Source organism: Cavia porcellus, unplaced genomic scaffold, assembly GCF_034190915.1.
Source record: "Cavia porcellus strain 051 isolate PalLab524CR breed Dunkin Hartley unplaced genomic scaffold, mCavPor4.1 scaffold_3, whole genome shotgun sequence".
Taxonomy (NCBI): Eukaryota; Metazoa; Chordata; class Mammalia; order Rodentia; family Caviidae; genus Cavia; species Cavia porcellus.
In genome coordinates, this window is record NW_026947486.1 from 95,588,741 (window position 1) to 95,877,098 (window position 288,358).

Sequence of the window (288,358 nt, forward strand, 5' to 3'; positions counted from 1 at the left end):
CTTTAAGTTGGAGGATGATCATTGTATTTCCCTGATTTCAGAGTACTTGGCCAAATATGGGATGCTTATCATTAAAAAGGCAACAGCTTTTAAGTTTATGCTTTCCATCCTCCAGCCCCAAGATAAACTTTAATTCTAGGGTCCGCTTTGAGGAATACACAACATTTTCATCATGACCTGCTTTAAAGGATAGTTTTGTTATATCTCGTGATGCTATACCAGGAATATTTCTTCTAAAGACCCTGTACTACATACATAATATAAGCTTCTTTATTTTTACCCATTCTCCTACTTTCCAGAGGTCTTGTTGAAAAATCCTTTTGCGAGTTGCTTTTGGTCTCTAAATCTTCTTTGTTCCTGCCAGATGGTCCCTTACAAATAGCAATTCCTTTTTCTGTCCTTTCAATCTTTGAGTTTTTCAAGTAGGTTTTTAAATAAGCTCCTAAAGGGACTTTGCTGTAGTCTTTTCCCACAAAACTTTTATAGATTCTGTAAATATTTCACATTCACCTAAGTTCTCTTTTAAATGATGAGTCAGGGACAATTTACTTAACCTCAGTATCTACTTCTAACCCAGCTCCCTCGCACAGAGTAATTACTCAGATATTTGCTGAATGAATCAAACAATGAAGAAATGACTGAATCATATTTCTAAATACCAGATAGCCCTGAACAGGAGACAGAAGTAAACCAAGACAAAGGCTCACTTTGGGGCTCATTCTTCCCTATCTTTCTGTTTTGGTTTGCTTGCTCTTTTTAACAATAGTAAAGGCAGCTTTGATAGAAGTCTTAGCTTAGAGACATATTCTATCCAGGTAGTAATACTCAGATCATACTGACAGTGTTTTTCATGAGTTAAATTATTTCAGGGTTCAAATCATTAATATTACCTTGATCTTGAATTGGACTCTGGTTCCCATGCTTTACATCTAGTTTACAGCACTGAAGCAAATGTACCAAAACCTTAGATTAAAAATAGAGCAGAGGAAAATATTTTTAATTAAGTTTATTGGTACAATTTAGATATGCATAATGATCACATTCATTGTAGGGAATTTGTATCTGTACGTGGTATATCTTAGTTTCTCTTTTTTCCCTATTTCCTTCCCCTCTTTTCAATTCCTCTTTCTTTTCTTATTTACAAAGCTTTGTTTCCATTGTATTCTTGGTTTTTTTTTTGTTTCATTTCATCTTTCCTCATCTATCCTTCTCATTTCCTTTTTCCCTTTGAACAATTGCTTCCTATTTCACAGTATCTATTATACATTTTGGTTCTTATTTCCACTTTCAGTTTCTCACCCCAGAGAGACAATGTGATATTTACATGTATGAGTCTGGTTTATTTCACTTAAACAGTATGGTCTCAAGGTCCATGCATTAGCTATAAATGTCTGAATCATAGTCTACTTTATGTCTGAGTAGTTACTCCATTGTAAAAAAAAAACAACCCACATATTTTTATCCATTTGTTGTTTTATGGGAATTTGGGTTGTTTCTAAGATTAATCTGTTACAAACTGACAGCTCTAAATATGGATATGCATATATTGCTGTGCTATGATGCTTTAAAATATTTTGGGAAGATACAAAGTTGTGTCAAGAGGAATCTCTAGTCCTGGTTTTCTGAGAAATCTCCACAACAATCTTCACAGTGGTTGCACTAGTCTACACTCCCACCAACAGTGAAGGATTCATTTGTCCATGCAGCCCTGCTAGTGCTTTGGTGATTTGTTGATAATATTCATTGTTTCTAGAGTGAGATAGAATCTTAGTGTTGTTTTAATTTGCATCTCTCGAATTATCAGTGATATTGAGTATTTTATCATGTATTTTTTAGCCATTTGTACTTCTTCTGAGATGCACATTTTTGGATGGAGTCTTTAAATTTGAGGTCTGGAGGGAACCTCGTGGCTTCCAGGTGCACTGGATCAGCTCGTCAGGTCTGGGGTCTCCCGTTCCCAGCTGTGCTTCACAGACTGTGGAGTTCTAAGCAAACAGGCAGGGGCCACTGGCTCCAGAGGCCCGGCAGCCTGGCATAAGTGCCCCATGCACTTTCTCCCAAGTCCAGCTTGTTTGGGACCCTCTCTTGGCCCCGGCCAGGGAACCTTGCGGCTTCCAGGTGCACTGGAGCAGCGAGGCAGGTCCGGGGAGCTGGCATCAGCACCCCCTCTCCCAGCTGTGCTTAGTGGACTGTGGAGTGCTAAGCAAGCAGGCGGGCACCATCAGTACCAGAGGCTGGGATAGAGCCGGCCTGCTCCACCCCCAGTGATCCTCTATCAATCCAGGGACCTGGGTGGCAGAATGCCAGGAGCTGAAGGCATAGAAGAGGATTTCCAACAGACCCTGAGGAAGCCTTAGAATAACACCCAAAACACTTGAAACACAGAAATATAGGAAAATGACAAGACAGAAGACAAAATTACAATCTCAAACCTCCAGCACATCCTAAGAAACCTTAGGAGTGATGTACATAGAAGACAATATATGCCATACACCTCAAACATCAGACATAATAGCAACTGAAATAAATAAGCAACTCTGGGAAGCTTTAAAGGAATTCAAACTAGAAATAATCTCCCAGGTAAAAGAAGAAATGATAAAAGAAATGAAAGAGATGCTGAACATATCTAAAGAAAACACAGTTTAAAAATTGGAGGAACTAAACAAAAAGATAGAATCCCTAGATAAGCAATATAAGAAACAAACAGAATACATAAAGCAGATGCACAGAGATATACAGGAAATCAAAAATTCCACTGAAAGCTGTAAAAACAGCCTGAATGAAAGTGAAGATAGAATTTCAGACCTTGAAGACAAGATTGCAGCTAGTGAACAGGAAAGCAAAGATCTTTTAAAAATAACAAGGAATCAGGAAATAAGAATTCAACAACTGCAAGATGACACAAAGAAAAACATACGATTGATAGTGATTAATGAAAATGAAGGGGATGACATAAAGGACATCAAGAGGATATTTAGAGAAGTAATAGCTGAAAATTTCCCAAACATGAGATTGGAAACTGACATCAGAATCAGTGAAGCATATAGAACTCCAAATAGTCATAACCAAAATAAAACTACACCCAGACATATATAAGAATAGACCATTAAAAGCTGTCAGAGAGAAAAGACAGCTCACCTATAAAGGAAAACCTATCAGAATCACAGCAGACTTCTCAGCACAAACAATAAGGTCAAGAAGAGCATGGAGTAAAGTATTCCAGATCTTAAAGAAAAATGATTTCCAACCTAGACTGATGTACCCTGCAAAACTGGCCTTCAAAATCAATGGTGAAATAAGATATTTCCATGACAAAGAACAGCTGAAGAACTTCATGAACACCAAGCCAACCCTGCAAAAAATATTGAAAGATAGTTTAGATACACTTAGGAAAAAAACACTAAGCAAAGCAGACAAACAGAACAGAAAGATAAAGATGCAACAGTAGAAAGATAACATGTCAACAATAAACCAACATATAACAGTTATACCCATTAATGAAAATGGTCTCAATGCACCAATTAAAAGAAACAGACTGGCAGAATGGATCTAGAAACAAAATCCAACTATATGCTGTCGACAAGAAATCCATCTAACCCAAAAAGATACTCACATCCTGAAAGTCAAAGGATGGAAAACAATACTTCATGCAACAGGAAGCCCCCCCCCCAAAAGCAGGAGTAGCCATTCTGTTTGCAGACATTGTGAAATTTAAACCAAAAATACTCAGAAGAGATAAAGAAGGTCACTACGTACTTGTTAGGGGAAAACATCAAGAGGAAGAGATAACTATCTTAAATATATATGCACCAATTTCCAGAGCACACAGTTATATAAAACAAGGATTGAAAGAAATGAAAAATCAAACTGTCAGTAACACAATTGTAACAGGAGAGCTTAACACCCCATTGACACCAAGGGACAGATCAACCAGAAAGAAAATCAGCAAAGAAATAACAGAACCGAATCACACCTGTGAACAAATGGACTTGATAGACATATAAAGAGTGCTCCATCCAACAACATCAGAATACACATTCTTCTCATCAGTACATGGGTCATTATCTAAAATAGACCATATATTAGCTCACAGAACATATTTAAATAAATGCAAAAGAGCTGAAATTATTCCTTGCATGTTATTAGATCATAGCACTTTGAAATTAGAAATTAATGATAAAAGATACTGCAAAAATCCCACAAACACATGGAAACTGAATAACACACTCTTATATAATCAGTAGGTCACAGGGGACATTAAAGAAGAAATTGAGCAATATCTACAAGCAAATGAAAATACAAATACAGCTTACTGGAATCTGTGGGATGCAATGAAAGCTGTCCTCAGAGGAAAATTTATTGCACTGAGTTCCCACATCAAGAAAATAGAACAATTCAAATAAATAACCTGATGCTACACCTCAAACATCTAAAAAAAGAAGAGCAAGTCAAGACCAAAGCCAAAAGAAAAGATAAAGTTATAAAAATCAGAGCAGAAATCAATGCAATAGAGACTAAGAAAACAATCCAAAGAATCAATGAATCAAAGAGTTGGTTCTTTGAAAGAATAAATAAAATTGATAAGCCCCTAGCCAACCTTATTTAAAAAAGGGAAGAAAAGGCTCAAATTCATTCAAAAAGAAATGAAAAAGGTGAAATCGGGGCTGGAGGTTTAGCTCAGCAGCATAAGCACCTGCCTTGGAAGCAGGCAGTCGTGAGTTCGATCCCTGGTACCGATAAAAACGAAAAAGCCAAAAAAAAAAAGAAAAAGGTGAAATCACTGCAGTCTGTATCGTAATACAGAAGATCATCAACACCTATTTCAAAAACCTCTACTGTCAAAGCTTTGATAAGACAGAAGAAATGGATAGATTCCTAGAAACATATGAAGTCCCAAAGATAGGTCATGAGGATGTAAAACTGATGAATAATCCAATTTCTATTAATGAAATGGAAAATGTAATTAAGTCCTCACCTACAAAGAAGAGCCCAGGCCCAGACGGATTCACTGCAGAATTCTACAAGAAATATAAAGAAGACCTAATGCCAACACTCCTCAAACTCTTCAATGAAATTGAAAGGGAAGCAATCCCTCCTAAGTCATTCGTGGAAGCAAATATTAATCTAGTTCCAAAACCTGAGAAAGACCCAACTAAAAAATAGAACTATAGACCGATCTCCCTAATGAACACAGATGCAAAATACTCAATAAAATGTTGGCAAATAGGATGCAGCAAATCATCAAGAAGATTATACATCATGACCAAGTGGGATTCATCCCAGGCATGCAGGGATGGTTCAACATACATAAATCAATAAATATAATCCACCATATCAATAAAGCCAAAAGTGAGAATTACATGATCATTTCTATAGATGCAGAAAAAGCTTTTGATAAGGTCCAACATTCATTCATGTTAACAACTTTACAGAAAATTGGAATAGATGGTCTTAACCTCAATATAATAAAGGCCATCTATGACACACCAACAGCCAATATCATAGTAAATGGCCAAAAATTGAAGGCCTTTACTTTAAAATCGGGCACAAGACAAGGATGTCCTTTATCACCACTCCTATTTAAAATAGTAGTGGAAATACTAGCCAGAGTAATTAGACAAGAGAGAGAAATAAAAGGGGTAAAGATAGGAAAAGCAGAAGTTAGTTAAGTTATCATTGTTTGCAGATGATATGATTCTCTACATAGAAGACCCCCTAAACTCCATTGAAAGACTCTTAGATATAATAAATAAATTGAGTAATGTAGCTGGATACAAAATGATTACCCAGAAATCAATAGCATTCCTATACATTAACAACAAAATCACAGAGTGGGAAATAAGAGAAACCACACTCTTCACATTAGCAAGCAAAAACATGAAATATTAGGAATTACTCTTACGAAAGAAGTGAAAGACCTATACAGGGAAAATTATAATACACTGAAAAAAGAAATTGAAGATGATCTCAGAAAATGGAAAAACATCACTTGATCATGGATAGGAAGAATAAATATTGTGAAAATGGCCATTCTCCCAAAACTGTTATGGATTCAAGGCAATTCCAATAAAAATACCATCACCATACCTTATAGATCTAGAAAAATCCCTCCTAAATTTCATCTGGAGTGAGAAGATACCTAGAATAGCAAAGGCAACTCTAAGCAGCAAAGGCAAGGCAGGAGGCATCACAATCCCTGACTTGAAGTTATACTACAAAGCAACAGTAGTAAAATCAACATGGTATCGGAATCAAAACAGAGCCGAAGATCAATGGAATAGATTAGAAGATACAACCACAACTACAAACACACTCAACCACCTTATTTTCGATAAAGGGGCCAAACATGTTCACTGGAAGAACAACAGTCTCTTTAATAAATGGTGCTGGAAAAGCTGGCTCTCCATATGCCAAAAACTAAAACTAGACCCATGCCTATCACCATGTACTAAAATAAAATCTAAATGGATTAAAGATCTGAATATTAAAACAGAAACACTAAATCTATTGGAAGACAAATTGGATAGAAACCTTGAAGACATAGGTTTAAGTAAAGAATTCTTGAACAGGACTCAAACCGCATGGAAAATACTTCCCAGAATCAATAACTGGATCATCTCTTATTAAAAATTTTCTGCATATCGAAAGAATTCTCCAGCATAGTGAAAAGAAAACCCACAAACTGGGAAAAAATCTTAGTGAACTCTCCCTCAGGCAAAGGACTTCTGTCTAAAATATATAAAGATTTTTTTAAAAATCAGTCCTCCAAAATTCAAAGATCCAATCCAAAAATGGGCATCTGAGATGAATACACACTTCTCAGAAGAAGAAATACAAATGGCAAATAAATACATAAAAAATATTCACCATTAGTCATTAGAGAAATGCAATTTAAACCACACTGAAATTCCATCTCACTCCAGAAAGAATGGCCAAGATCAAGAAAACCATCAACAACAAATGCTAGGGAGGCTGTGTGGAAAAAGGAACTCTCTTGCACTTTTGGTAGGAGTGTAGACTGCTTCAACCATTGTGGAGTTCAGTCTGGAGATTTCTCAAAAAGCTGGGATTGTAAGTCCTATTTTTCTAGCTATTTCACTTCTAGGCATATTCCCAGAAGAACTGAAAGCATCATACCACAGTGATATATGTGCACCCAAGTTTACAGCAGCACGATTTATAATAGCCATATCTTGGAAACAACCTAAATGTCCATCAACTGAGGAATGGATAAAAAACTTGTGATATTTTTATACAATGGAGTACTACTCAGATATAAAGAGGGATCACATTGAGATAGTTATAAATAAATGGACTCAGCTTGAGACTAAACTCATAAGTGAAAGAAATCAAACTCACGTATATGAGTACCAAATAGTTTCCCTATCGTAAGAAATGATTCAAATATATAAAAGTATGTGGTAATCATGATTCCCCATTATGTGGCTTTGAAGCCTTATAAAGTTTTCACTCATTAATTGGAATAACTTTATTCTGGGCTGCTTGATATTATTGCCTGTGATGATACGAACAGCTATTCTGAAGAAAACAAGACATAATAGCTAGTGCTGATTTAATATCATCTTGTTTTGAAGTCCCACCAAACTGTTGTTCTTCTGTCTCCATTGGTTTTATCATGTTGTATCTTACTGGATTTTATTATATGTGACAGTGTAAACAAAAAATTTTATAGGCAAAGAGATAATATAGAAACCATTGTTCGTTTTCCATTAGCTGGTTCTAAATATCCTGTAATACTTTCATCCACTTGAATGGTTTCACTCTGCCTTGATATGTTTGATGCTGTAGTATACGAAGTTATACTCAAATATTCAAAGGAAAGAGACACGATGGTAACTACTATTAAGTCGGGTTATCTTGTGGTGAAGCACTAGATTGCTGAAATTGTTATGTTTTGACCTTTATTGTTATGTCCTCTTTCATCTCAATCTCCTCCCTTCTTTAAAAAAATATCTATTTATTTATTTATTTATTATTTTTAATTAAGGGGAAAAATTTTAAAAATTAGCATATATTATAGATAGCATATCTATATCTATATATATATATATATAGATATATTATAGTAACTTTTTGATCTCCTATTAACTTGATTTGAAGCCCTGTATTGCTCCCACCATCTTGTTTTGACTGATTTTACTCTGTTCCGTTCTGTATGATAGTATCAAGTTTGGGGGTATAGGCAACTACTTTGAAGGCAATAAGATTCACTGTGATGCCCATTCTGGTTTGACTATTATCTTCTTCTGAAGTCCTTTAATGTCTCCAATGTTTAGGTTTTGTTGGTTTTGTTTTGTACTTTTTTGTTCACTTTTATTATACCTGATGGTATAGGCAATTCTTTTTATGGTAGCAAGAGGCATTATGGTAACCATTGTTGATTACCTTGTATTCTGTTTTTACATCATGTACTATGTCCATCCTTTTGATTTGACTGACTGCTTTGTTTTGTCATATTTGGTTTTATTCTCTTCCCAAAAAAGTAATAAGAACTATGGGAGTAATACAACCCAAAATGTATAAATGTTGTTGTAAAAAAGACAGGAAAATAAAGTGCTCTAAAGGAAACAACTGCAAGTGTGTTTAGGTATGTTAAGTTAGATGACCATATTACTAAGTTTTTGTTGGATCATTGAACACAACTGTTTGCAGTCTCACTGTTTGAATGTCCACTTTGTATGCTTTAATCCTGGATCTTGAACAACTATTTCTAAGGTGACAATATGTAATCTATTAACTAGTGATTTCTTACTGATTTTTTTTTGAAATTCTGTATTACTTGTACCCTTATACTGTTTTGGTTTTTTTCTCCTTTAAATAAAATAAAAAATATATATTTGAGATCTGATTTTTAAAAATTCTTCATATGTTCTAGATATTATACCTTTTTTTCTGAAGAAAATCTGGCTAAAATATTTTCCCACTCTGTGGGTTATCTTTTCAGTCTGTTGCTGATTTGTTTTATTGTGCGAATACTTTAATGGGATCCCAGTTGTTGATTCTTTGTAGTATTTCCTGTGCAGTCAAGGTTTTGTTCATGCAGTGTTTGCCTACACTTATGTCTTCAAGATCTCTACCTGTGTGCTCTTCCAATATATTTAATATTTCTGCTTTAAAACTTAGATCTTTGATCCACTTTGACTTTATTTCAGTGTGTGGTAAGAGACATGGTTCTAGTTTCAGTTTTTGGCATGTGGAAAGCTAGTTTTTCTAGCACCATTTATTAAAGAGGCCATCTTTATTCCAGTAAATGTGTTTAGCACTTTTGTCAAAGATAAGATGGCTGAGTATGTTTAAAGTTGTTTCAGGCACTTTTTATCTGTTCCATTGATCTCCATGTCTGTTTTTTTCCAGTACCATACTGTTTTTATTAGTGTATAATTTCTGCAGTATAATTTCAAGTCAGGGATTATGATGCATCCTGCTTTGCCTTGGCAACAAAATGTATGGACAAGTTGCAATTCACTGTCTGTGCTTATCCCATGTTTTCATAAAGTCCAGCATTGCCTCATTCAAGAGACTTTCTTTTTTTTTTGCTACTGAGAAACAAACCCATGACCTTGTGCTTGCCAGGCAGGAATTTATGCTGCTGAGATAAATCTCTGGCTCTCAAGAAACTTTCTCAAAACTTTTTGGGAGTACTGGGGATTGACCTCATGATCTCGTGTTTTACAAGCAATTGCTTACATCACTGAGCTAAATCCCTAGCCCAAGAAATATTTTTATAAATATACAAAGGTACATGCAAGGACAAGACTTTTTCCTAGCCATACATTGAAAAGAATGAAAATTTTCATTGAGTGAGATCTCATTAAATATATAATAGTAATCCAATTATATGTTATATAAAAGACCTGAGAGATTGTATCAAATGAGAGCCACTTTTTGAAGAATTTATGGGCTTACAGGAATAGTAGGGGAAAGACAACCTCTTCAATAACTGAGGCAAAAACTGAAACTCAGTCTTTTCCTCTCACCATACAGAAATATTTACTTGAAAGGGATCATAGAAAAAAATTATAAAAGATACAACAAATTCTACAGAAAAGCTTCAGGCAAAATCTTTGTGATCTTGTGGTGGACAAATACTTCTTAGAAAATAAAAATAATCAACTGTATAAAAATTATAAAATAGATTTTATGAAAACTAAACTTTTTCTCTTTGGATGAGACCCTTTAGAAACATCACATAAAGAAAACTATTTCCAGTGCATATATCTAACAAAGAACTTACAGAATATATAGACTATGAAAAAAACAAAATACTTGAACATTTTGCAAATCAAGAGGTCCAGAGGGTCAATAAACAGAGATATGCAAAATCATTAGTGATTAAAGAACTATAAATTAAAATGCTCAAAGCATACCCCTGAATACAAACTAACATGGAGAGACTTAAAAAGATGAACAAAGGAAAATCTCAGTGAAAATGGAAAGCAATAGATATAAAAATATTGCTCATGGTTTTGGAAGATAACACAACCACTTTTAAAATAGTGCATTTTCTTAAACAAATATGCTATGAATGTTCATAGTGGTTTCATTGAACTACATAAGCAGCCCAAGTATCCATCAAAGTGGACTAGGCAAAAAAATTGCAGTATATCCATACAAAGAACTAGTGCTCAACACTAAAAAGCAAAATCTAGGACATACAGCAACATGAGTTAATCTGTAAAAGACTGTGATGACCAAAACAGCTAGACAATAAGTTACACATATTTTATGAATTCAATTACATGCAACTGTAGGAAATAAAATCAAATGTTTGGTGATAGAAAGCAATGACTTGCAGCCATTTGAGGGAAAGGATGGGTACTAACTGAGAAGGGTAATGAAAGCATTTTGTGTTGTGTTAAAAATGTTCTATTTGTTGGATATGAGCATGTTTACATAATATTTGCACCTTAATTTCTTCAGAAGATGATGCTGAATTGTTGGCACAAGTTATTTATTAGGGATCAATACCACCACAGGTACTATGTGCATACCTGGCAAGACCCGGCAAGTATCAAGGGAAAACAAAAGAACCTGACACAGTTGTATCACAAGTTCGAGCCTAGTCTAATTTACATAGTGATTGAGAAAATCCTGTGTCAGAAAAAGCATTATTAGTGAGGAGAGCTCCCCACAGAATAAAATAAACTAATTTAAATAAATTCTAAAAATAAATTTGCTAGAAATATATAGCAATTCTATACTTATTCACATAGGCACATGGTCTCAGAAAGGCAGTATTAGAACAGAAACAAAAAAGACACAAGACATAGAAAACAAATAGCAAATTACAGATGTAAATCCTATCATATCGGTAATTATATTAGGTACAGTAAATATATTAAGTAATTACATACAAATATTTATTTGTAAATAGTCAAAAAATAGAGAATTGGAAAATGTTTAAATACCTCACAGTCCCACCATATGTTACAAGAAATAGGCTTTGAATTGAAAGACATAAGTAGATGAAAAGTGAAAGTATAGATAGATGACCTACATGTAAATGCTAAAGTTATAGAATTCATTAATGAAAACACAAAAGTAAATTACTGTGACTTGGAATTAGGCAATGATTTCTTATACATGACACCTAAAGCACGGTGCCAGAAAATGGTAAAACTGGAATTTACCAAAATAAAAAGAATACTGCTTTAATTTACACCATCAGTAAAGTGAAGAGCAACTCACCGAATGAGAGACATAGTAGCAACCCGAGGACTTCTGGGAGGATGGAAGAGCATTAAGCAGCAATAAATCAGCATCTACAGGATTTGGAATCAAGACATTGAAAAATACTTGAGGAAGAGAAGAAGGGAGAGATGGATCCCTGGAACCCAGGAAAACTCTGAAGGGAAAACTGGAGCCTATAAATTGAAGAGACAGCTCACAATGCAGAAAATGAAAAGGGCAGTACGTACTTCCTGCCTGGCTGCTGGCTCATGGTAAGAGAAAGAGATTCAGTCTGCTGAGACTCAGTGAAAGCAGGTGACTCCAGAAGCCTGCAGGGAGAAACACACCAGTGGAATGGAGCACTGGATGCTGTGCACTAGAACAGCTGGTGAATGACTCCAGTGTACATCTTCTAGAGAGGGTGACTGGCTGGATGCCATGTTAGGGAGGGGCTACCTGAACCTGGGGCTCAGAGCAGTTGCTGGTTGGTCTCTTCTCTGTGCTTTCAGTATTAAACTCCCACAGTGATTGGGTGAGGGACATCCATGGGAGATGTTCATGGTCATGAAGCCATCCATGGTCAGGCTGCCAAGAAACACTCAGAACATTAAATCCTAAAGGACTCAGGCCCTACTCAAGACCAGATGCCAGGCTGAGGCTGAATTTATGCGGATTTGAAAGTCCCAAACTGGCACACTGCCACAATCCTACTGCTGGCTTGCTGGGATTATCCAGCAAGTGTCTGTAATCTGACTGCTTCCCTTGTCTACCAGCAAGAGCAATTACACCTTGAATTAGACATGGCCACACAACTCTAGACCCCAGAACAAAACCATAGGTTTTAAATCATAGATAAATTTCTCTTTTCTTTGTATTGGCTTTTTTGCTATTGTTGTTTGTTCTTTTTTTTGCCATGTTTTGGTTTTTAAGTGAATGTGAACATTGTTTTTAGTTTCTATCATGTTGCTCTTGGTTTTCTTTTTCTCCTTCGTTCCTTCCCTCCTGCATTCTTCACCATTTTCTGAAGCTTGGGTAATCTTGCTTTCTTCTTTTGTCATGCTTCTAATCTTTCTCTTCTTTCATTTCTCCATATTTTCTTGCCCATTTTAAATATTCAACCTTTAGGGTAAAATTGCTCTATTGAGTGAATATTTAATATATATAATCTTTTGATTTATATTAGTTTTTATAACTATAAATCTTGTACCTAGGTTGAATGATAACAAATTATTAGCTATCACAGTTTGTCATTTTCCAGTTTATGTTTAATGCTATTGTTATTACTGATTACTACATTAGACAAGGTGATACTGCTGCAATCAATTGATCTTCCTTGTATGTCAATACTTAGTCTAGGGATGTCACAGAAATACTATAGCACAATATCAAAAAATTGAGTAATAGATTGAGCCCCAGAAGCTGAGGGTGTGCGAGATGACTTCTAACCCGCTTGCACTCACTCGGGAGAGCTTTGCACCATCGTTCCCAGTGGTTAGGACCCCGTCTACCTTTCTGAACAACCATAGGAGGCATGGGAGATCCTACAAGCCTGATTGGGCCAGGCCTAGCCACCTCCATTGAGCCCCAGGAGCTGAGGGTGTGTGAGGTGAATTCTAGCCGTCTTGTGCTTGAGGAGATCTTTGGACCATTGCTCCCAGTGGTTATGACCCTGCACAGCATCCTAGACCACTGGAGGACACATGGGAGGTCCCTGCAGGCCTCTCTGGGCCATGCACAGAGAACTCCAATTGCTCCTGAGGAGGTGTGGGTGCATGAGGTGATTTCAAGTCCGCCTGCAGGAAGCTTTGGAACATCACTTGAAACCTGGAAGCATAGGAAAATGACAAAAGACCAAAATGTAATGTCAAACCTCCAGTCCATCCCAATCAAGCCTTGTACCCATGTACATAGAAGAAAATATAAGCTATACACCTGAAATTCCTGAAATGATGTCAACTGAAATAAACAACTCTAGGAAGCTATAAAAGAACTCAAATCAGAAATAATCTCCCAGGTAAAAGAAGAATTGATAAATGTAATGAAAGTAATGCTGAGCACATCTAAAGAAGACATGGTTAAAAAATTAAAGGAACAATGAAAAAAGATGGAAATCCTAAATGAACAATATAAGAAACAAACAGAATGCATGAAGCAGATTCAAAGAGATATACAAAAAATCAAAAATTCCCTTGAAAGTTGGCAAAACCATCTCAATGAAAGTGAAGATATAATTTCACACCTTGATGACAGTGTTGCAGCTAGTGAACAGAAAAAGAAAGATCTTTTAAAAATAACAAGAAATCAGGAAATAACATTTTAACAGCGGCAAGCTGATGCAAAGAAAAACAACAAAAGATTGATAGTGATAAATGAAAAAGAAGGAGACAACACAAATGATATCAGGGGGCTATTTACAGATGTAATACCTGAAAATTTCCCAAATACGAGAATGGAAATTGACATATGGGTCAATGAAGCATACAGAACTCCAAATAGCCACAACCAAAATAAAACTACACCCAGACATATAATAATCACCATCCCAGAAATCCAACATAACAGAATATTAAAAGCTATTATAGAGAAAAGACAGGTGACTTATAAAGGAAAAGCCTTCTCAACACAAACAGTGAAGTCAAGAAGAGCAAGGAGTGAAGTATTTCAGATCCTAAAGGAAAAAAACTTCCAATCCACACTGATGTTCTCTGAAACACTGTCCTTCAAAATGGATGGAGAAATAAGATACTTCCATGACAAAGAACAGCTGAAGAACTTCATGATCATCAAGCCAACCCTGCAAAGAATACTGAAAAACTGTTTAGATACACATAGGAAAAAACCACTAAGCAAGGCAGACAATTAAACAGAATGGAAAGATAAAAATTCAGCAGCAGAACGATAACATGTCAACAATAAACCAACATATAACAGTTATAACCATTAATGCAAATCATCTCAATTCACCAATTAAAAGAAACAGACTGGCAGAATGGATCAAGAAACAAAATCCAACCATATGCTGTCAACAAAAAACCCATCTAACCCAAAAGGATACTCACAGACTTGAAAGTCAAAGGATGGAAAATAATATTTCATGCAAAAGGAGCCAAAAAAACTGGGGGTAGCTATTCTGTTTGCAGCCAATGTAAACTTCAAACCAAGAATGATCTGAAGAGATAAAGAAGGTCACTACATACTAGTTAGGGGAAAACTTCAAGAGGAAGAGATAACAATCTTAAAATATGCACCAAATTCCAGAGCACCCAGTTATACAAAACAAGTATTAACAGAAATGAAAAATCAAATAAGCAATAACAGAATTATAACAGATGATATTAACATGCCAGTGACACAAAGGGGCAGAATAACCAGGCAGGAAATCCGGAAAGAAATAACAGAACTGAATCACACCTGTGAACAAATAGACTTGATAGATGTATACAGAGTATTCCACCCAACAATATCAGAATATACATTCTCCTTAGAAGTACATGGGACATTCTCTAAAATAGACCATATAATAGCCCACAGAGCATACTTAAGTAAATGCAAAAGAAGAGAAATTATCACATGCATGTTATTGGATCATAGTGCCATGAAAGTAGAAATTAAGGATAAAAGAAACTGAAAAAACCCACAAACACATGGAAATTGAATAATACACTCCTGAGCAATCTGTGAGGCAATTAAAGAACAAATTAAATAATATATACAAGCAAAAATAAAAATACAATTTACTGGAATCTGTGGGATGCAATGAAACCAGTCTTCAGAGGAAAATATCTTTTTTTTTTTTTTTTGTCTTTTTCCTTTTTTTTTTATCGGTACCGGGGATCGAACTCATGACTGCCTGCTTTCAAGGCAGGCACTTATGCCGCTGAGCTAAACCCCCAGCCCCAGAGGAAAATATCTTGCAGTGAATTCCCACCTCAAGAAAACAGAGCATACACAAATAAACAACCTGATGCTACATCTCAAACATCTAGGAAAAGAAGAGCAATGCTGTAGTCAGGGGTTGGGAGGAGAACAATTAGAATAAGGACATAGAGTTTATAATATTATTTTTATATTGGTCACTGGGAGCTAACACAAGAAAATGCAGGAAATCTATCCGCAACACCAAAGACATAGAATATTTAGTCAAGGGCCTAATTCCCTCAGCAATGTCCCACATGAGTCCAGATGAAAACCCGGAGCTCATGACAGTGCCTCCCACAAGTCCAACTGGAGGTCCAGAACCCACAAGGGGACTCATGCCAGTCTCTTTATGGATTGGTGCTGGGAAGGACCAAAGGTCAACAGTGGAAGTCAGAAAGTCCATGCCAGTAGAGTGAAGGAGCTATGCTGGTGACATGAGAGCTCTATGCTGGAGCCAAGAAGTCACACTCACAAAAAGACCAGGGCTGTCCTGAAAAGCACCACAGCCATCCTCAGCAACATGGAGGCCCTGAGCTCCTCTGACGACAAGCACTTTCGAATACCTGCCAGGAAGCCACAATGATGATTTCATCCTGGAAACCAAGCAGCACATGTCTTCCCCTCCAGAGCCAGGAAACAATGCTTGATGTGAAGACCAAAGCTTCTCCAGGAGAATCTAAGGGCTCAAACAGCAACTTGTAGGAGAACCCACAATGGCTCAATGCCTCAATGCAATAACGCATTAACACCTTAATGCCCCCCTTCTCCTTCTCCACCTATTTATGCTAGCAACTTTCTGCAGGTGGAGCATCTTCGCTCAGTGACATGCTGATGTCATCCAGCTGGCATTAAGTTGACCACCAGTTCTTAATCCATAACAAGGAAGTCAAGCCCAAAGACAAAAGAAGGAAAGAATTTAAAGATCAGAGTAGAAATCAATGCAATAGAGACAATGAAAACAATACAAAGAATCAATGAATCAAAGAGTTGGTTCTTTGAAAGAATAAATAAAATTGATAAGCTCCTAGCCAAACTTATTTTTAAAAGGAAAGGAAAAAAACCTCAAATTCATGCAATAAGGACTGAAAAGTGTGAAATCACTACAGACTCTGTAGAAATACAGAAGATCATCAACACCTATTTTGAAAACCTCTATTCTCATAGGTTCAATAACACAGAAGAAATTGACAGATTCCTAGAAACACATGAAATACCAAAGCTGGGTCGAGAAGATTTAAAACTTCTGAATAACCCAATTTCTATTAATGAAATTGAAAATGTAATTAAATCCTTACTAAGAAAGAAGAACCTAGGCCCAGATGGATTCACTGCAGAAGTCTACAAGAAATTCAAAGAAGACTTAATGCCAACACTCTTCAAAGAAATTGAAAAGGAAACAATTCTTCCGAACTCATTGTTGGAAGCAAATATTACCCTAGTACCAAAACCTGAGAAAGACCCAACTAAAAAAGAGAACTACAGGCCAATCTCCCTAATGAACATAGATGCAAAAATTCTCAATAAAATATTGGCAAACATAATGCAGCAAATGATCAAGATTATACACCATGGCCAAGGGGGATTCATCCCAGTAATACAGAGATGGTTCAAAATATGTAAATCAATACATGTACTCCACCTTATCAATAGAGCCCAAAATAAGAATCACATGATCATTTCTATAGATGCAGAAAAAGCTTTTGATAAGGTCCAACACTTATCCATGATAAGAACCTTACAGAAAATTGGAATATATGGTCTATACCTCAATATGATAAAGGTCATCTATGATAAACAAACAGCCAGCATCATATTAAATGGCCAGAAACTGAAAGCCTTTACTTTAAAATCAGGCACAAGACAAGGATGTTGAGTCTCACCACTTCTATTCAATATAGTTGTGGAAATAGTAGCCAGAGCAATTAGACAAGAGAGAGAAATAAAAGGAGTAAGATTAGGAAAAGAGGAAGTTAAATTACCATTATTTGCGGATGACATGATACTCTACATAAAAGACCACCAAAACTCCATTGAGAGAATCATAGATATAATAAATAAATTCAGTAATGTAGCTGAATACAAAGTCAACACTCAAATACAAATAGATTTACTATACACTAACATCAAAATCACTGAGAGAGAAATAAGAGAAGCCACACCCTGCAAAATAGCATCCAGAAAATTGAAATACTTAGGAATAAATCTAATGAAAGAAGTAAAAGATCTATTCAGGGAAAATTTTAATACCCTGAAAAAGAAATTGAAGAGGACCCCAGAAAATGGAAAGACATGCCTTGTTCACTGATAGGAAGAATAAATATTGTGAAAATGTCCATTCTTCCAAAATTGTTATATAGATTTAATGCAATCCCAAGCAAAATACCACTAGCATACCTCATAGGTCTAGAGAAATCACTCCTAAAATTCATCTGGAACCAGAAGAGACCTAGAATAGCAAAGGCAATTCTAAGCAACAAAGGCAAGGCAGGAGGCATCATAATCCCTAACTTGAGTTATACTACAAAGCTACTATAATAAAATCAGCAAGGCACTGGAATAAAAACAGACCTGAAGATCAACAGAATAGATTAGAAGATAAATCTAAAACTAAAAACACACTCAGCCACCTTATCTTTGATAAAGGGGCCAAATATATCCACTGGAAGAAAGATAGTCTCTTTAATAAATGGTGCTGGAAAAGTGGCTTTCCATATGCCGAAAACTTAAACTAGACGCATGCCTATCACCATGTACTAAACTAAAGTCTAAGTGGATCAAAGTTCTAAATATTAAAACAGAAACACTAAATCTGTTGGAAGAAAAGTAGGTAAAAGTCTTGAAGACAAAGGGGTAGGTAGAGAATTCATGAACAAGAATCAAACTGCATGGGAAATACTTTCTAGAATCAATAACTGGGATCATGTCTTATTGAAGAGTTTCTGAATTTGGGCAAAATCTCCAGTATAGTGCAAAGAAAGCCCACAAATTGGGAAAAAATCCTAGCGAAATGTCCCTCAGGCAAAGGATGTCTGTCTAGAATATATAAAGAATTTTTAAAAAATCAGACCCGCACAATTCAATGATCCAAAAAATGGGCATCTTAGATGAATACACAGTTCTCAAATGAATAAATACAAATGACAAATAAATACATGAAAAAATGTTCAGCAATAGTCATTATGGAAATGCAAATTAAGACCACAATGAGATTCCATTTTACTCCAGAATGAATGACCAGGATAAAGAAAACTACCAACAACAAATGCTGGAGAGGCTACAGGGAAAAAGGAACATTTCTGCACTGTTGATGGCAGTACAGACTGGTGCAACCACCATGAAGGTCAGGCTGGAGATTCCTCAAAAAGCTGGGATTGGGAGTTCCATTTGACCCAGCTATTCCACTTCTGGGCATATTCCTAGAAGAACCGAAAACATCATGCCACAAAGATGTATGTGCACCCATGTTTTTTAGCAGCACAATTTGTAATAGCCTGATCTTGGAAGCAACCTAAGTGTTCATCAACTGAGGAATGGATAAAAAAAGTTATGGTATTTTTATACAATGGAGTACTACTCAGCTATAAAAATGATCATATTGAGGTATTTATAAATAAATGGATGCAACTTGAGATCATACTCATAAGTGTAATAAATCAAATTCACATGTATAAATACCATATATTCTCTATAGTGTAAGAAATGGTAAGAATACATAAGATTTTATGGTAATCATTTTTCCCCATTATGTTGCTTTTGAAGTTTCATAATATTTTCATTCATTGGTTGGGATAATTTTATTTTGGTTTGTTTGATTTTATTATGTGTGATGGTATGAACACTTACTTTGATGAAAACAAGACATTATGGCCGCCACTGCTGATTTAATGTCATTTTGCTTTGAAGTCCTACCATGATTTTGTTCTTCTGTTTCCATTGGTTCTACCATGTTGTGTCTTATTTTAAGGAAAATGAGATGTTATAGTAGCCATTGCTCATCATCAGTTATTTGGTTTTGAAGTCCTGTAATGCTTTCATTTTTTTAAATGGTTTTGTACTAATTTTTTATGTTTGATATTATTGAGTGTGAAGGTATGCTCAACTATTTCAAAGAAAAGGGACATAGGGGCTGGGATTTAGCTCAGCGGCCTTGCAATCAGGTGGTCATGAGTTCGATCCCCGGTACTGACAAAAAGAAAAAAAAGAAAAGAGACTTTATGATAGCTACTCTTGATATCCAGTTGTCTTGTTGTGAAGTAATGTGTTGCTTGCATTGTTTTGTTCTGATTTGCCTTGTTGTGTTCTCTTTTTTAAAATTCTTTTTAAAATAAAACATTAAACAAAATAAAAAACATTTTTAAAAAGAAGTAAGTAATAGTTCAAACAGGCTGTAAGGTTTCATCCTTAATAAACAGAAGAGGCAGGGTCCTGGGGAAGACTGAGTGGCTAAAAGCCAGCTACAGCTAGAAGACATCTCTACAAAGCGGTCATTTCCTTAAGAAGTCAGGATACTTGTAGTAAAGCTAACTCAACATCAGCAATTTATGAACCTCAAGGCAGGAAAAAATATACAAAGAAAGAAAATAACACCGAGAAGAACCACGCAACCCAACACCATAACTCACCCAAGGTAAATGCAAGGAAAAATAATGTGGAAGAAACCAAAAACCACTGAACTGAATTTTCTGAAATGGTAGTAGCAGAAATAACAAGGCAGGTGACTCACTTTCTTGACAAAACCAAAACAGAAAAAAACTATATAGTTAATTAAAGAAAAGATGACCATAGGGAAGCAAATGATCAATGAAAGTAGAGTAGAGACAGATTAAAAAAGTAAATGAGTTTAGGAAAGTCATGAAATCAATGAATGGCCAACACAGGAAATCACTGGCTACCATAAAACACATTCAAATGGATCTTAAAAGAGATTAAAATTCAATTTAAAGTACATTTAACAGAATCGACTAATGTGAAAATAGCATATCAGATCTGTAATAGAGAGGTGTGATTGGTGATTATCAAAGGAAAGATTTATTTATAATAGAAGTTACCAAGAAAAATCAATCTAACATCTGATAAATGACTCAAATAAAAATAATATAAGATTGATTAAAAACCATGAAAATTCAGAAGATAGCACAAAGAACATAAAATTGATATTGACAATTAAGGATATAATATTGATTTATTAATTATTTGTGTTATTTTCTTATTCTAAGTTGGATTAATTTCTGCTATGATCGTTACAATCTCCCTCTTCAGAAGAGCTCTGGATTTAACTTGCTTTTCTTTTTCTATTTCTATTCTGTTATTGACAACCCATAATAATAATATCAGAAAACTATTCAAGAAAAAAATTGACATGCAGATAAATGTGGCATACAGAAACACAAACAGTCATGGCCAGAAAAAAAAATAAAGCAAGGTATAAAACAGACAAGTTTCCAAAAAGTCCACACAAGAACAGAATATTAAAAGCTACTAGAGAAAAGAAATAGATCACCTATAAAGAAAGCCCATCAGAATTGTGGCAGACTTCTCAAGACAAATCATGAAGTCAAGAAGAGCTTGAAGTAAAGTATTTCAAATCCTGAAAGAAAACAACGTCCAACCCAGATTGATGTACTCTTTAAGACTATCTTTCAAAATGGATGGAGAAATAAGATACCTCCATAAAAAGAACACCTGAAGAAATTAATGACCACCAAAGAATTACACCAAAAATGTGTGAAGAATATTTTAGAAAAAAGGAAATGAAGATAACAATTCCAAGAATCCCAATACAATTTACTCACCAGGCAAGAGAAATAGTTAAATAGAAAGGAAAGAGAACCAATAACAGTATAATACTAAGTATAAGTCAGTAAATAAAACTTATAATCATCAGTTTCAATGGTCTCAATTCAACCATCAAATGAAAGAGATTAAAATGAATCAAAAATAAGATCCAACAATATGTTGGATACAATAAGTACATATACATAAAAAAGCAATTCATTGACTGAAGGGCAAAGGACGGAAAACAGTATTCCATGCAACAGGAACCTAGGAAAAAGCAAGGATGGCTATTCTATTTGCAGACAAAGTGATATTTGAATCAATACATATCAGAAGAGAAAATAGAAGGTTTGTTAAATAAACAACTCAAGAGGAAGAGAAAATAATAGTAAATAAATAGGCACCAAATACTTGTGTAACTGACTCCAATTGCACAAAAATACTGCTTAACATGAAAAATGAGATAGCACCAATACAATTTTAATGGAGGACCTCAATACTCAACTGTCACAAACAAATTAACTAGATGAAAAAAATTCAACAAAGAAATTTCAGAGCTGAAAAACCTTTGAACAGAAGGACCACTAGTAGATATCTACAGAGTGTTCCACCCCACAACAGAATACACATTCTTTTTATCACCATACAGGATTTTCTCCAAAACTAACTACATACTAGCTCATAGAATATGCTTAAGTAAATGCAAAGCAACTGAATCCATCCCCTGAATATTATCAGATTATAGTGGAGTGAAATTGGAAATAAATGGCAAAAAAACCATAAAACTACATACACACATGGAAATTTAAAAGTACTCTCCTCAACAGCCAGTGAGTCAAAGGTAAAATTAAAGAAGAAATTAGTCAGTGCAATTAAATGATAACACTGACAGGACATATCAGAATTCATGGGACCCAATGAGAATAATCCTCTGAAGGAAATTTTTAGCAAAGGTTTCTCATATTAGAAAAACAAAGCTTGCTCAAATAAACTAATGTTGAACTTCATGCTTCTAAAAAAAAGAAAAGCAAGTTAAATCCAAAGCTCTTATGAAGAAGATTATAAAGATCATAGCAGAAATTAATCCAACTGAGACTAAGAAAATAATACAAATAATTAATAAATCAAAGAATTAGTTTTTTAAAGATTAAACAAAATAGACAAATGTTTAGGCAATCTTATTTTAAAAAGGAAAGAAAAGACCCAAATCTAAACAATTAGGAATGAAAAGGGCTAAATCAAAATATATCTTGTAGAACTTCAGAAGGCAATCTATACCTACTTTGAGAATTGTATTTTAATAAGATGGAGAACTCAGAAGACATGGATAGATTGCTAGTTACACATGAAATACTAAAACTGAATCAAGAAGATATAAAAATTCTAAAGAAAAAAATATCACTCGCTAAAATTGAAGAAGTAATAAAAACACAATGACAAAGAAGGCCCAGGTTCTGATGGATTTGCTGCTGAATTCTGCAAGAACTTTATAAAAGTCTAAATCTCAGGGCTGGGGATTTAGCTCAGCGGCATAAGTGCCTGCCTTGCCAGTGTGTGGTTGTGAGTTAGATGCCCGGTGCCGATAAAAAAAGAAAATGACAAAAAAAGTCTTAATCTCACTACTCTTCAAACTCTAACAAAATTGAAGGAGAAGAAATACTCTCAAGGTCATTCTTAGAAGTGTGTATTACCCTGATACCAAACTAGAAAATGATTTCTTCAAAATCCTTTCACAACCAGAAAGGAGAACTACAGAGCCATCTATTTAATGAACATAGACTCAAAATTCCTCAATAAAATACTGACAAAAGAATGCAGCAAATCATTCAAAAATATAATACGTCATAACTGAGTAAGATTCATAACTGAGTAAGATGAAGGGATGGTTCAACATATGCAAATCAATAAATGTAACACACTACATTCACAGAACCAATGACAAAAATCACATGATCACTTCAATAGACACAGAAAAACATTTGAAAAAGTCCAATACCCATTGATGATAAAAATTCTATAGAATGTCTTTATATAAATCTATAGATAGAAACCATCTATGACAGACCAACAGCCAACATTGTATTTTTTTCAGACTGTCTCACTATGTAGTCATATTGGCCTTGAACTCACTATGCATTCCAGATTGCTCTCGAGTTCATGGAGATCCTCTTGCCTCAGGCTCCTAAATGTTGGGATTATAGGCATGTACCACCATGCTTGGCGGCTGATTTCATTCTTAATGATCAAATGCTGAAAACTTTCATTCTAAAAGTAAGAAAAATACAAGGACCACCATACCTGGTATGTCAATAAATATTGTTCAATATAGTTCTGGAGACATTAGCCAGACTAATTAGACAAGAGAATGAAATAAACAGAATACGAATAAGAAAGGAAAAAGTTTAATTATCATTATTTATTGATGACATGATATTCTAAATAGAAGACCCCTAAACCTCCATCAAATGCTTCCTACAATTAATAACCAAACTTGGTAATGTAGCAAGATTCAAAGCCAACAATGAAAAATCAAAGGCATCACAAATAACAAAATCACTGAGAAAGAAATCAGGGAAACAACACCTTTTACAATAGCATTAAGAAAAATAAATACCCAGGAGTAAATCCAAAGAGGAAGTGAAAGACCTATATATTAAATACTATAGTACTCTGAAAAAGTAGTTTGAAGAGGATATTAGAAATGGAAAGATAGGGGCTGGAGGTTTAGCTCAGCAGCATAAGCACCTGCCTTGCAAGCAGGCAGTTGTGAGTTTGATCCCTGGTACCGATAAAAAGGAAAAAGACAAAAAAAAAAAAAAGAAATGGAAAGATATTCCTTGTTCTTGCACATATAGGCTCAAAACAGTGAAAATGGTCTTATTGCAAAACTTGTTATACAAGTTTAATACAATCCTAATCAAAACACCAATAACATACCTCACAGAACTAGAGAAATCAATCCTAAAATTCATGAGGAGCAAGAGGGGACCTAGAATAGCAAAAGCAATTCTGGTTAACAAGGATAAGACAGGAGGAATAACTGTCCTTGATTTGAAACTATACTACAAAGCTATGATAATAAAAAAAAATAGCAGCATAGCACTGGCTGAGAAACGGACCTTGAGATCAATGGAGCAGAATAGAAGTTGCAGAAGCAACTCCAGACACACTCAGCTACCTTATGTTTGACAAAGGGGCCAAGAATCTTAAATGGAAGAAAGATAAACTTATTTTTGGTATCAAGAGTTGAAATCATGACTTTGTGCTTGTCATGCAGGCACTTGTGCCACTGAGCTATATCCCTGGCCCAGAAGATAGACTTTTTAATAAATGGTGCTGGAAAAACCAACTTCCTGCATGACAAAGACTGAACCTAGACTCATATCTCTTGTCATGCACCAAACTAAATTCAAAATTATCAGATATCTAACTATAAAACATAAACACTTAATCTGCTGGGAGACAGAATAGGTAAAACACTTGAAGATGTAGGTGTGAGCAAAGATTTTATGAATAAAATCCTGATTGCACATGATATATTACAAAGCATCAACATCTTGGATCACATAGAAATAAAAAGCTTCTGACAGCAAAGGAAACCACCATCACAGTGGAGAAACAATCTACAGAATAGGAAAAACTTTACAAGTTACTCCTCACACAAATACCATCTAGAATATAAAGAACTTAAAAACTTCAGATCCCCAAAATTTAAAGACTCAATCCAAAAAAATGGACATCTGAAATAAATGGTCACTTCTATATGAAAAATAAGGTCATCAAATAAATATATGAAAAATTGTTCAGCATTACTAATCACTTGAGAAATGCAAATTAAACACTGAGATTCCCTCCCTCCCCAGAAAGAATGGCTGTTATCAAGAAATCACCCAATAAGGAATGCTGATGAAGCTGCTGGGGTGAGGCTGAATTGTTGTTGAGAGTGTGAATTGGTACAATCACTATGAAAATTTTGTGGAGATTTATGAAAAAAATTAAAACTAGAGATTCTGTTTGACCCAGGTATTACCCTCTTAAATGTCTTCCCAAAAGGATTAAAGGAATCAGACCACAGTGATATATGCATAGCCAAGTTTATAACAGAACAATTTATAATAGCTAAGTTTTAGAAGCAGCCCACATGAATGAATAAACAATGTGATATTTGTATACAATGGAGTACTGTCTTGCCTTAACAAGAAGCTGAGTCTTCTTAAGGTGAATGGATACACCACAAATCCATAATGCACAAGTTTAAATAACAAGTTTCTCTTGTGTCAGAAACCCAAAATATAAACAAGGAATTAAATGGAGGACAGATATTGAGGAAGTAAAAAAAAGATGTTCAAACTGGAGAGGTAACCCGAGATGGGGGAGGGGTCGTGGGGGAAGGAAAGGGGATTTAAGGAAACAAAAGAATTGAAGTTAAAAAATGGAAATAAAACTTACATAAATGAGAGGAGAAACATTGAATAGATATAGTATGGGAAGAGAACAAAATTGAATTAAGTTGTGTTATGTACATGCACAAATCCTCCATGATGAATGTGATCATGAGGTACTACAAACATGGACTAATAAAAATATGTTTAAAAGCCACAATGAAATATAAATTCATACCCACAAGAAAGACTGTAATAACAATTTCTAAAAAGAAAACAATAAATGTTATCAAGGGTGTGGATTTTCAGTGACAATGTAATACAAGAACATTCTGGAAATTCTTCAAATGGTTAAAGGTAGAGTTACCATATAATTCAAATGTTTCACATCTAGTTATATACCCAAGAAAAATGAAAACATGTATCTACATCCATATGTGTGCACAAATGTGTGTAGTTACATTATACATGTGAATCAAGAGGGTAGAAATAACTCAAAATATCCATAAAGTGATGAATAAACATAATGTAGAACATCACATAATGACATATTATACAACCATGGAAGGAATTGAAAATTGTTAAATGTTACAACACAAACTTGAAAACATTATGGCAAATTAAAGCATTCTGTGACAAAGAACTGCATATTATGTGCTAAACATTATACGAAGTGCCAAGAACAGGCAAATACAGAAAGGCAGAAAGTAGATAAATGGTGGCTAGTGCTGGGAATGAGTGGCATGGGCAGCGAGTGCTAATGGTTTGAGTAACAAGAATGTTCTAAAATAAAAGGTGGTAATAGCTACCTAGTGCATTAAACATACTGCAAACTACTAGATTATACATTTGAATAGAGAAAATTTCCCTATATGATTTTTATCTCAGGAAAAGTGTTCTTTTAAAAAAGAAATTGAAGATATTTTCTATAAATCTGAAATTAAGCACTCTTGATTTTATTATTCTGGCTAAAATAGGGGAGGAGCCTCATTCAGAGTTACTCAGAGAAATTCAACTAAAATACAGGTAATTAGAAGAAAGGGGAGGGACAAATACACTGAAACCAAAATAAGTGTGACGTAAGGAAGTCATAGATCAAGTAAAACAGAGATAAAGGTCCTAATAAAATAGCTATCCAGTCCACTCAGTTGCAGGTGGGGTGCCAGATCAGGAAAACTACCCGCCATATTTGGAATCTTAAAAGAAGAAACAATAGGGATGTACTAAAATAGTGTGGCTAAATGAAGATAGATTTCAGATATGACGTCCCCTGCCTCATCTGTCTTCCTCCAAACAAAAGATCCTGTAGCCCTGCAGTAAATAACTCTGATGGTTAAAGGTAAAAGATTAAATTTACCACAACTGTCATTTTCTAAACAGTGCTTGACGCTATTGTTAGTGATAATTATACTACTTTAGCTGCAGGTCATATCTGTTTAATCAGGTGTTTTTACTCATGTGATAACACTGGGAAGATCTGAAGTAATAACTTCACCAAGCACCAGCACCAAAGAAAGGACTGCAGAATGAACCAAACAGGGTCCAACATCTCACTCTTAATTAATTGGAAAGGTAAGATCTTGGGACAGACACATAGATTAGAAGATGCTGAGACAAAAAAAAAAAAACACACTCAGGGGGGCTGGGGACTTAGCTCAGTGGCATAAGCGCCTGCCTTGCAAGCAGGCAGTTGTGAGTTCAATCCCTGGTACCGATAAAAATAAAAACAACAACAACAACAACAATAACACGCTCAGCAACCCTATCTTTTAGAAAGGGCCCAAACATATTCACAGGAGCACAGATAGCCTCTTTCATAAATGGTGCCTGGGAAACTGGCTTTCTACATGGTGAAGACTAAGAGTATACCCATGTCTGTCACCATGCACTAAACTAAATTCAAATGGATCAAACATCTAAATATTAAAAGAGAAACACTAAATCTACTGAATGAAGAAGTAGTTATAAATCTTGAAGACATATGTATAAGCAGAGAATTAATGAAAAAAAGTAAGACTGTATGGGAAATACTTCAAAGAATCAATAACAAGGATGTCATCTTATTGAAATGTTTTGCACAACAAAAGAAATCAACAAAGTCAAAAGATAACCCACAGAGTGATAAATACCTTTAGCCATTTGTCCCTCAGACAAAGGACTTCTATCTAGGACACCTAAAGAATTGTAAAAAATTAGATCCCTAAATTTAAAGACCTATCAAAAATGGGCATGTGAGGTGAATACATACTTCTCATATCATGTGATACAAATGGAAAATAAATATATGAAAAAATGTTTAACATCACCAATTGTTTGAGAGATGCAAATTAAAACAATGCTGAGATTCCATCAAACCCCAGAAAGAATGTCTGTCATCAAACATTCAATCAATAACAAATGCTGGATGGGCTGTGGGGAGGAAAAGGGAACACTTCTGCACCGTTGGTGGGACTGTAGGCTGGTACAACCACTGTGGAAATTAGAATGGAAATTCTTTTAAAAAAAAGAAACTAGGATTAGAGGTCCCATTCACCCAGCTATACCCCTTCTGGGTATCTTCCTAGAAGAATTAAAAACATCAGTCCACAGTGATATATGTGTACCCATGTTTAAGTTTGTTGGAAATAATCCAAATGGCCATCAAACAAGGAAAGGATATAAAGATGTGGTAGTTTTATACAATGGAGTACTACTCAGTCACAAAGAAGGATAAAATGGAAACTTGTACAGTTAAGGGATGCAACTTGAGACCATACTCACAAGTGAAATAAATCATTCTCACATGTGTAAACTTCACAGTGTTTCCCTGGTACAAGAAACTGAAAGAGTAAGTAAAGTCTAAAATACACAATAGATATTGTGAAATCAGAAGAAATTGTTCAAAAGAAAAGGGATCTAGGTTGGGAAAAAGGAAAAATGCCCAGTCAGTTTTACTATTAGTGTCTGTTATTTCACTGAAAAGGAAAATTTGTGCTAATATCAGTTGGAGAATTTTTTATGCACATATCCTGTATCCTGAGCAATTACTTTAAAGATAACATGTAATGTATTAACTATTTTTCTCTTATTGCTTTGTTATGAAATTTTGTTTAATCCTTCTACATAAAATAAACAAATTAACTAAAAGCAATAATTAAACACTTTTATGAAAGAAAATTTCTACAATTAAGAATGCGAGGGAGATTTTAAACCCTTTGTGAAGTCACTATTGAAAATCCACAGTAAGTAGGGCAAATAGTATAATCCTAACACTTTAGGAGCCTGAAGCAGGAAGATCACAACTTCAAACTCAGCCTGGACAATTTAGAAATACCCTATCTCAAATTTAAAGAATACAAGTAAAAAACATCACAGATTGTAGCTCCTTGCAATGTCTCTGGGTTCAATTCCCTTTATTTCAAAGAAAACCCAGTTTTTAATGGGAAAAAGGCACAGTTTCTATTCAACATTGTGTTCAAGTTTCTAGGCCATGGTGTAAGTCAAAAAATTAAAGATAAAAAGAGATGAATGACAAAAAGGAAACAAGAGTGTTCTTATTAGTGATTGATATGATTTTTTATGTAGACAACCTAAATGAATGCAGAAAATTTTAGAAATGACAATATTAGTTAGCAATATAACTATCTGAGCAATGTATAAATTGTAATTCCACCTGTATATACTGGTGATAAACATCTTGAAATTACAATTTGAACAAACGATGCCACTCATTATACCAATAGTTGTATCAGGTACTTGAATGCATGTATAACAAAGATTACACCAAGTATGGAGAAAATTGCAAACCTTCTATTGAAAACATTAAAGAATACCTTAGTTAACAAAGAAATACTTTTTACGCATGGATATGAAGGTTTAACATTTTACATATATCAGTAATCTCCAAATACAAGGTATGATTAAATATTATGGTGACTTTTTAAAATTAAAAAAAAATTATTGGAGTAAAAGACACATTGCCATTACTCTCCTTCAATATGCTTTAAACATATTTATGTAATCCTTCTTGCCACTTTCTAAGGCAGTACTAAAAATCTTTCATTATGAGTGTCTTCAGTTGTGTTTCTTTGGCTGCCTCAGTGTCCTGATGAAAACCTTGAAAATTTCATGACCATTTTGAATTTAGAGAACAGCTGGAAATCACACAACATGAATCCAGTAAATAAGGTGGGTGCTATAATATTTTATTTGAAATAAATTTCCATGCCAGAAACAATATGGGACACAGACCTTTGTCATGGTAAAGGATGAAACCAGTTGTCAGTTTCTTTTTTCAATTTTTATTTCTATATGTTTGCAGCAGATAGTGATTACCTTCACCATGAAGATGCCCATTTCTCATGCCTTTTTCTACAGACATCGTTTCTTAAACCCTCTAGAAAGTCCACATAATAAAAGTTCATCATAGTGTTCCGGGATACAAATGCAGACTGCACAATTCCATCACGGTTAAAAAACAAAAAAACGAAGAAAAAGCCTCATTTTGATGTTGGACTTTGACTGACACACTTGTTTTTCCCAAAAGAACTGGGTGATTTCTATGAATTGTGGTGTTAGGGTTATAACCAAAGTGCCAAGTTTCATCTCTTATGATGACATTTTTCAAAAGGTGGATCCAAAGATTCATCATCATGAAACTCCAACAAAACTGACAACATTTCATGTCAATGTGATGTTCGTGACCCACGATTTATGGCACACTTTAAAAATACAACTACTTGGATGCAGCTGATAGTCCCAGACCTCTCCACTTGGGAAGCAAGAGGAGCGCTGCCAAACTAACAAATCCTAGCTGCTTCTGCTCCTGGGCTCTGTGCAGCACAAAGTGGCACAGGTAACCATCAACAAGCTGACTTGACTGAAGAGAAGACAAATACTCAGAAACAGTTTCTCTCTAGGACTTAAGTGTTACACCACCACATAGAGCAGGTTAGAAACAGCCTTGGGAGAGAGGCTCACAGGGGGAGAGCTAAATACAGATGTCCAGGATCCCCAAGGAGTCTTGGGCTCAGATAAGGAGGATAAGAAGGCCTGTATTCCGTGGTGGGGGTCCAGGTTTAAAAAGTGTAAATTTCAGAGAGGTTGTCCCTGAAGGAGATGCCATTTAGCCCAGTGTATGCTTGAACTATTTCACCATTGCTTACATCCAATAGAAATTAGTGGTCTGGCTTACTATAAATCAATATCTGGATCACCTAAATGTCTTCACTAAAATCATAGACCTCTTTGCACTGGATAAGTGCAGTTCATATTTGATATTTGATGCCACTGTTGTCACTGATTTTAGTATTATAGCCAAGATGATATAGTAGTCACTGCCGATTGGTTTCCTCTGTATGCCAATATCTGAATTGTTTGACAGTCGGAAGCAATCCTGCAGATTGCTCCTGAATAACTAGGCACTGGGATAAAGAAGCTGCAACCTTAGCACAGCAAGCAACCAAAAAGAAATAAGAAAATAAAATGCCTTCAAAAACTCCCAACTCCCAAAACTGGTTCAGGGAGAATTTAGGGAGAGCAACTCATATGTCACAGATAGGTTTTAAAATGTGTCAATGGAAGCAAAGCAGTTCTATAAAGTGATTGGTGAACTTAAATAAGATACAACTGATTCAATAATGTTCTTAATAAAACAAGTGAGTAAAGAGTCTAGAACAAAGAGTCTAAAATCTACTAGAACTAAAGAAAAAGATGCAAAACATGAGTGTCCAGCATAAAAAAGAATGAGAGTCCATGAAAAAGTTCCAAACAGAAATTCACCAGATTAGAAATACAATTGGAATTATGAGCAGCAGAAGCAATCAATGTGAAAACTGAGTGTCAGATCTAGAGGACAGGTCAGTAAATAATTAGCAAGAAATATCATTTAAACAAGGAAGCATGAAAAATGGATCTCAAAGATACTAGAAGACTTGAAGAAAAGAAATTGGAATTAGTGAAAAATCAGAAGACAGCACAAAAGGCATTAAAATAAACTGTTTACAAAAGTAATAGCAAAGAAGCTGTCCAGACATGGAAGAAAAATTTAACATACAGGTCGGTGAGATGTGTGGAATCCCAAATAATCACAATCAGAGAAAAATCCACTCCATTATACATAATAACTAAAATACCAGAAATTGAACACAAATTCAAAATCATAAAGGTTACTACTGAAAATACGTAAATTGCACATAAAGGAAATTCATAAAATTATGACAAACTTGTCAACACAAATGTGAAAGTTAAGAACTTAGAATGTAGTGTTTCAAATTCTAAAACAAAACAACTTTCAACCCAGATTGTTATGTCCTGCAAAATTATCTTTCACAATTGGTAGAGAAATAAGATACTTCCATGATAAAAAGAATCTAAAAAACAAATTTATGACCATCAAAACAAAACTTCAAAATACTTTCAGGGATATCATAGGAGACAACAAAGCTAACAATGCCAAAAGGTCCAACATAATTAAGGCATCAGGTAGGGCTAAATTAAGTAGAAAGGAAAGAAACCAAAACAGCAATAGAAAAATAATGACAGGAATAAGTTAATACCTATAAATTATATCTATCAATGTTAATGGTCTCAATTTGCTAATCAAATCACATAGATTAGTAGAATGGATCAATAAAATCAAACAGGATACTGTATACAGAAACACATTTAGCAAATAGGAAATTCATAGGCTAAAAATCAAAGGATGGAGAACAATATCCCATGAATAGGAACCCAGAAACAAGCAGGAATAACTATCCTGTTTTCAGACAAGGTGTACGTCATGCCAAAAGTGATGAAAATATGCAAAGAAGGACATCACATACTGCTCAACAGAAGTATTCAATGGAAAAAGGTAACGATTTTAAACATAGATGCATCAAACAGTGTACCCAACTTCATAAAATAAGCATAAAAGGTCAGATAAACATCACTACAATTATAATGGAGAACCCAACTACTCACAATCACAAATAGATCACCTAACCAAAAAAAAAATCAACAAAGAAATATTATAGTTGAACCACAGATTTAACAAATGGATTTAATATATATATATATATAATATATATTTATATTTAATATATATTGTAAATGTTGCACCAGAGAGCAGAATACACATTCTCTTCAGCAGCATGTGGTACTTTCTCCAAATTAGAACATATATTGGCTAATAAAACATGCCTAAGTAAACAAAGATAATCACAATTTTACCATGAATATTATCAGATCACAGTTTAATGAAACTAGAAAACTAGAGAAAAAAACTACAAAAGATAAACAAACATAGAAATCAAACAACACACTCCAATAATCAATATTTCACAGAGGAAATTAAGAAAGAAATGTAACAATGCCTAAAATTAAATGATACTTCCAGTACAGGGCCGGGATTTAGCTCAGCAATAGCACCAGCCTGGCAAGTGCAAGGTCAATGAGTTCAATCTCTGGTACGTACACCCCTGCCGTAATGCCAGGGCAACATACTAGAATTTATGGGACACAATGAAAATAGTCCTGTGAGGAAAGGTTATAGTAGTGAATCCTCACATCAGAAAAATAGTAAGTACACAAATAAATAACCTAGCGATGCATTTCAAAGTCCTAGAAAAACAAGAACAAGGAAAGAAATTATAACGAGCAGAGCAGAAATCACTGAACTGGAAAATAAAAATCAATACAAAGAATCAAAAAATAAAAGAGCTAGTTTTTTGAAAAAATAAACAAAATAGACATACTGCTAGGCAATTTCACCAAAATAGGATGGAAGACTCAAAGCAATATAATTACAAATGAAAAAGGTGAAATCATAAGACATTTAAAAAATCTAGAAAATTAATAGTTTTCACAGTTCTTCACAAATCTATATGACAAAAAAATTAGAGAAGTCAGAAGAAATGGAAAGATTCCTAGATACACATAAATTACCAAAACTGAACCAAGAAGATTTAAAAGTCTTGAACAATCCGATAGTAGGAAATGAAATTAAAGCAATAATAAAAAAAAACCTTTCAACTAAGAAAAGTCCATGTTTTGAGACAGAAAAAAAAAATGGCAGCTTGCTAGGAAGCTGGACAGAGGACCTCTGCAGGGAAAACAGCTCAGATGCTAGAATTTGACAACATGGAGAGGGCCAGATGATTGGAGAATGATTCTTATTAACCCAGGAGGAAATTGAAGGGAAAAGTAAAATTAGGAAGAGGAAGGAAAAGTGTGGGTAGAAGGCTTGAAGCCTGACACACTCACTGAGACCCATTCTGCGCTGTGCTGGGTGCACCCTTGGAATCAGACAATCTAAAGTCATGCTGAAGCTGCAGCTGCTGATAATGGGCATTGATGAGTCTGGGGCCCTTGATAGGAGGACGTGGCAAAGTGTGGAGTGGAGCCAAGGTGGAGAGCTTTATTGGTCTCGGTGAGTACTGGAAATTGGGTACTGGAACCCCATGGAGCAGCTGGAGCCTCCTGGCTGTACTGAAGGAGGCCGCAGAGAGGCCCATGCATCTGACACCAAAGCCAGGTGCCATGCAAGTTTTGAAGAGGCAGGATGCTGATCTAGACATGGAAAAACCACATCAAGCTAGAATCTACCTATGTAGAGGAAGGAAAAATGCGAGTGGAGAGCTGGAGCCCTACCCACTCATTGAGACCAGTCCGCGCTGTACTGGGAACACCATGGACTCAGGTGATACAAGGTCGAGCTGAAGATAATGGGAATTGTTGAGTCCTGAGCCCTTGGCGGGAGAACATGATGCAGTGTGGATTGGAGCCAAGATAGAGAATTGCATTGATTCCTGGTGAGTACTGAGGATTGGGTCCTGTAGCTGCTGTTGCTGGCTGGAGGACATCTTGGAGTTGGGCAGAGCCGTGCCATGGTGGGATCAGTCAGCCGCCCCTGACACACAGAGGACTGGTAGGACCTGCTGGGGCTGAGGTATGCCTCTGGTTGGGACCCAGCAGCCAGGGACAAAACTGTCATGACTCTGTGATTTCCACAAGGTACTGCCTAAGTTGCTAAAGGAACTTGCAGGTCAACTGGTTCAGAGGATCAAGGCTAGTATGCACCATTCCTGCATCCCTGTGTGTACCTCAGATAATAGCAAATTGGGGAGGGCAGCAAAACCCCAGTCAGCACACTTCAGAAAGACCCTAACCAATATGGAGAGGGCCAGAGACTCCCAGGACACACCTGTCTGAAAGAAACCAGAAACACAACAAGAGATAGAAATAAAATCTCCAGCTGCCAAAACTGGGAAAATAAGCCCAGGAGAGGTAAATACAGAAGATAACCAGTGCAGTGATCATGAAATATTAGACACAGCATCAGCAGACATAAGGAAATACCTTTGTGACCTCATAGATGAATTTATAACTGTACTTCTCATCCAAGTGAGGCAAGATGTCAGAAGATTAATTAAATGGTAAGACCCTCCCAAGAGAACATAGATGGAAGAATGGAGGAACTCAGAAAAGGAAGAGAATCCTTTGATGAAGAATATAAACAAAATCTAGAATACATGAAACAGGTCCAAAGAGACAATCAGGAAACTAAAAACTCCATTGAAAGCTGGCAAAATGCCTTGACAGAAACTAAAGTTAGCCTTTCAAAACTTGAAGAGAGATTTATGATATGTGTTCGTGAAAGAAAAGATTTAAAAATAACAAGGAACCAGGAAGAAACAATTCAAAGGCTAGATGACAAGAGGATTTATAACTTAAGAATAAAAATGTGAGCAAAGAAGCAGGAGTAACCATAAATGAACTACAGAGACTACTCACAGATATAATTAAGGAAAACTTCCCAAGCATAGGAAAAAGAAGTGATATCCAGATAAATGAGGCAGACACAACTCCAGCCACCTACAACCAAAACAGATCTACAACCAGACATATATTAGTCAAGATTCCAGAAATACCCCAAAAGAACAGAATGTTAAAAGCAGCCAGAGAAAAGAAGCAGGTTACCTACAAAGAAAAAATTATCAAAATAATGACAGACTTATGCACACAAACTCTCAAATCAAGAAGAACGTGGGGGGAAATAGTCCAAGCCCTGAAAGAACATAACCTTCAACCAAGAATGATATACCTGGAAAAACTCTCTCTCAAAATTAATGCAGAAACAAGATATTTCCAGACAAGGAGGAACTGTGGGAGTTCATGGCCACCAAGCCAACCCTACAAAAAGTACTGAAGAACATTTCAGAGAGAGAGAGAGAGGAAAAAATACCAAGATTCCAGCAACAGTGACAGAGAGGCCTCAATGAACAGGGAAGACAGTGGAATGAAGGAGTAAAGTAGACAAGTAATAGCAGAAGAATAAAATAGCAAAAATGAGGCACAGATAGTAAGCTATAATCTTTAATATAGATAGCCCTGATACACTAACAAAAAAAAGAAACACATGCAGAGTAGATTAGGAGGCAGGATCCATAAAGATGCTCTGAATAGGAAATACACTCAACCTGAAAGAGATTTATTAAACTGAGAGTTATAGATGAGTAAACAATGCTATATGTGACAGGAAACCAGAGAGAAATAGGGACAACTCGTCCAGCAGCTGCAGATAGATTGGAAAGCTATGACAATTTTGTGCAGTGTAGAACAACACAGCTGGAAGGAAGGAAAACCTTGTGACTTTAGCAAGTAAAGGAGTACAGTTAAGGATCAAGCTCAGGGGTAAAAAGGTTCACCAACACTCAGATAAATAACAAGTTGGTCCCCTAATCTAAGAACTAAAGGAGCTTGTGGGATCAAAATATACAAAGCACTCTGAGAAAGGGAAAGGGGAGGTAGTGTCCAAAAAAGGAAGGGAGAGGACATTGTTAATAGTGTATCAGGATTTAAAAGTCACAATAGTCTTATCACTCTGTTCAATTTGATTATATTTTGTTCTGGTCTGTCTACTCATATTAGATTTGAGAGCACAGACAGCTAACCCAAAAATAGCAGGTTATACCATGGTAACTATCCTTAATTTCCTATTAATTTAAATTGAAACCCTGTATTACTTACGTTGTCTTACTATGACTGATCTTATTTGAAGGTGGTTTGTTAGACTGCTATTTTGCCTTGACTGATTTTATTTGAATTTCGTATTCTTGATAGTATCAAGTCTAAGAGTAGAGGCAACTACGCTGAAGATGACAAGATGTAAAAGATACCCATTTCGGTTTTGATTATTAACTGCTTTCAAGTCCTACAATGTCTTCAAAGGTGAGTTTTTATTAAAATAGCTATGTAATGATATGTTTAACCATATAATGCCTGATGATGTGGACAATTCTATTGAAAATACCAAAAGAAAGCATAGTAACTACTGTAGATCACCTAATATTGTGGTGTTATGTGTTTTTTTCATTTCATGTTTGTCTAGGATTTTTTTCTTTTTTTCATCTGTTTTTCCCTATACTATAGAAAGGATATATATACATGTAGAGATTCACACATAGGAAGAATTTCTAAACTATTTATGGGAACAGATTATATAATATATGATGTAATGAACAGGTGCTGTGAAGAAGAGACACTAAGAAACCCAATGCTAATTCTGTAGCATTATGATATAAAATCTAGTAATAATATCATTCACTGTTCAGAGTGATAATTAGTCTAGTCTATTATGTTTAATTTCAGCATACGTAAAGATAAAGACAGCTACTACGAAGAGAATGAGAGATATGATGGTAGTCATTATTGACTTCCCCAAAATCAGGTCTTGAAGTCTTAAAAAGGCTTCATCACCCTGTAATGATTTGATCAGTTCTAAAATGTTCAGTATATATTCAACGTGTGTGAAGATGGGGACAACTATTTGGAAGAAAACTAGAGACAACAAATAGAGAGTGAAGATCTCCAGTGGACGTGCTTTGAAATCTGTGTTTTTTAAAATTGTTTCCTTATGAACTGCTTTGTTCTTTTTTGCCATTTTTAATCTTACTCTCTTTGAGATAAAAACAAGTGTATAGGACTGATAACCATATTACTAAGTTTTTGTTCGATCACTGAGCAGAACTATTTGTAGTGTCATCATCTGAAAGTCAGTTTGTATGCTTTAATTTTGTAACTTGCACAACAATCTCTAAGATGACAATATGTAACTTATCAACTAGTGATTTCTTTTTTCTTTTTTTATTTAAAGAAAGACAAAACAAAATAGAAAATGGGAAGAAATAGTACATAATTTCAAAGAAAAGAAATAGACAGTAGTAAATCACTAGCTGATGTATACATATTGTCCCCCTATAAATAGTTGTTCAAGGTACACAAGTGGAACATATAAATGAGATTTCAACCAGGGAGACTGCAAACAATTCTGTTCAACTATCCAACAAAAACTAAGTATTATGGCTATCAATCCTATACACTTAGACATGTATGCATTTATTCATATCTTCATTTATGTTGAGACCTAACAGAACATAGTAGATTAAAATCCTTCTCAACAAAGATTAATAATATTGCTGGATTTCACATCATAACACTCCAGAATCAGGATTGGGCATACAGTGCCACTTTCTTTCTTTCAAAGTTTTGTTCATTTCATCATGTATAACCAGATTAGTGCTCATAAAGTGTTCATAGGTTTAACATGAGCTTGAGTCTTAAGATGTATTTCTATCCTTTCCATGTTAGAGGGAAAAACATAACAAAGCATGACAGAACTAAACTTTTTCCGATAGACATATAAAACTCAAAAGACAGATAAATCTGCTGTATAAGAAGTTCTATCCTGTTCACTGTGCTCTTTGTTGTTATCATCAATAGAATTGGCTATATTATCAGATAAAGTATAATTGAGTATATCAGTACATTACAGAATTAACAGAAATACAACTTTATAGATAGTTTAGAGCTAAAAAAACAGGTAGTAATCAAATCAGAATGGATATCATAGTGAATCATTGTCATTTTCAGTATAGTTGTCTGTACTCAACTTGTTGCCATCAACCTTACAGGTTTTGAATAAAATCTGTCAATAATAAGCAGCAATCAAACAAGTCAGAATTAACTCAGATCAGTCATGATATAACAGTATAAGTCATACATGGATCCTGATTGAGTTAATAGGGAATTAAAGATGTCCCCTATGCTATGAACAGCCGTCCGTGCCCCTCAGATCCAACGCTTGTATACAAACTAGGACAAAATTAGTTCCAACCAAGCAGAGTGGGGCAAGTAATAGGGGTTTTAATTCCTGATACACTATTAGCTATAACTTCTGCTGGTTTTTTTTTGGAGGACTATTCCACCCCTTTACTCCCCCAAAATGAACTGTGTATTTTTGGGTCTCCCCAACACTCACAGTTTTATACTGGGGGGGGGGCAAACTGCTATTTACCTAAGTGTTTCCAAAATTTCTCACTCCTGGGCTGGATTTCTAGTTATATTTCTTCATTTATTAAAGCCTGTCTGTTCAACATATCCATATATACTGGTATAGGTATCCCTATTACTCTCTGGTTCCCTATCACATTGAGTTCCATTTTTTTTCTTGTTTGATTTTGGTCCATATAACCTTCTTCAGGCTAATTATATTTCCTATAAAGAGCCTCTCATTGGACCCTAACTCTTGATCCACTCTGCCTACTATTCTCTATTTTTTCCCTGAATTTAGTGTATCTAGGCCATCTATATTAGAAATTATATCCAATCTTCTCTGCCTCATTTCTGTTGAGCTCTTTTTCAGTCATTAATTGTCAGTTTGTGTTCTTCATCTTGCTTTCTGTGTTACTGTTTTTGGAATCTTAGTATTTTCCTTTTTTAGAATATCCTGCAGTATTCTCTGTAGAGTTTAATTGGTGATTGCAAATTACCTTATTTCCTCTTTATCTTGGAAGCACCTTGTTTCTCTATTAATTTCTAGGGACAGTTGTGCAGAACATATCAATCTTGGCTGGAGGTTATTATCTTTCAAAGCTTGGTTTATTTCACCCCATGCTCTTTGTGATTTGATGGTTTGTGCAGAGAAGTCTGCTGTAATTCTGATGGGTGATCCCTTGTAAGTGATCTGTTTCTTGTCTCTGACAGCTTTTAATATTCTGTTATTATATTGGATTTCTGGAATGTTGATTATTATATGCCTGGGTGTAGTTCTGTTTGGGTTGTAGGTGGCTGGGGTCCTGTATGCCTCATACATCTGTGTATCTTTACCTTTTCCTAAATTCGGAAAGCTCTCCTGGATTATTTCTGTGAAGAGCCTTTGTAGTTCCTTTGTTTGTGTCCCCCCTTCTTCCTTTATATTCTTAATTCTTAAGTTATAGATCCTCTTGTCATCTTCTAGCCTTTGTATTATTACTGCTTGTTTCCTTGTTATTTTTAAGAAGTTTTTCCTTTCATGCTCCCACATTACAAATCTGTCCTCCAGTTCAGATAATCTATCCTTAGTTTCTTTCAAGCTGTTATGCCAGCTTTCAACAGAGTTTTTAGTATCCTGGTAATCTCTTTGAACCTACTTCACATATTCTATGTTTTCTCTATTTTCTCCATCAAACAAATTCTCCCCCTTTTTTCTGTTCTTCCATTCCCCCATCTGTTTTTTCTTAGGCAGTGCTTAGCATTTCTCTATTGTACTTATATATTGCTTTACTTCTTTAAATACTTCACTTTTCAACTCATCTATGAGGCTCTGGAGATATCACTTTATGTCTGTTGGTGCCGTGTCTGATGTTGCATGTTTTCTGTCCTCATTCTCCTTTGCATTTACCTTTCCTGTATCAGTTTTCTTAGGATTGGGGACTAAGGACCCTTTCTTGTTGCCTCTTCTTCTCATATTTTTTGTTCCTTCTATACAGGCATATTTAGGAGGCCCAGTTTCTTTCTTTTTGGGTTATAGTTTGTTTGAATTGTGCTGGCTAGGTGTTCCCGCCCACTGCAGTGTACTAGGGAGACACAGACCAGGGCAGCCTATGTTGGGCCCGCCCCTCCAGGTCAACCTATTGAAGGCTTCACTGCTAGGGTGCACTACCAGGTGCAGGGACCTGGTTTGGACTAGCCTACTGGGTCTCAGTCTGTGGCATCCCACAGGTCAGGTGCTCCCCACCAATCCCTCTTGAGAGAGGAATATCTGACTGAAGTCACTGCAGTGTCCTGTTCCAGCTTGTCTGCCCAGTCCCAGAATGTCTTCTGGTAGAGCCTCCTTAACTATGGAGGTATCCTTGTTCCTCTCACTCACTGCAGGTTGATGCAGGGCTCCCTGCCAGTTCTGCTTTCAAATTCAGTTCACTGATTCCTGCCCTCAGAGCTTTCACATCTCTGTCCCTGCTGTGCATATTCAGATGCAGCAGCAGCAGCAGGAAATTCATATCACAGTTTCCAGAGGCATGGGTTCCATCTTCGGTGCTGAGATTTTATCTGTTCTGGGCATAGCACTGGTATTGCATTTCCAGTTGGTTTCTCTCAGCTTAGTTTGTTCCTGGGTCAGTAGGGAATATTACCCCCTGCTTAGGACTCCCCGCTTTGCACCATTCCTGTATTCTAAGTTGGCTATATCAGAGAGCCTGCATAGCTGTTGTTATCTATTTGCCATGTTCTCCACCCACCCAACTAATGATTTCTTACTGTTTATTTTTCTGAAATTCTGTATTATTTCTACACAATTTTGCTGGGTTTTTTTTTCTCTTTAAATAAAAAAAAAAGAAAGAAAACCCAGATTCTGATGGATTTACAGTGGAATTCTACAACTTTGTGGAAGATCTAATACCAACACTTATCCACCTTTTAATGAAATTTACAGGGAAGGAATACTTCTGAAATCATTCTCAGAAGCTAAGAAATTCATGATTCCTCAACGAGACAAATATCTAACCAAGAAAGAGAACTACAGTCCAAACTCTCTAATGAAATTAGATGCAAAAATTCTTAACATGATATTGGAAAATAGAGTGCAACAATTCACCAAAAGAACCATACACCATGACCAAGTAGGGCTCATCCCACTAAAGCAAGGATGCTTCAACATATACAAATCAATAAATGGAATTCACACAAATGGAACCAAGGGAGAAAATCACATAATCATCTTAATAAATGCAAAAAAGATCTTTGAGAAAATCCAATATCCATTCATGATAAAAATCCTGAAGAAAATTGGTACAAAAGGGTTCTCAATATGGTAGAAGTCACTTATGACCAACCTACTGCTACCATTATATTAAGTAGGGAAAGAATTGAAGCTTCCTTCTAAAATTAGTAGCAAGACAAGGATGTCCTTTATCACCACTTCTGTTCAACATAGTCCCTGAAAAATTAATCAGAGCATTGAAGCAAGGGAAAGAAACAAAAGGGATTTGTGTGGGAAACATAAAGTCAAAGTATCATTACTGATAGATGAGTTGTTTCTTTACTTATAAGGTCCAAGAACTCCACCAGAACATTCCTGGAATTAATAACCACGTTGCACAATGTATCTTGATACAAAATAAACACACAAAATCAATAGCTTGCCTATACCAATAGGAAAGTAATACCAATCACAATAATATTGGACAGTTCAGTACTTATTGCTTAGCATAAGCATGGAAGTGAATGGTCTCTAAAATGAAAACTCTGAAAAAGGAAATTGAGGAAGACACCATAATATGGGAAGATAGGTCTTGTTCTTGAATAGGCAGAAACAATAAAATCAAAATGGCTATGCTTCCAAGACTGATACACAGATTTAATGCACTCTCAATCAGAATACTAATGATATGTCTCAAAGATCTAGAGAAAGTCCTAAAATGCACATGGAAGAAGAAGAGACCCAGAATAACAAAAGCAATCTTGGGTAAGAAAAGCAAAGCATGTGGATCACAATCCTAGACTTGAAGTTATACTATAAAGCTATGTTGAGTAAAACAATACAGTACTGGCACAAAAACAGGAATTTAGGCCATTGGAATAAAATAGAAGAAGCCAAAACAACCGTAGGCACATACAGCTATCTGATCTTTCACAAAGGGACCAAAAACATACTGTGGAAGAAAGGCAGCCTGTTTACTGAGTAATGCTGGGAAAATTGGACATCCACATGTATAAGAGTGAGTCTACACCCATGTATCTCACCAGGTACCAAAATAATAAAAATATTTTAAATATTAAAACAGAAATATTTAATCTACTAGAAGATAAAATAGGTAAAACTCTTGAAGACATACATAGACAAGGGGTTTTTGAACAGAGCACAATGGTACAAAAAATAATCTTAAGAATGAACAAATGAGATCACATCAAATTTAAAAGTTTGCACACAGAAAATGAAGTAAGTAACAGAGTAAAGAGACAATCTACAGGAGCATGCAAACAAAATTTTGCCAGCTATTCCTCAGACAGCTAACATGTAGAGTGTATAAAGAACACAAAAAATTAAACTCCTCAAAATGAAAGATCCAATTAAAAAAATGGGCAACCAAGTTAGTAGACATTTGTCAGATGAAAAAGTACAAATGACCAATAAATACACAAAAGTATATGACATGATTGGTCATTAGAGAAATGCAAATTAAAACTACATTGCCCCCATCCTCTCATGGGGCTGGTGGAGGCCTGGCAGGGACTCACTGTTGGGGCAGTCTTTATTTAAGTACTAGAAACCTTGAACAGGTCTGTGCATGGATCAAGATCTTAAAATCATCTGTCTTCCTTATAACAGAGCTTTTACTTTTTCAAGGGCTTTTCTTTTCCTTTTTAAATTACATTAAAATTTAGAAAATTGAGAAAAGAATAAAGAAGGAAATTCCACCATCACAAAATGACCACTCAATAATTGAAAAACAAAAAGTGAACTGTCTATTAAAACGCCACAGATTACTGTAACAAAGAACTGTTTCTGTCATATTTGCTTTCTAGATAGTTGCTTGCATTTTCAGAATCTACTAGAAAGTACAAATGAAACCCTGAGGCTTTTTTATGACTAATCTTTCAAGGTCAAAATCAGGTCCATTAGGGGCTGGGGATTTAGCTCAGTGGCATAAGCACCTGCCTTACAAGCAGGCAGTCATGAGTTCAATCCCTGGTACCAATAAAAAGGAAAAATACAAAAAAAATTAGGTCCATTAAACTATTTTCTGCCTTCTTATATTGACAAATATATTTCATGACAAAAAAGCCATAATTTTTAAGATTAAAGAGGTAGAGGATAGGCATAGTGGCATAGTCCTCTCATCCCAGTACTCTGGGAGGCTCAGGAAGGAGATCCTAAGTTTGAATCCATACTGGGCAAGTTAGCAATTTAGTGAGACCTTGTTTCAAAATAACAAGATGATTGAACTTTATATGTGTCTGTGTGAAAGTTCTGCTGATGGACCTGTGATATTTAAAGGAATAATAAACTAAATTATGGATGACTACAAAAAAAAAGAAATACAATTTTGCCTCAAAAATAATGAATATCATGAAAAAAATTGAATGACAATTGCTAGTAAAGATTTGGCTGAAAAGGAAATTTACAACATTGTTGGTGGAAATGTAAACTAGTAAACCACTATGGAAATCAGCCTAGAGACTCCTCAGAAAAATCAAAAGTAGATATCCTTTTTGGTCCAGATAGCTTTCTTTTAAGTAGCTTTCCCAAAAAGTTAAAATTATCATTTTACAGGGGTACATTCATAATCATGTTTATAGCAGCACAATTTATACTACTTATACCTTAAAATGGACAGCATAGGAGATAGAGACAAGATGGTGGATAGATAACAGCAGCTACAGAGGCTCTCTGAGATTGCCAGCTTAGATTACAGGAATGGTATGATATGGGGAGTCCTAAGCAGAGGGAGATATAACCTGCCAACCTGGGAACAAACTAAGCCAAGACCAATTGGAAATGTAATCCTGGTGCTACGATTGGAACACATTAAAACCTCGCGGCTTGAATACTGACCTGCGGTGGGTGAGAGGAACCTACATTGACCTGCGGTGGGTGAGAGGGACAGGGATCCTCCCACAGTCAAAGAGGTTCCAACAGAGGACATTCTGAGACAGGGCAGACTGGCCAGAACAGGGTGCTGCAGTGACTTCAGTCACATATTCCCCTGTCAAGCATGATTGGTGGGGAGCACTTGACCTGGGTGATGCCACAGACTGAGTCCCAATAAGCTAGCCCAAATCAAGTCCCTGCACCTGGCAGTGCACCCTAACACAGTAAAGCCTTCAGTAGTTTGACCTGGAGGGGTGGGCCCCTCATAAGCTGCCCAGGTCTGTACCTCCTAGCACACTGCAGTGGGTGGGACCACCTTGTCAGTGCGCCTCAGAAAAACTGAAACCAACAAAGAAAGAAACTGGGCCTCCTACATATGCCGGTATGGAAGGAACAAAAAATATGAGAAGAGTAGGCAACAAGAAAGAGCTCCCCAGTCCCCAATCCTGAGAACACTGATCCAGGAAAGGTAAATGCAAAGGAGAATGAGGACAGAAAACATGCAATATCAGACATGGCACCAATAGACATAAAGCAGTATCTCCAGAGCCTCATAGATGAGTTCAAAAATGAAGTATTTAATGAAATAAAGCAAGAAATAAGTAGAATAGTTAGAGAAATGCTAAGCACCGCCCAAGAAAAAACAAATGGTGGAATGGAAGAGCAGAAAAAAAAGGGGAGAATTGTTTGATGGAGAAAATAGAGAAAGCATAGAATATGTGAAGTAGGTTCAAAGAGATTACCAGGAAACTAAAAACTCTATTGAAAGCTGGCATAATGGCTTGAAAGAAACTAAGGATAGATTATCTGAACTGGAGGATAGGTTTGTAATGTGGGAACATGAAAGGAAAAACTTCTTAAAAATAACAAGGAAACAAGCAGTAGCAATACAAAGCCTACAAGATGATACATGGATCTATAACTTAAGAATTAAGAATGTAAAGGAAGAGGCAGGGATACAAGCAAATGAACTGCAAAGGCTATTCACAGAAAAATTAAGGAGAACTTCCCTAACATGAGAAAGGTAAAGATGCTCAGATGTATGAGGCATACAGAAATCCAGCCACCTACAATCCCAACAGAACTACACCCAGGCATATAATAATCAAAATTCCAGAAATCCAATATAAGAACAGAATATTAAAAGCTGTCAGAGAGAAGAAACAGATCACTTACAAGGGAACACCCATCAGAATTACAGCAGACTTCTTGGCACAAACCATCAAATCACGAAGAGGGTGAGGCAAAATAATTCAAGCTTTGAAAGATAACCTCCAGCCAAGGTTGATATATACTGCACAACTGTCCCTAGAAATTAACGGAGAAGCAAGGTGCTTCCAAGATAAAGTGGAACTGGGGTAATTTGAAATCACCAATCCAACTCTACAGAAACTACTGCAACACATTCTAAAGAGGGAGAAAAATACCAGGATCTAGAAACAGTGGCAGAGAGGCCACAATGAATGGAGCAGAAAGAAAATGAAGAAGACAAACTGACAACAGATGACAGAAAAAGAGCTCAACAGAAATCGGGAAAGATGGTTGGATATAATTTCTAATATCGATGGCCTAGATGCATTAACTTAAGGGAAAACAGAGGGAATTGCAGACAGAGTGAATCAAGAGATGGGGTCCAATGAGAGTCTCTTTATAGGAAATATAATTAGCCTGAAGAAGGTTATATGGACCAAAATCAAACTTGAGAAAATGGAACTTGATGTGATAGGGAACAAGAGAGTAATAGGGGTATCTAGACCATTATTTATGGATAGGTTGAACAGACAAGCTTTAATAAATGAACAAATATAACTAGAAATCCAGCCCAGGAGTTAGAAATTTCAGAAACACTTTGGTAAATAGAAGATTCCACCCCATCCCCCAAATAAAAAACCATGAGTGTTTTGGGAGACCCAAAAATACACACTTCATTTTGGGGGGGGGTAAGGGGAGGAATAGTCTTCAAAAAAACCCAGCAGAACATACAGCTAATAGTGTATGGGGAATTAAAACCGCTATTACTTGCACCACTCTGTTTGGTTGGAACTTGTTCTGTCCTAGTTTGATTACAAGCACTGGATCTGAGGGGCATAGACAGCTGTCCCGAAGATATCAGGGCATAGCATAGTGGACATCTTGAATTTTGTATTAATTTAGTCAGGATCCCTGTATGACTTATAATGTTGTATCGTGACTGATCTTAGTTAAAGATAACTTGTTTGATTGCTGCTTATTATTGACAGGTTTTATTAAAAACTGTAATGTTGGTGATATCAAGTTTAGGAGTATAGACAACTATACTTAAAATGACAATGACTCAGTACAATATCCATTCTGTTTTGATTACTACCTGTTTTTGTAGCTCTACACTATCTACAAAGTTGTATTTCTGTTAATTCTGTAATGTACTGATATGCTCAATTATATTTTATCTGATTATTTAGCCAATTGTGTTGATGATAACAAGAAACAGCACAGTGACCATGGTAGGACTCCTTATATAACAGATTTATATGTCTATAGAAAAAATTTAGTTGTGTCTTTGTTCTGTTTCTCCTTCTCATATAGAAAGGATAGAAATACATATTAAGATTCATGCTTGCGTAAAACCTATAAGCAGTTTATGAGAACTGATCTTATGACACATGATGAAATGAACAAAAACTTTGAAGGAAAGAAAGGGGCACTGCAGTACCCAGTGCTGATTCCAGAGTGTTATAATGTGAAATCCAGCAATACTACTAATCTTTGTTCAGAAGGATTTTAATCTAATATGTTGTGTTAGGGATCAACATATATGAAGATATGGATAAATGTTTACATGTCTAAGTGTATAGGATTGATAGCCATAATACTGTTTTTGTTGGATAGCTGAACAGAACTGTTCAGTCTCTCTGGTTGAATTCCCATTTATCTGTTCCTCTTGTGTACCTTGAACAACTATTTATCGGGGGACAATATGGATATATCAGCTAGTGATTTATTGCTGTTTATTTCTTTTCTTTGAAAGTATGTACTATTTCTGCCCATTTTCTATTTTGTTGTGTCTTTCTTTAAATAAAAAATGGACAGTATATGTGTCCACGAACAGATAAATGGACAAGAAAAATATGGTATTTATATACAATGGAGTATCACTCTGCATGAAGGTTAAATTCAGACATTTGTAGTAAAATGAATGCAACTTGAGAATATAATATTAAATGAAGTAAGTCAAACACACAAGATTAAATATCACATAGTTACTCTTACATGATAAACAGTAAATGGACAATAGATAAATAGCTCCAAATGAAAAATAGATAAATGGGAAGTAAGGAAATGTTCAAATAATTTCCCACATTACCTATTTCATTGTTTCAGAAGTATTTGTATATATATGCTGATTTGTTTCATTTCTATAACTAATTTCTCTTAGCTTGTTGAAAGGAATGTTTTGTGCAATTATCTGTTGGTTTTTCTGTAACACTGACATTTTTTTCTATGGTTTGAACTCTAAAGATAGTGATACACGGTGTTAATGATTGTTATTCTCATTATTTTGTTATGAAATTTTGAGAGTTTTTTAACAAAACTTTAAAAAGAAAGAAATAAAGACACATACTCACTCAACCGTAGCTCACAACCAACTGACTGCAGAAAACAAGTTAAAACTTGTCATACACTGTTACCCAAGTTCTATGTCCTGCTTCTTGTACTGAAGATCTCTACCTTTCCACTGAGTGGCACCAGCACTAACCAAGTTTTTTTTTTTTTTTTTTTATCATAGTACTATATTAATTTGTTCAATGCAATTTTTATCTCAAAAGCATTGATGGTGAATCTGAGTAAGCCAATTCTAAAATTTATACGTGAGAACAAAAGGGTCAAAAAGAAATTAGATACTCTTGAAGAAGAAAGTCAAGCAAACTTTCTTACCTGCACCAAAGTCTACTATAAACTGAACTAATTAAAAATGCAGATTCCTTCATAATGGGATAAATTAAATAATCAATGTGAAATAACAAAAATCTTAGAATTAAAACCTGTACAGTCTTAGTTAGTATGTTACAGTGAGTGACACCGAAATCATTAGGCAAAGATTTAGCTGTTCAGTAAATAGAACTAAGGCAATTGGTTATCCATATAGAAAATGAAATAAAACTATCACTTCACACTCTACAGCTGAATGAAGCCATATGGATTAAGGAGTGAAATGTGAAACAACTCAAATTGAAAAGGATGAAATGAAACTGTCTATATCTGCGATTCTTATGTTTTTTACATAGAAAATCAAGAGACTGTATGTAAGACTATTTCCAATACTAGAGTTTATTAACGTGACTACAGCCTTTATGTATTCTGGCAACAAACAGAAAGCATTTTCTTAAAAAAGATATCATTTATAATAGAAATAAAGCTATTAAGGTATTGCAAATGAATTTAATAAAATATGTGGAAGATATCTATAATGAAATTTATGAATGTGTATTTAAAGATACTAAAGAAGACCTACATAAATGGAATAAGACCTACAAAATATTATGAGCTCTTGTTCATTTTTAAAAGGATTAGAAGAAACTGTTGGAGCATATCTGTATAATCTTGGTCTAGTTGAGACTCAAGATTAAAAAAGAAATAGGAAATTTTCTTTTTGAAACAGAGTCTTGCTATGCAATTCAGGCTGATCTTAAATTCAGTTTGTATCCCAGGCTGGCCTTGAACTCACAGCAATCCTCCTGCGTCAACCCCTGAGTGCTTGGATTTCAGGCGTGCACTACCACATCTGGCTCCAAGAAACATGAATCTTAAAAAACATAATTTGATAACTTGAACTACATTAACATTCAGAATTTTTCTTTGAAAATATCACAAAAAAAGTGAAAAATATAAATAGTGGATATTTGCAACACGTAAAATTGACAAAGCTTTGGTGTTTAAATATGAAGTGAATTTGTACAAATCAATATGAAAAACAAAATATCTAGTAGAACAAATTGAGGAAAGGCAAAGGGAGAAAGGCAACAGACATTTCATGTTAAAACAAATAGAAACAGCAGTTTCAAAATATGAACATTTGCTCAATCTCATTTGTTATCTGGAAAATGGTAATAAAGAACAACATGATGCATTTTATACTCGTGTGATTGGCACTGATTAGATTTTCTGACAGTTCCAAGTACAGGAGAGAATGTGAATCAGTGGGAATTTTTGTACAGTACAATTGACAGTATAACTTCTTGCAGTATCTTTGAAAACTCACTTGGCTTTATCAGGGTGATGATTCATGTGATAGGCTACCAAAAATTCTATTTCTATTCTTACACCATAGAGCAGCAAATTCTTTTAAGAAGATAATATGAGCCTTAAATGCTAGCCAAATATTTAACTTTGAATATTTTTGGAGCACCATAATACAGTATAAAGAAACAAGCGATATTACTTGTAATAATATATTTAACTTAACCAAAACATCCAGTAGATGATAACAGTTCCAGTGAGTAGTCAAGATAAAAATTATGAGATGTTGTACATGTTTCATGTGATGTTTAGATATGTGTATATATTAGATGAATGTTTAAATAAGTTTAAACATGTCTATCTCCTGAAAAGTTTATTGTGAAAGCATTCAAACTCCTTTCCTCCAGCTTTATGACATGTATAACACATTACTGCTTTATACAGTCACCCTACTGTACAATAGCATACCAGGACTTCTTGCTCTTATCTAAGCATAACTCAGCACCTGTTGATCCACATCTCTGCATCATTTCCAAACCCCTACTCTTCCTAGCCTCTGACAGTTTTATAAAAGCTTATTGTAGGCAAAACTAAGCAGTATTACTTTTTGGCAGTCATCTGTATGTGATAAAACTATCACAAGGGAACTATGTTTAGAGAATAATCATGGCTGCCTGACTTTGAATGTTCTCTCTCCCCCAGCCTGCTTTCAAAAGTCAATAAAATCAGTAGGGTGTGATGATGCATGCCTCTAACCTTAGCACTCTGGGAGACTGATGCAAGCGTATTTCAAGTTCAAGCCCAGCCTCAGTAACTTAGTGAGACCCTGTCTCAAAATAAAAATAAAATAAAATAAAATGGTCGTGGATGTAGTTTAGTATCAAGGTGCTACATTCAATCTCCAGTATCCCCAAAAAGCCCATAATCAGCAAGGCATCCTTATAAAAGCATACGTGATCCATACAGTCAGTGTTTGTGGAGTCAGAGGGCATCACAACTTTAAAATTAAGCTTAAGAAGGAGGCATGGTGGTTGGTGTAAACCCTTCTACTAGGAAGGCTGAAGAAGAGAATCACAGGTTTGAGGGCAGCTTGGGCAAAAGAGCAAGACCCTGTCTCAAAATAGAAAATGAGAGAGAGACAGACAGACAGACAAACATGAAATTGTCTTTAGCTACAGAAAAAGATCCAGCTGTAGCAGAGCTCATGTTGTCCACTTCCTGCTGCAAGTTCCTTGCTGCTCTTTGAAAAAGAATGGATGTAATGGATGTAATCAAGGACACAAATGAGGCACAGATAAAATGTACTTAAATGTACTTAAATCTAATGTTAATAAAAAGTTTAATGTTCATATGCCCAGGTACATAACAGCATTATTCAAATAAGCCAGTGTTGGAAGCAATCCAAGTGTCTATGCATGGATAAATGGATAAAATAGGGCTAAATATGAGTGAAATTGTGATGCATTCTACACCATGGAGACATCTGAGGACATTATGCTAAATGAAATAAACCAATTGCAAAATGATGAGTATGATTTTATTTATATATAAAGTCATCACACTTAAAAGAAAAATATGATTAATGTTTTTAGAGCTACAAATTGATCTTTATGGAAGAACTGTGGTCATATAATACAGATTAAGGATGAAAGGAGAAATAGGCTACAAGTTGCAAATGATACAATGATAATGAAAATGGATTAAAGCTTGAAGGAAAAGAACCATCATGTGTTTAAGAATGAAAATCAGAAGGACAATACAATAGAAGTATTGCATATGAAAAATCAATAATAGTAATCAACAGAAATGCAAAAAGCATAGGGAAGAATATATATTTACATGATATGAAGACCAAAATCAACCTGTCTTTAGTCCCCTAAAGTATGCTGTTCTATAAGATTCTTACTGGTTATAGGGACTCTAATGATATCATCAGACACATTCCCTGATTCTCCATCTCTATTGATCTCATCTTATCTCTGCCTTTTCTTACATTTGCTTCAATATTAGGCAGCTTCTTCCTACGTGATGACAAAGATGCAAGAAGCACCGGCCTGACATTCTCATAACTTTATATTCCCAGTGGAAAAGAGTAACATTTCTTCTGTTTTTTATTGTATTGAAGATTGAACCTCTGCAATGAGCTACATCTCCTCCTCTTTTTGTTTAAACATTTTTTGATACAAGATTGCACTGTGTAGTTTAGTCTGGTTTTGAGCTCACTGTGTAGCCCAGGCTGGCCACAATCCATTTGCCTCAGCATCCTGAGGACTGGGATTATAGTTGTTTGCAACCATGCCTGATGCGAGCTATAGTTCTTCCTAATGAGTCTATGAAAAATCTCAGGTTTGACTTGTATTGGTACAGTTTGTGCTACCTGCCAATCTCTGAATCCATGGTGTGGTGTTGGCCTTGTTACATAACCACAGCAGCATCTGGGGGTAGAGGACAGTATAGTAGTATGATTCAGGAGCTCATTTATAGCTCCGCTGATTAAGTTTAAAAGGATTCTGATTTTCAAAAGGAAAATCAGGGTTTTCGTTGCTGGACACAACTCCATACACCCACAACTTTAAAGAAGAGAGGTTTCTTCTTTGACTCATGGTTTTAAAGGATTGAGTCTATGGTAAGCTTGATCCAATGGTGATGCATCATGGAAGGGTAGAGAGGAGCTAAGCTGCTTAGTTCATGGTGACCAGGAAACAGAGGAGGGGAATGAACAGCCCTAGAGAAGAAAGGGACAAGGGATAGATATAGTACCCAAGGTCACACCTCCACAACCTTTTAGTGTGCTTTATTAATCCCGTTAGCGGTTTGCAAGCCAGTCAAGTTGACAGTCCAACCCAACAGTCACAGAAGTGAAAGATGTTGTGGGACATTTATAAATACCTGTCGGCTAATTACAGTATTTAGTGTGGTGGTGGGGAAGCCCCAGATTGGAGTCATCTGCAAACTGAATGAGAATATCAGATCGTCAGATAAAGTCATCTTCTTTCTCATGTCTTCCTTCCAACCGTGGTATTTCACTCTTCTTTGTGTTTTGAATAGAACCAAACACCTTTTTTCCTACTTTTTACTTACTGTTTCTATCCAAGAAGAGTGTCAAATATTTAGTGAACTTGAGAGAAGAGATTTAGCAAGTTTAGCTCAGATTTTCCTTCCCTCACCATGACACTGCCAAGTAGTAACTGCGCTGGTTTGGGGCTTCTTTGCTTTGTGTTGGTGGCAAACGTGGCAAGTTTGATAGCGGGTGGGGGGGGGAGTTGCAGCTTTTTAAAGCTCATTTGTAGCCAAGAACCAATGTCGCATTAGTCAATATTTTATCGTCAGTAAAGCTGGTTCTTGTATCTGATCCCAATGTCTCTTTAACAAATGTTTCTAGATGTAGGTGCAAATAGGGTTGTGACTGGTAATTCTTATGTTGGTGTGGAGGGCTAAGTGTGCACCAAACTGCACATGAGGCGGCCGAGGCTTCAGGACCACCAAGTAGAGCAGTTTCTTTCTTTAAGATTGATTCACTTTTCTCATTTATCAAGTAAGCACGCTTTGGAGAGCTCTAAGGATACTTACAAATCTAGCATGTCATAATTACCTTTATGGAATGAAATGAGTCTTGAAAGAAAAATGTGATTTGCTTTTTAAAGTAAAAGAGAAGAGCTGGGATTGAAGCTTGCAGGGATGAAGGTGTCAAAGCAGGAATTAGCATAATGAGTATCAAGAATGGAAGTGCCAGGGTTGGTTGTCTGTCTCAGACATTTGCAGGCTGATTCACCTTGGAAACCATTTAAGTTTATATACATGAAAGGATATAGAGGATTCAGACATAAGCACATAGAGTTTCACTGATGCATGCTTTAAAAAAATCTTTTAACACTCATGAGATTATCTTAACTCAATCAGGAAGTTGAATCATCACTAAATATTAATAAAGAACAAATTATATTTCCTCTAGTCAAGAATAGCAAACGATGAGATAATGAATTACCCACTTATTCTTTGCTCTGAGCTCTTTATCTAATGACTAGAGCAACTTTTGCCCCATACTGAATTTCACAGCATTATCATTGATATAACTGGCTTATATTACTTGGCCTATCTGATTTTGATTCTAGACTTAACATGTCCTGATTATCCTTGGACAATGATAAGGAAACAAAATCAAAGATTTTATATTTTCTCTTAGCTTATGTTTCTTGTCAAATTACTCTACTACACCTAACAGCTCTGAGTGACACATCTGGGGTCACCACACTCATGCCTTGGGAAAGCTATGGATGTATTTGATTATGCTTCTTCATGTCTTCAGGCAAACTCTAACTTCTTAACCTAGAGTCTTACACAGAATGAGAAGACACAAAGGTCAGGACTGTTCACCTTCCCCCAAATCCAAGTACCAGGATTTATACTTTCTCTGTGTAATTTTGGAAATATTTTGTAGTATATTATTATGTTTCAGGCATAAGCACAGTTGATCATCTAGATGTACCCATCTAGCTGTGTACAAGCTTAAAGAGAAGCCACAAGAATCTACCATTCACCTACATGCTTTCCCTCCAACCCAAAGGGCAGGCTTCCATAACTTTTGAAAGCTTCTCCTTTCCTGGCCTTGGAGTGGGAATGTCAGTGTTAAGCGAGCTTCCTAAGGGTTGGCTGTAAAGCAGGCTGAATAAAAGCCCAGGGGAGTGCAATCACTGTCCTTCAAAAGAGGTCCCAGCCAGACAGTTGGTGTCACAAAGAAATCTGCGTCCGTAGTGTAAGCTTTTGACTTCACCTACCTGTCCTCTTTTAGCAAATATTACCAAGCACTGTTCACTGAGAATATAAGGTAGATAGCATAGACATTTTTGCTCTCATGAAGGTTGGAATTTACCAGAGAAGAAAAATATGCAAGGACTAATTGAGATTGCATTTGATGACGAAAACAATGTGGAAATAGATAGCAGGAGTGACTAGCCTGTTTTAGGAGAGCACTGAAAGTTCTCCTAAAAGAATAAAACTTCAATTGATGCTTAGAACCCGAGTAAGCTCTAGCTAAGACTAAGAGAGATGAGGGAGAAAATATGATTCCAGAGAGAGAGAGAGAAAGGAAAAAGAAAGAAAGAAAGAAGAGAGAGAGAGAGAGAGAGAGAGAGAGAGAGAGAGAGAGAGAGAAGACAAAGAGAGAGAGAAAGAGAAAGAGAACAATATTGCCAACACCCAAAGCATAATGCTTTCTAGAAACTGAAGGAAATTCAGGCTGGCTAGAATGAGGTGAGAATATAGAATAAAGAGACGAATTGGAATTTGATTTTAACTACTTGGACTACATAAACCTTACCATAAAATTTAACAGGTAGGTTTGGACATAAGAAATGAAGAAAGAGGAGATACCAAGTATGATTCCTGATTTTCCACCATGCACAAATAAGTGATAATGGTGATATTTATTAAGTAAACAATGAAGACATAAACATGGATAAAGTAGGGGATGATAAATTCTGTTTTACACCTGTAGATTTTGAGGTTCTTGTGAGACATCCAAGTGAATCCAAAGGTCTGAAGCCCAGAAGTGTCTAAATTAGAGATGCACATCACAGGAATGGATGAGGTTGCCTCTGAGTAGAAGGTAGAATAAGAAAAAAGGGAACTTTGGACCACACCTTTAAGATCCTCATTTATTCTCTGAGTAGAAAAGGATGAATTAAAAATTAGGGAAGGAAATGAGAATTATTTTCATTAAAGCCAAAGGAAGTTTTCCCTTATTTAAGTTACATTTAGTTAACTTTATTATCTATTGTGATTATGCTCTTTGTTTTGAAAATATACATTCATATAATAATACCAACATCATAATTAAGAAACTGAACAGCTTCATCACTCTCAAAATTCTCCATGCTGTCCCTTTTTTTGTCAAGCCCTCAGCCACTACTGCCAACCACTAATCTGGTTTCCATTGCCAGGTTTTTTTAACTTTTCAAGTGTGACATGTAAATGGAACCCTACAGTGTGTAGCCTTTTGACTTTGGCTTCTTTCACTTACTATAATGCATTTGGGGTTCATTTACATTAAGTGTATCAATAACTTCTTTCCCTTTATTAATGAGTAGTGTTCCATTGTACAGCTTTACCATTCTATCAGTTTACCAATTGGAGTACATTTGGGTTGCTGGCAGTTTGTGGAAACTATCATTAAAACCACTGCAAACATTTGTGTGCAGTTTGTTGTTGAATGTAAATTTTTGTTTCTCTGGGCTAAATATCAAAGAGTCGGATAGCTGTGTTGTATGATACATATATGTTTAATTTCATAAGAAGGTGACAAATCCTTTCCAACAGTGGTTACACCTTTTGCTTTCACATCAGAAATGTATGAAACTTCCATTTGTGTTTATTCTTACTGGTGTTTAGTACTGTTACTTTATAACCATTCCAACAGGCAAGTGGTTTTAATTGTGGTTTTAGTTTTTCATAATAATTTTGAACTTATATCCTTGTTTATTTGCCACCTAAATACCATCTTCAATGAGGTACTTTTACACTTTTTTTCCTATTTAAAACTCTAGTTGTATGGTATGTTATTGTAGAGTTTTAATGATTTTATGTATAGTTTATATGCAAGTCCTTTATCAGGTATGCGATGGTATAACTATTTTCTCCCAGTCACTGGCTTGTCTTTTAGTTCTCTTATCAATGTTTTTCACAACATAAACATTTTAAATGTTGATAAAACTCAACTTATAAAGTTTTCCTTTCATGGATTATTCCCTTGGTCTGATATCTAAGAACTAAACCAAAGAAAGAGATTTACATTTAAAAATGGTCAACAGAACCCCTGATGTCCTTAGTAAGGTAAATTTTATGAAGAGATGGCAGTGGGGGATAGACTAGTAGTTTGTGCCTCACCAGTGACACTCTTACACTTGCTTAGTTCAGGCAAGGATATGAAGTCTTTGTGAAGTGTCTGGGCTGTAGTCTTTGACAGTCTTAGTGACCACCACTCCCACAGCTCCTTGCTGAAGAAATAAGCTCCCAGAGTTTTTTCTACATTAAATAGCTAGACCTTATGCCACAGCATTGAAAACAAATAGTTCTTAGAACAAAATTGATATATTGCACCAGAGTTCTGTACATGATTAAGGTCTACTACTACCTATGGCTGATTGGTTTGAAACTCTGCCATGAAATGGTATTCTATAATAAAAGACACTGATACAAAGGGCATAGAATAATCATAGAATAATTATAGAATGGACTCGAAGGAGACTGTCCTTGTGGACAGTCCTCCTCAAGCTTCTATCAAAGTAGAAAACATAAGGAAGAAGTTTGTATTTCTGAGGTTCTAAATGCTTACTCTTAGTGATGTCAAAAGGTTATTACCATTTTCCTCAAAACGTGATAATAATGTAAGTCTAGTAATCATGGGGATATAGAATACCTACATAAATAAAAAGATGGTATATTCCAACAACATTCAGTTTAGATATAGTCCCTGGAGAAAAATTACATTTGAGTATTCGGTCTGCCAATCAGTAGTGCAACATTATCCCAGTGACACAACATCTCTGTGCCTAAGTTTCTCCATTTAGCAGATTGAATTGTGAGGCTGAAATGGGTTGATACATGTCAAGCACTTAGAACTATGGCTGACACATAGTATGTGCTCAGGAAACACAAATTTTTGCTATTATTTTGTCACTAAGTGAGGCCAGGACAATTTCTTGAGATGCTGTGCTTATTCGTCACCTATTTTTATTTTGTTGTAAACATAGAAGCATCCATACTCTTGGCACGTTCTTTCCAGGGGAGAGAATGAATTGTTTCGTAGGACCTGAAGTCTATCTTCCTAGTTTTGGTTGACCTAGAATCTTGAACACAGTAGAGGGCTTATGTTGAAGGAAGGGAGAGAAATAATTGCCTTTAGAGCAGGCAGAAAGATGGAGATTTCTCCAAGACTTGAGAAGGACTTTGAGTGCCAGTTGGGAAAGAGCAAAGAGCTGGACTACTCCATCACAAGAACCCCATGGCACCACAAATGTTTTATATTCCACATAGGCATGAGAAATGACTGCTGCTTATTGTCTTAGTATCATGCTGGTGTAGACTACAAAGTATCATGGCCTGTGGATTAGAAATGCTCTCCCTATTTGATAGTTGTCACACAAGCCTTCTGAGTATTTGTGTCATTGTATGGAGGCTAAGGAGCCTTAGAAAATGATGGGGATTTCCTTTTTGGCTATTTCTTACAGCACATAAATTTGGAGCTGAAATAAATTGAATTTAAAATAAATAAAGAAATATGGCAGTTATTGTATACCCAAATTTGTAGACTATTGTTCCTATGCATACACAGTAAACCATCATTACCTATAATAGTAGTATAGCATTTCTCCTTTATAACATTGAAATATTAAACTATGTATAGATGGGTGCTACAAAAGAAGAGACAAAGAAAAGATCTTTTGATGGGCTGGAAGGGTAGAGTGGGGAATAGCAAGGCTTTTCTCATGACAGCCTTTGTTGTGAAGTCATTCACTGACATATCTTTCAGAGGTGAGGCAAGGCTTTGGGGTACATGACACTTATCACTCAAGGGCATACCTTGCTTTCCAACAACTTCTAGAACAAAGAACTACAAAATGAGTGTCTTAATAACAAAACTTATTCTTACAGTTTTGGGGTTACGTGAACAGAATCAAAGTACCTCTAATTGTTTTATGATTTAATTTTTACTGAAGGAACGCCTCGTGCAGATTTTCTTTGAAAACACTAAACAATATGGCAAGTAGCTTTTTCCTCTCTTTAGGTTTGTTTATACATGGCTGGTGAATACGAATTGGTTATGTTTAAAGGGTGCGATGTAATGGTCAACAGCTTTGGATATCCCCACGTCACTCTGTGGAATATAACAACAGGGCATGATTTGTGCATTGCTATGCCACTGGGAAGGGAGTGGATGCAATCTTGTTTGGCAGCATCATCACTGGAGTGTTTTAGTGATGATACATGCATACTTATTGATACATTGTGTCAATTTGAGAAGGTCAGAAGTGTAAGTGACTCAGCATGGAGCCAGGGTCCTTACCTTGTAACATCCTCAGCCTGTGCAAGAGGACACGGAGATGGTGTGAGTGCTACATCCACCCGAGGGGAGCAGCCTGCATACAACAAAGGGGAAATGAAGAAGGACTGATTGCTGGTTCTTTGGAGGAGCTTTGATCTCTGCCTTCAGCTTAGATGTCTCCTGGCTTCTGACACAGACTGTTTGGCTTCTGCCTGGGACACTTCAGCCTTCTGCCATTGATTATTCTGAGTTCCTTTGCATATTTATCAGCCTCCTGATATAGACTTGCACAGGACACTGAAGTGAGATCCAGACTTTGGGCTGCACACTTTAGCCTCCAGCATGCAGACACCCTCTGCATACTCCCTCATCCGACACTTAGGCTGACCATAGTAAAACAATCATTAATTTCTTATATCTTTGTATATATTGTGTTATATCTGTTTCTTTAGTAAACCCTGACTTATACACATGCAGAGGAAGAAGTATTTATACAAGGTGGACAGAGAGTGAAATGCATAGCATTATGTGGATTTCTGAGAATCTGCCATTCCTATAAAGCTATTCAGGGATGGCATAGGTTCCATCCAGGCAGGTGTTACTAATAACTGGGAATGGCCAAGAGGAAACTGGTGACCTAGAGAACATATAACTCATCTGACGGAGGTAGCTGCATTTCAGGTGCAGCAGATTGTTCCAGCATGGCTACATCTTGATTTCTTTGTCAGAACCCTTAAATCTACCTCATTGTTATGGCTCGTGTCTAGATATCCCTCCAAAACCTCATGAAGTCATAGGTGGAGCTTTTTCAGAGGTGGTTGAATCTAAAGTGTGTGATCAGTTCATAGAGAAATGCTAGGATAAAGGACGCATGATTACTAACTCAGGCCATTGATTGGTTTGGCTCCGCTCTAACCTGCTAATCTAAATAGAATATAAACAGGCCAAAAGGCAGTTCCTAAGATCTCTTGCTTGTTTTTCTGCCTTATGCCCACTATGAACTCTTTCTTCTCTACAATGCCTGTCTGCCATGCAACCCTGCCTTGGAGTCAGCCAACTATAGACTGAAACCTCTACAAACTGTGAGCTAAATAAACCTTTCCTCCTTTAACTTTGGATGTAAGGTATTTTGTTTCAGCAACAAGAAAAGTAATTAAGACACTCATCATATGAAATCACTTAGTTTTTTAATATTGGTAAATAACTAAAGAAACAAACAGCCAAACTGAATATGACCCAAAAAATTCTACTTTGGAACATTTGGTAAGAACTTGAGTCACATGCATTGAAAGGCATGTGCTGTTCCTTTAAAGCACTTCTCTTCAGGAAATCTGTCCTTTCACACTGTTGCAACAGCTAATCTTTGTCTTTCTTGTGTTGTTTATCTTGTACCAGTTATAACTACACACATAGTAGACCCCTGCCAACCAAAATGCTACCTCTGGAAATACACTGTATACCTGCCATATTTATAGTATGTAACCCTTGCCTTTTGGCCACAGCTGATCCAACAATGGGTGGACATGAACAAACTGAATGTCTTAGTCACTTTCCTTGCTGGTGATACACAATAATTGACACACCTAAAAGGAGGAGTAGTTATTTTGGCTCACTCATTGTAAATGTTTTAGTTCACAGTCAATTGGTTCCAAGGCAGGACAGTATGAAAAAAGTGCATGGTGGAGGAGAGATGCTCGTGGTGTGGCACAAAGGAAGCAGCTAGAATCAAGGAAGGGGCTAGGTTGAGGAAGAAAACATTTCAGGCCATGGCTCAAGTGATATCTTCTGACTGGAACCCATCTCCTAATAGGAAGTCAGCTATAAGCCTTCATCATTCAATCACTTTTCAAGAGATCCAGCTTGAAGCTCATGAGGGTTTGGAAGGACACCCAGATATAAACCATAACACCAAGGAAGTTTTTCTGTGAAATTTTAATTCAGGACCCAGTGATTCTGGTGAGTCTTAGTGCTTTGATTAAACTGAGTACATTAGTGATTTTTTGTTGCTAAAATAAAATCCACAAGACCAAGAAATTTATGAAGAAAAGAGATTGATTTAGTTCATATATCTGAAGGTCTAAGAGTATCGCACTGATATTTAGGCTTCTGGTGAGGGCCTTGTGCTATAGCATAACAATTCAGTGAAGAAGAAAGGGAAATGAGGGGATTGAGAAAAGATGGCGAATAGATAACAGCATCTACAGAGGCTCTCTGAGATAGCCAGCTTAGCTTCCAGGAACGGTATATAGTGGGGAGTCCTAAGCAGAGGGAGATATACCCTGCTGACACAGGAAGGAACAAAGCTGAGAGAAACCAATTGGAAATGCAGTCGTGGTGCTACAATTAGAACACCTAAACTCTTGGTACCACCATTGGAACCCACAGATTGAATTCAATGCTGCTACCATGACTGAATTGGCACAGCCAGGATATCCCGCTGGTTTCAATTCACTGGAGATGTGAACACTTTGAGAGTGGGAATCGGTGAACCGAATTGAGAGCAGAGCTGGCAGGGAACACTGCATTGACCTGTGGTGAGTGAGAGGAATAAAGACCCTTCCATAGACAAAGAGGCTCCAACAGTATACATTCTGGGACTGGGCAGACTGGCTGGAACGCGGCGCTGCCGTGACTTCAGTCACATATTCCCCTCTCAAGCGGGATTGGTGGTGAGTGCTGACCTCGGTGATGCCACGGAGTGAGACCCAATAGGCTCGCCAAAATCAAGTCCCTGCACCTGGCAGTGCACTCTAAAACAGTGAAGCCTTCAGTAGGTTGACCTGGAGAGGCAGGAAGAACATAGGCTGCCCCGGTCTATACCTCCTAGTACACTGCAGTGGGCAGGAACACCTAGTCAGCATGCTTTAGACAAACTGAAACCAACAAAGAAAGAAATTGGACCTCCTATGTACACCTGTATGGAAGGAACAAAAAATATGAGAATAGGAGGCAACAAGCAAGGGTCCTCAGTCCTCAATCCTGAGAACTAAGAACACTGATCCCGGAAAGGTAAATGCAAAGAAGAATGAGGACAGAACACATGCAATATTAGGCATGGCACCAATAGACATAAAGCGAATCTTCGGGACCTCATAGACAAGTTCAAAAGTGAAGTATTTAACCAAGTAAATCAAGATATAAGTAGAATAGTTAAAGAAATGTTAAGCACTTTCCAAGAAAAAACAAATGGTAGAATGGAAAAACAAAAAAAGGGGAAGAATTGTTTGATCAAGAAAATAGAGAAAACATAGAATACATGAAGCAGGTTCAAAAGAGATTACCAGGAAATTAAAAACTCTATTGAAAGATGGCATAACAGCTTGAAAGAAACTAAGGATAAATTATCTGAACTGGAGGACAGATTTGTAATGTGGCAGCATGAAATGAAAAACTTCTTAAAAATAACAAGGAAACAAGCAGTTACAATACAAAGGCTAGAAGATGACAAGAGGATCTATAACTTAAGAATTAAGAATGCAAAGGAAGAAGGGGGGAATACAAACAAATGAACTACAAAGGCTCTTCACAGAAATAATCCAGGAGAACTTTCCTAATTTAGGAAAAGGCAAAGATACCCAGATGTATGAGGCATACAGGACCCCAAACACCTACAACCCAAACAGAACTACACTCAGGCGTATAATAATCAACATTCCAGAAATCCAATATACGAACAGAATATTAAAAGCTGTCAGAGACAAGAAACAGATCACTTACAAGGGAACACCCATCAGAATTACAGCAGACTTCTCCTTGGCACAAAACATCAAATCTCCAAGCACGTGGGGAAAATAATCCAAGGCTTGAAAGACAATAACTTCCAGACAAGATTGATATATCCTGCATAATTGTCCCTAGAAATTCGTGGAGAAACAAGGTGCTTCCAAGATAAAGAGGAACTGGGGGAATTCGCAACCACCAATCCAAATCTACAGAGAATACTGCAGGACATTCTAAAGAGAGAAAAGTACCAGGATTCCAGAAACAGTGACAGAGAGGCCACAATGAATGGAGCAGAAAGCAAAATGAAGAAGACAAACAGACATGAAGACAAAGACAAGAAGACAAACAGATAATGACCAAAAAAGAGCACAATAGAAATGAGGCAAAGAAGGTTGTATATAATTTCTAATATAGATGGCCTAAATACACTAACTTAAGGGAAAAAAGAGAGAATCGCAAGCAGAGTGGATCAAGAATTAGGGTCCAATGAGAGGCACTTTATAAGAAATATAATTAGCCTGAAGAAGGTTATATGGACCAAAATCAAATATGAGAAAATGGAACTCAATGTGATAGGGAAGCAGAGAGTAATAGGAGTAACTGGAATAGTATTTATGGATAGATTGAACAGACAGGCTTTAAGAAATGAAGAAATATAACTAGAAATCCAGTCCAGGAGTGAGAAAGTTCAGAAACACCTAGATAAATAGCAGGTCCCCCACCCCCCCAGTATAAAACTGTGAGTGTTGAGGAGACCCAAAAATACACAGTTCATTCTGGGGGGAGTAAAGGGGAGAAATAGGATTCAAAAAATAAAACAGCAGAAGTTATAGCTAATAGTGTATCAGGAGTTAAAACCTTTATTACTCTCACCACTGTGCTTGGTTGGAACTTGTTCCGTCCTAGTTTGTATACAAGCACTGGGTCTGAGGGGCATAGACAGCTGTCCTGAAGATATCAGGATATAGCATAGTGGTCATCTTTTATTTTCTGTTAACTCAATCAGAATCCCTGTATGACTTGTACTGTTGTATCATGACTGATCTTAGTTAAATCTGACTTGTTTATTATTGACAGATTTTATTCAAAACTGTTAGGTTGCTGGTATCAAGCTGAGGAGTATAGACAGCTATACTGAAAATGACAATGATTCACCACAATATCCATTCTGGTTTGATTACTACCTGTTTTGTAGCTCTACACTATCTACACACTTGTATTTCTGTTAATTCTGTTATGTACTGATATGCTCAATTATAATTTATCTGATGATATAGCCAATTCTGTTGATGACAACAAGAAACACACAGTGACCATGGTAGAACTCCTTATACAGCAGTTTTGCATGTCTTTTTAGTTTTATGTGTCTATAGGAATATGTTTAGTTCTGTCCTGCTTTTTGCTGTTTCTCCCTCTAATACAGAAAGGAACAAATACATGTTAAGACTCATGCTTGCATAAAACCTGTAAACAGTTTATGAGAACCAATCTTATGACACATGATGAAATGAACAAATACTTTGAAGGAAAGAAAGGGGCACTGCAGTACCCAGTGCTGATTCTGAGTGTTATGATGTGAAATCCAGCAATATTATTAATCTTGGTTCAGAAGGATTTTAATCTAATAAGCTGTGTTAGTTCTCAACATAATTGAAGCTATGGATAAATGCGTACATGTGTAAGTGTATAGGATTGATAGCCATATTACTTAGTTTTTGTTGGATAGTTGAACAAAACTGTTTGCAGTCTCCCTTTTTGAAATCGCATTTATATGTCCCACTTGTGTATCTTGAACAACTATTTGTGAGGGGACAATACATATACTTCAACTAGTGATTTATTACTTTTTATTTCTTTTCTTTGAAAGTATGTACTATTTCTGCCCGTTTTCTATTTTGTTTTGTCTTTCTTTAAATAATAAGAAAAAAAAAAAAAGAAAAAAGAAAGGGAAGTGGGTGTGTGCAAAAAGACCAAGCATATAAACATATAAAAACTTGATATACACACATACATACATACATATATGTCCTCACTGTTGTAGTCAGGGGTTGTACATAGAACAATTAGAATCAGGACATAGAATTTATAATATTGTTTTTATAATGGTCACCGAAAGTTAACACAGGAAAATGCAGGAAATCTATCCACAACACCAAAGACATAGTTTATTTAGTCAAGAGCCTAAATCCCACAGCAATGTCCCACATGAGTCCTGATGAAAAGCCCGGAACCGATGACAATGTCTCCCACATGTCCAACTGGAGGTCTAGCAGCCACAAGAACGAATCACACCAGTCTCCTTTACGGATCCATGCTGGGAAGGCCCAAAAGTCATTGGTGGAATCTAGAAAGCCTATGCCAGTGGGGTGACTGGTAGATTGAGCATTCTGCTCTGCAGTTGAGGAGTCACACTCACAACAAAGACCAGCGCTGTCCTGAAAAGCACCACAGCCATCCTCAGCGACATGGAGGCCCCAAGCTCCTCCAATGACAAGCACGATTGAGTAGATGCCAGGAAGCCAGCATGACAGGTTCGTCCTGGAGACCAAGTGGCATATGTCTTCCCCTCCAGAGCCACAAAGCAATGCTCAATGTGAGGATCAGAGCTTCTCCAGGAGAACCTAAAGGCTCAAACAGCAACAGATAGGAGAACCCACAACGTCTCATTCCTTCAACGCATAGCTTCTCCTTCTCCAAGTCTCTATTTATGCTGGCAAATTTCCTCAGGTGGAGCATCCACTCTCAGCACCAAGCTGATGCAATCCAGCTGGTGTTAAATTGAGCACCAGTTTTTAATCCATAACACTCACTTTATAACAACCTGCTATCATGAGAACCCCAAAAGAGAACTCATTCACTCCCACCAACTCTCATGGAAAACAAATAAACCCCATTTTAATAATAACCTATTAAATGTCCCTCCTCCCAATATAAATTTTAGTGGGAACAAACTGTACTTAAACCATACCACTGTGGTGAAATTTATACCACTGGGATATGTATCTCCTCGTGCTGAGGATGAAGCTAAGGCCTTGTGCGTGCCAGGGAATTGTCCCATGGCTATGGTAATCCATACATGGATGAGGCCAGCAGAAATCTCAGAGAAACAGAAATCTGTTATGAACAAAAGAGAATGAAACAGATGTGCAAAGAGAAGTGGCCGCAGTGTTGGGAAAAATTGCAGGGGAAAAACAGGGTCTCCTCTTTGTTACTTTGTGCGGCTTTCACCAAAGTTCTACAAGAGAAGAATTAAACTAGAACTGAGAATGTCTGCATGTATACAGAGGAAACAACCTCAGCAATGCTGAGATAAATGCTTTTTGGCTATATCATGTAGTCAAATTGATGTTTTGTCATATAATTTTGAAACTTTATAGACTGAAATGGCCAACCACTCTGCATCTCTAACTGAAGGTGTTATAATCAGAAACAAAGAATTAAAAGCCACAGCAAAAGATAAAATGAATAGACTAGACCTTTTTCAAGTAAATTTTATTAACAAGACCACTGTGCAACCCTACTAACAATGATCTGATTATGAATGGTCTGAGTACCAAAGGTTATTTTAGGGCTGGGGAACAGGGTAGAGTACAAAGACAAATAGATTAAAAAGAGACATTCAGACTTTCACACTAGTTCTTCTCTAGACCTTTGAATATAGTTTTCTTGCATACATGGAATTGATTAGAATCATACTTTTGAATGAATTCTACTGCCAAAACAAATAGCACATTGTGGCTATTCAAAGTTTAAGTAACCACAGGTGCCTAAGAGGAAATGTTTCAAAGTTGTGCAGTCTCCAGAATACTGCTCAAATATCCTCCTCAAATTTGGTCATGAATAGAACAAGGAGGATGCCCTTAAAGACTTTTTAATGAAAGAGAATGGATAAGTGATATCCTCCCAGACGGCAGAACCAGAAACTGCAAAGTTGGCTCGCCAAGGAGCTTAATCTGCTGTTAGCTCAGGGAATCCTTATCATTCTTGTCTAGCAGGGTTTGATACAAGCAGGATTTGATTGGTCTTCTGTGTGTTGCCCTTGTACACATTTTCTGAATGGAGTTTTAGTGCAAATATCTTGTTCAGCCGTAGCATTTTATAGTGGTTATGTGAGAAGACCGTTTTAATTTGTAGATCACAAAGCTTTATAAAGAAGGCTGTGCAGCATCCAGAGATCTAAGTTCAATGTGAAAGCCATAATCAGAAGAGATTTTTAGCCTGTTTCATCCTTTCCATTTGAGGACAGAGTAAGGAGTATTAACAGTGGCTACTCAAAATTGTAGAATGAAGAAGATACTGTAGATTTGCCCCTCCATGTTCCTGTATAACAACAAACTCAATGGCTGAACTTTCTGGAAAAATTTTAAATGGACATATTTTGTTGACATATCCTTGAATCTTTTATTGCTTCATTTGTCTTTCTGCCTAGAGCATACTTAACGCGCTTGTGAAATACAGAAGTTCATGTGACTGTAAGTTCAGGGCAAAAGGTCTATGTGTTAAGAATTTTAGGCACCTGTAGAAAAGTGTCAGCCTGCTGCAGTTTATGGGGTGTTCTTATGGACTTCATTAATAGCCTGCAAAAAAGGAAAATAATTGTGGCTGAAATTCGTATATCCAAAAGTGAGGGAGAAATATACAGATTCAAGAGTGGTCTTTTATGCCTGTTGTCAGCAATTCAAAATGAATGAGAATCATATTGTGAAATCTGCAGGAGTAGAAAGCCTAAATTATTTTTATCAGTATAAAGATATATTTTTTTGAAAGGAACACAGTTGGACATAAGAATAGGGGCTTGGGAAGAGCTTTTTCTCCCAGCTAGCCCCTAAATACCTGCTTCTGCCAAAGGAGGGCAAATGCCCCAGATTATCCATGTCTCCCCACACTAATTTTTAATGGCTGCAAAAGCCGAAAGAAAATCATTGAAGTGACAGACAAGGGAAGTTGGGACAATTTCTAAGGCCTGCTACCTGTTAGGCTAGAGTGAAGATCTACAAATATAAATTGAAAGCATATCTTCCATTTGACTATCAGTCTATGAAACAGAACATAAATCAAACTTATTGTGTTGGAATTCTAGTCACCTACCCAAATATCTGTTTTCTCTTTTTTAAGAAACATAATTTGGACCTGGGCATAATGTCATTTAGAATAAAAGTCTATATGCCACAGTTTCCAACCTCTGTCTCTGCTGCTGGGCATGGCTATGTCTTTAAATTCTAGGCCATGAGTCACAGGGCGCAGTGCTTTGTGCTCTTCTGTAGTGTTTCCTAAGAAGGGTGGAACCATGCACTTCACCTTTCCTTGCTGTCTAGAGTGTGGATGTGATAGGCATTCTGAGCCCTGAGAATGAAGCCATCCCCTTAGAGATGCTGGAGTAGAGATCTAGAAGGAATTACACACTCCATATCAACTCCAGATGATCTACTCACACACATCTTTTATAAAAGAAACAAAGAAACTTACATAGTGGGAGGATCATTGTTGTTTTGGGTTTTTATCTTCTGGAGAACTAAGTGTAATACTAGGTGATATACCTACTAAATTGTTAAGGAAGTTATCTTTTTTTTCTTAAACCAGCTTTATTTTGAATCTCCTACTTAAACCCAGAAGAACCCTGATAAATAGAACCTCATATTCTTATAGTGTGCCATCCCCCACCCTGGTTTTGCCCACATGTTATCATTTAGTGATGTTACTTTCTGTTTTTCTCACTGCTACAGGTATTCTTTTCCTTCCATATCATGACAGTAACCAGGAAACTTTATTCTCCCTTGTCTGAATGTTTGAATGGGACACAAGATACCAACTACAATCTTGTTTGTCACTGTTGTTGGACTGGTTGGTTTTTTAAGCATGATTTTATTTATAGAATTATTCTGCATCGCCCCTAGAGACAAAGGGAATAAAAGCAAAGTCTTCGTGATGGAAAAGTCAGAAAAAGCAAAATGGAAAATGGCTTTGGAAAACTTCCTAAAAGACCTAGAAGAACAAACAGAATGAAAAATTCAGTGAGGACTTCACTGCTGATATGTCGTATCTGAGAGACACAGGAGAACCATGGAAGACAACATCTGGATCATACAAGGAGAGAGGCTGATTTCCAGAGACCAGGTCTCCCGATTTTGCAAGTAGGACCCTTGTATCCACGTTTAGCAAAAAAGTTGTGGGAATCATCTGTTTTTATTTTTTAAGATTGTGCCAAAATGGCCGGGGATTTAGTTCAGCAGCATAAGTGCCTGCCTGGCAAGTGCTAGGTTGTGAGTTCGATCCCTGGTACCCACCCCCCTGCCAAATTGTGGCAAAATATACATGACACCTTACCCAATTTTAAGTGTACAGTTGAGCAATATAAAGCTGCACTACCATCAAACTTCAGAACTCTTTTCATCTTGTATGACTGAAACTCTTCCCATTAAACAGTAACTCCCATTGCCTATCTCTCAGTCACCGCAACCAACACTATTGTCAGTCTCCATGCATTTGACTGCTCCTGGTGCCTCATACAGTACAGTATTTGTCCTTCTGTGATTGGGTTCAATCATTTCATGTCTACAAGGGTCACATGTATTACTGAATGAAACAGGGTTTTCTTCTTTTAATGAATAACCAATATTCTAATGCACTTATATACCATGCATTTGAATTCCACTCCTAGTAATATGTAGTTTATTTATGCATTCATCCATCTGTGGATTCTTTGAGTTGCTTCCACAGTTTAGCTATTTGTGGCTAATGGATATAGATACACAAGTGCTTGTTTGAGAATTGCCTTCAGTACATTTTATAACCAGGGATGGATTTGTTACACGGTCATTCTGCTTCACTTCTTGAGAAAATACCAAACTGCTTTTCATGATGGCTGCACCACATTAGTTCTTGCCAGTAAAACATGATAGTTCTGATTTTTATATACTTTCCAGTACTTGCTTTCCCTTTCTTCATTTTAAAAATTTGAGTGTGTGTAAAGTGTTTTTCACTGTGGTTTTGACTTGTATTTTGCCAATGATTAATGATGTTGAGCACCTTTTCATGCACTTATTGGTCATTGGTATTCCTCTTCCTCTTACTTTGTGGTACTGAGGATTAAAACGGGCTACACTCCTAGCCCTTTTAATTTTTAATTAATTAATTAATTTAGAGACAGGGTCTTGCAATGCGTTTCAGACTGGCTTTGAACTTACTATGTAGCACAGGCTGGCCTCGATCTCACAGCAACCCTCCTGCCTCAGCCTCCTGGGTGCTCGAATTACAGGTGTGTGACACCATGCCTGGTTTATTTTTTAATTTTGAGACAGAGTTTCACTAAATTGCCAGGCTGGCCTCAAACTTGTGATCCTGCTGCCTCATCCCAGAGTGCTGGGTTTATAAGCATGCGGCACGACACGTGGTTTGTGTTTCTTCTTTGGAGAAATATCTGTTCAATTCTTTTGCTCTGTTGTTCACTTTTTAATTGGATTTTGCTATTGTAGTATATAATTTTTTTCACTGTTTTAGGTACCAGAAATATAATAATGGGGGGGGGCTGGGGATTTAGCTCAGCAGCATAAGCCTTGCCTTGCAAGCAGGCAGTCGTGAGTTCGATCCCCGGTACCGATAAAAAGGAAAAAGACCAAAAAAATATAATAATGGGTTAGATAGTTAGATTGACCCTATCTTTTAGAAGCTCACAGGTAAGTGAAGGAAGCAAATAATAATAATAATAATAATAATAATAATAATACAGTGTGGTGAGTCCAGTACAATTACATGCTCGAGGCATTGGAAGAAATTCAGAGGCTTACACTAGTAGGACTGGGAAGCAATTGTGGAAATCTTCTTAAAGGATGCTTGCCAGCACCGCCCCCCATCAAAAAAAAAGAAGGAAGGGTGGGTACTCCAGGCAGAGCGAAAACCACAAGCAATGGCTTTTACTCATGAAACATCAAGGTGGGTGCTGATGTCTGCAATCCTTCATCTGCTGTGGAAGCCAAATCCGAGGCAGGCAATGGCACGGGATGAGACTGGAGAGGTAGACAGCGACTGGTTCCCATCAGATGTTAGACACCACTGTAGGGTCTATCTATGGCACATCATTGAGAGGCTTTAAACACATAGCCAAGCTTGTGTTTTAGATCTGAGCTTCGACTCTCTTTTCTCATCACATTATGATATATGTGACATTCTTTGTATGGCACTCTGAGAAGATCAGCTTGCAGCTGTGTGCTGCTGGATACAATTGGACCAGGTTTCAGCTGCCCCTGTCCTAAGAGCTGTTCCATGAAGCAAAGATGACAAGCTATAGTAGGTAGGTTGAAGGTAAACACTTTGGTAGACTGTCAGTTAAACTAACTCGGCATAGTAAGGATAATGAAAGTGATTTGGAGATAGAATTGATATTTAATAGATTTGATATGTATCAGCAAGGGAGATAGAGTGAGAAGAATTTATGGCCTGGACAGCTGGATGGAGTTGCCCCATGTTTGAGAGGAAAGATTTTATAAATCTAGAGCTGAATATAAAGTTTTGTTCACTTTGCGATGATTGGCTAGAGATGGTCATTGTGTACTTTACAGGCTGTGCAGTCTACAGGGAATTGAACTACATGGATCAAAAATCTAATTCAGTATGAGATTTCTTACAGCTTTCAAAGGAGCTACAGCACAGAAAACCACTTTCTTTAAATGTTTCTCAGTCCATAGCCTCAAAAAGTCAATGTTTTTGGTTCCATGTGAATCTAACCTCCTGGGCACTAACAGTGGATTGAAAACTGATGGTCAACTTAAACACCAGCTGAACTGAATCAGCATGGTGCTGGGTCTGGCTGGCCCACCTGAGGACTGTTGCCAGCATGAAAATGAGAACTGGAGAGGAAAAGTTGTTTGGAGCTGTTGGTTCTTTTGGAGCTGTTGATTCTCCTGGAGGAGCTTGTCGAGCTTCTTTCCTGATATGAATTTGGCTATTCTCATTGTCAGAGGAGCTCAGAATATTGTGATTACTGAGAGTGGCTGCAGTTCCCTTTGGGGGAGCTCTGATCTTTACTGCTTCCTGGCTCTGGAGGGGAAGATGTGGAGAAGCTTGTCGCACTGGCTTCCTGATACTCATTGTATCAACTGTTCTCATTGTCAGAGGAGCTCAAGATCTTGTTGTTGCCAAGGATGTTTGTGGTACTTTTTGAGAGAGCCCTGGTCCTTATTTTGAATGTTGCTTCTTTTTTTTTTTTTTAAACTTTTTATCAGTACCGGGGATCGAACTCAAGACGGCCTGCTTGCAAGGCAGGTGCTTATGCCACTGAGCTAAATCCCTAGCCCCGAATAGCGCTTCTTGGTTCCAGTGCAAAACCCTCAGCCTAGTAGCACAGATCATTCACCCCGCTGGCATAGACTTTCTAGATTCTACTGCTGATCTGTGGGCCTTCCCAGTGCAGATCCATGATACAGACTTGCATGACATATTGTCGTTGGCTGTAGGCCTCCATTTGGACTTGTTGGGGACACTGACAGGGGCTGCAGGTCCTCAGCTATAGGATCCAGGCCATTGGTTGGATTCTGTGGGTCGTTAGCATGTGCACAGATTTCTTGCACTCTGTATTTGATTTCTTTTGTGACCATTATAAAGAATACTATAAATTATGTGTCCTGTATGTAATTGTTTTCCTTGCAACTCCTGACTACAACAGGCATGATAGAATGCAGCACAGAAAAACAATCAGACGGAAATAAAACGGATTGGACTCTCTATTATGAGAACCCAGATTGGAGCCTATTGACTGTGTTATTTCATTGCAGGACATCATATACAAAGGTCATTATAGATCACTGGTTCTCAAAGTGTGGTCCCCAGGTCATGATCATCAATTATCTGGAAACTAATAAGTTTCCAATAAGAAACTGAAATCCTCACATCTACTCAACCAGAGACTCTTATGCAGGTGGCAGCAACCTGTTTTACAAGGCTCTCTGTTTGAATGTCCACTTTGTATTCTTTGATACTGTGATTTGAGCAACTATTTCCAAGATGCTAATATGTAATCTATTAACAGGTGATTTCTTACTGTTGTTTTTTTTTTTTTTTTTTTTTTTTTGTAGTTCTGTATAACGTGTACCCTTACACCGCTTTGTTTTGTTTTGTGTTTTTCTCTTTTTCCTCTTAAATAAAATTAAAAAAAAAAATAAAGTCATGACAGCTAAGGGCAAAACCTCAGTGTCAATCTTATTCTTCCTCACTCTTTTCGTGTTTTTGGCACTGGGGTTTGAACTCATGACCTTGCACTTGCCAGGCAGACACTTTGACCACTAAGTTACCCCCAGTCCCCCCTTCTCTTCTTGAGAACCGTGCTGATGCTCCATGTGTTGTTCATCATCTTGTGTAACCATGAGCTCTCTGGGAGCTTGCTGATGATAGACCACTCAGATTCCTTTCCCCCTCCCTCAGATCCAGTTTTAGTGAACACAGTCTTGTTTAGTGGGTGGTTTCTGTTCTCCACCCTCTGTTACGCTATGATTTTTCACCTCTCTCACTCTTTGAGGTTATACATGAAAGCAGCACTTTGTGTCGCTTACATGGTAACGCCTCCTCCTCTCATCAGGGAAACTGTACCTTGCACTGGGTGCCTTAGCTGTCCCTGCATTGTGCTCTGCTCCCATGCCTATCACAGAAGTGCTAGCCTAATCTGACCAGAATTGCTGTCTTATGTGGATTGCTGCATCTACTTCAGAATCTTCTGCTTCTGCTTTGGGGATTTGTTTGTATAGACGAGAATCAGTTCATCTGCACCTCTCATAAACACTACCCTGTGTCCCAGTGGCAGACCCTTCTATCTAATGTCCTGTGCTTAGAGCCCTTCACTTTTATTTCCCAGAAGCTCACTGTCCTGCTTAGGGGAGAAGTGTTCAACTAATTAGTAAAAGGAAAATGTAGGAGAACTCATTTAAATACAAATTTCTGGTACAGCAAAGGGCCAAATTTTTAAAAATCAGAGTATGTGTGTTCATCTGTTGAATATCAGCAAGTGTACCAGGTGTGACTTCAATACATAGTGCAAGTTTACAATTTAAAAATTTGTTACATTAAAAGGCATAGTGTTATTAATCCCCCTCAAAATACTCCCTCTCACTCTGAATACACTTATCCCATGGTTCCTGTTCCTTTCTGAAGCAGTTCTGAAAAGTTCTTTTTTTTTGTCTTTATGAGGTGTAATTAAAGATGCAGTGAAGGCTGCTGCCACATACCATCCCACAGAAAGGCAGGCTTGTAAAAGCAGGACTCTGTTTTCATCCGCCTTATTCACTGGCTCTGGCCCCATGACTTCCGGCTCTTCCCCAAAGTCAAAATGACCATGAAAAATAAGCTTTTGACATTCATTCAGGGCATCAGGGTGACAAGGATAGTGCAACTAAAAACCCTCATGAATACAGACTTTCAGAAGTGCTTCAGAGAGTGGCAAAAACACTGGGATAAGTATGCTCAAGCTGAGAGAAATTATTTTGAGGGTTAATGGCAGTGAGTCTTTTTTACTGTAATTAAAATATTTAAACATTCACCTTAGTTTTTCCTCACACTTTGTAGGTTTTAGATTGCCCCAGAAATATGATGGTGTATGGATCTTTCACTGTGTCATGCTTATTTCAGATGCTGACCATGGGAATGAATTCTGGTCCATGGAATTTGGGGATGGTCACTATCTATTGTTCATCATTATTTCACGACTTTTTTGACAATTACACAATTATAAATCTTCGATTTTTGGCCTTCTTTTGGTGATAAATGATTGCAGTGCTCATCTGTAGGAATTTTATCACTGCTCCTATACACTGAGATTTAATGCCTAGACTATGGTTTCAATAAAACACATCTCCTAACCCTCCAGCATTATGGAATGATCATGTTTAACATGCTACCAACCCTGGGCATGTGTGCACCTGGATTGGATGTGTACCACTGGAGAGTCATGCCTTGTTAAATACATACTTCCAAGAGAGGCAGCACAGTAAACATTGCCATTCTTTGACACTAGAGTTAGATTTTTTTCCTTTCAAATCTCAGCTGTGAGCTGCTCTTCCTTAGCTTGAGATGCCCAAAAGGAAACTTGTGAAGTGCGGAAGTAGAGATCTACCTGAGGACGCCAGCCTGACAAATTGCTACTGTAGGGCTCTTTGAGGGCTAAAGGCCACCATGAGGAATGAATAAAGGAGGGCCTTAGAAAGAAGCCCTGAAGAGAAGCTGAAAAGTTCCCAAGACCAACCAGTTTACGTATGGTTTTGTTACATTTCTCCTTACAAATAAAAACACCAAGACTCCATTTTGACCAGGGATAGGAAAGCCTGCCTGGATTTCTTCCTTACCATTGAGCAGCTTCAAACAGAGAGACAAACAGAAATCTGAAGAGTACAAAGACTTCTTGTACATGTCTATACACTGAACTGGTTTTAATGCTAGGATTATCAGGCTCAAAGAAACACACAACACATGAAAGTTGGCTTTGATTATAGTTAGCTTATCAAGAAATGCCAATGTGGGAACCACATCAGAAGTAGGAAAATAGGGCACAGAGGGCAAGGGACATCCATCTGGTATATCTGACACTGGACAAGTGCCCACCCTCTTCTCTGAACGCATCACTGTTATAGATAGGTGAATAATATTTTGCCACAACCTCTGACCCAAATGCTTTTCAGGTAGCACTTGTCAGCTTGACTACAGAAGGGTGATCAATACAGAGAAATTCTGGATTGCACTGTCTGAAGGGTTTAGAAATGTGACAGAATAAAGCCTTATCAAGTTACATTTGTTTTCTTAAAGAACAAAAATGATTATACTTTCATTCCTGTCCTTTTTGTTTGTGATAAGCAATTTTAAGTGTCAAAACTTTTTAATGGAAAAATGTATGCACCTCACTATCATGCCCATCGGGAAAAGGATGAAATGAACAACCCTGGTTTCATGCATAACACTGAAGATGCAGGATGGAAATGAGTATCTGGTACCCACAAACTTCTGATCACATATCTTAGACTATGCCTTCAGATTTCTCAGGCACAACAGAAACTAGTTAAGCATGATCTCCATATTCTTAGTTTTCTTTTACTAAAATACAAGTGTCTTTCTTGTGTCAGTAACTTCAGTCTTATATGAGTAATACATCTAACACAAAAGATATATTATTTACATAATTCAAAATTCTGGAAGTATGTGGAAATAAACTTACTCTGTTTATGAAATATAACACTGGGCAAACCACAAATTTAAATTTTATATTAGAATTACAAAATATTAGGGTTAATATGCTAGGACATGAATAGCTTCTAAGTGACCTCCTAATGTATGAATACGGAGTAATAAAAAAGACAGAATCATGAAGTTTATATACTTTATTAAAAGAACAAAATTAAACATAAAAGTAGCATACTAAAATGAGTTACAAAATGCACACTTCTAAACACAGATAGGCACCACACCACTAGAACTTGCAAAAAATAAAACAAAAGTCAACACATCTACAGTTGAGGGAATGAGCTATTGAACTCTGTAGGCAAAATATGATATAACGGGAACATTTTTTATTTGAAAAATATTCTGATCATTATTTAAATCCATATTTTTAGGGGGTTAAGCATTTATTGTAAGTATTTTTAAATAGATTTTCTTCTCAAAATAGTCCCTCAATTTTCTATATTCCAGATTGTTATTATATGAGTGAATACAGTTAACTCTTAAAGAGTAGATTTAGAAATAACCCTTTTATTTAAAAAAAAATCTTAATTTATAGCTAGGCATAGCAGCACATACCTGTAGACCCAACTAATCCAGAGGGAGGATTGTTTGAACCCAGGAATTTCACACCATCCTGAACAACACAGAGAGACCCAGCCTCAAACCAAAAAAATAAAATAAAATAAAATAAAAATATATATATAAAATTTAAATTCTTGAATTTGGAAACAAATGGCTCATTTTCTATGAATTAAAGCAGCAACAATAAAAAGAAAAGAAAACATTTCTGAAAAGGGCATTTCCAGGATCTAATGATGTGCTGATTATATCATTCCTTCAACCACTAGACACAAAAGATACAGCAACAAAATTATTTGGTTTATATCACTAACAAATGACATCTTTATATAGAAATAAAGCTTTGGATTGAAGCAGTTCTATGACAGATAAATCTTTAAATTGTATGTTTGGGAGGAAAAAGCATATATATAATAGTTGTGTTACTTTAGGTGTTGTTACAAGAGTATTTTTTAAAAATAACATGATGTAGATGGCTAGTAAGATTTTTTAAAATTTTCTACAAAGAGTTGTAACTTATTTCATAGTGATATATATTTATTTTAGGTATATAATAATCAAGGAAAAATTCTATATAAAGATAAAGTTTCTTGTAATACTCCAGCTTTTAATATTAATAAGAAATTCCCTATAGGCAGGGATAAATTGAGGAGCTGGAAACTATATGAATTAGCCAAGCTAAATCTTAATAAATCTTTTTTTGGTCTCAAGTACATGTCTTTGTTATACTGCACGCCCTGACTTCTCTTACTTCTTTAAACACAGTCACTAAGTTTACATGTTTCCTCTGGCTTGTACCTCCTGATAGGACTGTCCCATGCCATGCAATGGACAGTCATGCATGTATCACTGGTGCTTCAGAGCCACCCAGAAGTGATACATATGAATTATGGCCTCATCAGAATATGTTAGGTTTCAAAGAGTGAGAGCCAAGGGCTGTCACTCCTACTATTTTGTTAATGATTCTTGTTGGCTTAAAATCTCACATCTTGGGCTGGGAATGTGACTCAGTGGTAAAGCACTCCCCTAGCACGCGTGAGGCCCTACGTGCAATTTTTAGCACTTCAAAACAAAACAAATCTCATATCTCTACTAACCTTATGAAAATACGTTTTTTCCCCTGGCTTACAGATTCACCAGGGATTCTCAACACAAGGAAATGGGTTAAATTGGAAAATGATGATGGTGATAAGGTTGAAGTTAGGAGTTCTTCACTACACAATGAAAGAATGTTTACAGTTTATATCAATGGAAATTCTGGTCAGATTGTCAGGCTGTTCATTGTATCATGAACACAGTGTTTATGAGCTGATGCAAGAAAATCTTTCTAGCCAAATGGCCCTGAGTTATTGGACAACGATAAGGCTTGGGTTGCTTTCTGGCCCTGTCTATCTGTCTCTCTGGGAATGTAACTAGAGCCTCACATGGTAGCAAACACACTATCACTGAGCCAGCCTCCAGCACCATGGTGCTGTCTGATAGAGCTAGCAAAATAGGTAGCAATGTCCCAATACCAGCTCTTCTAACACCAGAATGCTGTCCTTTTCCAGGGTGAGAGCTATGTGCCTCAAGTTGTGAAGGACTCCAAGTACCTGTGGTGATCTATCTCTTAAGCTTTCCAACCTCAACCCTTCTTAGGCCTCATTGCTTGGGGACAAGAAAGTTCCATGGCTATCTGTAGGCAGTGTGGAGCTAAAACTGGTGGAGGCAGTCAGACTGAAGTATTCCCTTCCAACTTCTGAATTATGTAAGATTTTGGCTGGTTCTCTTCAGTTTTATTTAAAGAAAACATTGGGAGGCTCAAGTGGCACATGGAGTAGTACTTTGTAATCTGGTAAAGGGAGGTCAGAAAACAGCTCCCATTGAACATGTACAGTGTAAATAAAGCTGCTACTAAAGTTGTGCCAGGAGCATGTTTCTTTCCTTGAAGGGAGCAAACTGCCCTACACTGGTCACATTTAACTAGGAAATAAAATCTTGCAAAGGTTGTCAATTTGTTTTGGGCTTCTGGATGTTAAAGTAGGGATAAAAGTCAACATTAATATTTTAAATGTCACTTCAATCCATATCAATTGACATACATGCTAACTGATATCATATAACAATAATTCTGTGAAAAGATGAAATCTGAATTGATCATAATGAAAATAGCTATCTTGCAATTTACAGGGTATTTCACTGCTTGTAGTCACTGAAAAAAAGAAAACCTCTGTGATAACCCATCTGGTGTGTGTGTGTGTGTGTGTGTGTGTGTGTGTGTGTGTGTAAAGTGGGAATTCACTTAAAAAAGCAAACAATCTTTCCTAGTGGTCTTACTAAAAGAAGTACTTCTACTATTGTTCAGTGATGTTAGCTAACATTGACCTGTTTACCTGTCACGAGTTTTCTCTTCCAGTAAGATGTAGCTAACTAGGAAAGCCTCCACAACAGCAAAGCAACACTGTGCTTTATATGTCTTAGAGAAAATGGAAAGAAACCCTTCTTTTCAAAGCCTTAGGAATAGCTTGCTCTTACTGACTTTTTCACTATTATCACAGTCTTCTTGTATTTAAAAAAAGATCCAAGGACTGGTTTCATGGACTATGTACATATGTGCAAAAAGGTGTGTCTTACACACTCGCACCCTAACTTTGACAATCAGGTAACTGCAGCATCTTCTTAAACACTGTGCAGGGGCCATTCCACAGTATCGTTTGCAACTATGAATTGATTTCAAAATATATTTAATTATGTTTCAAACCTCATGCATATTTGTATGCATAATTTCAGAAAAAAAGAAATTTTGTCACTATAGATATGTCATATAAAGAGTAATTTTCAATAAACAAAGCTATGAAAAAGTCAATGAATATATATATAGATATACACTCTCATTATGTTGTGTTTTGAAGCTCAAAATACCGTGGAATAACCCCATCCGCACAACAAAGTCTACAAACTATAAAACCTGCTTCTAGAATCCACGTGTTGTAAACTTTTTGACCAAAAAGTCACAGGACATAAATTCAGTTTTCACATGTGACTTAGGGATTAAAATAATATTCAACCATATCTGTTTTCTGAGTTTTGAGCTATATCATCTATATGCTTATAGTGTCACAAATCACAGATAGTTTACAAATAAAATTTCCACACAAGCACGCATGAGTGTCTAAAGGTAGCCATGTTGTAGTTTTGTTGCCAAAGCAACAACTTAATATTGTTAGTTAACAATTATTATTTTAGTATAAAGTTAAATTTGTTCTTACACTGTGAACTGTAGAGAGTAGTTACAGTCTGTCACCTATATCTGCCATGCTTTAGTGTTTAGAATCTATCTAGGTTGGCTGAATATATGTAGTAAAATAAAACTTATACACTTTCTCTAACTCTCCTTCAAAATTAAATTCTCAAATTCATTAGTTACTTAGAGATATAAAAAGTCACAAAATAAAAACCTTAAAAACTAAGAATAAGAAAAATGAAAAGATGGCACCGCTCAGTGAGTTGGTACTCTGACTTTAGATTTGTAGTTATATTTACAATTTGATTAGGCTATCAAATACATTGGCAAAAAGTTTTGGTGTGCTCTTTTCCATGCTGATTATTTTATTGCCTTCGGCAGGCACTGACAAAATTAGGCCACCATCGCTATTCTTAAGCAGAATTTGGAAAATCAGATTCCCCCCATACATTTTCTATATTTCCACTTCAATGTATGTAAAATGAGTGAGAAATAAGAATGAGTACTTCAGTTTCTAATCATTCTGTGTATGACTGTTCACCATATTGACTAAAAGAACTCAGAAAACTTGTGGCATTGAACCCAAAAAGGGAGAAAAAGGGCCAAACAATATTCACAGAAGCCCGGAATCTCCCCTCTTCTCTTGAAAAACCATAAATGTTGCTCCTTACTTGTCCGGCCATTAAAAACTGCTGCAAGGTGTAATTTCATTCAGTCCCTCTGATGGCAGGAAGGAGGTACTAGCATCTTCTCAAATTGCAGAGCCGGTGAGCTGAGGCTTCTGGCTGGCATTGTACGACAACACTTATGGCCAGATCAAAGCGCTTTTAGCATGATCAAAAACCGACGGAGATGACTCGATGGAATAGGGGGAAGATGGCTTTTAGGATTAGCTATAAATTAAAGTCTAACCTAGAAAAGTGAAATGAAATGCAACAGCTTGTTGTGGAATCATGCTCCAATTGCAAAAGTAAATACTGTATGTATATAGCAATTTTTATGAATCCATTTATCTTATTTTAATCTTAATCCTTTTTAAAATACACTTTCATAATGATCACTTAGTATTTTTTGTAAAAAATTGATACTATTAAAACACTCTTAAAAGATAACTTTTAGATTACTTTTCAGAATATAATACCCGTCTTACTCAAGTTTCAGCACTCTTGCGTATCTTCACAAAAGGCTGAGAAACATGAAGAAAAGCAATAATTTTGGATAAATAAAAATAGAGGCCTTATAAAATACAAAGATTATAAAATGTTAAGTAAGAATTATAAGTGATTAGAATTTTATATACACAATTAATCCAGTAAATTTTTGTTTAGAGTCACTGATTATTTTGTGACTTCTCTTTTGAACTGGAAATTTATAGTCTAATGACTTATCAATCGTGTCTTTTCTTGAATAAAGATCATTTGAATAAGTCATTGCACAACTAAAGAGTGTTATCTTAAAATTTCATTTTCTCAAAACTGTTGAATATAATCAAAACTTTGGAGCTTTCAGCTTTCTTTCCTAAATTCACTTATATAGCAACTTTTAGAATGCCAACAATGTAGAAAATGGTGGCACTCAAAATACAACTACCCTGAATATTCCTCAGTCAATTTACTAAAAATAAGTCATTATTAGTCTTCCAGTGCTTACAGCAACATGAAAATAGCTGTACTTTAGGTCTATGTACATCTTTGTCAAAAATTTAAAAAGCTAAATGAGATAGTATGTTGCATCAAAAATGTCAAACTACGCACAAAAGTTCATTTTGTACACAAAAAAATGTTCCCATCTCCATTAAGGAATACATCTAAGACTAGCTCAGGTGCATCCTTCCTGGATTCATGTAGTCAGATCTGCCCTTCAGGAGAAGCACACTGATTATACAAAACTCAGCTCCATACACAAGGCATCTCTGAAAGGCATACCCTAGTTTCTTCTCTAGCAATGTTAAGATGTCAGGAAAGAGAAAACAAGTGGTTCGAAGAGTTCCAGGTTAAAGAACAAATTCTAATCTCTAACTGCAGGCAACCCTGCTATAAATGACAGTGGCTCAATACAAGTAAGACTTTAGAAATCACAGTTGTGCAGAATTTGGATTGATAATTACAACCGATAGGATACCAACTACTGGAGATAATGTTACTCTTTTGTATTCTGAGCCAAAGTGATCTGCTTCGAGATAGAGTCTCAAATGCTCTGATGAACATAATAAAAAAGATTTACAATTGGAGTCTGGAGATGATTCTGGGTCTCACAATGGCTACTGAAATTTGGGGAAGTCACATGCTCTTAAGTTTCAGTTTTATCAACTACAAAAAGTTTTGGCTAGTTCCATTGTTTTGCAATTCAAACACAGCATTAGCTTAAAGTATCCGAAGTCAGATTTTCTCTTTGTTGGTCATTTTCAGGAAGGAGAAAAACAACCCTTTTCTCTATATCAAATTTGATGGTTTTACATTTTCCAGTGAGAGAACATGCATTTAGTAGAAAATATAAATCTAAATTTGAATGAAGTATTGTATTTCTACCACTGTACAATAATTTAGTAGAATGGAAATGTAATATAGAGCCCAGAAATTAACTATTTTACTCGTGTAAAATTATTTCATAAGTATTAATGAGAATTCAGCTCACCTTTGTTTAATACAGTCACTCTATATCAACCAAAGAGTACTAATCTACCGTATTAGAAACAGATTTAAAGGCAAATGAATCTAAACAAGGGGAAAAAAAGGCTTAGTTTTGATGCAAAACAGTCTGCTATTGAAGTTTGTGCAGGGAGGTGCTTGTCATGTATCACAGGCACTTGCTCCTTCACTGAAGTGTTTAACGAAATTGGCAATTCGGTTAAACTGAAGTTCAAGACAAGTGCAGACATCTTTACCAGTTCCTTTGCATAAACCAAGAGGTAATTTTAAATTCCTTCCTGCTCCCTCCACTCCCATCCCTGCCATTTCCCCAAACCTATACTCAGGCTCCCTCTGTGATCAACAGAGAAGATTGTCCATTTGACGAAGAAAGGCCTCTTTGGAACCAATTCTCTCCCACCGTGACAGACTTGTGCTAGATTGCATCTTATTATTTAAAGAATAGTCTAAGAGCTAGAGCCATTTGCATTTGGAAAACAGCACTTGTGTAAAAGGTTACACTGCAATGGTTTTACACACTTTCTGCCAATATGTAAAAACTATCTCTACCTCTTCCATTTCTCTGTTTGATTTATAACCTAAAATTAGCATACCTTTAAAACCACAAGTACCACTTTCTCAAGTAGAGATCACAAATGGTTCAATTTTAGACACTCAAACTAGGAGATAGGATTCTTGAAAATCAAAAACATGTGATGGTTACTTTACATAATTTTTAGTAGAAATGCTGAAAAAAATCATTAGAAAGTGAATTCTTTTTCAAGCTATTTAAAAGGAGTGTATTAGGGATTAATGTTTTAAGAAATTCCCTACTTACTGTGGCTAGTTATTTCTCTTTTGAAAAAAATCTAGTAACTTCATTGAATTAGACAAGGTTAGATCTGTAAATACAAAGTATACACATGCATGTTTATGAACAGGTTCTGTGCACACTCAAAAGTGAGGCATTGTAAATGTGTGCCCCAGGAAACCTACAGAAATATTCTAAAGAGAGTATATTAACATGAACTTGCTATGTTTTTAAAGCAGAAAAACTTCTGTTCCCTACTAATAACATATCAAATTGTATTAAACACCACACAAATACAGCAAAACACTATAGTATGTGAAAACTAAACACAGCTCAACCCAATACAATACCTCTCTGGGGAAAATGGTACTGAATATATCTATTACATTCTAAATCAATTCAATAGACTGTCCTGTAAACAATATAGTAAGGTAACACTTCAAAAACAGATGAACATTTAGCCACCAAAATGTACAGTAAGCCAATGACAAAATGTGGAAATTCACTAAGTATTAGAGTTACAGGAAAAATATCACTAAATTTTATGATCATGTTCTACCTAATAATTCAAATAAGATATATTTTTTGATTGGGTTTTAACATATCCATTGACTTTACTGCTTTGTTTTTAGTTGGATTTGTTGGCTGGCATGTTCACTTCGTTTAGTATATTGACTGCACCATGCTTATTGTTGTGTTGCTAGAAGAGGACATATGAGAATATATATAGAAAGGCCATATGGAGGTTCTCATGGAGAGATTCCGATACTCCGTAACTCTGCTGTTCAGAATTTCGACTGAAATGGGAAAAAAGAGAAAGAGAAAGAGTGAGAAATTGTCAAAGATTATTAAACTAGGAGCCAGGTGACTAGTTCTTGTTCCAGCCCTGAGAATGGACTATCCTAGAATATTCCCCATTCTGAATTTCAAATTTGGCATATGTGAAAATGGGACTGATGGAGATAATAACTACAGAGCCATATAAGTTCCATAAATTTATGACAGTGATGGCAAAACTTTTAGAGACCGAGTGCCAAACTGCAACCCCAAATCCACTTATTTATTACAAAGTGCCAACACTGCAATCACTGAATACTGAGTTTCAGTGTAGAAAAACACTCTATATTAATATCTTTTGTCTTAAAAGAAAAACACAATAACATGAGTACTATAGGCTCCATACTGTTGATACAAGGGATACTCCTATTGAGGAGCTATTTTGCAGAAATTCCCTAACAGAGATTCATCCCAGTGATTACAACATTTTCATTACAATCCCAAAACTTTTTGATGATTGTTCACCCATAGTCTCATCTCCTTTTACAGGCATATATTGAGAAAACACTATGAATAGGCCAGTGTGGTGAAAATTTACTTTTGCAGTGAATGTTTTAAAACCAGGCAGAAATAGTCTAAGTGAGGTACATAGATAGCATTGTACAAAATTGTATTTTTGATCTTTAAAGGTTTTCAACACATGTTACAATTTGAAGAGATTATATTCTGCCAAATTCTGCTACATTTTCTAATGAACCAGCAGAAAACAGTCACACTTCCTCTTTGGTGGAAAGTTAATTACATTTGATGACTTTTGTTTACCTTGGTGTGCAGCAGCCTGTGAAAGTCAAGCAAATATTGGTAAAACCTACATTCTCATACTTAATGATTTTTCTAACTTGCCACTATCCGAAATGACACTCCTGCAAACCATTACAACTTACAGCTTCTTCCATTACTCAGAGACATGTTTTGAAAACATTCCTCATGATGGAGAAGACCTATTTGAATCAGTGAGCTCTCCACTATGTCCAAAATAAGAGTACTGGGGCCTTGTCCTCAATAGCACAGAGGAACTAGCTGGGATCTAGAGGACAAGTCCAACAGTGAACAAAACTACTGCCTCCTTCAACCAAGTGACAGGGATGCTGCAAGTGTAACACCTTGGCAACTTTCAATAAGAAATGTGTGAAATTCAGAGTTGGTACACTTGTTTAATAAATCCCTAGAATTAAGATAAATGGGAGTCTTAAGTGACTTCAGAAGATACAGTTCCAAGTGAGTGACTGTTTGAATTAAGTGTGTGCTACTATTGGCCCTGGACCAAGCAAAGAGAGCTCAAAGAGGAAGGGAGAAAATCCAGTAACAACAAAAAATTTTACAAAGCATGATTCAAATAAAAATAATGATTAAATTGCTAAATTATGTCACTCAAAATTCAAAACAGGTGCAACAATTCTGTCTGATTTACACAGGAAGCAACACAATGCTGCAGACAATGAAAGAATTTTGTACAATGTCACAGGAAAGGACTAATGCTTACTGTCTTGAACATAATCATCTCAATCAAATTCTGACAAAGGCACTGTATTGTACTTCACTATAATATAAAACTATAAAAATTTTAGACTTAACATTCTATGTGATTCGTGCTTTTGGCTAATAAATTCTACCCCCTTGACAATAGAAAAATGTTTCAGAATTTGTAAGCTCACTGGGAAAATAATAGTACTGCTGTCATTTCCATAGTTTAAAATATATGTTTGCACTCACGTTTTAATTCAGAAATTTTAGGATGTGTAAATTAAGCTATAAGCTACAAGCAATGCCTATTCATGAAAATACAAAAACCTTTAGCAAATGCAACCGTCTAAATAAAAGATATAATCTATCTTCCTCATATCAATACTTAAACTGACCTTCCTGTCTCTTCTGCATCTGCACAACAACATGACGCTACTTAGTTTATATATTTTGAATTGGAGTATCTACAGTGGTAAGAAAGATTTTAGATTAAAAGTGTCCTGAGATTCTGTTTAATTTGTTCACTGTTTGGACATGGTAATCAATAACTATAATAAATTTCACAAGGAATTCTAGACATACTGACCATTTCACTGTTAATTTTGCAAAGCACAGATTAGAGTGTGGCTTGCTCCCCGAATGAATTAATGCTCTGTGTGCTTCGTGGTTATTTTGCTCATAATTTAAATAGCAGTGAAACTTGCAGTTTGTGTGCTTGGTTAGAACTTTAATGAGGCAGTACAGCCTTAACAGTATTTAGTAACTACAGCATGTATTGCCTTACAATTTCAAGACTCCCCAAAACTTGTAATTTCCATGTGACTCTGCCTGAAATACCTATAGGAAATGAAAAAGGAACACAAGCATATCTAATGTCTACATAAAAGGGAATTTCTAATGTAATAATTGGTAATGATAAGGGTATCTGTGCCTTGGAAAGAAATGTGATGTCTTGCTTTCTTTTCGTGGATCTGAAAGTAAAGGTGGTAACTGTACTAAGTCAAAGCTTAAACACAATAACCAAAAATGGCAGTAAAGTAAAATAAATTCTCCTCTTGACCAATGAAGAACATAATAAATATTTAGTACAGTATATGCATTTGAGGATTGGTGTGGCACTAATAATGGATACAGGATATCAAGAACATTTGATAATTGACTAAAATGAGTAAACTTCTGATTAACTTTAGGATAAATAAAAAGTGCATACAGTACTCTGGAACGTATACACCAAGAAAAACTGATATATGTGACAGTTGCTTAGGAAACATATATGTATACAGACTGATGTCTCTCACCAATCCAAAAAGCATATACTGTGCCTTTCCAACGTGTCCTCGTAATCTAGGTCTCAACAGGTGAAATAAATGGCCAAACCTGATTGCCTGTAGGTGGTGCAACGTAGGGAACGCTGGTGGCAGGTGGTGTTGCTGCAGGCACAGTGGTAGGTGGAGCACCGTGCATCATAGGCACTTTCAGTAGGAAACCATGGAAGCAACTCACAGGAAGATGGAGCATTTATGCAACCAGGACATATGCGATGGAATGGGGCGTGGCAGGTATCACACAACAAGCCATGTGACATCATCATGATGGACACACCAGGGTGCAACATGCAATCACAATCAGTGCAAAGCAACACAGCATGGAAGAGGAAAAAAATTAAAAAGAGAAAATGGGAAAGCCAATTATAATTACCATTTAGAAAAAACAGAACCACTCTCAACATTTAGCAAGTTTTTGAGCAGAATCACAGTGTAGTTGACTCAAAAGGCCACATTTCCTGAAACAGTCATAATGAATGGACATAAAACGATCTAATGGAATCAGGGCTATCTGAAGCTAGGTAAGCAGACAAGTAACTGGGCTACACCCTAGACAGGAAATTGGGGAATTAAACTGGAGTTTAGGTTTCATTGACTTATGCACGTAAGTGCCCTCACTAGTTTCGCAGGTGCAAAAGGGTAGTTTCATGTATACTCACCTGATTTGCAGGCAAAAATAAAAAGGTAGCTGTATTGGTATGTGGTAGGAGAACAGCTATAAAGAACACAGTGATGTATACATGTAGATTTTTACATGTACCTATAGCAAATTCCTTGGAATCATTGGCTCTACATCAAATATGTGGACTAGTTCATAATAAATCTTGCCCTGACAGCAAATATTAGAGCTAAAATGGCTAGCAGCTGCAAAATCTCTATTAGGATGTTTTTTTATCTTTGCTTTTTCTAGTCTCCATTTTATTTTGAAAGCTTTTGGATGCTTTTCTAATTTCCAGCTCATTTCAGAAAGCTAACCAGGGAATTAATGTGCGAATGGCAATGTGAGAATGGCAAGCATACATATACAATAATTTATCATGTCTACATCAATTGAATTCAGATTTTCTGAAAGTTTACTGAGGAAGTTAATGATTAGAAGGAAGAAAATCAATATATGCAATATCATGGGAACCAAAAATGTATCCCAAATGGTATTTAACATAACTTCTTCATTATCACTTCCATTCATCCCGTTTTATATTACCTACAGCTATCCTTTATTGTCTGATGTATCAATTTAAAAAACACTTCTGTTCATCCTCTGAGAGTGCAGCAACTGTACAGGAAGTAGCACCATCATGCAAGCATGCGATTTGCATTCCTAAGCAAAGCTCTGAGAGTGAAAGGACAGGGCAGCACTCCCAAGAAATAAGGTCACAAAATGTGAACACAGAGACACATTTCTCAGACTTGCAGTAGCCTGTTCTTCTAGTGATATGCATAGGATGTTCCTATTTGTATCAATGGAAATGTTGTTTATTTCTGTAGGGAATAGCTAATATCTCAGTATCAAAGGTCTCATGCTTCCATTGTTAGGATTCAGATCTTGTTATGTTAGCGATTATTGCTTCTAATTGGTCATCATTTTGACCTGTTTTAGCTCAATAGACCTGTTGGTGCGTTTCTAGCTCTGTAGCTACTCCAGTCTACCAACTGGATGAGGGTCAAGCTGTTTCAAACTCCCAAGAAGGATGGAAAGAACTGGATTGATGGGATGCTGGGGTTGATAGGGTGCGATCATCCCTCCCTTCCTTGAACAAACCTATTGTCTCCTTATCTGTCCCTGGTTCCCAAGAGAACCCTAGGAGCTGTGAACTCCTCATTTGCTGTCTCATCTTCTTCAGTAGGAGTGATATAAAAATAGCTTAGATATGGCTACCATATTGTGTTGGTGGCTAACTAAAGTATCTCTGTGTTAAAGCTCATATAACTTCACCATTTGTGAAATGATTTTGGCTGAGCCTAGTTTCTGTGTAGATGGAACTTTATCTTAGAACACTACGAAGTTTATTCCAGAATACCACAAGCATGCTGCAGCTCTGTTCAAAACATTCTTTCTCAACATTTGAACGCTGGCTGGTTTGGGTAGCATAGACAACTTCTGGAAGAAAGAATTTTTTCACTGTACTGTATAAATTACACACTAAAATAGTTCACAATTTTAAAAATAATAGTTGTAAGTTTTAAAATTAAATTTTCAGTTTGCCTATGTACAAAAACATTTAAAAATATTTCAGTTGCTAGTTTAGGGCAGAAATAGGGAAATGAAAGGGTCTGTATTTGGCCACAGTGACAACCAACAAGGACTTGAGAAAGTAGGATGGTGTTCATTCCATAAAGATGTGGAACACAAAACACAATATGAAACGTTAAATCAGAAAATATATACAATCAAATCAGTCACTCATGTCCTTCACAGCCACAGCAGAAAAGTACATTTTTTCAGATTAGAAGAAGTTGAGAATTTTTGTGCAAAACCTACCAAAACTTGTAGCGGGTGTCATGTACAGTATTGGCCCTGTACAGCATGCAGAAAAGCGTGGAAAGTAAAGAAAAGAGAGATTTTATTATTAAGGCTTTACAGATAGAAATGAATTTTAACTAGAAAGATATTTTCCTTGTAATATCAATTAATCAGCACATGCAAATCCAGTAATCTCTCATGCTTATAATTACAGATTAGCTTTAAGATCACAAAACCCAGTTAATTAAAGTAGTTCTTGGATTCTTGATAAGAAAAATGAACTTTAATTTTTCTTTAAGGAAATTACTACAGTTAAATTACACATTTATCACACATAGTCTTTTCAAAATAGGTGCCACGATATGACGTCTAGTGCCTGTTTTTTTTTTTTTATTTAGAGTATGAATCTATTACCACTGCCTCCTTCACCTTGCTGAAATTGAGGATTTGACAATGAACGTAAGGCAAGGCTTTCCGTTAAGAGGAAAGTTTTTTATTTTGCTGAAATGAACGGAAGGCAGAATTTTCAGACATTTTTACATACAAATCTAGCTTTTGCTTTGGCCAAATGTGGCAAAAAAAAATAAAAGAAAGAAAGAGAAATCTAACTTCTAAACAAAATAACTTGAGAAAACTTATAATGAGCAATGTAACTGTTTTTCACATTCAACCACCTTGGTTAGGCTTCCTGGGCAACTCAGTTGATTCTATATCTATGATACAAGTGAGATGTAGGTGAAGCACAGGTAAAGTAGCACAAATTTTGAAAGGGAAAAAAGTACCAGAAATAGTCGCTTCAGTTACTACTGGTTTTCCCTTTTACTTTCTGGACATTATATAATTTTCCTCCAATAAGTTTTGGGGAAAAGTCTAAATCATCAATTCTCAGTGGTTCCTTTTTATAGGTAGTATAAAAATGTGCTAAAGAATTCCACTTTTTCTTGTCAGAAACTATTATATGAATGTGTAAAACTTGTGCCACTTAAACTCTGTTATAAAGTACTACTGTGGTCAAACAGCTAAACACTTTTAAAATCAATTGACTGATTAATTTCTTAATCAAGCAATTTTTCCAGGTTTTAGTATACAATACTATACAGTTAGCATGTGTTATAATTAACTGGGATTTCTAAATTAAATTTTGAAACAGATGTTATTCTCATTTAATAATGCCAAACTGGTATACTCAGGATTCTAGCAAAGCAAAACAAGCTCTACTATACTCCCAGTAGTTAGTACTTTCAATTTATTCCTAAGATATTTTATGATCATTCTTAAAGTAGTGAACCAATGGGCAACATTATTGTTGCCCATGTCTAATACTTACTTGAAAAAAATTCTAGCTTAGTATTTTCTACTCAATTTGCTGCAAAACTTAATAGTTTTGCTGTTAAATATAACTGACATAGGAGGTAACATTAGATATGCCTGCCATAAATTTATATTTTTATATTAATGATTTAAGGGAGGTTAAAAGTATCTTTATCTAACAAATGGTATCATATTATATTTAGTAAATACTGAAAGGTAGTTTTATAATAACTCCCTTTGGTATATGAGAGCTATGTGGAGTATATGGAGTACTGGTTTTGCAATACTGAAACCGAGATTTATTTTTTGACAGCTGACCACCACCTGTGTAAGTAAAACCCATGAGTCCAGGAATTAGCTGAGACTAAACAAACTGAGTCAATCATTAAAAGCAAAACAAATAAGAATACTAGAAAGAAAAAAAATGTTAATGCCTTCATCTTTAATTTTCTCATAGAAAAATTAAGTTGTTCTAGCTACTAGCAGCTCAAATATAATTATCATATTTTATTTCTAATCAAAATACATGTGGGTGGACCCATTATAAAAGCCCCCATTAAAAACGCCCCTTGGAAGCTGCCTTCCACTGTATGCATTCACAAGCCCCTTTGACTCACGGTGCCCAGAGCCATGTTCTCACCTGCAGGGATATATGTCGGCTGTGGCAGCTGCATGTTAGCCAGACCCTGTTGGCAGTGGTAAACAGTAGGACCATAGAACGGGGTGGCACCATTGGTCTTTTCAAGGCCCAGTCTCTTTGGCATCAGTTGAAACGCACCAGGCTGTAGGGCCTGTGGGGAGGGATGTTGTTACTCGCTGGTACCAGAGAAAGTAACAAATGTACTCAAACCTAGCAAGCACCAGTTATTTAAAATACGGCCCGAGAATTCTTTGCAAAGGTATCCATTGAGCAAGATTTCCAATAAATGGCTGCATGGTTAAGTAATCAACGGCTGGGATTAAGTGTAGTCTCTTGAAAGCAGGAAATAAAAATACAAAGATAAAAACTTTTCAAACTTGCTAATTTTGACCTCACTTGGATTGGATGTGACAGAAAACTATTATAGCAAATAAATAACTTACAAGTGACATATCACTGATACTCATTATTAATCTATAGAAATGAGATTATCAGAAGCAACCAAATAGCAGGAAAGATATTTTTCAGTTAAAGTTCCAATGTGGATCTAGGAAATAAAGGGAATGCAGATAATACAAAAGATGTTAGTAGATTACAGTCTTATACGATAGCCCTATGAGGCAAAATTTAATGTATTCAAAGACCTCAGGCTCTAATCCAACAACTGTGTATTTCCTGACTCACACATAAATGCCAGTGAGTCTTTCCTCCCCTTCCAATTACCTCACCCAGGTGCCACAGGTGTTTAAGCAAAATTTTGGCAGTTCTGATTTTACAGGTTTGCTGTGCATTTCAGTATGCACCATTTACTTTGTTAGGTTTTTGTAAGGTTTTATTCTAAATCTATCAGCATTTTAAGCCCTTCTTTCATGCCTAGAGGTCTTCCAAAATCCTACCATAGTCATAATACTCATACTTACTCCTATATCACATTCATTGGAGAATTTTAATATTACTTTACATTATTTCCCCTCAACAAATTGAACATTATTTTAAAAAGCAAGTCTCAGCAACAATTAGCTGTGTGGCAAATTCTTAAGGAGACAGGAACACTTGTGCTGGGTGTGCCATAACCTCCTTATTCCTAATGAAAACAAAAGACTAAAACTATATTTTCTTTTGGGAACTCCACTGTCAATGGACAAAGTATAAGAGGTTTACTTTCTATATTAGGTTTATTTTTATCTCTTAAATAATGAAATAAAAATTAAAGCAGTAGTTTTGTATATCTACAATTTCTCAATTTATCTGGGAAGACCAGACAACAAAGGCCATGACTAAAATCACTATTTGTAAAATACAATTTATAATGTTTTATGCGTTTTATTACCAATATGAGGAAATGGACATACTGAAGACTATAAGAGGGTAGGATGGGAAACTATTTGCTTATTTAAAAGATTTCCCTTGGGAGCCAGATGTGGATGACATATGACTGTAATTGTAGCACTTTGAAAGGCTGAAGCAGGACGATCAAAAGTTTTAGCTCAGTCTAAGGAATTCAGTGATTTAGCAAGACTGTCTCAAAACATGAATGAATGAATGAATGAATGAATGAATGACTTGGGGATGCAGCTCAGTGCGAAGGTCCTGAGTTCAATGCCTAGTACAGTAGGAAGAAAAGATTTCCCTGTGGTGTAAGTGAAAGGTGCCTCTTTCTCTAGAAAGTCGAGTGGTAGAAAGTCAGAACCAAAGCTGTCTGGTGAACTACAAACTGGGACAAGGCCTAGATGGACATTCACCTGCTGAATTTGGTTAAGGCAGTACTACTTCTTTACTGTTAGGGTCTACCTTGAGATGTCAGTGCCCAGTGCTTGCCATGTGGATACTATTATTAAATATTTCTCTAATCAACATTGACAAGGCCTTGGTGGCCCCATCCCATCACTAACTCTTGAATTTAGATAAAGTAAATCCCAATCTTCTACTCTTTTTAAAATATAATTCATACATTTCACTACCAGGTGGCTTGAACCACTGGGGGTTTGAGCCAGTGGGAATGTGTTAATGCATACAAGCTGCTCTCAACTGAGCTATACCTGCACACAAGGTGAAAATGCTCCCTTTCCAAAGCATTTCTACTCTGAATTCCTATATATATATATATATATGTATATGTATAAACTTCTTCATGAAGGCCTCCTTGGTTTAGTCTTATCTATAAATTCCTCTGGGCCAATTTGACCTTATCACTAAGACTTCACTGTGTTTAGTTACTCAGGAAGGCATTTGCAAGTAACAATTGAAGGCATACAATGTTTAGCTCCCTAAATGGAAACTTGAGGCTGTTAAACAATTTATGCCTTCTACCAAACACAACCAAACTATCAGATATATATGAGGACCCCATTCCTGAGTGTGGCATAAAGGCATAAGTAAGTCATTCTTTTTAAATTCCATGTATTGTTCTTTTTGGGTAGAAAAACTGCATTCTGCTCCTTTAATAGGTTCATACTCTTTTAGAAATCAAGATAAGAAATCAAAAAATTGAATGGTTAGCTGGACATTGTACACATGTCTGTAGTTTCAGCTACTTGGTAGACTGAGGCACTTGAGCCAGGAGGTAAGGGTCAGCCTGGTCAAAAGAGTGAAACCCTGTCTCTTAAAAAAATCAAAAGCTTTAACTTTGCATTGAACATCCTACATAATGTGCTATTTTGATACCTTACAAGTCCTCCATTCTGAAAGATTTAAGACAAAAAGATTTTGTGAAGTCTTTTTAAACATCCATTAACAGATCATGTCACCCACTCAAAGAGAAACTAAGTTTGTTTTATTTGATCCTAAGACCCTTCACAAAGTAATGACTTCAGTTCTGCAAGTGTACCACAGTCTATGAGGAAAAGGTGGAGAAATTCGGGGTATTTGCCTTGGAGAGGAGACATAAGAAGTCACTCTTACATGTGGAGTGGTGGAGAAATATGCTGAATATTGTTTAAAATGTTAAGGTTTATTACATTAAAAGACCACTGTGCCATTATTTCTCCCTCAAAATGTCCTTCCTCACTTTGAACACATTAATCCCATGGTTCTTCCCACTTTCTGAAATGGTTCTGGAAGTCCACTTTTGTGAATGTCTTTCGTTGTACTATAATGGCTGCCTCGATATCCCGAATCAATCCAAAACATTTACCTTGCACGGTTATTTTGACTTTGAGGAACAGCCACAAGTCCCAAGGAGACAGATCTGGTGAATAAGGTAGATGAGGACAGACCATCATGGTTTCATTTCACAGAAATTTCCATAAAAAATTTAAGTTGATTCAGGACATCAAGGCAGCCATGAAAAGATATTCACAAAGGAGGACTTTGAGAACTGTTTTAGAAAGTGGCAAGAGTGATGGAATAAATGTATTTAAAGCAAGGTGAAATATTCTGAAAGAGTATTAATGGCAACGTGTCTTCTGCTGTAATGTAATTATTTTTTTGATTTAGACATTCACTGCATTTATCACACAAGATATGGGATAGAGTCTGGCATGTTCTGTAAAGTTCCAGCTGCAAGTTTCAACTCAGTCTGAGAAAAATCTTCCAAATAAAGATATTTGAAAAGCGATATATTTTTTTTTGTAAAAGATATCAGTCATAGGAGTCTGAACAATATTTGCAAATGAGGAGTTTGTATTCATACTGCATCTTCTTCATTTTTTTCTTAGACAAGGTCTCACTATGCAGTTCAGCCTGGGCTTGAACTCACTATGCAGCCTAGAACTTGTGGAGATACTTTGGTCTCAGCTTCTCAAGTGCTGGGATTACAAAGGTGTGCCACCATCCCCAGCATCACACTGCACTTTGGACTTCTGGGATAGTATAGGTACTTTCTTCAGAGCCAGCACACATAAGTTTTCTTTAAGGTTTTGTCCCTTATTGAATTGTTAGACCCTATTACTTGAGCACTATTCCAGATAGCAAAAGAAATCAGTGGTACACAGAACATCAGGTGAGACACACTCGAGTAATCCTAATTTCCATTTGTCAACCTTTCAAAGTGCAGTGTTTCACAAATATTTTTCCTACATCCTGTCTTTTAATGTTACTAAGCACAATTAACTTTTACCCAAATCTGACTTGCCAGGGAAAATCAAAGCTAGGCCCCCTTCACTTGTCCTGTAGAAATGTCCCCAACTCCCAGCTTCAGCAGGCTTTGGCCTTTTGTCCTCCCTTCTGTTGGCATAATGCCTCCAGAAAGGAAAGGTATCCTCAACCTTTGGGAAATTAGGCCCTACATAATATACCAGCTTTCAAGTGCTCCATTTTCAAAAGGCATTAAGGATTTTAGCAGTGAAGTGTACCTATGGAAGTGACTCATACAACAGAGAGGCAACTTTCTGTTTTTCTCAGATATTAAGAATACTTAGATTATAACAACCACTCAAAGATAATTTTCATATAATTTATCCTCTCTCTGAAAACAGGAGAGAGCACAGTAGGCTAAGATCATTAGTAATGCTTTTAAATAAATATCTTTAGAAAATCCTAGTAAATAAAGCAAATAGGTACTATCTTTTCTAGCTTATAAACTTGACTGTTCATCTTAAGATCCACTTGTGACTGTCTGACAGTATGGTTACAGAGCATCAGACAAACTGGAGGGCATACCAATCATTTCCTCTAACACGGAGAGCCCAAGTGTGCAGGTCTTACCATTGCGGCAGCAGCTAAATTGTTCGCCTGGTGATGAGCAGCCTTGAGTTTGGCTTGCAGGTGGGGAGGAGGGTGGAAGTACTTGCATTTCTCCCTGGAGCAGCGGCCTTTAATGTAATCCATGCAGATGGTCACGGTATTATCACTTGTTTCAATCATGGAAACATCGGTAGGGTGAGCATAGCGGCAATCGCTCTCCCCACGGGTACAATTTCCACGCTGAAATTCACGGCACACCTTAAAGAGGAAAACACACACATGCATCACAAAGTGACTGGATTTTATTTACTGTACTGGCAATTCTAAGAGCAATCATATGTATTTTGTCACTTATTTCAGAAAAATCCAAAAAGATGAAGGGTAACACAAAGCCATATTTACTATGACATGTAAACAACTTCTATTTCTAGAAAAAATAATTTCCATTCTCCACAAAGGAAAGTTTTACAACTGATATAAAAGTACTTAGGAGTGTTACTGAAAACCAATTTTAATTCTCCAGTTAATACCAGCCTCAAGTGTAATTAGTTTTTCTTAAAGGCCAAGACAAGTCTTTTATCACACAGTAATGCACTGGTGTTTTTCCACAGCCAAATTGTGAGCCATGCTTGAATTTCATGTACAATCAGATTCCCTTAAAATACATTACAAGGCATTTAAGAGGCTGCCAATGAAGCTGACTTTCTAAGAAATCGATTAGTTATTTGCTTCAATGTACAACGAATGACAATTAAAGAAAACTAAAGGACTTAAAAAATCACAAAGCTGTTGGAAATTTCCTTTAGATTCTTTAAGTATTATGGGATATTATGTAGTACATCACTTTTAAAGTAGATAAAGAAGTTTAGACACTGTGAGATTGCATTCTGCATTCATATAGCTTTACATTCTATAACTGTACAGTATTAGATTTGATTTTGTTCCAGTTTACAAAACAAACTCTAGCAAATAGAGACTCACTAACAAGATAATCCCATCTCGCAGAGCTGGAACCACTGTACATGAAACATTCCCAACCAGATTTATTTTTTCATAGCCTGGTCTGTGGCTCTGTGACTTAAAGCATTGTTGGACCTACTGTGCAACTGAATTGATGCTTCATAACAAGGTCTAACTGCAGTAGTCAAATGTTTAACAGTTTTCTAAAGTTATACTCCCTAAGCTAAAACCTTGACCAATTTATTTAAAACATTCAACACACTGCATTCCAGAAATGTTACTTAATGCATAAAGTTAATATCCATCTTAGAAATATTTATCTATTTTCTCACAAATACCTCCAGCCTATCTGAACGTATCGGCCTTGGACCAGGAACCACTGGCATTGTGAGAGGAGGATTTCCCGAAATCAGAACAGGTGTATTTGGTAAAAGTTCAGCTGGAATCAGGTTCATGCCAGGATGAGACACATATGGACTGAAAGCCACAGGAGGATTATTTGGAGCCAAGGGAACCGACTGTATGTTCAAAAGAGAAGAGAAAAAAAGATGTTAGAGATGAATAGATTCTTATTACACAAGAAAGCATTCTTTTAGAAATATCAGAATTTCCTAAGCCATATCAAAATTGCTTCTTTGTATTGACTTATTTTTAGTTTCTTATTTATTCCCACATAGAAGTTATTTATAAACAAACAAATCTCTTCAAGAAGTGTTTATTGGTAAGCTGATAAAGGAAGTGATACAATTTTAACAGTCATGAAGTTGCCAAATTAAAGTTCACTGCTCCTAATGTATTTTCTTTAGTACATTCCTTTTTCTTTTATCCTAAAAACTACCACTAGTGACAGCACATATATGATCTCCTGTTTCCTCATATAGCTATGACCTCTGCAGGTAGACTTCAGGTACTCCAAAAGCCCTCCTTCCTTCTACCCTTTCTCCGTCAGTATTGCTTAATTCTAAGACTGCCTGTCCTACAGTAGATACACCTTTCCAACTACTGGACACTGGCCTTGTTTCTTTTCTTGACCTACCAACATTTATGGAAGACAGCTAGGAGTTGAAAAAGAAAAGCATATCTTAGGAAAAAATATATGCTTTAACAACGTCTTGCCATCTACCTAAAATGAGATTGGAATGGATGTTGTATTTTGTTATTTTTAAAATAGAGGCCCTGTTTCACAGATGAATATGACTTGCCTAACCTGGTCTTTATCTAGTGGGTCAGATGATGCAATTAAAAAGGAAGCCAAAGAAATGCTACAAGAATCCCGGTTAGGCAAGAAGAGATAACAGGATTATATGGTACATAAACTAGAACATAACTACAAAGAAAAACCTTAGAAATGCACAATAGTTATTAGCTTTTACATCTTTAAAAGTCATGGCTGCAGAGTTGGGCATGTACAGTGCCTTTTATATGTAGAGTATAGATGGGCAACAGAGTCTCTCCCTGCCACACTGTCCTTGAAATTTCAACAGCACAGCATTTCTCAGAAAGCCCCTGTCATAAGCTACTTTTGGTTCACATGGAAGTACTCTCCCATTAGTATGCTATCTTAGGTAAATGTATCAAATTATCTGATTGGCACATTAAGAAGCACTGGAAAAATCTGTCTCCAAAGAACAGGTACGAGTCATCAAGGTGACCCAAGGAGACACATTGGCCAAGAGCTTAGAGGAAAAGGGCAACTTAAGGTGCCAGGAATCATGGGTTGGAGGGGGCGCTTTAAGGTTCTAGGACAAATAGCCTAAGGCTGACTCTGACCAATCAGGTCTTGTGATATAAAAAAGGCTACAAGGACCTTCTCATTAAATGAGATACGAAGCTCCAGGAATTAACTGATGTGACATTATTTTATTTAACAAGAAAAAAAAAAAGTCTTGGAAATAACCACCCGGGCATGCTTCAGCAAGGCAGACTGTACAAGGCAGACTGTACTAATTCAGTGATTCGTAATCACATCTAAATAAACAAGAATCTCTGAAGGGAAAAACTTATTTTAACCACTAAATAGTCTTTGTTTTCTGTTGGGCTTTTATGGTCACTTTTTCTCTAAAGCTGCCATCCCATTCTCCTGGATACTTTTCGCTTTGCCTTTACAAACCTGGTAAAGAACCATTAGTATAACTATTAACTATTGAACTGTAACAAAGACTAGGAAGTGAGTGGATTTTCCAGATTAAAAAGCTATTAAACATCAAAAAATTAATATTTATTAAATTAAAATTCAATTAATATTTAGGTCTAAAGTAAATCTTTTTTATGCTTTTTTATGGTATTCTAAATACATTCTATAATTTTTTCCCTTCTTTTTTGGGGGGCAACTTACCACGAAAATTCTCCTGGTTAATTTATGCTTTCTTTGGGATATATTTTAACTTACTTAGGTTTGTTATAGGCTCTAAGCAGACACAAAAAGAGTCTGTAAATAAGCAGTCTACATACAAAATCTAAGGAGTTATGTTTAATCTTTTAAAGATTTCAACATAAACTCTACTGTGCTATCTTTACATTTTAAAATTAGTATCATAGATTTTATGTCTATTTCTTCCTTGGGGATAAATTTCATATTATAAACATTTATTGAGAAGAAGCAAGTTCTTCCATTCACAGCTCTGGGGCAGAGGCAGGAACTCCTGAGCTCCTCATTTATTTTCAAATAGCCATTTCTGTTTGCTCAACACCACCTCTGACCTAGGGTAACTACTACATTTCATGAATTCAAGCATTGAAGGGCTTGAATTCATGACTTTGACTAACAGCTACAGGTTAAGTCAAGCAGTCCACAAATTCACACATTGAGCTTTAATAAGCAACTTAATCTTGCCTTTATCTAAATATTTCACCCTTCTCGTTAGTTGTGCTAACATGGATCTATCTGTAGTCTAATCCTAATTTTAAAGAAAAAGTTTTTTTTTTTTTGGGGGGGGGGGGTTGCTGAGGATTGAACCTAGGGCCTTGTGCCTGCTAATCCAAGGCTCTACCACTGTAGTACACACTGGCCCTAAGAAAACAAGGTTCTTAATACATTGAATCTGATTTTTCTTTATAGCATAATACAGCCTGGACACTTAAATATATTTTAATTATTTAAATGTGAACCTAAATTATTTACTAAATACTTGAAAATGTAAGAAGTTTTTTCCTCCCAAAACCAGAGATAAAACAAGAATGGTGGAGACAACAGATTTTATGAATATGACAGTTACCTGACAATTCTTCCCCCTCAGTCTCTACTAGTATTATTTCCTGTGATAGGAATTTCCATGTGTTCCCAGTGAACAGCACAGTGTCTAGGAACTATTAGGAACTCAAAAAATACCTCAAGAAAATTAATGAAATAGTCCCTGACAGTACCTCCCAATTTTGAGTCTGACGAAAGCTTGCAGTGTTTACCTTCAGAAGAACTTGTGTATGCATGAAATGTTTTGTACTGATGTCAAGGCCAAGGGCCCCATGACAATCATTTGTGGATTGGGGATTACAGACTATGTACTGGTAAAGAAGCTACCAGAATAAAGATCCACAAACCAGGGGCCCCTGGTCAAATTCTTCCTGCTCCTGTTTTTGTATGGCCAATGACCTCGTTTTTATAATTTTAAATGGTTGGAAAACATTACAAGAACAATTATACTTAGTAACACATGAAAATTATATGAAGTTATTTTAATGTCTGTTCAGATTACACTGTGCTCTTTAGTAGACCTCTATCATAAGAAATTGTGGATATTCATTTTCTTTCTTGGTGTATGGGACCTATATAATTTTCTCAACTTTGTCCCTTGCTCTACACAGGCTAAAATATTTACTGTCTAGCCATTTACAGAGAAGATCACTATACTAGAGGATTCCAAAAATGAAAACATTCCAATTTCTACAATAAAGAAATTAGACAAAAATCTGTTGGTGCAAATTTAATATTTTTAGTGCGATTTCCTAAGTTTAAAAAGTTTGGCTTTATACATTACTACTAAACTATTCTAAACTAAACATTATACATTACTAAACTATTCTAAACTAAACTTTATACATTACTACTAAACTATTCTAAACTACTAAACTAAAATATCCTTTTAGTGGTCTTAACTGCTTATATATCACTGTACTATAATTAACAATAGGGAGACAGTAGTTGTAATCCTATAAAAGTAAAAGTATATAGGCTGGACATTTAGCTCAGTGGTACAAACACCTGCCTGGCGAGTGCAAGGGGATGAATTTGATCCCTAGTACAAAAAAAAAAAAAAAAGAAAGAAAGAAAAAGTAAAAGTTTAGGACCAACCATATATTGGTCTTAAAGAATTCTGTAGAACCTTGAATAGTAAAGCAATTCAATAAAATTCACCCTCTCTTTATTCATTCATCTGTTGATGGGCACCTTGACTGATTTAGTATCTTGGAATTGTGAACAGTGCTGCAACAAACCTGAAAGTATAGATATCTTGCTATCATTACTCCAGTATAGTGTACAACTTCTGATGTATATCAAAATCAATAGATGACTCCAAAGGTTTCTACCACATAGAAATGACAAAGTTTTGAGATAGAAGTGCTGATTAGTTTGATTTGATCTTTACACATTTTATACACATATCAAATTATTGTACTGTATCTCATAAGCAGGTATAAATATTATATGTCAATTTAAAAATTAAAAAAGAAAAGAAGGAAAACTATGCCTCTCATAAATGTCTACAAACATTTTAGGGATGCTAACTTTTTACTTAAAACAGGTTGTTGAACAAGCTAGTATATTATGCTAAATCTATCTTGATGCTTTGCCAAGAGAATAGATCTATTTGTAGTTACCTTAGTAAAATCAGGGATCAGTTACAATTATTGATGGATAATACTACATACGTTATGTCATTTAAATGGCATTATGGTCTGAAGTCCAAAGAATAATTGAGGCCTTCCTCCTAAGTGCCTGTCCAGAAGTGGACAACTGAACATTTTCTCTCTCGCTAAAGTAAACATCTGATAACAATTTACCAACTCACTTTCAATACCGGAAACATAGCACTCTTAAATTTTACTAGCCCTCATCATGCCTTCTTTTTATTGCTCATTTGCAAACATTTACAAAGTATAAAAGGAAATCAGCCCCTTTTAACACCATCAAGTTCATTTCTAGCCTTAGAAAATTCAAAAGTACACTGAAATTAATAATTTTCATTTCTATCAGATTTTTATCAGCTGCAGGAAATCATCTTTCTTTCACAGTTTATACTTGATCTTTCCACACTCTGAGTGATGCTCTGTGGAGAATGAAGTGGCCAAAAGGCAGGCCACAGGAGGCTCATATAACCTCCAGACTAGTGCACTACTTCAGTAATTGAGAGTTAGCTTTCTAAACACATGCAAACCGATAGTGGTGCTTATGTACAAACGTACTTGTAATGAATAATAAGTCACTGCGGCCCTAGAGACAGCTGAGAAAGAAAAAAAAAAAGTTCAAGGGTCAAATGTGAAAAATTTCCCTCAGCAGGATTTGGCTTTAACAATCAGAGATGGCTACAAGTAAGATGAAGAATTCAAGGTAGGTGGGGGAAAGATCGGTAGATTATTGCGGGTATTGTGGGTTTTGTAAAGAATAGTGCAAAAGGGTGAGTGCACAATGATTTTGGTCTACCTGTATTTGGTGCAAGGAGAAGCTGCCACAGAGAGTAGGAATTATAATGGAGTACCGAAACCATAGATCGGCAGAGGAAGAGAGAAAATGACTTCTTCCTTTGGCAGGTAGTTAGAGACAACATAATTAAGGCAGTTTGGACTGGCCTGAGACATAAATAGAAACTAATCTAGAAGTTACTTGTTGGTGACAATTCTATTAACTTTACTATTCCAGTAGGAAAGGAAAACTTTTTTGAAAACAGATCAAGTTTGTGGCCTGGATTGTGTTTCACACGTGTATGTATGTATACTTGTCTTCAAGCTCACCTAATTGTAAATGCTGAATGTATACAGGTTTTTGTGTGTCAGTCCTACCCCAACAAAGTTTTTTTTTTTTTTAAATTCAAGTTTTCAAAAAATTCAATTTTTTTAAAAAAGCACCTGAAACAAAATGTGGGTATAAAGTGGACAGAAAGAGCTGAATAGAGCGAGGAAATCACAAGAGCCCTGCAGATTGTAAACCTGTTGATTCAAGCCCAGGATAAAAGGGTGCTATGAGGTGAAGTATCAGGGATTGAACAAACACCACCACCAAAAGAACAAAAACTAAAACCAAAATATTGCACAGCTATTAGAAGGGTAGTTCTATTATTGATAGAAGAAAAGTCCAAAACTATAAAGATAGGGAGGATCAGATGCAAAGCCAGAAATTAAACAAATCAGAAAAATATTTATCTGACACCTCACTATTGTTAGATAATAAATTCCTAGAGAGTAGAGACAGTTTCATGTTCTTTTTTTGAATCCACCCCTTATCCATTTAATGCCTGGTACAAAATACATGCCTCATAAATATTAATTGAATTGAATGAAAAGAAATTCCTAAACCATTGATTAATTTTTGGTTTTCCCAAATGAAAAAACCCAATTCAAAAATCACCATGCAGAAGAAACAAAAGTAATTTCAAAAGGACTGGCAAAGAGATAGAAAAAATCCATGTCTGTCTGTGTGCTCTCTATCTCCTTTTTTCTTCTTTTATTATGGCATTAGGCGTAGCAATCAGAGTCTTGTACATGCTAGGCAAGTGCTCGACTACTGAGCCACATCTCCAGCCCTAAGTTTTTCTCTTTATGGAGGAAGACCTTAAGTAGCCCAAATGGTCCTTGGATAAGAATGTGAAATATTAGATCAAAAAGTATGAAAAGCAAAAATAAAGTACAAAAATCACAGTGTATTTTATTATACATATATGTATCACACATATATTTAACTGAAATGGCTAAATCATAAGTAACAGAAGGCACCCAATGAAGAGTTATGAAAAAAGGTTTTATGTCTCTACAGATCAAAAAGTCACTATTTTTTAAAGTTTTTAAGAAAATTTTTGAACTGACACATAATTGTACATGTTTATGATTATAATTATGTGCCACATGTATACATAATATACCTGTGCAACACATATATTATGCAGTGGTGTATTATGTGTATATATTGTATATTATATAATGCATGCATAGTTTATTCAGTGATCAAAACAGGGAAATTAGCATAACTATCATTGCAATGATCATTTCTTTGTGGTGAAAGCATTTGAAGTCCCATCTCTTAGCTATTTTGAAATATACATTACCTTATAATCGACTATGGTCACCCTCCAATGTCTTGGAATTTCAGAACTTATCTGCCCTATTTAACCATAAATTTGTACCCATCGACTAAACTCTCTCTTCATCCCCGTTTTCTCCTGTCCCTTCCCAAGTCTCTAACCATGGTTCTATTCCCCACATCCAAGGGAACAGTTGCTATGTCCCATATACAAGTGAGATCATGTGGTAAAATGTATCTTCTTAACCCAAACTGCGAGGCTCCGAGGGACTAGCCAATTGTTAATGTGATTAGTATCCACAGAATAGTTCAAGAGAAAAGGACTCAAATGTGTAAATAAGGACTCAAATGAATATTGAACAAATCCTTAAAACCTATTAAGGCAAAGTAGGAATGTTAAGAGGACAACTTTAAGATAACCAGGGATAGGGCAACCACAAGTTTTTACACATTTCTTGAAAATTCTCAGTGACAAACTACTAAACACACACTTATTTGAGAATGGTTTGTATGAGAAAAAAATTATAGATAAGACCACCAAACTCTGGCTTTGTTTACTGTTGTTTTGTTTATTCTGTCTCAGGAAAGAAGATTTTCACACATCACTCCAAACATCCAGGCTGCATCTATCTCACTTGTGATCAACAGCAAGCAACTTTGAGATAGCTGGCAAGGAGTTTGGGCTTTGCCTGTGAATACTGTGGCTCACACACTCACAAGGTCGCCTTAGTACCAGGTTCCAGTCAACTGAGCCATGTAGCCCCAGAGGAGGACACAAAAAGGGGCCAAGAGAATGTCAGGATATGTTACTGTCAAAGGAACCAGACACTATAAAAGATAGGTATCCTTTGTTTAGTGGCAAAAGTGTAGCATTTTCATTTAACTTTTGAAACAAGTAGATTTATATTGCCTATTAACAGAACTGGGGAAAAGCAGCCAAACTACTGCTAGTAGATGTAGCTTACTTTAACGCAAAAGAACATTAAGCTGTGTGATATACACAGTCACAGGAAAGCACTTGGATAACTACTTTGCTTAGACCTAGTAATTACAATAAGGAGTGAATCTGGGGAGCTGTGGAGCTTGCAGCTTAGGTCCCTGGGCGGGAGAGGGGGCCTCTTAGGACAAAGAACGTTTTTTAAATGTTACAAACACCTTTTAAAGCCATTGCTAGGGCCCCTCTTAGGGCCTTGGAAGACCATGCAAATAAGGAGGCATAAACTTTATTATCCTTAGGGTAACTATCTCAGGTAACAATGCTTGTTGAGTGAATAAATAATATAATCTTTAGTTGCTATATGTAAAATAGAGTTTTATCTTTTAAAAAATGTAGCAAAATCCAGATGAAATTTTGAGCTCTTAGCATAGTGGTCCTCCAGATACTCCTGTAACATGATTTGGTCAACTTTACTCAATTCAAAATGTCACACAGTAATGATGATTATATTAGGAACACATTAACTTTATCATTATATGCCTCTATTTGAACATTTTGCAAAAAATCACTTTACAGAACATTTAAAGTCACCATAATGAAATGAAAAAGTAAAAACCATCAATTATTGTTCCATTAGCAGTTAAACTGAAAAGCCTGCGGCATAACCACAATGAAAAACATTGTCATTTCTGTATTGAGTATGAGACTAATAATCTGGACTAGAGATGTACAGATTCAGCTTGACATGACAATAGCCATGGTGACTCCTAACTGCTGCATCAGTTTTTACTGCAAAATTTTGCAGCACACCATAAGCAACCAAAATCACGAGAATGGTATGTGGAGCTTTACAGCCAGTCCCTGGCACTAGGTATGTGCCCGATTCTCTGAGAAAAATCAGGCACATGTTGGCTAGGATAAAGTTAAAAAAAAAAAAATATATATATATATATCATTAAAAATGTATACATACATCTTTCATTAAATCCCCCATGTGCAATCCTGGATCTGCTCATCTCTTTCTTGAGTCTCGCCACACTTGGACACAGGTTCTCACAGACTACGATCAGGTCATTCCCAAAGAGAAAACACAGTTTACATTTGCCTTAAAACTACAAAATGCCTGGCCCATATTTTTTCATGTAAATTTAAAAAGAAGGACCATGACAAAAATAACTACTCTCTCTAGCATAAATATATCAGTTGATGAAATTTATGTGAACTAAAATATTATTACTCCAATACAGATATGCAAAATGTAGGCTAGATTTTAGTGAAGAAAAACATTTTTTATCTTGGTTTCAACTCCTAAGTCAATTAATTATTTCAAAAATTAAGTATTTTGTAATTTTATCTTCAGCATCTTAAAATTATTCTAGTCCATATTCACAAATATACTACTTTCTAGCTTTTATTTTAGTAAACAATAAAATGTTAAAATGGTATATAGTCTAAAATAACATTTATTAGTATATAATTAATTACATAGCATAATTTCTCCTATCTACTGGAACTTCCTAATTTTTTCCTTTTGATTTTTTTTTTTTTTTTGTCTTTTTCGTTTTTATCGGTACCAGGGATCGAACTCACAACTGCCTGCTTGCAAGGCTGGTGCTTATGCCACTGAGCTAAATCCTCAGCCCCTTCCTTTTGATTCTTAAGTGCTACATTACCTTCATTCCCTACCATAGGAAGGTGAGGTAAACATATAATTCTGTTTCTGATAAAGACGTGTGATAAGTAGAATTTCAAAAGAGATGTAAAAGAAGGTAGGTCAGTGTCTGGATATATATCAAATTATTCAACTAGAGATAAAGGAAAGCCATGGGGTAAAACCCTTGTTTATAAATTTTGTGGTTTGGACTCCATAAACTTGGCTACAGGAATGAAAGCTATGAAAAGCATATAACAGAACCTGAGAGCTCAGCACATACTAATGCAGCCTCACATGTGCTGACCCAACACCCTGGTATAAATCATAAGGTGAATATAATTTAATGGGTCAAGTTCACCTATATACCAGGGTCTGCATCCATGTGAATCACCACATTCAAAGAGAGAAACCAAACATATGGCTAAGTATAGAGAGACAAACTGTCTAAGTGAAAATATTTTAGAAGGTGTATAACACTGTATCCACTTTCTACATAGTTATACTCAGAAGTTAGCCTCCTTTTCCCCTTAAAATTCCTAGTTGTGAAAGTGAAAAGTGCAAGTAATGCTTAAGAGTTAATCCTGTGTGTCTACTTTTCCTAACATTCTTCTATAATATCCATGTGTGCCTCCAGCTGTGCATATACACACATAAACACATCAGGAACAGAGTCGGAAAAATACTGTGGAGTCACATCCTTTGTTTCACTTGCTAAACTTCCTTAATAAGGCCAACAAAAGGCTTTCAGAGGTAGAATTTTATATTAGCAAATGTCAAAACAGACTTGTTAAATACAGTGGATAAACTTGCTACCACAAGCATTCTACCAAAATTGACTAGGTGACTAGGTGTGGCTTTTATTCATTGTTCAGTCACACTGCACAGAATATGTTCTCTAGCTACCATTTAGGTTGACATTCCTTTTATCTAGGGGCTTATAATAAGCAAACTATATTCAGTTTTGCAAAGACAAATGCGCTCTTCTGGTATCCTAGAAACAGACCAAAGTATGCTTTGTGGAAAGGCCTGAAGTTCAGGCCTGGGTCTTAATGTGCAAGCACAAAAATATAAGGACTAGGAATATTTTAAACAAAAGCTTGACAATTCTAAGGAACAGTATAGGATTACTGGTGAATGGTGTGCTTAAAAGATATACTGTATTGTAGTTGTTTAGGGGAGAGTGAGTACGAGGGAAATTAAGTAAAATTATACATTATTTCATTTTTCATTTTTTCTGTAATGATATCAGAGTGGGGACCCATAACAAAGAGTTTTCTTCCAGAGTAGACTGATAAATGCCAGTTAAAATTGCTTGCACTAGCTCAATTATAACACACAAAGTTGCTTTCCACAGAGGAGGAACATGTCAAGATCTCAGGGTTAGATTTCTGTACGCATAATTGCAGAAATTAATCTTCGATCAGGTTATCACATCACAACAGCTATTGTTGAATAATCTATGAAACAGCAAAGCAATGTATAATTGTTCTCTGGTATCTTTGAAGTAACGCCTTGTGTCTAATGACATGACATAAAATAAAGTGGACTCCTGTGAGTTATATTAGTCATTTTCCACAACCTGAAAGTTGAAATTATCCTCATTGAAGGAAAAAAAAAGAAAATATATTCTGTTATATAAATCATCTGGAATCAAATTAGAAAGCACAAGTCAAGAGGCTAGAAAACTCAAGGAGTTTCTTACTGGACTCTATAAAAGCCACTCCCAGTGTGATCCAGCATGATCAACAATGCATGCAGGACTAAGACTTGGCATGGAGAAACACTAGCAGAACCCAAACAGAAAGTCCATTCTCAACTTCCTTCTTCCAGTCTACTTTTGTATCATGTAACAATAAAAATAGTTTTAAAACAAAATATCTTGTTATTTATATACATTAACTATATTATATAATTTCTATGCAGCTCAAGACAATTGCTCTTCCCTCAACAGGTGCGCCCAACTCTCAAGCTGCAGGTCAGACATGCCTGCTTATTCTCTGACTCACTGAGACACAGCATTTGGCTGGTGTCCTGAAGTTGGCACTTGAATTTTGCAAAGATGTATGCTGTAGCACTGTAGGATAACCTCAGCTCAGCTATCTGACAATAAAACCTTGCTCCTATTTCTGGCTCTATTTTAAACTGAGACATCTAATGTAAGGCTGAGAGTAGCAATGGTGAGTTCAATGATCCCTTGTTATAATTACCATTGTTTAACATCCTCTTACCCCACATCCCAGCCCCTAACAACCATCCTTCTATTCTTTGTCCCTGTGGACACAAAGATTTAAAGATTCTACATATACAAGAGACCACGCAGTATTTATCTTTCTCTAGCTGGCCTACTCACTAAGCATAAAGTTCGCCAGGCTAATCCATGTTGTCTCATTTTACAGTGTACACATACCTCAGATCATTACATTGTACACCTTAAATAGATATCCTTTATTTTCTGCTGTACCTTAAGAAAGTAAAAGTTCTCTTGCTTTATTCCCCATGTGCCTGTACACCTTTATGCACTCATCAAGCATGTTCATGCCTCTCTGATTTTGTCCATATTATTCTCAGTATTTAGAAGTCTCTCCTGCCATACTGCCTTACAGGCATGGAGGAATTCTGACCCTACAGCATGTGAAACCTCAGGAATTCAACAAGGAATGTGGCCATGGAAAATATTACTGAAGGTCAAAGAACACTTCTGACAAGCCCATTGGAAACCTGGAAACTAATTTATCAATGTAATTAATCAGCACTGAGTTCCAATACAAATGTTTTGGGAAAACTAGTAAAGAACAAGAAATCCATTTATTTTAAGTAAATCTGTCCAAAAATGCTGGAAAAAGTGTATCATGCTGCAAAACTTTAGCGACTTATCATTGCTCCCACTTGCAGTTGTATTTATGTATGCAGGTATGCTGCTTGAAGAATGATGGCTCAAGGAAGATTTCCTTGAATTCTGAGAATCAATTTTATTATGATATAGGCTTTGCTAAGGGTAGCCTCCCGTAGGACATCTAAACATCATATAAAACTTTAAGCTTTCATTGCATTTATTACCTAGTCATTGATGAAATTGTACCAAATAAAGTTAACATAGCTCTTTCAAATCTATCTTAATAGTTTAAAAGAAGTAGGCTGGCTGGAATTAGAATGAGATTCACTCAGCTAAATTTGAGACCTGAAGAATGGTAGCAGAAAGGGAACAGTTTTCCATTTTCTCTGAGAAGTGTCACATTGGAAAGTATCAGGGCAAGATGTTCTCAATAGACAGTATTAACAGATATAACTTAATCACTATTCAAATGATCCATTTAAACTCACAGATATACAAAAACCTTAGATACTTGTCTAGATTGATACCATAAACTCATGAATTTCTACAAATAGAAACTGCTATGAAATTAAGGTACAATCATCATCATAGACCCAGCCAGTGCTCGTCGATAACATTAAGGTCATGGGAAATAGAGAAAAACTGAGAAAAGAGTCACAGACCAGGAAAAGGGAAGAGAATTCAAATAAATGCACCTTGGATCGGACACTGAATAGACAAGTCATACTACAGTCATATTACTAGAAAACCTGGTGAAGTCTGGTAAACTAAAGTTAATAATAATATGTGAACATCAAATTATTGGTTCTGATAAATAAAAAAAGTCACTGATAACCATAAGAGAGGTCTGTGGATGTAGATCCTCTGTAGAGCGTTTGCCTAGCACATGGAAGGTCGATCCTCAGTACTGCAAAAGTGAAAGACAAACCAAACATAAAACAGTGGGGTGAAATTGGTAATGTGGGAACTCTGTACAGCTTTTGGAATTTTTTATAGGTTTTATTTTAAAATAAAAAGTTTAGTTAAGTGCAACAACAAAATTATCAAATAACAGAGAATTTTACGCAAATTAATATTCTGAAGTCCAAAGGCTTCCATATAGTAGTCAAATTTTCCCCTCATCGTGAAATGCTCCTGCCCCTTTATTAATATTCTTTCAGAAACTGAACTCATGCATAAATGTAACCAGGTTTTCAATCTAACACAGCTGATTTCTGCTTTCACAAGCACGGCTCTGAAGTGTCAATTAACGTACGAGCTGTGTCCTAAATCCTGTAGCAACTAACTTTCCCAAGGCTCTGCAAGATTATTTCAATGCAGATAAATATGATTTTAATAAAAGACACGGGCCTCAGGGGATAGCTCAATGGTTGTACAGTTGTCTAGCATGTGCCAGGCTCTAGGTTTGGTCTCTGCACTGCAAAAGCAAAACAGAACAAAATTCCCCACAGAACATATTGGCAATTTTCAAAGTAATGGTTGTGACTTACAAGGGATGACATTTGAGCGTTTTGGAGCATAAACTGCATTTGCTGGGTGAACATGGCTGCTGCAGTCTTCTGTTGAATCAGATTGTTACGCCCATTAATCTCCAGCTGCGATTTTAAGTGTGGAGGAGGGTGAAGGTACTTGCAGTTCTCTCGAGTACACCGACCCTAATAATAAAAAACAAGCCAAATAATCATTTAGTATTTCTAAAGATCAAAAATGATTAAGAACATAAGGGCTTACTTATTATGCTTTTATCATGGGCCAAGAACTGTTATAAGTACTTTATATGCATCAGTTCATTTAGGTGCCATAACAAACCTGTAAAATTGGTACTGATAATCTTCAGGCAAGTGAGGAAATTGAAGACTAAAAGAGGCTAAGCGACTTGTCTATGGCCACACAGCTAAAAAGTGAGAAAACTAGAATTAAAACCCAGCTAATCTTATTCCAGACCTTCTCTTTGCTATTCTGCTCTACTTTGACATGCACTAAATCTACATTCATAACACAAAATATAAGGAATAGCATATCATAATATTTAAATAAAAATTACAAAACTGAAAACGTCAAGGTGAACTGTAAATTCACACATGTTTAAAAAGACTCAGGAGTTGAGCTAACAAGTACAATCAACCACATACTGGTCCAATTATTTAAATACAGGATGACCAAAAGTTGCATTTTTTACATTAATTTTTATAAGATAATGGAAAATATAAAAATTATAATTTTATCAAATCTTTTCAATACAAAAATTGTCTGGTGGTGATGACACCTGCCCAAGTGACACTCAAGATAGTTACTTGAAATATGTATGTTGATTTCCATTAATTGGAACAATCTATGTTCCAAAATGTTTTTCTCTGACTTACACAATGTTAGAAACATCCTGAGATCCACTGACATTTGCTAATGAAGAATTAATTCCTATATTTGGCAGCCAAGTTGTTTTTGAGGTTCCAGAAGCAATGGCCTTCAGTTACTTGGGTAGTTGACACCAAGTATACACTCTTCAGAACTTTGAGTGTTTTATTGATGGTTTAAGCACTTTAAAAATGATCTGATAACATATCAGTTCCATGGAATTAAATATGTTCTTGGTGTCACCTAAATGCTGAAATGGTAGCTAATTATAATATTTATTTCAAGGTAGGAATCAATGTCACTGGACTAGTTGTTTATTATATTATCATGTCATCTCATTTGTGTTAAACTCATGAACACCACACACAGCAGCTAATTATGATCTCATTCAGATTATTAGGTTCACCACAATCCTTTTAAGACAACTGAAAGTCATTTTTCCTCCATGAATGCTAAGATTCTTTACAGTGTTTGAGGTTGCTGTGGGAAGAGAGGAAGAAAAAAGGGCAACTTTTTTTTTAGACCCAAGAGTGAAAATTACTATAACACCTAAATTCTCAAGGCATCAATGAGCTGGCAAACCAAATGCTTTTATTCAACACATTCTATGTGTTTTCCTTATTTATGATGCCTAAATAGCTTAGGCAACTGCATCTCCATATTCATTACCTGGCTATAAAAGCATACACTGCCACTGCTCTGTTTGCTTTCTTTTTGTTTTGTTTTGTTTTGTTTTAGAGGGGAATCTTCATTAATTTTGAAATGTTTAATTTAAAAAAATCTTTTTCATGACATGTTGTACATATCTATGGAATACAGTGTGATATTTCCATCCATGTATACAATGTGCAATGATCAGATCAGGGTAACTGGTCTGTCACCTTAAATGTTTGTCATTTTTTTGTGCTGTAAACATTCAAAATCTTTTCTACTTAGCTATATTGAAGTATACCATAAATTGTTGTCAATCATAATCACCCTATTGTGCTACAGAATGTGAAAAGTTATACCTCCCATCCAACTGCACTCTCTGTACCTGTTTAAACGTATTCAACCCCTCAGACCAGGTGGCTCTACTGGTCTAAGGTGCCCATCTGGGAATTACACTTGTCATCCTTCTGCCTCATTCTCCCAAAGTGCTGGGATTTGCAGGCATATACCACCGCAAATTTCTTCAATTTATTATTAATCAAATTAAAACTCATTTACCGAAGTGAATATTTCAATGTACCTTTATGTTTCTGTAAATCCTTGAAGAAGAATTTACAGGTAGCAATAGTTGTGAATGGTATTAACCTAAATATCCTGAATTCATGTAAGAAACCTAGAAATGTAATTCCAGCACATTTAAGGAAACCTGCTTGTATAAAAAAAAAATTACAAAACTGAGTGTCTTTTCCTCATGAATGTATACCTACTGGAAACCTCAGCTTTATTTCACATTTGTTATATCTTGTACAAAGACAGGCAATCACGGGGATTTCAACACCTAGATCCTCAATCCTCCACCCACATAACTGAGTTTATGTAGCTTCAAATTCACTGGTTCAGAGGAGGCATGGCACACGGTGACTTCTACCACCAGGCATGCTAATTTATACTTCTACTTTGGGCTTCCTCCTCCTCACCTCACACCATAACATTGAAGATGTCCCCAACGCTCAAGTTTAAATCATTTGCTCTCTTCTCTCATCTCTTTCCCCTACAAAAATAAGTTGTTTCAAAGTTTCATCCAGCCCCTGCATTTGTCCAGATCTTAAATCTCTACCTCTACTCTGACCTCTCTTTTTAATTTCAGTCCTTATTATGATCAGTTTTAGCTGTAGTGGGAGATCTTGCCCACAGACCACCAAGCCTGAATACTACTTCTGACCTTTCTTCTCCTCTGCCTATCTTTCATCTTGCTACATATTCACATTCAGGGCCATTGCACCACTTCCCATGATTTTGAGCAGTCACAAGCAGTGACGAGAAAAGAAACTAGCCAGTTATTGCAAAGCCACTTAGATAGCTTTGTTTAAATACACACAGCTATAGAAAGCAAATTGTATCCCTCTCCCCAAAAACAAACAACAAACTAGAAGTTCCCCTATATAAGGATTGTTTCATATTCAGGAATTCCAAACAATGAATTAAAAACTAGAGAAAAATAATAATTGAAAGTTCATCATTTGTACCAATTTGTAGATTTAATGTCAGTCACATTAATACAATCAGAGAGAAAGAGTCGAGCAAATATACTGTATTCAGCACAGTTTTTTAAACCATTTTATAGGAATAATTGAGTGTACTTTTTTACTTTTATGTCACTGTCCCTTAAATATAGCAACTTTTGTTAAACTTTTTCTTGGGAAACTAATGAGATTTTTACTAAGCAAAATCAGTACACAGAAATAGAAAATATTGCACTCACAAATTACATCAAGTTGGGCTATAAAACTAAAGTATGGAATATGAGGTAGCATGAGATTTCAAGAAACTTATTCATCCTAGTTATGAGATTTTACTCGATTTATAAATCATTCTTTTTTGAATGACAGAATCCATAATTTAATTCTATAACAATGCAAATGTAGTGATGCTACCTTATCAGAAACTGCTGCTTATTTTAAAGAAAGCATATAAAATAAAAAATCTACATTTTCTATCAAAACCATAGACGAAGAGACCAAGTAATTTAATATGTATCTTATCTATGGAATACAACATTACAAAAGAACATTAAGTCCATGGTTTTTCAAAATAACTTTGGAACATAATAATGTGTTTATATGCACAACACTTGGTGATAATAAACCTCCACTGATAGGATGCATTCTTCAAGAGACCTAAATTTTGTTATAGGCCATTTTAATTGGCATATTAGGGGGAACCAAACTTTGGTTCTGACATCTGATGCTTTTCATCTGGGCAGGAGATAAGGACTGTAAAGCATGGGTGGATGGGAAGGGGTTGTCCCTTCAGAATAGGTAATCACCTAGGATTCTTGTGCATTGGAAAACCAAGGACTGCGACTACAATGGTTCCAATCATTTCCCTTGGTCAGCTAAGTACCACAAGAGTGAGTGGTCAAGATACTCTGTCACGTTGAATCTATAACAAGTCAGAAACTATCTTGGGCCTGAAAAAAATCATCCCTCGGATTTCTCCACCAAGTCAATGATGCCCCAAGCCCTCCTTCTTCCAATCTAACTACAGGATCACATTTTCCATGTACTAGTGCAAAATACAGACCCATGTCATAGAGGACTCTATAGATGTCATGTCCATGAAAGTCACCATCATTTGGTTCAGCAGGCAGTTCCCAAAACTACAGCAACTAGTCAATACATGTCAATCATGTACATACTCTCCGTACCCCTTCAATACACACACAACTAAAGAAATATTTAATATTACAATATAGGCTCATTTATGCTTGCCTCAGTGTCCCTCCTTTGCAGTTTACTATTAGCCTTAAAATATATCATTCTCATTTGGTTTTTCATGGTGCTGAGTTAAAAAAAAATAACGAGCCATTCAATAGGAAAGTAGTTCTCTGCTAAAATAAGTGGTCTTACACCTATGAATCTTCCAGTTCCCTTTTCCCATTTACTGCCTTTGAAAATGTAGCCAAAAAGCAGCAGGGGGAGGAAATGGCCAATGACATTTCTGAACTACATCTGCATCAAAAAGTTGATAACAGACAAAAGAAAAAGTTGCAGAGCATTTATAAAACCTCCCAAATTCAATCTATTGCCTTTTTCCTACTTTTAGGCTTTTCACAATGAACACAAAGCCTTTGACTGAGAGAGAAAAGTAGCATTGTAGTGATTCAAATTCCACCTATGTCTTGAGAATTATGAGTCAGAGTCTGTCAGATAACACAACTTCCCATGCACTTGGTGGTAGAAAAACCTGTGAAAAGTACTTTTTATGTTCATGAGAAAGCTCTACCATCCATCAAAATAAGAAAAGGACCCTAGGAAGCTGGAAACTACTCTTTGTCAGTCACAGTATCTTAACAAAAACAGCTGCTTGCAGAATGGCTTGCTTCTTCAAATACATTTGAAGCTACAGGGTGAAAACCCCCAAAATAACTTCTCTCAAATATAATTATAACTGGATTATCCTTTTGAAGAAATAATCTCATTGATCTTCCAGACTACGGAGAGTTGGATTTTTAAGTGTTAAACACACCACACAAATGATTTGTTTTATGAAGAAAAATATTGTTACTTCATTTTAATGATCACGTATTAAATGAAAAATCCTTTTTATGATGTTGCCCTGCCATAATATGTGTTCACAGACATGGCTTCTCAGAGGAAGTAACAGTGATTTTAGAATTGCAAATCAAAGACATGAGGTTGCTGGGTTCCTGCAGCCATCCAAAGACCTCTTAAAATGTAGGAAAACCTTTAAAAGAGCCAAAAAATGTGTCAACATCAACATATATTCAGTATTAGATATCAGTACACTATGAGAGATTTCCCCTTTATTTGTCAGAATTATCTTTACAAACATGGGCACAATCTCCATCATTTTTGCTTCCAAATATTGTATTATCAATAAAGATGTATACCACGTAAAAGCATCTTAAAATTTGCATAGAAATTTTATTTAATTTAATAAAATATTTCCTGAACACATTGAAGGCAAAATTAATGAGGCTGAACACAGATCTCCATGGAGTGGGCCAGACAAGTGCTCCACACCATTGCAGTCAGCACTGCAACTCACTTCCTCACACTGCTGGAACCCCATTTTCTTTCAACCACCCATACACACATACACAGGTGCAAAGGCTTTAGCACAAAACAGGCATCCTTTGAAAAGACAAGAAACTGGGAGGAGAGAATGCTCTTGCCTATCTGCTTCCGGAGGGCTCTCCATTTGTGACCTTCAAAAGGTACAGGGAGGATTAGGTTCAACAATTACACTGTTGTTCTGAACTAGCCCACTAAGATAATTGTATCCCCATAGTTGAAACATTTTAGGGCAGAACCAGATTTTAAGGAACAGCTTGTGCATCTCTATCTGACAAAGAAAAAAAAGTGAAGGCCAAAGGGATGAAATCCCTAATGTCCTAATTCTCAAGCAGTGCAACAGCCACTTTTCCAGACTCTCCCTATCCAATCAGGGCTCTCAGTTCAAATGACTCCCTCCACAAACATTTCCCTAAAGCCACACCCTCAGGACCTATTTTCTCTCCCTGCTTTGTATCTCTAACTGCTCCTGTACTCGGTATCATCATAGCACCCAACAATTAATACATCAATAAATTTTCTGAACGCCTATCTTGCCTATTAAACTCTGAAACCATCTAAAGGTAGAGCTCTTACCTTCCACAGGGATATGTCTGTGACTGCCACACAGTGGTCACACCACACAAGTTTGTTGAACTCTGTGAGAATACTTTTACAAGGTACAGCATCTAGGAACCTAATTGCTACTCTTGCTACTTCCTCTCAAAAAAGTCTTCTCCCTTCATGAAGAGATCAACAGTCAACATAGGACAGAGGCTATTCCTTGTTGTTTTGTCCAAATGAATCATTATCTTATCAGGTCTAGTAAATAGAATATTTGAAACTTACTTATTCAGGTGTTCCCCCACCACCACCATGACTTCAAGCTCTGAGGAATATGTGATCATCATGCCTGAAAAATCCTGATGGTTTATTGTTAGCCAGAAGTGACATAAATCCAAAAGTCACACCCTAGTGTAAATCTAGGGGGTATCTGGCCATAAGTGCTCCCAGAATGTGAGGCCCCACTAGGTGAATTAAAAACCAGCAGCAGATTCATATCTAATGAGCACCTGGACCAGCCCAAGGGGAGCCCTGCATTTCCAGGGTCAGTTTACAATGGACTGCTTCTCCAACTGCCCCACCTCCACCTAGAATTTCTCAGAACAAGCTGGAGGTCAAATTCCCTGAAGCTACTTAGACAAAAGTGGAACACATGGCTATAGGAAAATCACAGCAGGTGGAGCCTTCTTGTGGATCTCTACTGCATACACTGACTTACAAGAAAAATGTTCTGCCTACGCTCAGCTTCAGCCACATGAACATTTATTTTCAAATAAGCCCGAGCTTGAAATTTTTCGCTGAAAAGTTTTGAGGAGCAAGCAACATCAAAAATTCTAGCTGCTGATCACTGAGAAAGCAAACCTGCTTCACCGATAGCCTTAATCTACTTGCAGGTCCCCTCAACCCTACATGTATACTGTTTGCGCTTGCTCTAATCAAGTGCCTACAATGGCCATAGAAAATTATTAACTGAATGTTTGGTTAATAATGAGCTTATCAAAAAAGCATCACCTCTGTTTACAAAACAGCCCCCCCAAGAATCAAATTAAAACTCCAAACACAAGGGAGCACATAGTTTCCACAGTGCCTAAGGTCAGAAGACATTCCTGATGGTGAGTATTCATAGAGGCTGTCATTAGAGTAGCTGATGGCAGCTAACATAAAATGTGATTAAATATAGAAAAAGGAGAGAAAAATAATGGTATTCATTCTGTTATTCCAAGAAATAAAACATACACAAAAGTCATGCGAACAAAAGCCACTTACTGCATAGGCTTCAATATCAAACAACCAAAAGTGGTATCACTCTCTGGCCCGTAAGTCAAATTTCCTGTTCTCATGGTTCTCTGGACTCCTCAGGACACCCCTTCCAGCATCTACCATAGCAATTTATACTCCAGGACATAAAGGAGGCCTGCTGCTTGCACTCTTTCTTCCTGGAGAGGGCTTCTGCTTAGAATCTGCTTAGAATCCTATCCAAAGATGTCAGATTTATCAAATAAAAATACAGGACTCCAATTAAACTTGCATCTAATATAAACTATGAATTTTTTCAAGTTTCAAGTTTACCCCATACAGTATTTTATCTGGCAGTCCTTTTCTTATCTGTTCTGACCTGCTGACTTGTGCTAAATAAAGTTAAATCCTCCAAAACCCAAGTTACCCCCTTTATTCTAAGGTCCTAAACATCTCCCTTGATACACACTCTGTTGCCCAGAGTGAGCAGAAGACAGGCTAAGCCCCAGCTTACCTGACAAGCTGCAAGCAACTGAAGGAAGTGGACTGTTGGGGAAGGCAATTTTATTGCATAGCTCCTCCCACTAAAAGCTTCAAACCAATCCAGTACTTCATCACCCACTCCACCTTCCCAGTCACAGTGCCAAAACTGGACTGAAAGATGTCCAAGAAATCTCTTTTGTCTGCTGGAGCTCCCCCTTCAGGTTAGGATGAGAATGGATATGATGTGTGAACCAGACTTCCCAGGCTCTCTCTTGTATGCCTGGCAAGTATACCACCACTGGGCCACCTCCCTAGCCTAACTCCAAAACTATTCAGGTTTTTGACCATATGGAGTATTATATGAAGAGGAGGCTTTTATGTTTTTTAAGGTTGCTATTTTTGTACAGAAAAGGAATTTAGAGGGTCAGTTAACTTTTTCTTTAGTCCTCTTTGTGGAATACATACTCAAATGTAAGAAAGTCATCCTTTAAAGCCCAGAAAAAAGAGGGCTTGGTATGTTTCTACTCTCACACATAATGATCTACATATTCAAAACATGCAGCTGAATAGACATTATTTGCATAAATGACTTTTTCAGTCAATCCTGAATTACTCATATTAAAAGAGGGAGTTGAGGGGCACAACTAATTCTAATGAACCAAATTATATATTTGGAAAAAAATGGCAATTCATAATGGCCCCACATTACTCAATATACATATCACATAAGTGTCAATCATGGATATTTAGGCATCAGCGATTACACACAGTCTTAAATTTATTTTGTATTGAGAAAAATGCAGGCCCTTTTATGAGATTATCAAGGATTCGGAATCAGTAAGGTCAGAGTGAAAGAAAGTGTACTATACTGGGGACGTTTATACATGCACAGACATATCACATAACATTAATTATTAACCTATAAAGATGCTTCACGACTTTTTAGCCCAGCATTTGTCACAGCATGTACCAGAGACATTAGCTCTGAGAGGATTCTCAAAAACTATGTGTTCTGGTGAAATATTTAGAAGTCCCATACTGCATTGCTCTCTTGGAGACTGATAACACAGGAGAGCATGATACAGGTTCTCACATGTCCTCCAGTAAAGAAACCTGCCTAGTTTTCTTAAGCCAGCATTTCCCGATACTCTTTAACAAGCTGTTTAATAATGATGATCAAGGTTCTCTTAACATCTCCTCACCGATCTAATCTACCTTCCTCCTGCTACAGGTAAAGAAGGTTGAAGCTCAGAACACACAGTGCATGGCACTTCATAGATCAAGTTCATTTTTCTTCAGGCATTCATTTCTGCTTGTCTCCTAAATTGAAACACAGAACAAACTCCAATGAACTAGAACTTCATTTAAATATTTTTTGCTGTTCAGGTATATATTTTTCCACACAGTTGTTACAAAATAGCACCCCACAACATCTTCCCAACACTCCTTTCAGAAACTGTAAGTTTTATCAAATATTTCCCAAAGGCGGATGTGCCTTTCTTCACTGTTTTCAAGGCTTCACTCGGCAATTTCTGAAGCGAGAACTTCAAGCCTTCTCCACTTAACTGGCTTTCTTACACTGTGACTTCTTTCCCTTGAAACCAGGCCTGGTGCTTTAGGTTTCCCATGACTTAAGGATCTCAAGTGAGTTTTGACCGCACTAAAACTTAGGAAGTTGGAAGTTATTTGAGAATTCCTTAACTTCCTATGGTTTATCTATCCTCTGATAAACCATAGGAAGTTAAGGAATTCTCAAATAAACTTAAACTTTGGGATTTCCACTTGACAAAATTAAATTTCCTGTCCCGAAGTAAAAAGAAAGTTTCAAACAAGAATTTTATTTAGATGAATATCTTATAAATCTATAAGAAGAATATAAGGTGAAAAAGGTCCTCATAATCAGATTTATTTTTTTTTATTGGTACCGGGGATCAAACTCACAACCTCATGCTTGCCGGCAGGCACTTAAGCCACTGAGCTAAATCCCCAGCCTGTCACTATTAGATTTAAACAAATTATCATTGCAAGGCTCAGTGTGGTGTTAAGAATAAATTAAATAACTATTTCTCTATAACTAGCCATATAACCCTTTATCCAAATGTTATATAAAGGGAAGGTACACATACTCATTCCCCACTGTCTTTTGAAATCAGAGGCACAAATATGAAAATCAGTCACTTTTGTCTTAAATATGAATCTTCTTTTAGATAAGAAATTTAAAACATGACATCAAAATGGCTATTTACAGAGTATTGCTAAATTCACAAGTGTGAGATTGTGCTGGAAATTCCATATAAAGCCAGCCATATATATTCATGTTTAGCATTTCTCTCATGATCCCACCCTACTATTTAATAATAAAAAATACAATTTCTAAGCAAAAAGTTTTCCTTGGTAACAGGGAGTGCCACTAAAATAGTTTGAGGTATGTAGTAAGGCTACATTTTGTTATTGCTAAAATATATTTTTACATGTATCACAAAAAGAAAACCTTTACTGAAATCTTTGTGCTAACTTGTTATTAAAATCGTACACAGTTTAGAGTATCACTTGTGTCCCTAAAGAAAACTCTAAACTCCATGAGTATTGAGTATGTTAAATAAATTGGCATACTTAGCTAGTGATTCTTTTAAAATGCATCTGAAAATTATACCAAGTTACTGTCTGTTTTTTTTCTGCAGATGTGAAAGCAAGCTATTTATCAACATGAATTCTTTTCCTTTTCTAAAAAAAAGGATATATTCTGCTAAGCCTGAATATCTACCAAATGTATTGTCATCCGAAATATCTCAGAGGTATGAACAGATTTGACAATGATCTAAATGAAATTGTAGCAATTCCTTTCTTAGAAATGTTTTAAACTGATCTTTTCCCAGTCTAATTTAGTAAATACATCACACTCGCTGATGAAATTATTCCTAGTACTCAAAGAACTAAACAAAGCTATCTGCAAACAATTTAACAAGAAACAGGGTTATTTTGAAATGCTTAAGGAAGTTTTAGTTTTCAAATAAATCAATCTCTCAACCATAAATGTCTCCTGCCTTTACAGAAAAGTTGAAATATGACCACTGCTGAAAGAGGATTATCTATGAATCCAAAACAAGGAAAAATATCACAAACTGAAGAATAGTTAATTAGCCTTAAAATCTATCAACTGTACTCATTAAGTCAGCTGAAATAAGTCTTACAGGGAAACCTAGAACACTTATAAAGATGCATTGTTCTTTTAAAATGTATAACCTTTGGGCCACAGTGGTAGTCTAATGAGTGCCTTTTAATGAATTGAATCCTTGGTTTGGTGAGGAAATTAAAAAACAAATCTACTCTAGTTCGAATAGACCAATAGATGGAGCGAGACAGAAAGGGTTGGAAGAAGAAGGGATGCAATGCAAATATGTACTAACAAGAATTAAAATTTAAAAATACATAAAATGAGTCAGTTTATGTCTCTTATTGAAAGTAAATCAAAATTCTATGCTAGATAATATTTGATAAAGTAGTTACAGTAAAATAGGCAGTATAAAACATCAGTGAATCAATCTTTTATACTTATTTTTCTACTAAAAATCATGGGGCACTTAGGTACATAGCTTCATGCTTTTCACTGATGTCATATTGTACACTCTAGCATGTGAACTAATTCTGATCATTTATGACTATCATGGAGAATAGCTGTATATACGGCTTCAGAGTAAATCACTTGGTATGGGTGGATTGTTGACACACATATAAGAGAGCAGGATGGGACGACTGTAAAGTTCTATTTTCCATTAATATCATGAAAGTAGGCATAATAACAAAACTGGTTGGAGGGATTTCTAGAAGGCTCCGATCTGGTTTGCATTTTTTTCATACCGGGTCCATCTGAATAGTAAAGGCTCACTTCATTGTGTATTTACTGTGTGCCAAGCACTGGAGAAAGTACTGTATGTGCATCATCTCATTTACTCTGCACGGTCAAGTGAATTGAGACAAGAGGAAGAGATTGCCCAAACTGACAGAACTAAAAAGTGGCAGAGCAGGACAGCTTATAGCTTTGTAATTCTTTGCCAGACATAAACTGAGACTCTGGTTCAAATATTTCTATTATCTGAGCCTTCTGAGAGTATTCAAAGATTGTGCATCAACTGGCTGATAAGTATGTCCAGAAACGATTTAATAGACAAACATGCCCAGTGGAATATTTTGTTGAGTACCTTGGGATTTGGGGTGACTTGAAGGGAATAATCAAATGTAAAACATTAGTCTTCCATCCTTCCTGAAGCAAAAGAGTTAGGATAAACATACCCTGTCATAGTAAAGCTGTGCTACTTTTACATTGTTGTGACAAAATATTGGACATATACAAGTTTAAAGACATGTTTATTTAGCTCATGACTTCAGAAGTTCCAGTCCATAGTCCTCTGGCTTCATTGCCTTTGAGCCCATGGTGAACTAAGGCATTGTTGCAAGATGTGGGGACTGGTACAAAGCAGCTCACCTTATGGAGCCCGGGAAGTAGAAGAGAGAGATGGGATATACCCTTCAAGGTCATGCCCCCAGTGATCTGTTTCCTCCAACTATGTCTCATCAATCCTACCACCACTTCCCAACAGCGCCAAAACTAAGCTGCAGACCAAACCTTCAACACATATTTTTGAGGACATTTAACAAACCATAACAACAGTATTTTGGTAAATGTTTGCAGAATAGCACTTTACTAGCTAGTTTGGAAGAATCACTGCTTTATGACTTGGAGTAGGGTCATGAGAATTGAAACACAAATCGCCATGCCCTGATAAAAGCAAACAGCCTGAAATGCCCTATGGAACTAGAGAACCAATAGCAAAGGAAGAGGTTGTCCAAGGAACCAATTATTCTATGTACTTTGTGAGCAGTATTACCTCCCTATGAGAAAAACCTACATCATTGCCATTTAGAAGTAGGTTTACTCAGACCACAAGTATTTGAGTACAGCTGTTTTGACACTATCACCAAGCAGAGAAAGCCTGTATGCAATAACAAAAGACCGACCTTGTCACAAAAATGGCACAAAGTGTTCTGAAGCACTTAATTCCTTTGAGAACACAGGCAAATGAGAACTCACAGGAAAACACACAGCCGTACTAAAAACTATGGCTAGCAAAAGGTCAGCAGCAGTGGGGATTTTATTTACATGACCATGGAATAGACACACTCTGAGATAGTGCAACGTGGATGATTTGATCTTTGGACCTAGAACTAAGGTTTGACTCTTTCAGTGCTCCAAATGTAGCCTACGGATATTAGTTTATGGCCTTTTCTGTAGTGTCAACTTCTTGTTAGTTAGTAAACATTATTCATAAAATAAAACTAAAAATTTCTAAGTACAAAAGAATATGTGGTTGCATCTTACAAATATGTCAATAATATAAACATTTGATTCTATAGAATTGTGAAATTTATCCTTTAAAATTTTCCAGAATTTTTAAGTATGAAGTGTTATACACATCTGGTGATGAAAGTAGGAAATCTGTCTGTTATACAATAAAAGACCACGCTATTGAGCCTGAAAATGCAAAAATGTACTTATACTTTTAAAGATTGTATGATAGGGAAAATAAAGATAGGTGTTGGTAGCCCACACCGATAATCTCAGTACCCTGGGAGGCTAACACAACAGGATAACAAATTTGAGCAAAGCCCGGTCAATTTAGAAACTCAACAAGATATTCTCTCTGTAAAAAAATTTAAAAGGGCTGGTCATGTAATTGAGTGTAAAGGCCCTGGATTCAATCCTCAGCACCACAAAAAGATAATAATAACAAATCCGTTGTTATAGGAATCCACTGTTTACAACCAGGTAATGTATTATCCATAGTCTGTTTCCTAGTGTCTTTGTTCCTAAACAAAGAATACATTTTAATATGAATTTAGTATTTTACTGTAAAGAACACTAACCTGGGTTTTGAGGGCCTTAGATTCTAATTATTTCTAGATCATGGGTAAATTATTTTCCAATTCTGTTAACTTCTTGAGGAATAACTCCTGCCTCTATATATTTATAGATACATTGAGAAAAATAGGTCAGAGTAATATATGTAGTATGCTTTGGAAGTAAAACAGTATCAATTTGTTTAAAAAGTATATTATTTATTTTTATTAGTACTTTACAATAAAACTAAATACTGAGAATTAACTATAAACAGTCTGATAACTTATACCTATTTTGTCTGATTTGATCATTTCACAAGAGATATTCCTATTCTTCATTTTATGAGTAATATGTACCATCATACCTATGCATGGAATTTACACATAATACTAAAAAACTGAGGACACATGTTGTTTCTTCACAGGTGCACTGTAATACTTATTAGATGAGAGAAGACTGAAAGGTACTGCATGAAAGCAGCTCAAGTTGTGCATAACCCATTTCTCAAAATACTTTGACCAAAGAACCCTATCTTTGTGGATCATATAGAAACATCTCATGCAGTATTGTGCGAAAGATGGCTGAGCAAGAATCATGCTGGTGTATAAATGTGTGAAACTAAAAGGAACAAAAATTATTTGTTATTAGTAGAACTTGATATTATTGTTAACTTAATGATATAGCAGGTATAAGGACAGAAGACAAAGAAGCGGATCCAAGTTTCTATCTTATCCTTGAAAATAACAGGAAAAAGAATCACTGCTCCTTTTTCAATCTGGGGAAAAGAAACAGTTTACTTAAGAACACTAGTTTATCTAATCAAGAGACATTCTTTCACCATTGCATGCTTCTTACTTGAATTTCAGCATAGTGCGGGCTGGAGGGGTAGCCCAGTGTTAGAGCACCTGGCTAGCACGTGAGAAGGTCCAGAGTTCCACTCAAAATCATTTCTATTATTTGAAAAAGCAAGGAGCAATACACTCTTTGATTGATGCTGATTTTACTCTAACTTTGCCATAATTACTGTTATATTTATAACATATATTAAAATGACAAAAAATCAGTTGAGTCATTTGTTCATTGTTAGAAGGACAAAGCAAACAACAGATTTAAAGGATGATGTTAATCATAATTAAAATACTAATGATTAATTACAGCAATAAAATTTAAAATGTTATATAAAATGGTAGCATAATAAAATTGAACCTCATTATAAAACTTTATAAATATTTTAACTCAGCTTTCATTTAAATAGGCAAAAGATTGATACACATAAATATAAAACACACACACATCCATCTCATCCTCACATTTGCTGCATACGAAATTTTGTAGGTTCATGTGTGACAGCTATCAATACCTACAACAGAGCTCTGGGATATTATAAAACATCACTAACCTGTCCAAAGGGTTATAACAGATAAATAACAAATAATTTTTGTTCTTTTTTGTTTTACACATTTATATAATGGTATGATTCTTGGTCAATCATTTTTCACACAATATTCCATGATAAGTTTCTATATGATCTACAAAAATAGGGTTCTTTAGTCAAAGTATTTTGAGAAATGGGTTATGCATGACTTGAGCTGCTGTCTGTCATGTAGTACCTCTCAGAGCCTTCTCTCATCTAGTAAGTATTATGATGCACCTGTGAGGAAATACATACTATATTTCCTATAGATATAGTATATAAGTTCTCCAGAACAGATGCTAGTTTTCTACCATCAATCTGAATAAAAAATAAGAAAAAGATCATTGAAACAAGTGGCAAGGAAGGAAAAAACATTGAGAGAACGAAGTGGAGCACTGAGAATTCTGAAGCCTTGAAACTCTATCTCTAATTGATACTCTGCCAGACTGTTAGGGTTTCCTCCATCAATGGCTCTAAAAGTCTAACGTTCATCAGAATCACTGGAAGGGTTTCATAAAGCACAGGTGGTCAGGCCAACCCAGCCAGCCACTGACTCAGCAAGTGTGGGGTGGGATTCTAGCAAATATCCTGCCCCTGTACTTCTGAAAACCTCTGCTCTAAAGGTCTACTGTCCTCTTAATCTGTAGATTTGGTTGTTTACTGAAGATTTTCCTATGTCACCAACAATTTCGTTTCTCAAAGATCATAATGACAGGAATTTGAACATCTGAATTCCATGTGTCTGACATCAGTAATGTTAGCTGTCAAAAAAAAAAAAAAAAAAAAAAAAAGGCTAGTCCGGGTCACTAAAAGATTAGGCTTTTATAACTCCTGATTCTTCATGATAAGGGTTATGGTCAGCATTGGCTTATTTATTCATTCGATGTGAAAAGTATTTTCTTCCTTTTGATTTACATTTTTCCAGATACATTCTTAGGAGGTGAGGAGAATAAGTAATACTTTCAAATGATCGGGGTTTCTAGTGTGAATGAAAGTATGCGTTTATGGAGAACAAAGTGATATTTACTTAGAAAATCCTTTATTATTTTAAAATTTGGCCATAACAAATGTTTAGCAAAATGTTCTGGAGAAGCTGTAGAGAAAATGTCAGTGACAGGGCTGGGGATGTAGCTCAAGAGTGCTTGCCTAGCATGCACAAAGCCCTGAGTTCAATACCCAGCACCACCAAAACAATGTCAGCGACATGCCAGCAGAGTTCTCCTACAATTACCATTATAACGAATGGCCCCAGTGTTGTAAACAGAAAATGCCAGTGTCTAAAAGCCTTTGGAGTGGTAGAAAAAGACTTTGAGAAGGCCAATTTTTCTTTCTAGTAGCCTGGACTGGCCTTTTGTTTTTTACATGATTGCTAACATTATTGATATCAGAGACATCCTAATCCTCAGAGCAAGCCCTAAATACAACAGCTCACCAGTGGCACTCCACAGTCAGCAATAAGAAAAAAATGCATCTTCTAGAACACTTTCTCCTTTTCTTTTCTTTTTTTTTCCCCTGCAGGGCTAGGACCAAGTACCTGACACTGTCATCTGAATGTAAGAAATTGTTTATGTGGCTCATGATTTGGGAGGATTCAGTCCTTATTCAGTTGAGGCAGAAAAACCATGGCAGAGGACATGTCAAAGCAATGGTGCTCACTTAATGGTGTTGGGATGCAGAGCATAAAAATGGTCTCAAAGAGGAAGAAGCCAAGGACCATATATATTATCCAAAGTCATGCCCCTATGACCCACACAGACACACCCAAAAATGAGCTTTACTGGTACCATGGGTGTCTAGCAAACCAGTCAAGGTGACAAAATTAAGCTTAACTATCACAGTCTCAAACTCCAGTTCAACACTCTACTGAGCTAAGCCGCACACAAAGAAGCTTAGGGTAGAGAGATAGGTACAGTCACATTAATGACTCCACTTTCATGGTATTGATATTTTTGTAGTAGCTTTCCTATTGTTGGGACACAATACGAAGAAGAGGTAGAGCTTGCTCACAGCTTCAGTCCATGGCTGGCTGGCCCAAAGTTAGAAAATATCGTGGTATGTATGAGGGCAGGGCAAAGAGAAGATAGTTCATAGCAGCAGGGCAAAAGAGCAGAGTAGTAAGTGTTAAGGGGAAGGTGTCAGGGACCAGATAGAGATCCTACAATCATGCCTCCATGGCTCACCCATTCTCATCCAGAAGGGTGCAGCTCCCAAGTTAACAAGCTTAGCCATTACATCCAGGTCTTGTGTGTGCTAACCACTGAGCTATGGCCTCAGCCCTCCTCCTATTCCTAGTAAATGAAACAAACACCTGTCTAAGGAGTTGGATTTTTTTCATTCTTTCTCCCCGCACCCCCTATATTAAAAGAGTAGTCTCTGGAACACTTAGCTTCTTTTTTTTTATTGATATGCGCTATTTATAGACTCAAGAATTGTACAAATTTATGGGATACAATGTGACATTCTTATATTCAGTGTGTCATGATCAAATCTGAATATCACCAGAAGCCTCTTTTAAAAAGAGATTCTCCCACTTGCAATACTGGAATACATGGAATAGACATCTAAATGAAAAATCCTTCAGATAGCTTAATACACTACAAATAAGAAATTCTGAAACAGAATTAGCTCCTTCCACTGCTGACTTGCTTTCTTACTAATAAAACTACAATCTTCCAAAAAAAAAAAAAAACTTGAGGACAACTTAGAAGAAAAACAGTTTTCCAACATGATTACCAAAATGACACGCAACCTAAAGAGCAAGACTGACATGATGAGGAAGGTATGGTGATTATATGAAAAACTTCAAGGTTAATTGCTGGGTCCAAAGGACAGCCGTGTCCTTTCTTGCAATCATAGCAAACAGAAAAGCACATTTTTCTTTCTGTAAGAAAACATGCTATTCAAGAAACACTTCTCATGTGAAAAAGATTGCACAAGAAATGAGAGAAAAACAAAGAGGAAAGTGGACATGGTAATAGATACCTGTATTCCCAGATCTCTGGGAGACTGAAGCAGAAAAATCATGAGTTAAGCTCAGCCTGTGCAACTTACTGAAACAATGATACCCTATCTTAAAATAAAAAAGGACTGGGGATACGGCTCAGTGCAAAGGCTCAGGGCTCAAATCCCAGTACTGAAAGAAGGAAGGGTTGGGGAGGGGGAGGGGAGAAAGAGGGAAGGGTTGGGGAATGGAACTGATCTACAAAGAGTTAACATACCTTACCACTTTCATAACTGCATAGATAAGAGCAATGGTGCTGAGGGCATCCTGGGACTTGACACATGTTTGGAAGTTATGAACAAAGGGGAAGAAATGCAAGATGACTAGGGGTGCATTTTTAACAGTGCTGTTGAGAAGGAGGAGCATATCTTAGGGAGAAGGAGAATTCTGTGGGCCATAATTAATCATAATTCTCCCTTTGTGATTTCAAAAGCAAAGAAGTTTAGAATGGAAAATGCATGATAAAAATGACACCGATAATTCTCTCTTGGGGGAAGGGTCTTACTTTCTGTATTAACCTTCTTTCATTAGTATGCTACTTTAGTCATTACCTCCTAATTGTGGTTTTGTTTCAAATATATTATTATTGGAACTGAAATATTTCAGAATGAAAAGCCTTTCAATAGCTGTGTCCTAATTTTTTCCTTTTTTCTTTCTCCATCTATTCCTCTTCCCTTCCTTCCTTTCTTTTCTCCCCACCTCCACTTATTTGCCTTTTCTTTCTTTTCTTGTTCTTTTTCTCTGACTTGAAGGCAATGCCATTGTTTTCTTTGTTACTCTTATAGAACAAGAAAATGTGGGAGAGAAAGAAGCAAAACGTGTTTAAATATTTTACTACTTTAGGAGATGGAATAACTGTCACATGCCACCAAAGTGAGGTCTTAAGAATTTGGAGAAAGGAGGGGATAGCCTTGGTTCTGTTTTATCTGTCAGTTGCCTATTAAAATATCCACTTCACAATTATGGGAGTGATTGTCAAATGCTGATATCTGTGGAATACTCTTAAAAACTTCAAATCATTTTAAATTTCCTTCTTTTTAAAGACACTTTTCTAAAATCTTACAGGCACTTTTCCTGCTGTTGAAAGCAGAGCCAGTTTCCCAATCTGAATCATATCTTAGTTACTGAAGTTTGTACCAACATCTCAGGCTCTCCCTTTCTGAAAATCAGTGATCACTACACATGAATGGAGATCAATATGGAAGAGGTCTAAGAGATTGGGATGACTTCATATGTTTTATAATCCTAAATATTCTTCCTTATAATTCTATTTGGAGACTACTTTTTTAATATTTTCATTTCTTTTAAAAGTAGATTGTTTGGAATAAATTATAGTTACTGAATTTTTCAAGTGGCAATGCATAGACTCTATTAGAATTAGTCTTTGCCTTTCTAGGCTCAGATTCTTTGAGATTCCAAAATATGACTTGTAATTAGGATAAGACTTATTAATTAATCTTTAAATATATTTCGATAGGACTAAGCAACCTCATTTTTCACCAAACCCTTTTGTGGTGAATACAATATTGTACTTGACTCTGATCTTATTGGGAATAATCATGCTTTCTAAAACACTTAGATTTGTAAGCTCATAATCTGTTTTAAAATTCAATGCCAAACATTATTGTACAAAAGAACGCCTGAAAATTTCTAACTATTCTCATTGATTGTTTTAAAATCATTTTTAACAGTAGCCATTCAGCAAAAAATGTAAAGCCTTATAAAAGGGAAAAGGACTCAAATATCCTAACGTATCAGCTCTATTAGTGACTTTCTTTTCCACTGAAACTATCTATTCACAACTTTATAATGCCCTGCCTTCAGCACTCCAATAGCTTTCTAAAAGGTCCTATCTTTTTTAACACAGCAAAAGTTTTTACATAGGCTGATGCTGCCATTTTTCTGCTCAAAAGTGGCTAGATTTCCTCTAGCTACAAAATCCAAACTCCTCAGTAACGTCTAGGCCCTCTGCTATGTAACTCAAACTCCATACTTCAGCCAGCTGTACTTAAGACTCAACTCCTCAAATGTATCGATATCCTCTATAATCCTTGTTCAGCTTGTCCCCTCTGCCAGAAATATCTTTCCATCTCTTCTTCAAAGAATACTTCAAATTGTACCTCTACCATGACTGCATTTTAACTTCTAGAGGTGGATGTAATCGCAGTCCCTGTCCTCCCTCTTGAGCTCTACAAACTGTCAGTGTAGACCTTGCTTACCACACACTACATAGGCAACATCATGTTAAGAATTTGGACAGAAACCACATCTTCCACAACTGTGTATTCTGCATAATAATGAACTCAGTGTCTAACAGCAGTAAGTTTCAAAAAAATGTTCGTTGAATGCATCATTTCTTTGGATAACTGAGTGTATATAGAACTCTTGATGGATTTAACAGGACTGCCAGCATTAAGTAAACTCTGGCCTTTATAAACATCCTGGTAGCAAAGTATGACAATAGTCCTATAAATTGAGTCTTGCTGCTTGTCCTTGTACAAAGAGAAACAGAGATAGCAGGTCTGGTGACTTACTCAAAGTCACACAATGCAACATTTATGCCACTCACCTATACTCTTTCCAAATATTTCAGCAATTATATCTGTTTACCCAAGAAAGGTGCATTTATCCATTCTTCTCAGGCTTCTTTGAAAAATAAGATAATGCTCCAAAATGAAATCCTCCCTGCAGTGGGTACTGGCAGAATGAAGAGGGACATGGGTCTAAATGTTGTCAGTTACGTTAAAGATGTAATTTGTTTCTCTACAGGATGCTTTTCGTTGGTTACACAAAAAATAAAATAACTGGGAAATCACAGAAACTACCTATGTATTTTTTATAAAGGTTAGAAAAATTTGTGTTTACTAAAGTATGGTATATGATAAGCATAACTCTTAATAGAAAAACAACTCCTGGGATAGGTATTTGTCAAATCTTTAAAATAACATCAGAATTCACAGAGATATTAAAAATTCTCCAACTGTTACTTTAGTGTTGCTATCTTTCACAAAGAGGAGAACAAACAAAGGCTTTACGACAATGTAACAATGTAGTCTTCAAACGAGAGCTCTGACTAAGATATGGATATAGGTCAATTCTGTGTATCTAGAGGCATACAAAAGATGAATAAAAAGTTAAAAGTCACAGAGAAAAAAGGTTTTCTGTTTGCAGTTTTGCATGTTAAAGACAGAAGTTAGAACATTACTACTGGCAAATCATAGCTGACATGTAAGACCTATTAGTTCAGAGACTTTATCATATTTAACACAATTAGGTTACCATGGACTGTAGATTTTCAAATTTATGAATAGTGTTCACAGTGTATAAATTGCCTTCACTGTTCACCATCTCCCCATAAGAATATGCACAACAGCAAAGGCTAATTTCTTTTCTAACAGTATCCATTTGGTAAAAAAAAAAAAAAAAAAAAAAAAAAAAAAAAAAAAAAAAAAAAAAATTGAGCTGCAACCAAGGAAATTCCTATTTACAATTCAAAAACCATCTAAATTAAGGCCTATATTTAAATGCTTCTGACCAATTTATACATTTGAAGCTGTTTCTAACATATGGGTACAATAGCACTATTTAACTAAATAACAATTCAGACTTTAAGCAATATTACACAAACTCATCACGAACAAGATATGGAAAAATGATTTACTACAACATCAAAGGCAACACAATTAGGACTACATTGAGGATATCACTTCAAAAATAAAAGTTTGATAAACAAGTGGAACCATGTATTGTCTTTTAAAAAACATAACCAAGAAAGATAACAGAAAACATGACTTAAACTTTTAGTTATAGCTAGCATTAAAACAACACTGGGGTGAGAACCAAAGGCACAGAAATAAAAACTTACAAAACCTAAGCTGGATTAAAAATTTAAGAAACTGAAGACAAATTACATAATGGAAGAAGTACAGAAGACAATGGAGGGATTATTTAGAGATAATGAGAAAAGAGATACCTAAGATTTCTGTAGCCATAATACATATATTATATATATTATATATAACCCTGTAAGTAAAGGATCAAATGACATGCTACACTAGAGGGAAAACAGCGTACCTCAAGAATGAGCAGAAAGCTCATAGGACACAATAAGCAGGAAATAAGTGACAGGAATTTCTAGACGCACAGAATTACCTTACATTTAATTTCACAAAAATCAGGCATAAGGACAATATTTACCATGATTTCATACATCTATGCTAAGAGATAGAGGTCTAATCAATGACCAAGAAGGTTCAGGTATATACTTCCCTAAAGTGTAATTTTCCTCCAAACAAAATGAGTTGACATATACTTCCAATTCCAGGTTTTCAAATCTCTCTCACTTAACGTGGATAGAACAGTCACACTGCAGTAAGGGGATACATCCCTGCCCCTCTCCTAAGTTCATTCTTACCAGACATCCAATTTCATCTTGGCTTCACAGTGGGGAGAGAAATGACCTCGAACTATGATCTCATAAAACAACATTTTAGAATTGAGCAAAACAGTAGATTCCAAGTTATCTTACAAAACAAATTATTTGATACATTATAGGGCTGAACTCTACTGCAATATTTTCAGCTGCTCTGTGTCAAACACTTCTCTAGCTGGCCGGACATTTTACAAAATCTGACTTCAGAAGAATTGTGCAATAATAATTCCCAATTCTGGCTAGCAAACACAGCAACACAGTGTTTGGGAATAAGAAGGGGCAAAGGAACAGATACAACTTTGATACTCAGTGTTTAAGCCTAGCTTGGAATCACAAAGGTAACTATCTAAAAATTAAAATCATCCTTGCTAGCTTGTCTTTTTTAAAACAAACTGTTCAAATTACTATCAATGAACCTTAATTTAATGTGCCTTTGGGTAAATGATTTCCCCTCATTGGCTTTTCATTCTCCTCATCTGTAAGTTGTAAAATTTATGAACAAAATGGTCTTCCTTCTACATTTCACATCCCACATTATTTACTAGATTTGTGAAGTGTTATAATGGGTATGGGCACTTTCTGAATTGAATTATCTGACTATTGAATTTTGCCAAGCAGTTGTAGGATTAGTTATTGCATAGATTTCAGATTTTTCTTATCACCATAGCCAAAGTTATTTTTAAAGAATAAAAAAGAAAAAAAGTACTACCTATATATTTATTTCAGAAGAGATATATGATTTTAAAGGCTCATTCAAAAAAATACTCAATTTTGAGGGACCAGGAGTACAGCCTAATGTTAGATCATGTGCAAAGCCCTGGCTTCAATTCCCAGCAATAAAAATATTTCTATTTTGAAATAATTTTGTATTTACAGAAAAATTGCAAAAATAGTATCTCACATCTTAAGATATCCTACACCCAGATTTCCGTACTGTTAATCATAACATATTTACTAAAACCAGGAAGAAGATTCTTTAACTAGAGATCATATTTGAATTTCACCAATTTTTTCCCTAATGTCTTTGACCATGTCACTTCGGATGAGATCAGATTTTCTGTGGAATGCCTCTTGCTTGTGTCATGGTCATGATAAGAAAAGGCCGAGGAATTATCACAGATTAGAGGAGACTAAAATATGATGAGTAAATGTAATGTGGGATTGGAGACTGGGTTATATAACAGAAAAAAGATGCTAGGTAGAAAAGAAAAATCAAATAAAATCCTTGGTTTACCACAGAGCTTTGTACAGCATAATTTTCTGCTGATGATAACTGTGCTATGTATGGTATGTAAATTGTTAAGATTAGGGGAATCTGGGTGAAGAGTACAAAGGAACTAGCAGCACTGTTTTTGTAACTCTTCTATAAATCTAAAGTTATTTCAAAATAAAAAGTGAGGCTGAACTATCAAAACAGGTTTATTTGATTTCTAATTGTAACTATGTTTTTCTTTCAAAAGTAGGTTTCAAAATGTCACTGTGATGGATAATTCCTTTTTTGGGACAGTGGTGAGAAGATAGAGATCCTGACTCTCAGGGTGACACGTGTTGTCTCTGTGTCTCTGTAGTATAGTTAGGCTTCTATGATGGAGGTTATAAATGATGCTAAATCTCTGCATCTGAAAACCATTGGTATTATGTTGCCAGGAGTTTAATTTCTGGTAAACCTTTCTCCAGTAATCAGGCAGAGTAATACTTAATGAAAAATAGTCAAATTTTAAACTAGTGAGAACTGTTGAGACTAGTGATACTAACAGGGAGTATACTGGTATCTAGGGCCAATTTTAGCTACAAAGATAGATTCATATCCACATGCCTATGCAACAAATTTCACTTGCCACTATAGTCTTATGGTTGTGATCATATATGATATTTGAGGACACAATGTTAAGTTATTTTATATGCCTTCTTCTCATTCCCATCTTTTAGAAATGTTTATGGCTTGATATGACTGTGCTCTATGTCTGGTATATGACATATACCAGAAAATAATTATTATAAAACTACCCAAAGTAGGGCCAGGGATATAGCTCAGTGGCACAGCACCTGCCTGGCAAGCACACAGTCATGAGTTTGATCCCTGGTACAACAAAACAAAACAAAAACAAAACAAAACAAAAAAACTACCCAGAGTGATGAGCACAGTAGGCAGATGTGATGGGTTTGGATCTTTCATAATGAATAATGATAGCCTTTATATCCTTTCTGAATAACAGGTAACTGCTATTTCTAACCTTGAGAAAAGTTGTAAGACATCATGATATTAATGAAGCAGATTAACTCATCTCTGAAAATAATTGCAAGATTGATTTAGTTTTAAAAGTGATCAACCTTTGTTAAAACCAAGGGATGTTCACTAAAGTATCAACCTAGATAGATGACAAACTGTAATAACAAGAAATTGGCATAAGTACTTTGAATAGAACTTTTGAAGTAAACTATGCCAAACAGACAAGACAACTGAGTTGAAAACAGCTGCATAGCAACATGACACAAGTCTCACCTATGCAGCTGGAAATAAACCTACACGCTGCACTCTAGATTTCTATCTGAAGATGGTGCAGCCTTCATCACTCAATACTTAAAATTCATGAAGAGATGAGCACAACACTTTAGCACAATGCACAATCAGCTATCTGGCTCACCCTTCTTATTTTCCTAACATTTCTTCATTATGAGGTGAGTATAGGACACTGTGTCTATTGCACCTATTATAAAGGCAAAGAATCATCATCTGGTAGAGTACCCAATGCTAATGGAATCCTGACAAAAATAAAGCAAAACAGAAAACAAAAGCTGCAGCCCAAAACTCATCCAATGATTGTTTTAGTTATTTAACCACTCGTGAAAGAAATAGTACACAGATGAATTTCAATGGTGTTTCAATTATACAAACTCAAGAGAAGTAGCAAATGCTGCAGCAATCATCAAGGTATGTCCTTTGTGATTGTAGTTATGACGGGAGTTCAATCCTCATAGGTCAATTACCCTCAGCTTAGCATTGCTTTCATGCATATCACAGATCAGAAATAATGCAAAAGAGAACTACAATGTGTCTGTGCAGAGACGAAACTCTGATAATGTGCTATCTAAATGGCAAATTAAGTATTTATTTGAAAGGCTTTGTGCATTTGAAATATTAAGATTTTGATTAAAAATTTGACAAGGTGGGGATTATGCATATTTTTTATCCTGTATGACTGGTCATTGTTATTAACATCATGCACAAATTATTTTTTAAAAACATGAGATTCAGTGAGAAATTTATCTAAATAATTAACTGACATATATATTCATTAGCCATTATCTATTTTGTCTCTGAACTAGACATTTTCTAATCTTTAAAGTGCAGTATGCATTTTATAAACATTCATCTTCTATACTATTTTCTTCAAAGCATTTATTTTATGGTAATTCTTTGTCTTTAAATAGGAACATTGACCTAAAGTATATGGCATCATATAGAGGTTAAATCTCTCTTGGGCAGGAAAAATAAATTCATCTATTTAAGTAAATGCTGATCATCCCTGATCTGAAAATCCCAAGTTCTCCTACAATGGAACCTTTTGAACACTGGCATGATGCTGCAAGTGGAAAATTTAACACCTGACTTTCTTGACAAGTCACAGTAAAATGTAGGTACACTAACATATTGTAAAAAGTCATACTCAGAATATGTGTACAAAGAGTATATGAAACAAATTAACTTCATAGTTAGACTTCGGTCCAATCTCCAAGACATCTCATTGTTTCTATGGAATATTTCAAAATATGAAAAGCTCTGATGGCTGAAACACTTCTGATCCTAAGAATTTCAGAAAAGGGACACTCAACCTGAGTTTAGAATTTGAGAAAAAGTTTTTCTTAGAAAGCTATTATGCAAACCAATTCAGTCATAAATAAAAATGTTAACAAGGGAAAATTGCTCATGAAGAGGTAAAATACTATCATAAATCAAAAGAGTTCTTTTAAGCTTAACTCATTTTGATACATTCTGAAAAAATGTTAATTACATCATAGAAAATCTTCTTAATTAAATCAAGAATCATTACTATTTTGCACCTGTTTTAATTTGTACATCTTTAACCTTAGTTTAAGAATATGAATGAAGTATGAAATATAAAAGCCAGTGCATCTTCTTGTACTATAAACACTTATTTCCATTTCTCCATAATACTTCAGATGTCCACATATTTTATTTATACTCTACTACATAATATTCAAGTTTTACAATCTTAGCAATAGGACTTTCTTTACAAATTCATGCACAAGTCTTAAATTGGTCAATCAGGTGTTCAAGAAGAAAATTTAAATAAACTTAGTTTTATAGTAATATATATGGAGTAGTAAGTTAATGTTTGAAAATATACTTTCACTAAAAATGTTCTAGATGGTATAATTGTCCTCCTGAATAATACGATGTTCTCCAGGTACTTTCTCAGTCTGAATTTGTTTATCTTCTGACAGTGGATTGATCCATGCTAAGTATGATATATATCGTAATTCAATGAAAGGATTCTCTATGTTATAAAAAGATTTTGATAACTGAATTCAAAACCTAAATCGTATACCAAAAGATAAACTATAACAAGGCTGTTTCAATCACTCACTCTACAAACATTCTAAACTTTTTATTCTTGAAGTGTATCTATCTTTATAAGTGCACTTTGATGGAGCGGGGATTAGACTGGTGTAGTTCCACAAAGTCTATATCCTGCCTTAAACAACAAAGTTTATCAATTTCAGGCTGTCATACATTTTACTCATTTCACAGCATAATTTATTTCAAAAACAGAAATCAACAAATTGAAATTCCATGCATTTACATGGTGCTTACCTTTAGAGAATCAAAACAGGCCATCACACGACCATTTTCCACATGGCAAGCTCTTGGTGGATGAGCAAACTTGCAGTCTGCATCACCTCGGGAGCATGTTCCTCTCTGAAATTCTCTGCAGACCTCTAAAGTCAGCCACTTGGCATCACGAATCAGGGCAAGGTTGACAGCCGTCATATTGTGAGCAAAGTGCAAATCAAGTGCACACTTTTTAGGACAATATCACTACTGATTTTGAGAGGATTAAAAATGAGTCTGAGCTCAATGCAAAAAGATAGCAGGCTGCTTTGGTGCAATGGCTATTTGTTAGCACTTAGGTTTTCGTTTAAGTCAAATCTAATCTGGTCAAACAAAGTCTCTCACAAAAATCAAAGTTGTATCAGAATAACCAAAAGGCTAATTAGAGACCAACTCTGAAGAAGGCAATTGTAAAGGTTGAGATGTTTTATTTTGTTAATTTGCTCAGATAACCGGTGAACTTTCAGAAGAATTCTGTACCACCTAATTGATGTTTTCAAAAAGCATATGCTGCTGATGGCTCCTCAAACTGTTCAGTGGTCTCAGGCCAGGGAGAAAAAGTTTTCTCCCTGTCTAGCTTTTTTTTTTTCTTAAATAAAAAGAGTAAGATAGGGGAGGCTGTTTCAGGAAACTGAGAATCACAGAAAAATAAAACAATAAATGCAGTAAACTAGAAGCACACCAGGTTTCTTAGAGGATGAGGGGCAGGGAAGGGGATGATGGGCAGAGGGGTTGGAAAAGAAAGTTCTAGAGTAGAATCCCAGAAGCAGTTTTCAGAAAAGGCACTTTTCAGAACCTGCAAGAAAAATAAATAAATAAATAAAATTAGCTACAATACTACAATGATTCCTTTTCAAACTCTAGATTTAGAAAGAAAAGTAATCATTTCCTATCTAAAGCAGGAAGCATCTACATACTGACAGTGCAACACAGTATCTAGAGTCAGCTCTTGTCAATAAAGAGGGCATTTCCCAGTCTAAAATTGTACATAGGAAAAGCAAACAACAGCTTACACTTACTTTTAAACTACAAAACTGAGCAATAATCCTGTTTTAAAAATTATTGTATATATTTTTTCTGTTTAGGGCAGGAATTCATTTTTGTGTTCACTGTACAGAAAAATGGCATATCAGTGGTGGTGAACCTTTTTGAGCTTTCAATGGCAACAAACAGCCAACTGTGTCACTCATGCCATAGGTCTGCCACCCATGGCATAGTTTAACATGACAGTCCCTTATGCATTTACAGTCCACTTATTTGTGCCCAGTTTTTAGAGGTTATCAATGATCTTTCACCTAATCTTATTATGGTATGGTTAAAGGCTTGATTATCTCATTTCAAAATCTAGTAATCCGAAAGTGCTATGAGAATTTATATTGTTTGAAGAGGCAGCTTATATACTGGAAATGTAATCATTAATAATCTCATGAAACAGTTACGACATGACCAGCTGGAGACTCACTGCGTAAGAGGTAAGATGGAGACCTGGAAGTATAAAATGTACTTCAGATAAAAAAGAATTTGTTGTAAAGAACCTGGATTGTATCCCCCACCTCCCCCCAGGTCTGCTTCTTAGTATCTATCAAGACAAACTGGAATGACTTTGAAGATTTCAGCATACACAAATAAATAAGAGAGAAAGCCCCATTTTGTAATTCATTAAATATTTTGCAGCTTTAGGGTTTGTAGTTTAACCCAATATCAACAGCAGGGTCAAGCAACTCAACTCAGAAGATCCATGAAAGTTAATTTATAGGCCATATGACATGAACTCATACCAAAATAACACTAAGGCAAAAGTAAATTCTGAGTATCAGTCTCATCAACTAATTGATAATGCTTCAAAAAAGCGGTATGGAAATTATTGAAAATATTTTACTTTTAAACAATATTTTCAGTAACTTTACAGAGTCTTTATTTTTTTATATTCAAGAGAAAATCATTATCAATTGATTTTTCAGGTATCACTGGGAAATTAATTATCTGGAAATTTTAAATCTTATCTATTCAAGAACAAAACATATTCTCTGAGTCATTCTCCATGAAAATCTTTCTAAATTGAATAATAAGTAGATTTACCTTCTTAAAACATATTGAAGGTAAGCTAGCCTCTGGGGAATGACTTGGGGTTATTAACATCTTGACAAGTATAGCTCTTCTTCAGTGCTGTTGGTGGTAACTGCTGTCACTTTTCTTACTGCCACAATATCTGCCACCACTAATTTTCTAGTTCCTTTCTGGCAAACCCAATGGCCAGTCATTACTATTGAAAAAGAGTCAATTATTTCATGAGGGACCAAAAGGGCAAGGTGCAGTAGGTACTGACCTCAACACAAACCTCTAACTCCCCACGAATGAACACCAAGTACAAAGACTTAATACTCATAAACCCACACTGAAGTGAGTCACTGAGGCAAATATCGCTCACTTATTGTTGTCCAGATCCCTCTGGAAGAGCATACTACTGTTCTCATCTTACAGATGGAGTAATGGGCATAGAAGAAAGGATAAGTAATTTGATTTGCACAACTTGAATTGGTAGGTGACAGGATTTAAAAACCTTCACCAGTTTTCAAATTTGTTTCAAGTTTTTGTTTCCTCCTATATTGGGGTTGCCATATCACCACCACACATTCTGGAAAGCATCGGAGAGGCGTTCTTCATAGTATATGGAAACAATGGTTCCATAGGCATCCTACAGAAAACTCGAGTTTCTGTTTGATAAAATGGCCATAAAAATACAGCTACTTGCCTAGGTGTAGATCTTTTCTATTAAGCTTTTTAAAGTTTTATTGCATTTTTTCCACAATACTCTTGGAATAATAAATGTCATATACCATTTTTGAAAAGCAGGTAAATCAAAGCATTCTATTTCATCAAGAAGTTAAATAACCTACCTCAGTTCAGCCATATGATCATAGAAGAAAAGGTAGGAGCCACAGTGTCTCTTTTGAACATAGCTGTGGCAATGGATACTCCTGGTTTTGTCAAAAGAGTTCATTTTTAAAGATCTGCCTATTTTGATAATATACAGAATTCTGGGAACTTGCTGATAAATGCCATTTGAACTTATTAAACCAATCTAATTTAATATAAAACCAAATTAAAAACTGGATTCTAAACATAGTCATTAGTATAGTACTTGCTTATGTGCATGGGACAGAAATCTCCATGAAAAGATGTTTGTTCACCAAAACTATATTTAAGCTAGACAAAAGCAGGAGTTTCACATATTAGGCAAGTCTAATCCTATAATCCTTAAGCATTTGAGATGAGTGAAGTACAAAATGTGTCACAAGACTGATGGCATCCAATATATGCAAGATAATTTTGCTGACAATTCATTCAACAAATATGTAATAAGTACATAACACAACTAAGGCACTATTGAAGGTACTGAAGAAATAAAAGTAAACAAGACAGAATCTTTATCTTTTGAATCAGACCTTCAAATGAGGATGGGGGTTTAGCAAAAAACAAATCAACACAGGCATCACTGATTTAATCTACTGGACAAATATTTGCTCTCAAGGTAAGTGAGGTCTTAAGATGTTCATGTGGAAAAATATCATCCAACAAACATTTATTGTTGACTGACTGTTTGCACAGACCTAGGACACTTGACTCTTGGAATATGAAGAACTTCAAGATACTGCCCCTGGGCCCCCAAAAGCCCCAGATTTCACTGGGTAATGAAGAACAACATATACAAATTAAAAGCAAAATTCAGCAACACTAAAAGCATATTCAATAAGAATTCTAAAAAGAGAAGGCTCCTAAGGCCTGGAGTAGACAAGGCAGTGGAGAAGAAAAAAGTAGAGGTGGGCCTCAAAGAATATGTAGCTTGGTAGGGCAAAAGGGCAGAGACCATTCTTGGAAAGAACAAGAGACAAGGAAATCAGACAGCATGTTGTAGCATACATGGTGGTAAGAACACACGGACTGCCGAGGATGGCAGCTTCAGCCTGGGAACAGAAAGAACATGTGGGCAGTTCCTGAGGAACCTAGAGAATGGCATAAGGACTACTTATATGTTATAGAAACAGGAGCCTCTCCCAAAGTCTGTGAGCAAAGCAGACTCTGGCCATGTGTGTGGAATATTAACAGTGATCTACCCTTGGGAGCTTACAACATAGAATCCGAGTAAAGTTCACCCATGTACCATATCCTGAAAGTACAAAAAGGTGAAGAGGAGTGGGTAAAGGTCAGAGTGTTGCTCTCCACTTCACAGGCTCTGTGAGGCCATGCTAGGCAGTGGTTCAAGTGCAACCAGCATAAAATGTAGGCTGACAAACAAGTTTAGCTTCTTGTTTGCATTTTGCTAACTATCTATGGAGCAATGTACTCAGTCATCAAGGACACATGACTGCATTTGTAAAGTCTGGGCTGACTCAAATATTTAAAAAATCTTAATATTGACACGAAATCTTTTTTGAAAACATAGCTGAAATTTCCACCAGGGTTTTGTTCAGTTAGATTTTGCTAGACAACAAGCTTCTGCCAGAAGCTAAATTTAGATAGTAATTTTGACTATAATGGCATCCTGTAAATTCTTGCTATAAAGTTCTAACCAGCATCCCAGTGAAATGAAAATATTGTTGGTCTTCCCAAGGTACATATTTAATTGACATTTTAGGGCCAAAGTATTCACAGACAAGATTTGGTTGAACATTCAATGCTTGCCCCCTATACCAACCCAGGCACTCACACACATATTGCAAAATAACAATCCACTGCTATTACAGCTTAGCCTTTAAATATTTAGAAACAGTCCAACTCTCTAACATGTGTAGGGGTGTGTGTGTGTGTGTTCGTGTGTGTGTGTGTGTGTGTGCGTGAATGCACGCATATGTATGTGTGTGGGGGGGGGCGCTAGGGGTTAAAACCTGGGGCTTGTATATGCTAATTAGGGTGCTTGAACACTTAGCTACATCCCCTAGTTCCCAAATATCTCTTTAGTCAAACATGTGAGTCACATGAGGATGTCTATTAGGCAGGAAAACTGAGGTGGCACCTAGTGATTTAGTGACATGAGGAATTCATTGCTATACCCAGGAGGGCTAACTTTTTGAATTCATTGTTTGAATCATAGCCAATAAATTCAGATTTTCAGTGTCAATACTAATCACTCACTCTTTGTTAGGAGCACTTATGAAACAAGATGAAAGAAAGAAAAAAAACAAAATGTTGGGAGATTCCCAAATGCACCAGGATTTCAAAGACTAAATGAAAACCTTCTAGCAGGCTTAAAGGGGGCTTATGAAAATTGAGTTTTCTAGGAAATATGAATGAGCACTGTAACCTTTTCAGTTGAAGTCTTTGCTTGTAGAGCCATTATTCTACATTCATACCACATACATGACCAATCTAGAGATCAACTGACTGGAGTTCATGGAAACATCAGCTACTTTAGGGAAGAGCAGAGACAAGATGGAACTTTAAATTCTCTGTCTACAAATCTTCATATACTTATGAAATTATCCATCTTTAAAGCCTCCTGAAACAAGAATGCTACTCTTGTCTCAATATTTCAGTATGATTTATGCTAGATTGAAAAACATAGGCCTTTCTTTATAGAAAATTTTGGAGGACCTATAAAAATAGGCTGGCTTTTGAACATCTTTCAAATGAATTCTGGACAAGTACTCAATGTCCTTGCTAACACTGAAGAAGAGTGTATGACTATAATACAATCACAATAGCCAACGGCCCAGATAGAATTGTTCTCTTCTATCTCCCAAGGTCAATTTCAACAAGTCTCAAAGGAAAGGTTACAAAACTTCCAAAATACAAACCGCCATTTAGAGGAGAGCTGGCAAGAAGAAAGATTTCATTAACCATGAGGAGAGCAACATTTTACACCTAGTAATTCAATATTAATATTTAATAATAACTGGAAAATTGGGGAGACAGAGAATGTTGTTTAGTAGAATTGCACTTGCCTAACATGAGCAGAGCTGTGGGTTTCATCACTAGCAGAAACAGCGAGAGAGAGAGAGAGAGAGAGAGAGAGAGAGAGAGAGAGAGAGAGAAATTCATCACTTTCAACTGTGCTTTACCTCAATACATGTGGAAATAACTTGCTTACTTTTGCAACACATGCAAGGTAAATCCACACATCAGGTTTTCAAAACACATCAAATATGTCAGGTACACATCAAATATTGGAAACACTCCAAAAGAACTCTAAGTAAGCTCCCAACAGAGTTAACAAAGTCAGTGAAGGATAAAGTAACCTATTGATTACTTTAACTTTGAACAGAAGCCTGGAAAGGTTCATTTACTTGGCTAAAATGTCTGAAATTTTTAGTGTACACATTAAGAACTCATGATCTAATTTCATTATATCAAATATCTTGACAATCTGTGTTCAGATTACCAAAAGTTTAACCCAACCATCCTGGCTCATTTTCTTTCACTGACAACTCAAAAGACAGATCACTTTTGGGAGTTTAATTCCTGGCAATGAAAGAATCTTCATTCTCCTAAAAAAACAGAAGGGTGCCTTCTGCAGTTTCCAATTCCTAGGGGAAGGCTATTCTTTGATTCTGTGATTCTAAGAATTTACTTGCCTCCATGAGCCTGTGTCTTACATTAATTTCAATTCAACTTTCTCGACACCCTCTTTCAGATGACACACTTCCGGTTTCAAAGAATACCTTTGCATTCAGGGTTTTGTTCCAACTGTCTTCCTACAATAGTTTCTCCAAATTTCAGACTCTGTTTTCTGTCATGCTTTTCCTGATTCTCTTTACTTTCTTAAATCTATTAGACTCAGGTTCAGTTTATCCCTCTATAATGATCTGACCTTGCTGGCCACAGTCTGTTGCCAGCCGAAACTAAAATGTGGCACATTTCTCCTGTTAAACAAATACTTGATTTTGTCCTGTTTGTTTTCTGTTTTCTACCTTTAGAGTTTATTTATCCCACTATTCTTCAGACAGGATAGACAGACACCACTTAAAATAGTCTCTGTATTAATTTTTAATCAATTGGGATACTAGAAATTTTATTAAGACTTCAAGAATGAGTTCAGGGGTCACAAAATAATCACTAAAACACAATGAAGAAGACAAATATGCCTTGCTCAGTACATTTTACAATTATTCAAGAGCCAATATCTTGCTTACCTAATCAGTATTTATAGTTGTTAATAATAGTTCACATTTATTGAGCTCTAATTCTATGGGAGATACTAAAGTAAGTAATGTATATTTTCTTATTCAATCATGCCCCAAACCTTATACAGTTCTTATTATTAAGGAACAATATTAAAGTCTAATTTTAAAATGAAATCTCTTTCATAAACTCCAATTCTAGACTTGCCACCAAACACTTGCATTGTTTTTTTAAACATTGTTTCTCAGAAATCATAATATAGTCAGTGGCACCAATAAAAAGCACTCTGGTGGTCAATTTTTCCAAGCTTCCTATAATTATTATACCAACACTTATGACTCTACTTCCAGGGAACCAAGATGACACTGAATTGCTTGCATGTCTGGCAAATAACTTATAAAATGTTCAATACATTGGTGTTATAATCACTTTTTGAAGGTATGTGTTGACCAGAAATCTGGTATTCAGCTGCCCGAAGGGAAGCATGAAGGCTATTAAAAATAGTACCTCCTTCAGTCACAAAATTTCTCTCCTGAAAAAATGGCTATCCAAATTAAAGTGAAAATTTTGAACCAAGATTTAGATATCATAAGAAAATTCTATCAAAATCTATAGTATGCAAATCACACAGAGAATAAAAACTTTTAAAAGTGATGTTGTCATAAGGGGATTTGAGAACAAGCTCTGAGTAAGAGCTTTTAAGGCAAGCAGGGACCTGAAAATAAAACTCAAGGGAAATGCCGAAATCAAACAAGCAAGGTAGTCTGTATATCAAGTAAATACCAATATACACATCACGCAACAAGATACCTGTAGATTAAAAATCATTTCAAAAAATCTACTCACCCTAAATGGGCAAGCAAAAAAGAGGAAACAAAAGAGAATATTAAACACTAGGTTAAAGACAGCATTTACATTTATACTGAGGAGAAGAGACTATCTAACCAAGCAGATGAACTCCCATACTGTGGCTCCCATATTACACTCATCAACTTAAAATCCTGAGCGTACAGTAATAGGAGTGGTAAGGAATTTAAGGTTAACGTAATATCATCTTATATGACAAGTAATGAATGATTTAAATGATAAAATTTGACAGTCATAAAATTCACTATATACATGGAGAGGAAAATGTTTTGATTCTGTTTAAAGTAACCATATAATCCCACAAGCCAGGAGTGGTGGAGCATCCCTGTACTCCCCGTAATCAAGTGGCTGAGGCAGGAGGATTACCCTGAATTCCAGGGCAGCCTATACTACATAATGAGTTCAAGGCCAGCCAGATCTACAGAACAACACCTTGTCTCAAACAAAAAATAATCTGACAAAAAAAATCATAAGAGTTCTAAGCAAACACAAACTTTTTCAACACATATTGACATGAATGAAGCCGAGCTTAAATTTTCAAGGTCCAATTACAAATGGTACTGTCAACTATTATGTACTACAGCACTTGCTCCACTATAAGTAGTCAATCTGCAAGCCACAAAGCAGCTTTTCCACTATTAGTCACTAAAAAACACAATTCAGGTTCCCAGGTATACCAAAAGTTAAATCAGACTAATTTAGAAAAGATAAATATTTCGAGAATCTTTAAGTTGGAAGCAATCCTGAAAGATGAAGTCTATCTCATGATTTGCAGCCAAGTAAATGCAAGCCCTGAAACTCTCTGGAGTAGATGGCTTACTTCCAATGATTGAATTCATAGCATTACTAGGTATTCATAATTAATTTTTCATAAATTTATTCACCAAACACCTATTAAGGACTAATTTGGGGACCACATAACGAGATGCTTCATGTACAAACATGGATAAGACCTGTCTTGTTTCCATTTCATTTTCAACATTTCTAACAAATTTTCCACAAGAAAATATTAGTGGCTGAATGATATGATTTTAGGAATTCAGATCTTATATACTCTCCACTAAAAAAGAAACATGTTTAGGCCTGCAAAAGTTACTGACGGCTAGAACAAAATAGACTATCACTAGGAACCTGCTGGGCCCATTCCTTGCCTATGTTCCTTGGGCATATTCCTGTTATCTCTAGCTGTGATCTTCTCTTGCTAGTGTCCAAGTGAACTTCCTGCACTTTAGTTCTGCCTCTCTTAACGAATTTTTACAAAACTCTCATTGCTGGAATATTTTCCCACCTGATACCTCCTCTTTCTCAACTCAGATCTGTCCTGTGTATAATAATTATGGCTTCCATCTCCACCATTTCATTAAAACTACCCTAGATTTAATGACTTTCTTCAAGAGAAAGACTAAGTTGAACTAAATATTACTAGAAGTATGGTACATTTACTATTTCTTTCCTTGTATGGTAGACAGCACAACTAGATCCTCAAATACTGGATAAGTTGACTATTCTACAAATAATAAAGATGGTAGTATTTATTACATGGTTATTACTCATTAAATAAGACTTTAAATTGTCAGTTGTATACAGATAAGTGAACGCAAATTTATGAAAATGAATTTTTCCTTAATCCTTTTGTAAATATGTATAAGTACTACATATCAAAATATACTTTAATGTCTTACAGAACTATGGAATATGTACTCTTAAAAAGGGAGAGTTCCTACTCACTTACCTGGAGTCAGCTTCTTAATCTTCTCTAAGCAAAAGAGATCAGTGGGTGTTTAAAACACTGTCCAGGGAGACCTTTCCACCACAAGCCTACTGCATCATAATTTTGCACTACCGCTGTGAACTCCTTCAGAGCAGGACCTATCTGATGTCTGATACTTAGTAGGTTAATTCTCAGTCTGCTTTACTTTTAATTTTGCAGATAAGGAAACTTAGGTTAAGAAAAGTGAAGAAAGTCTGTTGTTGTACAGTATATAGACTAAATTTTAGAAGCACACAGACCTGTATTTGAACCTTCATCAAGGTATTTCATTTCAATATCTCAGTATCCAAGCAGCAGTAAGTCATGGAACAGATGTGCAAACCTATGATATGACATAGGCACTCAAGACAAAAAAATCCAAGTCCCCAGCTACTAACATCAAGCCTATTATACACAGTTGTGAGGAACTTCAAGAAAGTGGAAAAAAAATGAGCAAATTAGAGTATTTATTTGATATCTTAGGCTTGATATTAGCCAAAGGGAACATTTAAATAAAGTCAAACAGAGGGTGCAAAGGACCTAGATGGAAAAAACTAAACTGCTACTCTAGGGACACAACACAAATCTGATGTAATTGCATCCACAGAGACTAGAGCAAACAGCTTATCCAGACAGAAGCAACATCAATTAATTAAATAGGCAGAAGTTTTATAAAATCAAAATAAGATTACAGTGTTTCAGGGTGGCATAAAGAAAATAAAGAGAAGCACCTTTCCAGGTCTTTGGGAAATACCTTTTCCAAATGCTTTTAAAGGAAGATGGAAATTTTAAAATAACTGAAGTCTGAAGAATTGGAACCTTTGAACAGTTGGTACTTATTTATGAAAACAAAAGAGAGAAAATTAAATGTCTTTGTTTATTTTTAAACCTATAAAAGATATCCAAGCATAGCACATTGATTTAGAAGGCTTTGTCTATAATTCTACCTCTTACCTACAACTGAAAGGCCACAGGCAAGTTATCTGAATATTCTGTACTTCAGGTTCTTCATCCATAAAGTGATGCCAATAGCAGTATCTCTCTCATAAAGTTGTTTTTTCAATTAAAATAAGTTATTATTTATAAAGCCTTTATAATAGTGCCTGGTAAAAAGTAAGCATGAAGTGTCTCTGAAATAAAATACCTGAATTCATCTCATTCAATATGAAGATAAGAATCTGATATGCTTCATTCCATTATTTTACAATTACTAATTTAAAAATGATTTCCTACATATTTACTCTGAAGCCATCAAATTCCTTATATAAATACTTACAAAATGAGAAACTCTAGATATGAACAAGAAAAATAAAGGCAAGACGTTCTCTTGTTTCCTCTTTATCCTGGATCCATAGGTGATCACTGGAGAGGTGCATTTTCTCTTAAGACAGTAAAGAGCCATCTTACAGCCCAAGGCTTCCAATTCTGTACTGAGCTATTTCTATAGATAGTACCCTATCCTTCACCAGGCTTTTTGTTTTATTGATGGGAAGCTGCATCAGAAACCTCAAAATCACTAAGTCTTCAGTCAGTAACTTAATAAACGTATGTTAGTATTATATTTTTTGCAGTGCTAGATGGAACCTAGAGCCTGGCACATACTAGCCAAGTGTTTTGCCATTGAGCTATAGTCCTACTCTTGTGATTGCTTTATTACTGTATAAAGGAGGAGATGCAGTGTTAATTTGTATACTATGTACCTATCACCGGTCTTTGGTCTTTGGATAATGCAAAATGCATACTAGATAGCTTTTTTCCTCAATAAGCTTATAATCTAGCTAGCAGATAATCTCATATCCTGTGACTATTAGACCTGGCCTATGATTAAACTGTGAATTTCACTTGCTTTATAACCAGACGCTCCAAGAAATAGAAAATGACAAACTATGCTCTCTTAGAATACTCTCTTTCATTGAGAAGAAAGTTTGTGCTAATATTTCTGGACAATTAAATGCCTATATCTTGTACCTGAGTAATTTAAAGATAACAATATGCAAATACATTAACCATTGTTACTCTATTATCTTATTTTGAAATCCTGTTATATTTTTCTTCTTTAAAATAAGATAAATAAAAAAATACCCTTTTCCCAAGGTAACATTTCTTGTAAATTGCAGTAACTTGATCTATGTTAATAAAGGAAATAATCACTACCGGGTTCTTGTTTTCCTTTAACAATCATTAGAAAGTGTCGTATCTGTGAAGATCTCCCAAATGCGAAGTATAGCCACATATCTATGCTTGTGTATTATACACCTGAAAACCAATGGGGCTAAGGTACTCACCTTAGTACTTGGGTAGCAGGTGGGTGTGTGTGTGCTGTTTTTGTTGTTATCAGATAAGAGGTCAGAATCTTAATGTTTGTTGGCTGAAAAGGAGCCTAATCTCCTGAGATATTGTACTGAATGTATGCCATAATTTTTTCCTGCATAAAAGTGCCAAAGACTAATACTTTACTTCAAAACTAAAGAAGTTAGACTTTGGTCATTAGAGCAATGAGAACTAGTAGTAAGACAACTAGATCAAAAGAGAAAGCCATAAGCAAAAAGCCTACATGAAGTTGTACGTAGACGTAGGGTTCAGGGCTTCTAATACACAAAATACCTTGAATAAATGAAATAGAAAAGTCTTCCTGAAAGGAAAAACCAAGAAAGCACATGAGGTGTTGAATAACATGTAAAGATTGGTGGAGAAATGTACTCATGATTATGCATTTTTATTTATTAAAATGGTCTTTAAAACTATATCACTCTCCATATAATTGCTAACTTATTGAATATTTATGTTGATCATTTTAGTGACACATTAATTTTCACAGAATAAACCTCTTTCAAACTCATACTATAAACAAACATATGCTGTTACCCACACGTGCAGGCTACCCAAATGGTTACAATCTGAAACCATGTACCACCTAGGGGCAGAAAGGAGAATTGAAAAAATAGTGGCTCATTAAAAAAAAGCAGTCCATGCAAGAGTCCTTGTAAACACAATTCAAGAATAAATATGTGAATTGGGAGTGTATCTCAGGGGTAGAGCGCCCCCCCCCAGTATGCACAAGGTCCTGGGTCCCATCTCCAGCACCACCCACATACACAAAACTTTACCCTATAAAATGCCACCATATAGCTAAAGTAATGCCTTTATGATTACAAGACTACATTTTTTCATTTGGTGGTATTTAAAATATATACAGATTAATACAGCTGAATTAATTGTATGAAATTCCTTCCAGTATATATTTAGAAAATTTACTAAATACTGTAATCCTCACTCATAATCAAGTAAACATGATCTGAATAAGTGCCAAAATGAACACAGGTTAAGCCATCACTATCACTGCACATTAAAAGGTTGATGGAAATTTTAAGAAGGGTAATAGAATGATGCGCAATAAAATCATAATCCTAGAACATGGATACTTGAGAAAAAATAGCTTTCCTTCATCAGTTTTATGAAAAGATGAATTACTATTGTCTACAATCAGTATGCATATAAAATAGACTCAATGAAGATACTAGATGTGTTTATAAAATTATGGTTAGAGATGATTTTGTAGCACTGGGGGCTGAATCCAGGGCTTTCACACTGAGTTGCATCCCCAATTCTTTTTATTTTTTTTTATTTTGAGAAAGATTCGCGCTAAATGTTTGTTACTCATCACACTGTGAATGATACCAAGTTGATCTCAAATTTTAAAACTATGATTCCAAAGAAAATGCATGTGGGTACAAATGCATACTAAGGATACACAAGCCATATTTCCATTTGTGTTTTATTCCTCCTCCCATCTATATAGAGCCCTAGCATTATGAGCATTCACATATACGGAGCACATGTAAATGTACATTCAAATAAGCAAAGTTCATTGATATTTCAAAAATTTCTCTGGTAAGCTGAACCACAAAAAAATTTAGTGTTCTTTATTTATATTGTTGTTTTAGACCACCCTCCTAGATCTAAAGAATATACAAATAGTTTGGCATGTTTATGATATTGGTGACAGAAAATCATTTTTTCTTCCAAATGCAAATACTTATTTATGAAAAACAAGATACACATGTAAAATTTCAGTAGTGACACCAGTTAATTTTAGATTTTTCTTCAACTAGTTCTCATATATTGTTTATAGTGTGATGCCTAAGAACTCAGCATTAACATTTTGTTAGAATAGACACAGGAGATTCATGTTTGGTACCATTTTACCCCACAAACTGTGAGCTGCAAAGGCTTTTCACTGAGAGCAGACAAGATTGCCCAATCATAACCCAAAACTTCAAAATCTGAAATGCTCTAAAGGCTGAAACTTTTGAGTATCAACATGATGTCACAAGTAGAAAACTTCAAATAATTAAATTTTGTTCGAAGTACAAAATTATTTAAATTAATGCACATGAACTTCAGGCTATGTATGTAAGGCAAAATGAAACGTAAATGAATTTCTTGTTGTGCCATTCTCAAAATATTTCTTTATGTATATGAGAATATTCTCAAACCCAGAACATTGCTGGTCTCGAGTATTCTGAATAAGGACATTGAATCTAGACACTTTATAATGCTGAATGTGGTCCTAAAATGATTTTCTCAATGCCCAAATATCTGTGGCAAATTTTTTGTGATCCTAGAGATTTAACCCTGGGGTGTCTACCACTAAGATAATTCCCAACCCTTTTTCTTTTATTTTGTGACACAGTTTCACTAAATTGTGCAGTCTGTGCTCACATTTGCAATCCTCCTTCCTCAGCCTCTGTACTGACAAATGTATTTTTATTTACAGCTCTGTACTGACAAATGTATTTTTATTAATACTGTAGGCCCATCAGAAACAAAAAGTCCACAAATTCAAACTAAGATCTCATAACAGTAATGTCTTTTATTGGGAAAGAGATGGGATGCTACTTTCAGTCCTCGGTTTCTACCAAATACCATAGAAGCTCCTGAAGGTCAGATCCTGAAGCTTTTAGATATGTTTCTTCTCCCAGAATCCTAAGTGGTATTTAGGAAGTTATCAGGGAAACCACGAAGGTTCCAGAGCACCAATGGCATGGGTGTGATGGGCAGAGCTTCACGTTAAAGCAAAGGCACTTGCCAATCATGATTGATGCCCTTCCGCCAGCTGCTGCCATTTTTGTTGCTGCATTATGAGGAAGCAACTATCCCAGTAAGTCTGTCAATATTACATGAACGTATTCCATGGCAAAGTGCTAAAAAACCACACTCTGTGTTAGACACGTACTAATACACAGATAGCAAATGCTTAAACCCCTTGATGCTGTGAGCTCAACATGAAAGGATAGATAAGGAGTTAGCTGCATTTTGGCCAATCAGGGAAAGGGAAGATTAGCTTTTCCAGAGAGCCAACCAGGAAAAAGTATGCTTTGGATTCCTAGGGAGACAGAGCCTTCCATAAGTTTACAATGCAACTAAATAACATGCTGATAATTAGGATTACAAGGGGACAGTTATTGCTGCTTCTGTTAATTTATCCTAGTAAAAGCTCTGTAGAGTTACTGAAACATGAAGATTTCTAGAGATAATTACAGTACCTTATAAAGACAGAGGGTAATTTTCTAAGCCCAACTTAACTGCTTATGTATTTTATTTAAGAGAACTTTTATTTGTGGTGCTGGGAATTGAACCCAGGGCCTCACATATGCTAGGCAAATAAAGCACACATCAGGCCTTATTTAAAGGAACTTCTGATTAAGCATTAATAATGATTATACACAAATACAAATTTTTGTTTGTGTCTTTTTTCTCTTAAATAAATAAATAAATAAATAATAAAGATTACACACATAAAAATGATGACTCATTTACTTATACTGAGGAAGTTTTTTCCTTATAGGCCCAACATTAATTTTGTAGTTAGTGAGAAACATAACATAATGATCTAAATACAACAATGCCGACGGAATGGGCCAGGTATGGTAGCATACAACTGTAATTACAGCATTTTGGGAGGCTGAAGCAGGAAGATCACAAGTTTGAGCTAAGTCTAGACAACTAAGTAACTTAAGTAAATTAGCAAGTACCTGTCTCAAAAAGTTTAGGATTTACAAGTGGTTGGGGATATAGTTCAGTGTGAAGGCCCTTGATTCAAAGCCCAATGAGAGAAAGAGAGAGAGAGAGAGAGAGAGAGAGAGAGAGAGAGAGAGAGAATATGAATGTACCCTAAAACCTGAGTTGAGTTGCTATTGGTGAAGCATAGCATACTGTTGCAAAAGGCTTCCAATTTTCAGTGTCAAAATAGCTCCTTCACTCATGTCATTTGCACCATTTTTACCTGTGTTTAATTCTGAAAATAAACTATACCATCATTATACTTAAAATAACAAATGTAAAAAAAAAAATAAGAGAAAAATGAAAGGTTACAGTAACCTTGCACTAAGGCATTAACAGTAACTTGATGTTTATTTGCTGTTATTTTAAGTGGCTTCATATATCATTGAAGTTAGGCTCCTACACAGCACACCCCCAATGATACTACTGTTTGACTTAAAAATAAAAAAGAACATGCAAATCACAAGGCTGGCAAACAGAATGGCATCTACACAACCTCACAGTATTTTTTAGTTCTTGTGGATTTTAAACTACGAATCAGCTATTCTAACAGCTGATCCCTTGCCATGGGATGATGTTTAAATTACTGAAATTTTATCAAGCTAATGTAAGAGATAGGCAAGTGATTTCTAAAACACTGTGGAGACATAAAAGAAACAGAAAGGAACCTGGCCTCTAATTGTCAAGTACAGGTATTTGAGAATAGGTGATAAGAAAAACTTTTATGGGGCTGGGGATTTAGCTCAGCAGCATAAGCGCCTGCCTTGCAAGCAGGCAGTCGTGAGTTCGATCCCAGGTACTGATAAAAAAGGAACAAGACAAAAAAAAAAAAAAAAGAAAAACTTTTACATCAATCTCCAATGACCTGAATGTCATCTAAAGGGAATGATGTATGATTTATGAAGAATAGAGCTGTAAATTAAATCTCAGTTGAATAAAAATACCAGCAAATGCTAATTTATTTACTGCTCATGACAATCCTGTAAGACAGGTTCCATTATTTTTCTCATTTTATAGATGAGGAAGCAGACATACTAAGAGATTAAGTAAGTTGGCTCAAGGTTATGGAACAGAACAACTGGGATCAAATCCAGGCATGTTCTCCAAAGTCTATTGTCAATAACTAGTCTTTACTGCCTCCCCTGGGCACAAAAGTGCATGTACATAATCTGAAACTTATCAGCTTATTATCAGTGATTTGGACAGGGAAAGAATCCCAGTGCTTCCTATAAAAACATCAAATGTTATTCAAGGTTCTACTTATAAAGTAATTTCTGGAGCTGTAAAGGTTTCAGTTTTAATTATAAATAAAATATGTAATTGAATTGTATTCATAGACTTAATGTCAAAAGATATGAGTACTTGGCAGATTGGAACAAAACAGTTTAGCTTCATTGTGTTATTAAAAAGTGGGTATCTTGTTATTGGATATGTTTAAATGTTGGGGGAATGTGCTAGATGGGATGTGCATATCCACTAAGTGAACTAAATCCACAGAGAGAACTATGCTCACAGATTCAGCCTCCCCACCAAACTTATCAGCCCATACCTAGTGGGAGTGGTACGTAGCTGCCTGGATCACAATGAGCTTCTTTAGGTTACATCATATTAATCTTCAGTGTCTAGCTCAATGCTTCATATTAGTAAGCTCTCAACAAATACTTGTCAAACCGAAGGACATAGTGAGTATTTGCTATATGGAAAGTATTATGCTAGATGGTGAAAAAGTCAACATCTGGTCCATAGGGCAGGCAACGTGGCATAGTCCTCGTATACTGTGGGTCCAAAAAGGGAGGAACTCTTAAGACCGAGGACGGTTAATGGAGAACTTTAGGTAAGAAGGCAATTTTCTCCATTTAAACATTTCAGAATAAGTGGGAGTCCACATCTGTTTCAATCCATTGCTTCTCTGTAAAAGTAGACCAACAACTCCCTTCATTTACTTGTTAACTAACCTTCCCTGATTCTTAAAATGGGAATAAAACAAATTTTATCCTAGTACAATTTGTAAAAATAGCTTTATTTAGACATAATGAGCATACCATATAATTAGTCCTTTAGAAAATTATAATTCAGGAGCTTCAGTATATTCAGATATTCTCAACCACGACGTCTCCATCCCTATATACTCAATAATTCAAAGTGTATCCTCATGGATGCTGGACATTTCATATGAATAGAATCAGATGTGAATTTTGTGTCCATTCAAGGTTCACTTATATTACAGCATTTGTTATTTCTTTTTATTACTCAATAATATTCATACATGTACCAAATTATATGTACCTATTCATCAATTGATGGACATTTAGGTCATTTTTGCTATGTAAGTCCAATATAATTTTAAGTCAGTAAGACTAGGCTGAAGACAGGTATCCATAACAATGAAGATAATGATGCTTGCTGATGTTCAATTATAAAAAAGAATCTAGGTCTCCTATCTCGGTATTAAAATTCATTTGAATACTTGAACAGGTTTATATCTTCAGCACCTGAACACATGGCTGACTCACAACATGTGCTCAGCAAGTATGCTGAATGAACATTAAATACCAAAAAATACATAGAAAAGAAAAAAAGCTGCAAGTGGGATGGGAAGGAGAGTAAAATGTGAAAGATTAAGGGAATGAAATGAAATGTTAGGGACAAAAATCATCCTGTGACTTAACATGGTGCCATGGATAGGTTCCATGTATGCAACTATTTACTTTAAAATCTCCTAAACAAAACATTTTTATAAAAAATGCCAGAAACTATGACTCCTAATGAATAAGCCTCACCATGATTTAAAATGTAAAGCTCTGAAATATTCAGGGTTACTGTTCTGGGTCACACTGTGCCAAGGTGACTCACCCCACACAAGTGTATTGCTAACTGAATGATGCCTTTTCCTCTCCACTTCCAACCACCTATAATAATTCTGCAGCTCAGAAAAACTTGTAAAACCTGCAGCCTGTAGTCATTTCAAATGTTTCCTGACTATTCAGTGCTCAGTCGTAGTTAGTTAAAACATTGTGAAAGTCACAAGTAGCAAGCACAAGGTTCCAACAGAAGTATTTTTATATTTCCACAATATAACCATGGGCATTATAAGCACATAGATTTTGAAGTCAAAGTCCTATGTTCAGATTGGGAAGCTTTTGTCTACTTGCTCTGGGCACATGACTCACTCTCTCTGTCTTCCTCTCTCTCTTTCTCTATCTCCCTCAGCTCCTAATCTGTAAAATGGAGTATAAAAAGGAGGTAAATGAAAAGAAAAACTTCACAGAGTGGCTGTGAGGATTAGATGAGATACAGTGAGTAAGTTGCTTACCTCAGAGTCTAGCACAGAATTAGTAGATGTTACTGCAGGCTAAACATCGCTCATTCAAAAATATGAAATCTGAAATGATCCAAATCCAAGACTTTTTGGGGCCTCAAGTCTAAAACTCCACCCATGGAACTATTTCATGTGTAAAATTATTAAATATATTGCATAAATTACTTCAGGCTATGTGTTTAAGATATAAAGGAAACATAAATGAATTTTGAGTTTAGTTTGGATCCTGTCCCCCAGAGATCTCATTATGTATGTGCAAATATTTCAAAATTTTAAAAAAAGTCCAAATCTGAAACACTTTTGTGCTCATACATTTCAGATAAGGCATATTCAACCTGTATTAGAAAACAGTTTTTCAAATGGAAAGGGGAACAAGAAATGGAGAGAGGAGGGAAGAAAGAAAGAAAGGGAAAAGGGACTTTAAAAAAGAGAGCTGGGCTGGGGATATAGCTCAGTGGCACAGCACGTGTCTGGCGAGTGTGGGGTCGTGAGTTGGATCCCTGGTACCATAAAAATAAGAGCATTAAAGAGAAAATGGAAAGGAGAACAAGAGTTGGAGGGGACAAAAATATAATTAAGAAGTATTATGTAAATGTATAACCTCCCCACAACAAAGTTAATCATTATGTACTGAAAACATGTACTAATAATTTTTTTAAAAACTAGTTCAAAATTAGATCATTTCTTTCTGCCACTTCTTAATATGATCCCAATATTCTTTTTATTTTCCTTTCTTCCTAGGGGGTTGTTCTAAAGATAAGCTCACTCTGAAACTAAAAACCAGTCTTCAATTAATATCACATTTAAATTAGAAGGTTTTATTAAGTGATTTATTTGAGGTCAGCTATTACATGGAGATTCAACTCAAAAATATTTGTAATACAATGGCAAGGCACTAACAAACTCTGACTGAAACTTAAGTTGAAGCTGCCCCTGTGTATATTTGAGTGTGCACCAGTTGTGAAAGGCAGGGGAAAGTATAATGCACTCAGAACATCCTATTACAAACACGTAATAAATATGTAAATGTACTTTCTAAGGAAGAAGATGATACATTTTATTACTTAAGCAAGTTTTCAAGTTTATAGGTAAGGTTTTGACTTCTTTGCATGACACTAGGGTTGATATGCTGTAAAAAGCCAATTACAGAAGTCAAACATGATTGGTATACTAACTTCTCCACATATCTTTTGGAGACTAGCTTTTTCTCATGTGAAGTTACGTAGTTTCTTGACCAGAGTCAGGTAAATTACTACTATTCCCCTTCGTGCCCACTGCAGTAAATATGCTAAAATCAAATTTTCTATGTTGGAAGAATGAAAATCCTGTCAAGGAAATAAAGGCCTGTGGATGTCAACATGGATATTTAGGAATGCTGGGCTAAACTCAGGCTAAAGAGTGGATTGCTTTTTGACAGAAGAAGGAGTTCTGAGGATGAACAAACACCAGAGAAACTGAACAGAATCTGAATCAAAAGGAGTGGATAAAAGAGCGTCATCTCAAAGACCACAGCTCTACAAATCCAGCCTTAGAATGAGAATGCTTTTTTAAAAGACAAATAACTTGGCATCTTAAAAGAAATGTTGCTCTTCACGTAGTGCAGCTGGGTAGAAATGGAGGCAAAGGTTTTTCTGGAAAACCTTTTTAAGAGTATGTTTGGAAATGCTCTTTCATCACACACTTTTGTCTTCCTTGGTGGAACTGTCTCAATTTAAACTCAAAAAAGAAGTCATCAATTCTTTGGTATTTATTACAATATTAATCATCTACACAGATGCTTATGCTTGTAGAGAAATGCATTCATCTATTTTTTCAATTTTAATTTCTTTGATTTCAATATATAAAACTTGCTGTTAAAATATAATTTTATACTGGGCATTATGGTGCATGCCTGTAATCCCAGAACTCAGAGGCTGAGGCAGGAGGATCACTGAGAGGTCAAGGCCAGCCTAGGCTACAGAGTGAACTCCAGGTAGCCTTAACTACACAGCAAGACCTTGTCTTGTCTAAAAAAAAGAGGAAAAATATAATTTTACACTAAAGATGCTAAGAATATAGATTATTCATATGCCTCAAACCCAGACAAGATCTATTAACAAGTTATTTCTTTATTGAATTTAGTAAAAACAATAAACAATATGAAGCATAGTTAATTGATATCATAGAGCAAGGCCTTTGAAAATATAATAGACCAAATTAATTAGTTAAAAGATGCATAGAATTCACCACTTGATTACCAAACTGATTAATTTCTTCAAAAAGTAGCCTTAATTTAAACCAACTATATGAATTTAGCTTCCTTGCAGTCTGATCAGTTACTAAACAAACAATTGCAAATACTTGATTACAGGCTTAATAAGTTCATCCACAGTATTATTTCAAAGACAGTAGTCTGCCAAATAGTTTTTCTTGACCAAAGTGAAGGGATGCACTTGGTAATTTAAATGTTGGACCATTTAGATTGTTTCTCTATGGAGGATAGCATATAAATCTGTGTTCTTCAGTATAAAGTTGTAAGATAGAAATTTCAACCAGTTACAGTGCTTGCACAGCATTCATGAACCCCACAATAAAGACAAATTTAAACTGGCAAGCATAGTCAAAAACTGAAAGAAAAAAAGAAAACTTCTCTAGTCATTTTAGAAATGCATGTAACAAACATTCTAACCTGGGGTGAGGAAAATCTTTTAATCCAAGTTATTTCTGATTTTGTGCAGTGTGTTCTCTTGGGATGAGGATGTCATTAACTATTTGATTTCTATTGACTTAGTATCCTGCAATTCTTATCAGCAAGTGATGTTTGCATAGTAGCTTGAAGTACAGTATAAGAAACCCAAACCTGAATCTCAAAAGATACAAATGCACACTCATATATTCACACACATACACATGCCAAACATACACAAATATATATTTTAGGAAATTCTGCTTTGATGCAATTTAATTCTCAGAATATGGTACTATTTTAATCATCAGTTCTCAGGCACTCCACCTGAGAAAGCTTTTATCCCTGGAACATGTGGCAAAATAAACAGTTCAGGAAATGCTAGTTCCAATGATTAGTACTTCCACAATAACTTCAAAGGCTCACGATTTTCAACATGGAATAAAATTTGCATCATTTTTCTCTTTATAGTGAAAAGAAACTTTCAGAACCTCCAAGTAGCAACACTTTCTATTGGATTAGAATCAACCAAGACATTAACATCAATGCATAAGTTAAAGATTTGTTTTTACCAATAATCATCAACTTCTAAGAATAGAAACAGTATATATTTTTCTGTACAAGAAAATGGAGTGGGTAATTAAAATGAGGGGAATTAAATATGAACCTGAGGGGTTTTTTTAGTTACACATTGAGATATAAAATCCACGAAAACTAAAGTTGACAGATGCAACACATGGAATATGCTAATATTAAATTTCCATTATCATGTGGGGTTGACAATAAATCCTAGTATCAAGGGAAATTACAGTGCAAAAGCAAATCCTTGATACTCATACTCTAATCCTCATTTTTTTTTATCGGTACCACGGATCGAACTCACAACTGCCTGCTTGCAAGGCAGGCGCTAATGCCGCTGAGCTAAATCCCCAGCCCCTAATCCTCACTTTTATATAGCCTTCTCCACCATCACATTTTCATTGAACCTGAGCTACAAAAAGCTGTCACATTTTCCCTAGCTTAGTATCACCATCTTATTTCATAAGCCCTTTAAAACATTTTACCTATTATTTTGGCTGAATTCCACTGTCTTCTTTCTAGGGTGGGGGAGTGGATTCAAATCTTTCCAGTTTTTTAATGGAAAGTTTAATCCTGTACTTCAAAGGTAAAAAGAATTAATAGAACCCCAAATGTAAGTTCAACAGAATTTTGTTATTTAATCAGACTGCATAAGTAATACTGTGCATAATAACAGATATTTTGGGCAAATAGACAATTGTGCTTGATGGGCATTTTATATACACTTCTGTCTCCTTCACATCAGCCAGTAAATTATACCTAAATCACCCCCACTCTTCCTTCTTCCTTTGATTCAAGTTTCTTGTGAAGTTCCAACATTTCTTATCCTTCATCATTAAATATCGCACAAAGTCATTATTATGACGATCATTCCCAAACTTTTCATTTACTTGGACACCCACAGTAAAACGGGTTAAGGATTCCTCAAAGGTCACTAATAACGTCTTTAATTCCAGAACCTCTGGCCTCTCATTACATAGTTTCTGTAGTATTTTCTGATTGCCCTCATCTAGAAACTTTCTCTATCCTCTCTGTTTCTGCCACACAAAAAGCTTCCTTTCTCTGTTGCTCTCCTTGTGTTGTCTTGGTCCCTCCTAGGGATGAAAGATTGACTGGCATCGTCTTTCCTTGGAATTTTCTCATCAGTGTGGACAAGTTTAATCTATCCATGCTCGAGACTGTTCTACATGGTGTTCACTAGCAGGTTATGACAACTCACATTCCTAACTCCCTGCTCTTCATCTATCTCTGAAGCATCTTTCGTTTCTCCACTTTGCTGGGAGCACTGTGCACCAAACAGCTAAACCAGCATCTGCTTATATCAAAGGGGATCACAGAGTAATGTTGTCTTGACTTATGAGGAAACAAATGTCTTCCCTGATGGAAGAGGCAGGCCATGATCCACGAGATGGTCCCTAAAAGGTGAAGAAGACATCACTGCGTGCTATGGAGGGCAGTGGTGAGCAAATACCGAAAGGTACAATTTTTAGCCTAATATCTGTTAGATGTTAGACAGAGCTCTGGTAGAACAAATTGTATTTCATCACTAAAGGAATCTTTGTCCTAACAAAATGGAGCTAGCTAGCAGAGCATCTGGCACACAGTAATTGTTCAATAAATGTCAGTTGACTCTGAGTAAACACCTATTAAAGGACATTTTTATTGGGTGTGAAAATAGGGGTTCAAATTTTATTCCTATATATATAAATTCCTGCCTACAGATATTCAGATTGCTTTAAAAGTATAATATATTCTGGAGGTGAAAGTGTTTATAAACACTGGTTCTCCTGCCACCCAAGTGGCACAAGAGACAATATCACCCTGCTTGTGTCGGCCAGCATAGGACACATCGAGGAAAGTCCCAGCTTCTAACACTTTAAATGCTTAAATCCTGTAACAGTATTCACACCAAGAAAACCAAAAAGAGATGAGTAAGAGCAAAAAAGCAGTGATTTCTTTCTTTTCTGTCTTTTTTATTTCTTAAGTCTGCCCTGCTCTAGAAAGCTAGAAATATGAAACCTCAGATGTCTAGGTACATGCTTCACAAGATTCCCTTTAAATGGATCTAAGGAAATCCAACTTATTTTCACTTTTAAAGACTGCCATTCCAAGAGAGTATTTTGTTTTGTTTCATTTAGCTTTAATCATTATTTAACATGAGAAATAATATGAGCCGGTGCTCTTCTTCAAGAGGTGGGATGATCAGGTTTTTGTTTTCCTTATGTCTGATCATGACCAGCTACAGTTCCGAGGAAATATAGATTTTCCTCATTGATCAGTGAGGAATGACTACTAATAGCAATACCAACATCCGAACTCCCTTTTGGCCTCTGGGTTCTACAAAAATGACAAATGTGACAGAAGGAATGGACCAAGCAGAAGAGTAGCAAAGATTGCATCTCTTTCTCCCCTTTCTTCTTCCTCTTCCTGTCTAGAAAAAAAGTGTCTCCGTAGTCTCATTGCCTCCTGGGGGAAATTTTTTTCTCATGATAAACCAAACAAACTCACCTGTCAAAAGGACTTGAGTTCTGTGTATATGCTAAAGTTTCAAATGTAATGTGGGAGGTAGATTAAATAGCAGATTATAACACCATTTCCAAGATGACTGAGAAAAGCTGTGTGTGGCATGAAATGAATGATATCTTGGGGTTTTGCGGTCTTTGGCACATTCGCTCATATAGCTTTTGCTTCACACTATAAATTTGCCTAGTATTCCATAACAAAAACCCAAAAGGCTACAGTTTAAAAATGAAGCTGACACCCCTAAACAATGACTAATTTTGTTTTCCTAAAACACACAATCAATGACATGCTAGCTGTAGCTAAAAATTCTAAATTACACTAAAACCACCCACACCATACTCAACCTACTCTATGCTAATCTATCATGTTGCTTACAGTGAAATAGATGCTAGGGGCCAAGGTAGGCCCTAGCCCAAGAACTGTTTGTGTAACTGCTTTCCAAATCACTTTAACAAACAGAATAAGAAATAGTTAAAACCTATCACCCCTAGGTTCTGCAAATGCATGCAGTTTTCACCCATTCACATGTGCTAGCCTATGTCACCATGAATAATGTAGTATATAATGGTTCTGAGCAGTTTGGCTCTTTTGGAGTTTTTTGTTTGTTTGTTTTTTGGTGTAACTCTTTTATGTACTTAATTTGTTTTATATTTCTTTTCATAAATTGATTGTTAATTACATAGTCGTTAGATATGTAAACCTTTTCCAATTCTTAATAAGTTTTAAATCTAGTATATCTGAGGAGGGAATTACAAACTCATTTTACAAACACAGAATTTAGTTACTAACTCATTAAAGCTGATCATATTTTATTTTCAGAACAGTAATTTAACTTTAACAATTAATAAATATGATCAACAGCCTAATTGCATTAAAGTCCTCAGAGTTGAGAAAGTAGCATTCTGAAGGATGTCCACAGGAAGTGGCTTTTGGAAATGAATTCAAGATATATAGCACAGAAAGAAATTTAAGAACACCTAGAGGGCAAAGGATTGAGGGAAGGTAAACACAAAATTCTTATGATTCTACTGGAGACATAATGGAACCCCTGAAGGCAATATTTCCCTCACCCCAAACAATTATTTAAACTGTCCAGATGACTAAGGATAACTCCAGTCTTGTAATGAATTATATTTAATACTCAACCTCATACCTAATTGAGGAGTAAGTCTTTTTTGTTCTCTATTTCCAATGATTAGAAATTCTACGTGGATACTGCCAGTTTTATTTGTATAATGATTTCCAGTAATATCCTAGAGATTTGAAAAATAGACAACTATCAAGATACTTAACCAATATCACTTGTTATTTCAGTACCAGAGAGAGAGAGAGAGAGAGAGAGAGAGAGAGAGAGAGAGAGAGAGAGACAGACAGAGATAGACAGACATGGAGAGAAAGAGAGAGACTAGCATAGTGGTGCACACCTGTAATTCCAGCACTCTGGGAAGCTTATGCAGAAGGATCTCAAGTCACAGCCTAGACTGGGCAACTTGACAAGTTACCAAGATGCTGTCTCAAAATAAACAAGGGTAACAAATAGTAAAAAGCACACTTTAAGCTACTGGTGGCAAAATCTTTAGAGCTTTCAATAATAACAAGGAACCTGCTGTGGCATGTGGTTTACCGCCACTGCTTTAAACTGTAACTCAGTACCTACAAGGGGTATCAAATATAAATATATGGTAAATGTCTGATTTCTTAAAGCAAGACATATTGCCATTAATTCTCCTCAGCATACTGCCTCTCATTTCAAACCAACATGCCCTGGTACTTGACACTTTCTGAAGCAGTTCTGGAAGCCCTCTTTCATGCCTCTGTGTGATTTAAAAAATACAGTGAATGCTGAGTGCCATCCAACACAAAGGCTGACATAAAAATAACTGTATGTCCACAGCCACATTCTTCACTGGATCTAGAATTGTGAGCTGTGTGGCTCTTCCTCAAAGTCAAAATGACCATGAAAGGCCAATGTTTTGAATTGATTCATGATGTCTGGGCGGCCACCACCATGCAACTAAAGACAGTCATAACGTAAGACTTTAGGAACTGCTTCAGAAAGTAGCAAGAATGATGGGATAAGTGTGTTCAAAGCAAGAGGGAGTACCTTGAAGGGAATTAATGGCAATGTGTCATCTACTATACATACACTATACTATACATATACTATACCTATACATACACTATACCTATACATATACTATACCTCTTTTTCCAGCCTACCTGTTTAGTCTTCAGACTTACCACTGAGGTGCGCTGTTTAGACTTACACAACCCACTGCTTGAATTTATGACCCGTCTTTTTTTTTTTTTTTTTCTGGTACAGTTCTGTACATGTTATTTATACAACCTCAATGTCTTTTTTTGGTACCCTCCACCTTGTTTATACAGTACTATAATTTTTGCTGATTGTACTGTACAGTATTGTGATTTTATATTGTTATGTATCACTCTGCTACATGTAAGAGTTATGCAAATAAAAGGAAGTTCATCAAGTTGGAGTTTCCCTTGACCATTGCTTTGTTCTGAATATTGTAACATACATACTATATATAACTCATCATTTAGCAACCAATTCATTTAACGACCCATTTGCAGGAACAGAACTCGGTCATTAAATGAGGACTACCTATAACATATTTTTTTCAAAATTTAAGCACTCATATTTTTTGACGATACCGCATATGTACATGGATTTGAACATAATAGTCTCACTAACTTTTATGCAATTTCATTTAAAAGAAATATTAATCCCAACCTACTAAATGAATTTGATTATATGCTAATGATTAATGATTATATGCTAATGATTAATGCCCAACACTTCAAAGCTCTTACGATAGAACCAATAAGCTTTTCTAATACCACAAGGTAATATTGTTAGATCCAAAGTAGAAGGGTGAATCTTCATTTTATTTTGATACATGTAGTACAGACTATAGCAAGTGAACCTGAGCCAGGTTGAAATATAATGTTGGATTACCTATAAAAAAAGTTGGCTAAAAAAAGTATCAAGAAAACGAAGGAATAATTTCTCACAATAATCTATTTCTAACATTTGTGAATCATATAAATTCATCTGAATTGCTAACTATACACAAAGGTTAATGTTCAGGCCAGTAGGCTAATAACCCAGAAAAATCTTTTAGGCGCTTAGCTCAAAAGTGTTTGTAAATCAGAATATTATTTTTAATCTGAAGTGACAAAATGTTAGTGTACCCTTAACATTCAAATTTATCAGTGGTCAAAAATAAAATAATATATATGTCATTATATCATATGTATATAACACATGTATGATAAGTTCTTAAGTCACTTTCATGTTTACAAACCTCAAGGCATCATCTAATAATAATTGAAATGGGCATACAGTTTATCTGTAGAGCATTTTGTTTTTATTTTGGGGGATTTTGTTTTGCTGTGTTATTGTCTTCTGAGACAAGGTCTCACTATGCAGCTCAGGCTGGCCTTGAACTGGTTTATGTAGTCCAGGCTACTTACAGTGATACTCCTGACTCAAGTGCTACGATTAAAGGAGTGTGCCACCATGACCTACTTGAAAAGCATTTTGAACTTTAGAAAGAAAACCTTTTCACTTTTGTGAAGGGGTAATAGCCAGCAATCCTTGGATTATTGAATATTTAAAAAGCATATAATGTCATTTGCCATATGAAACTTAATATTTGTTTTTTTCTGTAGGCGGCAGATTACCCATCCCATGAAGAAGTCCAGATGTCTGGCCTTCAATGACAGCCTCTATTTTAGAGTTCACCCCTGCAATACCCCTATGAAGTTCTAAAGATATGAAAGAAATTAAAATTTCAAGGTAAAAGACCAGGCCAGGTTGTGGGGTGGGATAATGTCCTACAACCTTTTGTATGTGGAGATACCTACTAAAAACAACTCAGAACAGATGTTTACCTTTTATAAACATTCAACTTGTCATTAAATTAAAGGCACAGGAAGCTAAGGGAGTGAAGGACAGGCCAGAAAGTCAGTGATTCCTGGATGTGAACGCAACCTTGGTCTTAATTCTGTTTTTGCTCTAAATCAATGTCAAACTCTTCACACCTCAGCTGCTTTATAGCAGACAAGAATTATACTGAGGAACAAAACTGTTTCCTAGGAATGTTGAGGGGTACATGGTTAATACAACATTACAGTTCTCAAAGGTGCTTTCCAAGAGGCAAAACACCATTCATGTATATTATTTACCTTCATTATATTAGTCAGGACATCAAAATAGAAAATGTGTATCATGCTAAACTGATCTTGCAAAGAGACCATTCTTTCCATTTCTTTCCAAGTTTTTATCCTCTTTCATCATGATCTGTTTATTATTCAGCCAATTAAGAGATTCAATCATGTGATCGTACAGATTTTTAAAGCATCTGTAACACCTCTGAGTTCAGTATTTTCAGGCAGTATGGGGCGTGTTCAGGGCCCTCGGCTTTATTTGACCCCTCCCCACTGGGCCAGATCTGCCTGAACAACCTAATTTGGCAACCTATGGGAAAGAATTAGTTTGTGCCAATGAGGAAAAGAAGCTCCATTCTCTATACCAGGAGCACGCACATCCACAGCAAACTCTGCCCTCATGGCTCTTGGGTCTTCAAAGGGCAGAAAGTGGTTTTACTTTCTCCCCACAGCTTCATGAGAAAAGTGGCCTGGATCCTTTGTGGCATTTAATGAATGTTCTCTCTCCCTGGATTTGGACTGTTGGTCCTCTCAACCAGTCATTAACTGGCAGGAAATGCCCTCCTCAGCAATCACTATTGTGTAAATAAAGCCATAAACTTTTGAAGGCCCGTGCAATCCCAGACCCCAAAGCTACATGTATGTATGGTGGGGAGGGGTCTTGATTGTAAAAGCACTGCCTTCCAAATTAAACTCAAACCACATGATACAGTCCATAAAATATAAAAAAACATGCAGTCCAGTGACAGATTTATTGTGGCCTTATGGAATAAAGAAAAAATCTATATGGAAAACACTGCTACTTTTGACCCAAATAGCCCCTAAACAGGAAGTTTAAAGCAAATCAGCCAGCTGTGGTCTCACTGAGATCTGAAGACCAGTGCAACCAGCATTTCCTGTCCCTGCCTGTCACCGTTTCTAAGTGCTTCTATCTGAATTGTTTTCTTAGCTTAAAATATAGATATTTCTTTGGGGATAGACACAAGACAATAAGGAGAGCTATTTTATGATCTGGGTTTGAAAGTGAAAACTGTTAACTTATATTAAAAAAATTCACAGGTCACACTTCCAGGCTCTTGAACTACTATACTGAAATGAATATCAGCCTAACAGACCATGTTAATAAAATTGTTTACAATCCAACATTACAAAGCCTGTTTCCTGAAAACTTAGAGTCAACATTCAGAAGCACAATTTTGATGTACCTGATATGTATGAGACACAACTTGCAGACTACAGTGTTCCAAAGTACTGTAGATTCTTACAGCCACCACACACACACACATCATCATCATCATCATCATCATCCCACATGACTTGTGCAAGTTCATCTAATATACAGGTATGAGAGTTCTCTAATCAAATGATACTCTAGATGCATCATGATTATTATTATTATCATACACATTACAAAATGCAGAAACATTATCATGTTCTTGCAGCACTGTGCATGTCAAACGTTAGTTCACATTTTTTCAGCTTGTCAACTTCTCAATCACAAAACAGCTTGGGAGAGGGGGTTCCATAAGAAAGTAAAAGCATTTACTCTTGCATTATTGCCACATTACATTTCTCAGTACAGCCGGGCACAGTGGATGGCACATTCCTGTAATCAGCACTTGGGAGGCTGAGGCAGAAAGACTGCCATGAGTTCCAGGCTAGCCTAAGCTACACAGTGAGTTCTAGGCCAGCCTGGATTACAGAGTGAAACCCTGTCTTCAAAAACAAAAAAAGATTCTCAGTGTGCTCAAATGATTTTCCAACAGAATCAAATTTATCTTTCTGAGAAGGAGGACTAATACATGGTAGAAAGGTAACTAGTTGGTTGGTCAAAAGGCGCACCAAAACCCAACGTTTTTCTCAAAAAAAGGCTCTCCATTCCCCATGGGAACCTGTCAACCTTGGCCCTCTCCTGCTTAAACACTCATTCACACAACTTCAGTATGCAGCTGAGATCACTGCTATGGTCACAAAATAAGCCAAGTTACATAGGTTTAAAAACCCCTCGGACACACAATGTGACCGTCAATGTACGCTATAGTTTCTCTCCTTGTTGTCCAAGCACTTAGGGGGAGAGAGGGAATACTGACATGAATCTCAAGTCTACATTTTTCTCAAAAATATTTCTGAAAAGAAATACTTCTCTCATTCTTAGAGGTCATGATCAATCATAAACAGCAAGAGTTTGGAGAAATAATCAGTGTGCCCTTTAACAAACAGGACTCACAACCAGACCATTTATTGAGCACCTACTTTCCAGAAGACAAATGCAATCTTCATTCAAGTACTGAGGTGAAATATGATCCCAACCTCTGTGCCATGGGTCTTGTTGAATGTACTTCTAGAACTTAAAAAAAAAAAAACACTAATACATGAATCCAATCTTAATAAAGCAACTTTAATATTACCCAATAATCTCATGTTCTCCATTTGTGAAGCAAATAACTGAGGAACTGTTATACAACACACTTGCTTTTTGCTTTGTTTTGTTTTCTTGAGTAGATGTTGAGGCCTACGAAACAAAAAGCGAAATGCAAGCTCTGGTTCTTTCACACTCTCCCTGCTTTTCCCAATAGGCCACCCCTTGCAACCTGCTCCCCAACACACCCTCTCCTTTAGTTTCTTCACACTGTCACATAAGGAGAAACTGTAAGAGGGCTGGGGATTTAGCTCAGTGGCATAAGCACCTTCCTTACAAGAGCTGCATCCTAAAGACCGATGGTCCTCTCGGCACAAAAGATGATTGTGGTGGATCTGAAATGACAGCTCTTGTGTCTTCTACTGGGGACTTTCTGGATACAGGAGAAAGAGGCACTATTTACACCTGTATCTGGGTAAATAAAAACCTATGCAAATCTACCCTCCAAATGGGCAGTGTCTGGGTGAAAACAGGACTGCTTCCAGTATCCTTTTTGGGTTTCAACTGTGACTTCATCACTTTCTAATCTACACATAACAGAGGCAGCCTGTCACAATTTTCCTTTTGTTTGCTTTTTAATCTGGTGAAACAGTTTAAAGAACTGTTTCTACATAACTTTGAGTCGAAGACTGATTGCCCTGGGTTGCAGGGAACATACACTGAATGCAACTTCGGGTGACAGAAAAGTAGCAGTTGGCCTTCAGGTCTCAGCCAAAAGGCTATCACTGCACGTTTGTTCCTGACTTGTTATTGGGGCCTCCAGTATGACAGTCCACACAGTGTTCACTCTGGCTGTTGCTGACTTTTGGCCAATAAAATTCAGAAATAATGATTACCTGAAATCACAGGAAGAATGTTCATAAAATGCAATAACAAATTAGAAAATTAAAGCTACTATTTCATTTACTCAGATGTTAACTGAGAAGTGCAGACCCTGGAGATACGAGGTAAAAGCCCCTATAACCTGCCTACTAAGGAGTTACTGGTACATTCAAAGAAACCTGAATGGGCCTAAAGAAACCTTTCTCAAATTTCTGTCCCAGTTTTAGGTAATGCCAAGAAGCTCAGAATTCAGAATTTAGAGAATCTGATGGGGACAGTTTTAAGCCAATCTGAATAACCGAAAATGAAACTACAGATCCAATGAACTCTCATTCCCTAGGATGCTCGCATGGCCTTAGTTCAAATAGGCTGCTGGAATTCTCGAGTGTCAACCCCCTGCATTTCCGTGAAGCCTGCCCTTTTCTCAGTTGGACCCTTCAAATTCATTCAGTGCACAGGCATAAAACAAACTCTGGCCCCAAATGAGAAACAAGGCGTTCCTTCCGCTGCGCAGAAGCCTACTCAATGGTGATGCAAGAAGGACTTGAAAGTGGACATAATATTTTAACAAGCATGACTAACTGAGTCTTAAATCACTAATCAGCCTCTTTATTTCCTTAACACTTTTCTTATGGCTGTTATAGAGCTCTGGGAAGCCAGGGACAGTGGCTTACATCTGAAATCCCAGCTACTCTGAAAGCCAAGATAGGAGGATCTTTTGATCCCAGAAGTTTGAGAATATAGTCACAGAAGTTCCAGACCAGCCTGGACAACACAGTCTCCCACCCACTCCCCAAAAAAACCCCCTATCTCAAAAAACAGAATTTTGTGGTTACTTTAATGGTGTGTCTTGAGAAATACCATTACCTATAAAAGGTATGTATATATCTGCATATACATACACCACATACACACACACACATTAAATCAAATCTCATTTCATTTTTGCTTTCTCTTGAGTTCTGAGCAACACATCTTTTTCTGAAATTTAAAACTGCCTGGAGTTGAAAACTCAAGAGTCCCAGATCTTTTCCTGATCTTCAGAGAGACATTGCTTATATCAAATATCTATTATATCTTATTGTGGATCTTTTGTTTTTCATTCTTAGAATGGAGGGATGCTGTGAAAATGGGTGTTTTCTATATTCTTCTAGGGAGAAGCCAATGCATGGCTATAAAAATGTTCTAAACTGACATTTGTGTACAATCTGCATTTGTGTTTCCAGCCAGTTTGGGAGCACTTTTATTTCTTAAATTAAAATAAGGTACTACTTCTTCAACTGTGTTTTGTTTTGTTTTATTTTGTTGAATCAGAGTCTTTCTATATAGTTCAGGTTGCCTTGAATTCACTATGTAGCTCATGCTGGCCTTGAACTCGCAGTGATCTTCCTGCCTCGACCTCTTGAGTGCTGGGACTACACACATGCACCACCAAGCCATGCTGGATTGTACTATTTTTGCCATCAATTTTTTCAAAAATTGTCTCACTCAGTTTAATACCAAATAGAATGAAATGATAGCTTAATACTCTGCCTTTATTAGAATAAAAATTTAAAAATCAATTTTCTGATCCTGTTCAGGCACTGTGGATGTCACTAATTCCTGATAATGTAATTTATGCATTATTTATTCTAATTTTCAAAGTTGCCTTTCCACCAATGTCATCTGACTATCTTGAGTCAACATACAGCCACTCAGAAAGAAGAGGACGCCATGCAACCATTTGGTTTCCTTTTACAACTAAAGCTCACATTAATACAGTCATAACTGCTTTTTCATAATCATATTGTGTTCTATGGTTCATTGGTCAGTCAACAACCAAACTACTTGCACCTCCAAATATTTCATTCTCTTAGAGGGAAAACAGCTACTTTGTTTTACCTGAAGCTCAGGTTCTATTTGTGAGGTGAGAGGTGTATCAACCAATGGAGAAGCAGAAAAAGCTCATAAAGAACATAATTTCTGCTTTCTATTTTCTTGTACTGCATACATTTATAATGCGGGAAATCTATCTGTTCAATCTAGTAGACGCTGTCACAAGAAAACTCAACAGCACAGAAGCATGTTAATGAAGTATAGGTAAGTGGAACTTCTCATCTCTTTCAGACACTTGATCTTTTTAACATGGCACTGGTCATTATCTAACTTTAATTACAGGATCAAATTACTTGTCAAACATGTATTGTTACTTATTCTTGCCTGCTTTGTCTTAATCTCTGTTTGTAATTCAATCAGAAAACAGCACTTATTTCAAAACAGAGAAATTGTCACTTTCCTGAATTGATTGTGGTATAAGGAGGGTAAGTATAAAATTTTACAAACGAAAATCTTTACCAAGTTACGGCTTCTTTCTTTCCTCTCTTCCTTCACATACAAAGACAGATACATAGAGGACAAAACTGTACTTCAAACTGTATTTTAAGCATCTGCACAACAATCTAGAGACCACCAGTGTTCCAGCATGTGCCGCATTGTACAGTCACTGAAAAGACAAAAGCTAAGGTGTGTTTTACTGTTTTATATTGTCAAGCTGGCCAGACAATAAATAACATACCTACTAGTAAAGGGATGACTTATGACAGTGCTTGGAAATACACTTACAAGTGAACCCATCAGAGGTAAAAAGAACAGAGGCAATTAAGGGACAGCACACTGTAATCTACTTTAAAATTTTAGGTTCTTACAAAGTGCACAAAAGTCTTCTGTTTAAATGAACCGTTGTACACAAAATCTGCTCCCCTGTGAGCATGTAAACTGTCCATTTTTCCTTTTAACTCAAAATTTATCAAGCACCTACTTTGTGCACAGCATTATTTAGGAACAGAATGGCCGGCCACAAGGTGATTCCAAATGTACTCTGGCTACCAGTTCATAATTGCAGGTTTTATCTTCCTTAAAAAGCAGCTGTTGCAAAATACCTCAAGTGGACAGTTAAGGAAAAATAGGTATTTTATAATAGCCCTGAGAGTCATTATAAGTGTCTAAAGCAGCAAAGAAAATAAGAGAAAAAAAAAAAAAACCTCAGCTCTTAGAATTACAACAAAACATGCAATCATCACGTGCAGTCCAGCACTATTATCAATTCTTTTTCTACTTTTTAATGACAAACTCCTCCATTTATGTTTTCATAAAGGATCTCCAATCCCATCGCTGTTACGGTGGCAGAATGGTAATTACCAAAATTTCCTCCTATTGTTTTCAACACCCATTTACATTGTTGGTTCTGGCCTCGAGCTTCATTATTTTCACTTATAACATTACAAAGAGGAAGCATTTGGTCCAAGTTGTTCAGCAGCAAGTCAGTACATCCAGAAGCAAAAGCAAAGCTTTTGGAACTGGAATCTAGGTATATAGTCACTACCAATGGGACAGGTTGCTTTTGGTCACTCTCTGGATGCAAACATGCAAAGATCTACTGCTTGGCCTGAAGGAACTCCTCTTTCACATGGGAAGCATTGAATTGCCCCACCTCTTTGCTATTGACCATAATCCGAAAAGCCAATGTGAAATTTATTATATAGTGAATTCCATTATTAGCAATTCAGTTCTGCTGTAGTGAGACTACAGCACCTGGGTGGCAACTGCACCTTGCTTTAATAATCTCTCTCTCTCCACTTTCCAGGCACTTGCTAAACTTAGTAGCAGGAATGCCTGCCAACCAAATGGCTTCTATTGCACTGGAGAAGTAAGTAGCCCGCAGAGGTAGAATATTAGATGGGCCATAGGCAAGAACCTATTTAAGCTATGTTTGCAGAAGTCTATAAATACGAAACCACCCCCTAGTCGTATTGCAAATTCAAATATTGTTTTAGTTAATTTTAAAAATATGTAAAAATTCAAGACTAAATTTGCATTGGTAAAAGAGAAAATGTGAATATAATCAGGAACAAAAATCCAAGGTATCTGGAAAACTTCATTGTCAATATGACTTTCATCATGCGAGGAAAAAAGTTGGATGTATAGTATTATGCACTGATGTTTACTTACTTCTACAGTTATGCTGACAATCTGTTTTCCAACCATTATATCAGTAATCATACAAAAAACTTACTGATCAACTTAGAGTGACTTTATGGTGAAAAATTAGCAATCATTACACAATTAAACCTTGCAGTGGTTTTGTTTTAATTTATGCTTTTCCATGAACTCTATACACGCATATGGAGAAGGTGTGGGAGATCCGAGCCTAATTTACAAATAGCAATTTAAGAATAGCTGGGAGGGAAAAAAAAACTCTGAAATACATTTCTTTGATTAGACCAACAATAAATTCATGTATTGTATCTATCTATAATCAAACAATGAAGCATTCAGAAAAACATACAGTAGGCCTACCATAATCATTATAAAATTACACAATCACCTAAATACCAGGTTTCATCACTCACCTGGGTTTAATCTCAGGGTTTTTTTTTTTTTTTCCCATAACAGCTAACTGTGTGCTGAAATCTAAAGTCACCTTTTGAAGCTCGCGAAATGCCCCCTCCTGCCCTTCAGAGACAGGTAGTAAAAGCAAGCTGTCCAAACGTGGAGATCTAGAGCGGGAAGCCACAGGGCTTTGCCAGGCAGCTGCGCCACTGCTCACATCACATGGAAATGGGGAAATGAGTTGTTACAGCATTTGCTGATGATATGTCATGCGAGAGAGTTCCTTTAAATTAATAAAGAAGAAAAAAAGCAAGAGGAAGAAGGAAGGAAGGTGAGGAAGGGGAGGATCAAAGCTCTAAAATCGCGACAAAGTTGTAGGATCAATTTTTCTATTCGGGGTTCTGTAAAACAAGAGTTTAAAAGACCTCGCGTCTCCCGGCGTCCTGGGAAGGCAGGCGCCCTCACCAGCCTAGACTCCTGTCCACCCTTACCTTATGCTGCCAGCGCAAACCAGAGTTTAAGGGGCCCTGTTCTCCGCGGCAGCGCCAGGGGCAGCGGCAGCGGCGGCGACAGTGGCACGAGCCATCTGTTAGCGGTGGCGGCAGCAGCGGCGCCGCGCGAGGTGGCCACTGCGCCGGGAGAGCCTCTAGCAGGGGTGTACGCGGAATGCCGCCATTTTAAAGCGAGGTTCCTGAAATCATTAGATATAAGCAAATTAAAGCCCGCCCCACCTACAGAACTTCAGGGCTGGGACGTGCTACCCGGCTCCAGCGGCCGCTGTGGGGTATAACATGTCAAGGCTACAGACACACATATGGGGCCTCCAGGACGGAGGCGACAGCGCCTCGGCAGCCTGCTCCTCGGCGTCAACCCGGGGTTCCCGCGAGCCCCCCGTCGGCCCCCCAGGGAGAGAACACCTCCTGCTCCGGACGGCAGGGGGGCTGCCTGCCCCAGCCGGCCGGCGGGCGGGGCGCGGACAAGGGGCAGCGGGCCGGCCCCCCCCGCGCTCGCATCCTCTTGGTTCAGTCCACTTGGAGCACACCTCGGAGCGCCCCGGCGCCCTTGCGGCGGCCGCGCGGGCCAGCGGCCGGGCGTGGGGCTTCAGCCCTGCGAGTGGCTGCCATGGCAACTCCGGCCCCAGCCCCGCCCGGTCCCGGCCGGTGCCCTCCGCCAGCTGTGCCCTCGCAGGGTCTGCCGGCCTGGCCCGCCGCGCTGGTGAGGGGCTTTGGGCGCCAAAGCGGCAACTCGCGCCAAACTTGCGGGGCACCCGATCCGCGCGCGGATGGCGCGGGCGGCGGGGGCGGTGCGGACGGTGCGGACGACGCGGACGACGCGGACGGCGGCGGCAGCAGCAGCGGCAGCAGCGCGGGGCTGGGAAGCGGACCGCGGCCACCAGCGGCCGCCCAGCCCCGCCCCGCCCCGGCGGGACCGGCCAGGTAGCGCTGCTCGCCCCGCACCCGCCAGCCTCACCTGGCTCTCCGCGCTGCTCCAGCCTGGCTCCCGCTGCCGAGCGGGTGGCAACTCGGGCGCCTGCTGCAGGGCTCCCGCGCCCACCCCGGGACGCTGTCCTTCGCCTCCCTCTGGCTGCTCCCAGAGAGCGCCAAAAAGTCGCGCTCCGGCTCGCGCTCCGAGTGCGGGCACTTTCTTCCTGTAGGGCGCTGTTTCGTCGCGAAATATACTCTTTGTGTGATTCGTTCATTTGTGCCTGGTTTTGGAGAGCGCAGCGCGGGCTTTATTCTCAGGGGGTGTGGCGCCTCTTCCCCAAACCCGCGGCCCAGCCCCCGGGCGCGAATGCCTCGTGTCATTTCATTCCGCGGAGGAGGGGGCCAATCATGACGCTCGGGTTATACAGAAACGAAAACAAACGGAGCATGCACGCGTGGTGGGGGCATCGCCAAAGTTTTCAGAGCTTGGGGAAACGGAATGCCAAGGAAATGCAGAGGGGCTCAAGGCTGTGAGCTTAGGGGCACTGCAGAGACAGGTGAGGGGAAAGAGGTGATCCAAAAAATGACTTTAGTAGATAAATATATCGATTCATTGTAGGTTAAAGAAGTACTCACCCGCTGGCTGGCTGTGTCCTCTCCTTTCTAAAAATGTCCCAGGCTGTTATATTCCAGTAAGAGCTTCGTCGAGGAAAATGTTCATCAGTGCTGATAGTTCCCGTTCTACAGATTTGCAGGGTAGGAGGGACGCCGAGATAAGCGTCTGAATATTTTTTATTTGAAAATGGGCAAAACAAATGCAGTTTTATATTGATTTAAAAAGTGTGCATCTGGACAGCAAAATTACAAGTTTCAAATTGATGCACGTGTAATAGCACCAGCTGTCCTTTAATTGGAGTCCTGCAATAATAAATGCATGCTTTCATTTAATTTTATGCAGACAGTTGTAGTTGATGACACAGACATCCGCACGGTCATCAGTGACAAGCTTATAGCCATCCATGGCTGCTTTCCTTTAATCAATTGCTTTACCAGAGGACTGGGCTTTTCCCTGCTCTACAGAAAGTGCAAAACCATGCAGGGATATTTAAGCAGTAGTAGCTTGCAGAGTAGTGTGAATTCTCAGGCTAATTAAACTTGTTAATTCTGCTGGCCAGATTCAAATAGAATTCTCCAGCTAATTTTAGGCAAAAAATCAATCATTGTGTGCTAAGTGCAAGATAATAGCAGTAGGATCATAATGGTAGGGAGAATAAAAACTGGACAGAACTGCCCTTCATATGATTAAGAAAATTCCCAGTGGCATTTGGCAAGAGCTACTTCAAAATTGATCACAACCATGCACAGGGACAGTGTGTGGCACTTTGTGATTATGGGCAGAATCCTAGCATAAGTCAAAAAGAGCAAGAGGTTCCGATTATCTCACTAATTTCTAACTACCTCACTGTATGTAGCTTCCTTCAAACTGGCTAAATTACCTGCCCGACCTTAAAAGTCAAATTTGTCTGTCATATAGGAAGTGGCTTTGGCAGTCCAGGAACTACCACAGCTAAAAGTAAGAGGTGTTGGCTACTATGGTAGGCTGGAGAGAAGGGCAAGGCTGAATTATATAACTTTATACCCAATGATCTAACAAATGAGGAACTGTTATCACTGAGAGTCAACAAAGGAGTCTTTATACTAAACATAACTTGGGTCAACACCAGCACTCTTACCTCTGTCCACCATTGCAAGCCACATCTCCTGTGGGACACTTGGGGTTTCCCTAATCACACTCCAACTGGCTCAGTTTTATCGTTCTTGAATTGCTGAAATACTTGCTTTATAATAAATGTAAGGCAAATGCTAATTCTTGGGATAGTACAGCTTCAACATTTTTTCTGGCTTGAAATTTCAGGGTAGTGAACATTGCAAATGAGGCTTTATTATTCTCTCTCTCACAGTGAGGGGAGAATAACCTTATATACAAATGTCAGTATAAACTATCCTCCTTTTATCTAGGGTGTCCTGACCTGCACAAAAGACGCTAGGCAAATTTCCATGCCACCCAGGCACTGGGAAGCATTTGCAAAGGTTGTAGGAAGTTGGTGTGCCCTCCCCTCATCACTTCAAAAGGGCTCATTTGCTCTCTAGGGTGAACTCACCTTGGAATTACTTTCCACTTTACTAGAGTGGTTAGAACTACCCTACATTTTTTCTTCTGTTCTCCTTAAGCATGATTGGGGACATAACCCAGAAAAAATAGGGCTGTGTACTGACAAATAGGTTACATGAGTTCTTCCGTAATGTATGTATGTTATTGTCTTTGTATACTTATATCCATTCCTTGTTTGCATTGTAGGATTGTCTCAGCACCACTAACCTACTGGATCTTCAAAGGTCAGCGTCTTGCAAAACTTGGGTTCAAAATATCACTCCTGTCCCTTCACCTAAACATGTCAGAGTCATGTAAGCAAACATTTAAACATACTTTGGGAACATTCTTCTTGACCTCTTAGGTTTTAAAGCCTGAAATTAACAATTATGCATAAGCTGTAAGGCTAATACCCAGGTAAAGATGTAGCAGCCTTGCAAGTAGCATATTCTTCCAATAAAATATAATTAACTTTGACTGATGCAGAAAAGAATTCTAAAAGTTATGTAATGGTTTAGTAACAAAAGGATTATTGTACTCCCCCACCAAAGAAATGTTGCTGTGTTTTTAAAGATGCTGAATAGGTGAAAAGTTAAACTCTCTCATGTATCAATTCTCACTAAATTGGATTAGGATTATGTTTTATTTCTCTCCTAACCTACATAACTCATTTATTATTTTCTTAGATAATCAAACTTTGCTATTGGGCATGAACAAATGGTAAAGACTCTCCTTTCTGACTGAAATCTATGGAATCATTCCCATCACCTTAATGTAACATCACCAGTACTGTATTCTGCTGCTCTGTTCTACAGATGGCCCTGCAGCCTGCAGTTCCACAGAGACATTGGTAAGCATTTCAGAAAGAAGCTTGTGGCCAATGAAGGGTGGCTCAAGAACTACTCAATATTCATTCATTCCTGAACAACTTTTTTCATTCAGAGTTGGGAATTTGGAGTTTGAGGTTCACACAAAGGTTCCAGCTAAAGGAACAGAAAATAAAACCAGGACCTGATTGTTAAAAAAAAAACAGTTTGTGTAATCAAATGATGTTGGCTTCCAAAGTAATCCCCTCTGTAAAATGGGGCAGAGTCTATTTCCTACAGAAGAAAACAAAAATGAATCTAGTAACTAGTGAAATGCTGAAAGAATTGCAAACATAAATAATAAATTGATCAACAATTATTAGATTGGCAAGAAATTTTCTGCAATTCAGAGTGTTTTTTAAAACTTAGACAAAAATTGTCTGAATTATCTGGGTATATCCTAATAAAAAGAGAAGAAAACAGGATAAATGTTGAAGAACCACATTAGGACCTGCTGGTTTTACAAAGCAATTTCCTTCTCTAGTCTTTGAAGAATATGTTATAAGAATTATCTTTGATTATTGAAAAGTATGGTACATTTCTTGAAATTATCCTCAGAGGGAAATGTGCTAGTAACGATTCAGATAAAAATGATTCAAAAAATGAGAATAATACAAAAGGTAAGATTGCTATATAAAAAAAGAAAAATGCGGCCTGTTCTCACTTAGGAATACAAACACTATGATAGCAACCATTTAATGTAAAACTACTCCATGCCAATCACTTGTTAGCTCAATGAATGATCATAACAACCCGTAAGTATGCATTGTGATGTCCCTATGCTAAAATGACTCTTGTCCACAGCGGCAAAGTAACAGCACTGCTCTAGCAGAACAAAGATTCTAAAGCAGTTTCCTCTGATGACAGGAGCCACACTTTTAACTTCTGCTCATACTGAAAACAACTATAGTGAAGTCCAGTTCCATTTGAGCTCACTGATGTGAGCATGTTAACTAAATGCTACAAATAAAATATAGAAAGTTATTAAAATAAATTTAAAATTTGATAATTGTTTATTTTAGGAATGTAAAGCATTTCAACAAAAATGGTAATATTATTGAAAAAATATATGAATTTGATAAAATCCAGTTCCTACTTTGCTTGCCTTTGTTTTGGGAATTTATTTTTTTAAACAGAGACTCTCTGCAGAGTTCAGGCTGCCCTTGAATTCAAGGTTTAGCCCAGGCTGTCTTCAAACTTAAGGTGATCTTTCTTTAGCCTCCCAAGTGCTGGGATAATGTGCCTGTACAGCCATGCCCACCTAGTTCCTACTATTTATGTATGCACAGCTAAGTATAGTGAATTATATATTTAATATGGTAAAAAGCACATATTCAAAACACAAAAAACTAAGAATTGCCTACCTATTGAAAAAAAAATTATTTCCTCAAAAACCTGGAGCAATCATTGCAACTTTAGTGTATCTAAGCAATTCTTATATGAGCAATAAGGCATTAAAATAAGTGATCTTAATACTGGAAAGGAAAAGCCAGAGAATTTTTTAAAAACTATTTTTGCAGAGCAGTTTCAAGTCCAAAACAAAACTGAGCCGAAAATACAGAGATTTCCCATATAGCCATGCCCCCATTTCTGTACCACCCTGCCCAGCCACTTAGTAAGATTGCCCACCAGGGTGGTACATTGTTAAAATTGATGAACGTTCATTAACACTCCCAAATCTCTAATTCAGAGATTTGAATAGGATCTATTTAGGGTGGTAAACATTCTATGGATTTAGAAAAGTAAGTAATGACATGTATCAATCAGAATATTATCAATCAGAGTAGTTTTACTGCCCTTAAATCCTAAATTAAAAAATTCTTAAATTAAGAATTCTTATATTTTGACTTTTTTGGCTCCTTGTACCTCCATCTCTTATTCTCCATTCATTTGAAAATGATCTCCCTGCTTCCTATTTATATATTTTCTCTTTTTCTGTTCCTCTTCCTCTTCTCTCTCTCTCTCTCTCTCTCTCTCTCTCTCTCTCTCTCTCTCTCTCCTCCCTCCCTCCCTCCCTCCCTCCCTCCCTCCTCTTTTTTTCTCTCTCTCTCATTCTGATCAGTAAAAGGAACAATAATACCAGAAAAAAGCTCTAAAAATTTAAGAATTAAATATTTGATGAAGAGAGCATAACTAATCAACAGGGAAAACATCTATTATTTAATCAATTCACCTGGGGTAGCTGGTCACAAATATAGAGAGAAATTAATGTAAGATTTTATATTTTACTATATGTAACATTTTTTTCTGAATAGAATATGAAATATCTTTAATATATCATTTTTCTGTCCTTTTTTCCTTTTATCCTTAACTACAATTTTTGTGTCTGAGTTCTTGGACTGGATAAGATATGGGATAGAAATGTATTTTAATTGTTTTCTTTTTCTGTTGAATAAAACATTGCTTGTGTTCATTTTTAAAGTGAATTCATTACTTTTAAAATCTTTTATAAAGGCCATCCAAATTAAATTGTCTTGTAATTATTTATGGATTGGCAAAGCTAAATCAAAACAGCTTTAAGGTGCTAAACTATGTTAACAGAAAATACTCCACAACATAATTCCATTTGATTTATCACCAGAGGAAGAAAAATAACATAAATATGGAAGATTTATTTTCGCTTGTCCAGGAAACCCTTGCTATTCTAATTTTTGAGTTTTCAAATATCTGCCTTTTATCATACTAAAATAAGTTCTACACCTCATGCAACAAGTTGTTACACTAATTATCTCATTGTATTTTGCATTCATGATATTGTGAATTTAATATCAGTACAAGTGAGTGCCATTAGCCATGGCAACTAAGGTAACTGAATGGTAATTTCACAAATGAAGATAACATTAAGCTAGCACAAACTTATTGGTATTTTAGTGATTTGGGGTGAATTACACCTCTTTTTCATAATTTCTTCAGAAATAAAATTCTAGTACCTTAAGGATCTACTATGGAATTAAATATGAAAGGATGCAGAGGGGGCAGACAATAAAATACCCCAATACTCCTTTGTTCCTAAACACTCCAGTCTTACAGTATACTTTTTCTAAGAACAAGAATGGACAGTGAATACCAGAGACTGCATTCAAGTCATTTGCAGTGTTTTGTTTTGTTTTGTCTTTGAGAGAGGGTCTAATTAAGTCACTCAGTTGTGCAGGCTTGGCTTGAACTTGTAATCCTCTTGCTTCAGCCTCACATTGTAATGAGATTACAGACATGTTCTAGCATATCTGGCTTTTATTATTATTATTATTATATTTGTTATTATTATTATTCTGTGCTGGTGATGGAACCCAGGGCCTTCCCATACTAGGTAAGAACTCTGCCGCCAAGTTACATCCCCAGCCCCTAAACAAGCCAGTTTTAAAAGCACTTAAAGCAGGCCCCAGCACACAAACTCCTGGAACCTCAAACTCCATCCCTCAATAAGAGAATGAGGAGGGCACTGCAGACTTAGAGGCACAGTTTACAAATGGGGAGAAAAGACAAGCTCTGGATGGTTAATTTGGTGAACCTTTCTTTTCCTCTTGGAAAACTGGATAAGTGACACTGTAGCATTTCCTTATTAAACCTTTAGGGCAGGCATCAGATCTAAGCATGGAGTGGGAGAGGGAGGCCACTAGGGGTAGTCCCTTGTCCACTTTGTACAGCACAGAAGGGAAGAGGACGCGGTCAGCTCCAGCGTAATTTAGGCTCCTACTAGAAGGGCCAGAGGGCCCGGTCAGCTAGCCATGACTGTAATATCTGGATAAGGGATGAGAGTATGTGCTTTAGTGGTGAATTTCCAGGAGCCAGAGACTGTCATTCCTCTATCCACTGAGGCTGTGCAGGAAAAGGGGACTTGAACCCCAGACGCTACTTGTGTGCCACAGTGATTGAGACCTACTGTCCCTGAGAGTGCACTTTGTAGCAATGTGACTCTGAACGAGTTACTTAGCTTTTCTGTGCCTTGGTTGTTTGTCTGAAAAGTGGGTTAATGATAGCACCTACTTCCTGGGGGGTTGCAGTAAGAATTCAATGAGGTAACATGTAAGGCATTTGGAATGCGTCTACCAGATCAGGAGTGCTGCCTGTTTTTATCCTGGTACTAAACACCCATTCCACAGCTTCTCTTCTGAGAAGGATAATGTTCTTCCGGGGTCCAGACAAGACACATTCCAAATATAAAAGGGGAAATATCATACATTTTTTCTTTGATCCAAACTTGGGTGTGGCATGATAAAAGCTCGAGGCCAGTGAAGTGGCTTTGGCAAGGGGAAAACTACAAAAGACCATAGAGAGCAGACAGAGGGTTATTCTGAAAGCCTGTCGTGCAGGGCACTCCTTTCTCTCCAGGCTGCCATGAGACCTGAAATTTCCTGCCATCATGCCTTAATGTCTTCAAAAAACCTCTTTTGAAATGGACAAATTACACCAGAGGAGTATTCACCTATTAGCGGGATGCACACTGTACTGGAGATGATTTCTATCCAGTTACTTAACTTGTGAGAGCTAGATGTGAGCTAGCAAACCAAGGGTGCCTAAATCATGCCTGGAGGCTAGGAGGAAAATGCAGCCCCAGGGCTCCCGGGAACTAAGGCTGGGCCCAGCCAGGCTCAGCAGGGTCTCCCAGGTGGATCACAGCACTCCCAGTTTCACCTATCTGCCCTATTGCCTCTTTTCTGCCTTATCTTTCTTTTTCTTGTGCATGAGTGCCTGTGTGTGGGTGCACACACACACACACACTTCATGTATCACCTAACACATGGCCAGGCACACAACAATCAGGCTCTTGTGAATACATGCCTATAGAAGACATAAGTCCCACCTTGATGCAGGACATTCTGTCTTGAACACAACTGAGCCCCAATCAACAACTGCTCCCTGGGGGCTGGCCTGCTGAGTACGGTGGGGAAGGTGCTTGTGGCCTGACCATAACATGCTCTAAGAAAATAATGACGTAACAGCTAGACTGTAGTGACTGGCAATCTGGAAGCCAGGGAAGAGGATCCAAGCGGAGGGCCAGCACATATTTAAGAGGGTAGCAAGGCAGGACTGAGTCTAAGGACCCAGAGAAAGTAGAATCTCAAAAAGAGAAAATTTTGAAAAAAAGCAGCTTTTTATTAAGTGAGTTTTGTGCCAGCCATTTTTATTTACATTATCACATCTATTCCTTACAACAGATCCACTGTTTTTGTTTTGTGGTATTGGGGTTTGAGCCCAGAGGCTCCCCACTTAATATCCCCAGCCCTTTTAAATTTTTTTTTTCATTTTCAATTTTGAGATAGGGTTTCACTAAGTTGCCCGGCTGGACTTGAATTTGTGATCCTCCTGCTTTAGCCTTCCAGAGTGCTAGAATTATAGGCATGTAATCATGCCAGGCAGAATTTTTACTTAATAAATGGAAAACTGATAATCAGAAAAGCTGACAAACATTTAGCATCATAGAGCACCTAAGTGCTTAGATAAGGATGCAAACTACGTAGGTTTAACTACTGGCTTTGCTACTTATTAGCCATGTGGTCTTTGGCAATTGCTTCACCTCTCTGTTCCTGTTTCTTCTTTGCCAAAAATGAGGATAGGAATAATACCCACTTTAAGGAATTATTATTAGGCTTAAAAGAGTTAATACTAATACTTCCAAAGCACTTAAAACATGCCTGCTACATGTGTAGTGTTATGTGTTTGCTAAAGAAATAAAATAATCTTGCTCACTATTACACAAGGTAGTATAAAAATGACGCAGGACTTGACCTGGGTCCAAATCCTTCAGTCCAGGCACAATTCCTACTTCCTCTACGAAGCCCAAACCTTGCTTTTTTTTTTTTTTTTTTTCTTCAAAGAACTACTTTAAATCCTCAATCCTTCAGGAAAATGCCACCGGTCACACCCTGCACTGGTTTACTGTTTACTCCTCCATCACAGATTGCTCACCTAATGACTTGCACTTGTTCTCCACGTGGCCTGGTAACCCACAACAGCTTGCACATTTCTTTTTGAGAAGCTCTGGGTGCTTCTTTGCCTCCTACAAAATGCCTGATGCTCCCTGTGTGTTTGGCAATCGATATTCTACCCACAGCTCTTCAGTGGAGTGAGTGGTCATCCAAAGTTCCAAGTCAGATATGCACGTGGCTCGTGTAACCTACATGGTCCACATCTGTCTTTCCCTTTTCACCATTTGAATTTTAAACTACTCAGGGCTTTTAAAATGATGTTCTCATCTATAACCCATCCTCAATAAAATTTTAGCATGATTTTTCGTAATTTTTTTAAAAATTCAGATTCCATTATTTATAGCATTTATAGGTAGTAAGAGAGTCAGTGACAGAGACCAAAAGCCAGAGAAGTAATACGATGCCACCAAAGTTCCTGTAGAAACAGAATTTTCTATGTCACCACTTCCCAGGCAGATGGCACTGAGTCATAAGAAAGAATAGTAATGGAAAATGGCCAAGTGCACACTGGTAGTTCTGAGCTAAGTATGAAAGGAAATACAGTGTTATTTTTAAGATACATTCTATTTCTAAACTGCTTTCTGGACTTTGGCTATACTGTACAGTCCTGTCTCCAAAGGGAAAGAAAAGCACATGAGTTCTAAAAACACTTGCTGGGACAGTAAATGAATGTGCTCCATTTCTCCAATCAGAGCCCTTCATTCCAATTTGATGCAAGTCATTAATGAAATGACCTGGCTGACTATAAGCCAGTCCCCCATGAGCATTTGTTTACTTCTGCAAACCACTCCACCTAATTGCTGGCTCTGCTCAGGGGAAGCCCAGCGGGGATTATAAGAAGTGTTGCAAGGTTCTAGTGAGGTGTGATCACCAGTTGCAGGCACGAGCCTGGCACTGCATGTCCACACTGTGTCTGGCTTGGCAATTGCATCCATAAGTCTTCCTCCTTCACGCAACTAAAAATAGCCAAAAAGACTTCAGCAGCCTTGGAAAGGAGAACATGGAGCTGTAAATAACATTCAGATTTAGTATGTTAGGGGCAGGGTCCTCCAGTCTACTTTGTTCCTGAGACATAGCCTGTAATCACAAAGTAGTTACTGTGCTCATTCAAAGAGCCAGTGATTGGCTTTTTCATTCAGGCAGGGACTGGCGTGCTAGATGGTAAGTCAGGATCAAGGGCGTACCATAAACACTGATTTTCCTGAAAAATGGATATTGGTAATTCACCTTAATCACTCCCATTGCAAAAATGTAAATATAAATAAATCTGCTCAGAGTGAATAATGATGGGAGATAAACTTGTAGCTGCTTTTTCCCTTTGTTGACAAATCTGAATTTAAAGTAAACTTCTTTAATAGCTGTAATAATAGCATCTATCTCATTGTGCAGTTATCAAGATTATCAAGTTTAGAACGTATAAGGTTTAGAGCAGTGTAAACATACAGAAAAACCGTATAAGTGTTTGCCAAATAAATAAATGAATTCTAAAAAGCCTGAGGGAGGAGAAAACTAATAAACCTTACTATAATTTTTCCTTGGTGTGGCTAATATACTTATATGAGTCACAGTACATAAAAACAATTTTGTGCTACAATGTTCCTCTGCACACTTTACCTGTACACATGCACACACACAGATATATTTATGTTATAGTTGTAATGTGACCCAAAAGAAGTTAAATTCTAGCTAGTGAGTCAAAATCATTGCCTCCACCACTAGCAATTTATTGTTCTTAGATAAATCATCCATATCTTTCCCTTGATATATATTTATCTCTAAGAAGGGATATGAGTCTATCTCATGAATATGATCAAAATTAGAAGAGGTCAGATAATGTTTTGCCTTTATTGTTAATAATAATGAAACAGATTGCCACATTGGTTCTGTCATCATTATTATTTTTATTATTTTGCTTTGCATAAGCCATGTACACAAACCCCACTGATTAACATTTAATAAACATGCCTGTAACCCCAGCCCTTGGGAGACTGAGGCAGAAGGATTTTTGTGAATTTAAGGCTAGCCTGGGCTACAAAGTGAGCTCAAGGCCAGCCTGAATTGCATAGTGAGACCCTCTCTCAAAAAGTAAAATAATAATAATAATAATAATAAAAAGCTTTACGAAGCTGGAAATTTGTGCGGAATTTCAGAGACATCTCCAGGAGCTGGTGTAGTTGGGAAACAAAGTGCAAGCCTAATAGGAAGGAGGGAAAAGGTCTCTCTGTTCATGCAGTAAACTTGCTCCCTGGAAAGTTGCACTGGCAGAACCTAAATTCGCCTCACTCCTGGGTGAGGATTATACCTGTGCTTCCCAGTCTAAGCTCTCTGTAATGGATGATTAAAAGTACAGTAAAACCTTGCTTTCCATGCATAATTTGTTGTGAAAACATACTTGTAATTCAAAACACTAGTATACCAAAGCAGATTTCTCCAGAAGTAATAATGAAAACTCAGATGATTCATTCCAATACTCAAAAACAGTCATATAAAATAATTACCATACTGCAATATAATGCAAAATAATAAAGAAGATACAAATTACACAGAAACATAAACAGGTAACCCGCACTTACCTTTGAAAACCTTCTTGCCTGGAGTGAGGGAGGCAAAAGACAGGCCTGCTGCTCTGCAGGGCGACTTTCACTATCACTAAGGGAACCGCCGCTATCTATTGGCTCGAAGGAATTTTTTTTTCTCTTCTTTGCTCAACTTTAACAAAGATCCTATCCAATGACACTTGCTTTTGCCTCCTTTTGAGGATTTCATGGAAATGTGACATTGCATCATCTTTAAACAGATCCACCACTCGCACTGCTCCAGCCTTATTCAAGTGGTGTTTTTCTACGAAGTTTTGCACTGTTTCCCACATCTTATACATCTCCCTAATCTCACTTGAAACCTCTGCCTTTTTTCCCTTCTCTTCTGCAGATGAGATCTCCTCCATAACCTCTTGCTTTTGGGACACAATCAACCATAATATCCAAGCAAGGGAGAAGAACCATTAACTCAGTTTTGATCAGTCGATGTTTGGCTGCACGTACTACTCGTACTGCAAGATGCTAGTCACTGATAAATTAAAATATATTAGAGGTATTTGCACATCTGTCTGAACACTTGAAGAACAGTTATTTGAAATCCAAGGATTTACTGTACATCATTTTACCAACTCCAAGATTCTACTGTCGTAGAGAGGCTCTCAGGCATGGTCACAACCCACTTATAAAGAGACTCAGAAAGTTCCGGAACCAAGGCTGTTTTGGATAGCTCTGGCTGAGCACAATAAATCTGAGAAGGGCCAAGAAGGAAGGGAGCACTGAGTCTTTCTGTTTAATTATGCTCTCTAACATCCCGTAAGAGGATACGATTTTGTTTCTATGGATTTTTTTTTTTTCAGTCTGAGTCATGTAAGCACTTTTACACAGCTGTGCCCCTCAGTCTGTTTCTGTGGAAGTCTTTGAGTACATGGTTCAGGTTTCCTTTATTTAATAAATGGCAAGACCTATTTGTTCTCACCATACTAAAGTGTGACCCAAAGGCCTGTACTGAAATGGCAAGGTGGCAACAAACTGTGCCTCCCACACAGGTCTTTGGCAGCTCACTTCCCCTCTGCAGACCTCACTGTCTTCATCAGCAGTGCTATATCTCATGGAAAATGTTATTATTGCCTTAAAGTGACCATCCTTCCTTCGGTGTCCCACTGTAAATCATATACAATTTAATCCCTTCACTTTCCACTTTGTCTGATCAGTCCTTGAACTCTTTCAGTGCTGGAACTGGATCTAACTTATATTTGTGCCACTATCACTTTGAGTGCAAGTGTCTGATTAATAAATAAAAAAATAACTACATGTGTGAAAACGACTTGAAGTATATATTTCCCAAAAGCTCTCGACTATAAAACGAATCAATATTCTCCCACTCTGAGTAAAACCACATTTTATGTAGGTTATTTTTTTTTTTTTTTGTCTTTTTCCTTTCTATCAGTACCAGGGATCGAACTCACGACTGCCTACTTGCAAGGCAGGCGCTTATGCCGCTGAGCTAAATCCCCAGCCCCGTATGTAGGTTATTTCTTTATGGTACATTTTCTGAATTTGTATCCCCTGCTGATATTCTGTGAAATTTACAAGGTCCAACAATTCATGCGGGGGGGGGGGAGAATAAAACAGAGAAGAACAGAAAAGAAAAGAAAGTATAAAAGGACAGTCTTAGTACTATTTCCATGATAGTTCCTTTCATGGACCAAGAAAAAAACACCAAGCAGGAGAGCATGAGGAAAGGCAGTGGAATTTAAATCTATCATTCATAACAACATGTGACGAATGACTAAGGCTTAGATCAAAACACTCATTAAAGGTGGCCTCTCTGACCAGCACCAACCCTCTGCAGGGCTTCTTGTGAAAGGAAGCACATACAGACTCTACTCACAAGTGTACATCTGTAAAGGGAACTTGTATGCCTGTACTGCATATTGGTGCAAGGCCTAGACCCCTTTGCGGTGCAATTGCATAATGCAATGGAAAAGCCCACACGTGCAGCCCGAGATTTGTAAGGCGTCATGAACCCCAACTATGGTCAATTTTCAGATACTTGCTCTTTCTCTATGAGGAAAAGCATCAAGGTGTCTGTATAGGAAGATGAGACTCTGACAACCATCTGGGAAGACACTGAATGTCCCCCTCCTCCTACACTGCTGTGCTGTGTACTGTTGTGCAAGCGGGCTGCATGCCCCGCCGCCAACAGTTAGCTACATTTCAGTTGTAAAGAAAAACTAAATAGCACAAAACTGTGGTTATTCTTTCATTATCCCGAGTATGATTTCTCTTGAATCTCATTATGTATTTTTTGACATGCTTTCATTTACTGAATTCTTGCTCAAGGTCCTTTTAGGCCTTGAACATCTCACAATTGAAAGGATGCTGAATATTGCCGATTACATCTGTTTCTCAGTCCCAAGGCACCATTTGTATCAGAGTAACAACCAGGCTCTTTATGTTTGAAAGTTTTGGAGTAAATTATCTAACATTTGAGATTCCTCAACTCAAGAAACAGAAGCAGTTCTTTTTACTAAGATGTTTCCTACATTATCAAAGCATCCAAATCATTCATTCTGATTGTACAATATTGCTCAGTAAGGGGACTGAAGAAATCAGTGTTATTAACTAGGATGGTCTTAGGGTTTACAAAATAAGTGACTCCTGTTAAGTGGCTGAAGGTTTTGTAAAATTATACTTAACTCATCAGGAAACATCCTAGCCGCCTATCCTGTGACAGCCATTGCCTGCCTAAAATCCATGCAACCACTCCACTCTGTTTCAACAAAACTCTTAGCTCCAGAAACACCCAAGTGAACTTAGTCTTTCAAGAGTAGCATCTTCTCTGCCACTGTTTCAGAATTTTGAATACTTCTCTGGGAAATATTTTCAGAGCCAGTATCTGAGTCATACAACCAAAGAGCATTTATTCCTTCAGATCCACACCTAGTCAGTGAACAAAAAACAGTATTGCCTAGCTTGATCCCCACCCCACCCCACGTTGCTCATCAGACTTGGCATTCAGAGATGCTGTGCACTTTCCAAAGATGAAATCCACTCTTGGAAGACCAAACTTTTGCAACCACTGAGAATCGTTAGAATGGGCTTTGAAAGCAGTTCCCACAGAGGACAGTTCCTCACTGAGATATAAGTGTATAGTTCCCAAATAGACAGCATTTATTTCTGTTTAAGTTATAGAACAATATTTAAATAGAGAAGGGAGAAACAACATTTACAGTGGGTTTTTTAAATGTTCCTGCTTCTTTATTTCTAAAACTAATAAGGAGCCTAAAAACCCCAACTTCAAAAGGCCGTTGTGATAAACACATGAGATATGTGGACACATTTTATAGACTCCAAGGTGCATATTCAAGTTCTAACGAGGCCTAGCAGTGTAGGCCAATAGGCCTAAAGGCTTCCTGACTACTTGGGAGGCTGAGGCAGAAGGATTGCAAGTTCGAGCCTAACCTGGTAAATTTAGCAAGGCCTTGTATCAAAATAAACATTTGTAAAAGGGTTCGGGGTACAAGCTCAGTGATAGTGTCCCTAAATTCAGTGTCTAGTATTGCAAAAAAAATGTACATGTGTGAATAAAAATAGAACATGGGCTTTGTTGTCAAACTAACAGATTCAAATACCTGTGCTACTATTAAAATGCAACCTTGGAAAAATGACTGACGGTACTCAACTCACCAATCAACAGTTCCGTCACCTGTAATTATAACTTTTCATGGTTGTTGTCTGGATTAAACCAAATGAAAGCTATCCAGAATGACTGGAGCAGGAAGTAAGTGAAGAAATAAGTGTACAATATTATTCAGGAACCTAATATAAAGAGATTGGTATGTGGGAAGCATGTAAACTTTTAACGCTTCTCCTGTTTCCTCTTGTAGCCTTGATAGGAAAAGTGTAGAAACCAGGTTCAGTGAGAAACTGGGTTCAGTGAGAAACTGGGTTCAGTGAGAAACTGAAGTTGCTTTTAGATGGTTTGGTGGCATTTGTTAATCATAATAGCTGACTTTCGCTTGCTTTGTTTCCTTCTCTCTAAAATGTAGTGACAGCGACTTAAGAGTTTTGGTTAGATGCGTTACAATTAACTAAGCTTTTTCCTACTATCAGTAACTGAAAATTGACTTAACTACAGTAACAACTTCATGATCCTCTGGCCATGTAATTTTGAAAGGAAAAGAAAAATATTAAGTTTATTCACTTACACAAGAATCTGTTAGGTGTGTTGTATGTGACTATTAAGAGTCTTGAGCAGCATCCAATATTATATTTCCAAAAATGAAATTCAACCCTTAAAATGTTATTCAAGTCAGCTAAAATTAAGGTTCCTTATTTATTTCACTCTGCTGTTTAAATAATTTGGTGCTAAAATATAAACATAAGAAGAATAGAAAATATTAGGTCAGTTCTCAGCAATTATGAGATACTGGGAATTCATCTTTCACTGCGTTTAGATGCAGCCCTATCTTTTAGGGCATAATCTTCTTTAATATCATTCTTTGTCATTAAGATAGGAAAAGTGAACACTTAAAAAAGTCAAGCCACCCTCTTCTACTTTTTAATCTGCAGTCATTTTTCTACTTTTCTAAACTAAGAATAAATAGTTCATTACTTTCATCTCCAGTTCATTTCACCTCTTCTATTATTTCCCATATTGCAAAAATCCCAAACAGTATTAAAATATTCTACTGTACAATTAGTATCCATGTTCTGGGTGGCCTATGAAAGTGTGTGTGTGTGTGTGTGTGTGTGTGTGTGTATTTCAGCTGGGCATGGTGACACATGCCCGTAATTCCAGTTATTCAGAGGCTGAAGCAGGAAGAGCTCATTTTCAAAGCCAGTATGGACAATTTAAGAAGCTCCTTTCTCACAAAGTGAGAAGAAGGAAGAGGAGGAAGAGGAGAAAAATGAGGAGAAGAAGGAGAATGGGGGGAAGAAGAAGAAGAAGAAGAAGAAGAAGAAGAAGAAGAAGAAGAAGAAGAAGAAGAGGAGGAGGAGGAGGAGGAGGAGGAGGAGGAGGAGGAGGAGGAGGAGGAGGAGGAGGAGGAGGAGGAAACCGAAACTGTTGGAAATGTAGGTGAATGACAGAGCATATTTGTTTAGCATTTGCCAGGTTCTAGCCTCAGCACTACAAAAAAGATCACAAACAAAGATAAAAAGAGAAATATTTGCAGCCAGGAATCAAATTTAAATGGTTTCTCTTTAAACTGCAGTTAACTATGATTCTTTGTAATTCTAAAAGTCTAAGTTAAAAGAAAAACTTGCATCAATTGTTGAGAATATTTTTCGTACACACTGTATATTCAAACTATAATGAAATCATGTCAAATACAGAAACAAAAATCTTTCAAAACTTGATACTTAGGAAAGTCTAAAATGATGAGTCAAGCAGTGACATAAGGAAAACAAAGTACAGATCTCTGAAATTTCTTTTCAAAAACAGTGAAAAACCTAATAACATTTTTAAAAGTCAACTTTTTCAGAAGTCTGGATTACTAAAGCCTTTCATTAATTTGTAGTTTTGTAAAACAGATTTACTGTGTGTATAAGAAAAAAAAAAAAAAAAAACAGCAGACATGGCTACACTAAGGTTGGACAAAATGGCCACTAAGACAAAATATGTACTTGCAAAAAAGAAGTGCACTTCATAGTGACATAGGAGTTAATGCCTAAAGTAGATGTGACAATTATAGACATACAGGCACGTAACATACAGGCCCAAAAATGCATAAAATAAAACTTACAGAATTATAGAATTAAAAGGAGAAATGGCTCCATAATAACTGTTGGAGAATTCAATACAGACCTCAAATTGAATAATGCATACAACAGCTAGATTAGATCAACAGAACAATAATGGGTAGCTCTATGACAAAATAGAATACTTGAATAACATGACAGAGCAAAGAAACCTGAAAAATATCTATAGAACATGCTCCAGTGCACATGCAACAAAATAAACCCTGATAAATTCTTAAGGATTAGATCATGCATAGTATGCCTCTGACCACAATGAAATGAAAGGAGATATGAATGAAAGAATTTTGGGAAGATTGCAAATACATATAAACTGAACTATATAATCCTAAGTCAAGAAATGATTAAAGAAGATATCATGAAAGTTAATTCTCTAATATAAATGGACACAAAAGCATACCAAATAGAAATTGAGGGAACACAGCAAAAACTGCTTAGAGGGAGTCTTGTAGCTATAAATACCTTTTCTGAGTATGAGAGATGGGACAGGGACACAGCTCAGTGGTAGCGCGCTTATTTAGTGTGTGCCAGGCTCTGTGTGTGATTCTCAGCACAGGAAAAAAAAAAAGGAAAAAAAAAAAAGAATTACCTTAAAATAAACCTAAAACACAGTTAAGGTGCTAAGAATTGAATTAAATTAAATATTAGACTTCAGCATCATATATTAAACAAGAAATTAACTAAGTGGGCAACAGAAAAAAATAAACTGAAGCAAAAAAGAGTTCTTTACAATAACGAAGAAAATTAGCAAATCTTCAGCTATATTGCCCAAGAAAAAAAAGGACAAACTCATAAAATGAACATGACAAGCAGGTTATGGCAGGATGGAGGTATGTCTCAGGGTTAGAGTGATTGAGGTCCTAGGTTTTGATTTTCAGCACTGTAAACAAAATAAAAAATAAATAAATAAAAGAGGGATATCACTACCCATTTTGTAAAAATAAAAGGATTATAAGGAAATACTATAAACAATTATATGCCAAAAATTTAAAGTACATGTAGTGAACAAATTGCTTTTTTTGTTTTGTTTTTGTTTTATTTAGCATTAAGGGCTGAACTCACGGCTTTCACACTGAACTACATTCCAAACCTCTTGCTGTTTCTGTAGTTTGCTAAATTGCCGTGGCTGGCCTCAAACTTGTGACCCCAGAGCACTGAGCTTAAAACCATGCACCACCATGCCTGGCCAGAAATAGACAAATGTTGAAAGGATAATCAAAGTACAGAAATTAACTCAAGAGGAAATAAAGACTCTGAATATATTTATAACAAATAATTTCATTGAATTAGCAATAAAACCCAAAAGAAAAGTCCAGTTTTACTGGGCTTCACTTGATAAATCTTACAAATATTTTAAAAAGTAACAGTATTCCTTAACAAACATTTTCAAAAATTCAAAGGTAAACTTTTCAGCTTATTCTTCAAGTAATTAGTATCCTGAGAACAAATGTAGACAAAAGCATCACTAGAAAGAAACTGCAGGTCAATATCTCTCATCAGTATAGATATAAAAGTCCTCATCAAAATAGTAGTAGATAGAATTCAACAGCATATGAAAAATATTACATGTTATACTAAATTATTATACATTATACACTATTAGAGTAAGTTCTGATATACAAGAATCAATCAATAATCAATCAATATAATCAATCAGTGTATTATATTTAATTCAATAAAGGGAAAATTACATTATAATGTCAATATATGCTCAAAAAGCATGTGACAAAGTCCAAAGTCCTTTTATGTAAAACACTGAACAAACTAAGAATAGAAAGGAATTTGTTTATGCTGATAAAGCACATTGTTTTGAAGTCCATAGTTAACATCACTTTTAACAGTGAGACAAAGCTTTCTTCCAAAAATCAAGGACAAGGTCAGGATAGCACTCCCTTGTCACTTCTATTCAAGTTCACTGGAGATTCCAGCCAGAGAATTTAGGGAATAATATATCACAAGCTGAATCTAGACTAGAAAGAATGATGTAAAACTATCTGTATTTGCAGGTAGTATGTAGGAAGGTATTATTGAGTTCACCAGAAAACTACTAGAACCCATCAGTTAGCTTAGGAAGTTTGTAGGATACAAAATCAATATTAAAAAGTCAGTTGTTATATACATATATACGTGGTGAATCAACATTCTGTATCATGTTTGCAGTTTTCTTATAAAATGTATATTTTATTTCAGTCTGTGTATATGTTACTCCTGAAGGATGGAGACCATACATTTTTAATGTTAGCATATTGATGACACATGTAAGTTCATAATATTTTGTAGGTATTACCTAAGGCCTAAAATGCTCATAATGTAGAGCTCAACCTGAAGCTGATAGTGACATCTCTGTGTGGGTGTGAGCAAACATATAGCGAGGAAAACACACAAATGAACAAACTTGAGCCTTTACCCCTCACTATACTCACAAATTATCTCTAAACACAAAATGGATCAAAGATCTACATTTAAGAGATCAAATTATAAAACTGTTAAGAAACTTGTAAATCTCTGGGACACTGGGTTGGGTAATTGTCTTAGATGAGACAAAGCACAAGAACTCAAAGGACAAAATAGCAAAATTTTTGTTGATCAAAATCAAAACTTTGTGCATTATAATTCCAAATGCCAAATTCTACAGAAGGGAGGGGTAAGCTTGAACATCACATTTTTTAGTAGTATTTTATTTTTTAAAAGAAAAAAGTTTGAAGTAAATATGCCTCTTGGATGTATGGATACTATAAATCTGTTTACCATATTTCATATTAACTGTAAAAAACAATTAAATAAGCCCCACAATTCTATTAATCAGAATGTATATTGCTCAAAATTCAAGTAGGTTAATGACTTTAATCTAAAATTTAAACCTTTGATTGTTAAGATGCATGTTAGTTCAGAAAGTTATTGGTGTCCACCTGGAATAGTTTTCTATTGCTGCTGTTACATGCAGTGGCTTAAAATGACACAAATATAAACTGTCACAAATCTGGTGCCAGAAGTCTTAAAAGAAATCAGTGTTTACAGGACTGGAAGCTGTGACCCTCACTAGAAGAAGAGCAGATGTTAAAATCATGGCTTTAGACTTTCCAGTCTCCACAACTTCGAGAAAAATAAGCCCATTCCTTTATAAATTACCTAAGGTCTCATTTTTTCAGGCAGAGATAATAGCAACGTTTCGTAATAATAGCAGCAGTAGTAACCAACATTTATTAAGCTATTATGTGCTAGGTATGTGGCTAAAAGATTTCTGTCAGATAATTCACTTATTGATAAGATCCCTCTCCCCTTTCACAGAAGAGCAAAATAAATCTTCAATAAATCAAGAGACATCTCCAAGATCACGTAACTCATCCATGGCAAAGAACCCAAGCTGTAAACCCTAGAGCCTGCACTGGGAGCACACTGGGAGCCAGCAGTGACGTGGTCTTGCTCTCATGGGACACAAACCAGAATAAGTTCTCAGAAAGAAGTATATCAGCATACGAGATAGTATCTGCCAGGAACTCGACTGGTCTAGTGGATCAAGAAATACTTCGCCAAAGCTACAATCTGAAGGGTGAGCAAATGTTACATAAACAACTGTGGCATGCTTCAAAGACATATTTGAGGAGAGCATTCCAAAAAGAGGGATTAGTCCATGCAAAGGAAAAAGGCCTGTGGCTACAGCACATTCCTAGAACAAAAAGGCGATTATTTTAGTGGCTGATTTGAAGGGGCACAGGCAAATATGGTACATTCTGAAATCAGAGAAGTGATTAGAGTTCAGCGCCTGGAAAGTTGCACAGGCCATTGGAGATTTTGGGGTGAAACAGTAAGGGTAATGATTGAGAAACAGTAGCAATTTCGCCTTCTCCTTCAGGCAATGTCTGGAAACGTTTTGTTTAACAGGACTGGGAGCGAACTGGCTGCTGTGTGGAGGCCAGGGAGGCTGCCTAAGGTCTTACAGTGGATAACAAAAGAAAAAAAAAAAATACCTGGCTTGAAGTATCAACAGTGCTGAGGTGAAAAGTTGTTTAAAGGGCAATGGGAAACTTTTGAAGGATTTTCGGTAGGTGAATGTTCAAATCTTAATTCTATTTTAAGATGTAGGTGTCATATTGCTATGTCACTGCTGTGGTGGAGATAGATAACTGCATAGAGGTAGACTAAGACATTTTCCCAGAAGGCCAGGCAAAAGATGATTTTGGAGTTGTCTGAGACTGTGACAGTAGCAGCAGAGAAAACTGAAAGAATCCAAGTTAAACTTTAAAGGTAGAAACGAGAGGACTTCCTGAAGGTTTAGGTGTGGTGGTGCTTAAGAAAAGAGACGGATCATAGTATGGTACATTTACGGTTGTGGCTAGTAAGTGGATAGATGAGCGTACAAAGGAGGAAAAAATCAAGATGAAAATAGGTGACAAGTGGAGGAACAGAGGATGTCAATTTTGGTCATGATATTTTTGAAATACATACCAATAAAGACATCAAGAAGGCAGTTAGACTTATAGGATTGGAGCCCAGACAAATGGAGGCTGCAGAAATGTATTTAAGAACTTTCTATCTAGTTGAGCAAGTGGATAAGTCTGGAATGTCCAAGAACCAGTCCTTATCTTCTGAAAATTGTACTGTGAGAAGAGATTGCTGCTCTCTCCTCCAAACTGTCTCTTGGAATAGACAGAAATCCTAAACACATAGGTGTAGGCAGAAACTTTATGAGCAAAACCCAGACCACAGGGGAAATATCACGAAGAATCAAAAAATGCATTCTCACCTTATTAAAAAGCTTTTGCACAACAAAAGAAATTACCAGCAAAGTGAAAGGACAGTTCACCGAGGGGCTAAAAATTATAGCTAGTTGTTTCTCAGACAAAGGACTTACATTTAGAACATATAAAAAATCAAAAAAATCAGCCTACCTCATTGAAAGACCAATCCAAAAATGAGCATCTGAGATGAATACACAGTTCTCAAATGAAAAAATACAAATGGCAAATATGTACATGAAAAATGTTTGGCATCATCGGTCATTCAAGAGATGCAAATTAAAACAACACTGAGATTTCATCTCATTCCAGAAAGCATGGCTGTTATCAATAAACCAACCAATATCAAATGCTAGTGGCGATATGGGGATAAAGAAAACCTTCTCCACTTTTGGTGGGAGTTCAGACCACTGTGGAAATCAGTATGGAGATTCCTCAGATAGCTAGGATTAGATGTCCCATTTGATCCAACTATTCTCCTTCTGGATATATAGCTAGAAGAATGAAAAACATCATGCCACACAGATATATGTGTACCCATGTTGATAGCAGCACAATTTATAATAGCTAGAACTTAGAAATTATACAAATCCCATACAATCCCATCAATTGCAGAATGGATAAAAAGATGTGCTTTTAAAAACATAATGGAGTATTACTCAGCCATGAAGAAGGATAAACTTGAGGGTTTTTTTTAGGTAAATGGATGCAACTCTGAAGCATACTCATAAGTTAAATAAATCAGACCCACCTGTGTAAACATTGTATTGTCTCACTAGTGTGACAAGCTGAATGAGTAAATAAGATCCAAAATGTACAACAGACATTGTGAATTGGAAAGAAACTATTCAAAAGAGAAAAGAAACTGGGATGGGGGAAAAAGGAAAGTAAACAAAGGAAAAGAAATATATATATATATAAAGATGGTCATACAGTTATACATCTCGGTTCATCAAAAATTAAGGTTTGAGCTAATATTGTTTAGACAATAATTCTTGCCTATATCTTATACTCTGAATAACTGCTATGAAGACAACAATATGTAGTGCATTGATTATTATTAATATCCTACTAACCTGTTTTGAAGCTTTGTTTTATTGTTATTGTTATTTTTTTTCTTTCTCTCCTTAAAAAAAACTCTTGGAATACCTACTGAAGGCACTTGGTATCTATTGGATCTTAGGGCTTAGAAAGGCTCAAATTTCTTATATTCTGTAAATGAGTGTTCACATTGCTTAAATAAAAATCAAACAGTATTTTCATGAAACATGAAGTGGCAAAAATGAACACAACATGTTGGTTTATCAATACCTATTTGTAGATAAATATAAATTTCTTGTAGATATGATGTCTTAGGTTTAATTGTTCACCTATAATTCTAGGGCTTAATTCCCTTGCAGCTGGAAGAAATGTTGGGGTAAAAAGGCAAACCTTTCTATTTCAGATTTTACTCCATTAAATAAATAATCAACTCATTTGTCCTCTTCTGTTCCTATCATGCCAGCTGAATGCACAGCAAACCTCTCTTGGGCTCAACAGTAAACTCATGGCCGTTCTACTTACTTTCAGTTATGCAACATCAACCACTCATTCAGATACCTGCAAATACTGATAATTTAAAACATAAGTCAAATTATCATTATTTGCAGAGGACATGATCCTCTGTATAGAAGAGGTAAAAATTCCACCCAAAGACTACTAGAAATAACAACCAAATTCAGCAATGTAGCAGTTTACAAAATCAGTACACAAAAATCAATAACATTCATGTACACTAATAATGAATTTACTGCAAGAGAAATTAAGAAAACAATACCATTTGCGGTAGCATTAAGAAAAAGTAAATACTTAGACAGTAGCCTAATCAAGGAAGTGGAAGAGTTCTGCAGTGAAAACCATAGTACTCTGAAAAAGAGATTCAAGTGGACATCAAAATTGGAAGATATTCTCTGTTCCTGGATAGGTAGAACTGATACAGTCACAATGGCCATGCATCCAAAACTTATATTTAGACTTAATGCAATTCCAATCAAAATGCCAATAGCATTTTTCATAGAACTAGAAAAAATGTTGAAATTCATATGGAGCCAGAAGAGACCTAGAATAGCAAAAGTAATCTTAGGCAAAAAGAGCAAAACATGGGGAATAACAGTTTGGGGTTTGACGTTATATTGCAAAGATGTAGTGATAAATAAAATACCAACATGGTATTGGCACAAAAACAGGACATGTAAACCAGTGGGATTGAATAGAGCCCACAGAATCAACCCTTGGCTCATTCAGCTATTTGGTCTTTGACAAAGGGGCCAAAAACATGCACTGGAAGAACGATAGCCTGTTTAATAAATGGTACTGAGAAATTTGGCTTTCCTTACACAGAAGATACAATCTAGATCCATACATGGCACCATGTGTTAAACTAAAAATCAAAATACATCAAAGATCTAAATGTTGAAACAGAAATACTTAATCCACTGCAAGATAATATAAGTCAAGCTAGTCACAGGCACAGACTTTCTGAACAGAGCCCCAAGGCATAAGAAATAATGCCAAGAGTCAACAAATGGGATCACGTCAAATTAAACAGCTTCTAAACAGCAAAGAAAACACCAAACAGAGTGAACCTACAGAGTGGGAACTTTTTTGTTTTAGTAGTACACGTTTGCAGCACATGAAGTTTGTAATTATCTTGGAGAGTGGGCACATGTACATACTATAGTTATTTGGTTTTTAAAAAAATCCCCTCCGTCTTCCTCCAATAATTCCCCATCTGGAGTTTTCATTCTTTTTGATATTATTAGTCTTAGCTCATGTTATGAAGGAAAAGGTATTTGCCTGCTATTGGTGCCTCAGACAGCATACTAATATTCAAAATAAATAAACAACTCAAAAAGGGCCAGGTATGATAGTACATGCTTGTAATCTCAGTACTTGGGAGGCTGAGTCAGGAGGATTGTTGTAAGTTTGAGGCTAGCCTAGGCTACACGGTAAGCTCAAATTCATTCTGAGTTAGGTAATGAGACCCTGTCTCAAAAAAACCCCACAAATAATGGTTCCCAAATATATATTTCAAAAAATAGGCCCCTTCTAAATAAAAGATCCAATAAAAATGAGCAAGTTTAAAGAATACATAATTCTCAAAAGAAGAACTACAATTGGCCAATAAATATACAAAAATCTTCAACATCACAGGTCATTAATCAAATGCAAATTAAAACAATACTAAAGTTCTACCTGACTCCAGAATGAATGACTGTCATCAAGAAATCAACAGTAACAAATTCTGATGGGGCTGCAGGGATAAAAAGAATCACTCTACATTGTTGCTGGGGATGTAAACTAGTACAACTACCATGGAAATCAGTATAGAGATTCCTTAAAAAACTAAAACAAAAAATCCCATCTGACCAGCTACTCTTTTTCTAGGTGCTTTACCAAAAGAATTCAAAGACATCATACCACAGTGATACATGCATATTCATATTTATAACAGTAAAATTCATAATAGTTAACACTTGGAAGCAGCCTATATGTCCATCAATAGATGAATGGATAAAGGAAATATGATGTTTATACACAATGGAGCACTGCTTTGCTGTAAACAAGTATAAAGTTGAGTCACTCGGGGCTGGGGACTTAGCTCAGCGGCATAAGCGCCTGCCTTGCAAGCAGGCAGTCATGAGTTCGATCCCTGGTACCAATAAAAACGAAAAAGACAAAAAAAAAATTGAGTCACTCATAGGTAAATGGATGCATCTTGAGATATAATGTCAAGTAAAATAAATCGACATACGAGCTTAAATATTGCATAGTTTGTCTTATATGATAAACACAAGACACAAATAAAGAGGAAAATAAAAATAATTAATAAGAACTAGGGAGACAGATTTTTTTTCAAATGGAAAAGTGATCAAGGTATAGAGATGCAGGGATGGAGGAAGGAAGAGAGGATGAAAACAGAATTAAGATGTATTGTGTACATGTGCCAACTCCCCCAAGATGCATGCAATCATTATCACATTGATACATTACACATGTATCAATAAAAAATAAAAACTGAAAAAATTACAAACATACCATGTAAATTGAACCTCACTACTGTGTCCTTAAAAATCTTCCAGCAATTTTTATGGCACTTACAATAAAGTAAAAATGGTCACCGAGGGTTTACATGGCGCGTGTCTTGCCTACCTCTCTGTCATCTCATCGTCTCTGCATACTCTCCATTTCCAAACATGCTATCATTCCTTGTGGGTCAGCTTGGCTCTTCAACCTGGGACTTGGCATCTGCTCTTACCCTGATTAGACTATTCTTCTCTTCAATATTTATGTAACAATCTTCTGCACACTGTCCAGGTCTTAGTTTGAATGTCCTGTGTTTAGAGCTATCTTGGTGTCCATTTAATAGCTGCAACATTGAATAAGGTGCTTAATTTTTCTGAGCCTCGGTATCCTCATCAAAACAATGAAGATGAATAATTCTTATCAAGAAATAGAAAATTTTAATCAATGGAGAAGAAGAAACTTATTATATTAGAAACCAGTTGGAAATTAGAAGAAATGATAGAATTAGAAAAATCATCATTTGGCAACTATCACAGTAATAATCACTGTGGGCAAGATTCAATTAAGCCTATTTTGTAAAATTTTGAGGAGTAGCAAGGTATTAATATAGTTTTAAAACATTTCTCCTTAGATGCTTATTAATTGAAATAGAAAGGTAGTGCTTTGTGAGAAGTAGCCCTTAACCAACGATCAAACTTCATTAGTAATGACTGACAACACCATGTGCCTCGTAAAATGATGGGTGGAGAACAAACAAATACCAGCTCCATGTTATTCTTGCCTAAAGGATATCACTTGAATAAAATCACAAATAAACATTAAAAAAACCCAAACTGAGGAATATTTCACAACTGCTCCGTATCTTCAGAAATGTCAAGATACAAAGATTGCATTTCAGCTTAAAGGAGACCAAATAGATGCAACAATTGCGTCTGCCATATTTCTACGTTTCATTTGCTATAGAAGATACCACTGAGACAATCACAACAATCTGAATGAAATCTGTAGAGTAGATAAAAAACATTTTATCAGTGTCAATTTACTGATTTTTTCAATGTGCTATAGTTATGTCACAGGATGTCCTTGCTTTTAGAAATTATACACTAAATATACTTAGAAATAAACAAGGCATCATGTCTTTGACTTACTCTGAAAAAGCTTCAAATATTAAATATAATAGCATGCATATGAATGAATTGTATACGTATATATGTAATAATGTATCTGATATTTACACATATATAACATATATGTGTGTAAGAAAGCCTGTATCTTGCTGAGATATTTTAAGGAATAAAGAGAAAATTGTGTAAGGATTTACTTAGCACAGTGTTTTTGTACTTTACATGTACTCACTCATATGATAGCCATCATTATCATTACTGGCACATATAAATCTATTTCTCTATCTCTGAAATGGGGTTAATTATGAACATTCCAGAGGGTTTGTGGAAAAGTTAACTAAAATAATGTCTGTAAAGATGGTAAGTAAGCCCCAAGTATCTCTGAAAAAGTCATTGTAATTACAATTATTTTAAATTTTAGAAACACTTTGATATTTCTTGTTGTGTAGCAATATTAACTTATTTCCTCTTCAGAGCAACCCTAGTGAGGTAATTACAATTATCATCCCCATTTTAGAGTGAAGGAAACCAAAGCACAGAGTGGGAAAGAAACTTGACTAACGTCATGGAGACATCAATGGTAGGTCCAACTCAGACAGGCTGAGCCTCACGTTTGCATTTTTGAGCACCATACTGTGTTAATTGTCATTTCTTTTGCTTCTTTCATTTAATTTATGCATTCAATCACCTTCTTCATGTTTCAAGAAGAAATACTAGACTACAAACACTCTGGACCTGGTGACAATTCTATTCTAACTCTTTTGATACTACTTAATGTAGTACCATCCTGTATAGATTTATATAGTTTACATACACTTTTTACATTTTAATATTGAGGAGCATTTTTCTTTTTTATGCATCATGTGAATCTGTGAGGAAACCTTCTACGCTCCTTTCTTTCCTGTGAGTCTTCCCCACAGCTGGACCGAGCCATGTTCATGTGACACAGAATTATGATTTTATACAAGAAATGGAGCATAATGTTTCCCAATTTGTTTCCAGTCCCATTGTGAAAATGACCAGTCTTTGGTGAGTAGTTTTGAGAGGTTGAACTTTTAGGCAGGGTACTCTGCAGAAAACATGTGCTTCCAGCACTGTCTCTGGGCAAACTATTAAAATAGGGTCCTGAAAGAGATTTAGAAGTCTAAAAATAACTTGCTTCTTTGTGCTTCTCATTTTTCTTTCTTCATTTAGAACTAGATTATTATTCTAATCATTCTCTCAGGTTTAAATATTTAAACATGATACCTAATTTCTGGAAAGGTGGTAATAGATGCATAAAAATTTCGGAATTTATAAGAAATGATGTGTCAGTTCCATTGATTTACCTGAAGTTCTACTATATGAGTTAATTTTAATAAATTTATCTCCAAGTGTTAACTTCAAAAAGCTACAATTTAACTCTTTTCCTAGTCCATGTCTCTTTCAGTTGATGAACTGACAAATATATCAATCATGTCTACAAGCAACAAATCCACCGTCTTATAAGCCTATCATGAAGCCCCTGGGTTTTACCTGTGTCTTCTCTTTCATAAAATTAAGAAGTAAGACCTGCCTATATTTTCATCCTCTCTATTAAATAAACAACCAGAATAAAATGAAAGTGGTAGGAAAACTATAAAAAAATGTGCACTAGAGATAATCTCTACTATCAATCTTCAAGTTAATTGTTTTTTCTGTCATCTCAAGCCTATTTAACTATTCTAGTGATTTTTATATCTCAATTATATTATTTAGATGCAAAAATTTCCATTGGGCTCTTTTAAATAATTTGTATATCTTTACTGATGTTCTCTAGTGTGAGTCATATCTTCCTTTGAGTCTTTCAAGCATGGTTTCCTTTAGTTCTTTGAATATATTGATAACTACTTTGGTGTTCTTTTTCTGCTAAGGCAGACAACTAAGCCCCTTCAAAGCCAAGTTACATTGCCAGCTTTCTCTCCTGTGCATATAGGTTACTATTGCTTGTTTCTTGGACTGTTTTGTAATTTTTTTGCTGGTAATTAGATATTTGAGAGAATTCCTTACACCAATTCTGCATGCTGACTCTCCCCTAAGGAACTGCTGCTGCTGCTGCTGCTGCTGCTTGCTTGGTCAATTGATTATTGGTTTAGTGAGTTAGCAGGTTTAATTTTACGTATTCGATTTCTCCCTTAACATGCAGCTTTTGACATTCCTGTCAAGATTATTTTCCACATTTCTGGTTGTTCTAGCTCTGTTGTGTTTTGTTTTAAGTTAACTACAGAGGGCTTAACCCTAAATTAAATGAAGAGAAGGCTAGTTACAGGTCTAAAGTCATTTGAAGGAAAATGGATGCATCTTGAGGCCATAATGTTAATTGAAATAAATTGGCCTCACTAGTTGCATACTCATGGTTTATCTCATATGAAAAACCAAATTATAAATAAGTAGCAAGGTAAATATATATATATCTAATAGGAAATAGGAATATAAATCTTCAAATTGGAAGAGGATAAAGAGATGGGGGAGGCAGCGGAGGGAAAGGGAATGGAAAAAGGAATTGCAATGTGTTGAGTATGTGAACCAGCTCCACACAAGGAATGTAAACATTATGTGTGGCAAACATGTGCTAATAATGCTTTTAAAATAAAGGTGTGCTTAAGCACACTGAGTCCGATATTTTGCTACTGTTCAGCACTGCATGTGTGTGTGTAGTTCAGGAAGTTTCAAATTTTTTGCCCCACATTCAGCCAGGAACTGATAGCTTGGAAAGTGCCTCATAGATGGTTCCTGAAAAAGCACAGCCTTGGACAGGAGCACAGAGTTTCAGATTTCCAGGGTGCCTGATACATTTTCAGGACTGTTTTCCTAAGAATTGTGCCTGGACCAGAGTAAGGATTGTTCTATGTTTGGCGAAAGACGTGTTTCAATTCTTGGTGCCAGTGAAGCTGTCATCCTGCTTTGAGAGGTCTGCGTGTGGCTCCAGGAATGCTTTCAAGTTGTTCTTGCTTAGCCACTGCCTGTGCCATGCTTGCAGACAACCCGACCCAACAAATTTGAGGGCTCTTCATAACTTTCTCTTTCTCTGTTTCTCTCCACTATGCTTCTGGTTAGGTTGCAATTTTACCCACATCATGGATTTGAGCCAGGCATGATGGCATATGCCTGTGGCCTGGGAGGCTGAGGCAGGAGGATGCCAAATGTAAACCCATCCTGGAAAATTTAGCAAGCACCTGCCTCAAATAAAAAGGAAGAGGGATGTAGCTCAGGGGTAAAATTGGACTGGGGTCAGTACCCGGTACTACCAAAACTGGGAGCAGTTACCAGACCTTCTTAATTTATCTTCAGCAAAGTTTCTGTTTCAATACTCTACTCCTTTGGGCATGGAGTCCCCCATGGCCTAATTCAACAGTTTGTCCCCTCAGGCAGAGAGCTGCACAGCCTCTTCACTTTAATGGCCAGACTTTCACCTATGGCAGAGTTTCTGTACCAGAGTCCTGGAAATGGAGTCAGGGACCGAGTTTTTTTCTGGAAGGCAACTGGCCTTGTGAGATTGGTCCTGAGAGAGGTGGCAACCACTGGTCTCCTTTGCTTGCCTCCTCGAGGAGATGTTTGATCCTAAGAGCAAGCTGAGGATGGAGCCTAGGAATTCAAGACAATATTCTTGGATAGTCACTTGTATATCTGGGGCAGAGCTTCCTTGGTGGTGGAGGGGTATCAAGGAAGAAGAGGGGCACACTCCTCTAGGCCACACATGCCTAAAATGAGAGCTTCTGAAATGCAGGGCTAAGGCTGGGGATGGAGCTCAGCAGCACAGGGCCAAGTGTGAGGCCCTCAGTTTAATTCCCAGTATAAATAAACATAAATAAATAAAATGCAATACAATACAACATAGGACTGAATCCAGCACCAGTACCCTCTCAGGGTAAAACCATTGCCCCAGACTGGGACCTAAGGAGGCTCCTGTCTTCCTATTTTCTTAGTTATACATCCTGGATTAGAATTTCATAATGTAAAGCTGGAAAGGCTAGGTAAGACTTTCACTTGTTTCGTTTCATTGTTTTCATCAAGATTTAATAAATTTACTTCAATGAGTATTTCTTCATTTGCTGTGTACCCTTAGGAAAATAACCAGAGACTTTAATGATTATTTTATGGTATTTCAACAGTTCAACCATTGTTTTGCTGCCAAAAGGACCTGCTAGCTTTGTTCGACACCATTCCAGGATTCCTGCCTCTCCTCACTTCTTTTCACAGAGAAAGAACCTGAAGCCCAGGGAAATTAGGAATTGTCTGTAGCAGTAACAAGCCTGGGCCTAGAACTCAACACAGTGTTCTTTCCATTAATACAAGTACTTCAAGTAAAGTGATCAGTGGTTCACACTTCTGCTCATGTCCTGAGTAATGTGATCTGGATACAGTTAAAGTTATGGATAGAGCCAATGATCCGGGTTCCGAATTGGTTCACTGAAGACATACATTGTGAGATGACCCCACTCTATCCTTGACCCTTTCTATTTTGTGCTTCGCTGATCTTCCCTTTTGTCACTTTATACCCATTCACCTTTTACATATATTATAGGGGTTCTTGGATAGTGGTGAGATTTCCAGAGTAGTCATTCTACTGACAAAGCACACGTACAGAGCTTTAAGATTCTCCCAAGAGTACTGGCACATTGAATTTTGACCACGGGGGGGGGGGGGCTGATACCAGACATAAAATAAAACTTAGTTTAAGACTATAGCTTGGTTACTTCAAAACTGGATGTTTTCAAGAAAGGTTGAATATTGTTTCTGAACCTCAGTTTCTGAATCTTTAAAATGGGAACAACAAAACTCTATAGAATGTTATAAAGAATGCACCATCAGTTGGGTAGAGAGCAAGGCACAGAATGGGGACCTGGTTTGCCAGCTGTTTTCCATCTTAGTGTTTCTGAATGACATGGAGTCTGCTGTGAAAGAGAAGTTGGTGACCAAAGTTTCCCTCACTGCTCCTTTTCTGTAGATTGTTGCTTAATTTCTTGCTGTTTAATGATATATTTTGAATATTACGTTCTTTGATTAATGCACATCCTCAGTACTTGGCATATTATTATGAAATTCTGTGCTTTACATAATGTTAAACGGACAGCACTGCCTTGAAGATCGTTTAGATAGCCGGTTATTTTGTCCCGCTTTATGAATGCATGGTCCCTACTTCCGTCCAGCTCCTTGTTTTCTGTGGCTGTCCCATTAACCTCTGCTATCAGGGCATCTAGAAATAATGAAGACATTCACTAAATTAGTAGCCTGGAGTTTAAAGGGCAATTGTTTTATGTAAGTGTTTCAAAAGATTCATATCCTCCCAAACATAAGCAATCCAGTAAATCTGTCCAGTCTAAGTGTGTTATGATTGGGCTGGATTAACCTCTTTCCATTAAAAGAGAAATGTAGAACTCTGCACAGCTGCCAAGGCAAACTGCTTAATGTCTGTAGGGACACACAAAGTAGTCATTTGGTTATAAGCTGACATTTCATTTTCCAAACTCGGACTTTGTTCATGAAACTCCTGTGAGCATGGATCAACAGTGTGTGTGTGTGTGTGTGTGTGTGTGTGTGTGTGTGTTTGCTTGGGAGGAAGGACTGAATGGGGCTTTAAAGCTTTACAGAGAGATCATGACAGGCCACCAACTGGCATCATCATATTGAGGTCCTTCATGCTTTTGAGGCTGAAGACCTATGTCAAATGCTTTGTATGTTAACAACTCACTTCATGTTAACAACGACCCTGTGAAATAGTTGTGATTCTATGTGATTGATTTTATAGATGAGGCAGGCACCTAGTGGTTAAGTGACTTACTTGTGGTCCAAAAGAGTTGGTATACAAGCGGAGATGGGCCAGCTTTGAGTCTGATGCTTCCAGTAATTATGCTGCTTCTTACTTATGATGTGGGCTAACAAACATTCAAAGAGCTTTTCCTAACTCTCACAGCTGCATTCTTCACGGGGAGACCTCCCATTCCATCCTGGGACACTTCTGCTGTGCACCCAGAGGGCCAGATGTGTGTGACTCAGCCCCTCACTGTCACCCCCGAGATCAAGGGAGAGGGTACTGTGGGCTGGCCGGCAGGAAAGTTGCTGTAGATACTGTTGGTTGTCGTTGTTTTTATTAGTATATGTGTGTGATACATACCACCTACGTACATTCATCATAGGATACTAGCACAGTAACATGTCACATTTTGATCTTTTTTGCTTCCCCTTCTTGTTCCCTCCCTTCCTCCTCCTCCCATCTCCAGGTCCCCTTCCCATTCCCATGCAGTCTGCCTCCTGTTTCCTATCATCGGTCTTTTATTTTGCTCTTTAAATTATTTATCCTTTGGATTTCTTGTATAAGGAAAACCATGCAAGATTGTGTCTTATTTATTTCACTTAGAATTATGCTCCTTGTACATTTTCTGGGCTTCTTTTAAAAGAGTTAGACATAGTATAGTGACATATACATACCCATGTTTATAGCAGCACAATTCAAAATAGCTAAACTTGAGAACAGACTTATATGTCCATCAACAATTAATGGACAAAGGAAATGTGGTATGTACACAGTGGGGTACTACTCAGCCGAAAAGAAAGTTACAATGGCTGCACTTTGAGACCATAGCATTAAGTGAGATACCAGTTGCCTCTTAAAAGGACTCAGAAGCTTCTGCAACGGATTTCTCAAGGTGAGGAGCAGAGTACAGGCTACTAGCTTAGAAGCTTCCAGAGCAACAACAGCATTACACCCTTGAGGATGAAAGCAGGAAGAGAGGCTGTCCAAAGAGCGCAGACCTTAGGAACACTCTGGGGCTATGCTTAATTTGCAAACAGCCATGTCTTTCAGGAGAACCATGAAGATGTAGCCGTGAAAGTCGAATGCTGGAGAGTACTCACATGGCAAGACACTGCTTTGGGCCTCCTACTAGAACGGTTAATCCCTGTCCTCTACCACATACACTGTGGCCGCTGGCAGTGCTCTGTGCTGTCTGCCTCGTAAAATGAGTCTGTTTCCTTTTGTGTCGTCTTTCTTCCCAAAGCTAGTTGTCCCTTTGTGACTTTAGAAGTATTCCTGTGTTGTGATGTGGGCTGAGCCTTTAAAGAAAATAGTTTGAGAAGCACTGATCACAGAATTCGTCATCAATATTAGCACATTGTGATTGTGTACTGGCCATTAATGAAAGCCTTGGTCTGACATTTGGTCTATTACATAAGGCAAGAGAAGTCAAAATATATAAAACCTCTGAAAATCAATTCTAACCTCAGCAATCAATAATTATACTAAAATTTAAGGAGGTATTTTTTTGTCTTTTTCCTTTTTATCGGTACCAGGGATCAAACTCACGACTGCCTGCTTGCAAGGCAGGTGCTTATGCCACTGAGCTAAATCCCCAGCCCCAAGGAGGGATATTTTCTACCTATGTCTTCAGCCTTGTAGGAGACCTTGGCTCCCTAGTCTCTGCAGTGAGAACTCCAATATTTCTAAGAGGATGTGATGTCCAAACCTTTAAGAGAAAGGGAGAAAAATGTGTAATAAACTAGAGCTCCACACGTCTAAGAGGCCTTCTCCATTGTTATTTCAAGCAGGGGGTTACCTACATTTTGTCCAATCCAGTGAAGGTATTTGATACCTTGTCTATATTCAAATTGATTTTCTCCTACTAACCAACAAGCACAAATGACTGCTGAATGTGATTTGATTGACACCATCCAATACAGGCCACTAAGGCTTCTGATTCCAGCTGGTAAGAATCTCAGCCAAGATTTTGGCCCACTGTCTTGCAGTGAAGTCCTGGGCTGGAGACTAGGAAGGAAGGAGCCAGCACAGACCGCTAACCTTTCACCCCACTTCACCTCACCTCCCTGGCTTTTGCCTAAGGAGTAGATGCAGCCTGTGGCTGCTCACCCTGCACCCTTCTGGGGGTTGCCAGGACCCCAACCTACCTTGTGCCTCTTCTCTTGCTTCCATTGCGGACCTCACCTGTCATGCTTTTCTTCCTCCTCTCCTCTGCTCTTTTTTTCCCTTTCCTTCCCTGTCTTCCCTGCTCTTGCTTTCTTTCTTTGCCCTGGCCTTTTCATTTTGAGTTTCCCCTTACTGTAATAATGGAGTCCATTTGCATTTCCCTGTGACTAACAATGTTGAACATATTTTCGTGGCCTATTTACCACTCTTATTTCTGTTTGCTCATCTTTTGATTATGTTGTTTGCTTTCTCTTAGTGGAGTTTGAGATATAGATAAGAGTTTGGGACAGATTTAGAAAGACATTCTGGATATAAGTCCCTTGGCAATTTTTGATTTACACTTAATTCCTTCCATCCAAGTGGTTTTCATCCTCATTCTTTTAACGATGTCTTTTGAGGAGTGGAGATTTGACATATTTGCGAAGTCTGAGTTATCTATTTGTTATTTTATAGTTTGTGCTGTTCAGTGCCCTATCTGAAAATCAGCCCGACCAAGGTCCCTGCAATTTTCTCCCATATTTTCCAGATGTTTTAAAGTTTTGGATTTCACAATCATGTTATCTATTTGGAGTTAATTTTTGTGTGTTGTGCAAGCTATGAATAAACGTTGATTTTAACATAGAGATATCCATATGCTTCAATACCATTTGTTGAGAAGTCTCTCATTCCTCTGCTCAGTTGCCGTTACACGTCAGGCGACAGTCAGTCCTACAAATGTGTAGGTCTATTTCTAACTTATTTCTGTTGCGTTGGTTTAATTGTCCATCTGTATGCCAATACTCACTGTTTCTATCATGATAACTTTCATATTAACATCTTAAAGTGGGAAAAGCTAACCCTCCAAATTTGTTTTTCATTTTCAAGATTATTTTGTTTAACATCTACTTCTGACATGTGAATTGTAAAGCAGCCTGTCACACTCTATGAAAATCCTGCTGGAGTTTTTACTGGGGTCACATTAAATCCACAAAATGGTTCTGAGAAATTTGTTATCTTCAGAAAATTGAGTGTTGCAACTCATGAACATATTTCCCATGTATCTAGCTCTTCTTTAATTTTACTCAGCAATAATTTATAGTTTCAGTATCAGGTTTAATCCTATTTCATATCTTAATGCTGTTATGAATGGTATTTTAAATTTCAATTTCGCTCTATATGTACTATATAGAAAGGCCATTCATTATTTTTATATTGATTGTGTGCTGTGAAGCTTATAAATCCCACTTATCAGTTTTTTGTAGCTTTTGTAAATTCCATCACATTTCTATATACATATTTATACCATCTTATATTTTAAAAATTGCTTTCTCCTTCTTAATGTGTCCATTTATGGTTTTTTTTTTTTTTTTGCTTAGTGTATTAAATACCAACTTCCAGTAAAATCCTGAATAGTTAAGAGAATACTGCTTTTTTCCTGATCTTAGCCTTGAGGACAGCAAGTAGTTTTTCAACATCAATTATGATACTATCAGTATGTTTTTGGTATATTCCTTTGCCAAATTGAGAAAGTTTGCTTCTAAAGTTTGTCATTGTTTCTTTTTCTTTTTTTTTTTTTTGGTCATCATTTCTATCAAGAATGCTTGGTGGATTTTCATAAATGCTTTACATATGGTATGTTTGCTAATTTGAATATATTACTATTAATTGATTTGTGAGTTTCAACTCATTTAGCATTCCCAGAATGAATCCCACTTGATCTTTTAAATTGGATATATCCAATTTGCTAAAGTTTTAGAAATAGTGTTTACATCTACGTTCATGAGAAATATGAGTCTGTACATTTCTGGTAATCCTTTTTCTGATTTTGATATTCAGAGTGACACTGATCTTATAGAATTATTTGGAAAATGATTATTCTCTTAAATTTTATTGAAGATTTCATGTAAAATTTGAAAGGGTTTTGGCCCAGACAGGCAGGACTGTGTAGCCAGAAAAGACTCAATGGAAACCAGGAAGCTCCTATCTCCCCCACCCCTAGGAATTTACCTGTGATGTCATCTTCCCCGCCCCTGGGAACTTACCTATGGCGCTAAACCTAGGACCAATGGGCTACCGGTGCATCCCTGATGCCCCCTTAGGTTCCACCCCAAACGGAGGCTACTTACAAACCCCCAAGGGCAAGTGCGCTCCAGAGAGAAAGCTGGACTCCAGCGGTCTGGGTTGCTGGTTCTCTCTTTCAGTGTTCTCAGAATAAAGGCCTCTTTTGTTTTATACTTCTCATCTTTTGGAAATAATCCTATCAAAATTGAAATTATTTCTTTACTAAAAGTTTGGTAAAAATAACCAGTGAAGCCATGTGGGCCTGGGATTTTCTTTGTGGTAGGTTATTAATTGTAAATTAAGTTTATTTTATAGCTATAAGGCTATTAAGGTTATCACCCATTTATCATGGAATGAGTTTTTCACAGTTTGTGACTTTCAAGGCACTAATTGATTTCATTTTACCTGTCAAATTTCTCAGCATAAAACTTCTCATAATTTCTCTTTTTGTTTTACTGTCTATGGTAATGTCATTTTTCTTATTATCGATAGTAATATTTTTGTCATATTTGAGATTGAACAGGAGGTCTTGTGCATGCTAGGCAAGTGGTTTGCCATTGACTTGTATCTCCAGAAGCTGATATTAATATGTTTGCTCTCTTCTCCTTTGTACCTGATAGATCTGATCAGATTTATTAATTTCATTTATCTGTTTTTTCTGTATTATTATTATTATTTATTCTTTTTTCTCCCTTTTTGAAACAGGATATCTCTATGTAATCCAAACTGGCCTCACACTTACTCTATGTACACAGGCTGGCACTGAACTCACTCTCCTCCTGCCTCCAGCCTCCCAAGTGCTAGGATTATGGTGGTAAGCCGTCGCAGCTGACTCACTATTATTTGCTGTTTTCAATTTTCTTTGGCTAGCACTTGAGTCTTTATTATTAACTTTGTTTTACCCATTTTGTTTTGACTTGCTCTTTTTTCTGGTTCCTTGAGCTAGAATTTAAGACTATTAATCTAACGCCTTTCTTCTTTTCCAAAGTAGCCATTCAGTGCAGTAAGCTTCCTCCTGTGTACTGTGTTAGTGGTGTTCTGAAAAATTTGGTATTTAGTGTTTCCGTGTTCATTCAGCTCTAAATAGATCTTAATTTATATTTTGGGTTTAAGAAGGAATTTATCCCAAAGTCCTTAGGCCAGTGTATCTTACTTGTGATTTCGACTGGACTAAGAGAGTCCTGGAGGAGAACCAGGCCACAGTGAGGGAAGAAATATTCCTCAGTGGATTCATGCACTGATGTTCACAGCTCAGTGCACTATTAGGTGGTGAGCTGTAGCTGGAGGTGGTGGGGGACCAGTGTGACTGTATCTCTTGCTGCTTCTCTTCCCCTGTGCTCTGCTCTCCAGGCAACATGAAATCAGCAGCTTTCCCCTGCCACACCCCTTTGCCATCATGTTTCTGTCTTGGAGCCACTGGACCATGCACAGAAAAGATGACTCAAACAATCCTCTACTCCTTTAAATTGTGGGTGTTGGATATTTTGTTCTAGCAAGGTGAAAGCTGACTAATACAGTCTTTGTTTTAGTTTAGCAAGCTATTTTTTTTAATCCCATATGCTCAGCAGCCTTTGTTTGCACAATAGAAATACATTTATCACAGTCCTGGACTCTGAGAAGTCCAAGATCAAAGCACCAAGAGAATCAATGTCTGATGAGATCCTGCTTCTTTATGGATCCTCGCATAGCAAAGGGGGCAAACGAGTTTGAAGAGCTCTTCTTTATAGGGGAACAAATCTTATCCTTGAGACCTCTACCCTCATCACCAAAGACTCCAATCAGCTACCCTCACAGTCAGGAGCAGGTTTCGACATGTAAATTCTAAGGGAACATAAACAGCCTGTGGCAGCTCAAGTAAAAGAGAACCCCCAGGTAATGAAGTGGACAAGGTCTTCAGAGCATGCAGGTAGGTCTTTCACAATGGTGTCAGGTCAGGGGCCCAAAGTGCAGATATAATCATAGTGTTTGTTGCTTAAGAAACTCCATGGTATTTCACTGCCTCTGAAAGAAAATTCAAATTCCTTGGCTTTAAAAATTTGACTTTCTTGTGATCTGACACCAGCTTAGCTTTCTAACTTTCCTTCTCACAACTTACAGTCACTTGAGCAAATGATCTGAGCCAAAGAGCTCTTTCATATGCCCAGGGATTTTCAGTGTTTCTCTCCTCATGTTCTTCCTCTCCAAATGGAGAAAGCCACCAACACTAGGGCCTCCAGTCATAGGGCTCCTGTAAATGCCACCTCTGCCTGGAAGTGTTCCTGTAATACATTTATCTGAGCACATCTTCCCTTCCCCTAAATTCCCATAGCACTTGTGTTAGTTTTCTATTGTCCTTTAAATAGGTTTTCACCAACCTACTAGCTGAAAACAATGCAAATGTGTTCCCTTATAGTTATGTGGGTCAGATGTCCAGGCAGGCTGGGCTGGTTTCTCTGCTCTGAGTTTCACAAGGCTGAAATCAAAGTGCTTGCCCGCTGAGCTCTTATCAGAGGCCTTGGGAAGAATTTTCTTTCCAGTTCATTCTGTCTGTTGACAGAATCCAGTTCTTTGTGGTTTTAGGACTGAGATTCCTATGGCTGTGATCTGAAGAATCCCTTAGCTTCTAAAGGGCCATTCCTTGTACACAAGTTCATATATCACAAAACCAACAATAACATGTCTAATCCTCTTTCTTGGAATTTCTCTGACTTTTCTTTCTGATAAATTTATTTTCCTGGCAAACAGAATGTTCTCTGCTTTTAAGGGATTTTATTATTGGACTGAGTCCATGAAGATAGCCTAGGATGACCTCCTATTTGAATATCCATGATTTCACTTTTGTCTTTTTGTTATGTAAAGTAAGAATCATATAATTGCCTGTAATTCCAGCACTCTGGGAGGCTGAGACAGGAGGATCACAAGTTTAAATCCAGCTTTTGAAACTTAGCAAAACTGTCTCAAAATATAAAATTTGGTATGAATAATTTAAAGAGAAAAATAAAGGATAGATAATAAGAAGTAGGAATATAAATCTCTTTCATACGAGAAGGAGATAGAGGAAGAAGGACAGATAGGAGAAGGAGAAGTAAAATAATTAAGATGTGGTGTATACAAGTACCAACGCTCCATGAGGAATGTATTCATCATGTACAGCAAACGTGCTGATAAAAATTTCTTAAATTAATAAAACAAAATCAAGAATGTAAAAATGACTGGGGATGTAAGTCAGTGAGGGTCCTGGGTTCAATCCCAGTACTACAATAGAGACAAAAAGATTCATAGGATCCAGGTTAGGGCATGGACATCATTCAGGAAGCCATTCTGCCTGTCACAAAATTCTGCCTGAGTACTTCAGCTATTTACATGGATGCCATAACTTCCTTTCTAGACTATATGCCCTTTGAGCACATCTTATTCAACACTGTATTACTTAAAATGCCTGCGCCTGGCATATAACAAATAATCATTAGATTCTGGCTAAAGGAGTTTGTTGTGGGATGGATTTAAGACTCTTGAATATAATACTCCAATATAATGATTTCAATAAAAGCTATTAGTTATATACATAATATAACTTTGAATTTATATAAAATTATAGTTTTAATTCTTAACTCATTGTGGATATCCCTGAGTAGCCACAAAACGAAGTCCTATGACAGTTAAGTAAGGGAAGAATGGAAATGGCTTTTGATCCTAAATTTTAAAGCAAATGATTTAGGTTTTGTGTATTGTTCTGCATTCTTTTGTTTCTGATGGCTTCTCAGTTAAACATCTTGAACTGTTCAGGTACACAGTCACACATTCTACAAATGATGGCAATTGTTCCATTTTCCAAAATGTTTTCCTCTTCTTTATTTTCTTTTCAAACTATATTAACTAGTATGTCTGAATTGTGTTAAAATGATGAGGCAAATAATGAGGTAATTTAGCAATTATGATTTTAACAAAAACAGTGTGTTATTTTACCATTACACATAGTTCTAGCTTTCATATAAAATTAGACAGTTTGATCATTATAAAATAGGGAAATCTATAATGTCCTAAATGGATAAATTGTGTGTGTGTGTGTGTGTGTGTGTGTGTAGGAAAATATCTACTCCCAGAGTAGAAAGTAATAGTAAATAACATGATATTAAATTGATTAATCTTTTTTTAAATTAATTTTATTGATACACTTTAGATACATGTAATGATCACGTTGGTCATAGGGAATTTGTATCTCTACGTAATATATCTTGATTCTACTTTTTTCTCCAATTCCCTTCCCTCCTTTCAACCTCTCTTCCTCTCCTTATTTACAAAACTTTCACTTCCATTTTTCCTTCTATTCTCTTTTTTTTCTTTTCCCTTCCTTCTTCCCCACCCTTGGCGCCCTTTTCCATTTGAACATTTTCTACTTCCGGATGTATGTTATACATTTTGGTCCTTTTGGTTTCTCACATCAGAGAAACAATGCAGTATTTAAAAATATGTGTTGAATTTATTTCGCTTAAGAGTGTGGTCTCAGGGGGCTTGGGATTTAGCTCAGTGGCTTAAGCGCCTGTCTAGCAAGCGCGAGGTCATAGCTTCGATCCCCGGTACCAAAAAAAAAAAAAAAAAAAAAAAAAAATTGGTCTCAAGGTACATCCATTTACCTAGAAAGGTCTCAAGTCTATCCTTTATGGCAAAGTAGAACACCATTGGATTAAAGAACCACATCTTCTTCATCTTAATGTGGTTTCGGAGGGAACTGGTCTAAAAAAATTACGACGTTGAAATATACTTTAGCCCTTACTAGAAATGAGGTGAAGCCATATAACTTGATAGGAAAATACCTTGAGATTATATATTTAAAGGAAAGATACTTTAAAATAACTTATTAACATTAGAAAAGCAAGATTCTCAGTACTGTTTTTATTATCTTTTACTTTACATATAGTATTTGCTGGATTCTAGGAAATACTCTAGATTTTATAAATGTTTGAGCTTTATGACAACTCTCTGAGGTACTATCTGTGTAGGTTCAAGGGATAAATTTTACTATGTATAAATTACTTCCCAATAAATGTAACATCTCCAATGTTTAGGTTTTTTTATTTTTATTGATAACGGTGGACAATTAAAAGCCTGAACCCTCTGATTACATTATTGTTCAGTTCGACCTGTATGCTTTCAGAGCTACTCTGAAGCAGTTTTCCTGAATAAATTACTCTACTTCTTTAGAATGAAAGGAAAAATTCTAAAGAGGGAATATAATTGTTTTGTTTCAGAAATTTTGATTTACACGAAGCGTATTTCCATGCCAAAATTAAAAGAGATCCTGATAGTTCCATTGAAATTATATAACACACACATATGATTTAAATATAAAATGCAAGCGATTTGACACAAGTTAAAAAATTCCAGCAGCTGTAGGCACCATAAGGTACAGCAAATATAATAGAGCATATTTATGTCTCATTTTATTTTATATCATCATATCCTGTTTATACTATTTTTCATGTATTTATGGGATACATATTATCTTCAAACATTATTGTCAATGACATTTTACAAAAGGAAGCTGATAATTTAGAAAAATCACCATTATACTTAAAGTTTCAAGAATGTTTCATTATATTATGACTGCCTCCTATTAAAAAACCTCTTTTATCTTGTTGTACTAGATTTCATACACAGATTCCACTTACGTTTTCATATAGTCTCAAGAATTTACAGCCATAAAAATAAATTTCTTCTCTAACACAAATGAATAAAAATATATCTTTGCTTAACTTACTTAGCATTTCTTGAATTGATCTAAACATATTCTAGGTGTCACTTTACAGTTTAATCAATGTTCAAACAAATAGGTAAAAATTGTCAGTTGCTTAAATATAAATGAGACTGTACTAGTTGTTAAGATGGGTGTTAAAAGATGTGTGTGACATTAACTCTGTAAAAAGCACACTAATAAAGAAAACATGTTTGCAAATAATTGTAATAAAAGTCTTAAGCTGCAGGCATGGCTCCAGTAAAGTACTTGGAAAGTTCAGAAAAAGGATCAGAAAACACATAAAGCAGAAAGTAACATTTGTTTAGGGAATGATGATAGCGTATGGAGAATGGAGTGGAAGCTGCATGAGGGTAAACAGATTGATACCTAGCTAGAAATTTAGGATGGCACTGGAATATGAAGGACCGTGGATATCATAGTGGGGAATTTTGTGCTTGAAGAAATTACATGTTGGTAGCAGACAAGATATACGGTGTCATACAATTGAGAAGTGTTTTACTGTATTGTGTCAACTTCTTTTTTTATTAGTGTATATTATACAGATTACTTGGTACACGCATATGGTATACATTGATCATTTCCACCCTCAGTTTTGTCCTTTGCCCTGTCCTCTTGCCTCTCCCTGATTTCTTGCCTCTTCTCTAATATTCCTCCTTCTGCTTTCATGTCACCTCTCTTTTTTCTTGTTTTGTATCTCATGTACGAGAGAAAATATGCTATATTTTTCTTCCTGAGTCTAGATTTCTTCTCTTAATATGATTTCCCATTCCATCCATTTTTCCTACAAATGACGTGATTCCATTCTTCTTTTTGCTGAATAATATTCCATTCTATGTTTGCATCACATTTTCTTTACCGATTCATCTGTTGACAGGTACCGGGGATGTTTCCACAGCTTAGCTATTGTGAATTGCCCCACAATAAATAAGGATGTAAAAGTATCTCTACAGAACCTGATACACCCCATCATTCAGTGGAGACTTTAACTGAGAGCCTTTTTCTTCACTCCTTTCTCAGCCATCATCATCCCTGGTGACCTCCAGGGTCTCCAGTGGACAGTCCTTCCTAAACTCTGGCCTCCCCATTTTTAATGTTTGCCAACTACTCTACTTCAACGATGTTCTTCCAGGAACACTCTGGAATTTGTTATCAACAAAACTAATTCATCTTTGAAATCTTAAATTCAGATTGTCCGCTGTATCCATAGCCAACAATTTCCAACTGTTTTCAATCCACTTCTCTTAATATGTATTTTGTTAGCATGAAAACCTTTATCGGTCCCCTGTCATCATTCAATCTTCTGTAGATTTATACCAATGTTATTTGCCAAGACACAGATAAATTACTGTATATTTTAATTTTTAAAATTTTCGTAACTGTTAACTAAAGCTTCTATACTACTCAGCCAATATTTTGCACTTCCTCTGTCTGTTGCTTTTCATTTTGTCACTCCAATCCTATGTCGCCATTCTCTAAACATAACAGCACCTTACCTACCTCAGAAAAAAATAGAACCGATTTCAAGGAAACTTTCTTAATTTCCTTGTAATGCCAGCTGCACTTATTAGTCTCTGCATCCAGTGTATAGTTGCCAGTTAAAAATCATAAGAAAGATTAATTTTGGCCTGGATAGTATGTCTATGGAATATTGATCTTCAATGTTTAGAGTACATATGGATCACTTAGAATGCTTAAAATGCAGATTACAGGATGCTGTTAGGTTCTGAAGCTCACTAAAGGGCAAGGAAATTTGCATTTTTAAACTGCTTAAGTCACTATCAGTAAGTGTTATAAGGACCATGTTTTGAAAAAAATAAAGTTATAGCACAATAACGGAAGTGAGCTAAGAACAGACCCTTGGGCACACCAGCGTTTAATAAGAACCCACATGAGAGCAAATAGAAGACGATAGAAATGTAAGCCTGGCTAGTATAGCACCACAAAAATTGAGGAACAAGGGAATTTAAAATTGTCACATGAAGACTGTAATATCACATTTTCCAGAGATACAAGTAAAATAAGTTTAATAAAATACAAGTAAAATAAGTCTACAGGTTTTATATTAAAACAGGAGGATAGCAGAGATAGCTAATTTGGTAAGACACATTTTCCTATCAGGGAAATGGCATGTTGCAATGTATTATGGAGTGAACTGGAGATAATGTAATGTAGATAGTAAATTTAGACATTTTAAGAATATACTACCAAGACAAAAATATAAGGACAGAAACCAGAAGAGATCATGGTATTTGAGTCTGAAGGCTCCGGAAGGGCAGGGGTTGCTTATTTTATATCACCAGGGTGGATCCCAGTCCAGCTAAATGTTTGGTAAAGAAAATAATTCCTCCAATTACATGTAATTACATGTTTCTATTTATGATAGCACTTTAATTTGAAAACTCCTCTAAGATCCTTAGTGGCAAAGTCTGAGAAGGCAAATGTTAGATGGTCCTGAACTGCATGAAGATCCAAATTAACTATGGATCATTTGACTACAACCATACAACCTGTGTTATGGTTTTGATCTCAGATGTGCCCTAAAAGGCCCGTGTATTGAAAGATGAGGCTAGCCAGGTAATTGAATCATAAGGGAGCTGGCCCTCCTGAATGGGCTATTGGAGAAGAGGCCTGGGTGAAAGCATTAGATCACTGGGACGTGACCTTGAGGAATCTATCTGGCCCATAGTCCAGGCCTTTCTGGTTCTTTTCCCTTTCTCTTTGCTTCCTGAATTCCGTAAGGTGAGTAGCTTCCTTCACCATGTTCTTCCTCCATCATATTTGTATCATGCCACAGACCTAAAAGCAATGGCACAAATTGACCATTGACTGAAACAATGAGTCAAGTAAACCCTTCCTTCCTTCTTTAAATTATTCTCAGGCATTTTGTCATAGCACAGGAAAGCTTTACAAAATTATGCTGTGATGCCACTCTTCTAAGCCATTTGAAAGCTTCTATTTCCAGAAAGTTTGTCAGATACATAGGTAATTTTTGCCAGCATTATTTTTGCAATCTCAGCTAATACAGACATACGTAAACTGAGAAAATTAAAGTGTAATAGAACCCTGAGTAATTTTTGCCAGTTAAATTTTTAAAATATACTCTTCGGGGCTGGGGATTTAGCTCAGCGGCATAAGCGTCTGCCTTGCAAGCAGGCAGTCATGAGTTCAATCCCTGGTACCGATAAAAACGAAAAAGACAAAAAAAAATAATAATAAAATAAAAAAAATAAAATATACTCTTCTCTAGATGGTTGGTATATGAAATCAGAATTTCAGTGCATTGTTCCCACAGTAAGGGCGGACAAGGAGTCTAGATCCATCTATGCAGTCAATAAGGCATTAAAGAGTCTGCTACTTATCCATGGTTCTTTACCAAACTTTATTTAATTTTTCAAAGGATTGGGCTGTAAAATGTCTTTTGTGTGCATGCAGCACTTAAAAGGAACATCTTGTTAATAATTTCTTCAGTTGATTGCCTTTAGCTAAGATAAAATTACCTATCAGGCTCTGTTTCAAGTGCTTGGATGTCAAATGGGAATTTTAAGCAACTAAAATGGCAGAACCTTTTGCTTTTGAGATCCCTGTAGCAATGAGCTTATGTTCAGACTATTTATAATTTAGTAGTTGCTGAGAGGACAATTTGCTTTGTATTTCTTGTAATATAATCACATCAAAATTTTATTTACAAATCCTTTATTTAATTGTTCTAGGATGGCTTCAACCATTTCCATTTTCAATGTAGACTCTAAATCCTCAAATATCATTTAATGAAGGAATTGATAGATCTTGTATTGTAAAACAATTTCAGCCCCAAAATACTAAAAGTGGATTTTGAAATAGTACTCATAAAAAAAGAAAATTCATCATAAAAATCTTCTAAAGCTGATGGAATGGTGAAATCTCAGAATAACATCCTTAATGTAGAATGATTTTTCTAATGCATGGACCAGTGGTTTCAAGAAGTATTACAAAAAATTACAACATAGAAATGATAGCTACTTGTATTAGTATTTTTTTATATACCAGACCATATTTTTTCCCGTGCTACATTTTTAGCCTTATTCTCAAAAATTCTGTACACATGATACTCCTAGCCAGGTCTGCCTATATAACTCGTGAGGCCCAGGAAAGACTGAAAATGCAGGTGTCTTGTTCTCAAAAATGCTTAGAAATTTTAAGACAGCAACAGCAGAGCATTAAATTAAGTGTAGCATCCTTCCAAGTGAGGGGCCCCAAGTGACAGCAAAGTTACACACCCATAAAGCCAGATCTGTTCTTACTTTTGTAGATTTCAAACATGACTAGAGGTTTGAAGATAAAATGATCCCTTTCTGTTGATCCCACAATCCAGTGGTCTTCAACATTTTACACTGACCGGGATGAATTTTGTTACCTCTTTCATCTCCTATCTTTTCCTAATATCTCTTGTATTATACCTTGAAATAGAACAATATGCTTATTTTAGTAAGAATCCTCTATGCTTTGCTTCCCTTAGTCTTGTCTTTGATCCTTGTGTTTAGGAAACCTTGCTAAAATGTCCCTGGAGTGTGCATTGAGCTTTGATGATAAAGCCCCACATAGTAGATATTTACTTTTACTGTTACCAGGGCTTTGCTTCCTCCTAATTGTAATATTCATAATGACCACCTTGATATTAGACTTCACATATGTTCTTTCCTGGTTGTTTTTCTAATCAAGAAATACATACAATCTTCCCTTTGTTAATGATTATATTTTTAACTTAAATTTTAGAACTGCTTCTCAGAGATTTTTTGGGGGGGATATGCACAGGGAATTGAACCCAGGGCTTTGCATATGCAAGACCTATTTTAAGACAGGGTGACACTAAGCTATTGCCCAGGATGAGTTTGAACTTGTGATTCACCTGCCTCAGTCTCCTGGACTGGATTACTGGTGCATGCCACCACACTTGGCTTCTCAGAATTTAATACTAGGAATTTCTCTTTTATGCCAATCCTATCTTCATACAGAGTAGTATTTGCTGTTTGTAAAACCCTGTTAAAGTTTCCATATAACACATGGGCCGTTTTCAGGTTTTGTTAATTTTCCCATTAGGAGCTCTTAAAATTCACAGGTTTGTCAGTACTAGTGCATTCACTAAAAACTCTGATGGCATTCCTTATATAGAAAATGGAAATATGATTGGTTTCCCTAATGTGCTTTCTTGAATGACCTTTTCATTTATAGATTGGTTTGTTTAGAATTTTATTTATTACTTTTCTACTCTTCTGGTCATCTACACAAAAAAATACCTCATCATATATCATAATGCTACTGAAATGTTTAATTTGGTCTCATTTAAAGAAGTGGTCAATACAAAGTTCCATATACAGGGTCATCAGGACAGATTTCTTTTAAGGTAACAGACTGTGCAGTGATGTTTTAAAGAGAGGCCTTCACATGGGACACTATCAGGAGAAAACTGGAGTTTTCATGACAAAGAACATAGACTCTACATTTTGCATCAAGTTTGAGATAAGGTCATTAAACTTTGGCTTTGCCAAGTGTGTGGCACATAGCACACTGGGAAGCTGAAGCAGGAAAGTCACAAATCTGAGCCCAAGCTCACCAATTTATTGACTGAGACTCTATATAAAAATAATCAAATAAGAAAAGTGTGGGGTGTGTACCTCCGTGTAGAGGCCTGAGATTCAATCTCTAATAACTTGACTCTGAAATAGAATCTCACTCACTGATTTTTCCAAGATGACCACCATCACTTTTTGCATGCCAGTGGCATGCTTCTCCTTCCCAAGGCAAGACATTTACACCAAAACTCAGCCTGTTCAAAGCACAGGAGAGGGATGAGGCCTACAAAACAATCTCTCTCAGCATGGGGGCTCCTTGTGCATGCCATATGTCATGCAGACATACCTACAAAACCCTTACAGGGCACCCAAGGTGTTTATTCTTCTTTGCTAGCTGTCCCCTCACCTCAGATTCTGTCAGTTTACCATTCTTTTAGAAAGCAAGTGGATCACACACATCACAGAGCAAGTTAGGCCGTGTGTGTTTGGGGTGGGGATTAGGTGTGGTACTAGGGACTGAATCAAGTGCCTTTGCCCTGAGCTACATGTCTGGCCCTTTTTATTTTATTTTATTCTTTAAATTCTGAGACAGGATCTCATGAAGCTGCCCAGGTTTGGCTTAAATTTTCAATCTTCCTACCTCAGCTCCCAGAGTGCTTGGATTAGAGCTATGCATCATCATGCCTGGATAAATCAAGTTTTCTTACAAAGTTCAATGAATATTTAGCAGAGGCTCTCTGGAGATGCTTTTACCTTCTTGAATGCTCCACCAGCTAAATTCAGAGTTTGTGGTGAATGAGTGTGTAGAGGCTCATTAGAGAAAAATTTCACTCATCTATTTGATAGTAAGAGTAGTCATTAAAGGTTAGGGAATCTCACATAGGTCTAGGAGGTTTTGGGAACAGTTGAGTATGTATTTTGCTTTTAGGCAAACCTGCTAGAAGATGTCTGAAACTTATGACGGATGCTAAGTGAGATGTGGCATTCGTGGTTCTACCTAATGTAATTTGTGTGATAAGCAGTCTGCAAGGGTGCCCAAGCTTGGTTCACAGCTGTTGCCGATCATCCAGTGGAGCAGAGATGTATCCATGGTGATCTTCCTGTTTCAGCCAGAATAGGGGGTCCCATTGGGCTTAATGGCCTGGCATACTCCTGGCATCCTTAATAAATAAAATACTGTGTTGCATAGGGGAAACCTGAAACTTCCTTTCAGAAACAGGGTGAAGGTGGTGATATTTGCTATATTATATCAGTAGTGGGTAGGCTGTGAGAAGAGATTCAAATTGGAGGTTATTAAAACACCTCTGTTCTTTGAAGTGTCTCATTTTCTCCATTCTTTAATCATGTAAATGACCAATGAACAACCTTCCCGAGGGTATGTGATTGATTGCACATTACAGATGATGAGAAGGATGCTATGTGCAGGGAGACAAATAGTAAAATGAGCGCATTTTATGGAGAGACATTTTTTCATTTAATGTCATGTAAGTTTAGGAACATTTAGGGGAGGGGGAGAGTTGAAAAACATTTGACAATTTAGAGAACATCTGTAGCTGGGTACGGATGAGAGTAGGCCAGGGATTTGAGTATTTAAAGCATAATGAGAAAGATATTAAATCTTTCTTGCCCTCCCTTTTGCTTTTTGTCTGTGCTAGGGTATATTTCTCAGATGTGGCAACAAAAAACAACAAAAAATGGCAACAATTGTGTGTGTGTGTGTGTGTGTGTGTGTGACAGAGAGAGAGAGACAGAGGGAAAGAGAGAGATTTTAGACAAAGACATGGCCATTGCAAGCTTCTGACAAATGAAACATGTCACTTGGGAGTAAAGGGGCATCTTGTTGGTACATCGCTATGAATAATTTAGCAGTTTAACCAATTGCCATCTTGAGAATCCTAGAAACCCTGATGCAGACAAGGGAACAGCAAATGCTATGTTGGATGCAGTAATGGAACCAATCAAGGATGTCTATGGAGAGCAATGAACACAGGGCTTGGTAGGGGAATCCCAGAATAATGAAGTGCTGGCAGGGAAGAGACCCCAGAAAGGCATCAGACCCATGGTGATATTGAATAGCTATAGCCCTGGTGGGTCAAAAAGGCAGACATTTCTTGAAAGGGCTTTCAGCTCCACAATAGCAAAAGAAGACTTTGTAGCTTCGTAATCCTACTTGTAGCCCATGGATAAAACTGAAGCAAGAATTTCCAATCCTGGAGTTGCTAATTTAGCAGATAAGTGTGGGAATCATCAATACACAGTTTTAAGGTGTTTAAGGAATTGCGAATTTTGCTGGTCTTAGCAACCACTAATTTAGAAGGAAATAATTGCCCAATCACCAGCATTTTAGGCTATATTATTCCACTGTTTTTTTAAAAGAATTATGTGACAAGAAACTTGTCAAACTTTTCATTTTAGAATCTTGTCAAGGTAGGGCATAACCTTAAGACTCTATACTTCAACAACGATCAGTGGGTTTGCTGCTGCGCCTTACTGCCTACAGATAATCCTCGTTTAATGACCTACATGCTTAACAGCTGTTCAAACTTACTACCCATTGTTCACATTTGTGACTCATATTTTTTTGTAGGATCCCATACATTTTTTTACAGAGCCTCAGTGCCTTTTTTACAGCACACCTTGTTTATACAGCACTGTAATTTTTGCTGATTATACAGTACGGTACAGTACAGTACTCCAGTTTTACGTTGTGTCATATATTACCCTACTGCATGTAAGGTATGTAGATAGAAACAAAGTCATCCAGCTGGAGTTTCCTTTGTCCATTTCTTTGTTCTAAATATTGCAATGTACAAACTATATACAATGCCTCATTTAGCGATCAATTCAACAAACAACCTAGTTGCAGGCCCACAACTCGATCGTTTAAAGGAATGCCTTACTCAGATATTCATGGATGGCTCTGCAAATGTGTTTTGTTTAGCAGTTGGTTACGGGGCTTCTTAAAACTTGTTTTATTTACAGTGAAAAAGATAAGTTTTGTCCAGTTGAACTTCAGACCTAATGCTTAGAAGGAACAATAAGAATTATGTGTGTTCACATAAATGTATTATATTTCAGATGAAAGTTACAAGTAAAAATCATTGATAGGCAATATTTACAACAGGCAAGGGGTGTAATCAAGCCAACTGTCTGATGAGCATTATATGGATAAACAAAATATTGCATATACATGCAATGGAAAATTATTCAGCCTTAAAAGGAAGGAAAATCTGTTATATGCTACTACATTATAAAACTGGAGGACATTAAACTAAGTGAAATAAGCCAGCTACAAAAGACAAATTCTGTTCTATATCTGTTCTGCTTATCAAAAGGAGCCAAATTCATAGAAACAAAATGTAAAATGGTGGTTAGCGGAGGATGGGGGAGGGAGTTGTTCAAAGGGTACGGTTTCACATTTGCAAGATGAACACACGTTTGGTCATTTGAGTTTCAATGACATAAAATGCTTAACGCTACTGAACCATACACTTAAAAATAATCAATATGGTAAATTTTATGTCATGTGTATTTTATCATAATTTTAAAAAACTAACAGTCTCTTACAAGCCATCGAGCCATATAAGACTTTCTTTTGCAAGCATTTTGAATTCTGGCATATTTTTTACTGAGCTTCCAATAAGCTGTTTTAAATAGTCTTCATATGTCTTGTAAATCACTGAGTTTTAAAATTCTTCTTTTAAAATTTTATTGTCATTGATGATGTCACTGTTTTTCAGTGGTTTCCCTTCCTAAATACTAGGTGTGCAATGGATTTTTTTTTTTGCTTTTTCTGTTCTATATTTCATTGTGGTGTGATCACCATGAATTAGGAAGTACCTGTAGGAAACTCAAACTTCCTGCTCTTCCACACTTTAATCCCAGATTTTTAACATATAACTCACACACAGCACAGTGATACTTCTGTTTTCTTGGCATTTACATCTCTCAGGTAATCATTATACAATCTATGTCCTCTCCTCATCTATTCCCATGCTAGTGCTTATTCAAACCCATGTCCACTTCAATTTTTATTTTGAAGAAGTCTCTGTAATCCATATCTTATTTAATTATGCCATTCCACTTTTCAGAACTTGCTCTAATTTGTTTTGTCTTTTGGATCCTAAAGAGCCCTGAGCAATTCATTTTCTATTTCCAGAGTTGAAGTGGATTCTGTAGAATTAACCAGAAATGTACTTCTGAGTTGGAGGATGTTCCTTTGTCTAAGAAAACTTTGGAGATCTAGTTCAGATGACACTGATCTTTGAGAGTATAAGCATGAGAAAAACCTTAGACACTTCATGATAGCATTTTGAACTTTTGTTCTCTGTTGAATAAGAAAATGCACAAATTATTGAACTAATCCAAATTCAGCAATAACTGTTGGATCAATCACAACAAGATCTAGATATATTTGAAAAACAGGAGTACATAAATGTGAAGATTGTACTTATTTAATTATTAGGCAATATTTACAGAGCATATACAATTCTCTGCAATTTCTGTAGTCCACAAGTCATCTTTATTATACCCTTCCAAGTTCTATGATCCAGTTTAGGAGAACAGTGTGTAGATTTATCCCTGATAAATTTCACTGAGGTAAATCCAGAGAGCAGATTATGTGACCTAGGCTAAACACCTACCCTAAACAGTAATAAAGATTCCACAAGTGTGTTATTCCCATTGGACAAGCCAACATTGCCACCTTTAATAACTCCTCCATCCTCAGCTTCCTACAAGTCACAGACATTTGTGTGAATCAAAGGCAGTTAACAGGGTTTTCCATTTTTCCAGGCATGTCACTGCTCCCTGAGCCAATACATTCTGTCATTTTAAAAATGGTCCATGAGACTCACCTTATTTTGAAGAAGTGAATGGCAGGAACTCAGTTATAGAGACAAGGACATAAACATACTAGATCTCATGTCAAATGCTAGTTATTATTCTTCCACATGTTGATCTTGGATGATTTACTTAAACTCTCTGAGTTTCTCTGACTTTGGTAAATAGACAAAAGCAGTTGACAACTATTGTGGAGCTTTAGTTAATTAAAATTCTGGCTTTGAACTTACACCATTAAAAACTGCAAAGCTAATAAATAGTTTTTCCTCTCTTTAAAAATAATTAGGGAAGTTATTAAATAAATTGTGCTCAGTACACACTAATGGTGACAGCTACATTCAAACTAAAATCAAAGTATATCGCTGCTTATGCTTATAGTATTGAAGGTGCTTTAGAAGTCACAGGGATTTTCCTTTGTGTGTGTGTGTGTGTGTGTGTGTGTGTGTGTGTGTGTGTGTGTGATTAAACTCCCACCTCATGCTTGCCAGGCAAGCACTTATGCCACTGAGCCAAATCTCCAGCCTGATTTTCCTTATTCAAGAACTTGGATATTTTTTCACATATGCAAGTAGGTTTATTTATTTAATTTTTATTTTAAAATGAAAAAGAAACAAAAATGATAAATTTCAAAATAGCATAATAGGAAATTAACAATATATTATGTATTGTTATCTTCAAAGTAGTTGCTCAGATTACAAGATTTAGGTATGAAAAAATGATCAAATAATGAAAGCACAAACCATTCTTTTAAAGGAACTAATAGACATTAGTATAATTTTCTATCTTGCACACACACACACACACACACACACACATAAAATCTTTCCCCTTCTTTTTTTTCTCCTTTCCCTCATCCCATTTGTTTGTTCCTTTTGAGCAGTTTCTTTTACTTTCATAACATCTAGTGTACATTTTGGGTCTTATTTACTCCTTCAGTTTCTTACACTAAGGAGACCATAGGATGTTTACACATCTGAATTTGATTTATTTCACTTATGAGTATGGTCTCAAAATACTAGAAGGGAAAATGCAACAGAGAGCAGAGAATCATGAAAATATTGTGGGACAGAAACAAATGACTTCGGTTCTTGCTTGACTTTACGAATTTAGGTAACACTCTTCCCTTGTTTTAGGCTTCTGGGCTTCGTCTTCTGGGAAAAACAGGTGATAGAATAGCTGATCACAAAGTGTTCATACAGCTCTATTTTCTAAGAATCTCTGTGCCAGTTGAGGCTAATAGTATTATTTTAGAAAGTCTATGGCAATATAAAATGTAATTGGCGTATGCAAATGTATTAGTTTACTAACTTTCCAAGCAGCCTCCTTAGGATTAGAATCTCTAAAATAATTATTTTTAAGATAATAAGTACTTGAAAGTTTTAAAAAACTGAACCTAGATCTCGGTTTCTAACACCATCCTTTACCTACCAAGGGCAACACAAAGAACTAACTGGCAGATTCCAGAGCTTGGGCGGGGAAAGAACCAGATAAATCTGAGACAGCTACTTATATCAGAAAACAATGAAGGGGCTGGGTAGGTGGTTCATGGTTTTTTGCACTGCAAGCACAAAACCCTGGATTTAATCTCCAGCACCACCAAAATTTTTTAAAAAGTTTAAAAATTAGGAAAGAAAGAAAAATTGAATAGACTATTAAGTATGGTACTATCAGAAAGCAATGAAATGCTGGCACACTACTGGCTCCCACTTGCCCAATCTGGGAAATTTGATTGTTGAAATAATTAAATCATAATTTTTTAAAGATATTTTATTATTTTTATCCCCTATGTATTAATATTCATTGGATATGGATTTTAATTTTCTTATTCCATTTATACCATTTTTCAAAATTCAAATTGTGTTTTTGTTTGTTTGTTTTTTGTGGTGCTAAGCATCGAACCCAGGGCCAAGTATATTCAAGGCAAGAGCTCTGTCACTGAATCACATCCCCAGCCCAAATCATGAACTTTGAAAATATAATTAGAAACTCAGGGGAGATGTCTCTCTGTTTTTAAAACTCTCTGAAAAAGCAAAGCAACATTGTTTAATGTTTTTAGACTCCTTTAATTTTTTAGCTTGTGACATTTCAAATGCAATACTATATGAATTAAAGATGGAGAATATCTAGGATACGAGAAAACTTGGAAAAGAAGGTAAACAGAAATTCAGGGAGAATGTATAATCGCAAGAATTTAATTTTTTTCTAAAAAAAGAGTTTTTTGAAAGACTTTAGAATGCTAATAAAATATTCAAGGAATGGCATCCTAAAAAAAGAAAAAATCAAGTCATATGAAACGTGGGGAAAGTGGAAAATCATGAGTTGATAACAATAATAATAATAAATAAGGAGAATCGCCCGGTTACTGTCAAATGCCAAACACTGATTGTTAATTGTAAAGAAAATTATGGAATTGAAAACTCATTACTTTGTAAACATTATAATAATGATCAGGTAAAATGAAAATCACAGATTTTAAGTCTAGGTGAAAATTCTAATGACAAGGATATTTACATACCATTGAAGTATCTCCCCATATACTGCCTATTAGTCACCAGAAAGAAGTAGTAATTATAAAGTGGAGAAATAGAGCAACTATTTTGCCAGGTGATCACAACTAACATCTATAATGAGGGGCAATCACATTGTCTCCAGCAATGATACCCTGATACATTCATCACCCCCACTGGAATGCACAGCCTGGATCTATCACGAAGAAACATCTGGCAAACTCCTAAAAGCAAGTTTATGAATGTCAACATCATAAAAACATGAAGAAAGCTTATGGAATGTTCCAGATATAGGAGGGTAAAGAAGCGTGATAACTAAATGCAATACTTGATCCTAAATTAAATTCTGTACTGGTGGTGAATGGTATGAAAGTCATGGTTTGGTTAATAGAAGAAGCTAAATACGGATATATATAGATGATGGCATATATAAAAGTAACAGGACATCAATGTAAATGTATGGAATTAATAATTTCCCTAAAGAAGTTACAAACATGCAAAGCAGACACTGAAGCATGTAGGGGTGAAAAAATGTAATAAATGTCACTTACCCTCAAATAGTTGAGAGAGAGATAATAAAGCAAATGAAGTAAAATGTTAACAAGAAGTGAATAGCATAGTTTTTATTTTTGGTAGTGTTTCTGAATATTTTAAATTCTTTCCAAATAAAAAGATAACAAAACTTAAATATTCAAAGATTTTTAGATACAATGTCAAAAGCATGATTCATAAAATACTGAAAACTCTGACTTCATTGAACATAAAAATCTTCTGCCTTTGAAGGACGTTGTAAAGGAAATGAAAAGACAAGACACAAACTAAGGGAAAACATTTAGAAACCATATAAAATATTTGCATTCAAATAAACCACTTCTATCCAGAATATATAAAGAATTCTAAAGTGAAATAAAAAACAAAGCAATAAAAATCACAGAAAAATGTTTGAATAAACACTTTGCCAAAGAACATATATCCGTAGAAAATAAACACAGGAAGTGATACACAGTATCTCTAGCTCTGGTAAACACAATTCTAATCTCAACTTCTGTGGGATCATTTTTTTCTTAAGGTGCTAGAGATTGAAACCAGGGCCTCGGACATACTAATCTCCATCCCCGGTGCCCAAGGCCAACATTTTTATTTCCCACATATGAGTAAGATCATGTAGTGCTTATCTTTCTGTGCTTGACCTACTTGGCATAATGCACTCCATGTCATCCATCTGTTTTGTTCCAAATTAAAATGATAAAGATGCCACTTCACAAAGCAAGAATGCTTTAAATTAAAAGAAACTGGTAAATTATATAGTGTTGGCAAAAAATGGGAAAATTGGAACTCTTTATATATTGCTGGTAGAAATTTAAAATGGCATGATTGCTTTTGTATAATGTTTTGATATTTTGGTTTAAAGTCAAACCAGCTTATATCGTATGACTGTCACTCCACGTCTAAGTATTTCCTCAAGAGAAATGAAAGAATGTTTACATGCGCATGCACACAGACACACACACACAAACACAAACACAAACACAAACCCACACTATATAAGAATGTTCAGAGATACTTTACTTATATAGCCAAAACCTGTAAACCCAACAGTGGAAAACTATTCAGAAACAGAAAGAATTAACTAATAATACATGCCACAACTTTGATAATCTCACAGTAACTGTGTCAAGCAAACAAAGCAGCGAAATGAAAGTACATACTGCATGATTTCACTTATAAAAAATCCTAGGAAATGTAAATGAATCAAAAGTGACAGAAAGCAGAAGAGTGATTGCTTGAGATGGGAGAAGATTAGCAGAGAAGGGCATGGGTTACGAAGGCTCAGAGAGAATCTTCAGGGAAAATGATTAAGCAATACTGTCTTGATTGTGGTGATGAGTGTATGCCTGTGGCAAAGCTTCCCAGATTGTACAGCTAATTGATTACATATTATATATACTTGATTGTGTTGTTACCTCTCAATACAGTTGGTTTTTAGACTGGACATCACAGTACTTGGTGTACAGCAGGAATTCAATACCTTTAAACTATCACGTCTTCTGTCAGCTAAATCCATGCCCCACTCTTTACTACATAGTTGATTTTCTCAAACAGCATTACATTTTATTATAATCATTTGTCTTCAGAAATTTGAGGATAAGAATAAAAAGTATAAAGCATACATACACAAAAGCTCAGCCTCAGTTAAGGATATTAGCCAAAAAAAGATAATAAACTGGACATGGAGCTGTAGTACTCCCTATAGGCCCAGGCACACCAGAGGTTACAGGGGGAGGATTGCTTAAGTCTAAAGTTGGTGGTTAGCCTGGGAAACATAGAAAGACTTTTAAAAAGCCAGAATAATAACTATTTTTCTGGATTTTAAGAGAAATAATTGGGCAGATCATATAGATAGGTAGGTAGGTTGGTAGATATCTTCTCCTCATCTGTAGTCTTATTTATTCTCTTGCTTATCTTACTAGTTCTCCTCCTGTTTTTTTCTGATAGATTTTACAAAGATTTAGTGGGAAAAATAACTATCACTTTGGGGTATAATTTTGAAGATCAATTAAAAATCAAGAAAAAATTCAGATTCCATCTTGCCACATCTAAATCTCAGAAATTCAAGGAAATGTACACACCTACTTGTCTATTAACAAAAAAATTGTAAAGGAATTGACTATCCTTTACTATTCTTCAGAAAGGTGGAGATTTGTAAAGCAAGCTATTTAATCTATCCTTATAATATATACGATTAGTTCAAGAATTGGATGGGATTGTTTGGGCAGACTGAGATAGAAAATCAAATAAGGGTTCCCCATGATTCTGGGATTGAAGTGAAAATAACATTCATACCCTTTAAAGTGAACATGGAAATTCCCTTTAAAACACAAGCATTTATGATGCTCACACTAAGTTTTTGGCTCCATAAAATATTTGACCTCTGCAAATATTGATTGTCTTCTGAGTGGAGAATGACTTGAGTCCTCTGGAAAAATTCCTGTCTGCACAGGTCCATCAGATACCACTGAGAGGCTCCACAGAAAGATTATTGTCTGTGTTTATTCTAACTTCTTAGCCAGGTCATCCAAGTTGTCATAGCAATGGTATATTGTTAAGAGCACCAGGATAAAGATAAAACATTAAAAGACACAACAGATGAGGAAAGACTGCAAGACATTCATGAAATCCAAGTTTTAACTCAATCCCATCCAACCAGTGGAGCAGGTAAGAGTAAGCCCAGGAAAATGCATCCACCAGCAAGATAATTGAGTGAAAAACAATACTTTCAGATACTTTGGTGTGTGAAAAAAATTTTAAGACTTTGAAAAATAAAATAGAAATGATAGGCTTTTTAAGGACTTGCATATTTTCTGGTAACAGGGATAACTGTGGAGTGCAAAAAAGTAAACGAAGACTTTCTTCAATACTTCCAGTGATTCTTTGGAGACTGAGAAGTATTAACAGAGAATATAATGATAGCATCAAATCAAGAAGCCCTGCGAGGGTACAAACAAGACTGGAAGGATACAGTCAGCTGGCAATTTGAGAAACAACACCCCAAGTGAGACAAAATAGGCATTTAACAAAGTTTTGATGCTCTACAAGCAGGAAAAAACAGGCCAGTTTTCTACATTGTATAAACAGGAACACTAGAGATTGGGTTAGCAGTGGCAGAACTCAGAATGCCCCCAAATCAAGGCCCAGGTGAGTGTAAGGAGGCTGTGGTTTTGTCATGGAAGCGGATGTAGAGGCTAATTAATTCAATATTTGAGGCTGATGAAAAGGTATAAATTATCACATTCCCCCTCCAGTACTGTGGATAGAACTTGGTCTTCCTGCTGAGCTACATCCCCAACCATTTTTATTTTTTTTTAAAGCAGGATTTCACTAAGTCACTAAATTGTTCAGGCTGGGCTCAAACTTGCAATCCTCCTGCTTCAAGTTTTACCTTTGTACCTTAAAATTCATATTTCTTGTTACCTTTACATATTTAATCATCTTCTAAAGATAACAGCCATTATTATTTTTAGATGGTTTAAACAAAGAAAAGCAAAGGAGAGTATTTGATTAGATTGCAACATTTTGTTTGCTTCTCAATCCTGCAACCCTTGGAAGAGCTGAACTATACAAGATGTGTGCTTCACAATGGCAAGTGCTACTACAGGGCAGTGACCTAAATGATAGATGTGGTACCAAAGAGACACTAACAGTCTCCAGACCGTGAAGTGGTTCATAAATGTCACTTGATCTAGTGGGGTCTCATCAGAATAAAGAGTTTAAATTCATGGAATCCAATCATGAAAAATGTCTGCTTAGTTTTAAATGTAATTACACTGAATTTTAGTTTATCTAGTTGTCACACTATTTTTCCATGAGAATCCCACTAAGAAATAAAACACAATAAGAAAGTAAATAAATGAAAACAGGGGCATATGTGGCCCCTCATTGTAGGTAATCAGGCAATTTATTTTCACAGTAACAACGCTTTGGAAGTCTAGATGGAATATTAATAAAAAAACTGCTAAGATTCTGAAAGAAACAGGCAATTATTCTCCTTAATACATGTAAAAAAACTTCTTATTTTGATGTAGAACATTCATTTACTTTTAACCACAAAATAAAGTTTTAGTCAGTAGGTAATGATTTTAATCCAACATTTATACATTTTCTTCCCACATACCATATTTTGAATTAGGACATGGCATTGGAATCCATTTCACTACATGTAAAATATTACAAAATATATACATGAAAATGCTAAAAATAACTCAAAGGAAAAAGTAAAAAAAAAAATAGTTACAATACACTGGTTTCTAAGAAATCTCTATCCCAGGGCCCACAGCACATAAGAAAGTCAAAAGAAATAACTAAGTTTCACCTGAATACAAATATTAAAATTAAAACCTGGAGAAAGGGAAAATAGGATGAAAATGATGAGAGGAGAATGGATGCTAACAGCACCCCTTCAATAAATATTCTTCCAAATGAAATACCCTCTCTCACATGCAGTGAATGCCAAACAAGACTAAAATCCAGGACAGTCCTTAAACTGAGAGTAGACAGTCTCCTGACATTGGAAGCAGCTCTTTCACCTAAGTTTTAATGAGGGCCTTGCTCCATGAACAGAAGCCTGTTTCAACACCAAAACTTTCACAGCGGCCCTTCCATCTCTTTTATGAAAGCTTCTTAAACATCATTCTTAGTTTGTACTGAGACAGGACCAGATTTAGGCACTGCCTTGGCAAGAGGCACAGCAGAATCATTCTCTGACGTTCTTTCGGGATCAGCAGTGCCCCCTTGCGACATTACCTCAGTGCAGTGGGCACAAACTGAAGAATCTGTGCCATGGGATTAGTGAGCTGTGGCTAGAACTGATGGTTGCCACGGCTCACTTCTCAGTGTTGGTTAAATTCAGGTCATCAGCCTCAGGTCACTGAATCAAGTTGAGTAGATAGCTTGACACCCCTGGGTTCAGCAAGGGAAACCCTGGGAAAAGTTCCAGGAGAGCCAGGGCCAAGAGGAAGCACGAAAGTAGGCACATCCTGTCCGGACTGGATGGAGGGATACCTGGAGGTGCAGGGAGAGGTAGCCTTGGTGGGCATCTCAGAGGAGAACCAGAAGGCAGACCTGGGGGAGGGCCATGAGTCAGCCTGCTGGCTGGTCCTGGAGTTGAAAGTCTTGGCTCACAAAGTTCTGGCATTCCGGGTGGTCTCAGGAATGGAAGAGTATGCAAGGAGTTGGTTCAGAAAGAAGGTCTAGAGGTAGAGTAGGTGGTGGTTCAAGAGGAGGTGGTCCTGGCATCAGAAGTGCTTGGATGTGAGAAGGAGGCACAGACCATGAGGTTCCCAGTGGTTCTGAAGAAGCAGTAGATGTGCTGGCAGAATGAGAATCCTTTGTATGCTGTTTTTGTGATTGTTCTTCTGCTTCAGAATCATCAGAATCATCATCACTGTTGTCCTCTGAAAATTCCTCTGCTTCCTGTTCCTCCTCAGGGATTTCCTGACATGGCTTTCTTTTTTTTTTTTTTTTTGGTCTTTTTCCTTTTTATCGGTACCAGGGATTGAACTCACAACTGCCTGCTTGCAAGGCAGGCGCTTAGGCCGCTGAGCTAAATCCCCAGCCCTGCTGACATGGCTTTCAAAACATCAATACCTGAAGAGGAGTCGGCTCCCTAATGTTTTTCTTTTCCTTTCTTGATTTTCCAGGCACATCTGCAGACCATACACTCAGACCTGACTTTTTTCTTCAATATTGTTTCGCTCATTGTCATCACTGTGTAAAAATTCATCTGCTTCCCTTTCTCCACCTGATTTGTCAGTGTCACAGCTATCCTTACCATCACCATTCTTATTGATGCATGTGATCAGGATAGCCAACTTCTTCACTGGTGCTGCAGTCATCATCATCATGGCCATGGTGTGCAAGATCAGAACCATACCACACAGCTTCGTCTCATCTGCAAGAAAGATCTGGAGCACAGACAGCTTTATGGTCATATGTCTGCAAGGGTGGGACAGAGGTGGACAAGGCAGGGACCAGGAGGTTTTCTGTCAGTGGGCATGTCCAAGAAGAGGACGTTTAGAAACTGCTCAGATTGGATGTCTATAGGCTGAGGTTATCTTAAGGATAGAGGGTGCCTGGCATGAGGAAGTTGAATGTCCTAAAATAAGACATTGGAAGGAGCATGTGGTTTGTCTAGCAAAGGACTATTCTCTACTTCCTTATGCTAAGCATCTGGACAGCATCAAAATATTGGCTAAGCGGAGCCCCTTCCTGTTCATGTTCACTTCTAGGTTTCTCAGGTCTTTGACTTTATTCATAAAGTCATAGGATACATTGGACGGTTTGGGGAAGCTTTTCACCTTTGTCTTTCAGTCCTTTCTCATTTAACTGTGGTGGTTGCACTGGGTTAAACTCTATTTCAGGCAGTTTCTCTATATTCCAGATAATTTATTTGGGATCTTTCAATTTTAAAACTGCCACCATGCACTGTTTTTTTTTTTTTCCAATTCTCTCTCGCACACGTTTTTCCAAGCTTGATCTGCAGAGTTCATAAATTTTCCACTCTTGCTGGATGATGTTGAAATCTCACTTGTATGGACAGTATATTTAGTTTACTTATTTTTAAAAACTTTTTGGGCCCCTAGGACTGCTAGAGGCAAGGAGGGAACGATTCCTTGTTTCCTTTACTTTGTAAGGGCCTTCACATCTGACTCTTGACAGTCACCCAGCCTCTGCCATCTTGAAACCTCACTGCAAAAACTTTTTTGACCCTGTGAGAAAATAAAACTTCTTTTAAAAATCTATGATGGGAGCGTGAGGCAGTGGATCACAAGTTTAAACCTAGCCCAGGCAACTTATCTACTCACTAAAGAGTTCTCTCTCTCTCTCTCTCTCTCTCTCTCTCTCTCTGTCTCTCTCTGTCTCTCTCTCTCTTAAAATAAAAACTTTAAAAAGAACTAAGGATGTGGCTCAGTTTGAAAGCCCAGGTTCAATGTTACAAAAAATCTACTGTAAACTTTGAAAATAGGAGCAGAAGTATGATTATATAGTGCGAACAACTGTTTACTTTGCTTCAAAAAAAGACATGGACGGTAGCCAATGTTCACCTTCCTGTATCTATACATACACTAAAATTTGGCATTGACCTCTTTCTACACTCGATCGAGTTACCAACTGACTATTCCAATATTATTTTGAGCTTTCTAGTTTCCACAAACTTGTGTGTGACCAGGGATCATGTGTTTGCCAAGGTTATCATCATATCTATTTAGCATAGCTAGAACAAGGATTGTTATTTTGGAAAAATAAAATCTCTGCTTCTATCTAATCATCAGTTGAATATAAACATGCATTTAATGTCATACATTTGCACTGTGGTGACCATGGAACAATGCAACAGCCCTTATTACTTACTGAGAAATTAAGACATTGTTTCTTCTGTATAATGTCTATGATTGGTCTGCTAAACCAGTGATGGAGAACCTTTTAGAGACCAAGTGCCCAAACTTCAACTCAATTAGCAATAATCACGCTTCACATAGACCTTACTGGTTATGATACTGTCACTGCACAAAGCTCAAACTGCAGCTCCAAAGCCACGTATTTATAACAAAGTGTCAACACTGCGATTGAATCTGAATACTGAGGTTTTAGTTTAAAAAACCTCATACATTAACATCTTTTGTCTTAGAAGAAAACAAACAACCCACATGCGATGGGATTACCACCACTGCTTTGAACTGTTGCAGTTATAATAGTAATACAAATTGTATGAGGCTTCACAAAAGCAGTTTGTTAGAGTTTTTTAATGTTAAAAATGCTTACTAACTGTTCAAAGGCCAAAGACCACATCAAGACACTGAAGGCAGTCCCTTGCCATCCTTCCCCAGTCCGTCCATCCTTAGGCTTTTTCTTCCTGCCTTTGTTATCATGTGAATATTTAACTATTTTTTCATAAATTTTTCCACTCTTGGTGGATGATGTTGAAATCTCACTTGTATGGACAGTATATTTAGTTTACTTATTTTCAAAAACTTTTTGGGCCCCTAGGACTGCTAGAGGCAAGGAGGGAACGATTCCTTGTTTCCTTTACTTTGTAAGGGCCGTCACCTCTGACTCATCATCTTCTTTGTCCCCTTCATCTTCCTTTGCCCACTATCCATTAATTGGCTCTAACAGGGTAAGTTTATATTTGACTCTAACATAGGGTAAGGTTATATTTGAGTATGTATCATGTAATCTTTTAATTTAAAACTCTACTTGAAAAATTAAGTATTTGCTCCTTTTTAGGGAGGAAACCTTTACATAAGGATGTTCTGAAATCTTTACCCCTCTCCTTTTTGCCATGCTCCAGCCCCTCACTTCTCGATGCTTCAGAAATGCCCCAAATGCAGAAAAACCCAAACAGACCTCAACACCGCCCTGGAAACTGTTCGTGTTCTTGTCTTCGCTTTCTCTTTCAACGGCATTCCCCTTCCAGTTGTCCCAAATTTTATTTCATTCCCTTTTCTCCCTAGCCCTCACGTTCAGTTTTCTCAGGTTTGTCTTCTCAAACCTTGTGGCACTAAGTCCTTTCTCTGTAAGTGCAGTTCCACTAGGCTGGTTCATTCCTCTGTTTGAAAAACTTTCATCACTCTCCTGACAATCTTCATGCCTGGTAGGCTGCCATTCGACACCCTGCTTGATGCGACTTCAATGTGCTTTTGAACCACCCGTCTTACTAACTATCCTACTTCACACTACGAATGTCCACCCAGCTGGATAGCTAGATAACTCATGTTTCTCCCCTCACACCCATGTCTTTGCTGGTATCTTTTCCTCAGTTATCGTTCCTTCCATTTCCACCTCATCATTCTGCAGCCAGGACAACTGACACAGCCATCTAAATCTTTGGCACCCATGACATGGCTCTCGGTGCAGTTCACCAATGCCACCTCTCCGGCACTTAATGTTGTCAGCCATGAATTGTCAATTATTTATATACACAGCTTCTACACAACTGAAAGTATTTTACCTCTTAAGAACAGTATTCATGTCTGATTCTTTTTCTTACATTTTTAAATGGTGATGAAATGTAACTAAAATTTACCATTTAAATGTCCAGTCCAGGAGCATTCATACATTCACAGGAGTGTGCAAGCATCACTACTGTACACCTCCTAAAATTTTTCATCATCTGAGACTGAAATTCTATACTGCATAATTCCCCATTTCTCTCTCTCCACAGTCCCCAGCTAGCAAGCACCTTTCTTTTTGAACATGACTATTCTAAGTTTCTTTGAATTTAAGCATTCTAAACACCTCATACAAGCAGACTAACACAATAAACTTGAGTGTCATGTTTACTTTGCAAAGCATATTGTAAGACATTATAATTTAATTATTTTAAGACTGAACAATATTCTGCCATATATATGAATCCCATTCTGCTTATCCACTCAACTGTTTCAGAAGACTGGATGATTTTTTTAAAACTATACTTTTAGTGCTTATGATGACTCTGCCTCAAAACCAATGTAGACTATGTTTGTATATTGAATGACCAATCTTTAGTCAGTCTCTTCCTTTCTCTAAACTATGGGTTGTCTATGAAATAAAGGAAAGGATTTACTTGCCTTTAATGGGTATTCCAACAGTGACATCTACTTACAAGTTGTTTTGACCAGGAAGCATTGAGGTATGACTGCTTTTGGCAGGTAGAATTAGGAGATGCCCTTTCTACTCCACATTTATTTGAATTAATTGATTCAGATTCAGATTCTTTTGGTTAGGATCCCTTAACTACAAAGCAACAGAAACAAACTGTGGAAAATCTAAACAGTAAATTTATTAGAATGCTATAAAATAATTCATAGTATGAATGTACAACTGAGCTTACAAGAAAGAAGCTTCATGGTAAGTATTAGAAATTACTTAATAGTCTTGTCAGGGTGTGTGACTGAAATAATCACCTTTCAGCCAATTCCTCATCCCTGGTGAAAAAGTTAGCAATCTTGTAAAACAATTTTATTTCAATTATTTTATATTGACCTGAAAAAAAATAAAACTGTGGGAGTGCTATAGGATGGGAAATAAATAGATCAAAAACACCCAGTACAGGGATCAGCACATGGAACGTTTTTATTCACATTTCCTGTTAGTTTGTTTTTGTGTTGTCATGTACTTCTATACATGGAACTGTTCAGTCTTAATAACGAAGCAATGTACCAAGGCAATTGATGAAAAAGAAAGAAAAAGAACATTGCTAGCATAGTAAATGAAAATACTAGGAAAGTGTTTATGTGCTGCAGCTTCCTTTGATAATGATGGTTATGCTGGAAAATGAGAAAGGAAACATCAATAATACCAGTATTCATTTGGCACAAATCTGGTATAAAACGTGTGCAATTAAAGTGAAATAAATAATAAATGAATTAGATACATGAACAAAAATAATCTTGTAAAAGCCTGACTGGTTTATTTTGAGTTCTGTACCTAAACCTTGAGTAAAATTACAGTAGAACATCAGATCATGGGCAAAAGGTAATTTTCCATGAGAAAATCAAGATGCTGAGTATTCAAAACCTAACAACAATAACTCATTACAGGAACCAAGGAGCATTCTGAAGGACAATAGTTTAACCTGTGTTCATCATCATGAACTGAAATAACCTCATTGATGCCAGGAGATAGGAAAAACAACATAGATTCCCAGAAATGTCTTAGAGTGAAAGAATAAGAAACATAATGTTGAGAATATTTCCCAAATAAAGTCTGCTTCGAAGGAAGTGTGATTCTGATATCTTCTTAACAGAATTTGCACACTCTGGGAGAGTGGAACTTTCCTGTGGGTAGCCTCTCCAAGTGAATTTAATGTAGAGAGTATTCTCACTTTGTAAGAACAGTGATACACTTGGATCTCCAAATGTAACACTGGGTGCCAGGTAACATTTCAGCATTCCCCCCATGGGGAGGTGGTACTAATGGTGATTGAAACCCAGGTTCAGTCTCAGAGGAGACCTTAAAGGACCTATTTGGAGCCTGAGTCTATGGATTCTAAATTTTGCTAACTGATGTGGTGACTAATTTGGAAACCACTGTCAGTACCCATAAAAACTCCCAGAAGAATTTGTTGTATCTCAAATCTTGTGCTGACTATATTGGTTCCTAATTGGTTGTGTTTTTGGTGGCCAAAATATACCCTTCCTATGTCGATTACACAGACAACAAGTAGTTGGGATTTGGTAGAACTAGCAAGATTTAACACGGTGCAATCTGGTTGTTGGAATCTGAAAAAAATAGCCTATATTTCTATGATCTTCAAGCCTATGAAAATGATTCTAAAATAAAGGAATTTGAATCAAAGATGCAGCTTATTAGGAACAAATATGAACCAGATACTGTGACACACTCCCATAATCTCATCACTCTGGGAGACTGAGGCAGTAGCATTGCAGGATTGAGCCCACACCGGAAAACTCAGCTAAAATCTGTCCCAGAGTAAAAAATTTAAAAGGCTGAGAATTCACCCCAGTGTGAAGACTCTAAAGGGGATCTAGGGAGATGTGGACTAAGGAAATCATTATTAGTTCTACTTCTGCTTTTTTTCTAGGGTGATTGGACAAAACCCATAATACGTGGCATGTACACCTTCCCTCCTAGACTCTGAGAAGGAGCGTGACAATTTTGCATGTATCTACAGAACACGTCCCCATTGGACAACTTCCTTTTGATTGATTGATTGAACTTGTCATTTATCTCTGCCTGCTACATCATAAACTCCAGTAGAACAGGAATTTGTATCACTTTCGCTCCCTGCTGTGTCCCTAGTACCAAAGACAGTGCCTGACATATGGGTAAGTGTTCAATAAATACCTGTTATGTGAGTGAAAAAATGGAGACACTCTGAAAGTTTTGAGAGCACTCAATAAAAATATATTTTAATTAGTAGCCAAAGTACATCCTTCAAATTTAAATTGGCAAATTTTATGCGTGGGAGGATGCAGTGACTTCTGTAAGCACCACTTTGTACTCATCTGACATTCGTGTAGGAATTCTTCCCCCACTGTTTCAGCAACTAATGTTTCATCACATAATCTGGACTTCAGAAAGCTAGGTCTTCTGGAGCATGAATCACACTAGCCTGACAAACTTTAATTAAATGAGTGTATCTCTAGTTTCCACAAAGCCATTTGATGATTTTTAGAACATTAGCAGTAATTAGCCTTGCATTAAATTTTCTTGTATTTTCCATAGCATTTTGCATTGTGTTGTGCACAGATAAGTCAATCAGCAAATAGTTGTAGAGTGAAGGAAGAAATTTAATCTAGCCTAGCACCAGGTGAATTTAGATTACTGCCCTAAGAGTGTAGAAATAAATAATCATGAATCTGAGCTAACTGTAGCTCACACTTTCCTCCGTAAGTAGAAGGCACCGAGACTTACAGTGATATAAGTTATGTTCTTCAATTTTTCCCTTTCTTCATTCTTCCTGTTCTTCTTTCATTCTTTCATTTTCTCTTTCTTCTTTCTCATTTTTCCCACCTTTCTTCTTTTCCTCCTTTTTGTTTGTTTTTCCGTTAAATAAACAGACATTCCAGGATTTTGTGCTGGCTTTTAGGATGCTGTTTTGGGGTAAAATAGTAAGTACTATGGATATTATTCCTTTTTAAGTAAAAGGAAATAAAATCAAATTACACAAATTATCTCAGAATGTTCAGTGATTCTGTTACATCACTGGAATGGATACCTTAACGGAAAAGAAGACAAGGTTATGCCTGTGACTTAACATAAGAATTCTTCACATCAAGAAGCATCCAGGGTAGATAACGAATGAGTCTGGTAGAAAGACACATGAAGTATGTAATAGTATTTTAATTCCTAGAGAAGGTAAAACAAGGAATAGTGGAAATAAAATGGGAAACCAAGTACCCATTATTTTAATTTTTATGGGAGGAGGAGAAAGTTAGTTATGCATATCATGTAAACAAGGAAAGCAATAAAATAAATATTGTTTCAAATTAGTTGTAATGGAGAAACTAACATACAAGTAGGCTGAAAATTGCTCTTTGATAGCTTATATGACCTTCTGAGCCAGAGGCTTTGGAGATGCATTAGTCCAAGTAAGGAAGTAGATACAATGATAGATGGGCTGACGATAAGCAATGGGAAAACTGTGCCTAAAAACCGGTTTTGACACTGTGATTAAAGAATATCCACCCCCTATAGACGAGTTCATTATGGTTGTACCTAGCAACATTGTAAGATCTAAAATGGAATGAATCATTGTTTCCATATGCATATCATTTTCATTCGTCCAACATGTACTGACATTACTCTGTGATGGGCATTATGTTAGCCACTCAAGATACAGTGCTTAAGTCAGACATATTCCTTGTTTACATTCGAGATGAATTGATAGAATTTCAATTAATCAAATACATAAATGCATGACTCCAGATAGCTGTAAGTGGTCTTTTAATTACATAAAGTTATGCTGTCCTAAAACAACCTGCATAGTATCGTAGCATCAGTAACATATTTTTATTTCACGTTCATTTGCAAATCTTGTGATATGATGTTCAGGCTTGCAGGATAGTACTGCTCATGAGGGGAGTCATGTAGACAAGCACATTTCTTTCATATTGTTACTTTATTGTGCCCCTCAATATTACCCTTATTCCCATAGTTTAAGTTGGGTAACTGACATGTTTGCATCCAAGCAAGAGGGGAAGAGAGGTAACAATTTCTTCTTAAATGAGACAGAAATGGCACATCTCACTTAACACTCACTGCCTTGGTGACAAAGTGGGAAATGCAGTCTCTTACAAGACCATCACAAGCCCAGGAAAATGGAAAGACAGGATCTGGAGATGCTACTTGCTTGGGCCTTACACACACTCAGTGATGGAAACTGGTGAGTGACAAGACTCATTAGACAGCAGGGACAGCAGGAAAAGCTCTACAGTTTATGATAACCTCAGCGTCCACCAAAGATGTCCATGTTCTAATAATGAGGACATGTTAAAGTGTCACATTACATGGCAAGAGGGCCTTTGATAATGTAATTAAGGTTATGGTTCTTAACATAGCCAGTTAATCCTGGTCTATCTGAATGGATCCAATCTAATCACATGTGCCCTGAAAAGCAGACAATTGTTTGCAACTGACTGCAGAAGCGATGTAACAAGAGAAGTCAGAGAGATTTGGAGCATGAGAGGGACTTGACATATGATCGCTGGCTTGAAGACAAAGGAGTCCACATGAGCAAAAAATGTGGGTAGTCTCTAGAAACCAGGACTCACCCTTGGCTAGTAGCCAGTGAGGGAACTGAGCCCTCAGTTTCTGATGACTACTTTGAAATGAATTCTGGTATGACCTGAATGATTCTGGAAATGGATTCTCCTCAGAACCATCAGAGTGGAGCCTGGGCCCTGCTGGTCAGGTCTCATGAAACCTGGAGCAGAGAAACTGGTGCAGCTCACCTGTACATCTGATTTCTGCACGTGTGAGATGGCCAAGCCAAGTTGTTTTGAAGCTGCAAAATTTGTCCCAACTTGTTACATGTCAACAGTGAACTTGTACAGATTTGAAATCTGAAGACTGAATATGTGTCAACCAAGAAAGGGTAGAGGATTGGAGGAGAAAGGTAGTTACAGACAAACCAGTCAACATACCCAAAGGGCAGGGAAAATATGGAAAGGAGAGGCCTGGAAAGCAGCCAATGTTACGGGATCATGAGGAGAGACAGACATAAGTGCAACATGAATTTGGAGAGAACAGGGCAGAAGCCAGATCATAAGGAGTCATGACAAAATTTCAGTCTTTTTCTAAAGCGGTGTTGATTATCAAATTCTTGGCCTCAAAACCTTCTGTGCTTTTGCAAATTATGAAGTCCTCTAAACTTTCAGTTTGTATGGATTCTATTAATTAACATTTACTTTTTAAGAATTTAATGCATTTATAAAATTTTACTTACTAATTGATTTAACAGCAATAAGCCCACTGTATGTTAATTGTTTTATGAAAACCTGCTGTTTTCCAAATAAAGCAAAAACGGTGAGCAAGTGGCATTCTTAAATATTTCTTCACATCTCTTTGATGTCTTGCTAAATAGAAGAAAGCTAGGTTCTCATGTTTTCTGTTTCAGTTCAAGTATACAAAGAAGATTTAATGTCACAAAGATATATAGCTGCAAATGAGAAAAATCATTTAGTAGCCACCTCAGATAATTGTAGATGTTCATCATGACACTAGAACAAAATATGATAAGTAATAATTTCTAAAATGTTAGCCTCAATGTGAAATTTGAAAGCAATCAACAAAACTTTGCATTCATATTATAAAATCCATTGATTTATTCTGCACTTTGAATGGATCTTTTACTCAGATGATTTCATAACATGTTTTGGTCATCTGAAATGTATGAGTACAGTGAATTCTATGTATCTTCAAAAAGTTGGCACATTACACATTATGTAATATCATAAAATATCATTCATTAATATCACTTTCAAATGCATATGATGAAAAGTTTTTTGTATGGAAAATCTGTCAGGCTCACAGTTTCAGACATAAGTTTTCCAAAATTCTAATTTGCACTTGAAAGCGTAAATATTTATTATCAGGAAAAATATCATCAGTTGTTTTCCTTGAAGTGACAAGTTCATTTCTTTCATTTTTGAGAAAGTGTCTGTAAAATATCCAAGCCTGAACAGCCATAGTTTTCTACCAATGGTTCTTTCTTGTAAAATTGGTGTTCCATGTAAAAAAGGTAGGTCAGCACAACTCACAGGCAAAACAGTTACACAAGTGCATTTCCTCAAGCCAAACACCAGAAATACATTATGCAGAGCTTCAAATTTATAACAGAGAATATTAAAAGATGATAAACAAGGGTCAAAATTAATTATTAATATCACTTATTTATCAAGAACACTATTACATGCAAATGACTATGTTTTTCTTAAAATTCTTAGTGTGACGAATATCATTACTCCCTGGTGCATGTTGGTGTCACTGGCTTGATTCCTTTAACAGTAGCAGCAGTTTTCTTTTCTGTTGCTTTTGCACCAGTTGTGAAAATGCCAATAAGTTTGGGGCTGGGGATTTAGCTCAGCGGCATAAGCGCCTGCCTTGCAAGCAGGCAGTCGTGAGTTCGATCCCCGGTACCGATAAAAATGAAAAAGACAAAAAAAAAGAAACTGCCAATAAGTGACAAAGGTTAGTAATGTCTTAATAATACCATGCATATGGGTTTGACCTCATTCATCCTCTGAAAGAGCCTAACGCAGTGATGGAAAACCTATAGCACATGTGCCACAGCTGGCTGTTTGCAATCACGGACAACTCTAAAAGGTTCACAGTAGAGGCGTAGAGAATATGGCAGGGCCTGTCAATTATGCTCTGAGAAGTACTGTTCATTAAAAGATTATTGTGAATCATGGATTTTATGCAAGGTGGAGATATAGACAGAATGGATTTTTGGTAAAGAATTTTCAAAGTCAACCCAAATGCCAAAAATTTGATGACACGGGAAAATAGATCTTTTGCAAAAGGAAAGGAGACAGAGAGACGGAGGGAGAGGGTAGAAAAGGAGATGATGGGATGCAAAAAGTATTAAGCTGGACCTGTACCGACTTCCCACAGTGAATGTAATCATTAGGTACTGCAAACATATGCTAAGATAAGTGATTGATAGTAAAAATGCTAGTGCATATATCACATGCAGCACAATAGCATCAGAGGCTTAGAATCTTCAACTTTACTTTGAAAGAATGTTTACCAAATACCTCCCATTACTTTTGTTTGGAAAAGTAACAATGTATAAAAATTTTTTTAAGTCTAAAAAGACTTTAGCTTATATAAAAATAATTAACATAAGGTGAATGTCTTCCTTGGTTTTCCCATTCCTGAGACCAAATACACACCCCCAAAGTTAAAGGGGGGAAGGTTTATTTGACTCCCAGTTGGTAGAGGTTTCAGGTCCTAATCGACCAATTGCAAGGCAGAGTGGAACATAGCAGAGAAACAGTTCATGGTGGTCAGAAGGCAGAAAAAGAACCAAGGGACCCTAACAGCATCTTTCTTCCCCCTTTATCCAGAATGCTTAGGGCAGGTAACACTCACATTGTTACTCCTAGCGTCGTACAGTGAAATAATTCCAGCCCATCACCCCAGATCCAGCCCCCTCTGAAGAAGCCCCACCTATGACCACAAGAGGCACTAGGGAAACATCCAGACCGAAGCAAGAACAGTGAAGGAAAGTCAATTTTACTAAGAAAGTTATTGAATAATTTTGGTTTTCTAAAGTAGGGGAAGGAGATTATATTTACCTAGAATTATCTGAACAGGTGTCACCTAGCCACTGTCTCGAGATAAGCCTTCAAAAGTGAATACAATACAAATACATAGGGAAAGGGGTATAACTTGTTATAAGGCACTGACTCATATAACTGTGGAGACCAAGAAGTCCTATGATTTGCTATCTATGTGTAACTCGAAGGCTGGAGAGCTGGTGAGCTGATATAGATTGCTGTGCAGGTTTACAGGACTAAAACCCAAGAGCACCAAGGGCAGAAAAGACCTGTGTCTCAGCTCAAGCAGCCACAGAATTGATCCAACTTTTCTATATCTTTTTGTATTAACCACACTCTAAACAGATTGGATAATATCTACCACATAAGAGGGTCAGATGTAAATTAACAAATTCAGATGTTAATCTCTCCAGAAACCCCTTCACAGAAACATCCAGAAATACTGTATAGTTGAACTAGTCACCTGGGCATCCCATGCGTAATCAAGTTGACACATCAAATTGAACATCACAGATCACTTGGATAGACAGTGAACAGCAGTATTCTAAGCTAAGCAGAGAGGAAGAAAGGGAGAGAAGATTTAAGTGCTATGAGGTCAGACTGCGGAGGTTCCTGAATTTTATGCTAAGGCAAAAGTTTGAATTCAGCTGGTCAAATTTTGTTGTGCTTTGGTTGTAGGCAGCAGGAGATATGACTTCTCTGATCCATGCACAGTATCTCAGGACTTACCTGAGAAAATTCATTTTCAGCAAGGGTACAGTGAAAAAACTGCAGACATGAGGTAGTTTCACAACTCTCAGAGAAGATAGAGTGAAGGTAAAGATATTTAACCAATGCTATTGAGACTTACCTGCTAACTAAGAAATAAGATACTAGCTGTTTTCAAAATGAGCTTCTTTTTATTTTTTCAGAGCTTGGGATTGAACCCAGGGCCGTTGGTGTGCTAAAAAGGCCCCAGACCACCAACTTAACCCCCAAATTAGATTATTTGTTAAATTAATGAATTATGTAAATGCTTACTACTTGGTAGTTTCAAAATAAGCATTTGGAATCATTCTGATTACTCTAACTTTCCCAGAATGTAGTTATACTGGGAGTAAATTCTTTGAAGTGAGATTTCAATTGGGATCCCAGATTTGTGTCTGTTAAACCATTGACAAACCACTTAAAATAGTTGAGTCTCAGTTATCTCATCTGGGAAATGGGTATAATAACAGCACTGACTACATATAGGGGTAGTAAAAATTAAATGAAATAATGGAAGAAAATATGCTTAGAATAGTGCCTGGCTCGTAGAAAGTCTTGATAAATATCAGCCATTATCATCATTCCTGGTTGAAAGATATGGATCTAATTGAACTCAGAAATCCTTTTGATGTAAGAGCATTTTATTCATTAGTCAAATATTAATTTCCATCTGGTATGTGCAAAGTCATGTACAGGGACTAAATCAAATGAGAAAGGCTACTGTTCTGTCATAGAGCTTTAAGATGAGGAAGAATGTTCTCATGGATTCAAGTTGCCTCTCCCTCCACAGTTGGCATCTATCACAATTGCATAGTTATAGACATATCCTTCCCATTCAGGGAAGGCTATTAGTTTCTAAACAGAAATATTTTAAAAGTTTCTACCACAGCTAAATATCAATTCTTGTAGTAGAGGACAGGAGTTTGGCAGATCTGGATAATAAATACTGGCTCTTTTATATCCCTAGTTGATTAATTCTTGGCAAGCCACATAACCCAAGTGAACCTCAGTGTAATAGTAATAACAGTACATATCAAATAGAGATATTATGAAGATTAATTGGAATAAGCATACTTAGAGCCCCAGATATAATAGAGAAAAATGTTATGCTTATAGGCCACCTTGTCACCAACAGTATTAGAGAATATCAATAAATTAAGAATTGATGCTGTTTCATGAGACTCTTAAAATACCTAAGCAAAATCCATTTTGCTTTCCAGTTATGCGCAGCTATGGAGGAACATTTTGGCCTGGTTATGCTGGCGAACAGCTAGAAACACACCCTGCCCCCACCACTGTCGTCACAGATTCAGAGAGACTCAGTCTTTGCTAAAGACATCTTCACTGCCTCATGCTTAGTGTCACAGAATGATCAATGTTCTTAATGTACTCAATAAGAGTCAGGATGAAAAGGACATCAGGCTCAAATTCCAAGCTTCAGAATTCTTCTTGAATGATTCCTTTGTTAAAGGTCACACATTCTGTGGTCAAAAGCAGCTACACTGATTTATAAGGAAGAATCTAAAATTTAATATGTAGGTCTTCCATTTATAAAAGTAACAATCTAGAATTATTTAAAATATCCTAGAATTGTTCTTTGCTTTGTGGATTGAGTATAGACATTTCATCTTGAGGTATTGTGTGATAAAAAAATATACCATTGGAAAAGTGATGGTGACTGAGACATGTTACTTGATTTTTGCAGTTTTGGTTGGTCTGTGGCCATTCCTTAAGCCTGCCATGCATACTCTTTTCTTTTTTCTCTCTCTCTCTTTTTTTTTTTTTTTTTTTTTTTTTTTTTTTTTTTTTGTCTTTTTCCTTTTTATCGGTACCGGGGATCGAACTCACGACTGCCTGCTTGCAAGGCAGGCGCTTATGCCGCTGAGCTAAATCCCCAGTCCCCATACTCTTTTCTACATGATGAAAAGTGAGTTAAATTTTTCATACTATCTTTTTGTTATTCATTTCAATAGGAACCATAGAGTCCCAGACTCTTGGACTGATACATAGTTTATCTAAAAAATATTTCACCATGTTGAAATTAGACATGAAAATTATAACGATTTTTTAAGGACTGAGGTTGTCTGATTTTACATTACTGCCTAGAATCAACCTATAAAGCATGTTGTGGCTTTTCATAGGTCAGTTGGACATATGCCTGGTGGTACACTTTGGAAGCAAAGGAGACCCAAGCTTTAAGGAATTCCCTTGGCTTGTTTTCTGTGGGGCTGTCAAACTATGTAACAATCAATCAAACATTCTTTAACTGATAGGAACTGCACCTAGATACTCATGTTTGCACGTGAAAGTATACAATCTACATATGTGTGTGCTTAATTTCCTTATTGTACATGAAAATAAACCTGCTAGAATCTACCTTCAGGCAGTTTCTACAAAGAAATAAACTTTTTTATTAGTACATGTTTTCAGGACATGCAATTTACAGTTCTTTTGAGGAGTGAGTATATGTACATAATAGAGCTTGGATCTTCTTTTAAAAATCCTCTTTCTCTTTCCTCCTGCCCCTCTGCCTCTTTGTCTAAATTCCTTTTCCTTATTTTAATTCTTCTTGATATAATTAAACTGACTTCATGTTTATGACATAAAATCTCTACCTTCATTGAGGTTACATGGCACTTCCCCTCCCGATTTGCAAGGTATCTATACCTTTTTCTTTTTCTATCCATACTTTTGTATACTGTTAGTAGGAATGTGAAATAGTACAACCATTATAGAAATTCCTCAAAAAATTAAATTAGAAATTCCATATGATCCAGCTCTCCATCTTCTAGGTATCTTCCCCCAAAGAGCTAAAGACATCTTTCTATAGCAACAGCTGCATACCATGTTTATAGAAGCACAATTCATCAGAGCTAAATCCAGGAAATAGTCTGTACACCCACTAATAGATGACTGGATACTAGTGGGGTGCTCAAAAGGACAAATTTGGATATTCATAAGAAAATGCATGCACCTGGAAAACAGAATCTTCCAAAACAATGTATATGTGCTTTAGCAGTTTATGTACTAATAAATGTCTGAAAGCTAATAATGGCCACCGCACTCTGAGAACCTTTTATAGTTGTAGAGATCAACGGTAAATTGTATTAATCTCAAGACATCCCAATAAATTTAGTATTAAAATGTTTATACAAGTTTTTCATTTCTTAATACACACATTTTTGGTGGACTCTATAATTCTGAATGAAGTAATCAGATACCCAAATATAATTACCACTCATTATCTCTTATTTGACTAAAGCCAAGTATGAACAAAGAAATAAACTTTTACTACTTAAAACTACAGTAAACTTAAAATGTAGGATGCCAAAACCCAGACATTTGAAGTTCACAGAGGCAACCTCTTCATCTTAATAAGGGTGAAGGAAACAAAGTCTACAGATGGGACTGACTTCCCCAAGTACACAGAGCTAGTTAGAAAGAAGCAGAGCTAATAGCAGGACTCATGTGTCCTCCCAGGTCAGTGGCCATTCTTGTATGTAGCTCTGTAAATGCCAACAAATGTTGACTGCCAACAAAGACGACAGTGTTTTATGTCTAGTAATATTTCACAGAAATACCTTATTCCTAAAAAAACAAACAAAAAAAAAAACTCAATATCATTTTTATAGCACATTTTCCTAGAAACAACATCCAAAGTATCAACAACAGATTTGAAGACAGATTAGAAATATCACTAATCATTTCTTTATAAGGGCTTATAACAGCTATTTTTCACTGTTAAATTTATTGGCTTGAGAAATATCTAGGAGATTAGTAAAACACACTTCTGGGTGTGTCTGGGGATGAGACAGATCTAGTCCCCGGTCCCGGCTCATTCTTTTCTGTTCCCCTGCTCTCTGCTTCCCAGATGCATGAACTACATTCTTTTGCTCTGTCACACCCACACCCTTCTACCATAACTCGTCTCTATTGGAGCTGGCAAACTGTGGACTGAAACCTTTGAAGCTCTGAATCAAAATAAACCTCTCTGTCGTAGTCAGGGGTTGTGAGGAGAACAATTAGAATCAGGACACAGATTTATAATATTATTTTATGATGGTCATCCAGAGTTAACACAAGGAAGTGCAGGAAATCTGTCCACAACACTAAAGACACAGGATATTCAGCCAAAGGCCTGGGTCCCACAGCAATTTCCTGCATGAGTCCAGATGAAGACCTAGAGCCCATGACCATGCCTCCCACGAATCTAACTGGAGGCCTAGAGCCCACATGAAGGACTCACACCAGTCTGTTTTACAGATCCGTGCTGGGAAAGCCCAAAGGTCAGCAGTGGAAGCTAGGAAGTCTATGTTAGTGGGGTGAAGGAGCTGTGCTGGTAGGTTGAGGGTTCTACACTGGAGCCGAGAAGTCTCACTCATAATAAAGACCAGGGCTTTCCTGAAAAGCACCACAACCATCCTCAGAGACATGGAGGTTCCGAGCTCCCTCAATGATAAGAACAATCGAGTACATGTTAGGAAGCCAGCTTGACAAGACTGTCCTGGAGATTAAGCAGCACACATCTTGCCCTCTGGAGCCAGGAAGCGATGATCATCGTAAGGACCAGAGCTTCCCCAGGAGAACCACAGCCATTCTCACCAACCAGGTCCTGGGCTCCTCTGTTGACAATGGCTGAACTCACACTGGGGAAGCTAGCCATGATGAGCTTCCCCAGGAGAACCAACAGCTCAAAACAGCAACGCTTAAAGAAACCCACAATGCCTCATTCATCTTCTCCGCATCTCTATTTATGCTGGCAACTTTCCATCTACGTGCAGCACCATGCTGATTTAAGTCAGCTGGCCTTAAGCTGACCACCAGTTTTTGATCCATAACACTCTCCTCCTTTAAGGTTCAGACTTAACGTAAGTATATTACCCAGCAACAAAAAGCTGTCCAATACAGAGCTGAAGAAATCGGTCACTCTTCTCAGGTTCCGCTAAGTTTTCTTAACTACATAGCACAGTAGACTACGTTTTTCTAGTTGGTCACTGGCACTACATTCTAAGTCTCATTTTCTTAATTGCTAGTTCAAGAGAAAAGGCAAATCATGAAAGATGGTAAAGGTTACCAAGCCTATTTGCAAATTGCTGATAACTATATTCTAATGAGACATGTGATAAAGCCAGAATGCTGGTTATTTTCTCAGAATAAAGTTTAATAGTGCTTGGGCACATTCAAAAATTAAACAAGGATGTATATATTACCAGCTGAAATAAATGGCATATTCTGTAGTTGGTGGTAGGGTAACATGTGGGCTGATGGAAAATCTTGTACTATGAAAAGCCATTGCACATAGATTCTAAATATGCACATAGATTTCACATAGATTCTAAGATTCTAAGTATAAAATGCACATCTACCTGAAATAGGAAGTTTTCAATGATATTTAAGTGAATCATCAAAATAAGTTTAATATGAGTATGATCTAATCTAGGTTTGAAATCTTTATAAAAGGTTAGATTTACATGAATAGCCATGTAAGAAGAGAAATAAACATTAGACATTCAAATTACAAGCTAAATTTTTATTTGGGAAGAAAATTGCCACTGGACATTATTTAAGGGCTCAGTTACAATACAAACAATAATAGCAGGATGGTGATATAATTTTAAAATGAATAACACTTACTTTTCACTGGCATGCAGTGAAAGAATAATGTGGAGAAAAGGGAAGAGTTATTAAATAAATGATACTGTAAGAAATGACAAGTCATTTGAAGGAAATTAACTTGTATTGCTGCATATCCAATATTTTTACGCAAAATAAATTCTGGACTATGTATTGTAAGATTTAAATGCAAAAAGGCGACAAAACACTAAAAGCACTAGAAGAACCCAAATGGAAATATTTTATTTTTATAATGTTAGAGTGGAGTACATTTTCCTAAGATGAAAAGCAGCAGCTATAAACAGTTGATAGATGTGCATACATAAGTATGAAAAACATATTATAAAAAGCACAATATTCAAGGTGAATGTCAAACTGGGGCAAATCATTTGTCATGTATAATAAAATAATATAATTATTTATTATATATAGTAAAAGGCTATTACACATGACATAAAAGTGCTCTAAAGTATAAAAGATACTAATATCCCCCAAAATAGCAAATTAGTATGAATAGCAACTCACAAAAAAGATATAAGAATGTTCAGTGCAATACACTAAAAGACAGCAATTAAAAATGAGAAAAAATATGAGTTGTGGAAATGGGAGTGTGGCTTACTTTCAAATAACAAAAATGGTTTAGTTTTATTTTCAAACACTGTTTTAAAGGAATCTTAGTTACTTTCTTGTTGCTGAGACAAGTACCAGACACCCAAAGTTAAAGGAGGAAAGGTTTATTTAGCTCACAGTTTGTAGAGGTTTCAGTCCATAATCAGCTAGCTCCAAGACAGTGTAGCATGGCAGAGAGGCAACAGTTCATGTCATGGAGGCCTGGGGTAAAAGCATCAAGAGGGAAGTGAGAGAGAGATAGAGGAACAAGCCTCTTTCTGTCTCTTATAGTATATGTAGGCTACCCACCCTAGGGCAGGAGTAGCACTCACACTCTTAATCTCAGTGTTGAACCATAAATCAATCATGAACTCTAGATTCAGCTGCCTCCAAAATGCCTGTTCCCATAACTGCATGAGGTTTTAGGGGAACATACCGACACAAACCGTAACAGAACGAGAGTATATTATTTGGGTTGCATTTTCATAGATGTCACCTTTGTCATTTTATTTTTCATAAAACAGCTAGTTGCCTGATTTACTGCAGCCCATTTTCACTTACAGTGCAAATTAAAGGCTTTGATTATTTTTGCCAGGCATTTTCTCTACCCCATTATAGTCCTGTAATGCCATGCTTAGGTGAGTACAAGCTGTTTAAAGTTTGGGCCTTCTCTTGAAATGTACTCTGTGCCTCTGGAATGATTTGCATATTGGAGGCTGAGATATGGCCTGAGTGTGAAATTACTCCCACACTAGTTAGATAGGTTGCTATTGATGGTTCAACTACAATAACAATAAATACTAAACACAGTTCTGGTGTGATCATTCTGACAAGTCAACAAACTTTGTAATTTGACTCATCTGAGTAAGTCTACTTTTGTTTCTCTTTCAACTTTTTATTGTAAGACTCTTTGAACACACAGAAAAGCTGAAATAATAGTGTCATGAACACTCCTATGTTCCCCAATTCAACAGTTGAAATCACTCATTAGAGTTCTCCTTAAGCACATTTCTAGATCTAAACAAATATGTATATACAAAAAATGAGACAACATATACACATACAATGGAATAATATTCAACTTTTAAGAAGAAGGAAATCTAGGAATAGAGGGAGAGGGCAAGAAGACGAGGGAAAGTAAAAGTAAAGAGGGTTAAGGCAAAATATGTACATATACCAACTCCACATGGTGAACATACTCATTATGTTTTGCAAACATGTGCTAATAAAAAACATGTTCCAAAATGTATTAAATATCCAAGTTTTCAATAAATTTATTGAAGTTCAATAAATAAATATATAAACAAACAAATAATCCCAAGCCAGTTGTGTGGCTCATGCTGTAGTCCCAACACTTTGGAAGGCAAGAGCAATAGGATGACAAGTTCAAGCCCAGGCTGGGAAATTTTGCCAGATCCTAGCTCAAAATTAGAAATAAAATCGAAAAGATGTGGGGCTTAAACTCAGTGCAGTTAAGTCCCTGGGATCAGTTCCCAGGATAGATACATAAAAATTTCTGCCTTTTGTAACAACATAGATGGACCAAAAAGACATTATGGAAATTGAAATAAACCAACCTCAAAAAAGACAAATGCCATATGATTTCATATGTAGTATTTGTAATAGAAAAGTTCATAGAAGCAGAATATAATGCTGGTTGCCACAGACAAGGAAGTTGGGGAGAAGGAGAGAGTAGGTCATGGAGTGCAAAGGTTCAATTATGTAAGATGAAAGGTTTTAGAGCTCTAATATATAGCACGGTGTTTATAGGCAATGTTTATGATATTGTATATTTGAAATTTGCTAAGGGAGTAAACCCTAAGTCTTCAGCTATGTTAGTTTCATTGTGATTGTTTCACAATATACATGCACCAAGTCATCAAGTTGTACACCTCAAATATATATAATAAAACATGAGATCAGACCCTACATGTTATTCTGCAAATTTTCACTTAAAATATATTATAAATTCTCAACCCTCACCGAATACTTTTTCCACAACAGCACGTTTGATGGGTCCTTAATATGTGTTATATGAGTCAGCCATAATTTTCATAACCAATTCCTATGGTTAGTCATGGATGGCACTCCCAAATTTTATTACGATGAAACCACGAGAGATATTGATACATATCTGTGTGTCTTTGTCTTTGGGTTATAACATCCTGGGATAAATTCCTCAAATGTGGATTGAAAAATCCAAGGATATGCACATTTTACATTTTCCTTAGTCTACTTTTTGATGAGATTAGTAGCATACAGCTTTAAAAGTCTACTTTAAAAATCAGATAATATATCAATACTAACTTAAGAAAATTAGTAGCTCCTTCAAGAATAAATTTGAGATTCCTAAAGCATACTTACTGTATCAAATATTTCTTACTACTTCAGCTAAAACACATATGTAAAATATACCTCATACTCTCCTGGCTTCTTTTTGAAGTTCTTTAGTGTAGTGGGTGTCGAACCCAGCCCTTATTTATACTTTATTTTGAGATTGGGTATCAAGTTTCTGAGTTAACCAGGCTGGGCTCAAACTCCAAGTCCTCCTGCCTCAGCCTCCCAGGTTGATTACAAGTGCATGCTTTACAAGTGCATGCCTGGCACTTGTTCTGATTTCTTAAAGAGCTGGTATTAAATATTATTTAATCATTATTACTTTTTAAATGAAGATCCAGTCATGTGTTTCCTGGGCTATTTGCTCCCACACAACTAGATTCTCCTATCTTTTACACTGTTAGTTCTTATTGTGTAAAATACTATATCACTCTCTGGTTCTTTCTCTCGTCCCTCTCCCAACTTCAGTGATAACATATTATATAGCAAGAAGAACTCAGGCAAAACAAAATAACCAAAATTATTAAGGAATAATTTCCATCCAACTTGAAGTCAGAAAAACCTAACCTGAGACTGTTGGCACTCTGTCGTAGTCACTTCTCTGAGTCCTTTGACATTGAATTCTCACTTGACATTTGGGTACAACTGGTTGGCAATGCTGTACACAATGTAATCTGAAGAAAATCAGGCATTTCTACCATGATGCAGTATGTTCTTAATCATACAGCTAATTTCAGTTTAGGCCAAGTCTAAAAAGTTTGTGTTATTTGTCTTGTGTCAACTTTGCCTATAAGCTTAGCCTCTCTGATAATGAAAGCCATGTCCATTCCCAGAGTTTCATTAAATCCTGCCTTTCCAGTAATTGCTTTCTATAATGTATTAAGTATTGAGCCCTACATGTTTATTTTGCAAAGCACTGGTTTTGTCCTTGAAATTGGCTTATCAACAATCTTCAGATCATATTTTACTCGGCATAAAAGATGCACATATAGCAAGAAATTATGTGAACCAGCAGCATAAGAGTTACTTAAATTCATTCACATTCAAGGATGAATTGAGTCTACATAATCAAAGTGAAGTGGGGAATTAAAGTAATTTGAGGTAATTCAGGCCAGAAAAATCTACCCCAAAACCTTTCACCTAATTGCATCAATTATCTAATTGAAGTAAACCTTGGGGGAATTGGGCCTTGAATTATTCTGATAATTGATTTAATTTTCATTTAGTTTGTGTATGAAAATACACCCACACACAATCTACCTCGAAGCTTTCTATTTAGTGACAAGTCAGTGCAACCTCTATGTGACATAATTTGTCACTTGTAGTTTCTTCACATTGGCATATCCCAACCATAAGATTTTATTGGCATCATTATACCTCTGACAGGAAAGTTACAACTTTTTGAAGTAGAATTGTATAACTGGACATTAATCGCTTTTTGAAAATAAGGAATGGAAAATTCTTCCATTTCTGATATAAACCTGTTCATTGATTTCTTTTTACGAAATTAGTTCTTTCTTTTTTGTGTATCTGATATTTTGTAGGAGATGCTAGAAAATTTTCAATGGAAAAAAAAGGCCAGGGAAGATGATTTTTTCCTACTCAGTTCTGCTAATTCAGTAAGAGAACATTAGCATATTGTGTTCACACTGAAATCAAAACATTCTACAGAGCACCAAACATGCAACTGCCCAACTCATCTGAGCTGGGCACTGGGGCCTACTAGGTAATATCTGAGCTGTTAGTAGAAAAACATATGCTTTCTCTTTCCTTCCACACTCACTGCAAATGTAAGAAGTTCAGGATCATTCACTACTATTTGTTTTATCACACCTTGTCACTCATGGGCATATACACTTTGTTCAAATCTGTATTAAAAACAAAATAGTGATTATTAGAGGTTGGAGAGGACAAGGGGAGCAGGGTGAGGGAAGCTGACACAGTCAGAAGGAATAAGTTCAAGTGTTCCACAGTACTAGAATTTACAATAAACTATTATGTACTTTTCCAAAAACTGTAAGAGAGGAGCTCAAAGGCTCCAAACATAATGACACGATAAAACTGGAAAAAAAGAATTACCCTGATTTGATCAATGTACACTATAAAAAGTGTTAAAATATAACACTGTAGCTCACAAATGCATGCAACTATTACATGTTAGTGAAAATACTAAAATTTCTCTTGCTGAAGTAACAGAACTAACCAGAAAAATACTTGTAGTTTAAGATAAACCCAGACCGTTATAGAAGTTAATTCAGTCAACACACATTTATCTGGGCCTTGGAGATACAAAATAAAGATTGCCTTTTCCCTCCACAAGTCTTCGCCCTATGAGGACAGAGAAAATAAACTGGAATATGCCAATCCAGGCTGAGATTATTCTAACGGAGCAACTGATCACTAAGAACTACAGGATGAGCACATGGGAGAGGCCCCTGACCCTGGCTTTGCCTGAAGGTTCGAAAAAGCATGCTAAGCTGTGAGTTTTGGAGTTTAGTTTTAGGGTGTTAGGGTACTGTTCAAGATTTACAAGCAGAGAAATGAAAAGCATGAGATGACTGGGTTTGATCTGAAGAAACTGATAGGGAGAGGGAAGACTGGGAAGAGAGAGGGAAAGGGTACCAAGTAAGTCTCCTCAGTTTCTGGATGGAGCAACTGGCTGGATGATGGCACTATTCACTAAGCCAAGAAACACAGGAAGAGATGCTGGTTGTGTAGGGAAAGAAGATGACTTTGTAGCATTTGAGGGGAGGTGACACCAGCACGTTCAAGTGGAGATCAGGTAGGCAGTTAGCCACAGGGGACTTAGACGCAATTGGGAGCGCTGAGCTAAATGCAGAGAGAAGCCAGCCCTCAGTATGTAGTTAATAGCTAAAGCTATGGGAAAGCTTAACATGTCCCCAGAGAGTATGTGGAGTACGGACACAATGGAAAAAATACCATTACATAAAGGGTGGTTACAGGAAGAGAAACCCACAAAAAGACAAACATAAGGAGAGAAGCAGGAGAAAGAAACAGACGTTAGAGGCAATCTAGATTCATCCCTTGTGCTATCAGCAATTACTTGTGATTTTATGCAAATTGTTTAACTCCTTTAACATAATTATCTTTATCATTATTTAAATTAACTCAGTAGCAGTGCTTCTGTGTTGTTAGGACTAAGGAGATAAATGCAAGGAAAAACAAAGTTAATGACATAACAATTCAGAATGTTAATCCTAACAGATGATCTTATTTTTCCTGAGATGTAGGCTAATGAAGCTTTATTTTTTAAGATTGCTTATTAACAGCCAAAACCTCAATGTGATCCTAAATTAATATAAAATGTAGGGTGTGAATTTAATCTCATGGGAATCAGAGATTTTCACCTGTATTAAATTTATCTTTTTAAAAGAATATGGTTTTTTTATATTAATAAGTAAAAATTATATTTATAGTGTAAAACATGTTTTCATAGCCATACACATTGAAGAATGGCTAAATCAATCCATTTAACATATGCATTTTCTCATGTACTTATTTTTGTGGTGAGAATATGTAAATCTATTCTGATAACAATTTTCAAGCATACACTAGAGTATTATTAGCTCGAATTCCCATGATATACACTTTTGCATTTTTTCTTCCTGTCTACTTGAATTTTTTTGTCCTTTGACCAGTATCTTCCCAATGATCACCTTTACCTGGCTACCATTTTACCCTAAGAAATTGTGAGTTTGACTATTTTATATTCCACATATGGTTGAAATTATGCAGTGTTTGTCTTTCTGTGTCTGGCTTATTTCATTAGCCACAACGTCCTTCAGGTTCACCCATGTTGTCACAAATAACAAAATGTCCTTCTTTTTAGAGGCTGAATAATATTCTGTTTGGTTTACACTTTCCCATAATCCTTGCCACTGGCAATATTTTATATTTTGACAGGTGTGAGGAGATATCTTAGTGTGGTTTAATTTGCATTTCCTTGATGATTGATGGTGCTGAGAATTTTTTCAAACACCTATTGGCCATTTGTATGTATTCTTTTGAAAATTTCTATTGAACTCTCACATATTTATAAATGGCGTAATTTGTTTTCTTGCTATCATATTGTTAAAGTTCCTTAAATATTTTTGATATTAGCCATTTATCAGTTTGAAAAGTATTCTTTTATTCTACAAGTTATCTTTTTACTCTGCCAATTGCTTCTTTCACTATGGGGACGCTCTTTGTTTTGATGTAATCTGATTTGGCTATTTCTGCTTTTTGTTGCCTATACTTTTAGGATAATAGACAATGTCCCTTATGTCTTCTTTGAGAATTCCTACAGCTTCAGATCTTATCTAAGGCAGTAATCTATTATACTTTGATTTTATGTAGTGTAAGATAACATTCTATTTTCATTCTTCTGCATGTGGCTATCTAGTTTTCTCAGAACTGTTTTTTAAAGAGACAGTTGTTTCCCCACTGGGTTTTTGGCATCTTTACTAAAAATTAGAATATGAATAGAGGTAAAGATATGAGGAAAAAGACAAAAAGGTGACACCAGTCCTACTCTATATGGAAAAAGTTATTTTAAGCACAAATAATTGCCTATTCTGATTTATCCAGCTCATAATTCAGATTTTATTACATCAGAGTTCTTAAATCAAAACACAATTCCTGTTATATTTACAGTTCTTACTATAGTATAGAGGAGATAATATTACTGTTGCAATTTCTTTATTATCATTTCTAGATGGGTTTTGTTAAAATGGGGTTTTCTACTAATTTCCACAAGGTAGTTGGATATTTCCAATACTATATTTCTACTTTTTTCTCAAAAAATCTTCCTCTTTAACTCTATTATTAGCTCCTCAATTCTGAACCATAAAAATTAGCTAATATTTCCAACATCTCTAGCAGCATTTAGGCTGCAATGTCATCCATATCTTCAGAATTGCAGATGGGCCTTGTGCTTAATGATTGATGAAAGGTAGAACTCGAATGTGAATTGAAAAATCAGTGTGGTCCTTCTGATTGCTGGTAAGTCCAAATTGATCACACTTTAGCAGTCTTGTTTGATGAAAGAGTATTTATGGGATCCATGGAGGAGCAATTAGAGGTGCCAAAGCAGGCAGGATAATAAAACCCACAGCAGTCAACTGGAATCCTGAAATCTGAAAGATTCGATTTCATTTGCAAAAATAAGAAAGAAAAGTGGGAAAAAATGCATTTACTTCACACAAAGAACAAGGACCATACTGACCACCTGCTCCATCCTCCCATGTGACTTTTGTGACAATCTTAAAGTACAATAGTTTTATCCAAATAAACTTCTTTATCCAATGCAAACTAAGCATTAAGCAATAAGGGATGAATGCAACACAGTTCCTGACTTCTAGGAACTCACAGTTCCGTGTGGGTGACGTTTACATTAATGGCTAATTACACAACAGTGCAATTAGGGCTTTAATAAGCATGTGAACAGTTGCAGTTGGGTAGGGCTGGAACATACAGTGACTTCACTACGTCTCAAAGAATTCTCGCTTTGTCCTGTAAAGAGTCTTTGATGCTTGACAAGCAGGGAACTGACATGGTTAAAGGCGTGTAAGCCAGAAAAAAAAAAATCTAGTGTTTGAATAGTAAGTAAAAACTATGGGAAGAACTACAGGCAAGCAAATAATTAGGGAACTGTTTAATAAATTCTGGTATGTTGCAATAAGAATTTGAATCAAAATACTGATGCTGGTGACTAACATGAAAGGATACACAGAGGTGACTAGTATTTTAATGGAAGAATCAGAATAAAGAAGGCTCTGGTTGAGCAGTTAGGAGAGACAAAGCGGAAAGGGGCTTTCTGACTCTAATAGCTGACAGTGCATCACTGTCATTGGTAAAAGCTAGGAAGGTTATAAACGGAACAAATTTTGCAGAAAAAAATGTGAGGTTGTTACCAACATGTATTTTGGATGCCAATTTTGAATCTCAGTGGGAATGTCTAGCACATAACTGCACATTATGCCCATTAAGGTTGGTCAAGAAAGGAAGGCAGACGCAAGGAGGAGACATGCTAAGTGCTCGATATCTAGGAATACCCGAGGTGCTGGGAACGAACATATTCTTTGAGGGAATGAGTGGAAAAAAAGAAAAATGCACAGCCATAGGGCAGAACTTTGGGTAATGCTGATTTTTCATACCACAAAAAATGAGAAAAGAAGATAGAAAAAGAGTACAAGGGAAATTCAGGAAATGCTGTCCCAGAAGGCACAAAGGAGAGACTTTCAGTGTTGGTCCTACAGTGCAGTCTGACAGAAGGAATGAATTCTAAGAAAATACTGCGGTTTTAAGGTTGTCTTTGGGAGGGAATGTTTCTCACTGTTGCAGGAGAACGCTAAAAGGCATGTATACTGGGGCACCTGCCTTGCAAGCCGGCAGTCGTGAGTTCAATCCCTGGTACCGATAAAAAGGAAAAAGACAAAAAAAAAAAAAAAAAAAAAAACAGCACGTATATCAAGAAAAAAACAGATGGGGAATGTAGGGGCAACAGAAAGGGAGACCATTTGCTTTCACCACCTGAGCTGTTTCAACCAACCTTCTTTCAGGCCTGCAGATTTCCCACCCTACAGCACAACAGTTACCAACCACTCGAGCTAAGAGTCCAGCAGTGAACTGAGGCAGCGCTGATATTCTTGAGATATAAGAAAGGACTGAGAGAATGAACATGAGAAGATATTGTATTGCGCCTATCTTCTTAGAAACACAGGCAAACAGGTAAGTGAATATGGATAAGGGAACATCTGAGGCATGAGTTGCGTGGAAAATACGAGAAATAGGCATTGAAGAGTATCTAGATAAGAATCGAGGAAAAGAATAACGAATTAACAGGAAAGGCATTCATATTCATAGCAACCTAAATGAATGCCAAGCATCATACTAGTGACTCCTCTGACAAGTAATAGCAGTAGTATCTTAAAATAAATGCTATTGCATACATTTGAGGCTTACAACATTTTGTTATGTTATGTAGAAAATAGTTAATATAGTAAAGCAGACTCACATATCAATGCTATAACTTCATTGATTTTTTTGTGACAATAGCTAAAATCTACATGTTTAACCAAAATCCTCAATGCAATACAATTTTATTGGGGGAGAGGAAATGGAGAGGTGCAGGTTGAAGGGCTTACAATAACAAATATGTAGGGTCAACAAGTTTAGAAATCGTAAAGTGTATTATGAGCAGTGATTTTTAAAGGAATGTCTGGCTCAAAGGAGAATGCATTCATGCTTTTTACAACCATTATCTGACTCCAGGCAGTAGGAATACAGACAGAAAGCAATGGGCCTGATTGGAAGATAGAACCATGCACTTCTTAGCATACTAAGGAAGAGCTGGAGTTGAAGTAGTAATTCATGGATTGCAGATTAATGGAGTTATTTGTGGTAAGAAGAATGTTAGTTAGCTTTATAAGGTAAAAAGAGACAATGAAAGTAGAATGTAAAAGTGTGCTTGCCTAGTGTGCTTGGTGGAAGACGGTTGGCAGCAAGAATGGAAGTTGTGTTAAATAGGGGAAACAAAAGTGCCAGCTCTCAGGGAAGGAGTATTTCCCCATGGAGTTGGGTCACATGTCGTGCACAATGTGGTGCTCAGGGCTTTGAAGACGGGATATTAGTATGACAAACTGAAGTCATCAATATAACAAGAAAAAGGAGGGGTAAGCGGAAAAAATGAACCCACGACCAAAATAATTGAAAAAGGTGGCTACCAGGGCATGTGTGTGTGTGAAATGTTATTCAACATGTTATAATTTTAAAAAGCAAATTCTCCAACTTAAGAACCAGGAGAAAAATCTTAGCTGAAATCAAACAAAGAAAGGAAAATATTAGAATACAAATCCATCGAAATAGACTTGAAAAAACTAAAGAAAGAATCAACAACCCAAAATTTTGTTCTTTAAACAGCTTACCAAAATTGATGGTGCTTTTGCTAGACTGGCCCAGTGACAGAGAGGAGACAAATTATTAACTTTAAGAATGTAAAATGGGGCGATGCTACCTACCTTACAGAAATAAAAAAAGGAAGGAGATGACATAAATCATTCTATGCCAAGAAATTAGATAACTTGTAAAGAAATGGGTAATTTTCCAAGAACATAGAAATTTAAAAACTGACTCACAAAGGAATAGAAAATATGAAGAAACTTATAATGAATATAGAGGTCTACTTAGTAATAAAAAAGAAGCCCAGACTTGCATAGTTTTGCTGGTATATTCTCCCGAATGTTTAAAGAAAAATTAACACAAAATTTTCACATACTCTTCCAAAAGTAGAAGTGAACATTTCAACATTCAATGAACTGTTCAGATAAAAAAAATGAACTGAACCAGATAAAAAATTACAAGAAAAGGAATTACAGACCAGTTTCATTAACAATATACATGTAAAAATCCTCAATTAAATATTAGTTTACTGAATTCAGTAGCCTATACAAGTAATTGTATACCATGATCAAATGGGAGTGTAAAATTGCTTCAAAATATCAAAAATAAATGCAATATATCATATTAAGTGAATAATGGACCAAGTAACACATGATTTTTCTAATATAATGGTTTGTGTCTAGATTTCCCCCCACTCATGTGCCTATAGATGGGGCTTTTTGGAGCTGCCTGGATCTAGGGTATGTGATACTGGGACTAAGAGTGCATGGTACTACGTTAATCCACTGATTGGAATTTGCACAGTTCTGGGTGTGGCTGAACGGACTTACTGAAGACAGAAGTCCTTCTGGCTGTGAGTGGCACCAACCAATAGGCTTGTAGCCTGGGTAGAATATAAAGGAGCAAAAAGAAGGTAGACTCGCTGCTTCCTGCTTCCTGTCTATGCTACCAGGGAGTGCGTCTCCTCTGCAATGCACCTCTGTCATGGCACCCTACCTTAGAGCTAGATGACTATGGATTTAAACCTCTACAAACTGTTAGCCAGAATACATCTGCCCTCCTGAGAAAAGTAACTAAGACATCCATATATGCAAAAAGAGCACTTGACAATTCCATGTTTGTTTGTGATTAAAATACCCTAGAAGAAAAAAACAAAATTTCTTAACCTGATAAAATGTATGTCTGAAAAATACACATCTGCAATCATCATACTTAATGTAAAAGCCTAAAAGCTTTCCCTGGAACATTAGAAACGAGACAAAGATGTTTGCTCTTGCTATGGGTATTTGGTATTTTACTACAGGTTCTAGACGGGACAACTAGACAAGAAAATGCAGTAACTGGTATCCACATCAGAAAGAAACAAACCAATCTCCTTCTGTAAAAGCATAGTTTGGGAAATAGGAAATCGTAAGGAATCCATTAAAAGACTATTACAGTTTAAAAATGAATTTAGAAAGTTTGTAGCACACAATATTAAAATACAAAAATCAATTGTATCAATTGTATACCCTGTCAATAAACCATCTGAAATTGAAATTAAGGAAACAACTTCAGGGGCTGTGGATTAAGCTCAGTGCCATAAGCTCCTGGCTGGCAAGTTGAGGTCATGAGTTCAATCCCTAGTACCAGAACAAAAAGGAAAATAGCTTCAATTACAATAGCATTAAAATAATATAATTTTTCATTAAATTTTTTAAATTTTTATTTAAAGAGAAAAAATGAAAACAGAAATAAAGGGTAGAAATAGTACAGAATTTCAAAAAATAAAGTTAAGAAACCACTAGTTAATATATTACATATTGTTATCTTAGAAGTAGTTGTTCAAGTTAAAAAATTAAAGCATATAAAGTGGACTTTCAAACAGTGAGACTGGAAACAGTTCTGTTCAACAATCCAACAAAAATTTAGTAATCTTACACACTTAAACATACATGCAGTTATATCCTTTAGAGCACTTTCTTTTCCTCTCTTTTTTATAATAACAATTGCATATTTTGGGTTTTATTACTCCTTCAGTTCTTATTATTTTTTTGAAGAGAATGAAACAAATGTGACAAAATAAAATAGACTCAGTCAAAACAAAAGGATGGACATAGTACATAATATAAAAACAAAATACAATTTGAAAAATGGTTACCATAATGCCTCTTGCTATCTTCAAAAGAATTGCCTATATCATCAGATATTATGAAATTGAACAAAACAGTACAGAAGAAAACCAATAAAGATGAAACATTGGAGATATTACAGGACTTCAAAAGAAGTAAATAGTTAAAGCAGAATGTGAATCTTATTGTCTTCAAAGTAGTTGCCTGTATCCTCAGACTTGAAACTATCAAACAAAACAGAATACAGTAAAATCAGTCAAAACAAAATGGTGAGAGCAATACAGGGCTTCACATTAAAGTTAATAGGAAATAAAAATGGTTACAATAATAATGAATTAAATAATGAATTTAGAAAGTTTGTAGGACACAAGATTAATATATAAAAATCAATTGTATGGCTATACCCTGTCCATAGGTATCCATACCACCAAATCTAATACAAGAAGACAAACTGAAACAGAATAAAACCAAACTAAACAGAACGATGAAAACAATATGGGTTTCAAATCATGATAAAAGATAAACAATGGCCACTGTCTTCCCTTTTTAGACAATTGCTCCCCTTTCACTTTATTTTTTAAAATTTTTTTAAAAAATAATTTTATTTAAAGAAATACTTAACAAAACAGAAAATGGGTAGAAATAATACATACTTTCAAAGAAGAAATAAACAATAATAAATCACTAGTTGATGTTTACATATTGTCCTCTTACAAATAATTGTTCAAGATACAAAAGTGGAACATATAAGTGGGAATTCAAACAGTGAGACTGCAAATAGTTCTGTTCAACTATCCAGCAAAAAATTAGCAACACATGGTTATCAATCCTATACATTTAAACAGATATGCAGTTATCTGTATCTTCATTTATGTTGAGATTAAATAAACCAAAGCCAGCTAAAATCACTCTGAACAAAGAATACTAGTATTGCTGGATTTCACATCATGACACTCTGAGTTCAGCACTGGGTACTGTAGTGTCTCTTTTTCTTCAAAGTATTTGTTCATTTCATCATGTGTCATAAGATCAGTTCTTATAAACTGTTTATAGGTTCTACGCATGCATGAGTCTTAACATGTATTTCTATCCTTTCTGTATTAGAGAGAGAAAACAAAGCAGGACATATTCCTATAGACATATAAAATCAAAGACATGAAACTGCTGTACAGGAGTTCTACCATGATTACTGTATTTTCTCTTGTTATCTTCAATAGAATTGGCTATATCATCAGATATAATATAATTGAATATATCATTACATAACAGTATTAATAGAAACACAACTTTGTAGATAGTGTAAAACTACAAAAACAGGTAGTAATCAAACCAGAATGGGTATCAAGTGAGTCTTATCATTTTCAGTGTAGTTGTCTATACTCTCAGACTTGATACTATCAATCATAGCAGTTTTGGATAAAATCTGTTGATAACAAATAACAATCAAACAAACCAGATTTAACTAAGATCAGTCATGATAAAACAGTATAAGTTTTACAGGGCTCCAGATTAAGTTAATAGTAAGTTAAAGATGATTACTGTGCTATATTCTGATATATTTGGGACAGCTGTCTGTGCCCTCAGATCTAGTGCTTGTAGACAAACTGGGACAGAGTAAGTTCTATCTAAGCAGAGCAGTGTGAGTAACATGGGCTTAATTCCTGATATACTATTAACAATATCTTCTGCCGTATTTTTTAAGACTATTCCTCTCCTTTCACTCCCCCCAGGGTGTACTGTGCATTTTTGGGTCTCACCAACACCCTCTGTTTTAAATTGGGGGGGCGGGCAACCTGATATTTACCTAAGTGGTTCCAAACCTTCTCCCTCCTGGACTTGATCTCTGGTTGTATTCCTTTACCTATTAAAGCCTGTCTTTCCAACATATCCACAAATACTGGTCTAATCGCCCCTATTATTTTCTGGTTCCTGTCATATAGTGCACTGTTTCTCATATTTGATTTTCAGTTCATATACCCTTTTTCAGGTTAATTATATTTCCTATAAATAGCATCTTGGTGGACCCTACCTCCTGATCTACTCTGCCTGTGATTCTCTCTTTTTTCTTTTTTAAATTTAGTGTATCAAGGCCATCTATATTAGACATCATATCCAACCTTCTCTGCTTCATTTCTGTAGTGCTCTTTTTCTGTCATTAGTTGTCTGTTTGTCTTCTTCATTTCACTTTCTGCTCCATTCACTGAGGACTCTCTGCCACTGTTCCTGGAATCCTGGTACTTTTCTCTCTCTTTAGGATGTCCTGTGGTATTCTCTATAGAGTTGGATTGGTGGTTGCGAATTCCCCCAGTTCCTCTTTGTCTTGGAAGCATCTTGTTTCTCCATTAATTTCTAGAGATAATTTTTCATGGTACATCAATCTGGGCTGGAAATTATTTTCTTTCAGGGCTTGAAATAATTTTTTCCAAGCTCTTCATGATTTGATGGTTTGTGTCGAGAAGTCTGCCATAATTCTGATGGGCTTTCCCTTATAAGTAACCTGTTTCTTGCCTCTGACAGTTTTTAATATTCTGTTCTTATATTGGATTTTTGGGATCTTGATTATTATATGCCTGGGTGTAGCTCTGTTTTGGTTGCAGGTGGCTGGAGTTCTGTATGCCTCATAGATCTGAATATCATTTCCTTTTCCTACATTTGGGAAGTTTTCCTTAATTATTTCTGTGAATAGCCTTTGTAGTTCCTTTGTTTGTACCCCTGCTTCTTCATTCACATTATTTTAAGTTATAGATCCTCTTGTCATCTTCTAGCCTTTGTATTGCTACTGTTTGTTTCCTTGATATTTTTAAGAAATTTTTTTCCTTTCCTGCTCCCACATTGCAAACCTGTCCTCCAGTTTGGATAAACTAACCTCAGTTTCTTTCAAGCAGTTTTGCCAGGTTTCAATGGAGTTTTTAATTTCCTGGTAATCTCCTTGAACCTGCACCATGTATTCTATATTTTCCATCAAACAATTCTCCCCTTTTTTTGTCTTCCTCCATGCTTCTATCTGTGTCTTCTTCAGAGGTGCTTAGCATTTCTTTTATTAATCTATTTATATCTTGCTTTACTTGGTTAAATATTACAATTCTGAACTCATCTATGAGGTCCTGAAGAAATCTCTTTATGTCTACTGGTGCCGTGTCTGATATTGCACGTTTGCTGTCCTCAATCTCCATTGTATTTACCTTTCCTGGATCAATGTTCTCAGGGTTGGGGTGTGGGGACTTTTTCTTGTTGCTTCCTCTTCTCATATTTTTTGTTTCTTCTACCGGTGTATATAGGAGGCGCCAGTTTCTTTCTTTGTTGGTTACAGTTCTTCTGAAGTGTGTATGCTGGCCCCTCCCCTCTAGGTCGGTCAACCCGCTGAGGCCTTCACTGTGTTAGTGTGCACTACCGGGCACGGGGAATTGTTTTGGGATAGCTTATTGGGTCTCAGCTAGGGGCGTGACCCAGGCCAAGCTCACTCCACCAACCCCATCTGGGCACAGAGCAGCTGAGTTCAGTACCACTGCTCCTTGTTCTTGCCCTTCTGCCCGGCCCCAGAATGTCCTTTCTTAGAGCCCCTTTTTTCTGTGGATTGGTTTTATTCCCATCACTCACCACAAGTCAAGGCAGGTTCCCCAACAGCTCAGCTCTCTGTTCAGGTCATCAACCCCTGACCTCAGTGTGACTGCACTTCCAGTGAGTCAAAGTGGCGGGAAGTCAGATGGCTCGGTAAGTCGCAGCCATGCAAGTTTGGGCACTGCAGTGGGAGTGCTGAGTCTTTAACTGTTCCAAAAGTAGCACCAAGATTGTATCTTTGATTGGTTCTTCTCACCCTAGATTCTTCTTGGGTCAAGACGATCCATCTCCCTCTGTTTGGGACTTGTCATGCTATATTATTTTGGAATCTACGTTGACTATCTTAGGGAGCCACTTTAGCTGCTATTATCTATCCACCATCTTTACCAGAACTCTCCAATTTTTCATTAAATTTAACAAAGAATATATATGACATGAAATAAAGGTAAATAAAAAGATATGACATGTTCATGAATTTTAGGACTCAGTATCTTAAATATCGTGATGTTTCCAAAATTGACCTACTGAATCAGTGCAATCATTAATAAATTTGACTGTTTTGTTTTTTTCTCTTTCTTTCCTTCCTTCTCTATGTCTTTCCTTCCTTCTTCCTAACTCATTTCTTCTTTCTGTCCTCTTTATGCTTCTGCTTCCGCTCTCTTTTCAAAAATTCATAATTCAAATGTAGAATTCACATGAAAATTCAAGGGGCCCAGATTATCCAAAACTATTGTCAACAAAACAAAGTTGGAAATTTAACACATACTTATTTCAACACTTACAACAAGCTTGCAGTAATCAAAAGAGTATGCTTATGTAAGGATACACAATCAAATTGAATATTCAGAAACAGTTTCTCACATTAACAGCATATTTTCAACACGGGTGCCAACACAATTCAAAAGGAAAACAGTAGTCTTTTCAATAAATGGTGCTGGAACATCCTTTCCCACATGCACAAGAATGAATTTGAATTTCTATATCCTGACATACACAGGAACTAACTCAAAATTGATCAAAGGCCTAAATATAAGCAATAAAACTATAAAACTGTTAGAAGAAAACACAGGAGTAAATTTCATGACCTGGAACTAGCACTCGTTTGTGATGTACAGCACCAGAAGCATAAAAGCAACAAAAATAAAAATACATAAATTGAATGTTGCTAAAAGTAAGAATATTTGTACTTCAAAATAACACCATCAAGAAAGAGACAACTTACAGAATGATAAAATATATGCAAATCATATATGTGATAAGAGTCATGGGAACAGGAGAGTAAAACCTTGATAATAAAATGTAATCACACACTATCGAGTGGAAATCCCACCAAATCCAAAAGACTAAAGTGCATCAGATCATTTCAGGGAAATAAGTGGGGACAGAGAGGACTGCTGTCTTAAAGAAGCTTTCTGGGACAGGTGGGCAGAAGAAAGTAGAGAGGAAATGTTACCAAGAATGTCCATAATTGGGCTAAGAGTACAGGATACATAAAGCAAGAACCCGGGGCTGGAGGAAAGGAGGTACAAGCAGAGGAGTGCCAAACACGACAGCATTTGCAGCTCTCCAAACTGAATGGGTGTTAACAGAGTGCAGGGGCAGATACGTGAGCCTAAGAAACACTGCACAGATAGCATGGTGCGGTACGTGAGGAAGTCAGCCTCTCTCAATTTTGCCTTGCCTCAGAATTCCTAGTAGGTATCGCTAGACTTGCTATATGTGTTTCTGACTACAGTACAGGTAGAGAAGATGACCTGAAAAATGTAGTGTAAATCAGTTTGCTCATCAGCTACTACAGGGGTTTCAGTAATTAAAAGCCTTGACTAGGAGCACTTCCGCTTATATAGTTCATTGTGAAGCATATTTCATTCTGTCTGGATGCTGTGTTAAGTAACATAATTCCCAGGGAGGAAGTCCTTTAGAGAGCAATTTCTGGAACAAGTTGGATATTTATCACTTCAAGTATAGATAAAATGCAACTAAATATAGATAGGGAAATGGTGCTCATTACTTTGATAAGATTTGGTTTCTCTGTCTTTCATGTGAGGTATATTTTGTGCTTTTTCTGGTTTTTCTTTCTGCGTGGAATATTCTTTTCCCTGGATATCTGAGTGGCTAATGGCTGTCCTCCTCTCAGGTTTTCGTTCAAGTGTCATTTTCCTAAGAAAGTCCACTGTGACCTTCCTGCCCTGTAAAGCAACAAGCCCATCCTTTTCTGTATTATCAGGCCTTAATTCTGCTCCATGTTTTGGTCAAATTTTCATAGAATTTATGACCTTATAGCAATATATAACTAGTTATTTTTATATTTAATATTTATTACCAATCCTGCCCTGCTAGAATCTAACCAGAGTGGGAGATGCAATCTCATTTTAGTTCACTAATGGACTGCTAGCATCTGCAGTAGGGTACAGCCTCACGCATAATAGAGCACGACACTTATGTGTCCACACTACAATAGAACCGGATTCAGGAATTTCCTGCTTCTGTTCACTGATGTACCTCCAGCATCAGCAATAAAGTAGGGCCTGACTTATATCAGAGCCCCATAAATATCTGTTACATGAATTAATATATTACACTTTAGATGGCCAGTTTCACATGCTCTTGACCATTCTGTGATGTTTACAAGCATCTCATCATTTCCTGGTTATTTGGAAGACTTGAATGCTGACATTCTTCCTCATTTTTCCTCAACAACCTTTCTGAGTTTACAACTGTAATGCTCAGCTCTTTATTTGAAAACAGACATATCTGACTCTAGGTAGTGCATAGAGGACTACAGACAGATTAAAACAAAAAGGGAGCTGGACGTGGTGGCTCGGGCCTCTAATTCTAAAACTGTGTGAGGCTAGGTGGGAAGATCACAAGTTGGAGGACAGCCTAGGTAACTAAGTGACTCTTCATTTAGTTATCTAGACTCCTGTCTAGATAGATAGATAGATAGATAGATAGATAGATAGATAGATAGATGAGAGAAAGAGAGAGAGCTGGGGAGTAGCTTACTGTGAAGGAAGGAAGGAAGGAAGGAAGGAAGGAAGGAAGGAAGAAAGGAAGGAAGGAAGGGAAGGAGGAAGGAAGGGAGGGAGAGATAGAGAGGGAGGGAGAGAGAGAGAGACAAAGACAGAGAGACAGAGATAGAGACAGAGAGAGAGAGGGAGAGAGAATATGAACATAAAGAGAAAGTTAAGTCTCTGTTCCAGTGCAAAAACATAAAAAAAAAAATGATCAGAAGTGCTAACATGATTGCAAAGGTCTGCAGAAGGGACTGGGCGCTAGTCTACCTACTCTTAGAGAAAAACACAGTGACAGTTGGCAGGAAGGCTTCTAGGTAATTAGGGACAAACTGGGTGAAGTATTCTGTGCAATTACCCTCCTCTAAGAGTTCTCCAGAAATGATGAATGTAAGCCTCCTAATGGGTGTGGTCACTATAATCAGCCTTTTCCCAGTGATTCAACACATCTTTCCTGGGAAAGAAAAGCAACCAGAATCATTCCTGTTACTTCTTGGACTGAAGCGTCCACATGGAAGAGAAGGTTTGATCACTGACATGTTAGGATTCAAGGGCTGCTTCCATGGTTTGTGGGGGCCATGCATCTGAACTTGGGGTGCACTTAATGTGGTAGAAAGAACATGGGTACTGGGGCGGGGTGAAGCATTTTCTGCTGTTTTTTGACTTATTCTTTACTCTCAAGTGCATTCTGAATGGGATTTTTAAGAAGTGCCTCATGGTAACTCAGAGCAGCACAGTTTCGTGACCTAAAGTAATGGAGATGGCCTGAGATGATTTCTTATTTAGATCGAGAAAGAATGAGGTCTGTGCTGGATGACTGCAATGATCTTTGTGAAAGCAAACTATTTTGAACCAATTTTTGCCATCCAGTAATGCTTCAAAAATCATAAAACAATGCCAGTACTGCTTGATAGAATCAGGCAAAGATACACAGTGGCACAGGAAAGGAGGTGTAAGACATGGATTCCCCGAGCACTAACACGGACTGCGAAAAGCCCTTGGGCCAGAGCGATTAGACTGTGTGTGAATTAAAGAAAATACAATTCTTTCCAACCAATCCTATAGAAGCATTGACAGTGGATGTATATCACCTTTAAATCAATCTCCGTTGTTACATTTTACTAAGGACCTTAGGTCTTCTGCCATGCTTATGAGTAGTAGAAAGTCACTTCTGATTGCCTTTGATGTCAGTGACGTAACATCCTTTAACCTCAGGTTAAAGGATGCCAAGGCAGGTCTTGACTTCCAGTTAAGCTTCTATAACTATTTTCACACTAATATCAACTAGAAAGCAGAGTATACTGTATGATAGGTCCTATAGCCGAAGGTGACAGAATATACCTGAGATACAACATGTACATGGGAGTGTTAGGTTTGGGGAGCAATTCTATGGTGTATATCCCAGATAACAAGTGTTTGAAGTTCAGATTCAGTTTTCTAAAGGAGGAGACAGAACAGGTACATGGACAGATCCAGAATTGGGAGTTGTTGAACTCCAAGTGTGAATCTCGGCAGTGCTATATACTAAGTGATTCGTATTCCAGTTGCTTTCTTTTTCTTTCTTGCTTTTTTTTTTTTTTTTTTGGTGCCAGCAACATTGATACAGTTCAATATACCTTCAAGGCTTGTTTGGGGGTCTAAATGATTAAATATTTCTAAAAAGAGTTTACCTATAACAGGCATTCCATAATTATTAATTCATTCATATATTCAATCAACAAACATGCAATGAGCTCGTGGTAGGCATTAATAATCACTGTGAAAGACATTTGGGACTACAAACAAATTAGAAGGTCCATTCTTAGGGAGATCACACAAGTCAAGGAAACCCAGAAACATTTCAGGTGCAATATGGCAATACCCCACTATAAAGGTATGCATAGGCTGCTGTGAAGGATCTAAAGCCAGGTTAGGGAAAGCTTCCTGTTGCACCCAATACTTTAAAGCTTGAGAGCTTTTCTAAGTGAGGGGGAGGAGAAAAGCATTCTGTGCACCTGGAAGAAACCTGGGCAAAGGCCCGGAGGTGGCAACAGTGAGAATGCACCCTGTGCGGGTCATGCCCACCATTTGGGTATTACATTAGCATAATGTATGAACAAAAGGGTTTCTGGGAGTGAGAATAGAGGTATATGAGGGGAAGGACTAGAAGGTCCCCTTTTTCTGCCCTTCTTAGCTTCTTGGGAACACCGGAAGGTGTAGTGACAGAGGGCATAGGTGAAGGAGTGGAATGCTATTCCTTTGGGGGCTGTTTCTGTGTATATCTATATGGAAAGGTTGTTCAGAGACCACCTACCTTCACTCCACTCGATAATTGGAAGTACCAAAGTACACGGAGGAAGAAACAGTTCTCTAGCTCTTTTTTTTTTTCCTTGCATGGACCTAGAAGACTTACTAAAGCCATTCGGTGTGCGTCAACGTAGTGCTACAGTCAAAAGTGCCTCTTCTAGTTTGAGGCAGACCTGGGTTCACAGTTTACTAACGCATTCCGCATGCTGTTACGTTTGACACGTTGCTTAACCTCCAGGCCTTGGTGTTTCCCCTTTTCATAAAACGATGCATGTAAGGCCCAAAGCACAGGGCCAGGTGCATAAAAATGCAGTACGGAAAATGCTTTTTAGATTTTTCAAATACTGTCTACCAAAACCATTGCGGAAGAGCAATGAGCCTTAAAGTCTGACCGGCCTTCCCAGTGAGTATTTTCAGGCTTTCCTCTACCGTCCAACACATTTCACTTACCCACTCATCATCTGAAGGCAACTTAGGTGTTTAGTTCCTGGATATTACCTATAAGTCTTCTATGAACATTAATGTACAAGTTTTCAGGTAGACATATGATCGAGACCTTAGCATGATTGCACCCTCGGGGAGTTATACTAAGAGAAATGGTGTTAAACACTGTAAATGAGTGAAGCATATTATGTGTGTGCGGTATGAACTGTATTATATATCAGTAAAGATGTTAGAAAATTTCATCGGAACCTTCCATACTTACAACTATCTTGGAAACGAGAAAGTTTATTCTGCTCCTTAAAAATTCTGCAGCTTCCTGTGCATAGTGACATAACAAAGTAAGCCAAAGGATAAATGCTATCATTGTTGTTACTTATTTGTAAAAAGTTAAAATAATTGACTTGGCCAGTCATGGTTTTACCTGTAGTCTTAGCTATTCAAGAGGCTGAAGCAAAAGGATTATGAATTGTAGAGCCACCAGGGCAACTTACCTAGATCTTGTCTCAAAAAACTAAACAAAAAAAAAAAATCAGATAGAAAGGGTTGTGGATGTAGCTTAGTGGTAGAGAACTTGCCTAGCATGTCCAAAGGCTCTGAGTTCCATCCCCAATATGCAAAGCAAAATATCACTTTGCTTTATGTTCAAAAGACTTTTACAATAAAATTGTGACTGGGGCTGGGGATTTAGCTCAACGGCATAAGCGCCTGCCTTGCAAGCAGGCAGTCATAAGTTCGATCCCTGGTACCAATTGAAAAAATGAAAAAGACAAAAAATAAATAAAAAATAGACTTGTGACCATTTTCCTTACAGAGAATTAATTTCTCCATTGTCCTGAGTGCTAACTCACCCCAAATACAGTACTGTCTGCCTAGTTTATAGTTTTGCTTGCTCACAACTGTTGCCACAATCTCCAATTACTTTCGAGTTAAATATCACACCACTTTTTTCTGTCTTGAGAAATTCAAAACTTTCAGGTTTCTGTCACTTAAAAATGTAAACTTTCCCTAAATTAGTATAAGTAAACGAGACATACTTTAATGTTAACTATGAAACCGGAAGTCTAAATGATCTATTCCAGGTAAAAATGAAAAGATCTTTCTCACAAAGCAAAATTTCAGAAAGGTATACCAGATCAGGATAGGACTGAAAATATATGAATATGATAAATTAAATAGGAAAGGTTCATTGCTGAGTCCTTGAAAAGTCAAACTAATTAAAGTCCTGAGAACTTAAAACACTCTACTCTTTAATGAAAATAATAAAATTTATTGTTAAGACACTATCCAATAGTCCATAAATAATTTATCAGACATTATAGCATATCAGATGATAAATTATACAAGCTGTAAGTAAACTATTATAGGAAGGAAAAGAAGCAACACTAACATTTGAAAAACTGTACTGCCAGTTCACAGATGTCACAATTTAGCACTTTGAGCTGTCTAACAGCTGTGTCCTGTTTTCTGCTTCAAATGATTAACAGCAAACTCCTAACATTAATCAAATCCTTCTGTAGGAGGTGGCTACATTAGACATTATTCCATACACTAGCCTGAGTGGAAACCATTGGCTAAAAGCTCTGTTATCACCAGATAAAATTTTTAAACATCATGTAAAGGATGAGATCTTTACAGGCACTGAATTTAAGGGACGACACGTCTTTGACAGACGGAAGAGCAGCTCATAGTAACTCCCAAGTCAGAATTTCTCAGCCCACCACCATTACGCCACTGTTGTGAGCTAGCACAGGCCAGCCCCTAAAGGGTAAGACTTAGCGGTTTGTAACGCACACATAAAGGAAATTTCAAGGCTTGGAAAGAAACCCACAAACAGGTCCAAAATGCCTAAAGAAGTACTATGTCTTCTAGGAACTCCCCAAGTTCTGTGAAATCTTTGAACAGGGAAATAAAGCAAGTGTAAAATGAGGAATATGCAAGACAACATAATTCTTTGGGCATATGGGAGATGAAAGTACTTATTTCAAGAAATCAGTAGAGTCAACAGGAAGAAGCTAGAGACTGACACTTTCTTTTACTCACCTGTAGTCACTGTGCTACCTCCTTCAACCTAGACTCTAGAATCCTGGAGAGCAGTCACTTTTTGTTTGGTTCGTTGCTGCTTTTCCTAATGCATAGTGCATAGTAAGGATTCTACAGGTTCTTTGAGCTCTTAATGCATCTGCAAAACAGAAGCTTGAGAAGAGCTGAGAGTTGAGGAAGCTGTGCTGTGCTGTGCATGTGCCAGAACAGTTCATTTGCAACCCTATGATGGCTCTGCTCTTACTTGCTAACTTAAAATCACCAAAGGAGCAGATGCAGAGTCTCACTTCCTCCAGGAAATCTGCTTTAACAGCCTCAGGACGGGCTTGGCCATAGGTGCTTTTTTCCAGCCCTCCAGGTGATCCTAGTGTGTGGTTATGAATCACTGCCCTACGACAACACTTGAAGAATTCAATCCATGGTGACAGTAGTATGCCAGAGAGTTGGATTTTTGTGTAAATTGGGGTTTCCTTGGTCCTGTCCCCAGGAGATCCTACATCTGAGAGTTTGGCAAGATATCCGAGCTAATAATCTGCATTTGTAACAAACGCGTGATTCTAATGCAATAAATTGGAAATCCAGGCCTTCCAAAACAGTACTATAGATTAATTCCCTCTGTCACATGAAAGCATCAGGCTACTTTGGAACAAAACCAGGTAAATGGCTTGGAGGGAGTCTCTGCTTAAAATGAAGTGGAACTGTAAGACACGAGGCGAATTCATTTCTCTGATGAGTGGTTCTAAAGTGGCAGACTTACACCTGCCTGGGCATTGATTAGCACCAGATGACTTTGAAAAGCAGACTAAAAGCGACTGCTTGTTCCTTCTACCATGTCATTGATCCCATTAAGGCAATCACCTCACTCCGTTTGAATCCCTGGGGCATCACAATGAGCACATTTGTTTCCTTTCCACCAACCAGCCTTGCAAAGAAGTTTAAGAGTACAGTATTCACATTTTGAAAGATGGAAGGATTGAGGCAGAAACTGACCCTAAGGCAGTGTCTAGATTAGATTGGGAAAAATCAAAGGTTGATTTGATTTGTGTCAAAGCACTTTAGCATGTCTGACCTAATTTTATCCTTACTAATTCCTTTATGAAGCCAGGTGGGGGCAGGTGTCATTCTCTTCTGAGCTGACCTTATCTATGGGCAAAACAGACAAGCAGCTATTGATGGGATCTGAAAGGCACCTAAACACCCCTCTGCCAATAGATCTCTCCTGTGATGCCTCAAGTTCCATCATGAGCAACCATTCCTTTGGGGTAAGGTTTGTCCATTCTTTTTACTTGCTGAGAGCCTAGAAACAGGTTATGTAGCCTTGAGTATCTTCAGAAGAGCCTTTCTTTGCCAAGGTACATAATAGGCAGACATGGAGCCCAGAGAACCAAGCATAATGAGGGTAACACCCAAAAGGATAAGAACCCCCAGGTGACTATAGAGGTGGATAATTTGGATCAGCTTCATCTCATTTCCATATTGCCTAGAGCAGGTCCTGATACGCAAGTGATTGATGATAGACATTCGAATAGAAATAAATTGCCCTACAATTCAGATACCATTTATATATACCAATCTTCCCATTTAAAAACCTCAACTTGAAAAGGACTTTAAAGACTTTCAGTACAAAATAGTCTTGGTGTTTTTAGTCCATTTTCTGTTGCTAAAACAGACTACCTGAGACTGGATAAATTACAAAGAGTTAAGGTTTGTTTACCTCAAAATTCTGGAGGCAGGAAAGTTCAAGATCAGGAAGACGCAGTTGTGAGTAGAAGAAAAGGTGAAGAGAAAGGAGATGATGTACATTATAACAGCCCACTCTGGCAAGAAATGATCCATTTCTGTGAAAAACCAGTCCAGTCCCAGGAGAAACATATCAATCCATCCTAACCTAATAACCTCTTAAAGACTTAATCATCTCTTTAAAACTCCATCTTCCAAGGGCTGGGGATTTAGCTCAGTGGCATAAGCACCTGTCTTGCGAGCAGGCAGTCATGAGTTCAATCCCTGGTACCGATAAAAAGGAAAAACAAAACAAACAAAAAAACAAACAAAAAAAACTCCATCTTCCAGCACTCAGTACACTGGCAAACAAATTTCAACTTGAGTTGAAGCCTTTTTTAAGTCACACAACTGAAGAGTATTGAATTTCACCTTTGACTTAAGGAAGACACCTTATTTACCTCATTGGAAAAGGAAAGCTTTTCTTTATAAAGTTTCTCCATCCCATGTTAGCTTAAAGATTCTTTCCAACTTTGATTTCCAGAGTCTCTTCCCCAAGTCACTATGGCCTGCACATTCTATGAAAAGAGAAGGTGGTCAAGATATGACATATTAGGACACTTGATAGAACCAATCAGAGAAAACAAGATTCAGGATCCAAAGATCAGGTAGGCCGCAGAGTCTGTATAATCTGATTTACAGGGAATGGTCATGAGGAGATATGCGTCCTACTGGCTGGTTCAAAGCCACCTACTGAAAATGTGCTTCTTCCCAGATGTCAAGGTAAACCACAGAAAAAAAGAGCAACATGCAGAGTAACTGGAAGTCAAAGGTCCAAAGAGAATGGTGTTTTAAGATGAAAAGCTGCTGTAGGTAGGCAAATGCCTTGCTATGACTGACAGATATGAGAGTACCATACTCTTCAAAGATAGGTGGGTTAACATTTTAGCTGTCTGCAGTTACTAGCAGCTGGCACCTTGAATCGGAGACATAAATGACAGAAACACAGCTCCTGAGCTGGAACTGTAGAGAAGAGCAGAGAGCCCCCTGGATTCAAGGCTGATTTACAAGGCTAATGAACATGGTATTGTCATAAAAACCCACACAGAGACCACTGAAATAAAATGGAATACAGGGATATAGTTCCATAGTCCCATGCATGTATGGCTTACTGATTCTTGACAAAAGTATCAAAAACATACATTGGAGAAAGGATAGACTCGTCAGTAAATGGTGCTGGAAGAACTAGATAACCACATGCAAAAGGTTGAAATTTTACTTTTGTTAATCGCCCTACACAAAATCAACTCAAGGACCTAAATTTAAGCCCAGAAACTCTGAACTACCAGGAGGAAAAAAAACAGAGGAAACAGCTCAAAACATTGATAGACGTAACAGGTTTTTGTTGTTGTTATTGTTGTTGTTTTTGTATGAGACTGAAAAGCACAGGAAACAAAAGTTTAAAAAAAGCAAATAGTTTGAGATTGTATCAAACTAAGAAACTTCTGCACAACAATCAACAGTAAAGAGACAATCTACTGAATGAGAGACAAATTTTGTAAATTATTAATCAGATAAAGGATTAATGTCTAACTTACACAGAACATAAACATCTCAATAACGTAAAATTTTAAGCTGTGCAGGGGATGTGAATAAACACTTCCTTAAAAAGAAATGAAAATGGCCAATAAATTTTTGAAAACCTGCTCAACATTATTAATCATCGTGGAATTAGAAATCAAAATCACAATGAGATATCATGTCACTCCTAGTTTGTGTAGCTATTACCAAAAAGAAAAAAAAAATGCTGGTAAGAATGTGTAGCGAAGAGGGCCCTTGTAGACTGTTGATGAGAATGTAAACTGGTACCGCCACAAGCAATATGGACATTCCTCAAAAAACTGAAAGTATTTCTACCGTATGATCCAGCTATCTCACTTGTATGACTATATCCCGAGGAAATGGCAAGAACAAAGAGATACCTGTGCACCTATACTTGTTGCCTCACTGTTCATCATGGTTAAGACATTGGATCATCTAAAGGCTCCTCAATGGATGAGTAGATAAGAAAATATGATTTACATAACAATGGAACATTGGTCCACAGTAAAAGTATGATACTCTATCATTTACAACAAAATAAATGGAACTAGAAGACATTATATTTAGTAAAATAAGCAGAGTTGGGGGCTGGGGATTTAGCTCAGCGGCATAAGCGCCTGCCTTGAGAGCAGGCAGTCGTGAGTTCGATCCCTGGTACCGATAAAAAGGAAAAAGACAAAAAAATTAAAAAAAATAAGCAGAGTGAAGAAAGGAATTCCACATTCGCTCTCATCTGTGGCTATTCTTTAAAGTCAGTTGGAATGAATAATAGCAGTATCTAGAAGCTAGGAATGGTGAAGGGAGGGAGGATAGTGAATAATAGTTGAATAATAGTTACACAAACATTGCTATATAGAAATTGTAGTGTTCTGCACAACAGTGGGCTAACTATAATTCACAACATCCTATTATATTTATAAATTATAGATTTTATATTATAGATTTTATAAATACCTGTAAGAGTGGAACAGGTATCAAACACAAAGTAATGAGACAAAAGTGTTAATTATTCTTATTTGATCAGAACATATTATATACATGTTTTGATACATCACACTCTCCTCCATATGTGAAATTACTATATATTAATATATTTTTAAAAGGACCACTGAAGACCTATGTTCTTATACTCAATTCTACCATGAGCTTATGATATAAGATCTGCCTGGGATCAAACATGGCTGACTAGAGGTGGAGTCCTGTCAGAGGAATCCAAAGTGTGCTCACTGAAGTACTCTGTAGTATGGAGGGAATTACACCCTGAAACAGAAAATTAATCAGACAGACAGGTACATGTAGATCAAAACAAACATCTGGATCATACAGGAAGCACCAGCCGGGCAGTTCTGCCCTACCCTGGTCCCCATTCATCTGGAAGCAGCCCTTATGAAAGCATTCCAAACAGCCTGAGGGGATAAACAAGGACTGGAGAGCCTGGGCTTCAGGATCTGCATGTAGCAGCCCCTTCTTCCCATCATCTCTTCAAAACTCAGTAGGGAACTATGTAGCCTGGCGCCATCTTCACCAGCACTCACCAAGGGCAAGGGAAACCTTCCCTTCACAGCCCTCTGTCTGTGAAAACACGTCTGTGCGATGGGGAAGATTCCCTGAGCCAAGCCCAAGGACACCGTCAGATTCTGCCGGCTACCTGCAAGTAAGAATTTTTAAGATTGGGTTATTACAGATTTTGAGTGCACAGGAAAAGTGAAATTGTTGTGGCTGCAGTCAGAATGCAACTAAGGCAAGAAGGGAATTGTGTAAACACTCAGGCTTTTTGGCATACCAGTCATGTGTGGCTTGAATATATATTCTCTTGTTGGAGGATTTGATCTGGGTTCCTACTGGATTATTAGTTTTTGTTCATTAATTTGGTGTTTATTTTCTCTCCCCTTGCTCACCTTCCTATTTCATCTCAATAAGCTTCCATAGCAATACTAATTTCTTATGTTTTACTTGTTTCTACCACTTTTAAAATTGTTTCTCTCAAATGTTTAGTTCATTGTATTCTCTATCTGTCTCTCTCTGTCTTTCTTCAATGTTCTCTCATATCAGTGCTCCATCTTCTCTATTCTATTCCTCTGCTCTTCCTCGATGTATCTAGCACAGTTTTCGCTTGCCTCTTTCCCACTTTACAGGTGCACAAGAATGTCAACAAGTTTAAATAACCTTGAAGTTTTCCTCAATCCAAAGTACACCTCCTTCCTCTCTATATCCCCCCTCACTCCCCATAGTGTTTTGTAAAGCCTTCAACACTAACCATTTAATCCAACTAAAGACCTCTAAAATAATTTGACTTCATATCTAATTTTGTATTTGTATTATGATTTCTCATATCTATCTCTCCTTTTACTGACTTATACTCCTCATTTATTCATCCAACAATCTATTTCCTCCACATCTTACACATTGAAGAATAAATGCTAGTAACAATAAAATATAGGCTACAAATAATATTAATAAAATATGGAAATGTAAAAGCAAGGTTTATTAAATATATTTGATATATGATTGGATCTGTTGTTGCTATTATAACCAAGTATAATTATTTCCTCAAGACACAGGGAAAGCCCAAAACACTTAAATGGAATATCTGAAGGAGTCAGTACTATTTTTGGGCAAATAAATTTGAAAACATATCACCAGAAGGCAGTATCTAAATAAAATTTCTTAATATAAATTCCTCACCCTGCTCTCCCAAGGTAGCTCCAGGGTGCACTAATGAAGAGGAAAGAAACCCCAGGTAGCAAAGCTTTCCAAAATGATTGAGGAGTAGTTACAGAAACTTGGAAAATTCAAAGAAGACACAAAAATTTATGGACCTATTATCATACAAAATGACCAATATAGATTTGGGGGAAAACAAATTAAAAAATGAAAGAACTGACAAACCATTAATAATAAATTTATCAAAGATATATAATCCACTAAAAGGTGAGAGATAAAAGTACAGGATATAATAAATTGTATAGAATTCATGAAGTATAGCAATGATCTATGTAAAAACAGGATTTTTGAAATCAAGGAGAAATGGTCAATTATAAAAAATTACTCAGAAAAGCCTTAAAACTGGTAAGAGAATAAGAAAAATGCACCCAACAGCTACTAGATAACACCATGAGAAACAACCTAAGGCTAATTGGTATTATACAAACTAGAAGGTAATACATGTGGAATTAAAAAATTGCTTACAGGAATAATAATAGAGAACCTCCCAATAATGAGGAAAGATTTCAACATATAGGTAAGTGAGGTTTACAGAGCATCAACCAAGTATAATGAAAAAAAAAGAAAGAAATTCTCCAGGACTCATTGTAATTAAAATTCTAAATGCCCAAAAAAACCCAAAATTTTAAAAGCTGTCAGAGAAAATAAAAAAAAAATCACATACAAAGCTAAACACATTAGAATAAACAAACACTTCTCAGCACAAACATTAAAGACCAGAAGAGCCTAGAATGAAATAATTCCAGCCCTAAAAGCATACAACTTTCAACCCAGATGAACAAATCTGGCTAAACTTTGTTTCAAAATACTGGGAGAAAAAAGAGCATTCCATGAAAATGAGCAACTCAATAAATGTATTGATACCAAAGCTGCATTCCAGAAAATACTCAGAAATATCCTATACAGAGACAATAAAGCCAACAGTCAGAAATCCAGATAGAAATGAATACATTAAGCAAGACAAATAGATCAACAACAACAAAGCAAAACAAAGAAATCATTAACAGAAAAAGAGCACAATGGTGGAAACAAATCAACACCTTTCAGTAATAACTGTCAATGTTAATGGCCTCAACTCCCCAATTAAAGGAGACAGATTGGCACCCTGGATCAGAAAATACATTCCAACAGTCTATTGCATTCAAGAAATTCATCTAATTCAAAAATATATTTACAGAATAAAAATCAAGGGATGGAAGGCAATATTTCATGCATTAGGACCCAACAATAAGCAAGGGTATCAATTTTACTCTCAAACAATGGAAACTTCAAGCTAAAACTGATCAGAAAATAAAAAGGTCACTCTATATGTTAGTTAGAGAATTATCCAACAAGAAAAGATAACACTTATAAATATATATGCACCAAATACTGGAGCACCTGTTATCATAAAACAAATATTACTGGACATAAACTAAAAAAAGGCCTTGCTTCCAAACTGCTTTATGGAAAGCCAGCATCACTCTGATCCTAAAAATAGAGATGAAACTAAAAAGTAAAACTATAGACCAACCTCCTTAATGAACATAGATACAAAAGTCTTCAAGAAGATACTGGGAAATAGAATGCAGTATATCATCAAAAAGATCACACATTGTGACCAACTAGATTTCATCCCAAGGTGGCAAGGATGGTTCAATGTATACATATCAATAAATGTATGACACTGCAAAGACAGAAGCAAGG

General features: G+C 36.6%; 1 protein-coding gene and 2 pseudogenes across 5 annotated transcripts; 1 reads left to right on the forward strand and 2 right to left on the reverse strand.

The window, feature by feature from the left end:
* Nucleotides 1–75,948: 75,948 nt before the first annotated feature.
* On the reverse strand, nucleotides 75,949–176,565 carry Mbnl3 (muscleblind like splicing regulator 3). Of its 5 annotated transcripts, XM_013144409.3 has the most exons (9): nucleotides 175,464–175,723; nucleotides 138,267–139,080; nucleotides 110,812–110,976; nucleotides 97,008–97,187; nucleotides 95,731–95,967; nucleotides 91,087–91,237; nucleotides 89,154–89,189; nucleotides 86,724–86,818; nucleotides 75,949–83,842 (listed from the first exon to the last, which is right to left on the reverse strand). In XM_013144409.3, exons 2-9 carry the CDS (start codon nucleotides 138,441–138,443, stop codon nucleotides 83,831–83,833), a joined length of 1,053 nt encoding a protein of 350 aa, XP_012999863.1. In that variant the 5' UTR covers nucleotides 138,444–139,080; nucleotides 175,464–175,723; the 3' UTR covers nucleotides 75,949–83,830. The 5 variants fall into 5 exon arrangements, with proteins under 5 accessions (XP_012999863.1, XP_063102500.1, XP_012999864.1 ...); XM_063246430.1 differs by lacking the exons at nucleotides 86,724–86,818; nucleotides 175,464–175,723 and adding an exon at nucleotides 176,443–176,565; XM_013144410.3 differs by lacking the exon at nucleotides 89,154–89,189.
* A 60,754-nt stretch (nucleotides 176,566–237,319) lies between these two features.
* Nucleotides 237,320–241,140, reverse strand: LOC100724895 (WW domain-binding protein 11-like; annotated as a pseudogene).
* Nucleotides 241,141–283,051: 41,911 nt separating this feature from the next.
* The window catches only part of LOC100725166 (heterogeneous nuclear ribonucleoprotein A1-like), a 7,611-nt pseudogene continuing 2,304 nt past the window's right edge, over nucleotides 283,052–288,358 (forward strand).

What these genes read in the sequence shown, in the direction of transcription:
- Mbnl3 (XM_063246430.1), bottom strand. Translation starts at nt 138,443, where the DNA reads ATGACGGCTGTCAACCTTGCCCTGATTCGTGATGCCAAGTGGCTGACT. An exon ending in TACGTTCAGATAGGCTGGAG is followed by an intron (nt 95,968 to 97,007) that starts GTATTTGTGAGA and finishes TTCCTCTTTAAG; the next exon opens with GTGTGCCGTGAATTTCAGCG. An exon ending in GACACCCGCTACAAGTTTTG is followed by an intron (nt 83,843 to 89,153) that starts GTAGGTTTTGCA and finishes TTCCCATTTCAG; the next exon opens with TCGAAATTCTGAACAGCAGA.